This window comes from Pongo pygmaeus, chromosome 6 (assembly GCF_028885625.2).
Source record: "Pongo pygmaeus isolate AG05252 chromosome 6, NHGRI_mPonPyg2-v2.0_pri, whole genome shotgun sequence".
Classification (NCBI taxonomy): Eukaryota; Metazoa; Chordata; class Mammalia; order Primates; family Hominidae; genus Pongo; species Pongo pygmaeus.
Window position 1 is genome coordinate 140,447,317 of NC_072379.2, and position 278,349 is coordinate 140,725,665.

The 278,349-nt window shown below is 41.1% G+C and overlaps 6 protein-coding genes, 2 long non-coding RNA genes, 1 other non-coding gene and 1 pseudogene across 23 annotated transcripts; 6 read left to right on the forward strand and 4 right to left on the reverse strand.

Moving 5' to 3' along the window:
* Positions 1-2,884: 2,884 nt before the first annotated feature.
* On the reverse strand, positions 2,885-43,095 carry LOC129040011 (uncharacterized). Its single transcript, XR_008503527.2, has 3 exons — positions 42,933-43,095; positions 20,639-20,876; positions 2,885-4,425 (listed from the first exon to the last, which is right to left on the reverse strand). It is a non-coding gene; the product is annotated as an uncharacterized LOC129040011 (long non-coding RNA).
* Positions 43,049-146,177, forward strand: AGK (acylglycerol kinase). Of its 2 annotated transcripts, none has more exons than XM_054493758.2 (16): positions 43,049-43,227; positions 47,392-47,506; positions 84,865-84,904; positions 88,234-88,313; positions 92,845-92,920; positions 102,878-102,970; positions 105,836-105,868; positions 107,152-107,246; positions 113,362-113,431; positions 125,588-125,667; positions 128,642-128,699; positions 132,946-133,096; positions 133,511-133,608; positions 141,234-141,304; positions 143,501-143,585; positions 144,765-146,177. In XM_054493758.2, the coding sequence occupies exons 2-16, from the start codon at positions 47,406-47,408 to the stop codon at positions 144,900-144,902; spliced, it is 1,269 nt and encodes a 422-aa protein (XP_054349733.1). In that variant the 5' UTR covers positions 43,049-43,227; positions 47,392-47,405; the 3' UTR covers positions 144,903-146,177. The 2 variants fall into 2 exon arrangements, with proteins under 2 accessions (XP_054349733.1, XP_063523975.1); XM_063667905.1 differs by lacking the exon at positions 43,049-43,227 and adding an exon at positions 43,230-43,412.
* A 2,464-nt stretch (positions 146,178-148,641) lies between these two features.
* On the reverse strand, positions 148,642-193,745 carry DENND11 (DENN domain containing 11). Its single transcript, XM_054493757.2, has 9 exons — positions 193,456-193,745; positions 178,168-178,267; positions 177,077-177,235; positions 165,694-165,847; positions 158,182-158,320; positions 157,084-157,215; positions 156,801-156,951; positions 156,063-156,131; positions 148,642-154,746 (listed from the first exon to the last, which is right to left on the reverse strand). Exons 1-9 carry the CDS (start codon positions 193,727-193,729, stop codon positions 154,551-154,553), a joined length of 1,374 nt encoding a protein of 457 aa, XP_054349732.1. The 5' UTR covers positions 193,730-193,745; the 3' UTR covers positions 148,642-154,550.
* A 12,091-nt stretch (positions 193,746-205,836) lies between these two features.
* On the forward strand, positions 205,837-229,727 carry WEE2 (WEE2 oocyte meiosis inhibiting kinase). The gene is made up of 12 exons (XM_054493759.1): positions 205,837-206,591; positions 212,717-212,913; positions 214,703-214,748; positions 217,549-217,721; positions 219,392-219,513; positions 221,600-221,746; positions 222,412-222,519; positions 222,665-222,750; positions 223,501-223,671; positions 225,753-225,895; positions 227,978-228,120; positions 228,748-229,727. The coding sequence occupies exons 1-12, from the start codon at positions 206,250-206,252 to the stop codon at positions 228,771-228,773; spliced, it is 1,704 nt and encodes a 567-aa protein (XP_054349734.1). The 5' UTR covers positions 205,837-206,249; the 3' UTR covers positions 228,774-229,727.
* Positions 212,661-226,587, reverse strand: LOC134739901 (uncharacterized). The gene is made up of 4 exons (XR_010127003.1): positions 226,442-226,587; positions 222,385-222,495; positions 213,047-213,104; positions 212,661-212,882 (listed from the first exon to the last, which is right to left on the reverse strand). It is a non-coding gene; the product is annotated as an uncharacterized LOC134739901 (long non-coding RNA).
* LOC129041884 (U1 spliceosomal RNA) lies at positions 226,434-226,598 on the forward strand. Its single transcript, XR_008503999.1, has one exon. It is a non-coding gene; the product is annotated as a U1 spliceosomal RNA (small nuclear RNA).
* Positions 229,728-236,656: 6,929 nt separating the features above from the next.
* SSBP1 (single stranded DNA binding protein 1) lies at positions 236,657-248,544 on the forward strand. 14 transcript variants are annotated; one of them, XM_054493764.2, is made up of 7 exons: positions 236,657-236,896; positions 237,514-237,583; positions 240,553-240,613; positions 241,963-242,103; positions 242,304-242,391; positions 243,890-243,978; positions 248,394-248,544. In XM_054493764.2, the coding sequence occupies exons 2-7, from the start codon at positions 237,560-237,562 to the stop codon at positions 248,435-248,437; spliced, it is 447 nt and encodes a 148-aa protein (XP_054349739.1). In that variant the 5' UTR covers positions 236,657-236,896; positions 237,514-237,559; the 3' UTR covers positions 248,438-248,544. The 14 variants fall into 14 exon arrangements, with proteins under 14 accessions (XP_054349739.1, XP_054349735.1, XP_054349743.1 ...); XM_054493768.2 differs by having other exon boundaries at positions 236,659-236,803; XM_063667912.1 differs by having other exon boundaries at positions 236,686-236,750.
* A 3,412-nt stretch (positions 248,545-251,956) lies between these two features.
* On the reverse strand, positions 251,957-261,628 carry LOC129041601 (endogenous retrovirus group K member 9 Gag polyprotein-like; annotated as a pseudogene).
* A 542-nt stretch (positions 261,629-262,170) lies between these two features.
* TAS2R3 (taste 2 receptor member 3) lies at positions 262,171-263,271 on the forward strand. The gene has a single exon (XM_054496813.1). The coding sequence runs from the start codon at positions 262,233-262,235 to the stop codon at positions 263,181-263,183; it is 951 nt and encodes a 316-aa protein (XP_054352788.1). The 5' UTR covers positions 262,171-262,232; the 3' UTR covers positions 263,184-263,271.
* Positions 263,272-276,590: 13,319 nt separating this feature from the next.
* TAS2R4 (taste 2 receptor member 4) lies at positions 276,591-277,490 on the forward strand. Its single transcript, XM_054496488.1, has one exon. It carries the CDS (start codon positions 276,591-276,593, stop codon positions 277,488-277,490), a length of 900 nt encoding a protein of 299 aa, XP_054352463.1.
* Positions 277,491-278,349: the final 859 nt, after the last annotated feature.

Genomic DNA, 278,349 nt, shown 5'->3' on the forward strand with positions numbered 1-278,349 from the left:
AAAACTGGTAACAAAAAGGTTTAATTGGACTTACAGTTCCACATGGCTGGGGAGGCCTCAGAATCATGGTGGGAAGTGAAAGGCCCTTCTTACATGGTGGCGGCAAGAATAAATGAGGAAGAAGCAAAAGTGGAAACCCCTGATAAACCCATCAGATCTCGTGAGACTTATTCACTATCATGCGAATAGCACAGGAAAGACTGGCCCCATGATTTAATTACCTCCCCCTGGGTCCCTCCCACAACTTGTGGGAATTCTGGGAGACACGATTCAAGTTGAGATTTGGTGGGGACACAGCCAAACCATATTAGCATCAAAACTCTGTAAGCGTATGGATGACTCCTTCCATGGGACAATGGAAAGTGTTGGACTAACTGCAGCAACACTGGTTTCTTAAGCTCGTGAGGTATTTTGCATGTGGTTCAACACCTTCTATGTTTGCATGTGGTTCAACCCCTTCATGTGGGGGACATGACATCTATTCCGTTGTTTTCTGTCTTTAGGGATTTGGTGGAAACAGTAGATCTCAGGAAGACTGATATTAAACATCCTATTACATGTGTACATTCATAGACATGCCATTGTGTGCCAATTGAGCATGGGAGAGAGGGATAACTTATCTGGATGGTATGTTCTTTAGAAGATAGCATGAATGAGAATAAATATGAAGATACATGGTAAATATAAAGTGATGATGATTTCTATGCCATTCTATGCTATTTATGTGGGACTCAATTGGTGGGTGGAAAAGCAGAGAATTTTAGGAAATAGAGTAAGTGAAAAGGAAGGAGAAAACCACCAAAAAAGTAGTAGGGAGGATAGAAAATTTCAGAAGAACAAGTGGACAAAGAATTTGAAGAAATAATTAACATTTTAGAGGCCAGGCACGGTGGCTCATGCCTGTAATCCCAGCACTTTGGGAGGCCGAGGCAGGAGGATCACCTGAGGTCAGGAGTTCAAGACCAGCCTGGCCAACATGGTGAAACCCCGTCTCTACTGAAAGTACAAAAATTAGCTGGGCATGGTGGCGGGCGCCAGCTACTCAGGAGGCTGAGGTAGCAGAATCGCATGAACCTGGGAGGCGGAGGTTGCAGTGAGCCGAGATTGCACCACTGCACTCCAGCCTGGGCGACAAGACAGAGATTCCCTCTCAAAAAAAAAAAAAAACCTTTTCACAGAACCTCAGTAGAGAAGGGAAAGGTACACTGAGCAGAAACTTGGCAACCCAGCTCCCCTGTGACCCTGATAATCAGCTGGGCAAGGAACCATTTTCCTAGTCTACCTAGCCTGAATGTTACAGATGCTCGGAAACACTGTTGGTTTCCTCTCACTGTCATGTTTCAGCTCTATTAATCCTCCACATGTCCTTTGGGAACCACTGGACTAGAGGATGTCTAAGGTCAAGTCAAGCTCTGGGAGTCTACAAGGCACTCTATTATCTAAAGACAGTCATTTTGGGAGCTCAGCTCCACAGCCTTCCTTTCAGAGTGGCAATATCCTGAGTAGAAACTGAGACTAAGGCGGAAATTAGGCTGTGTCTCTGGAATAGCAAATAGACTCAACTTCTTAAGAATGTTCGTTTATAAGCAGAACCCAGCTGGGACTTGGCAACAGAGGATGCTAGCTTCCAGGGGCCTGCTAAACACTGTAGGTCAAGGTAAAGTGGTGACAGGTTTGGGCCCTGCAGCATCCAGGTAAGCCCAGTATTGCCAAGGCCAGGGACTGGAGCTGTGAGAAGATAACTCCCTTGTGTAGTTGTTCCAGAAAGCAGGCTACAGAGTTGCTAAAATAAATGGAATTAGAGTAAAGGAAGGGCCAGGAGACCCTATGAGCAAGAAGGAAACAGAGCAAGAACTAAAAGGAAGAAGAGGTCTATAAGAATGGAGCTCAGGGGCCGGGCGCGGTGACTCATGCCTATAATCCCAGCACTTTGGGAGGGCGAGGCGGACGGATTACCTGAGGTCGGGAGTTCAAGACCAGCCTGATCAACATGGAGAAACCCCATCTCTATTAAAAATACAAAATTAGCCAAGTGTGGTGGCGCATGCCTGTAATCCCAGCTACTCGGAAGACAGGCAGGAGAATCCCTTGAACCCCGGAGGCGGAGGTTGCGGTGAGCCGAGATCGCACCGTTGCACTCCAGCCTGGGCAACAAGAGCGAAACTCCGTCTCAAAAAAAAAAAAAAAGAATGGAGCTCAGAAAGTGCTTGGTGGACTCAGGCAACTCAGGCAACCCAAAAGCCTTAGTTTCCAAAGCTTCCAAGAGGACGACACCAACTGCCCATGCCTTCCCCCAGCTCCAGGAAACCCGGCCCAAAGAGCCACATAGAAGGGTGACAACTGGAGGTACATGGAAAGGGCATTCAATCCATGCTTAGATATTTGGGTGAAACAAGATTGGACCATTACTGCCACCGTTAATGTGTAACTGAAGTGATGAAGTGGTTTTTCTAGGGAGCTTGGAACGTCAGCTCCATTACTTTAGAACTGTGCAATGTATTATCAGAGGTTCCAATGGAGAAGTTGCTTTAAACAGCTGTAAATTGTGCATTTTTAACCCACAGGCTTGGGGTGGAGTTTGGCAGTGAGGAGACTTAGTGTAACAGAAGAAAGTCACCCAAGGTGCCTGAGGAAAGAAACCTTCAACTGAGGTGGCTTTAGTGATGCCCTTTATATTAAGTGCTCTGTATACTTGGTAACATCCCCGGGCCCAAGAGAAGTCTTAGATGTGGCCCAGAAAGAAGAAGAACAAGAGAGAAAGAGAGAAGAGAGAAGCAGAGAGAAGGGGAGGGGAAGGGGAGGGGGGATGGGGAAGGGAGGGGAGGAGGGAGAAGGAGGGGGAGGGGGAGGGAAGGGGGAGGGGGACGGAAGAGGGAGGGGGAGGGGGAGGGGGGACGGGAGGAGAGGAGAATCCAGGCTGCAGTGATGGAGTGGAATATGACACCATTCAGTGAGGTACAAGGCCACAGCGTCCCCAGCTTTGGGAAGCTTCCCTAAGGAGGGAGTAACCTCCAGGACCCCCCCTCCCCGGCCCCCGCCCCGTCCCCGATCCCCGCTGGGCCTCAGGTGCCCTCCCCAGCCAGCACGTGAGTTCTCTCCAGTGGCGCGACCTGTTCTGCTCATGATCTGTCTGCTACTAGCCAGCCGGCTGGAAAATGTTCCCAAGAAAATCGCAGAGACCAATGTTCGGAGGAGAAAACCAGAATGAGGGGTCTGCCTAGCCCCTTTGATCCTTTATGGCCGATTCCGTGGACATCGCTGCTCCTCAGGCCGGCAGCCCTCTCTTGAGTACCCCAATTGCAGTCTCCAGACCCTCCACCCCGCCGGGCACTCCTGGGTCTGTCTCCCAGTCGGTCACAGTCATCGGATCCTCCTGCAGAGCAGTAGAAAGTCCAGGAGGGGCCCGTGCCCGTGGCTCCAGGAAAGGAGCGGCCAGGTACCTGCCAGGTGCGACCAGGCACCTCCCAGGTGCGGCCAGGCGCCGCCTCATCTCTCGGTGGGCGAGTGTATTTATTCCAAACCTAGACTGAGAGGTGACAGCTTCGAGTCTGCTCGGGAAGGAAACACCTCGCAGGCCAAGAACAAAGGGGCTTACTCGTTTCTTTTCTGCAGCCGCAGCTTTCCCCCTCCTTCCTGTTTCTCCGCTTTCCCTCCTTTCCCTCCACCATTCCTCGCCCACTCCCTGCCCTTCCTGGGTGGGACACGTGAGCTCGTTTGCTGCCCGGATGGAGGCTCTAGGGCTCCGCAGCTCCCAAGCCGCTCCAGGATGAGTCTGCGGTGCGTGAAGCGACAGCCCTGCGCCAGCCGCCAGCCTCGTGGCCCACACCTGCGGCTTGATGTGTCTCTTAAAGGGCCCTTCCCTCTTTCCGCTGCAGCTGACCTCTCTTCAGCCTCCTCGTTCACCTTAGTTTTACCTTTTCCAAGTTCTTGCCCTCTCAGTGTTTGTCCCCTACAACCCCTTTCCTTTCTGTATTGAATTTCACCATTACCTTCTCTTCCGGTTCTCTCATTTACATGTCTGTTTTTATCTTCACTGTTTAGCCGGGGTCTCACCCCTTACCCCTGTCCCCATTAACCCAGCCTTCTCCCTCCTTTTCTTCTTCTCAGTGTTTTTGAACCCCTTTTCCTCAGCTAGCCATGAATAACACTTGACAGCAGTAGAACCTGGCTTACTTGGGAACTAGAAAGAGGTCCTAGAAATGACTAAATTTAGGACACACTTCACCGACATATTAAACAGAGCACAGATAATGTACTTAAACCTTCTTGATGACTCAGGTGGGCAGTGTTCAGGATGAGCTGTGGTGGGAGGAACTTCATGGATTGACTACATTTTGAGGTCAGCATGGTTGGGTTATCAAATTGCAGAATCAGCAGCTTTATCCTTTTGATTCACCAGGAGCAATCACACATTGTAGAGTCACACTATAACATTTGCAAGAGAACAAAGACAAAATTAGATCGTCAGTGTATTGATTTATTAGGGGGGATAAACTGTTAATGGTAGAGATGGGCTAGATGCTCACCAATCCTGCTTCTTCTGCTTGGGCACATAGGGAGACTACATTCCCCAGCCTCACTTGCAGTTGGGTGAAACAATGTGATTGAGTTCTACCTAAGTGAATGTGGGCAGAAGTGATATATGCCACTTGTAGATATAGCCAAAAAATGTCTCAGTTGCTGGAAGTGAAGGACTTTGCAATGGAGGAGAAACACAGTAGAAGGATCCCAGATCCATAAGTCACCACATGGAAGACAGCCACCAGGAGAGATGCCTGACTCACATTGGACTATCATGTGGACAAGAGATAAAATGTTATTGTGTTAAGACACTGTGCTTTAGAGATTGTTTATAAGTTAGCATTAGTATATCTTTACAGGGGAAAAATAACTTGTTTCCACTGTTCCAAATACCCATTTCCCATACCAAGGTATACAAAAAACCTTGTTGTCAGAGGCTTGCTTGGTAAGCATGAAATAGAACAAAGCCCTGAGAGTTAGTTTATTTAACTGCAATTCAACTTAAGCAAGACTTTTTGCTTTAGCTTAGAATACTGGAAAAAAGTTGATATTGCAAGTAAGGTGGGAAGGGCATTTAAATGGTCATTTTTGAAACATAGGGTACCATCTAACTACCTGTTCATCTTTTGATTTAGGAGGAAAGAGGAGCATGAGATCCCAGAAGAAATTGTACTTACTCAGAAGTGTGGAGTGAGGATGGAAGTTCCCAGATTCAAAGGCATCATGAAGTGTCATGACAAGACAGAAAAGATTTTGGGCTGGCCAAGAAGGAACTGGATAAAATTATGAGTGAGGTAGGTGTTAGTTAAGTTCCAGGCACACATATGGTTTGCCATCTTGTCAACATCTCCATGTGGATGCCTAATCAGTGTTAACAGAAAAACTTTTGACAAATTAAATTTAACAGAGTTTATTTGAGCAAAGAATGATTCATGAGTTGGGCAGCACTCAGAACTAGAAGAGGTTTGGAGACTGCCCTGCAAAGTGGGCAGTGAGTACTTACAGACAGAAAATGGAAGTGGAGTACAGAAATAGCTTGATTGGTTACAGCTAGGTGTTTGCATTATTTGGACATGGTCTGATCAGTTGGCTAACTCAGTTGGCTGAGTTAGCTTGCAGTTTGCTACATAGTGAGTCAAAGTAGAGAAACAGCCTCAGGCAAATGGCCTCCTGCTTATTTAATTTAATACAGGCCTTCCAAATCTAGCAAATCCAAAACTTCCTCTCAAAGCCCCTCCCATCTCAATAAACATTTATTCTATTTTTCCAATTTCTTGGACCAGAAACCATAAAGCTTGTCTTAAGTCATCTCTTTCTCTTATGCTCCACATTAAGTCCATTAGCAAATTCTGTATGCCCTACATCAAAATATGTCCAGAAATCAGCTACCTCTACCATCAGGCTGTGCCACCTTGTTCCAAGCTACAAACTTCTCTTCCCTATGGAAGTACAAAGGTCTCCTAATTGCCCTCCCTGCTTCCAGCGTTGCTCCCCTACTATCTATTTGCAGTCACAACATTTTTATTTTAAAATGGAAATCAGATTACATTAGTCAAACTCTCCAAATGATTGCCATCTTACCAAAAATGAAATCCCAAGTTCTGATAGTGGTTTCCATGATCTGTGCCCCTGCTTCATGAGAAGAGGAATTTAATCTGTTTTGTTTTGTTTAATGCTGTGTTCCCAGCAAGAATGCTGCCTGGCACACATTAGGATTGACTAAATATTTATTGAATGATGGACATAGAGGTAGGGACTAGGAAGAAAAAAAAAGGAAAGAAGAATATTTGAGGCCATAGTCACAAACATACACAGCATGGATTTAATGACCTTTGGTGGTGATAGCTCAAATGCTACAACTTGAGAATGTCACCATTGTATAAGGAAGATCTTGGAACACACTCAGTTTCCTATTTTTTATGAAAAATATGAGGCTTTCCCCAGTGAAAATGAGGAAGCAGTTAATTCCACAAGCATCTTGGCTTCTTGACTTTTTATTTAAAGTATTTTTTTATTTTTATTTTTTGGAGACAGAGTCTTACTCTGTGGCCCAGGCTAGAGTGCAGTGGCATGATCTCGGCTCACTGCAACCTCTGCCTCCCGGGTTCAAGCAATTCCTGTGTCTCCGCCTCCCGATTAGCTTGGACTACGGGCACACACCACCACGCCTGGCTTACTTTTTGTATTTTTAGTAGAGATGGGGTTTCACCATGTTGGCCAGGCTGGTCTCAAAATCCTGACCTCAGGTGATCCACCAGCCTCGGCCTCCAAAAGTGCTGGGATTATAGGCATGAGTCACCACGCCTGGTCTTCCTCATTTATAACATCATTCATAAATTCTTTTAATTTAGAAAGTTCTACTAAAAAGTAGAAGACATGTACCACTATGTAGCTTAATGTGCACATGTCAAGGGCATTGTATATTCAGATACTGTATTTCCTTTGATAGATGCAACCTTGCAGGTGGATGTTAATGAATAAGCATAACCAAAAATATGGAACATCACTCTAAATCTGTTCTATTGGATATGAGGAGTCCCAGCTCATTTCCTCATTGTCTCTTGTTTTCCTTGGCACACCATCCCTGTGGATAGTGAATCGGGTCTTACCTCTGCTTTATGTCATCCTTCAGGTTCTAGCTTAAATGTCTCTTCTCAGAGAAACCATCCCTGACCACCATCTAAAGTAGGCAGCCTCTACCTGGTAATTCTCCTTCATAGAGTCCTCTTGTTTTCCTTTGCAGCTCTTATCAATTATCTGTAATCACATATTGGTTTCTTGCCATTTATTCAACGTTACCTATCTTCCCAGAGTATAAGCCCCTTGAGGTCAGGACCATGTCTATTTTGTCACAATGGGATGCCTAGTGCTTGACTTCAGTAGACACTCCGTAGTAGACACTGCATAGGTATTCAGTGGATACGAGAGTGAAACAGTGAATGAAGGAAGGTGGACCTGGGCCAAGGAGCTGGGCGGTCAAGGTCAAGTTTATGCCATCAGCCCCACTCAGGACAAACGTCCTAACTCCTGCTCGGAGCCCTCCTCCCAGTCCTCTGTGCTTCCCACAGCTGTTGATCATCTCACTGAGAGGCAGGCTCAGCCAAGAAAGTGGAAAGAGGAAAAGAAAAATGAGGCACAGGAGGGTAAAATGGAAAATCTCAGCTCTTTTAGCAGCCACTCTTCCTTATTTCTTGCTAGAGTATTGGCACCTTTAAAAGCCTTGGCTGTCCTCCCCAACCTCCCCACTCAATCACAAACCGCAGCACCTAGAAAAAAATAAAGGCAAAAATCAATGTGCTAAATCTCAGTTGGGCTCAGTAGCAACTCCCTGCAGCTTCCCTCTGCAAACCATGGAACTGAGCTCTCCAGCCCTCTCCCTGAACTTGACTCCAGGGTTGGGGAACTTGCATGCTAAAAATATGCCCTCTCCCCTTCGGCAACCCATTTCCAACCTGGTGAAGACCAAGGAGGAAGCTTCTGAGATTCTCCTCCTTGCCTTCCATTCGCAGCTTAGATTCTCTGTCCAATGACTTCATCTACCCTCTCCTGCTGTCCACTCTCTGCTCCCTTTCTTCTCAGCCCCCACTCGGCCTCTGCCCTACTTACCCAGCCAGTGGCCTCTAAAGTTTTCCATTCAGATTTTCCCTCTTTACCTTCTCTTTTAGATGTGTAGAAAGTGAAAGGGAAAAGGGGATTGTTATCTGGGTACAGAGGGTTGAGTTGGGAAGAGAATCATATTTTGATTATTAAAATATTAAAATGATACAGTTTCATTTCCGTGCGCCACCCCCCCCCCCACCTTTTTTTTTTTTTTTTTTTGAGACAGAGTCTCACTCTGTTGCCCAGGCTGGAGTGCAGTGGCATGATCTTGGCTCACTGCAACCTCTGCCTCCCTGGTTCAAACAATTCTCATGCCTTAGCCTCCTGAGTAGTTGGGATTACAGGTGTGCACCACCATGCCCAGCTAATTTTTTGTATTTTTAGTAGAGGGGGGGTTTTGCAATCTTGCCCAGGCTGGTCTTGAACTCCTGGCCTCAAGCAATCCACCTGCCTTGGCCTCCCAAAGTGCTGCAATTACAGGCATGAGCCACCACACCTGGCCCATTTCTCCCTTAACCCATATTCTTTTCATCTCTTCTCCTCCAAGTCTGAACCAAGGAGTCTACTGCCCCAGGGAAGGAGAAGGTGAGAGCCATGGATAACTAAGAGGCAACCAAGCACCTTTTGACGTCAAATCTCACTTACTTGACCACTTAATCAGGAGCTTTCTCTCGAAAGCTAGGCTTTGTGGAAAAAGAGCAGGGATTTCTAAATTCTAGAACTCTTCCTTTAATGCATCGAGAGCCCTGCCTGGCTGGCTAGATGGATAAATTTTAGGAAAGGACAGTCCATGTCAGAGAGAAGACTCATCTCATTGGGTGCTAGAAAGAAGCATATGAGGGATACGAAGAGACAGAGCAGGAACAAGAGATCACATAGGTTCTCATTCCTAGGGACAGACACTCAGGTAGGTGTGTGTGTGTGTGCACACATGTGAACGTGCATGCATGCCCGTAGGTGAAGAGCAGGGGAGAGAAGTGGGGAACCTGCAAATGTTAAAGTGAAAGGTGGGCTCGTGTCACATGTACCTGGGCATACCTTAGAGGAAGCTCCCAACTCCCAACTAAAGTCCCACTTCTTCAGGGTGACAAGAAGCAGTCATAAGGCATCCGCTGAGGAAGTGGCTGGATGAGGGATCCTGGGGCAGCACTCTTAGCTCTCCACTGCTGGCTCAGGAAGAGCAGAGGACTCAGATGATCTTACCAGGCCCAGAGAGGATGCTGAGAGGGCTGGGGGCCCACAGAGGTTTGTGGTCAGGAAAAAGGGACTGTTAAGGATGGAGACTTTGAGACCAGGGCGAATGGCTGGGCCCTGCCACACTTCTCAGTCCTTTTTGCAGATGATCCTTTATTCCTTTATATCCTTTACTCTTCTTTGTGTATAAACCCTGGACTTCCTAACTCCCTGTCTTAGTGATATAATCCAATGTCACAGCTTTAAACATGTGCATGTCTCTAGGCCTAGATCTTCCTTGAACACTAGATTGTTAAAGGCAGTTCCTTCCCCACCATTTCCACTTACAAAATGAAAGTATCGGCTGGCCATGGTGGTTCATGCCTGTAATCCCAGCACTTTGGGAAGCCAAGGCGGGTGGATCACCTGAGGTCAGGAGTTCGAGACCAGCCTGACCAACATGGTGAAACCCCCTGTCTACTAAAAATGCAAAAATTAGCCAGGTGTGGTGGTGTGCGCCTGTAGTCTCAGCTACTCAGGAGGCTGAGGCAGGAGAATTGCTTGAACCTGGGAAGCAGAGGTTGCAGTGAGCTGAGATCACGCCACTGCACTCCAGCCTGGGGGACAGAGTGAGACTCCATCTCAAAAAAATAAATTAAATAAATAAATAAATACGTAAATAAAAGTATCCAAAACTGAGCTGGGTGCGGTGGCTCACGCCTGTAATCCCAGCACTTTGGGAGGCTGAGGCTGATGGATCCCCTGAGGTCAGGAGTTCGAGACCAGCCTGGCTAACATGGTGAAAACCCGTCTCTATTAAAAATACAAAAATTAGTTGGACATGCTGGTACATGCCTGTAGTCCCAGCTACTCGGGAGGCTGAGGCAGGAGAATTGCTTGAACCTGGGAGGTGGAGGTTGCAGTGAGCCAAGATGGCGCCACTGCACTCCAACCTGGGCGACAAAGCGAGACTCCTTCTAAAAAAAAAAAAAAAAAGTAGCCAAAACTGAACTCCTTGACCTCTTCTCTCCCTAGAAAACTGCCCCCTCTCAGTCTTTCCCTTTTTTTTTTATGGAAACACCAGTCTTCTAGTTGCTCAACGAAATCCCACGAAGCATGTGTGATCCCTTTTTCTCCCCTGCCATTAGTAAACCTTGCCTACTCCACCCCTGGTGCTGCTACTCTGGCCTGTGCCCTTGTCATCTACCTGAGGATTTTGCAGTTGCCTCCTAACTCACCTTTCTTCTCCCACCCTTGCTGTCTACAGTCTATTCTCCACACAGCAGCTATAGTGAGACCTCTAAAATTTACTTGGTGCAGAATCCTCCAATGTCTTCTCATCTCATTTAGAGTAAAAGCAAAACTCCTTCCCATGGTCTGCCAAGCCCACCACAGAGGTCTGTCTGCCCACTGCCTCTCCTGTTCACCTGCTCCACTCCAGCCAGCTGGACCTCCTTGCTCTTCCTCTAACATCACACATGCTCTTGCCTGAGGGCTTCTGCACTTGATAGTCTCCATGCCTGGAAGGCCCTTCCCCATATTCAGACCTTCACTTTATTTGGGACTTAGCTTCAGATGGCTTCATATTAATGGGGACTTCCCTGACCACATTACCTGAAAAACGGTGGTCTCACCCTGCACGCCCTACTTCCCTCAGCCTGCCTCTCCGCGCATTATATTGCTCATCTCCCCGATATATGGCAAATTATTAGTCTATTTATTATCCATTTCACATCCAGAAGAACATAAGATCCATGAAGCCAGAGGGTGAGGACTTTGTTTTGTTCACTGCTGTATATTCAGCACCCAGAATGCACCTGGTACACAGTAGGGGTTCCATCCATATTGTGAGTGAAATGATTGAACAAAGGTTCCGGGCCCCCCATCTCTGCCACCACCAACTCCTGAAGACTCTCTGCCTTCCCATGCACCATCCTGGAAACGAACCAGCTGTGGAGGAAATCTGAACAACTGAACTTGAAGCCAGAAGGAGTCTGAGTGATCTAGAAGCAAGACTATCTGTGGCCAAATAAGCTATGAAACCATACACTGAGCAAGTATTACTTTTCTTTCTCTTAGTAGTTACCTAGTGGGATGGGAGCTGCTGATGAAGAACAGATCAGTTATGAGAAATTAAAAAGCTACATTTTCTTGGCACATCTGAGTGAACGGCGGCAACAAACATTTCTGCACATGTGAATCTGCATGGCTCCTTGCATGAGTCCAAGGAGCACATGTGATCACCTGCCTTTGTGTGCAATGTGACAGAGGATGCATGAGACCAAATCTCTGCCTTCAAAATGCTAGGTAGCTGGGGTGCTATGATGCATATTGTAGAGTTGGAGACATCCTCATGAAAGCAAGTGGCCAGATTTGATTATACAACCACATAACCACAAAATCTTTTAACAAAATTGTCCTGGTGTGAAAATATTAGGAAGAATGCATGTTCCTCCAAAATGGGTTGTAGGAGGGACAGCTGAGTGGACATGGCAGTGTCAGGTCTCTGTTACCTGACTGAGTGGACCAGGCTTGGAGCTGGGTGTCAGAACAGTCATGTCTAGACAGCCCCCTAACAAACAAAAGGAGACATGACTTCTCAGAACTCACTTGTTTCCATCCCTTGGGAACCATTTCTCAGAACAACTGCTCCAAGAAAGACTTGAGAAACCATCCTATGGCTTGAAAAGGATCAAGAAACCACTGGTTTCTATACTCAAAGGGAAAGAAGGGTCCATCTGAAGTCTCTCTGGCAAGGAATCCATGTCCTGATTTGCATATACGGAGTGTGTAGGGATCTCAGCCAACAAGAGCTTTATTTCTGCTACCTAGCATTTGTGAGAGGGATGACTAGATGTGACTGTTCTAAGACGCTGTCACTGTTACCTGTCTTCTTCTACAGTGAAGGCACTGCTCTTCAACCAACAAATGTGGATTGCATACCAAGCCCGTCCCTGTTCTCCATGGGAGGACACTGCCTTCATTCAGGGAGTCACTGTTTTAAATCTGAGCTACCCTTAACGCTTTCACATGGATGTGTGAACTGCACAGGCCAAACATCTCTCACAAATCCCTGCTAAGGGCAGCAGTACTAGGTGATTCCTGTAGTATTGATCTATGACTGACTCACAGACTACCCCAAACCTAGCCCTTTAAAACAGAAAGTATCAATTACCTCAAGGTTCCTATGAGTTAGGAATCTGAGTTGGTTTAGCTGGTGCTTCTGGCTCAAGGTCTCTGGCCAGGGCTGCAGTCTTATCTGAAGGCTCAAAGGGAGAAGAGCTGCTTCACAGCCCACTCATGTGGCTGTTAGCAGGCCTCCAAAGATCTGCTTCCAAACTCATTCATGTGGGCTGCCTCCATGACATGACAGCTGGAATCCCCAGAAAGAAATCAGAAAGAGAGCAAGAGGCCGGGCGTGGTGGCTCATGCCTGTAATCCCGCACTTTGGGAGGCCGAGGCAGGCAGATCACTTGAGGCCAGGAGTTTGAGACCAGCCTGGCCAACATGGCAAAACCATATCTCTACTAAAAATACAAAAAAAAAAAAAAAAAAAAATCAGCTGGGTGTGGTGGTATAGGCCTGTAGTCCCAGTTACTTGGGAGGCTGAGGCACAAGAATCACTTGAACCCAGGAGGTGGAGGTTGCAGTGAGCTGAGATCACGCCACTGCACTCCATTCAGGCTGGGTGAGAGAGTGAGACTCCGTCTGAAAAAAAAAAAAAAAGAGAGAGAAAGAGAGAGCAAGAGAAAGTAATCAAGATGTAAGCCAGAGTCATTTTATAACCTTATCTTGGAAGTGACATACCGTCACTGAAGCAAGTCAAAAAGTCCAGTCCACATTCAAGGGAAGGGATTATATAAGGATGTGAATACTAGGAGGTGGGGCCCACTGGGGCCATCGTAGAGGCTGCCTACCACATTTCCTTAATCCCAAATTTCCTTCTTGCTACCACATGGACACTGCTTCCTGAGCCACAGCTGCTTGGACTAGGAGCAGGCTCCTGACTCAGGCACATCCAACCCGCAAGCTGGCCAGATGTGTCTTGGTATGAGAGTTAAGCCCAACAGGGGTGAAGATGATAAAGTCCAACCAATTACCTTCTCTCTCTATGTTCAATTTGATCTGAAGGTACAGCACGTGGGAACAGTGTCACTGAACCCTATCAACAGCAGAGCACGAGAACGTGAATTCCTGCTGCTGGGGAGGCAATGAAATGATATGGGCCTTCAGATGTCTATGAATCCTGACCCACCGTGGGTGCCGATTTTCAAGAGGGTAAGCTTTGCTACCTTTTCACCCTTTGAAACCTGCTTGTTCTGCCCTTCACAAGTTCCCAGAAGTTATTACTGCCTGGCTGAGAGATTCCTGTTTTACTTATTTTCCCCATAAAGAAACCATCTCTTAGCACTCATGCCCTAAGGAGGACTATGCCCTGCCATCAGAGGAGTCTAAGACCATGTGGCGACATCAGGTGGTATACCACAAACATGGTCAGGTCAATAAACGCATGGGTGCTCACAGCAAGAAAAGATCTATCAATCAACAGGTATTTTTAAAAATAGCCACCATTTATTGAAGGTACTCATCTCAGTGCTTTACCTGAGTTATTTTATTTAATGCTCACAATAACCCTATGACCTCTGTCTTATTATCTCTGTTTTACCAATAAAAACAGAGCCTTGGCCAAGTTCAAATAGCTGATAAGAAGCAGAGTCAAGATAAGGGTCTAAGTTTTTCTTATTCTAGAGCCCATACATTAAGCCACCTTTCCAGAAACTTCCATTTCCTGGTGTGTCTCCATCATCAGGTGTGACCTTAGATATGTGTGTAGTAAATAATTTAACATCACCTAAAGAGAGGACTGGACTTTGCGCTCAGCTCTTAAGAGGCAATCTCTAAGCTCTTGGAATGTCCCACCTGATAAAAGTTTTCCTGGGGGCTTTGGGACACACCAGAAAGTCTAACATTGTGATGTATGGTGGGGTCTTTGAGTCATGTGGTATCAGCTTTACTTCTAAAGGGGCTGGGGACTTAGGCCAGCCACATGGGCAGTGACCATGTCTATGTGATGGAACCCAACATGGACTCTGGACACCAAGGCTTGGGGAACTTCCCTGGTTGGCAGTACTCCATGTGTATTGTCACACACCACTACTGAGAAAGTAATGCTGGGTATATCTCTCTGGGAGAACACAACTGGAAGCTCTGTGTGTTTGGAACTTTCCTGGATTCTACCCCATGCATTTCTTTCCTTAGCTGTTTTTGTTCTGTTTTCTTTCACTGTAATAAACCATAACTCTGAGTAGAACAGCTTTCAGTGAAGCTGTGAGTCCTTCTAGTAAATATCAAATCTGAAAGTGGTTTGGGAAACCCCTGGACTTGCAATTAGTGTCAGAGTCAGGGCAATTTTGTGATCTATTCCCTCACTTCGTAATGTGTCTCTTAGGCTCTCAGCCTGAGTTTCCTCATCCATGACACGGGACAAGATGATAATAATTGCTTTACTTATGTGGAGCCAGAGACAGTGTGGGTAACAAGCTCTGGAGTGGCGCAGTACACATCCTGAGAAACCATATGCGGCAGCCCTGGTTATCTTGTAAGTGGTTGTAAGGACTGAATCTTTTTGACATTTACTGAGCATCTGCTCTGGAGATCCACAGATAAGTAAGACATGACACTTGTCCTCAAGGGCTTATCTTATAGGGATGAGACCAATAGGAAAGAAACATTTGATAAGAAACAGCGCCACAACCATGTTATTTTTTAAAAATCTTATTGGAGCATTACAAAGATACAAAAAGTACGCACATTTGCTTGTACGGCTCAACGAATGCTCAGGAAGTGAACACATCCATATAACCATCCAGGTCAAGAAGCAGAACACATCCATGTAACCATCCAGGTCAAGAAGCAGAACATGACCCAGAAGCATCCCAAAGCCCTTGTTCTCTTCCTAATCACCTTTCTTCTTCCTCCCTACATGAAGCCGCTACCTTGACTTCCAGCAGCGGGCTTGCATGTTTTTTAACTTTATATAAGCGGAGTACTACCATATGTATTCTTTTTGTGTCTGGCTTCTTGCTTAACGTTATGTTTGTGAGATCCATTCAAGCTGGAGCTTGAAGCTGTGACTCATTTATTTCACTGCTGTAAAGAATTATGTTTTATGAACATACCACAATATACAATATATAAAAATCTACTCTACTGCTGATGTACATTTGGGCTTTTTCTACCTTTTGGCCAACAAAGATTATACTGCGCTAAGCAACCTCAGAGGTGTCTTTGGAAGCACATGTGCATGCATATCTTTTGGCTACCATGGGAGGTGAAGTAATGATCCCTCAAAGATGCCTGTGTCCTAATCCCTAGAACCTGTAAATATGCTACATTTCATGGCAGAGGGAATGAAGGTAGAAGATGGAAGTAAATTTGTTAATAGCTGACCTTAAAGTAGGAAGATTATTCTGGATTATCCAGGCAGGCCCAGGGTAGCGCAAGGATCCTTAAATGTGGAAGAAGGAGACAGAAGAGGAGGTCACAGTGGCATAATGTAAGAACTCCCCTTTGCTAGCTTTGGGACCATCAGACAAGGACTGTGACTGGGCCTCTAGGAGCTGAAATGGTTAAGGAAATGGATTCTTTCATAGGGTTTCCAGATGGAACACACCTTAGCTGACACCTTGATTTTAAGTCAGGAGATACATTTCCCACTTCTGAGCTGCAGAACTGTAGGATAATAAACTGGTATTCTTTTAAGCCACTAAGTTTGTGGTCATCTGTTATGGTAGTGATAGAAAATTAATACAACTGTATTCTTATAAGTAGAATAGCTGAGTATGTACATGTTCATCTCTTACAGAGATTGTCAAGCAGTTTTCGATTGTGGTTGTATCAGTTATACTCCCACCAGGAATGTATGAGTGTTCCCATTGCTCCACACCCTCATTAATGCTTGGTGTCATCAGTCTTTTTAATTATAGCCATTCTGTTATGATATCTCATTTCTATTTCAATATGTGTTCCTCCAATTACGAAGGCAGTGGGGTAACTTTTCATATGCTTATTGGACATTTGGGTTTCCTCTTAAGCAAAGTGCTGATCAAATCTCTCACCATGTGTGATATCGGGATATAATAAGATATATTTGGCCTTCATCCCCAGTTGCTGCCACAGAGCTCCTGAAACTTTTATAATTTCCTCTTGGTAAAATGTTTACTTAACTGATCTTCTTCGATATCTTTTATTCTAGTAGGGAGCATCTTTTTATTGTAATATTTGGTCTTTGACCCCAGTTCCTGACACAGAGCTCCTAAATTCCTTGAAATTTTCTAGGTGATAGGAGTGTCTTTTGTCAAATCAGATGACTCTTGGTGGGTCCCTGGATGGGGGCTGCTCATCAGAAATATATGACACTGCCATGGTTAGACGCTTGGAACTTTCAGCCCTACTCCTTATCCTCCAGGAAGGGAAGAGAGCCTGGAGATTGAGTTAATTGATTATGCTTATGTCATGAAACCTCCATAAAAATCCCTGACATATGGGGTTCAGAGAGCTTCTGGGTTGGTGAATACATCCACATGCTGGGAGGGTGGTGTACCCAAACTGTAAGGGGACAGCAGCCCCTGCACTCAGGACCCTTCCCCACCTCACCCTATGCACCTCTTCATCTTGCTGCTCCTCTGTCTCCTTTATTATATGGTAAACCAGCAAACATCAGTGTTTCCCTGAGTTCTGTGAGCTGTTGTAGCAAATTTTCAAACCTGAGAGGAGTTGTGGGAACCCCTGATTTGTAGTCAAGTTGGACATAAGTGTGCGTAACCTGGAGACCCACCACTTGTGGTTGGCATCTGAGTGGAGGGCAGTCTTGTGGGCTGACCCCTTAACGTGGGGGATCTGCACTAACTCCAGGTAGGCAGTATCAGAATTGCTTGGTATGGGAAACCCACGCACATGGCGTCAGACGTATTGACTATAGAAGGAAAAACAGCTTTTTCTTAGTACCATGCTATACCTGTTTGCTGTTGTGATAAAAGAGGAATAGACTTTAGAACATAGCTCTCTATTTATTCATAAAGCCATTCTGCATTCTCAAGTAACAAAATTAGGATTTTCTTTAATATTTTATGAGATTTTTTTCTTTTCTTACTTGTCTTTAAAATAGTATTGCAAACAGGAGCAGTTCTTCGTCTGGCTATCACAGTATGGCTATTTTAGTGGGCTACAACATAATCCCACACATATACACATACACACACTCACACACACACAGAGTTGCAAACATATATCGGACAGTGGAAACAAATATGAAACAGCTTTTAAAGCCACTAATAAATATTATTAAAACAGTAGTCATAAACACTAACAGACCATTAGGATATTATTTATAGATTAATAATCTCTGCATGAGACTATTTCATTCAGAGGCTCTGTGATGAGTGTATTTGAGCTGACCTGGGTATTGAATGATGAGATTGATAGATCATTTTCTTCAGCGATATAACTTCTAAAATAAATCATTCATACAGTTGGTGACTCATACAATTCATTTCAGTATGCTCAGCTACATGTTAGGAGATTTTTATTTAATTTAAGCATTTTCATTATGGTAGATTTTTATTGTTCACTGTTTAGTTTTAAGTCTTGGGCAGTTGCTATAATAAGGTTACTAGTCAGAGACTGCAGATAAAGAACAGGAGTTCAACAATTAAAAGGCAACCAAGAATGCAATCTGTTGAGTAGCAAAAAAAAAAAAAAAAAAAAATCAGATCTGAAACTGCATGAAGATGGGCTGAAGGCCAAAACTATTAATGTAAAATATGATTATTTCCAGTGGTAAACCAATATGTGTTGGGCTCCTGTGTTACATGGAGGGTTTTGTAAGAGAATCTGAGCACCAGCATTTGGTAGGACACAATTCTCAGACTATCTCCTCCCAGAATTCCTTTTTAATACTTTCAGGATTTATTATACCAGGTCCTAATCCTTTCCTCTTCCTCTTTTCCTCTTTGTTTCTTCCTTTTACCATTCCTCTTTTTTTCTTTTCTTTTCTTTTTTTTTTTTTTTTTTTTCTTGAGATGGAGTCTTACTTTATCACCTAGGCTAGAGTGCAGTGATAGAATCTTGGCTCACTGCAACCTCCACCTCCCAGATTCAAGCGATTCTCCTGCCTCACCCTCCCAAGTAGCTGGGACTACAGGTGTGCACCACCACACCTGGCTAATATTTTTTGTATTTTTAGTAGAGACGGGGTTTCACCACATTGCCAAGCTGGTCTCAAACTCCTGACCTCGTGATCTGCTTGCCTCGGCCTCCCAAAGTGCTGAGATTACAGATGTGAGCCACCGTGCCCAGCCTACAATTCCTCTTTCTATGTGTCTTTCCATGCTCAGAAAAAGTAAGTCTTGAGGACAAGGACCTAGTCTTCTTTGCATATCTTTTAAGTATCTTTGGAAATTGTCTGTTCAGCTCTGCTTCCCTCAGCCTAGTTCAAGTCACAATTTCTCACACTGCCTCCTGTGGACTCCTGGTCATTCTACAGCCATCCTTACTCCTCCCCATCCCTCTTCAACCCCATCTTAGAAAGCCTCCACCCAGCAGCCAGACTGATCTTACACAAATTTGATGGAATCATTCCTGTACTTAAAATGGCTTCTCATTACTCCAAACTCTTCCACATCTCCTGAAGGCCTTGCCTGGTCAGTCTCCAGCCTGCCTCACCAGCCTCTTCTAGAATCTTTCTCCTTCTTGCTTTGAGTTCTCCCTTTCAGATCCTAGAACATACTGTGCTCCTTTCTACCTCAGGGCCTTTGCACATGCTGCTCCCCCAAGTCATGAAGGTTTTCTATGTGATACCAGTCTGTTCGGTCTCAACTTAAGCATCACTTCCCCAGACCAGCCCTCCAATAATCCCAGCCTTGGTCAAGTTGTGTTAAAATTTGCTCTCAGAGCAAACAACCCTTATTTGTCCTTTCCAGGACTTACCACAATTGTGAAATTTTAACTGTATAGTTCATTCATTCCTTCAACCTTCTCTAGCACTTAATATATGCCCAACACCAAATATATACTGATGAACAAGATAGACCTGTCCCCAAAGAGCTTATAGTCTGGGCAGGATGGGGCATAGGGCATGGAAGGGGGGAGCGGCTGATAGTAATACATAAATATATATTGCAAATTATAGTAAGTACTTAAAGGAAAGAACAGAGTGCCATGAGAGACAAGTGCAGGAGCCCCTACTGTAGACTAAGGAGTTAGGAAAGATCTCTCCAAGGAGATGAGTTTTAAGTTAAGACCCAAGGCAGAGAAGGAGCCAGCCACAGAAATGCCTTCACATGTGCTGTTCCCTCTCCTGGGACAGAGAATTAGGTGGGAAAGAGTTTGGCATGTTTGAAAAGAAGGAAAGAAGCCAGGATGATTGGAATGCAGTAAGTGACAGGGAGAGTAACCCATGGCAAAGTTGGAGAGTAGGCAGGGGCTAGATTACACAGGGGCTTGTGGCTATGGTAAGGATTTAGGAGACTATTGTAAGGGCATTGGGAAGGTTTTTTAAAGATTTTAAGCAGGGTAGCTATGATGCAACTCTCTTAAGTGGAGAATAGATTGTTGGAGGCAAATGTGAAGGCGGGGATTGCAACTGGGCTATTTCCAAAAACTTCCAGAAGGGAAGTGTAATCCCTTGGACTAGCATGGTGGTGATGGAAATAGGGGATCAACTGGTTAGGGGGGCAAATCTAGAACTTAGTTTTGAACATGCTGGTTTGAGATGTGTGTGAGACACCCAACTAGATGTGTTCAGCAGCCAGTTATACAAGCTGGAGTGAAAGATGAGGTGTCGGCTAGAGATGTAATAGAATCTCATCTGACCTCAGGGTTAATTTGTAAAGTCAGCATGTAAGGCCAAAGAATAAACAATTAAAAATCATCCTTCAAAAACCCTTAGAGCTGTGGACCTGAGTCTTTGGAAGCTCAAAAGATAGGAGTTAACTTGTTTTTCTCCCCGATGTGTGGCCACAACTTCTCCCATCTCCCCTCCTCTCCAACAGTATCTTCTCCGGTTTAAGCGAAGTCAAAGTCTGGTTTGCAGAAATGGAAATATAGAAAAAGTAGGGTTGGCTTTTTTTTTTTTTTTGGTCAAGTGAGTAGAGTTGAATCACTGTTCATCTAATGCAGCTTTACTGTATTACTTGGGAATCATCAGCAAACAGATGGTTTTTAAATTATGGAGATGGATAAGTTCACTTAGGGCAAGAGATGAGAGCTGTGCTAGTTTCCCAGGGCCATCATAACAAAGTACCAAACCTGGGGGGCTTAAAACAACAGAAGTTCATTCTCTCACCATTTTAGAGGCCAGAAGTCAGGAATCAAGGTGTCTGCAAGGCCCAGCTCCCTCTGAAACCTGCACAGGAGAATCCTCGGCCCCATCAAGCGTCTGGTGTTTGCTGGCAGTGCTTGGCATCCCTCGGCTGATCAATGCGTCAGTCCTATTTCTGCCTCCATGGTCAGCAGGCATCCTCCCCTCGTGTATCTGTGTCTCCACATGGTATTCTCTTGCCCACGTGTCTTTCTCCCTGCCTCTTAAAAAGACACCAGTCGGATCAGATTAAGAGCTCACCTTACTCCTTATTTGACCTCATCTTAAATAATTGTAGCTGCAGAGACCCTATTTCCAAATAAACAAGGCAGTGGGGGGTTAGGACTTCAATGTGTCTTTTTGGGGAACACAACTCAATGCGTAAGAAAGGTGCACATCTCTCTCTCTCAGCAATAGCAATGGTAGAAGTCTGGTGGGCTGGGCAAGGTGAAAGAAATAGCAGCTCATCTGGGCTATCATTTTCATCTGGGCTGTGCTCCCCATTAGAACATCTAACTTCCCTCTCAGAATGTCGTAGACTCCATGGAAACAGAGGCTGCATCTTTCCTGTTCCCCACTGTTCCTCAAAACTGTGGGTAACAAATGTGAAAATAAGTTACCTTTGATAGGCTGGGCGTGGTGGCTCACGCCTGTAATCCTAGCACTTTGGGAGACTGAGGCAGGTGGATCACTTGAGGTCAGGAGTTTGAGACCAGCCTGGCCAACATGGTGAAACCCTGTCTCTACTAAAAATACAAAAATTAGCCAGGCCCATTGTGGCGGGTGCCTGTAATCCTAGCTACTTGGGATCCTAAGGCAGGAGAATCACGTGAACCTGGGAGGCAGAGGTTGCAGTGAGCCGAAATCATGCCATTAAACTCCAGCCTGGGCAACAGAACAAGACTCCGTCTCAAAAAAAAAAAAAAAAAAAAAAAAAAAAAAGTTACCTTTGCTATGACTTTCTAAACCACAGTCTATTTCTCATAGGAAAAGTTCCACTTTCCAGAGACATTTCACCAGTAATGTCTTCACTTTCTAGATTGGTCTTCCCCTTTCAGACCACATCTCTGCTTACTTAAGTTTCATCCACCTTCCTGAGGCTGGCCAGAACATACTGCAATAGAGACAGCCACCACATAAGAATCACAGTCAGACGACACTTCCATTGCATCCGCTTTGCGCTGGTCATTATATGGACATTCCCAATCTACTTCAGTCCTTTCCAAAATGTGTCTTTCCAGATTACACATTCCTTGCTGTAGTTTTTGTGAACTGCTCCCCAACCTCAAGGTGCAAACATGACCACAATCTCTTTTATTTTTCTATTCAATTGTACAAGGGGCCAAATGACTAATTTGCTGAAAGCAGGTGCCTGTGTTGGGAACTTTCATTCCCCTCATCCACCATGTTGAGAAATTCTGGAGGTTTATACAGCCTCCAGAGGAGTCAGGATGGTCTCCATAACCCCCCCAAAAGAGAAAATTAGGGTCTCCGGGCTTCTATTGCTATTGATTCTCAGTATCACGAGGTGTCACTGTTGAAAACTTGTTCTATGCAGTCTCAGAGCTAACAATGATTTGCCCTGGGATGATGCCTTCTAGAAGGCCCAGATCCCATCACAAGCCACTGTGGTTTTCTTAAGGGAACAATCCCACATTCTCAGTATGGGGTTATATAAAAGTGTCCCCAGCCTCTTCTAGCTAGTCTCTCTGCTTTCATTCTTGCTGTAATGGATTATCCTAAAAGTGCAGAGGAAGCTAAAATCCCAAAAGACACTGGAGGAAAGAACGGGTGGTAGCGTTGGGAGAAGAAAGTACATTGAAGATGCTGTTTTCTGCATGAGATCCTCGCATTAAATCATGTCAGCCTTAGTGTGAAGTCTTGAGTTATACTTTATGTTGTATCCCTCTATCAAATTGAGCTCACCTAAAACCCTAGGAAAGACACAGAATAGTCACTGGAGAGTGTAGGGGACTGATAACATTTCCCCTGCTTGCAAGTGTTTAGAATATAGAGAAAAGAGCTCTGGACCTGGAACCAGAAGACCTGGGTTCAAGTCGTTGCCTTGCTGTTTATTAGCTGTGTGGCCTCCAGAAGTCACTTGATTTCTTGGCCTCAATGACCAATCTGTGAACTCAGGGCAATTCTAGTCTTTTCCATTTATGGTGTTCTTGTGAGAATCAAATGGAGTAATTTGAAAACCGTAAAGCACCATGTAAATATGAGGCTTTTCCTCTCAGGCTTTTCTTTTTTTTTTTTTTTTTTGAGACAGAGTCTCGCACTGTCACCCAGGCTGGAGTGCAGTGGCGCCATCTCGGCTCACTGAACCCTCCACCTCCAGGTTCAAGCGATTCTCCTGCCCCAGCCTCCCAAGTAGCTGGGATTACAGGCACCCGCCACCACACCCAGGTAATTTTTTGTATTTTTAGTAGAGACGGGTTTCATCATGTTGGTCAGGCTGGTCTCGAACTCCTGACTTCAGATGATCCACCCACCTCAGCCTCCCAAAGAGCTGGGATTACAGGTGTGAGCCACTGCACCCAGCCCCTCTCAGGCATTTCTAAAAATTAATAGACTTTTCTGGTTTACAGAAAAGTTAAGCAGAAAGTAGAGTCCCCATATACTCTCTACTTCATCCCGTTTCCCCTATTATTAACTCCTTGCAACAATTTGTTACAATTGAAGAGCCAATATTGCTATATCATTATTAATTAACAACCATAGTCTACATTAGGGTTTATTCTTTGTGTTGTACATTCTGTGGGTTTTGGCAAATGTATGACACGTATCCACCATTATGGTATTACACAGAATAATTTCACTGCCCCACAAATCCCCTGTGTTCCGCCTATTTATCTCCTCCTCCCTCCCCCGAACCTCTGGCAACCTCTGATCGTTTTACTGTCTCCATAGCCTTGTCTTTCCCAGAACATCATATAGTTGGAATCATACAGTACGTAGCCTTTTCAGATTGGCTTCCTTTACTTGGCAATATGCATTTAAGTTTCCTCCATGTCTTGTCTTGTCTTTTTTTTTTTTTTTTTTTTTGAGATGGAGTCTCACTCTGTCACTCAGGATGCAACCTCCGCTTCCTGGGTTCAAGCGTTTCTCCTGCCTCAGCCTCCCGAGTAGCTGGGATTACAGGTGCACACCACCACACCTGGCTAATTTTTGTATTTTTAGTAGAAACGGGGATTTCACCATGTTGGCCAGACTGGTCTCAAACTCCTGACCTCAAGTGATCTGCATGTCTTAGCCTCCCAAAGTGCTGGGATTACAGGCATGAGCCACCACACCTGGTCACTTTCATGTCTTTTAATTGATAGGTTGATAGCTCATTTCTTTTCATTGCTGAGTAATATTCCAATTTATAAGTGTATTCCCAACAGACTTTTTACTTAAAAAAAAAATGACCAAAGACTACATTGCCTTAGAGTTCAGTTAAAATAGTATCAAGAGCTATGTGAAAGAGAAAAGAAAGGTGAAGAATGGAAGATGGATATGGGAGGATGGACGGAGGCTATAGGTCCTTATGCAGATGTTGTGTTTTGGAGGAGGGAGGGATTCTGGGCTGGTTGTAAATATAAGAACCACAATATATCCACTCTATCCCGTCCTTGAAATACAGCTTAGCTGCCAGCAGCCTGATCCCCTAAGTGCAGAGTCTGAGCAGTCACCCTGATGCACGGTACCTGGGTTCAGTACTAATGGCAGATCGAGAAAGAAATGCTAGAGTTACGTGTCTCTCAAACCACAGCACCCCTAGCTGTATGCCTGATCCATAAGAGCATGCAATAGGCTGGGTGTGGTGGCTCATGCCTATAATCCCAGCACTTTGGGAGGCCGAGGCAGGCAGATCACCTGAGGTCAAGAGTTCGAGACCAGCCTGGCCAACATGGTGAGACCCTGTCTCTACCAAAAATCCAAAATTAGCTGGGCGTGGTGGCGCGTGCCTGTAATCCCAGCTACCCGGGAGGCTGAGGCAGTGAACCTGGGAGGTGGAGGTTGCAGTGAGCCAAGATCGCACCATTGCACTCCAGCCTGGGTGACAAGAGCGAAACTCCGTCTCAAAAAAAAAAAAAAAAAAAGCATGCAGTAGATGCTTGAATGAATAGTTGAAGAAGCACAGGATAGGCCGCCAGACTTGGGGACTGAGGGAAGGTGGAGGGAGGAGGCAGAAAGTAAGGGTCATTAATGATCTTTTCATAAGGCCTTGGAGAGACTATTGCCAGGCCCCAGACCCCCTTTACAAACTGCTGAACACTGCAGAGGGACTATTTGCATCAGACTCAAGCCAAGACATCCCCAAGATCCCTGACAATAAAGCAAACACTAGGCTGGCGCTGGCTAATAGAGAGGAACCCAGAGGGAAAAACGCTTTTCTGTTTATGGACAATTCTCCTTCTACAGCCGGATCTTCAGCGCCACCTAGTGGTGTGCTCTTCAGGCTGGCTGCACTACCAAAGCAACCGACTAAGATTCAAATGCCTTGGTTTAAAGCGGCAAGGATTAAAGCTTTCCTCTTAAGGTCTAAGATAAGAGACTATGTGGGCATAATGAACAAATTGAGAGCTTTAGGATTCACGTCAGAGAATTCTAAGTCACAAAACTTAATCTCAGCAATCACATACACAGTTAGTGGTAGGATTTTGTAGTTGCCCCATACCATTTTGCAATTTCGGACATTTAATAGTTTTGGACAATGAGGCCAAGATCAAAAGTTAAAGCTGTGCAAAGGAAATGCAGAACTGAGAAGGGAAAAAGAGAATCTGATCCAGCCCCTGCCACCAGGCAGGGGAAGTGTTATTTCCATTTCATATTTAAAGCAAGTAAAGCCCTACGAAATGTCCAAGGTCAAATGTCCAATATATGAGGCAAGGACTTGAATTGTGTGGAGTGTGCCTTTTCTTTTGCTCTGCTGCTTCAAAGTACCCCTTTTCTTTCAATATTTGCTTTGTTTTGCTACAATTGCACTGATATTCTCCTACCAATGGGTCAATAAGCTTCATTTCTATTCTAAACTCACGAACTGCAGTGTTCCCCTAAATGCTTGGGTCATTCTGTCTGTCTCATGCAGGAACTAGAATTCCCTAGAATGTTCATAATGTGAATGACACTTCATGTGTTATATATACATTAAATATCTAATGTATAATGTTAACTCATATTCGTTTTACCTGTTAACTGACCTTAAATTAGGTCAGTTTCTATATGTAATATTGTAAACATTAATTAGATTGCAGTTAATTTGTTGATAATTCATGATAATTATATTAGTTATACAATTCACAATGAATTTTTAAAATCTGCCTTTTCTTTAAGAGAATGTGGTTTGGAATTAAAAGGAGAACTTACATTTATTCAGCATCAGATATTGACTAGGTGATTTTACATATACTAACTTAATCTTTATGATTAACCCTATGAGGTAAGTCAAATAATTATCTTTATATTGATGAAGAAAGAAAGAAATTGTAAATAACCACCCCTAGATAGACACTAAACAGAAGAGCTGGAAATTGAAAGTGGACTTTCTGTCTTGAAGTCAAGTAGTATTTCTACCAGACCTCTTGAATCCACTAGACTCGAAGTCCAGAAGTCTAAGTTTTATTTCCAACTTAAATACCACACATACAATGCTGTGTACTATAACATCCTTTTGAAAATTCACTATGCTCATTTGTATATCCACAGTCTTATTGAATTCTAATATAAACATACATGTTTAGCAACACTCATGGAATTATTGTTCTTTTTTGGGTTTTTTTTTTTTTGAGTGTGTACGTGTATCTATTAACTCTCCTCTGAAATAGTGCTCTATAAAGCACACAGTGATGAGTGCTGGTCTGGAAGATAATATGCTGGAGAGCCTGATTGGAGTGATCTGGACTAGAGAGATAGCTGTGAGCTGAACGAGGATTCAGTCTTCCAAAATAGTCCTTGGGCACACTTGCCAAAAACAGCTCAGAGCATAATTTTGTTTTAAAATACTTGTTTGTAACCTCGCTTGTTGAAGAAAGAATTAATGTAGGAGAACAGGATTTCAGTGGCATAATGGTTATCACCAGGGCTCTCAATGAGAATGTAAAACATATCTATGGCCTCCTCTCACTTCCCTTCTTTGACATCTCTCTCCTCTTCTTGGATTGCTTCCTGCTCTGCTGGCTCATCTTAATCTGCCCCTCCCAGGGCTTACTGGGTTTCAACGTTACTTCTCATACCTCTTCCGAGTTCCTCAGTCCTTGTCAGTTTGATGTTAGGAAAACAATCTGACCAAATCAATATTTATTATATTATCCGTCCTTTGTGCTTCAGGAGTATTTGTGATGGGAATAATTAAGCCTCCTCTAACTGGAAAATTTCAAATAGCTTCAGGGAGGTTTGGGAGAAAGAGCATCAATGACTGTCTGAGTCTGTAACCCCAAGCTTGTCTGTTCCATTTTCCTGTGTCACATAGCCTCTGCCAGTGGATTCAGTGCTATTTATACTGGGACTCTCATCCCAGTCCTAAATCTAGCATAGGAGCAGACAGATAGATGCCGAAAAAATACAGCAACGATTCAGGATAAAAACTCCCAGAAAACTAGAAATGCAAGGAACTTCCTTAACCTGATGAAGAGCACCTATGAAAAATGTATAGCTGAGATAACTCTTAATGGTGAGATTCGGAATGCTTTTCTCCCCAAATCAGGAACTAGACAAGAATATCTACTCTCACCAATTCTATTTCATAGTCCCCTTAAATACTAATTGATAATATAAAGAAATAAAAAGAGATAAAAAAATTGAGATTGAAAAGCAAAAAGTAAAACTGCCCTTATTTGCAGATGACATAATTGCATACATGGAAAATCCTAACAACTACAAAATGTACTATACCAAAGAAGTGTATTTAGTAAAGTTACGGTATCCAAAGTGAATGTAAAAAAAAAAAAAAAAAAATAGTATATCTAGGCTGTGAGCGGCGGCTCATGCCTATAATCCCAGCACTTTGGGAGGCTGAGGTGGGCGGATCACCTGAGGTCGGGAGTTCGAGACAAGCCTGACCAACATGGAGAAATCCTGTCTCTACTAAAAATACAAAATTAGCCGGGCGTGGTGGTGCATGCCTGTAATCCCAGCTACTCGGGAGGCTGAGGCAGGAGAATCACTTGAACCCAGGAGGTGGAGGTTGTTGTGAGCCGAGATTGTGCCATTGCACTTCAGCCTGGGCAACAAGAATGAAACTGTCTCAAAAAAAAAAAAATGTAATCTAGGCTGGTCGAAGTGGCTCACGCCTGTAATCCCAGCACTCTGGGAGGCCAAGGTGGGTGGATCACCTGAGGTCAGGAGTTCGAGACCAGCCTGGCCAACATGGTGAAACCCTGTCTCTACTAAATTTACAAAAAATTAGTCGGGCATAGTGGTGGGCGCCTGTAATCCCAGCTACTCTGGAGGCTGAGGCAGGAGAATCGCTTGAACCCAGGAGGTGGAGGTTGCAGTGAGCCGAGATTGCGTCATTAGTGAAACTCCATCTCAAAAAAAAAAAAATGTATATCTATATTCTAGTAATCAACAATTGGAAATGGAAATTTAAACAATACCATGTATAACAGTACTAAACAGTGGAAAACACTGGGATATATTTAACAAAATATGGTGCAAGACATGTACACTTAAACTTAAGAAACATTACTAAGAAAAATGAAATAATACCCAAATAAATGGAGATAAATACCATATTTATAAATTGGAAGACTCAATATTGTAAAATGATTAAATCTTAAATTGGTCTATAAGTTCAACATAATCTGGATCACAAGCACAGTTTTATTTTTTGTAGACAAAAAATAAATTGACAAGATGATTCTAAACTCCGTATAGAAATTCGAAGGACTTAGAATAGCCAAAATATTTTGAGAAAAGAGAACAAAATTGAGGACTTAAGCTAGCCAATTTCAAGACTTACTAAAGAGCCTTATTAACCACGATAGCATGGTATTGGCATAAAGATGGATATATAGACCAATAAAACACAGTAAAGAATCCAGAAAAACTCCATACATACATGGTTCAATGATTTGCCAAGGTAAGTCAGTGGAAGAAAGGATGGCATTTTAAGAAATAATGTTGGGCCGGGCACCGTGGCTCATGCCTGTAATCCCAGCACTTTGGGAGACAAGGCGGGTGGATCACCTGAGGTCGGGAGTTTGAGACCAGCCTGGCCAACATAGTGAAACCCCATCTCTACTAAAAATGCAAAATTAGCTGGGCATGGTGGCACGTGCCTGTAATCCCAGTTACTCGGGAGGCTGAGGCAGGAGAATCACTTGAATACTGAAGGCAGAGATTGCAGTGAGCCGAGATCGCGCCATTGCACTCTACCCTAGGCGACAAAAGAGAAACTCCGTTTCAAAAAGAAAAAAAAAGAAAGAAAGAAAAGAAATAATGTTGGAACAACTAAAGAGAGGCATATGGGAAAAAGAACCTCAACCCCTACCTCACACAGTTCACAAATATTAACTTAAAATAGGTAATAGACCTAACCAAAAAATAAAAATAAAAGTTATAAAACTTCTGCAAGAAAACATTGGAGAAATCGGAATGATCTTGCATTAAGCAAAAAACTCTTAAATGGGCCCTACAAATATGAACTATAAAAGAAAAAAAATCAATAAATTGTACTTCACCAAATGTAAAGCTTTTGATTTTCAAAAAGCACTGTTATAAAAATAAAGCACAAGATAGACTGGAAGAAAATATTTGCAAAATATATCTGAAAGGGATTTTTATCTAAAATATATAAAGAACTTTAACAATTCAATAAGAAGAATTTTTTAAATGGGCAAAACATTTCAACAGATGCTTCATCAATATCTTCTACAGATGATTAAATATATTAGGATGTCTTCAGTTTTAAAACTAGCATACCAAGTGCTGGCGAGGATGTGGAGCCATTGGAACTCTCATATGCTGCCTCTAGGAATGTAAAGGAGTGCAACCAGTTTGGAAACTAGTTTGACAGTGTCTTAAGAAGTTAAACACACTTACCATAAAACCCAACCATCACTTTCCTATGTATTTACCCAAAAGAAATAAAAACATAAACATATATCACACAAAGACTTGTATACAAATGTTGAATGCACCTTTGTTCATAATGGCAAAAAGCCTGAAACAACCTAAATGTCTGTCAACAGGTGAATGAATGAAAAAAATGGCAGGAAACCCATGCAATGGGCTACTAATCATCAATAAGAGCAAACTACTGAAGCACACAATGGATAAATCTTAAAAAAAAAAACAAAAAAAAACAAAAAAAAACTGTGTTGAGAGAAAAGCCAGAAACAAAAGGCTCTATACTGTACAATTCCATTTATGTAAAACTCTAAAAGATACAAATTAACATACAGTGGTAGAAAGAAGATTAGTGATTGGCTGGTACTGGGGTGGACTGAGGGAATGTGGGAATTTACTGGAAAAGGGTAAGAGAACACGGGTGGCAATGGAAATGTCTGTATCTTCATTGTGGCCAGTATAGGAACATATGCATTTATCAAAAGTCATCAATCTGCACACTAAAAATCGGTGCATTTCGTTGTATGTAAATGTTATGCCAATAAGATTTATTTTAAAAATTGTAGTGGGAATGCAAGGAGAAGAAAGGGGGTAATTTTGGTATATTTCTATGTTAGAGTGGGCAGATTTTGAGTAGGTTTATATGCTAAGAGGAAAAGACAGTGGAGATGGAGGGAGAAAATACTAGAGGGAGGAAAGGACTGATGAGGCAGATTTCTCGGAGACAGGAAGATGGGTGTGCCATTCTGAGTACGGGTGGATGGATGAGCTGTGGATGGGAGGAGTGAACATAAGCTCCCTGAGTCTGCAGCAGAGGAAAGTGGTTGTACTATTAAGTTTGAACAAAGACAAATGTAATTTTGTATGTGGGAGGGCAGAAAGCAGAGGAAGTTCATGGCTCATTCAATCATTCAACCTTTATTTATTTTATGCCACGCACTGTATAAATAAAGATATGGATATTCTGTAAGAAAGAATAATACTGTCTCTGCTCTCATATAATTTAGAATACAGTAGATGGGGGGCATTAAACAATCAAAGAACTAAATATATAATTACAGATTATTATGAATGTCATACAGGATAAGGAATCTATTAAAGAGTGCAACAGAAGGAACCTAATTTAGACAGATGGCTCAGGGAAGGTCTCTTGGGTGAAGCCACCTTTCAGCTGAGAGGAGGAAGATGAGAAAGAGTTAGGTGATAAGTGAATGGAATGGCTTCAGTGAAGACTTTAAGGTTGGACAGATTTGGGTATATTTTGATACAGAACAATAATTACATGTGAGTTTTAAGAGATTAATATAAAAAATGAAACCATAGAAAACTCCAAGAAAATATAAATAAATTTTGATCACTAGATAGAGGACTCTCCAAGAATATGCCTGAGATTTAACTACATAAAATTCAAGAGGTTTTTTTCTTTATTTTTATTTCAAAATATATTGTAAACCAAGTGCTAAATATTTGCAACAAATAAGTCAAAGGATTACCATCCTTACTACATAAAGAGCATGTATCAAACTGACAAGAAAAGCATTAAAACATCAACAGAATCCAGTTAGTAGATCATCCTTCTAAAATGATTGATCCTTTTGTCATTTAGGTAAGTTTATAGAATTTTAAAAATAAAAATAAACAAAAAGCAAGTTGGGAAAATAGAATAAAAATACAAGTAAAGACATGCAAATTTCTGTGGTAGAGGAAATAAAAATGGCTGGATTGATGAAAAAATAGTTTTACTCATAACCAAAGAAATTTAAACTGAAAAAATGAAATACTATTTTCCCAGCAATGAAATAAGTAGACATTGGGCAAAACAATACTTACTGATGGCAAGGGTGCTATGAGAGGCACTATCCTATGAAGATAGTGGGAACATAAATTGGCTATAAGCTTTTAATTAAAAAAATTTGGAAAAATGCATCTGGAACCTCAAATATATTTCCTCTGATTCATTAATTCTAGTTTTAAAAACTAACCCTACATTTATAATAAATGACATCAATTATTTAAATTTTTTAAGTTAAAATCTTAATGGGTAGTCATTCAACAGTAAAGGAATAGGCCAGGTGTGATGACTCACCCCTGTAATCCCAGCACTTTGGGAGGCTGAGGCGGGCAGATCACTTGAGGTCAGGAGTTCGAGACCAGCCTGGCCAACATGGTGAAACAGTCTCTACTAAAACAATACAAAAATTAGCCAGACATGGTGGCATGCCCCTGTAATCCTAGCTACTGGGGAGGCTGAAGCAGGAGAATCACTTGAACCTGGGAGGTGGAGGTTGCAGTGAGCTGAGATTGTGCCAGCGCCACTGCACTCCAGCCTGGGCAGCAGAGTGAGACTCCATTTCCAAAACAAAAACAAAACAGTAAAGGAATAAATAGTGATATATTCAATATTGAAAATATTATGATCTATGATCACTGGAACAATGTGGTCCTAAGGACAAGGGACTTTTACTACCATACCAACCCAAAAGACATCACATTGGCTAGTCCACTGCATCAATGCATCAGAGTAAGGGAAGGGTGCTGTGCACTGCACCTTCTACCAAAAGAAGGCACATGTTTTCAATGCAGCAAGTATAAGATTTGTGTGTGCTCCAGTACCCACTTGAGAAGTGAATGAAAAGCTACCAGGTTTCACTGAGCTCAGAGCATGAGAAGATTCCTCTGCTGATCTGGTATGATCTGATTTTGTCCTTTAGATCTAATCATGCTTCCAGTGTCTACAGACAGATCAGCATACAGTAAGACCCCATGAAGGATTCACAGACTTGGTTTTGGTCATGCTTTGCCAGAACCACTGTCTGGGGACTTACTGTAGGCCTTATAAATGATTGTAGTTCCTTGGACAACATTACTTCTAACCAAGGACCCCATGTTAAATAATGGGTTATAGCAGATGAGAATTACTGGTCTTATCATGTGATACCCAACACCCAGAAGTAGCTGGCCTTATAGAATAGTGGAATGACCTATTATACTTCACTCATGCCCTCAGTTAAATAAATGCTTTCAATATAAAGTGCTGCCTGTAAGATTAAGAATATTCTTTGAACCAGCTCAATATATGATGCAGTTCTTCCACTAGCCAGAGTACATGAGTCAGGGAACTAAGTAGTAGAATTGAAGATGGACCATCTCACAAATACTCAATGACCTCTGTCCACAACTTTTTGTTCCATGTCCCCATTGTATAGAACACTTAATACCCAATAAAGGAATTCTAGCACCAAGAGATTAATAGTCATGCTGAATTTGAAGCCTTGACTAGCAGCTGGTCAATACAGGCACACAACAGGGTTTTTAGTCAGTGTGTCCAACACGTGCATTCATTCGTGACTAACGGCCCCACTTATCTCTTTTCTAGCTGTCACTGTAGTGACTAGCTTTGCATGTGCTCTGGCTGACTTTAGAGAGGCATTGTCAGATGGAACCCAAGCCTCTTGCCTCCTTCTCCCTGGGCTCCCTTGTTGGCACAGCTGTGAAGCCCTGCTCAGCACCCACACCTGTGCTTCCTGGAAGTGTAGGTTGTTAACACACTGTGGGGCAAACTTTTGACCAGTGGGAGGCAAGAGCTGGTGGATAAATCCTTCCACCTACCTCTCCTCTATGGGATGGTTCTCGAGACTCAGTTTATATGGATTTTTTGGAAGACTGCCCCTTTGAATGAAGCAACTGGTCACACTTAACAGTGGTCAGCTCAGTACCACATCCTCATTTGGGCTGTCCTGCCTTTGCACTCCCCTTGCTTCTCATCATCCTCCTTGGAATTGCATGTCTTAATAAAGTAACAACACATGAGCCCTAACCCACAAACTCTACTTACTGAGGAACCCAGGCTGAGACAGCTAGCAATGTGCAAGGGGCATGGGTGAGCACGCACACATATGCACACACACATACACACCCTGTATCATACAAATACTATTGAAATGTAAAGGAAGGTTTGTTGAGAAAAACTTAAAATAGTGGCAGCAAAGGGAGGAGGAGGAAGAGAGTGCATATGACATGATCCCTTAAATTCTTATTTCATATTGAGGTGTTCTTGGATTGGGCACAGCTGGTCATACTGTGGAAAGTCCTCCAGGAATGGAATCCTGTCCCTTCTGCTTTTGATATTTCTAGGGAAGTTGGGAGACAGACAGAAACACCTGGTCTACTATGTGATGCTGGGAGCATCCACACCAAGGACATGACTAGCATCTGGAACTTAGCTACGGGAGTCTGCACACCAAGCCAGAGATTTTGCATTCTTTGAGCTGGCTCAGTCCTACCAACTCAGCTTATAGTTAAGCCTGCTAAAGTTGGAAGGGAAGCAAGTCACCAGAGGCCCTAAGCAAAAGATTTTTTCTCATCAGGGACAATTCACCACAATTTTCAAGGAGAAATAAAGTTGCTGCTGTACAATGAGGGCAGGAAGGTGAATGCATGAAACCCAGAAGAACACGCTGGCCACCTCTTTATATTGCCATATCCAGTGGGAGTGTTAATGAAAGAAGACTACATTTCCAACCAGGCAGGACCCAGAACTCAATCCCCCAGGAATGAAGATCAGATCCCCCTTGCCCCCTGCAAAAACAAACCAAAACAAAAAGCCTAGCTTGAGACCAGGTGCAGTGGCTTACATCTGTAATCCCAGCACTTTGGGAGGCCAAGACGGGGGAATCACTTGAGGAAGGCGGAGGAGGCAGATCACTTGAGGCCAGGAGTTCGAGACTGGTCTGGCCAACATGGTGAAACCCCATCTCTACTAAACAAACAAACAAACAAACAAACAAAACAAAAAAACCAAAAAGCCTGGCCAGCTGAGGGCTGGCCTGAGGTGAGGAGGTATGAAGTGAATTACAGAGGGGCAAGTCAGAATCACAGCCACAGCCCAGTAGCAAGTGGCAGAACCAAGAACAGCAGCCTCCACCCGTGTTTCCCTTTTGTAAGGTCACATGCATTTATATGTTTCCATTCAATTTCCTTTGCTTCTCTGTAAAATTTGCCTTTAATGTTCTGCAGTTTCAGTCTGATGCATCTGCTGGGTTTGTTTGCTCTGTCACCCAGGCTGGAGTGCAGAGGCCTGATCTCAGCTCACTGTAACCTCTGCCTCCCGGCTTCAAGGGATTCTCCTGCCTCAGCCTCCCGAGTATCTGGGATCACAGGCACCTGCCACCACGCCCGGCTAATTTTTGTTATTTTTTTAGTAGTGATGGGGTTTCACCATGTTTGGCCAGGCTGGTCACAAACTCCTGACCTTGAGTGATCTGCCCGCCTCAGCTTTCCAAAGTGCTGGGATTACAGGCATGAGCCACTGCACCCGGCCTGCTGTTATATTTTGAATACTGCCTCTTCCCATCTCTCTACTCTCTCATTCTGGAGCTCCTATTAGACATCTGTTGGATTTCATTCTGTCTTCCAGCACCTTAACTCTTATTTATATTTTGTCTCTCTTTTTTCTCTTCTTGCTGTATTTGGTTAATATCCTCACATCTGTCTTCTAGTTCAATAATTTTCTCATCAGCTGTATTTAATCTCTTGTTTAACTTATCACTAAATTTTTAATTTTAGTAACTATGCATTTTAAAAATTTCTGGGTGTTATACTGAGTTCTTTTAAAAGTTTGCTATTTTGTTTTTCTTTGTGCGTTGTATTCTTCTTAAGATTAAAATTTTTTTCTTTAGTAATGATTTTGATCATTTTGAACTATTTTATTTCAAACTACAATTCAATTATTTTAAGTTTGTGGGGCTCTAATTCTCCTATGGGTTTTTTTTTCCTCACTTACTCAAAGTAAATCATTTTTTCATGTATTTTGTGATTTTTTAAAATTGTGACATCTTTAGAAAGGTTTTTTAAAAAATAGGAAAATCCTTTTTGGCCTGGTATGGGAGCATTCCCCCAGAGGCCTTTGTGTTTGCTTCTGTCACTCAAAGCTATTATCAGTCTGGGACCAATTTTTATATTAACTTTTCCAGTTTTGAGACTTCTATACCACTGAGATAACATGTATTCAAATCAGAAAACCCACCCTAAGCACAGATTTGGTGTTATCACTTATTTGGGGACTCTTTTTCCACCTAGAGCTCAGGCTGGGACACACCACTTCCTTGTCATCTTCCTACATTGGTGAGTAGATTTTTTAAAACTTTTTTCCCTAGTGATGTAGTCAGAGGTTTTACTTCCAGCTCCCTGACTTTGGAGGACCCAAGTTCTCATGTCTTGTGCCGAGACATAGCTCCTAGATTGTTGAGCTGGAACGCTCAAGCCAGGCAATGACATCATCGGCTCATATATTTCCATTTTAGCTTTCAGGTCTCGTTTATTTTCTGGCCTCATGGGATGAAGCTTCCTTTACAGCAAGTTCAGTTATGCCCTATGAATCTTCTTGTTATGTTTTAACCAGAATTTCTAGGTATTGGAATAGGGACACTTTTCAGGTCCATTACCTTGCCAGAACCAAAATTCCAAAAAAGTCTTATAATGGTGGCGAGTACCTGTTGTTCTCCAGTGCCCTATACTTAGAGCAATTCATGTCCTCACTCATAGGTGGGAATTGAACAATGAGAACACATGGACACAGGAAGGGGAACATCACACACCGGGGCCTGTTGTGGGCTGGGGGAAGGGGGAGGACAGCATTAGGAGATATACCTAATGTAAATGATGAGTTAATGGGTGCAGCACACCAACATGGCACATGTATACATATGTAACAAACCTGTACGTTGTGCACATGTACCTTAAAACTTAAAGTATAATTTAAAAAAAAGGAAAATTCAGTTTTTATTATATGGTAACTTATTAGGATGACACTACCATAATTACTATTTTGTTTGAAATTTGGTTTCCTTAAAAAAAAAAAAAAATTTAAAAAAACTGCTGGACTCTATGCTCCTGGAAATGAAAAAATCAATTACCACAGTAAAAAACTTAAAATTCATTCCAGGTAGAATTTCCCTTTTCTTGTTCCAGGGTACTTAGAATTTGGGTTACTCCTGAAAACTAAAATTTGCAAAACAATGTTGGAGACCTGGCTCAATACAATCAATGTGGGCCCTACCTTTGTTCCTATTCACTGTCATATTAAACAGGCAGCTGGGAAGTGCCAACCAGGGCCTAGCTGGAGTCAAGATGAATAAGTGGCAAAGGATGACAAGACACATTAACAAGAAAAGTCACATTCAGGAAAAGGCAGGGCCCATATAGATCATGGGTGACAATGGGCAGCATAGAGGGTTCTTATAAAACCTCATGCAATAATGTGAAAAAATATTCTCTCTCCTAGGAACCTGTTCGTTTCTTGAAAGGCCTCATTTACATGTTTCCAATCTGGTAGCAATAGATTCAGTGGTTATTAAAGGTCATAATAAGGAAAGGATTTTAAGCATAAATACCACAAGAACACCATTTCATATTTTTTTCCTTAGGGGAAACAAAGTAGTCTAAAGAAGTATCTATATGCAAAAAATGAGCAAATAAACCAAGATAAGTGTTAAAAGAATTTGTACATAATTTTCCATGATCAAAGTACTGACCCTGGGGAGCATCTGTTCCCACAAGCAGGTTTCATTGGCGATGCTACATAGTAAGGTTACTAATGGTGATAAGGACACTATATCATTTTTTTGAACTTTTAACTCTATTTTAGTGTTAATGAATCTACAGAAAAAGAGCATAGCACAGGTCCAAGGTCCAGGGAAATGACTGGAGGATGATTTTAGGAAAAACCAAAGGTTAAGCATCCCATTGATGTCAACTTGCTTTCTTCTGTCATCGATTTTCACCCTTAAAACCTTGCCATAGGCCAGTGTTGTGGCTCACACCTGTAATCCCAGCACTTTGGGAGGCTGAGGCGGGTGAATCACAAGGTCAGGAGTTCGAGAGCAGCCTGGCCAATATGGTGAAACCAGTCTCTACCAAAATACAAAAATTAGCTGGACTTGGTGGCCCATGCCTGTAGTCCCAGCTGCTCAGGAGGCTGAGGCAGGAGAATCACTTGAACCCGGGAGGTGGAGGTTGCAGCGAGCAGAGATCACGCCACTGCACTCCAGCTTGGGCGACAGAGCAAGACTCCGTAAACAACAACAACAACAACAACAAAAATCACAGAAAAAAACCTTGCCATCATTTTTTTTTCTTTTAAATCACTGTCCTCGTTGTGTTTCCTATCCACCAATATAGCCTATGGCTTGCAGTTTATCAAGTTGGGGCTCATGGCTCCAGGGAACAGAAAACCCTGACTCCACCCTAAACAATAAGGGAATTTATTATTTCACATAATAGGATGTCCCAGAGTTTGGGCAAACTCCAGACATAGTACAACCATTTGGTTCTGCGATGTCATTGAGGACCTGGGCTCTTTATCTTTTTCCTCTGACATTCTCTGTGAGTTGGCTTTGCCCCAGGGCTGGCTCCCTTCATGGATGAAGAATGACTATAGCAGTTTCAGGCATTATGTACACGTGTATGATCCTATAGGAGAAAAGCGCGACCATCTCTTTCTCTTTTTTAAAAAACAGCTTTATGGAGATATAATTCACATACCATACAATTTTCCTACTTAAACTTTATGTTTCACTGACTTTTAGTAGATTCATAGAGTTGTCCTACAACCACCACCATCAATTTTAGAACATTTTCATCTCCCTAAAAATAAATCCCATACCCACTAGCAATCATTTCCCACTTCTCCCCAACATCCCCCCAACTATAGTCCTAGAGTACCTGTAATCCATGTTCCATTTTCATGCATCTGCCACTTCTGGTGGTTTCATGTAAGTGGAGTCATACACTATGTGGTCTTTTGTGACTGGCCTATTTCGCCTAGCCTAATTTTTTTTTTTTTTTTTTTTTTTTTTGAGATGGAATCTCACTCTGTCACCCAGGCTGGAGTGCGGTGGCGTGACCTTGGCTTACTGCAGCCTCCGCCTCCCGGGTTCTGGTGATTCTCCTGTCTCAGCCTCCAGGTGGCTGGGATTACAGGCATGCACCCCTGCGCCCAGTTAATTTTTGTATTTTCAGTAGAAATGGGGTTTCACCATGTTGGCTAGGCTGGCCTCAAACTCCTGACCTCAGGTGATCCTCTTGCCTCGGCCTCCCAAAGTGCTGGGATTACAGGTGTGAGCCACTGCACCCGGCCCACGTAGCCTAATGTTTTTAATGTTGATTGCCATTTCTTTCTTGAATTCTCCCTTTTAAGAAGGAAACCTTCCCTAGAGATCTCTCAGCAGACTTCCATTTAAGACTGTTCTAAATCGAGTGACATGATCTATTCCTAATCTAATCATTGGAGATGGAAGAGGAATGGCTGTGATTACCTAAAGTGACTGTAAACTAACCCTTGGCAAAGGGGATGGGCTTATCTAGTCACCTGCTTTGTAGTTACAGGCAAACAGGGGCTGAGAAGGTGAACAGTGGATGTCTGAACAAAATTTAATTCCTGTTAGGAAAGAAGAAAGGGGCAATGGATGTTAGCTAAGGAGATAAAATGTACAATACACTTTAGTGATACAACATAACAGTTAAGAAAGAAGCTAAGAATGGTGAAGGGGGCTCCACTTACCTTTGGTTTATTTATTCCACCAGTCTTCCTTCCTTCCTTTTTGTTTTACACCTGTAAGCTTCAGACTCTAGAGTGGTGGGTTCACCAACCACTCCAAATCCTACCCCTGCAATGGATTTTATTATACCACCAGGTTGAGTGAAGCTGACCAACTTCAGGGGCTTCAGGGAGGTGGCAAAGGCAGGGAGGGGGTAACTGAGAGGTGAGAGTCACACAGTACCCACTTTCTAGGTAATCAATTGACAGCAATTCAGCATGCCATCATTGCTGTTCTAGCTGTATGTAGTTGATGTACACAACTGAGAGGGAGGTTGCAAGTATGAGAATTTTTTATACAGATATAAAAAAATTATATATCTCTATATATCTTGCCAATGAACAAAAAATTGAAAGGTGAGACTACCTTAAACCTCGATTCTTTCTCTCTTATCTTATGTTCTTGAACACTCTTCCACCATAGGGGGCAATCTGACTGGAGAGTGAAATACTCTTTGTTGTTGAATGACCATGGCACTCCTGTCTTAGTTTCTTCTCACCCTATTTCTAGGCCAAGGTCATTTCCCTGTAACATTCTTAATAACAGATTCTGAGCCAAGACCAGGCATGGTGGCTCACCCCTGTAATCCCAGCACTTTGGGAGGCTGAGACAGGCAGATCACCTGAGGTCAGGAATTCGACACCAGCCTGGCCAACATGGTGAAACCCCATCTCTACTAAAAATAGAAAAATTAGCCAGGCGTGGTGGTAGGCTCCTGTAATCCCAGCTACTTGGGAGGCTGAGGCAGGAGAATTGCTTGAACCCAGGAGGTGGAGGTTGCAGTGAGCTGAGATCACGCCATTGCATTCTGGCCTGGGCGACAAGAGCGAAACTCTGTCTCAAAAAACAGACAAACAAAACAAAACAGATTCTGAGCCAAGAGAATGTTACCTCAGGATTGGTTCTGGACTAATGAGAAGCTACTGGGATGGTCAGCCACCATGTTTGGAAAATGCTAGAGATCTTGAGTTGTAAGTAAGACTCTTCCATTCCTGGGAGCTACTGGATGTCAGTCAGTACATTTGCCCTCAAGGGAACATAAATTCATTTTGTAAGCAACTGCGGCCCATACTTTCAATGTGTCGCTTATTTCAATATGCAAAAAGTATAGTATTATATGTGGCAATGTGTTAGATGTGAAAAGAGACACAAGTCCCCATCCTTGACAGTGCAAAATGTTCTTCTCTGAAGATCCCAGGCAAGAGCTGAAGACCCAAGCAAATTCCAAATAAAGCTTCTTGGGATGACTTTTCTGCTCCTTGGGAACCTCATTCAGCTGTTAGCGATAGTGAACAAAGAACATGGAAAAGGAAGTACATAAGCCAAGCCCTTCTCTCTGGCTGTGTGTATTTGGATCTGTCTTTGGTCCTCTCTGTGGCATGAATATGCCATTGAGCCTCAGGGACTGTGCCCGAGGCACTGTTCCAGGCCTCTAAGGGCTAGAGTGTCAGACCTGAGTCTTCTCTGGCATCATAGATCCTTAACATGGATCAGCAAAGGAAGCTCTCCAGGACTCTCTTTGACTATGAGAGGGAACTTGTGTTAGTCCTTGACTAAGAGTTTTTTGTTTTGTTTTGTTTTTTGAGAGGTAGTTTTGCTCTTCTTGCCCAGGCTAGAGTGCAATGGCGTGATATCGGCTCACTGCAACCTCCGCCTCCCAGGTTCAAGCAATTCTCTTGTCTCAGCCTCCTATGTAGCTGGGATTACAGACACCTGCCACCACGCTTGGCTAATTTTTGTATTTTTAGTAGAGACGGTTTCACCATGTTGGCCAGGCTGGTCTCGAACTCCTGACCTTAGGCAATCCACCCATCTTGGCCTCCCAAAGTGCTGGGATTACAGGCTTGAGCCACCGCGCCCAGCCTAACAGAAGTTCTTGGGGCTGCCTAAGTCAGAGTGTCAGGTTTCTGTTGGGCTGCAGGAACCCATTCAGGGCTGGCTAGAGCTTGTGCCTGATTATTCTGGAATCTGAATGCATCCTAGTAAAATGGGATTTGGAAGAGAGTAGAATTGGTATAGGTCTCCAAAACTCCAACCTACACATCTGCTTGCAGGTGTGCATTCAGATTCCCTTAATCTCCTATATTTCCATCCTTCTTCATCTGTCATCAAAGCTGACCTTTTCTTATTTGGGGAACCACTTTCATGCTGAAGCCCTAAAGCATATGCTGAGTCTGACCCTCGGAACATCAGCATCAAGTCTCAGATTTTTCTAGCCTGCAGGTGAGCAGTTCAGCAGCTTATTTCCAAACACAAATGCTTTAGATAGTTGGAAAAGAAGAACTGAAAATAATGGTCTTCCATACCCTATGACAACATTTTAGAGCTAGAAGGGTTTTTTTTTTTAAATGGTAATGTTCTCAGTCCCCTAGTTTACAGGTGGAGACTCAAGAGAGAGGGCTAGAAAGTTCTTGCTACTAAATAGTGTGGCCCAATGGATTGGTGCACCCTGGCCTAAGGAATATGTTTAGTGCACCATAGCCTCATTGAATGTCCCCATTTTTTTTTTTTTTTTTGAAGCATTCACCTAGGGGGACATAGGTAGGATGCATGTCTACAAGTAGGAAATGCGCAGACTAGATAGCAAGCTCCATGGGGCAGGAACCATGAAGGGCATTGTACCTGAGCATACCCCCAGTGCCTGTTGCAGGGCCTAGCGCACACTCAAATGTTGGTTGACTGGCCAGGTGCGATGGCTCATGCCTATAATCCTAGCACTTTGGGAGGCCAAGGCGGGCGGATCACTTGAGGTCAGGAGTTCGAGACCTGCCTGGCCAACATGACAAAACCCCTGTCTCTACTAAAAATACAAAAAAATTTAGCTAGGCCTGGTGGCACACACCTGTAATCCCAGTTACTCGAGAGGCTAAGGCACAAGAATTGCTTGAACCCGGGAAGCAAAGGTTGCAGTGAGCTGAGATTGCACCACTGCACTAGAGCCTGAGCCACAGAGTGAGACTCTGTCTTAAAAAAAAAAAAAAAAAAAGAAACTTGACTGACTGAATGCTGGAAGGAAGAAGGACCGAAGGACCTGGCTTTGTCCCCACACCAATCTGGGGGGCGAGTACAGAGTGTAAACTGTCTGGAGGTTGGCATTGGCCTAGCTTCTCCGTTGCTCTCTTGTTTTCTAGAATCCAATCAAGCACCTGTGGCCAGAGAGATGTGTGAAATGGAAACCAGTGCCACCAGCCCCTGATTGCACCCCCTCAATGCCTTCTCGCCCTGTTTAATGTCATAAACTCCTGGCCGCAGTGGCCTCTCTCCACCTCTCCCGCTTCCTCGCTTAGCCTGTCTCCTTAGCTCTCTCTGCCTCACCCACACTGGCCTGCAACTCGCCAGAGTGCCCCAGGCTTTTGAGCTTTTGCACAGGCCCTTCTCTCTCCAGGCTCTCTCCCCTGGCTCTTTGCTTCAGCTGCTCCTTCTTGACATTCAGGTCTCAGACCAATGGCCCCTTACTCAGAAGGCCTAGCACAGGCCGCCTAATTTCACACAGTTCTCCCCCTACCCGCCCTGCCTTCCATCACCCCGTTTCATTTTCTTCGTTGCACGGAGCACCATCTCCAATGGCCTTGTTCATTTAGTTAATTTATTTTACAACTTAGTTCCAGGTGCTAAAACAGTGTTACCTTGGCAGGCTTCCCATCAAATATTGCTGCGCAAAGGAGGATGGATGAAAGGAAGAGTGAGCCAATAAACGAGGGAATGCGCGGAAAGGCAGCCTCAGGGCGGCGGGCCCTGCCACCCCCACCGTCCCTGAGCATCCGAGCCGGTTCCCGCCCCCGGCCCGGCCCGGCCCGGCCCGCGCGCACTCGCAGCCCCGCGGCGGAACCCGAGGGCGGCGGCAGCGGTTTCCCTTGAACAAGCCGGGGAATCTGGAGGGAGCACACAGGAAAGGCAGAGCCGCGAGCTGGACCAGCCGTGGTGAGTGCAGCGGCGCCCGGGCGGGGGAGCGGAGCGCGGGGCGCTGGGACTGGACGCGCGAGCGGGGTGGGAGTCGGGATGGGGGCCCTGGGCGCTAGGCGGAGCCTCTGGAGTCGCGCTGGGCCGAGAGCCGCGGGGACCCGAGCATCAGGGGTCGTGGGTGCAGGCGGCGGCGCGGCTTGAGGGTAGGGGGTGCGGGCCTGGCCGGCGCGGCGGGGGAGGGCCTCGCGCGGATCCCGTGGTCACTGCGGGAGTCAGCTATCTTGGGTTCGAGTCCCAGAGCTGTCGCTAACTTGTGGACCCTCCCTCACTCCGTCCCTTGGGCTACAGCATAGTCCTTTGCAAAGTGGGGCCAATAGTATCCGATCCACTGATGGGTTGGTTGGTTCATTCATTTTGGCGCTTTACTAGGTTCTGGTGCTGCAGATGGATAGACAGAACTTGCCCATGAGGGGTTCACTATCTAGTAAGAAAAACATTTTCACCTGGATGCTCCACAGGCGTGTCAAATTCAGTATCTCCTAAACCGCACTACTTTTCTCCACAAACCTACCACTCAAATCTAAATGACTGAAATCACTATTCAACCAGTCACCCAAGCACAAAAACCTGGCTTGGTTCCTCTTCTCACTACAGTCAATGGACCACCAACTGCTGCCAATTTCTACTTTCTAAAGCTTTCCAGATCTATCCTTTATCTTGGTTTGTTCTTTTAGGTGCCTAGAGATTATGGCAATAACTTCCTAATGGTTCTCTTTAGCTTTAATTTTAGCTTCTTCCAGTTCATTTTTCATTCTGCTATAAAATGGTCTTTTAACAGTTCAAATATGATTATATCACCCACCTGCTTAAAGCCCCTTAAAGGTTTTTCTTTGTCTTCAAAATACTAGCCAAAGTCCTTAGTGTGGGTTCAAGGTCTTTTCTAATCCCGCCTGGTCCTCAATCCTTTATCTCTAAACCACTGTATCTCAAAGTCTGGTATAGTGGTGACCTCCATTACAACCAACATGGGAGTACTTGTTAACAAGTGAAGATGACAGCTTAATTCCAGAACAAATGAGACTCTTGGGGGAGGGGGCAGTTCCCAGGATTCTGTGTTTTTAACAAGTTCTGCACTAAAGGTTGACAACCCCTGTTCTAGACACTCCAATGTTTACTCCACTGTTGATGGGATTCAGGACACACTGCCCCAAAATATGACTCGTTGGCATTAAAGGAAACAACTGAAGCAGGAAAGTCACTTGTGGCTTCCTGCTTTTCTCCCCTGAAGCAGGCCATAAAAGAATTCTTTGACCTTCTTCTGTATAAGACCCTCCAGTGAGAGGTGCTCATCCTATAAGTGTAGGATCGAGGAAAGGAATGTCCTTATCTTTGAAGACACAGGTACACAGAGAATAATCTGGACAAACAGGCCTTGCTAAGTTCTCCCCAGTGTATTACCGTTAGATCATATCCCCTTTTTCCAGTCACACTTCTCCATGGCTGTCCACTCGGCATCAAACCTAGCATAAAAATACACGAATTTACCTGTTTCTGGGTATCCATTTTCTTATGAAGGTTCCTGTGTCACCTAAAACTTAGATTAAATAAATATGTATGCTTTTCTTTTGTTAATCTCTCTCTTGTTATAGGGGTCTCAGCCATGAACCTAATTCTCCCCTCAACTACCTACATATGTTTCTCTCAACACACTTTACTGTCTTTTATGCCTTTGTACACTCTCAGTTTGGGCTACTGTAAAAAAAAATACCAAAAACTGGGTGGCTCAAACAACAGAAATTTAATTCTCACAGTTCCGGAGGCTGGAAGTCCAAAGTTAGGGTGCCAGCATGGTTGAGTGCGTGGTGATAGCCCTCTTCCTCAGTTTGTAGAGATCTGTCTTCTTGCTGTATCCTCACAATGCAGAGAGACCATCTCTGTAGTGTCTATTCTTATAAGGACACTAATCCCTTTCATGGGAGCCACTCTCATGACCCAATTATCTCCCGAAGGCTCTATCTCCTAATACCATCTCACTGCGGATAGGGCTTCCACATCAGCATTTTTGGGGAACACAGCATTCAGACAATAGCATCCACAAAGCTCCTTCGTTACTTTAGTGACTCCTCATTCTTCAAGGCTCAGGGAAGACCTCATTGACTGTACACCACCCGCTCAGCCCTAGACCAGGTTACGTTCATTCTTGCAGACTCTCACAAAGCCTTGTGCTGACTCCTCGACATTTATCCCACTGTACTGCAATCGTAATTGTATAATTGTGTTAGCATTGTGGGTTTGACAGTTGTGAGCACTTGAGAGAACGCATGAGACCCATACTTCTCTGCCCTCACACCCAGCACAGAGCCTACCATATAGGTGTTTATTAAAGGGCTTTTGAATGAAGGAGTGATTTAGGGCCAGATGGAGAGGAGTTCAAGAATTAGTTGGGCCTTTGGAATCATGTGTCAGCCTGACGGTGTATGGGATTCACAGGAAGATGGTCTCCGTGGCACTGGCTTCACTGCTGCTTTTGATAAGGATGTTTCTTCCCTTGAGAGGAATTTTAACCAATGGGATTTAAAGGGAGTCATAAAAGAACTGGACTTTGAAGTGGAAACAGTTTTTTTTTTCTTGATCTATATACCTAACTAACAGATAGTCATAAAAAATTTTGCTTAAATTTTTATCTAGAAAATAATTAAGTTCATTTTCAAAAACTTAGAAAGTACATTGCAATTTTAAAAATAAACATCACCCACCATTCCACAACCTAGAGGGATCTACTTTAAAGTTTTGTTTTTGAGCCAGGTGTGGTGGCTCACGTCTGTAATCCCAGCGATTTGGATGGCCAAGGCGGGAGGATTGCTTGAGGCCAGGAGTTTGAGACCAGCCTGGGCAACATAGTGAGACCTTGTCTTTAACAAAAAAAGGAAAGAAAAAAATTAGCCAAGTTTAGTGGTATGTGCCTGTGGTCCCAGCTACTTGGGAGGCTGAGGCAGGAGATTTGTTTGGGCCCAGAAGTTATAGTGAGCTCCGATTGTGTCACTGAACTCCATCCTAGGTGACAGAGTGAGACCCTGTCTAAAAAAAAAAAAAATTTGTTTAATTGTATTGGTTTTCTTTTTAAATTTATACTCATGTTTGAACATAATTGGGATAATGCCAATTATATATGGCTTTTTATCCTGCTAATTTTACTTAACATTATGTTTTGGGTTTTTTCCCCATCAGTAAAAATTTTGGGTAAAAAAATATTTAATTGCTATTTAATTTATTCATTGAACAAATATTTCTTAAACAGCTATTGTGTGCCAGATCTTACTTTAGGCATGGGATACAGCAATGACCAGAACTAAGTCCTTACTCTCATGGAATTTACATTCCAGTAGGATTAGGCTAATAAACGAGCAAATGAATATAAGCATCATCAAATAATAAATGTCATGAAGAATAAAGATATTCTATAGTGTTACTCTGTTTTTTAGTAAAGTCTTCCTAATTTACCTGCTTTAAAGGAGTGTATGAGGGTCTATCATTTTATTATGTCATCAGTGAATATGATCATTTAAAAATTTATTTTGGTCAATAATGATAGTTCTTTGTAATATGCATGTCTTTGATTATTCAGGAAGTTGAACAATTTTAGATAGCCATGTACATTGCCTCTTCATCGAATTTTCTATCCATGTTTTCTGTTTCTTTTCCTATTGAGGACCTGGTATTTTCTTCTATTTTGAACTTGCCCTTCGTATTATTATTTTTCGGGACACTTACATTATGATGGACAGACAAATGTATACTCTTAAACAGTGGTACAGTGAGGCTGTAAGGAATTAGAAAAACCAGAGGAAGCCTGGAATTCCCTTCCTCTCTTTCTGCCCCTCCCTCTTCCTTCTATTGCAATGAAGAAATAGTGATCAGAGAGGGAAGAAGTATAGGTTAGGTGGAAATATGTGAAGGAAGAAAGAAAGGTGGATGGATGTGTGGGTGGATGAGATGAAGATGATGGAAATAGAAGGGAGAAGATGAGCTGAGGCCAGAGGAGAAGTGGTAAGGAGGAAGAGGACTAAGTGGGAAAAAAAGGAGTGAGAGAGGATAAAAGAATGGAAGACAGAGTAATAGGGACATTACATGAAGACCATGGATAAATTATATTTTTCTCTTTTTCCGCCTCTACTAACCTAGCAAATCTCTAGAAGATGACGGTGTTCTTTAAAACGCTTCGAAATCATTGGAAGAAAACTACAGCTGGGCTCTGCCTGCTGACCTGGGGAGGCCATTGGCTCTATGGAAAACACTGGTAACTATCTGACAGCCCCATCCCACCTTTGCACCTGCAGCAAAACAGCCCCAAAGGGCCCAGGTTAAAATCTTGCTCAGCTGTGCTTATCCCTATAAAACATGTGGTGTAAAAGAAAAATAAATGTTATTCAAAGCAAAAACTAAGACTTCTTGTAACCAGAGCTGGAACTACATGCATACTCATATCCAGTGGATAGAGAATAAAGTACAGACATCAGAAAGGAAGCTATTTTTATTCATTATATTTATAGTGGAAGAAATTAAGACATCCTAGAGAAAGATAAGTCCTTTCCCAAGTTAGTAGTGTGAATCCCCAAAATCTGAGACAGGTCTTAGTCAATTTAGTAAGTTTATTTTGCCAAAGTTAAGGACGTGCGCCTGCGACACAGCCTCAGGAGGTTCTGACGACATGTGCCCAAGGTGGTCTGAGCACAGCTTGGTTTTATCCATTTTAGGGAGATATGACACATCAATCAATATATGTAAGATGAATATTGGTTTTGGTCTGGAAAGGTGGGACAACTTGAAACAAAGGTGAGACAACTGGAAGTAGGGAGGGAGCTTCCAGGTCATAGGTAGATAAGAGACAAATGGTTGCATTCTTTTGAGTTTCTGATTGGCCTCTCTAAAGTAGGCAATCAGATATGTATTTGTCTCAGTGAGCAGAGGGGTGACTTTGAATAGAATGGGAGGCGGTGGGGCACGGTGGCTCACACCTGTAATCCCAGCACTTTGGGAGGCTGGGGCAGGTGGATCATTTGAGGTCAGGAGAACAGCCTGGCCAACATGGTGAAACCCGTCTCTACTAAAAATACAAAAATTAGCCAGGCAGTAGTGGCGTGCACCTGTAGTCCCAGCTACTCGGGAGGCTGAGGCAGGAGAATCACTTGAGCCTGGGAGGCAGAGGTTGTGGTGAGCTGAGATCGGGTCACTGCACTCTAGCCTGGGTGAGGGAGTGAGACCCTGTGTCAAAAAAAAAAAAAAAAAGGATGGGAGGCAGGTTTGCCCCAAGCAGTTCCCAGCTTGACTTTTTTTCTTTAGCTTAGTGATTTTGGGGTCCCAAGATTTATTTTCCTTTCACAGTAGTAAGCAAGGACTGGAACTCATGTCTCACTGGCATTTTATTCCTTCCGTTTCTTACTATAGTCTCTTGATCTGTCATCAAGGGACACTTAACTGAATTTGTTCTTCCATCCCCTGTGACTATCCTCATCTATCCCATTAGCCTACATTAATTTAAATGAGAAGTAGACTTTCAAACCTTTTGTTTAAATAAAGAATTCAGAGGAGTCATGGATTTTATTAGTCTTCATGCATGGAGGGAGAAGAAAGTGCCAGAGCTCCTCTTCTAGTTTAATATGGTAATAAGATTTAAATACACAGAGAAGTTTTTGTATAAAAATTATACAAATTATGAAGACAGCCAATCAAATTGCAGTCTTTTGGAGATTAAGGACTACATTTTAAGTATGTAGCAACACTGAAATCCAGATGTCTTAAATGGCTGCTTTGTTGAACAGAAAACAGAACAGTTACTCTTTGAATTAGAAGTCTCCACATTGGAAAAGAGATTCATATTGATATTTTGTGAACACTCTCAATTCACTGTGAGAATAACTTTATGATACAACATGATATCTGCTTTTTTTGCAGCTGTGGAAAAATTGCAATATATTCCCCTTCTTTTCTTTCTGTCAAGGCCAGGCACTCAAATTCCATTACCCAGCATCTAAGGAAAAAAGCAGACATAAGAAGCTTAAAATTTGTAATTAAGAAAAGGGTGGAGCAGATATTTTAACAAATGGAGCATGGAATGTTTGGCTTCTCCTTTTTCTAACTACACTTGAGTCCTCAATGCCCCTTTGCAGGAGCATCCAATCTAGGCCATGGCTAGGTCAGTTGGGGGAAATTCCCACCCACTGAGGATTACTGCTATTTCTACGACTAGGTGAAGATTTGAGGAACTGTGTACTCTGTTCAGGATGTCTTTAGAGGAACCATGATAAGTTCTTGCCCATGTAGCCTTGAGACTTTAAAAAAGGACCATTAAGTCTTCAGGACTAACGGAGGCCTTGTTCTAAATTGGATCTGAAACAGCTTGAGCCAGAAGTGTGGTGGCAGCCTGGAGGCCTCATTTTGCTCTGTCTCCACCCTTGACATTCAGTGTTACTGCCCCAAATGCAAACCCCTGTTGTCCTATTGCTCTTCTTTTTCTCTCAGACTGTTCTCTTGCATGATTTGGTACTATTTAGCCTTTTTAAAAAATTGTGGTGAAAAAACACAGGACGTAAACATTTTCACCTTAACCATTTGTAAATCTGCAGTTCAATGGTGTTAAATATATTCACATTGTTGTTCAACAGATCTCTAGAAGTTTTTCATCTTGCAAGACTGAAACTCTGTACCCATTGAACAACTGCCCATTCCTGCCCCACCCCAGCTGTCCTTGACAACCACTATTCTACTTTCTGTTTCTAGGAATTTGACCACTTTATACTTTGTGTCAGTGAGTCATATAGTATTTGTATTTTTGTGGTTGGCTTATTTCACTTGTAATGTCCATAATGTTTATATTATCTTTACCTTTTCTTTTTTTTTTTTTTTTTTGAGACGGAGTCCTGCTCTGTCGCCCAGGCTAGAGTGCAGTGGTGTGATCTTGGCTCACTGCAACCTCTGCCTCCCAGGTTCAAGTGATTCTCCTGCCTCAGCCTCCCAAGCAGCTGGGACTACAGGCACGTGCACCATGCCTGGCTAATTTTTCCATTTTTAGTAGAGACGGGTTTTTTTTTTTTTAACCATGTTGGCCAGGCTGGTCTCGAACTCCTGACCTCAGGTGATCTGCCCACCTTGGCCTCCGAAAGTGCTGGGATTACAGGTGTGAGCCACCGGGCCTGGCCTATATTATCTCTAAATGTAAAGATATATTCTTCACGTTTAAAGAGGTATGGCCTTTACATCTGTCAATGGACATTTTGGTTGCTTTTACCTCTTGACTATTGTGAAACATGCTACAATTAACTTGAGTGTACAGATAACCTCTTGGAGATCCTGTTTTTAATTATTTTGGATATATGCCCAGAAGTGGGATTGCTAGATCATATGGTAGTCTATTTTTAATTTTTTGAAGAGCCTTCATACTGTTTTCCGTTGTGGCTCATCATTTTACAATCCCACAAACAGTGCACAAGGTTTTCAGTTTCTCCACGCCCTCATCAACACTTGTTATTTTCCGTTTCTTTGATATGGGCTATCCTTATGGGTGTGAGGTGATATGTCATTGTGGTTTTGGTTTGCATTTTTCTAATGATTAAGGAAGTCAAGCATCTTTTCACCATGCGTCTTTTTAAATGCATGTTGGCCATTTAAAAATCTTTGGAGAAATGTCTGTTCAAGTCCTTTTTCCATTTTTAATTGAGTTTTGTTGTTGTTGTTGTTGGCTTGTAGGAGTTCTTTATGGATTCCAGATACTAATCCCTTGTGAGATATAGAATTTGGAATATATTGTCTCCTCTTCTGTAGCTGGCCTTTTTACACTATTGGTCATGTCCTTTGATATATATTGTTTTTAGTTTGGTTAAGGCCCATTTGTCTACTTTTGCTTTTGTTTGCCTCTGCTTTCGGTGTTATATTCAAGAAACCATTGCTAAATCCAGTGTCATGAAGCTTTTCCCTATGTTTTCTTCTAGGAGTTTTATATTGGGTCTTACATTTAGGTCTTTAACAGATTTTGAGTTAATTTTTTTATATGGTATAAGATAGGGGTTCAGCTTCATTATTTTCCATATGGATAGCTAGTTTTTCCAATACCATTTGTTGAAGAGACTGTCCTTTCCCCATTGCGAGACCTTGGCATCCCTATTGAAGATCATTTGACCATATAGATAAGGATTTATTTCTGGGCTTTCTGTTGTTCATTAGTCTATATATCTGTATTTATGCCGATACCACTCTGTTTTGATTACTATTGCTTTGTAATATATTTTAAATTCGGTATGTATGAGGCTTCCATCCTTGTTCTTTTTCAAGATTGTTTTGGATATTTGAGGATTTCTTGAGATTCCATATGAATTTTGGGATAGGTTTTTCTATTTTTGCAAAAAATGCCATTGGGATTGCATTGAATCTGTACATTGTTTTGTAGAATAGACATTTTAACAATATTAAGTCTTCTAATTTATGAACACGGGATGTCTTTTTATTTAATTATACTCTTTAATTTCTTTCAGCAGTGTTTTGTAGTTTTTAGTGTATAAGTCTTTTACCTACTTGCTTAAGTTTATTCCTAAGTATTTTATTCTTTTGACGCAATTGTTAATGGCATTGTGTTCTTAATTTCCTTTTCAGATTGTTCATTCTTAGGATATAGAAATATAACTGATTTTTGTGTGTTGTGTATCCTACAACTTTGCTGAATTTATTAGTTCTAACAGCTTTTTTTTTTGGTGTAGAATCATTAGCGTTTCTACATATAAGATATGTCATCTGTGAATAGAGATAATTTTACTTCTTCCTTTCCAGTTTGGATGCCTTTATTTCTTTTTCTTGCCTCATTGCTCTGGCTAGAACTTCCGGTGCTATGTTGAGTAGAAGTGATGAGTGGACATCTTTGTCTTATTCCTGATCTTAAAAGAAAAACTTCCAGTATTTCAAAATTGGGTATGATATTAGCTGTGGGCTCATCATAAATGGCCTTTATTATGCTGTGATACTTTTCCTTTTGTTGCCCTCCCCCCATTTTTTTTTGCCTATATATCCCCAACCTTTTCACAGAACAGTGCTCACATTCTTTATACCAAACTTGTTTTTACCCTGAGAAAATCTTACCCGGTAGTCTTCTTGAGTGGAAGCTGCCTTGTCCTTTCTTTCTTCTTCTTTTTTTTTTTCCCCATCAGGTCATTTTATTATTACAGTTTTTACAAATTTTGTTTTATTTTAATAGTTTTTGGGGAACAGGTGGTGGTTTTTGGTTACATAGATAAGTTCTTTAGTGGTGATTTCTGAGATATTGGTGCACCTGTTACCCGAGCAGCGTACACTGTACCCAGTGTGTAGTCTTTTATTCCTTACCCCACTCCCACCTTTCCCCCTGAGTCCCGAAAGTCCCTTATATCATTCTCATGCCTTTGTGTCCTCATAGCTTAGCTCTCACTTATAAATGAGAATATATCATATTTGGCTTTCCATTCCTGAGTTACTTCACTTAGAGTAATGGTCTCCAACTCCATCCAGGTTGCTGCAAGTGCCATTATTTCATTTTATTTTATGGCTGAGTAGTATTCCATGGTGTATATATACCACATTTTCTTTAGCCACTTGTTGGTTGATGGGCATTTAGGTTGGTTCCATATTTCTGCAATTGCAAATTTTGCTGCTATAAACATGCAGATGCAAGTGTCTTTTTCATATAATGACTTCTTTTCCTTTGGATAGATACCCAGTAGTGGGATTGCTGGATTTAATGGTAGTTCTGCTTTTAGTTATTTAGGGAATCTCCATACTGTTTTCCATAGTGGTTGTACTAATTTACATTCCCACCAGCAGCGTAAGTGTTCCCTTTTCACCATATCCATGCCAACATCTGTTATTTTTTAATTTTTTAATTGTGGCCATTCTTGCAGGAGTAAGGTGGTATCTCATTATTTTTTTAATTTGCATTTCCCTGATGATTAGTGATATTGAGATTTTTTCATATACTTCTTGGCCATCTGTATATCTTTTGAGAATTGTCTATTCATGTCCTTAGGCCACTTTTTGATGGAATTATTTGTTTTTTTCTTGCTGATTTGTTTGAGTTCCTCTGTGGTGGAGTGCCAGTAGGGAACAAGGACCTCTTCTCCAAGGCCCTATGTGATCAAAGAGTCTGCCTGCCTGTTGGGGTTTAGGTGCAACTTTCCCTGCTGTGTTCAGTGCTGCAATTTTGTCTCTGCTGTGAGAAACTACCCACAAGCAGAAGGATCTGGAACTCAAGGCCTGCTCTTCAGATTCTTTTATCCCATGAGGTGATTCCTTGATGTGGTGCTCTCCTGCTTCTCCTAGGGATGGGGCTTCCTGAGAACCAAAGTGCAGTGATTGTTACTGGTCTTCTGGATCTAGCCATCCAGCAGGGATAGCGGGCTCTAGGCTGGTGCTGGGGAATGTCTGAAAAGAGTCCTGTGATGTAATCCATATTCAGGTCTCTCAGCCATGGGTACCAGCACCTGCTCTGGTGGAGGTGGCAGGGGAATGATGTAGACTCTGTGAGGATCCTTGGCTACAGATAGGTTTAGTGTGCTGGCTTTCTTGAATGCTGGTTATGCAAGCGGTGAAGTTGTCACATGGATAGACTCAGGACCTTTGGTTAGCTAGGATATTGCAGGCAGTGGTATTAGCTGTTGTTTTCTCCTTCTTGGGAGCAATGTTACTCTGTCATGAGTTGCAGTAATGGCCTGAGTTGGTTGGCCTTCAGCTAGGAGGTGGCATTTGCAAGAGAACACCAGCTGCGGTACTAATAGTGGGATTTGAAGTTGCCCTAAGGTGGGGCAAGTATTCTGGTTTCTCAGGTGATGGGTGGGGCCATAAAGCTCCCAAGAGTTTCTATATTTTGTGTTCAGCTACCAGGGCTCATAGAAAAATACCTTCAGGTTGGAGCAGGGTTAGGTGGGTCTGAGCTAAGACTCTCCTTGGGGAGGGCTTGCTGTGGCCACAGTGGGGTATGGGGAGGTGGTTCTCAGGCCAGTGGGGTTATGTTCCAGAGGGCATTATGGCTGCTTCTGTTGTGCTGTATAGTTCACCAGGGAAGTAGGGGATAACTGATAGTGAAAGGCCTCATCCAGCTCCCATGCATTTAGTGAAGCTGGTCTCACTTCCAGAGTGCTCTGCTAACAGTGCCAAGTTTAGATCCAGGCAGCCTGTGCGCAAAACTCAGACCTGCCCCAGGTCATAAGCTTCTCCGCTGAGAAAGCAGGCAAGGCTTTCAGGCCATGCTTCTCCCTGTCTGCTCACAGTGTTGGTGGCTCCTGCAAGATATAGTCAGGGATGGCATCTTTGGGCTTGAGCTGGAGACTGTGTGCCTACAAGGTTCTGCCCACTGCTGCTTCTACTTTTTTATTTCACAGAGTTCCCTAAATTTGTTCCAGCTCTAGGTAAGATTAAATCCTTCTCCCATGATCTGGATTTTCAAATTCCCCAGTGGGGATGTGTGTTCAGAGGCGGGTTTTCCCCCCTCACACTTTGGGGAATCACAGTTTTTCGTCTGTCTTGCAGCATTTGCAACAGTGTGTCACTTCTTTCAAAGGATCTGTGAATTCTTTCAGTTTAACTGGTACATTCCTGTGGTGGTTCTTGGAACAAAAGATCACAGTGTGATTCTCCACACACTGTTCTGTCTGTCCAGGTGGGAGATGCAATGCACATTAGCCCTGCCTTTTATCCGTCATCTTGCTCCCATCTCTGTCCTTTCAAATGGCATCAGGGTGTAAGGATGTTGGGATTCTCCTGGCCCTTCAGTAGCTATTCCAAACCATTTATCTTCCATCTTATACATCTTCCATCCTTCAAGACTTTTATCTGGCTATCTAATAAAACTATAAATCTTCCAGCCTTCTGGGATCTCAGTTACATTCAGCTTAGGCTTTGGCGCCTGGCTTATCAATGTCATTTTCTTTCTAAGTCCTGTTATTTTCCTGGACACCGTGAGTGTCCATGTGGATGACTTACCTAACAACCTGCCCCCACTTTCCTTGACTTCTTCTGTATCTGTGACTTTGACCCACTACTCCACCTTCTTCCAACTTCACCCTCTTCTCATTGGTTGAATGCTAAACTTTATCATCACTTGCCCCTGTTCCACTTCTGAAATCTGGAACTTCGGTATCCCATTCTGTCATTACAGCCTCCTATTATTCCAGTTTTTCATTCAATTACTTCTGCTCTTCAGTGTTATTAGGATTTCTTGTCCCTTGGCTCCTCTGTTTTCTTCCCAATCTATCACTCTTCCTTGCTTTTCATCTTTTTCATATCGTAGATTCCTTGATCCAACACATCATACGTTCCTCAACTCCATTTTTCACATGTCATTCCTGGGCTTTTTAAGCTCTCATTTCCTCTGGTTTTCACAACTAAAGGTTTGTTTTTGTTGTTGTTGTGTTTAGAGATGGGATCTCGCTCTGTCACCCAGGCTGGAGTGCAGTGGTGTGATCATAACTCACTGCAGCCTCAAAATCCTGGGCTCAAGTGATCTTCCCACTTCAGCCACCTGAGAAGCTAAGACTATAGGTGCATGACAGCACACCCTGCTGATTAAACTTTTTGAATAGGTTCTCTCTGCTTTCCTATCTCCCACTCATGCCACATCCTTTCCAGTTTTCATTATAATTATTTTCACCAGTTTTATTTTGCATTCCTCTTGACCACTATTAGTCTGTTCTCACGCAGCTAATAAAGATACCTGAGACTGGGTAATTTATAAAGGAAAGAGGTTTAATTGACTCACAGTTCCACATGGCTGGGGAGGCCTCAGGAAACTTACAGTCATGGCAGAAGGGGAAGCAAACACATCCTCCTTCACATGATGACAACAAAGAGAAGTGCTGAGCAAAAGGGGGAAAGCCCCTTTAAAAAACCATCAGATCTTGTGAGAACTCACTCACTTTCATGAGCACAGCGTGGAGGTAACCACCCCTATGATTCAGTTACCTTCCATTGGGCCCTTCCCATGACCATTGGGGATTATGGGAACTGTAGTTCAGGATGAGATTTGGTGGGGACGCAGCCAAACCATATAAACCACTCAGCTTTAGACACAGTTGACTCTCCTCGAAATGCTTCATTTCTTTGTCTTTTGACTCCCATATTCCTGTTTTTCCTCCTCTGTCTCTGGCTGTTTCTTCTTCTCCTTTGTTCCTTTTTTTTTTTGAGATGGAGTTTCGCTCTTGTTGCACAGGCTGGAGTGCAATGGCACGATCTCGGCTCACCACAACCTCTGCCTTCTGGGTTCAAGCGACTCTCCTGTCTCAGCCACCTGAGTAGCTGGGATTACAGGCATGCGCCACCACGCCCGGCTAATTTTGTATTTAGTAGAGACGGGGTTTCTCCATGTTGGTCAGACTGGTCTTGAACTCCCAACCTCAGGTGATCTGCCCGCCTCAGCCTCCCAAAGTGCCCAAAGTGCCAGGATTAAGGTGTGAGCCACCACGCCCGGCCTCCTTTGTTACTCTTCTCTGCCCTTCTACTCAGGCGTTAGAGGAGTAGTTCTCTAGGACTCTGCCCTAGGCCTTCTTCTCACATTATATCCTCTTCCTGTATGATCTCATCACTCACGATGTCTTCAGTTACCAGCAATATGAAGCCATATCCCAGATTTGTGTCTCTATAAAGACCTCTTTTGAATTCCAGACCTGTATATACATTCAGCTACTTGTCTATTTGGATGCTTCACAGGTGCCTCAAACTTAACAGATGAAAAATAAAGTAAAAAGTTTTCCTGCCAAACCTGTTCTTTCTCAGTAATTGGTGCCACTCACCATCCATCTAATTTCCCAAACTAGGCCAGGCTTGGTGGCTAACACCTGTAATCCCAGCACTTTGGGAGGCCGTAGCGGGCAGATCAACTAAGGTCAGGAGTTCGAGACCAGCCTGGCCAACATGGCGAAACCCTATCTCTACTAAAAATACAAAAGTTAGCTGGGTGTGGTGGCGCATGCCTGTAATCTGGAGGCTGAGGCAGGAGAATCTCGTGAACCCAGGAAGCGGAGGCTGCAGTGAGCCGAGATCGTACCACTGCACTGCCTGGGTGACAGAGAGACTCCGTCTCAAAAATAAAAAATAAAAATTCCCTAACTAGGAATTTAAGCATCATCCTTTATCCTCCTTCATTCCCCGCATCCAGATCATACATTCTAAAGGATTTTGCTCCCTCTACATCTCTCAATGTATTGAGTTTCTTTTTCCTGTCCTCACTGTCATGGCTTTTGTCCATACTACTATTGTCGCTTGCCTGGGTTCTTAATAATAGCCTCCTCACTGTTCTGGCACCTACTTTTGCCTGTTCCTAATCTATTTTGAACACCATTGCTAGAGTAATCCTTTGTAAGTACAGATTGCTATTGCTTTGAGACTCAAGCACAATATTCTTACCAGCTCTACATGTGCTTGGCCCCTGCATACATCTCTAGACTTGCCACATTTTATACTTTAACAGGTGGACCTTTCCGATCTTCCAAAGTGACATATTCTTTTTGTTTCAGGATTTCTTGGAATGTCCTTGCACATGTTGTTCTCCGCGGAACATTCTGACTTTCTCTTCTTCCTTAGGCAACTATCATTTCTCCAAGTCTCAAATGTTATTTCTTTAAGCAAGCCTTCCTTGTCCCCTCTAGTCAGGATTAGGCAATCGTCTTACATTTTCTCCATAGTACCATGAACTCCTCCTATATATTATTCATTGCTATTGTGATTTTCTGTTGTTTGTTTCTTCTGTTATATCATAAGACTCTACAGGCAGGGGTGCTGTTTGTCTTGCTCAGTGTTGTCCTGCAGGCTCAGTACATAGAAGACACTTGACACACATTTTATTTATGGAAGATGGAACAAACAAGAGAATGAAAGGATGAGTGTGAAGAGGGCAAATATCAACCTTATTGACTGACCATTAGGAATTCACAAACCTAGGCTGTTGAGTCCTTCTGAAGGAAATTATACCCTAAATTCATAGGTTACTCTTTCAATTTCTACAACATTTATTTTGAAATACTCATGAATTCCCTTACCCACTCTATCTTCTCTATACTTATTCTTAGACAACCTAACTCCTAGTTCAAAGAGAATATAAAAAACATGGGCAGTTACCCCAGAGTGCATATTGATGTTCTTTCTCTCTGTCTCAGTGGCTGAGGCTGCCATCCTCCTGGTCAGCCCCTCTGACTCTCATCCCATTCTTTCACCTCCCATTGGTTGTCCATTTCCTCACTTGTATCTTTAGTCTCAGACTTTCAGTTTCTCTCTCCCCTATTTGTCAGAATCTTGCTCATACATCTTCACTCAAGTCTGCATTCCCATGTGTTTGGTGACCTGCTCTCATCTTCCATTGACACCATCCTCAGAAGTGTACCTCACACTTGCAGTCCTACCTCCATTTTAGAATAAGCTTAGTAAAATGGCTTGTATCCCATCATCTGATTGAACCTGCTCTTGATGAGGTCATTAATGGCCTCTTAGTTGTTACATTAAAGGGATACTTTTCATGCCACATTTGATTTTCTTGGCCCATATCCTTTTAGGTACCTTTAGATATCTTCATGCTTTGTTTGTGCCTTGAATGTTGGTGTCCCTCATGTTCCATTCTCATTCTACACACTCTGTAAGGGATCACAACCACACAGTTGTTTTCAGGTATGATATATGGATTTTGGAGTCATCATATTTTTCTAGCCCAGGTACTGCTTCTCTTGACATTTTGTATGAATAGAAAACAAATATTTTTTGGTAACAGATTTGTGAAAAATTGCATATTTTAATTTCTTTTTATCTGACCCCTTTTGATTACTGCTCTTAGTTTGTCTTTTGATATCAGATATTATTTATTTGGAGGTTCTATTCCATTTTTACTGTATTTATAATTTTTTTTTCTCCATTGAGAATTCCCCTTCTTTTTCTCCGTTCCCCCAAGTTGCAAAGAAAAAAAAATCTGTGATATTTTTCCCCTCTGCATAATTTCCCCACAGCAGGTTGCAGCAGTTGACAGGAGCAGCAGGGACTGCTCTCAACTCGAGAAGAGCAATTGCAGAGGAGAAAATGACCCTGTTTGCTGAAAGTAAAGACAGTTTAAGGATTGCTCATTCCTCTTCAACTGCTTTTACCAAGCTTTCCAGCTTCCCTGGGGAAGATTATGTTCCAGGTTGTTCGGTTTATCATGTCAGCGGTTTACCTGCAATAGTCTCTCACTCATTTCTGGTCCTTTTAGTAGCAAAGAGTCTGCTAATAAAAAGTAGCATAAGGAAGGAGGCAGTGGAGTATAAAAGTTGTCTCTGTAGTCAGACTGAACTGACGCTTCTTAGCAATGTGACCCCGCGCTCTCTAAGCCTTAGGTTCTTCATCTGTAAAATGGGGATGATAATAATATCTCATTGGGTCACTGAAGCATTGATTAAGTGATATAACTGGAAAGCTGTTAGCGTCCTTTCTGCTAGATTTAAGGGTTCAATAAATGCTAGTAATTGTGAGTAAACTTGATATAATACATACTCAGCCCTGTGGAAGTTAAAACCAAGTGCTGCTGGTGACTGGGTTGTGAGTGACTTGAGAGACCGCCAGTGGGAAGGGAGATGTGGATCTGCCAGGTGGTCTAAGGTCTGAGCCTTTTATTTATTTCGCCTTTCATATGTAACAAGACAGCTTGGAAAAGTATAGTTTCAAGACTAACCCAACATAACTATAAAAGAGGCCTGCCATACGTGGTTAAAAGCAGCAAGTCGTGTCGGAAGCCTTTTCCATCTGATTTGCGCTCAGATTATTCCTGCATCACTGGGGACCTTGTCCTCGCTCTTCCCAGCTCTGGTCTATCTCCCCATGATTTTGGATGGTGAGCTTTGGCACATCTCCCCAACTAACTCCCTTGGCTGAGCAGTTAACAATAGCTTGGCTCCTGCTTAGTTCTGGCACATGGTTCTCAGTTTACTCCTTTGGCTCAGTGCTTCTGACACCAGTTCTGCTACCCACCTCGGCCTGTGACCCAGGGCCATCCCATTTATTTATTTATTTTTTTGAGACAGAGTCTCACTCTGTCACCCAGGCTGGAGTGCAGTGGCACGATCTTGGCTCACTGCAACCTCCACCTCCCAGGTTCGAGCAATTCTCTTGCCTCAGCCTCCTGAGTAGCTGGGACTACATCTGTGCGCCACCATGTCCGGCTAATTTTTTTTGTATTTTTAGTAGAGACGGGGTTTCACCATGTTGGCCAGGCTGGTCTTGAACTCCTAACCTCAAGTGATCCACCCTCCTCGGCCTCCCAAAGTGCTGGGATTACGGGCGTGAGCCACCATGCCCGGCACCTCCCATTTATTTCTATGGAGCATCTAGCTTCTCAGCTTAGGATCCTGGTACTTTCCCGGAGATTTTAAAATCCCACAGACACCATAAATTCCTTGACATTCAGCTTGCAGAGCAAGTGTGCTACTATAGCAATGGTCCTGGTCCTTGTGTTTAAGGGTTTTAATTAATATTGGAGTTTTCTTTCTCCAAACATAGGAACATTAATTTTGATTACTGTATATTGGCTTTTCTAAGCATTGGTGCAAGCCACCTTTCAAGTTCTATGGTCAAAAACAGTTTCTTAGAAGTAGTAAAAATAAATGGTTATGAGTTTGCCTGAGGGATGTGTTCAGTGTCATTTGATTTTATTGAGAATGTACTACTACTAATAATGATAGGCTGGGTGTGGTGGCTCACACCTGTAGTCCCAGCACTTTGGGAGGCTGAGATGGGCAGATCACGAGGTCAGGAGATCAAGACCATCTTGGCCAATATGGTGAAACCCCATCTCTACTGAAAATACAAAAATTAGCTGGGCGTGGCAGTGTGCACCTGTAGTCCCAGCTACTCAGGAGGTTGAGGCAGGAGAATTGCTTGAACCTGGGAGGCAGAGGCTGCAGTGAGCCAAGATCATGCCACTGCACTCCAGCCTGGGCAACACAGCAAGACTCCCTCTCAAAAATAAAATGATAATAGCTAATACTTAATCAGTGATTGCCATGTGCCAGGCACAGTTCTGAGCACTTTACATTTATTAACTCATTTCATCTTCCTTATAACTCTATGAGATGTTATAATCTCATATAACTCTATGAGATGTTATAATCTCATATAACTCTATGAGATGTTATTAATCTCATACTCATGTGAGATTAATAGCCCTATATAGATGAAGAAACTTAGGGGCAGCAAGATGAAGTAATTTGCTCAAGGTCACACAGCTGGTATCAGAGCCATCATACAAAGCCAGATAGTCCTGATCCTAACCTCTCAAAATGGCCACTGTGTCTTAGGACCGTGAGACAGATGAAGAACTGTAAGCTGAGATTACCTTCTATCATAAAATCCATTTGGAATAAGAGAAATTGTTATACCATAGTGCTTCAGAGTGTGAGCTTCTGAGCCAGTGGGGTCTGGGTTTAAGTCTTGCCTTTGCTACTTTCTGGACATGTGACGTTGGGCAAGTTATTTAACCTGTTAAACTTCACTTTTATTTACCTGTGCAATATGTCACAATATTAATGTGACACTAATCACTGCTCTTGGCACATATTAAAAATAGTACCTATTTTAGGCCAGGCGTGGTGGCTCACGCCTGTAATCCCAACACTTTAGGAGGCTAAGGCAGGCAGATCACGAGGTCAGGAGTTTGAGACCAGCCTGGCCAACATAATGAAGCCACGTCTTTACTAAAAATACAACAAATTAGCTGGGCATGGTGGTGGGCACCTGTAATTCCAGCTACTCGGGAGGCTGAGGCAGCAGAATCGCTTGAACCCGGGAGGCGGAGGTTGCAGTGAGCCGAGATCGCACCATTGCACTCCAGCCTGGGTGACAGAGTGAGATTCTGTCTCAAAAAAAAAAAAAAGTACCTATTTTTATTAGAGATATATAAGGCACTATGTGCTGTGTTCTGTTTGAGGGGTACAAAGTAAATGTTAAGGGTGCCTAAAGAAGAAAAAAGATTAATTTAGAAAACTTTTTGTTATGAAAATCTTAAGCATATAAAAATTGGAGAATAGTATAATGAATCCCCAAGTAACATTACTCAGCTATAGCAGATATCAATATTTCTCTAATTTTGTTTCATCTGTGTCCTCTACTGTTTTTTTTTTTTTTTTTTTTTTTTACTGGAGTAGTTTAAAGTAAACCCAGATATTATATCATTTTACCCATAAATACTGCAGTACCTTACTCCAATAGGTAAGGACTTAAAAAAAAAATCACAGTGTCATTATGATTATCATGAACTTGAAAAAAACAAAAATAATTATTTTATCTAATATTCAGTCTGTGTTTCTATTTTTCTTATTGTCTCCAAATTGTTTTACAGTACATTTTGTTCAAATCAGTATCAAAATGAGTTTCTGTCTCCTAAGTCTCTTAAAGTATAACTCCCCTTCTTTTAATAATATTTACATGTTTTAGAAACCAGGTCTACATTTGCCCTGTAGAATTTTTCATACCCTTGACTGGGCAGATAGCTTCTGCATAGCTGTGCAGAGCCATATGGGAGCCTGAGGCAAGAAGAAAAACCAGTGATACTGGCCCTGACTTTATTTAAAATTGTGTGATTATATTCATTATAACTTTTTTGCATTCATTTTTGATTTTGGAAAATACATATTAAAATATTTATCTCCAGTACTGTATTTTTTGGCACACCCTTAAATGGTGCCCTTGAGGCAAGTGCCTGATCACTGTGTTCTAGCCCCAGCCATGAGTTGCCTAATTTGTTCCTCTGTCCCTCCTGTGTCTTGTCAGCTGGTGATTAGATCCACATTCTGGAGCTTTGCTATTCGCAGTGTGGTCCCGCAGCATAAGCATCTCCTGGGAGCTTCTTAGAAATACAGACTCTTAGGCTCCATCCTGAACCTACTGAGTCAGAATCTGGTTTTTAACCAGATCCCTAGATGATATGATGTGTTTGCTCATTAAAGTTTGAGAAGCACTGAGTGGAGCCATAATTAGATTCCAGTGCAATTTATTTGGCAAGGATGCTTATAGGCCTGTGGTGAATTGCTTACTTGTATAACTTTAAGAGGCATATATTGTCTAGGTGTCCTATTTTTGGTGATACTAAGATTGATCAGTAGATTCTCATGTGATCAGCTTGACCCATCCATGAAAGTTAAGAAGGATCACTTCTTAGAGTTCACTAGAGCAAAATGGTTAAGAAAGGGGGCTCTAGAGCCCAATAGTGTGGATTTGAATCTTGACTTTACACAGCAAAGCAACCCTGGATAGTTACTTAATTGCTTTATGTTTCAAGTCTCTATCTGTAAACTGGAGATAATAGTAGTACCCCATTTCATTGGTCATGCAGACTTTTTTTAGAACAGTGCCTGACACAAAGAAAGCTCTCAAACAGAAATAACATTTCTTTTCTTCTTTAGTCTTTTCCCTCCTCATCAGAGAAAACATCCTTACAAAGATATCATTTGAGTTGAGCCCCGCAGAATGAGTTGGACAGTGTTCTAGGTGATATTAATTACTTAATTATAAGCAGAAAATGGGAATTCACTCCATATTTTTGGAGAGTGGCAAAGAATTAGACTTGACTGTAAAGTTGCATGTTTTCAGGAGGATGGGGGAAAATCCAGTTGATGGAATGCTTTGGATATAGGAAGTCTGTAGTATTTGGGGAACAGTGAAAATTTTTAAGGGAAGAGAATGTCATGAACAAAGTAGCATTCAAGAAGTTTAACGCAGCACACCTGTGCAGGATACCTTTGAAGGAAAAAAGTCTGAAGGTTAAGAGTGCATTTAAATAGTTTACACAAAAGGTAATAAAGGCCTAAACCAGAGTGATGGCATTAGGAATGGAAGAACTTATGGGTGGATGTGAGATTGTGATAGTGTGAATAATACATGAGCATGGGTGCCAAAGGCAGGGGGTGTCTCTGCTTTGAGTTTTGCTGCTTACTAGCTATGTGGCCTTTATCAAGTTACTTAACCACCTGAACCTCTGAGCCTCAGTTTCCTTAAAAGTGTAACGGGAATAATTACACCTGTTTGGCAGGTTAGTTGCAAGGATTAAATAGGTGTGTCAAGTGCCTGGTACTGTGCTCAGCTTATAGTTATCCCTCAATAAATGCTGGTTATTATTATTACTAGGTAGTTGACTGGGCATGTGATTGAAGGAGAGAAAGGTAGTAGAAATGATTTTTTGGCTTCAAGACTAGGATAACTGGTGATATAGAAATAAGAAAGTTGCCAGGGAGAATTGGTTTAAGGAGGAGATTTTATATTCTGTTTTAGATACGTTGAGTTTGAAACCCCAACAGGCTATCAGGGTGGGGGGGAAATGTGTTGGATGCCAGGGGTAAATTATACATGAGACACACTTGACTAGACTCATAGATTTACTTTTGGTGCAGATTATGGTTTCAATAATGGTTTGTGCTCCGTTTTTCAGTATCTTTGGGGTTTCTGACAAAGCAGATGTCTTACCTTCACATCAGTTCAGATTAGACTCTGACTTTGCAGTCAGTGGTCTGGGGCCTGGCTGCTTCATCCACAGCTGAAGGTAGGCAGGTTCTGTTCCCCCTCATGGCTTTGCCTCATTTCAGATTCTGCTGACATTTTAAGAAAGCAGTTTGTTTTGCTTTTTAGCCATTTCAAAGTTTATCTTTTTCTCTCTGTGCACAGGCTGATGCTGAAATTGGGGTATTAATAGGTGCTATTTAAAGAAGCTCATTTATGGGCAATTAAATAACATGCCTGTCAGCCCAGATTTGATAGAGAATAGGGGAAGCTCTTTAAATTTTTATTTTAAGTACAATGAAGTTTAATTATATTTCCTTTCTTTCAACTCTTTTGTTAGATTATCCAGAAAGCAGATTTCTTCTTTTAAAAAAAAACTATATATTTATTTTGCGTCCTCCCCTCTGGTGGGCTGAGATGGGCAGCCAGTACATTTAATTTATATTTTGTTTTGTTGATTTCACATAATTTTAAGGGAGTTTTATATCAATGGTTTTACATGTTCCAAGCATTACAGAGAGAATAATCCAGCTGATGCTAAAACTAGACCCTCTGTAGGTAGTAATTGACATCTCAAACATTTCATGTCGCAGAACAGCAAAAAGATTGACAGTAGTAGCTGCTAACTTATGTGTTTATAGGCCGGAAGTTGTCCAGATCTGTCATGTATTCCGGAACCCAAAGTAAATATCATTTCATGCACGCTATTTATAGAGAACAACTTGTGAGGCAGAGGGACGTAGGGACATAGGGACTCTCTCATTCTATTCTTTCTTCTGGAGTAGCTGTCAAGAGCTCTATGTAATCTGTTTTCTCTCCTTTTTTTTTATTTTATTATTATTATACTTTAAGTTTTAGGGTACATGTGCACAACGTGCAGGTTAGTTACATAAGTATACATGTGCCATGCTGGTGTGCTGCACCCATTAACTCGTCACTTACTCTCCTTTTTTAAAAAATGTAAATAGATTTGAGTACCTTGTATGTAATTGAGTCTCATTATATATATTTGTTTATAATTGTATACGCAAATATATAATGGCTGATGGCACAAAAAGAACTAGTAATTTGGTTGCCTAGTAAAGATAATGTTACACAGTATATGGAAGAACAGTATATGGCATAAAGTATTTAAATTGGAGTGTTGGATGGAAGCAAATAAATGAAAAACAGAGCAGAAAAATGGAAGAAGTGACTGCACCATGAAAGAATGTCAGTGCTTATGAGAATTAGGGGTAGAAATCATTGAAAAAATGGCTGGTGGTAGAAGCTCAGAGAAGGATGCCCATTAATGGTACCGAGAGCTTTGCCTGATGGTGGTGCAGTCTGGACTTCAGCATAAACATAGCAGCCAGTCAGAGGCAGAACTTTTTCCCCAGTGCCCCCAGAACTCAGCTGACTAATGTGGGCTCCTGTGAATATTAGGAACAGAAATTGATATCTCGTGGAGACCTGAGGCTAGGATAAGAGAGTGAAAATAGAAAAATTTCATGTTCTAACAAGAGAAAAAGTGAGCTATGAAGACAGGCTTCCTCCACTTCCATTTCTCTTGGTCAATAGAATGAGGGGATAAACTGCAGAACTATCCTCTGGTTAATGAAAAGTTCTGCAGAACAGACCAAAATGATTAGCTTAGTTATGTGAGAGAAGCCTCCAGGCGATACATTTTTCATTAAGTCATTTCCCATCCTGAACTGGAGAGGGAACAAATTGTGTGGAGAAAATCTGAGAAATTAGAAGGTACTTGAAGTATTCACAAGTAGTAGCTTGTTTCACTTGAGTGCATAGAAGTATAGAGTACAGTGGTTGGGATTTGATAAGAAGGGAAGATGTGGTTTTGGGATTTCTATACTGTATTTCAGGGAGTGAGAAAGAATAGGTACCAAACTGCAGCTTTACTGCAGCCTTTAGCTGTTAGTTTAGGTGAGGTTATTAGGTTATTTAGGTTATTTTAGGTGACGCCTTCCCATGGAGGGCAGACGTGGCATTTTGGCTAATAAGTGTTCTTGAATTAATGAATTCAAGTGGGGTTAGGTTTAGCTGGGCTTTTTCCTAAACCCACTTGCAGGAAAGAAAAATAGTAGTAATCACTATAGTGATAAATCATAAATTGAGGTGACTGTAAGTGTGGCATTTGCCAGTACATGTGGCAGAACAGTGGACAGCACTTTCTTGATTGTATTTTTGTCATTTGAGAATGTCTGTAGAGAACAGAAGAGAAGCAGAGTATTGAGGGGGGAAATGCCATGTTGAGAAGCAGGAGACTTCAGTTCTAGGTCTAAGCTTTTTAGTAACTTCTGTCCAAGTGGGCAAATCACCAGGCCAGATGCTTTTACAAACTAGGTCAATTAGTTATTTTCTGGGAGCTCTAAGGAGATGACAGCATCCTGCTTAAGTGAACAAACTAGAATCACTTGGCACTTATAGAGACCTGAGCTCATAGAATTACATGTGCTCTGTGTGTGTGCCCAAATGAGAATCATTGCTGTATTGAACTTTGTTACTAATGGGATATTGTCATATATTTGTTTCAGGGGTTTCAGGGTGTGTGGAGAGGTTGACAAGCATTGGACTAGATAATTTCTAAGGACTCTTCCAATCTGAAAAATTAAGATTTCCAGGAAATGGAAATTGGGCTTAGATGCCTTTTACAAAGGCCTTTTTTTTTTTTTTTTGGTGGGGGGCCTGGCTGCTTGTAGGGCTTTCAAACTTTCACAAAAAATAAAAATAATGATAGTAAAAACAGGGATTTTAGACCTGAAAATTGCTGTAAATATTTGGAAGCCATGGTTAAACAGTGGGCAAATTCATATTTCTGGGGTGAATCACAATCTCATGTAATGAGGTAAAACATATTTTGGCAAAAGGCTGCTGGGAGGATTGACTTTATTGAGACACAAGATGCTGCAGCCCTGTTTGTGTTGGTTCATTCCTAATTCCTTGGAATAGCTATTTTGTCAATTTAAATGCTAAATTAAACAATGAACTTGCTAACTATGAACTTGACTTCCTCCCTTCTTTCCTTAATGCTTCCCCACTTCTTGGAACAAAAACGCTCTTGGCTTGCTTTCTATTAATATTAAATATGTTGATCATTGCCTTGTTAAATATACCACTAACTAAAGAAATTCATTCAGAGGAGCCATTTGTAAACCAAAAATATGTAAATAAATTTTCAGTGCCACCAAAGAAATAGCACTGGAACATACATTTAATTTTCTCAGCAAGGCAATTTTTACTTCTATAGAAGGGTGTGATTCGTGGATGGAGCAATGGTGAGAGCACACCCGAACAAGGAAGGAGAAGGGGTTCTTATTCCTGATGCAGGTAGCCCCTACTGCTGTCTCATTCCCTTGTTGTCTAGGGTTGGACCGCACAGTCTAAGCTAATTCCGATCCACTATTTTAAAGAGAGTAGGGGTACCCGGCAGAGTGGCGGGGTGAGTAGTTTGGCAGGAAGGGCAGTTACAGAACAGGTGACTCAGGATGAGTCAGGATGGAGCAGGTGACCAGGGGTGACTCAGGTCAAAGCAGATGACCAGGGGAACAGATTTGAACTACTGATTAGAACTGGTGGGATACTAGATACTAGATACTGGATACTAGATACTGATACTAGAGACAAGGGGGCGAAGAGTACCAGGAAGTTAAACCTTAAAATGGAGAATCAAAGAATAAGAGAGCTGAACATACTGACGTACTGATTCTTTGAAGAGAAACTTGGAGTTCACTATATCTAACAAAAAATAAAATTTAGGCTGGGTGTGGTGGCTGACGCCTGTAATCCCAGCACTTTGGGAGGCCAAGGTGGGCAGATCACAAGGTCAGGAGATCGAGACCATCCTCGCTAACATGGTGAAACCCCATCTCTACTAAAAATACAAAAAAATTAGCCGGGTGTGGTGGCGGGTGCCTGTAGTCCCAGCTAATCGGGAGGCTGAGGCAGGAGAATGGCGTGAACCCGGAAGCAGAGCCTGCAGTGAGCCGAGATCACGCCACTGCACTCCAGCCTGGGCAACAGGGTGAGACTCCGTCTCAAAAAAATAAAAAATAAAATAAAATAAAATTCAAAGGTCTCCCCAGCCCCCTCAACTATCTAAGTGGCCTCCCTCCTCAGCCAGGGCACTCTAAAATGTAACCTGAAAGACTGGTTTGGGCCGTGAAAGGAAGAGTAGGGGTGGGAGGGACAGGCCTCATTCTGTCTTCCAGGGTTAACATCATCACCAACCTTAAGGCTGACAAGAAACATTGACAATCCATTTTCTCTGAAGCTGCTACCTGGAGACTTCATCTGCATGATAAAACCTTGGTCTTCACAATCCCTTATCTTAATTCAGACATTGCTTTCTACCGATAATAACTTTCAACCAGTTGCCACTCAGACTATGTTTAAATCTACCTATGACCTAGAACCACCCCCCAGTTCTGTAGTAGGACTTTTCCTTAGTTCAGCTAAAGACAGGGTCCTTGTCACGTGACCACAAAAAATTAGGCTTGCAGACAATTTGAAGGGTGAGAAAAATGGAATTTATTGGGCAAAAAGGCAAAAATAAAGGGAAACAGGGACTGTCAGCAGAGTGAGAGTCCTGCTACCACAGCCTTCCTGCCTTGCAGACTGAATTCCAGGTTCCGCCCCAGAACAGGAGAGGCCAGTCTCCTCCCTGCTGCAAAAGGCAGGAACTTCCTGAGGCTCCACCCCAGTGTGCACTCCGCCCAGTGCACAGGCCAGTTGGTGTTTCTCGGGGACCCCTTTATACTTGGCTGTCTCAATTCAAGTTGTCCTGCCCTTCCAGATCGAATCCCCCAACATAAATCTTTTTTTTTTTTTTTGAAACAGAGCCTCACTCTGTCACCCAGGCTGACGTGCAGTGGTGTGATCTCTGCTCACTGCAACCTCCCAGGTTCAAGCGATTCTCCTGCATCAGCCTCCCAGGTAGCTGGGACTACAGGCGCATGCCACCACGCCCAGCTAATTTTTTTGGAATTTTTAGTAGAGATGGGGTTTCACTATGTTGGCCAGGCTGGTCTCGTACTCCTGACCTCAAGTGATCTGCCTGCCTTGGCCTCAGTGTCACGCACGTCCGTGTGAAGAGACCACCAAACAGGCTTTGTGTGAGCAATAATGCTTTTTAATCACCTGGGTGCAGGCGGGCTGAGTCCAAAAACAGAGTCAGCGAAGGGAGATGGGGTGGGGCCATTTTATAAGATTTGGGTAGGTGGTGGAAAATTACAGTCAAAGGGGGCTGTTCTCTGGCTGGCAGGGGTGGGGGTCACAAGGTGCTCAGTGGGGGAGCTTTTGAGCCAGGATGAGCCAGGAGAAGGAATTTCACAAGGTAATGTCATCAGTTAAGGCAGGGACCAGCCATTTTCACTTCTTTTGTGATTCTTCACTTGCTTCGGGCCATCTGGACGTATGTGTGCAGGTCACAGGGGATACGATGGCTTAGCTTGGGCTCAGAAGCCTGACATTCCTGCCTTCTTATATTAATAAGAAAAATAACATAAAATAGTATTGAAGTGTTGGTGCAGCAAAAATTTTTTGGGGGGTGGCATGGAGAGATAATGGGCGATGTTTCTCAGGGCTGCTTCGAGCAGGATTAGGGGCGGTGTGGGAACCTAGAGTGGGAGAGGTCAAGTTGAAGGAGGATTTTGTAGTAAGGTGTGATATTGTGGGGTTGTTAGAAGGAGCATTTGTCATATAGAATGATTGGTGATGGCCTGGATGCAGTTTTGTATGAATTGAAAAACTAAACGGAAGACACAGGGTCCGAATAAGAGAAGAAAAACAGCTATTAAACGACTAAGAATTGGGAAGGTCCAGGACATCCAATTAGAGAGTGCCCAAGGAGGTTCAGCATAGCCCTGCCAGCAAAGATTATTTATTTACTTTAAGAGGGAGTTAAGAGTGGCAGTTTGGGGATAGCACCAGGAGATATCAGCTGTGATGGCTTAGAGAAACAGTGTAAACCGGCAGTGTTTCTGCCGGGCAGAAGAGCAGGGCATTTATGAGTAGTTGAGAAAGGTGAATAGGAGTATGACTAGACAGAAGATAGTAGGGATGACAAGTTTTTGGGGCACAGTCCAAGTTGAGCTGCTGTCTGGAATGAGACTGGGGCCTAATAAAAAGGAACATTCATACAGGAGCTCAAATGGGCTGTACCCTGTAGCATTCCAAGGACAGGCCCTAATTCTGAGAAGGGAAAGTGGTAAAAGTATTGTCCAGTCCTTTTTAAGTTGGTGGCTGAGCTTGGTGAGGTGGGTTTTTAAAAGACCATTAGTCCGTTCTACCTTTTCTGAAGATTGAGGATGGTAAGGGGTACGAGGGTTTCACTGAATAACAAGAGCCTGAGAAACTGCTTGGGTGATTTGACTAGTAAAGGCCGGTCCGTTATTGGACTGTATAGAGGTGGGAAGGCCAAACCGAGGAATTAAGTCTTAATGAAGGAAGAAATGATCGCGGTGGCCTTCTCAGTCCCTGTGGGAAAGGCCTCTACCCATCTAGTGAAAGTGTCTACCCAGACCAAGAGGTATTTTAGTTTCTTGACTCGAGGCATGTGAATAAAGTTAATTTGCCAGTCCTGGGCAGGCGCAAATCCCCGAGCTTGATGAGTAGGGAAGGGAGGGGGCCTGAACAATCCCTGAGGAGTAGTAGAATAGCAGATGGAACACTGAGAATTGATTTCCTTGAGGATAGATTTCCATGATGGAAAGGAAATGAGAGGTTCTAAGAGACGGGCTAGCGGCTTATAACCTACATGGAAGAGGCTATGAAATGACGACAGAATAGAATGGGCCTGTGAGGCTGGAAGGAGGTATTTTCCTTGGTCTAAGAACCATTTGCCTTGTGTGGGAAGAGACTGATAGGTGGAAGTTTCAGTAGGGGAGTAGGTGGGAGTGACCAATGAGAAGGAGAAAAACTGGTTGTGAGGGACAGAAGTTGGAAGGCTAGTGGCTTTTTTAGCTACCTTATCAGCATAAGCATTGCCCTAAGCAATGGGATCTGATGCCTTTTGACAGCCCTAGCAGTGAATGACTCCAGCTTCCTTCGGAAGTAAAGTGGCCTTGAGAAGTTTTTATTAAAGAGGAATTAATGATGGAGGACGCTTGCATAGTGAGGAAACCTCTTTTGCCCATATAACAGCATGGTGGTGCAGGATATGGAAGGCATATTTAGAGTCAGTATAAATATTGATGCGTAGTCCTTTTGCAAGAGTGAGGGCCCAAGTTAAGGCAATGAGTTCAGCTTGCTGAGAGGTAGTGGAGTGGGGGCAGAGTGGTAGCCTCAATGATAGATGTGGAAGATACTATAGCATAGCCTGCCTTTGCTGGTGAGTGGCAATTAGGCCTGGTAGAACTGCCATCAATAAACCAAATGCGATCAGGGTGAGGAACAGGAAAGAAGGAAATATGGGGAAATTGGGTGAATGTCAGGTGGATCAGAGAGATACAGTCATGGGGGTCAGGTGTGGTATCTGGAATAATGTGGGAGCCCAGAATGAAGTCCGGACCAGGAACAATGGTAATTGTGGGAGACTCAACAAGGAGTGAGTATAGCTGAAGAAGCCAGGGAGCAGAAGGTATATGTGTCAGGTGTGAGGAAGAAAATAGATTTTGGAAGTTATGAGAGCTGTAGAGAGTGAGTTGAGCATAGTTTGTGATTTTGAGGGCCTCTAAAAGTATTAAGGCAGTGGCAGCTGCTGCACGCAGACATGAGGGCTAGGCTAAAACAGTAAGGTCAAGTTGTTTGGATAAAAAGGCCACAGGGTGTGATCCTGGTCCTTGTGTAAGAATTTCGACTGCACAGCCCTGCACTTCAGCTGTATGTAATGAAAAGGGAATGAGTGATGAGTTAGGGAGAGCTAGTGTGGGAGCAGCTTCTAAAGCTGTCTTCAAGGAATGGAAAGAGGAGTGGGGAAAGGATTTAGGATCTATGGAGTCAGCTAGGTTTCCTTTTGTGAGTTTATATAATGGTTTTGTTAGGATGGCAAAACCAGGTATCCAAAGGCGAAAGTGTCCAACCATGCCCAGGAAGGAAAGGAGTTGTTTTGTAGAAGGGGTTGGGGTTTGAGAGATCAGTCGGACATGATCAGCAGGGAGAGCACGTGTGTTTTTATGAAGAATTATGCTGATATAGGTAACAGATGAAGAAATTTGGGCTTGACTGAAGTAATGGGGGCTGTCTGTGAAGTCTTGCGGCAGTACAGCCCAGGTAATTTGCTGGGCCTGATGGGTGTCAGGGTCAGTCCAAGTGAAAGCGAAGAGAGGCTGGGATGAAGGGTGTAAAGGAATAGTAAAGAAAGCATGTTTGAGATCCAGAACAGAATAATGGGTTGGGAAGGGAGGTGTTGAGGATAGGAGAGTATATGGGTTTGGCACCACGGGGTGGATAGGCAAAACAATTTGGTTGATAAGGCGCAGATTTGAACTAACCTGTAACGCTTGTCTGGTTTTTGGACAGGTAAAATGGGGGAATTGTAAGGAGAGTTTGTAGGCTTTAAAAGGCCATGCTGTAACAGGCAAGTGATAACAGGCTTTAATCCTCTTAAAGCATGCTGTGCGATGGGATATTGGCATTGAGCAGGGTAAGGGTGATTAGGTTTTAATGGGATGGTAAGGGGTGCATGATCGGTCGCTAAGGAGGGAGTAGAGGTGTCCTATACTTGTGGATTAAGGTGGGGAGATACAAGGGGAGGATGTGAAGGAGGCTTTGAACTGGGGAAAAGGGTGGCAATGAGGTGTGGCTATAGCCTAGGAATAGTCAGGGAGGCAGATAATTTAGTTAAAATGCCTAGACCTAATAAGGGAGCTGGGCAGGTGGGGATAACTAAAAAGAGTGCATAAAAGAATGTTGTCCAAGTTGGCACCAGAGTTGGGGAGTTTTAAGGGCTTTTGAAGCTTGGCTGTCAATACTTACAACAGTTATGGGGGCAAGGGAAACATGCCCTTGAAAAGAAGGTAATGTGGAGTGGGTAGCCTCCATATTGATTAAGAAGGGGACAGACTTACCGTCCACTGTAAGAGTTACCCAAAGTGTCTGTGATGGTCCAGGAAGCTTCCAAGGCAACTGGACAGCGTCAGTCTTCAGCCGCTAAGTCAAGAAGATCTGGGAAGGAGTCAGTCAGAGCCTTGGGCTGGTTGGACGGTCCAATTTCCAATGGGGTCCCATACAGATGGGACACGGCTTAGGAGGAATCCCGGGCTGCAGACATTCCTTGGCCCAGTGACCAGATTTCTGGCACTTGAAGCAAGTTCCTGGGGGAGGTGGTCCTGGAGGAACACCTGGCCACTGCGGTTTAGGCGTTTGGAAGTTCTTGTGTGCTGGAGATGTGGCTGGGGTTTCTCTCACAGTGGAGGCAAGGAATTGCAATTCAGAAATACGTTGCTACTTGGCTGCCTCTCCTCTATTATTGTATACCTTGAAGGCAAGGTTAATTAAATTCTACTGTGGGGTTTGAGGGCCAGAATTTAATTTTTGGAGTTTTATTTAATGTTGGGAGCCGATTGGGTAATACACTGTATATTGAGAATAAGACAGCCTTCTGACCTTTCAGGGTCTAGGGCTGTAAAGCATCTAAGGGTTGTTGCCAAATGGGCCATGAACTGGACTGGGTTTTTTATATTTGATGAAAAAGAGCCTAAATGCTAACCAATTTGGGAGAGGTCAGATAAATAAAAAGGAGCATTAACCTTGACTATGCCTTTAGCTCCAGCCACCTTTTTAAGAGTAAATTGCTGGGCAGGTGGGGGAGGGCTAGCCATGGAACGAAACTGTAAGCCAGACTGGGTGTGAGGAGGGGAGGTGATAAAAGGATTATAGGGTGGGGGAAGCGAAGGCTGAGGAAGAATTGGGACCTGGCTCAGCCTGGTGAGGAGCAGCCTGGGGAGGAAGGGAGAGGTCAGATGGGTCCATAAAAAAGGAAGATTGGAAAGACTCAGCAATACTTGGGGTTGGGACTGAGGGGACAGGTGGGAGGGAAAGAAGGAAGATTTGGGACAAGTTGCATTGGGAACGGAGACTAGGGAGAGACTGATGTGTAAAAGAATGCCTGGACATCAGGCACCTCAGACCATTTGCCCATTTTACGACAAGAATTATCTAGATCTTGTGGGATGGAGAAATTGAAAGTGCCATTTTCTGGCTTTTTGGAACCATTGTTGCGTTTGTATTGGGGTCAAGCGGTATTGCAGAAGAAAATAAGGCATTTAGGTTTTAGGTCAGGTGTGAGTTGAAGACGTTTTAAGTTCTTGAGAACACAGGCTAAGGGAGAAGAAGGAGGAATGGAGGGTGGAAAGTTGCCTATAGTGAAGGAGGCAAGCCTAGAGAAAAGAGATGGTAGAGACATGGAGAGAAGGGATGGGGGTGCTTGCCCCCCAGGAAAGTGGAGAGGAAAGAGAGGGTAGAGACATGGAGAGAAGGGGTGGGGGGGTGCTTGCCCCCCAAGAAAGTGGAGAGAAAAGAGAGGGTAGAGACACGAAGAGAAGGGGTGGGGGGTGCTTGCCCCCCAGGAAAGTGGAGAGAAAAGAGAGGGTAGAGACACAGAGAGAAGGGGTGGGGGGTGCTTGCCCCCAAAAAAGTGGTGGTTGCCACTAAGTGTGAAGGATCAAGGAAGGCGTCCCCACGGTGATCAGACATCTCTGAAACATGGGTGAATAATCAAGCAGGCATCCCTGCAGTGATTAAACACCAAGGGAAGACTGTCTTCCTGCGTCCGTGACCGGCGCCAGAGTTTTGGGTTCACGGATAAAACACGTCTCCTTTGTCTCTACCAGAAAAGGAAAGGAACTGAAATTAAGAGAAGGGAGAGATTGAAAGATGGCGCCAAGATTGAAAGGAGAAAGAGGTTGAGGGATAGTGAGAGAGGTTGGAGAAGAGAGTAAAAAGAGGCCGCTTACCTGATTTAAAATTGGTGAGATGTTCCTTGGGCTGGTTGGTCTGAGGACCCGAGGTTGTAGGTGGATCTTTCTCACAGAGCAAAGAGCAGGAGGACGGGATTGATCTCCCAAGGGAGGTCCCTTGATCCGAGTCATGGCACCAAATTTCACTCGTGTCCGTGTGAAGAGACCACCAAACAGGCTTTGTGTGAGCAATAAAGCTTTTTAATCACCTGGGTGCAGGTGGGCTGATTCCGAAAAGACAGCGAAGGGAGATAGGGGTGGGGCCATTTTATAAGATTTGGGTAGGTAGTGGAAAATTATAGTCAAAGGGGGTTGTTCTCTGGCTGGCGGGGGTGAGGGTCACAAGGTGTTCAGTGGGGGAGCTTTTGAGCCAGGATGAGCCAGGAGAAGGAATTTCACAAGGTAATGTCATCAGTTAAGGCAGGGACCAGCCATTTTCACTTCTTTTGTGATTCTTCACTTGCTTCGGGTCATCTGGACACATATACGTGCAGGTCACAAGGGATACGATGGCTTAGCTTGGGCTCAGAGGCCTGACACTCAGTGTAAATCTTAAATGTATTGATTGCTGTTATTATGTCTCCCTAAAATGTGTAAAAGCAAGCTGTACCCCGACCATTTGGGGCACAAGTACTCAGGACCTCTTGAAGCTGTGTCATGGCTGTGTCCTTAACCTTGGCAAAATAAACTTTCTACATTGAATGAGACCTGTCTCAGATATTTTGGGTTCACACATTTGACCTAAAAATTCCTGAACGCAAGTTGGTATACTTTTTACTAGTGTAGGAGGCAGTGCTGTACATTTGTCCTTTGCATTTGATAGTAGAATTTTTAGCTGTTTTTCTTTTGCTAAACTTTTCACCATCAGCAATGCGGTTGTTGAAATTTTAATGCAATTGCCTCTGTGGCCCTTATTTTCACTCACATCTTCTAAGCACTGTAAGGGGCATTGAAATGAAGACAGCCGCCACTTAATATATGGTTGTCAATAGGATTTCTTCCTGACCGTTTATGCTTTCATGACATTAGGAAACTTCTTTGTTGCACTGGGCTTGGGAGAGGTAAGAAGATACAAATTTCTTTGGTAGCAGGTAGTGCATGACGGTGTGGTTTGGAGAACAGGAAGAGATAACCTTCTTTGGTTAAACGGGGAAGACCAGACTGGTAGGCCCTAAAATCCTTTTAAAAATCATTAACATTTTCATTGTTCCCTTGGCTTTCTGACCTGTTACACTGCATACCTTCTATCCAAATGGAGATTCTGTCGGCCCAAAAGATCAAGCATTCTTCCTTAGCAAGATGCATTTCCTCCTGCTGGATCAGCTGTCTTTCTGTCAGAAAGGCAGAACTGGTCACTATTTTCCCATTATTTGTTTGGGTAGGGAGTCCGGGAAATGGGGAGGGCTATGCAATATATAGTTTAGAAAAGCTCTCTCCCTCTGCACACACTTTTAAGATTCATTTTTGTCTTTGCTTCCATTTCTTTCATTCCTATTGCTCCATGGGCAACCATGGGCACAGCCACTGGCAATATCATGATTAATTATTCTAGGAAGCCTGGATAAGTTGAAGTGGTTGTTATAAACATCTAAACTTGAAATCTATTTTGTTTAAAGCAAAGACTGTGTTTGCATGCACCAAGGGAAAAGCTGGTGGTAGAAATTGCTGTACAATTTGCCTCTAGACTAGTGGGAAATATTCTTTTTGGGAAATAGGACGGATCAAGGTGGTTTTTCTCTCCATGTAAAGCTGCTATTGGAATAACAACTTATCTTATTTTGCAGTCCTAAAGTAATAAATAAAACATTTATGGCTTGGAGTAAATCGAGAGCATCCCATTACCTATAGTAGCAGGCATGTTCTTATTCTTTTTAAGCCTCAGGCAGAGTGACATCAGCAGATTTTTTTTCATTTTCTAATCCAGAGCCTTCTAATTTCTTTCTGTCAAAGAACCTGCATTTTAATACTGAGCAGATCTGCAGGGACCCTTTTTGATATGACTACGTTTTGTAGCATCTCTTTTAAATTGTATTTAACTTCAGTTCTCAGAAGACAGCATGGTGTAGTGGAAAGAACATGGGCTTAGAATTTATAGAGTGTACTTTGTTTTTCTGGTTGGCTTGGAAATGAGGTCTTCGGTTCACATTCAGATTCTTGACTCATTAGTAATCTGGAATTTTCTGATGACCACACTCAGAGTTCTTCTAGCTACAGGGCCAGTTCTTGTGGTGCTTCTTGGTGTGTCAAAAGGAACTCCCCGCTTAGCCTCTTTAGAGGGTACTTCTTCCATTACACTACACACCTACACACCCTGGGAGCTTCTTGATCTGGTAACGTTTTTGTGCGTTTGGAATTTTTTAGTTTTTCATCCTGTACTACACCATAATGACTCTTACCTTTGCCCTTTGGTGATCATCACACTGGAGAACCATCCCCGCTCATCTGTGCTTTCAGAATGCCAAATCCTCATACAAAGAATAACCTTCAGTTTCTCTTGCAGGACAAAGCATGCCTGTCTGAGCACAGTGAGTCAATCTCTCCTGTTCAAACATTTGCCACTTATTTATTAAACAAGTATTTACCAAGTACCCTCTATCTACGAGTGTGTGCTGTGGGCTGTGGATGAGAAAATGGTGAATTATCCATGATTTCAAGAAGTCTATAATCTAGGAAGGAAGATAAGAAAAGCAGTTTTTGTGTGGTGGGGTAAGGGCATGGGTTGTATTGTGCTTGGCCTTTTCTAAAAAGGAAGGGATAAAATGATCCAATCCTTGAAGATGTAAAGTTTGTTGTGTCTCTTAAGAACAGCAAAACATGCAGTTTGCCAAGAGCAGAAGCAGCATCAAGGGGGAATGGTGGAAGATAAGGAAAATTTTTCCTCAATTATCTACCTGATTTTTCCTTTGACTTTCAAATGAAGTACAGGGTCATTTTATTTGAGACTCATTTGGTATTCTCTGTCACTGTCCATGATCAGGGTATCTCTTCCTCCTACTTTTCACCCTACTCGTATAGATCATCATATCCACTCTCATTCCTTCTATCACCATATAGCTAAGATTGCTATACAGAACTTCAGACCTGCGTTTCCAGCGGTGGCCTAGACACCTCCACCTGGGTTCTCACCCCATCTTGGATAGACAGACCCAGAACTAAGCTCAGTTTCCTCTCTCTCACACCTGCACTTTCTACTTCATTCCATCTCTGTGAATGGTACTGCCTTCCAGCAATTGCTTAATGCGGGATGTGGGCACTATCTTTGACCCCTCACCTTTTCTTTAATTCCCACCACCTTCAAGTTTACCTCCTGAATATCTGCTGAATCTGTCCTCTTCTCTGTGTCCCCTCTGCCACCATCCTAGTTCCAGTCATCATCACCGACTGTCACTGAGGGAGCCTCTGAAGTTTCACTAGATTCAGTCTTACCTCTGAGCAATGCCTTCTTCACACACTGCAGCCAGAATAATCCCTCCAAAATGTAAACCTGGTCACATCAATTCTCTTAAAACCTGTTAATGGCTCCTTATGGCCCTTAGGATAAAATCCAGATTACTTAAATAGCCGAAAATGTCCTTGGTGACCTGGCCTTTACTGGCTCCTCCCACAGAGTGTGGCTTCCAGCTGTCCCGAACTACTTTCTCTTTCCTAAATTGGCCATGTTCTAGCACTTGCAGGCTTTGACATACTGTTTCTTTTGCCTAGATTCTACTCCCTATTTTTGCCTGGCTACTTTTTATTTTTCCCCTAGATCTCAGCTTCAATGTCATATCCTGTAAAAAGCCTCTAATTCTCTCAAAACTAGGTTAGATGCCCCCCAGTATGTGCCCCTTTTATGGATTACCTAAAAGTGAAATTGCATCATGATTACCTGTTGAATTGTCATCATTCCCTACTAAACTATAAACTTCACTAGGACAGGGAATGTTGGGCTTATTCATCAGCGTGTCCAAGACACCCAGCACAGTGCCTGGCATATTATTAGTCAAGAAACACGTTTTACTATGCCACCAATATTTACCAAGAGCTGTTCTTCTTTGCCACTTGATCCTAAGCTTCTTCAGGGCAGGACCAAATCATATTTGTGTGCCATAGGCAGCACTTTGTGTTAAATGAGTTTGTTTCAACAACTACCTTCAGAAGCATTATTGCACCTGACCTTTTAAAAAATATTATGTGAATATAAATTGAAAAATTTAAATTAGATGAGACTATGCAATTTAAAAAATGTGCCATAAAACATACAACTAAATGAGTAATTGCACATTGAGTATTGTCTGAAGTTTAGAAGAAAAAGCATCTGCTTAGGGCCAGGCTGGCATGGGTCTGAATTCCGACTCTACTGTTAGCAGAAAGGGGTCCCACTCCAGACCCCAAGAGAGGGTTCTTAGATCTTGCACAAGAAAGAATTCAGGGCGACTCCATAGAGTGAAGTGAAAGCAAGTTTATTAAGATAGTAGGCCAGGCACAGTGGCCACACCTGTAATCCCAGCACTTTGGGAGGACAAGGCAGACGGATCATGAGGTCAGGAGTTCAGTTCAAGACCAGCCTGGCCAACATGGTGAAACCAATACAAAAATTAGCTGGGTGTGGTGGTGCGCACCTGTAATCCCAGCTACTTGGGAGGCTGAGGCAGGAGAATCACTTGAACCCGGGAGGTGAAGGTTTCAGTGAGCCGAGACAGTGCCACTGCACTCCAGCCTGGGGGACAGAGTGATACTTTGCCTCAGAAAAAAAAAAAAAAGTAAAAGATTAAAAGGTTGACTACTCCATAGGCAGAGCAGCAGCATGGACCACTCAGGTGCTTATACTTGTTACTTCTTGATTATACGCTAAACAGGGGGTGGATTATTCATGAGTTTTTTCAGAAAGGGATGGGCAATTCCCAGAACTGAGGATTCATCCCCTTTTTAGACCATATAGTGTAACTTCCAGATGTTGCCATGGCATTTGTAAACTGTCATGGTGCTGGCAGGAGTGTCTTTTAGCATGCTAATGTATTCTAATTAACATATAATGAGCAGTGAGGACACCAGAGATCACTCTCATCGCCATCTTGGTTTTGGTGGATTTTGGTCGGCGTCTTTACTGAAGGTTGTTTTATCAGCAAGGTCTTTATGAGCTGTATCGTATGCCACCCTCCTATCTCATCCTGTGACTTAGAATGCCCAGCCTCCTGGGAAAGCAGCCCAGTAGGTCTCAGCCTCTTTTTACCTAGCACCTACTCAAGATGGAGTCACTCTGGTTCAAACGCCTCTGACACTACCACTTAGTAACTCTGTGTTTTTGGGCACGTCACTTTCCTTCTCTGAGTCTTGGCTTCCTGATCTGTAAAATGAGAGTATTTTCTGTTACCTGATAATGCCTACCTTGCAAGCTTGTTACAAAGATTAAAGGTTTATGAAAACAACTGCCATAGTACTTGGTACAAGGTAGTTGCTCTATGAATTTTAAGTTTTGTCTTTTATTCTGACAATGCTGATATTACTGAAATATTTTTGGAATTTCTTTGCTGAGATAGTTTTCAGAGCTTGCTATAGATCATCAGAGAGCTTGCTATAGATCATCAGACTATCTCAATGGGAGAAATCTTTTTTCTTTGAGGATGTGTTTGATTTTTAGGAATAGTCGGGTTCAGATAGCAAGATCAAGATGGTTAACACCATTTTTGATATTAAACAAAGTTAAGTATGATTTTTTTTTTTTTTTTTTGAGACGGAGTTTCACTCTTGTTGCCCAGGCTGGAGTGCAATGACGCGATCTCGGCTCATTGCAATCTCCGCCTCCTGGCTTCAAGCGATTCTCTTGCCTCAGCCTCCCAAGTAGCTGGGATTATAGGCATGTGCCACCATGCCTGGATAATTTTGTATTTTAAGTAGAGATGGAGTTTCACCATGTTGGTCAAGCTGGTCTCGAACTCCTGACCTCAGGTGATCTGCCCACCTCAGCATCCCAAAGTGCTGGGATTACAAGCATGAGCCACCGTGCCGGACCCAAAGTTAAGTATGATTATAATGAGATTTTCTTTTGTAATATCAAAATTGGTACATATTCTGGCTCTCTCACAGGTGGCATTGACAGGATATTCCATTTGGCACATTAAATTCAGGGAATTAACTATCACAAAATCTTTTTATTTTGAATAGCATTCTGATAAATTAATCAAAATTAATAAACTCAGAAGAGCTGAAATCTTTAATAATATATTTAATCACAAGCTAATAATCAGAATTTTACTTCTAGCAACAAAGAACTTACGGGAAAAAATGATCTAAGGTGCTACCCCATATTCTTGTGCATATTTGGGGCTATTGTCTTTTCAGCTAGGTCCATGGAAATCAGTGTGGCTGAGCTATGGCAAGGGTGATGTTCTTTACTAATCACCCAGAGGAGCCTGTTGCCTTTTGGAGACCTGTCCTTCATAGTAGAGGAGGAGCCTGGAAATGGGCAGGATATAGAGATGGGATTGTAGCTTTTACAGAAGCATAGAGGGCTTGTGCAGAAAAATCCACAGGGCGAGTTTGTAGGAGAGATTGGAGGTACAAGGTAATTAGTCTACTAAAGGAAAGCATTGAAAGCAGTGGCGGGGGGGAGCACAGTCCGGAGAGGCTGGAAGCTGCGTTCCCAGGGCCTGTGCAAGTTGGACTAGGGGTCAGCACAGTCCAGGGGGAGGGTCAGTGACAACGCCCAGGTTACTATGAGGAACCTCATATTATTTTGTTATCCAGAGGTTACTGTGGGTTCAGTGTTTTACCTCTTCATTGTAAATAAGGTCATAAATGCAAATTATCCAGTAAGCTATAAGGAATTAGTGACATGTTAATTATTTTCAAGATATTTCGCTAGTTTCTACCCTGAATTTACCTCATCTTGTAGTATATTTTTGTTGTTGTTACTGATGTTAGAATGATTCAGTGAGAGCATTTGATTGGGAGGGATGCAAGAAGAAAAGTGAAACATGAATATGTGTTATTTCTTGTGGGGAGTCATTCAAAAAAACATGAATATTTGTGAATACTGGGTGCGGAGGAAGAGAAGGTTGCACAACGCTCATTGCCACCTGGGCACAGGGGAGCAGAGTCAGTTAAGCCAATGGGGACTGGGCTGACTTGTGCTGGATTTCACAAGGGATGAGTCTCCTGAAAATCTTTGTTATCAAACAGCATCAGCTTTTGGGGTACTGATGTCATGATAATTTCAGTAAAACATGGTTCTTAGGTTTTTTGTTTTTTTTTTGAGACAGAGTCTCGCTCTGTAGCTCAGGCTGGAGTGCAGTGGCGTGATCTTGGCTCAATGCAACCTCCGCCTCCCGAGTTCAGGCAATTCTCCTGCCTCAACCTCCCGAGTAGCTGGGATTACAGGCATGCACCAGCACGCCTGGCTAATTTTTGTATTTTTAGTAGAGAGGGGGTCTCACCATGTTGGCCAGGCTGGTCACAAACTCCTGACCTCAAGTGATCCGCCCACCTTGTCCTCCCAAAGTGCTAAGATTACAGGCATAAGCCACTGTGCCCTGCGGTTCTTAGGTTTCAGATTTCAGATTCACAGCATCCATACTTCCCTGTGGATGGTGTTCTCTTAGTGAAGCCGCCTGGTTTGTGAACTTTAGGGGTTGTTCTGCAGCCTGGCTATGGAATCACTGAGCAGCAGCCTTTGACAGCAACTCTGGTAAAAAGCAAAGCTTGCTTATTGTTTTTCATTCACTGTAAATGTCAAATCACCCAGAGGAGCCTGTTGCCTTTTGAATTACTGTGAAAATGCAAAATTTAAAGTTTTCAATGTTATAAAAAAAGTCTAGAAAGAGAATATAAGCAAAATAACCTTTTTTCAAGTTTTTCTATAAATTGGTTATTGTTCATCTTTTCTGGGTATTTGATTTCTTAACTTTTGTTAACCACGTTGAAGTTACTATCTTAGCAGTGCCAGCAATGTGCATTAGCACAAGCTCTTAGATGAAGATTCTAGAGCCCCGTAGGTGACTGGAGCCATGTAAAATGCTTTTATGATAGAAACCTATTTTAGAGACCTTGATGTTAAATAGGTGATCACATTCCGACAGAATGCTTTCGTTTTTGGAAGCCAAAATTTTGCCTCATGACGAAATTCTCCATTTATGATTTATTGTCTGACAGTGGTGTAAAAAACAAGTGATTTAGATAAGACAGTAGAAGAAGAAACAACATCAAATTTACTTGTGGCAAATGACCTAATTTCCACTGGGTAAGAAAAATGCAGGCTATGTATATTAGTTTTCTGTTGTTACCTTAACAAATTACCACAAATGTAGTGGTTCAACACACCACAAATTTCTTGTCTTGCATTCTGTGAATTAGAAGCCCAAAGCAGCTCTCACTGGGCTAAGACAAAGTGTGGCAAGGGCTATGTTCCTTCTGGAGTTTCTAGGGGAGAATCCTTTTGCTTTTCCAGCTTCTAGAGGCCACCACATTCCTTGACTCTCTTCAGAGCCTTCTTCCATCTTCACAGCTGGCAAGGTTGCATTTTTCTGACCATTTTTCCATAATCACATCTGCCTCTGATCACAACTGGGAAACTCTCTGTTTTGGTTAGATTGTGGTTAGATTGGGCCTATCTGGATGATCCAGGACGATCTCTCATGTCAGGGTCCTAAGTTTAATCATGTCTGTAAAATCCCTCTTGCCATGTAAAGTAACATATCCTCAAGTTCTGAGGATTCGGATGTGGAAATTTTGGGGGGATGCGGCATTATTCTGGTTACCATAATATGGAAATATTTAACACAAACTTTCATTCAGAGGATATATTTTTCAAATGTGACGATAAGTTGTTATCAGGTTTGTTTTGTTTTTTTTAGCTGAGTCTCGCTCTGTCGCCCGGGCTGGAGTGCGATGGCATGATCTCAGCTCACTGCAACCTCTGCCTCCCAGGTTCAAGCGATTCTCCTGCCTCAGCCTCCCGAGTAGTTGGGATTACAGGCACCCACCACCATGCCCCGCTAATTTTTGTATTTTTAGTAAAGAGGAGGTTTCACCATGTTGGCCAGGCTGGTCTCGAACTCCTGACCTCAGGTGATCTGCCCACCTAGCCTCCCAAAGTGCTGGGATTACAGGTGTGAGCCACCACGCCCGGCCTGTTATCAGGTTTTTAAGGAACTTTCACTAGGATGTTTTTAGAGAAGAGGTGCCTACATTAAAAAATTAAAAAGCTCACAAATTTTGTTTGGATCATAATCTATTAAAGCTAATGATTATTCTCTTTTGCTTACTTTGATAGTGATAACCTGCTAAGGAGAGCAGCCTGTCAAGAAGCTCAGGTAATACTATTTAATGTGATAAAATTAAGCCCCTCCTTATCTTCATTGTGCAGAAAACTTAAGCTCTTTCAGGGGACTCGCACAGTGTCTTGCATCTGTGCAGTTTGGCTATTTTTTAGCACTATCAGGATGAATCACGCTGGGAGCCAACTCTGAGTAGAACTCCAGGAAGTTAACCATCTGGTGAAGAGCAGTTCTGACGCCCACCCCTGTAGACTGTTTGTTTCTGGATTGGTCCCAAGAACACAGAACTGGACTGGTAGAAGCTCTGGGAATTTGTTTGTGTCTGCAGTTGTCTTTGTAGATCTGGCTAACCCCTGAATCATCCCTGATCCGAATAACCCCCAAGGATATCAGTTCAGAACAAGTGTTACCTCTAAAAGTCAAATCTTCTTAAAATTGTTGATTCATATTTTTAAAGCTCATCTCCAAGTTCAACTGATCCATATCATGTACACTGTTATATTCCATGAGATTTTACTTAAATATTCATTTATATGGCTAATTATAGCTGGATTATAAATCCTTTCAAATATAAGACAGTGTTTTTGCCCCCCCCACTGCAAAAATGTACATTATACCTTGCAGATGAAATTCTGAGACTGAGTTGCCTTTTTGTTTTGTATCATTTGAGCTTATGATGTCAGAAATACCAAAATAGAAACATGAAAATCAAAAGTGGCAAATGTGTGAGGCATTTAGTAATAGAAGTAGGTGGCAGACCTCATGTTTGTTTCTGAAATGTTTTAATGGATGACAGTGACAATAGATACTATAAATTAATTCCTCTCTTTAGCAGTTGTTACAGTATATACTATAATTCCTCTTTTTAGCGATTGTTATCTAGCTGTTCTAAACCTGTGTTTTACGAATTTGATTACTTCTTTGTTTAAATCTATTATCTTTCATATGGCTCTAAGTTGTTTTAGAAATCAATTCAAATAAACTTTAATATTAAATTAAAGATGATCCCCGTCCCAAGCCAATCATTAGCGACTGGAAAATCTTCCTGGAGTACAGTGGTGTGATGTTGGCTCACTGCAACCTCTGCCTCCTGGGTTCAAGCGATTCTCCTGCCTCAGCCTCTTGAGTAGCTGGGACTACAGGCGCACACCACCATGCCCAGCTAATTTTTGTATTTTTAGTAGAGATGGGGGTTCTCTATGTTGGCCAGGATGGTCTCGATCTCAACCTTATGTTCCACCTGCCTTGGTCTCCCAAAGTGCTGGGATTACAGGTGTGAGCCACCACACCTGGCCCCTTTCTTTCTCTCTTTAAGGAAGAGTAGACCTGTGTGATTGTAGGGCCCTCCCTTTCTTGTTGAAAGTAAATGCCTCCACCTCTGTTCTAAATTCTCTCTCCTCATACTTTTTCAGGGATGATGTTCCTTTAGTTATTTTCTCCTTCTCATGTATTTCTTTCTTTCTTTCTTTTTTTTTTTTTAGACGGAGTCTCGCTCTGTTGCCCAGGCTAGAGTGCAATGGCGCAATCTCAGCTCACTGCAACCTCCGCCTCCCAGGTTCAAGTGATTCTCTTGCCTCAGCCTCCTGAGTAGCTGGAATTACAGGCACATGCCACCAAGCCTGGCTAATTTTTGTATTTTTAGTAGAGACGGGGTTTCACCATGTTGGTCAGGCTGGTCTCGAACTCCTGACCTTGTGATCCACTCTCCTTGGCCTCCCAAAGTGCTGCAATTACAGGTGTGAGCCACCTTGCCCGGCCTTATTTCTTTCTATTCTAATTCTCCACTTCCCCTGCATGTTTAGTTCCTTCCATCTCACAAATGGAAGTGGATTCGTCCTTATAGCCTCAGCTGGCTAATTTTCGTATCTGTGTACTTCCTTTTACAGTCTAAATTCTTGAAAATATGATATTTAATAACAAATCTCACATAAACTTAATGTAGTCTCACATAAACTCCTTAGCTCACTGCGAATCTGAGATTTGATTTGCAAGTAGGTACAAACTTTAGACACTAAGAAATGAGGGCAAGGAGGAATAATCTTACTACCATAGGTGTGGAATCTGGTAGGCCAGAGAGAATGGTTAGTGATATCATTTCTGCCACATTCCAGAAATAGTATAGATAGAAAAAGGAAAAATTACAGTATTTGGAGATTTAGCAGCAAAATGTTAAAGTCTAAGTAAGAATGAAAACAGAATAGAAATTATAATGTTCCAGAAACTTCTTACAAAGAAATAGTCTGTCTTTTTCTCTACTTCAGAAAAAAAGTATTTTTGTTCTTGTTTTTGTTTTTAAAGCAAGCAATAGACAATAATAAGAAAGACTCCAAAATGAACTGTCAGGGAGATAGATTTACAGTAAGTTATTCAATAAAAATTATTTGCATTACTTTTTTTCCTCCTCCTATCTTTACTTTGTACTTCCATACTAGAATTCTGCTTTCTTGATTCAGGCCTACTCCCACCATTCAAAACCCCAATTTTTGCCCATTTTGGTACTTTCCTATTCTTATTCTTTTTGTTGACCATCATTTCCAATTCAGACATAATAGCAAGAGTTCCCATTCATTTCTCATTTGGACTCCTCACATCTAGTCCTCTGCCTTTTAATTCTGCCTCATCCTTGATCCTCTCTTTGGAGCTTAGAGAGGCTTTGGAATTAGAAGATGTATATTCCAGGCTTGTAATTGATCAACTCTGTGACTTTCAGGAACTTAATCTTCCTGATTCTGGACTTTCTAATCTGGAAAACTGAGATTATTTTATACCTCCTTGGTTTCTGAGAACTAAGAATAATGTGTGTAAAAATGTCAAATAAAAGGTGCTTGGTATATATTAGTTACGTTTCTTTTCCCCTGCCAGTTGCTGCTATTTAGTTATCATACAGGGTTGCAAAGAAAAGGCAAATAGAGTATTCGGTTTGTATGTGTGTAAACATATGAAGATTAACTGGTAACACAAAGATTCTTCATGAACAAATTTTAGTGATGAGCTGGAGAGAATATTGTACTCTGAAAACTAAAGACATAGATTAAACTTCTCTCCTGACAGACTATGGCCTTACTAATTATATGTTATAATAAACCTAGCTATATCTTATAGAGAAAATAAATGTTATTTGCCTCTAGTAGATACAGCAGGATTTTTTTATTCCAATACAAAATACAGCTTATTGTTATTAAATAATGTTACTTTCTGTTGTTGTTGATGGCGTTTTCATTAATATGAGATCATGAAAGAATATTTTTCCCCAAGGGTAGATACCATATGTGCTACAAGTACATTTTTTTTGGAATGAAAGAATACATGTGACATTTACCAAATAAATGGACTTTTATTGAAAACTTTGCTCTTTTCTTTTTTAGGTGTTTGGCAATCAACTCATTCCTCCCAATGCACAAGTGAAGAAGGCCACTGTTTTTCTCAATCCTGCAGCTTGCAAAGGGTAGTTCCGTTTGTGACTTGTTATATACTTGATTTTTCTAAGGGGGAAAGAAATCACAGACTATCAGGCAGCTAGTGAGATTGTGTGGAATTGGAAGAACTAGGTTTAGTATTCTTCTAGCAATAAGATTCATTTGTAACGTAGAAATAACAGTTAAATGAGAAATAACTATAAAACTAATGGACGCTTAGCAAACTTGTGTAATTGAAGTTTAATAATCATTCCAGGATTAACACCTGCAAAGATGTCTTATTTGCTTGGAAGTAGTCCCCTCGGGAGCGACTGCTGTACTGCTAGGACGTAAATCCTTAGGCCATCTCTGTCCACAGGATGTTCAGAAATGGCCAAGAATACTGTGGGCTTGGGAGATCAGAAATGTTCTTTCCAAAAGGGATGATCCTTGAGCTAGGCCTGGGAGGAAGCAGGCAGGAGAAGACTGCCCATTCTTCTCAGCTGAGGAAACAGCCCATGGGACAGGGGCCTGAAGACAGGAGTGACCTAGTTATGGCTTTGTTATGACACAGGACAGCCTTTAACTGATCTGGCTGGCCTGGAAATGTCACGTGGGAATTGTGGGAATTAAGGTGTGAAGAATCGTTGAGACTTGGGTATATAATGATTTGATCATGGCAGTTCATTGATTATACAAATGAACCACACTAAAACGTGGAGAGGCTGTATGTGGGGGTGGGGAGTGGGTGTGTGGAGACTCAAAGTCTGTTAAGGAAAAATAGATAGGCAAAACATTTTTTTTTACAATGTTAGATATAACTATTATTCAGTTGGAAAGGTGAATACAAAGACCTTGATGGCTTTAGGATACATAATTAACATTTTATTTTGAAAAAATAGTCAGAATTAAAGGGTTGAGTGTTAAAAAGTGATATCTCTTATGTCCCTAATGTCCAGAACTATTCTTTTTGGCTTTTTGGGGATCAGAAAATTAGTAGGCTGGGTGCAGTGGTTCACGCCTGTAATCGCAGCACTTTGAGAGCCTGAGGTGGGCAGATCACTTGAGCCCAGGAGTTTGAGACCAGCCTGGGTAACATGGTGAAACTCTGTCTCTACAAAAATACAAAAATTAGCTGGAAAAAATACAAAAATTAGACACACGTGGTAGCATTTACCTGTAGTCGCAGCTACTTGGGAGGCTGAGGTGGGAGGATCACCTAAGCCTGGGAGGTCGAGGCTGTAGTGAGCCATGATTGTGCAACTGCAGTCCAGCCTGGGCAATAGAGTGAGACTCTGTCTCAAAAAAAAAGAAAAAAGAAAATTAGTAAATATGTATTAAATTGGATTCTATAGGATCTAAGTCAAATGACATTAAGGTAATAACAACAACAAGAAAGATAGTTTGGGCTGAATTGTAAGTGGTAGGCATAATATTGTCTGGAGTAAAACACAGGGTCTCTGAAGTCAGTTTTTCTAGTCATTTCTTGAGAGGGAGTGTGACTTCACAGACAGGAGGACACATCTTGCTTTATTTCTTTGTAATTCAGTGGTTTAATTCAGATTGTCTAACCAGACTATTCTGCCTAACTGAATCATATCTGCTGGGCTTTGTTAGAGCCGCTTCCCTCCCCCATAAACGCACCAGTCATAATGCCTATTGATCATTTTTGTTTAATATCAATACTAAATCATACCAACAAATCAACAAGCCCTAATATAACACAGTCAAAATACCCAAGATAAGTAAATTGTCAGTGGTGGCCTGTGGCTGAAGATAACAGAGAACTCAGCCTGGGTCTGGGAGTTTGAGGAAACTGGTCTGTTTACTGTTTTGCTGCTTACTAGCTCTTTAATATTGTGGGAGTTAATTCACTTCTTAAATCCCCAGTTTACTCATCTGTAACATCAGAAAGGCAATAGTACATACTTTAAAAATTATTATGTGGAATAGGGACCTTTGGTATTAAATGAGATAATGCTTATTAGGCACAATTTCCATTTCATAATAAGCACACAATGTAAGAAATATAAACTGCTGAAATTGTTACTCTTGACCATGGGTTAGGTTCAGAACAGTCTTCACTTCACTATCCCATCCTTCCCAGAAGCTCTTGTACCTCTCCTTCGGCCTACTTCAGTGTAACTGTTCTATTCCTTAAGAGACCTAATAAATTAACAACTTGCTAATTTCTGATGAAACATGGCAATTTGTTTAAGCAATAACCAGTTATTTTGAGTTCCTGCTTCTAAGAGGTATCTACATTTTTTAAATTAATAAGCAAATTTTTCAGAGCAATTTTAGGTTCTTTTTACATGTAAATGTATTTGCATTTTTAAAGGTAGATTCTTGTTTAAAACTATAACATCTTTATCTAAAGGTAAGCTAAAATACTGCCACTGAAGGAAAGTCTTTTCTAAAGGTGTTGTCTCCTTTAACAAGGTGAATCGCTGCGTGCTTCTAGGAAAGTCTGAAACTCTCCAGCATCCTTTTTTTTTTCTTTTAAAAGCTTTCACTATTTAATTGCACTATTTTTGTCATCATGGCTCTGTCCTGACACATAATTTATAATTTATCATGTAGCTATTTCATTATGTAGTACTGGTTTAAAACTACATAAGAGCTTTAAGAAATAAGATAACTGTGTGTTTAGCATTAATAAATAATACATAAAAGAGTAATTATTTTTTGTGTGTGCCTGAGTCTGGAAATTGCTATAAGTACCTAAGGTTTTTATTTAGCCTCGGTGCTATCTCACCCTTAATTATGTAATAAATAATTTATTTCTTACTAGTAACACTTGTTTTTCAATCTTTTATGTAGAACATTAGAAGGAAAAAAGTCTTCACCTTCATTTTAGAGGTTTTCTGAACTTATAACATCATATAAAAATGTAAATAAAGACCCAGATATTCTAACCTGATTTCTTAAGCAAACTCAGAGGAGGTTACAGATTTGTTGTGATTGATATGGCAGATTGAGACTTCTTCAGAATTTTGCTTTCAGGAAATAGATCTGATCCACTTCCAACTGATCGCTTCCTGTCAATCTAGTAGTGAAAGCAACCCTGGAAGGAGAATTGTTTGCGGTATCACTAGCTCAGTGCTTTAATGTTGGGTTAAGCCCCCAGAAATGGTGAGCTGGAAAGGAGAAATTGTCATTTACCCTTTTATGTTCATTCTAATAATAATTCAGAGCAGTAGAAAGGTAGAAAATATTTAATTTGCTTATAATACACTCAGGCCCTTGGTTTGAGATATTCTTTTGGATGGTTCTTAAGAAACTTTGTGCAAGCCTCTCAATTTCTATTTTAATTCATAATAAGAAATGATTTGTGTTCTCTATGCCATTTGGTGGTTCTTTTTAGTTTAAAGAATATTGAGTTTGGCCTGTGCATAACCATACGTGTTCCTCATTAGCTGCCTTTGTAGCTAAATATAAAATGTCTGTTCTATAAAATATCCTTAAATTCTTGTATAAAGTATCCTTAAGGTCAAAGGATACATCCTTAGTTTAAAAATAAGAAAGAGGACTGAGTAAATGTGGATATAAAAATTAGGTGTTTGACATTGATTGAAAGTACTGGATTTTTTTTCTCCTTATGTAATAGTTGAAATATTTGAGTAAAAGACAGGTCAACTAATTGGTATGTTTTAACATTAGTTTGACTTTGAGACTGTGCCATTGGTGGAAGAGATTGTTTTGCAACTTCTGGATCCCTAGATTCCTAGACTGTGTTTTTGAATTCTGACCTGAATTGGACAAGAGTTCACTGTCAGAATGATATGCATAATACTTTTGAAATATGCAAACTCTTCGAAGGCTGTTTTTTCTCTTCTTATAAGACATCGTGTTGTTTCCTTTTCCTCAGAATTTACATTTCTACATTTGGGGCAGGTTTATTCATTCATTTGTGCATTAATTCATCAGATACTTAGTAAGTACTTTCTAAGTATGCCATACATAATCCTAGAGGTCAGGGGATTCAAGGATTAATAAGATTTGGTATTTATTTTTGGAAAGCTTCCAGTCTAGTCCTGACAATAGTCTTGGAAGTCTCTAATCACCATACAGTGTGAAAGTCACGAGCAGAGGTGTGTATAAGGTACTAGAGGAGCACAGAGAGGGCATGACTGTGCCTGGGAGTTTCAGACAAGCTTCTGGTGAATTAATAGTTTTGTCTGCTTTGTCATGTTGTATTCCTAGCTCCTCCACCTGTGTCTGTCACACAGTAGGTGCTCAATGAATACTTGAGTGAATCAAGCATTGTTGCCTGAATGGAACCATATCTAGTGTTCGTTCTTCCCATAGAGGAACTACAGTGTGAACTATAAGCCTCCCAAATGGATAAGAGCTTATTGCATTAGATAAACGGCAAATTCTCAAAGGCCCCAGAGTTTAAGGTTCTATTTTTCCATTCATATTAACTCATTACTTGTTAAACTTTCTGTACTTGAACAAATAAAGGAAGCCCGTATTGTATAGTCTTTCTTATTCTGCCCTGAAGAAGACTGTAAGGCTTTTTGTTCTTCCTCTTGATAACCTGTGTTAAAATGTTTGTATTTTTTCCTTTGTTTACAGAAAAGCCAGGACTCTATTTGAAAAAAATGCTGCCCCGATTTTACATTTATGCGGCATGGATGTGACTATTGTTAAGGTAAGAATGGCTCCTGAATGTTTATTTCACCCAAACAGCTGCCTCTTATAACAACCTCTTCTTTTGGCCTCTTAGCAAAAATTGCTTGTCACAAGAGCAAAGAAATTAATGTTGTATCCTGTTCTGACAATTAATAAATGTAGTTTTGTTTTTTTCCAAATAGTGTCAGCTTTTCATTTTCAGAATAGGATTGGATGGAGGCTTGGAGAACTTGATACCTTTCATCTGAGAGATAGGATGTGGAATTACATCTCTTGGAAGATGAAAGTTGTTATAGCTGTAAGAATTCTTTTCCTGAAAATACACAACCTTCAAGTTTGAGTAATTTAATTTCTTAGTAGTTCCACAAACAGGTAAACGATTTTCTCTCTGGTAAGGAATTATCTTTGGTGAAGAATTTTAAATGGTAAAGCTTTAGAATTTGTGAGATATAGTTAAGAAGAAAAGGAGGCAAGCATAAATTACAAGGAATTGTACTATTTCAAAGATGCAGAACTCTACTTGTTGAATTTTAAATGAGATATATGTACATACGTGTAAGTATGGGTAAGTACATACGTGTGTATATAGTGAAAACCACTCTTACTGTGGTTATAAGTCTGTTGACCAACTTCTAATATTGTACACTTCCAGGAAATCATAGAAGTTAAAAAGGATCATTTAGTCTAGTTTACCATGCAATGTTGAACCCTCTTTTCCAACTTTTCTGTCATGATTTTCCAGTTGTTTGCCCCTGGGGATAGGAGAAAGGGGAAGAAAACTAACATATGTTTGAGTACCTGTGATGTGGCAGATATGAGAGACCCTAGTATGGTTATGTGAGACTGATGTTTGTTTCTTCAGTGATTGGTGAAACTCACAGGTAAAACCATCTGGATCTGGAGCTTTCCTTGAGGGGAGATTTTCTTGTGTGTGTGTGTGTGTGTGTGTGTGTGTATGTGTATGTAGAGACAGGATCTCACTATGTTGCCAAGGCTGGTCTCAAACTCCTGGACTCAAGCGATCCCCCTGCCTTGGCTTCCCAAAGCACTGGGATTATAGGTGTAAGTTACCATGCCCAGCCTTTTTTATCTTTTTTTAATTTTCTTTGTACATTAAATTTCTTTAACAGTTCTAGAAGTACTCAGGTTTTATTCTTGACTTAATTTTTGTAAGGTAAATTCTTCAAGGAATTTGTTTCATCTAAATTTTCAAATTAATTGACATCAGGTTGTTCATAATATGTTCTATGTAACCTTTAAATTTCTATAGCATATGTAATGTCTCATTTTCATTCTCAATATTGTTTATTGGTACCCTCTCTTTTTCCCCTCAGTAGTCTTGTGAGAGGTTTGTCAATTTAGCCCTTGCCAAGAACCGTTTTTTGGCTTATTGATCCTCTCATTTATATGTTTCTTTCATTTCTGATCTTTTTTTATTGTTTCATTCATTCTACTTTTTAAAAAAATTTTTTCTGCTGTGCTTTTTCTGACATTTTAACTTCATTGCTTATTTCATTTTTACCTTTCTTTCTTATTGTATGTATTTAAGCTATAGATCCATTCTACTGCTTCAGCTGCATCCTATACTTTTTGATGCATAATATTTTTATTATTTATTTTTAAATATTTTCAAATTTTCCTTGTGATTTTTCTTGATCTGTGTGTTTCTGAATTTCCAAATCTAAAGTTTTTCTGATTGTCTTTGTTAATGATTTCAGACTTAATTGCATTTTGGCCAAAAAATGTAGTCTATAAAATTCTAATATTTTAAAGTTTGTTGAAATTTGTTTTATGGTCTAACATGTGCTCAGTTTTCATAAATGTTGTATCTATGCCTAAAAATAGTATATATCAATTATTGGGCACTATGTTCTATATATGTTCATTAAGTCAAGTCTGTTAATTGTGTGGGTTCAAATCTTCTATGTCTTTACTGATTTTTCTTCTGTTTTAACTATATAAATTATCAAGAGGGGGTGTTAGAAATCTCCCACTATAATTGTGGATTTGTCTATTTCACTACATAGATTTGTCCATTTTTGCATTTTGTATTTTGAGACTTATTAGATGCACTAAAGTTTCAGATTATTTCATTTTTCTTACATTTTGACCCTGTCATAGAATGACTATTTTTAGCACAAATACTGCCTTTTGTGATAGTCTATCTTATCTAGTATTATTGGTAATTTATACTAGCTTGCTTATTTTTAGTTTTTGCCTGGTATAATTTTTATATCCCTTTATTTTCATCTTTTTTCTCTCCTGAGATTTTAGATGTATTGTTGATAAAAGCATGAAAGCAGGATATTGTAAAGCCCATTTTCTCATCTTTTGACTTGACTGTTTAATTCATTCCTACATTCTATACCAGTTATCTATTGCTACAGAACAAACGGCCTCACTGTATTTCTGCTTATGATTCCATTGATCAGCAGTCTCGCCTGGGCTCATAGTGGCGTGGCTGAGGAAGGGTGGTCTTCGATGGTTTTACTCACATGTCTCCAAGTTGATGCTGGCTGTCCCCTGGCTCATGTTGTCTCCACTACGTATCTTCACATGGTAGCTCGGTTCCCTGAAGTCAGTTACAGATATCCTCTAATTTTATCCCTAAATATTTTTAAACAAATAAGAATACTTTTATATTTATCTACAGTGCCATTTTCATACTTAGCAAAAGTAGTGATTCTCTTTTATCATCTTACACTATCTAACCCCATCTTATACTATCAAATGTCCTGTGACTCATGTATTTGTGATTTTTTCCAATTTAAGATACTTATCAATTATATGCAAGTACTAATATGTACATTACATATACAGAAAATAGACATTTAAAAGGATGAGATTAAAAAATAAATAGAAATACTAATGTTTACTTTTTATGCCTCAGTAGAAACCACTACTCTTTACAGGGTTTATTTTCTTTCTTTTGGATTAGCTTTTATTTTGAAATAATCTCAAACTTATAAAAAAAATGTACAGGAATATACAAATTCCCATATCATTTACCCAAACTCCTCAAATACTGTATTAACATTTTACCATGTTTACACATGCTCTCTCTTTACGTGTATGTGTGTGTATATGTATGAATGTGTATATATATATATATATATATATGTATATACACACACACACACACACACACACACACACATATTATTTTCTGGCTTGTTTGAGAGTAAGTTTCAGATATTTATCTCTAAATATCTATATCCTAAAAACAAGGGCACTCTGTTATATAACTGCAAGAACAGTTATCAAAATCAAGAAATTAACATTGATGTACTATTATCTTGTAGAATTTTTTTTTTTTTTGAGACGGACTCTCACTCTGTCACCAGGCTGGAGTGCAGTGGCACGATCTCATCTCACTGCACCTCCCGCCTCCTGGGTTCAAGCGATTCTCCTGCCTCAGCCTCCTGAGTAGCTGGGATTACAGGTGTGCGCCACCACACCCAGCTAATTTTTGTATTTTTAATAGAGACAAGGTTTCACCATGTTGGCCAAGATGGTCTCAATCTCTTGACCTCGTGATCTGCCTGCCTCGGCCTCCAATTGTTCCGTGAATGTCATTTATAACAAAAGAAAAAACACTTTTTCTTGTTCTGCATCCAATCTGGGATCACATGTTGTATTTAGTTGTGGTATTTGTTTAGGCAACTTTAAAAAATTCCTTAATTTTTTTTTTTTTAAGAACGTCCTTCAGTTTGGGTTTATCTACTGTTTTGTTATAATTAGACTCAGATTATGTAGTTTAGTGGAAGTACCACAAAATGTTATGTCTTTCTCAATGCATAATATATGTATGACAGTCCTGTGAATTCTTTAAATTAAATTTTTAGCTTGAGATTTTTCAGATTATCCAGGTAGCACGCATTTCAGTTACTTATGTAAGGACTAGCCTAAAGTTGTGGATTCTCAGGGAAGATGTTTATCCCTTCATTTAGCACCAAATTTCAGAACACGAAGGTTTATTTGCAGTGCCCTGGGAATCGTCTAGGAGTATGAGTGAGTCAACCTTGTTTTTATTCTCTCTAAACTGCACATGCAGTCTTTTGGGTCCTGGTTTATAGTGGGATGTGGTTCTGTACTAGATTCACTAATCTTGAGCAGGTCCTGGGATTTTTGTTTGCTTTTCCTAGAACCTGATGAAACTTTGAAAACCAACATTCAGATCTACCTGGTTTACTAGATGCCCTCAAAACATTTACTGCGTAGGTGCTAGTTTTATATTTAGTGTTCCTTACTTTATTCTCGTTTATTGATGCATCAAAGATGTTTTCATTATTTTACTCAGTAGCTTTAATTTTCAATGGTAGGGTACCTAGCCTACCATTCTTTTAGAAATAGAATTGTAGCACTTCACATAGCTGATTTTATTTAAGTCACATAAAGCTCAGTGAAGTTGAGTGTTATCATCTTTATTTTGTGAATGAGGAAATTGAAGATACAAACATCTAGAAACCTGCTTAGTTATACAATTAGTAGTGACAGAGCTCATTTAAACCCAGGTCTGTCGACTCTAAGGCATATGCTTTCTACCTTAGGCTTTGTCTCCCATTTGACATGAAACCTCCAAGACAACCTATTTCATCTTAGGATAGCACTATTAGAATATTCTTCCTAATTTTGAGAAGAAATCTGTTTCCCAAGAGTTTTTACACATAGGTCAGTGGTTTTCAACTCTGGCTGAATTATCAAATTACCTGGAAATGTTTAAAAATATAAGTTGTACCCAGGTCACACTCCCTAGATATAACTAATGTGGAGTGGAGTCTGTCTGTATTTACAAAATAATTTCATTCATTCATTCACTTGTTCATTTGTTTATTCATTCCCAGGTGATTATAATGTGTAGTTGGATTGAGAATCATTGACTTCAGGCTTGGTTCTATCCCATGGGTTCATGTGAAACAAGCCTAATCTTTCTTCTGCAAAATAGTCTTTGGAATAATCAAGAATGTTATCCTGATGCTCCCTTGAGCCTTCTGTGGTTTAAACATTTCCAGTTTCTGTCCAGGGGTAATGGTTTCAAATCTGTCACATTCCTGATTGTTCTCTTAGATATTCTCCAGTAGTGCCCAGAAATGAGGTATGGGCTATTTAAGGAAGAGTAAAGCAAGACCACCAAGTCTCTTGTTCTGTATACTATTCTTTCAAACAGCTCAAGCTCAGAGTCTTTTGTTGTTGTCGATATGTCATATTTTGAGTCATATTGGACTCATTATCTTGTTTGCTATGTACCATCAGGCCACTTTATAAAAAAGTAGACTTTATTTTTTAGAGCAGTTTTAGGTTTAAGGAAGAATTCAAGAGAAATCACAGAAAACCTATACTCCTTCTCTGCCCTGCCCACAATTTCCTGTATTATTAACATCTTGTGTTAGTGTTATACATTTCCTACAATTGATGAGCCATTATTGATGCATTATTATTAACTCAAGTCCATAGTTTTCATTTGCATTTGCTCTTTTCATTTGCATAGTTTTCATTTGCATTTGTGTTGCACAGTTCTATGGGTTTTGACAAATGCATAATGCATTGTGTTCACCATTATATTATCAGACAGATTAATTTCACTGCCCTAAAAATCCTCTCTGTTCTTCTGCTGTACCTATTCATTCTTCCCTCCACAGCTGTTTTTACTGTCACCATACTTTGCTATTTTTAAAATGTCATATAGTTGGAATCATACAGTATGTAGTCTTTTCAGATTGGCTTCTTTCACTTAGCAATATGCATTTTAGGTTTCTCCATTGTGTTTTCATGGCTTGTTAGCTCATTTCTTTGCTGAGCAATAGTCTATTGTCTGAATGTGCTACAGTTTATCCATTCACCTACTGAAGTACATCTTGGTCACTTCCATTTTAGCAACTATGAATAAAATTGCTATAAACATTAGTGTGCAGGTTCTCGGGTGGACATAAATAAGTTTTCTAGTCATTTGGGTAAATGCCTAGGAGTGCTTTTGCTGGATAATATGGTAAGACTATGTTTGGTTTTATCGGAAACTGCCATTCAAAGTGGCTGTACCATTTTGTATTATTACCACCAGTGAACTAGAGTTCCTGTTGTTCCATATCCTCGTCAGTCTTTGCTATTGTCAGTGTTTTGGATTTTAGCCACTGAAATAAATGTGTAATGAAATCTCATTGTTTTAATTTGCAATTCCCTAATGACATATAATGTTGAGTGTATTTCCATATGCTTATTATCCATCTGTAGATCTTTGGTGAGGTGTCTGTTCAGATCTTTGCCCTTTTAATTGGGCTGGTTTCTTTTTGTTGAGTTTTAAGAGTTATTTATATATTTTAGATGCAAGGTGTTTGCTACGCATTTTGCATATATTCTTTCTCAGGCTGTGGCTTGTCTTTTTATCCTTATAATAGTGTTTTTCATAGAGCAGAAGTTTTAAATTTTACTGAATTTTAATTTATCAGTTTTTTTTTTCTTTCATGGATCTTGCTTTTGGTGACGTATCTAAAAACTCATCACCAACCCCAATATCACTTAAATTCCCTCCTGTGTTATTTTACCTTTAGGCCTATGATCCATTTTGAGTTAGCTTTTTTGAAAAGTATAAGGTTAGTGTCTAGATTTTTTTTCTGGGAGGGGGCAACTGTTAGGCCACTTTTTTATCCTTCCTCTTTTAGTGCATTTGGGATTTTTTTTCTAAGATCAGAGCCTCAAATATATTAATATTATCTCTATTAATCTTTGAAATTATGGTCTGTCAAATCTGTCAAGATCTTTTAAAATTTTTATTCTTTTATTCATATACCTTTTCACATTTATTAATTTGTTTTTACAAATATTTATTTAGTGCCCACTATGAGCTAAGCCTTGTTCTAGGTATTGGGGATATAGTCTTAAGAAAATAAATTCCCTATCTGTCCTTAAAGAGCTTCATTTCAAGGTTTGAAAGCAAGAATGCAGGTGAGAAACAAATATGTCAATAAATGTGTAATTCGTCAGATGGCGATGAGTGCTAAGAAGAAAGATTAAGCAGGGTAAGGAGACAAAGGCTAATAGGGGTGTTATTTTACTGCAGATGGTCAAGGAAGGTGGGTCTGACAAGATGAGCTTTGAACAGACACCCAAAGGAAATGAGTTAGTCATGTAGATGCTTGAGGAAGAAGTATCACAGTATCACGAGCTGTGATACTGCATGTCCAAAGGCCCTGAGGCATGTGTGTATTTGACATATTTGAAGCATGGTAAAGAGGCCAGTGTATTTGGAGTGAAATGAGCAAAGGGTGAGAGTAAGAGAGGATGAGGTTAGAGAAGTAAGGAGGGGCAAATGTCAGCTTTGTATCATTTATGTATCTAGTAAATTACCTTTCACTTCCATTGTTGACAAAGTATTGCCTAAGAAAAGGCTGAAGGGGGACCCTTAATGAAATGTCCTAGGAATCTTCCAGCAAGTTGACATCATTCCAATGAGCATCACATTTTGGACATAGATATTCAGTTGGTAGCTCATCCACTTACTTGTTTTCTAGCATGTTGTTTCCACATTTCTTCACCTTGTCCACAGGGATATCATCAAGTGACCTGCCAGGTGTCTTGCTAAAGACCTGATGTAATGTGTCTGTCTAATTTCCAAGATCTACTGATGTAGCTAATCTGTCAAAGAAGGAAATGAGGACAGTATGAAATCACTTGGCCTTAGTGAGAACACAGGCTAATTCCTCATGATCACTTATTTCCGGGTGTTCATGAACCATCCTTTTCATCAGGATTGACATACATACATTTTTTTAAAAGTCAAATATTTGCGAATATGTAACTATAAAGCCCATAATTTTATTTTTAGAATAAAAGTGGAACTATTCATCCTAAAATTAGATGGTGGTATTTTAAGGAGGCTTCCTTTTTCCTCTGTGTTCACTGTGAATTAATGTCATATAGGACTTACTGGCTCAGATGCTGGAGTCTTTTCTCGCACTAGTTGGATGTCCAACAATTCAATTCAATTCGATTCAATTCAATTCTGACACCAACGCCTGGAGTTAGTACAGACTCCAAGGGGTTAAGGGCTAAGTTTCACAAGACTGTCCACACTTCAGGCGCCAGTCTCACATCCTGGGGAAATGGTCACCTGTTCTTCTGACCTGCCAACTACAAATCCAGGGTTCTCCCAACCCCCTCCTCAGGTTCGGTAACTCAAACTCAGGAAAGCACTTTACTTAGTTTACCAGTATATTATAAAGGATACTACTCAGGAACAACAAATGGAAAGATACATAGGGCGAGGTATGGGGGCAGAGGGATTGGCATAGAGCTTCTATGCCCTCTGTAGGTATGCCTCCTCTCAACACTTCAATGTTGAGGTATTTGCTTCCAGCCTGGAAGCTTCCCACACTCCATTGCTTAGGAAGGTTCCTTTAAGCAGGCATGATCAATTAAATCATTGGCCATTGGTGAGTAAACTCAATCTCAGGCCCCTTGCTCCTCCCTGGAGGTTAGGGATGGGGCTAAAAGTTCCAACCCTCTAATCACCTTGCTGGTCCTTCTGGTGACCAGCTCCCATCTTGAAGCTATTCAGGGGCCCACCAATCACCTCATTAGCACAAACTGGCAAGATTGAGAGGGTCTTGCTATGAATAACAACAGACATTTTTATCACTCAGGAAATTCCAGGGGTTTTAGGAACTCTGTGCCAGGAACCAAGGACAGAGACCAGATATATATATATATATATACACACACACACACGTATGTATGGTTTTTTTTTGTTTGTTTTTTTTGTTTGTTTTTTTCCTGAGACAGAGTCTCACTCTGTCGCCCAGGCTGGAGTGCAGTGGTGCGATCTCAGTTCACTGCAACCTCTACCTCCCAGGTTCAAGCGATTCTCCTGCCTCAGCCTCCTGAGTAGCTAGGATTACAGGCGTGCATCACCATGCCTGGCTAATTTTTGTATTTTTAGTAGAGATGGGGTTTCACCACGTTGGCCAGGCTGGTCTTGATCTCCTGACCTCGTGATCCACCTGCCTTGGCCTCCCGAAGTGCTGGGATTACAGGCGTGAGCCACCGCGCCTGGCCCAGATATATATATATTTTTATTATGCCATAGGTGCTTAAGCCCATCTGAAATCCAGACATTTAATTTTTGTCTATTAGTATGTATAGTGTGATATCAATTGGAGGGAGTGTTTCCTATTTTAATATTAGTTGCATTATGTCTATTGAAATTTAGTGTTTGGTTTTAGAAGTATACATATTATTGGTGGCTTAAATGGTTCATTTAAGTCTATGTATGTATCTGAAATCAAATGGTATCAATAAAAATGGTAAGTCTTAGGCATTGTTTTGTGACTACTTTGAATCATACCTGTATTTCTTTATGTATGGTCATAACAAAACAATAATAACCTCCTTTTATTTAGTGCAATACCAGTTATGAACAGTTACCTTACCAGTTGCTTTACATACTGCTTTACAACTGTTTTACAGAAAAGCTATCATTATTCCCTCACTCAACACACATAATTTCAGTGATGAGGAAATTAAGATCCATAGAATTTAAGGTCACTCAGCTAAAGAATAGCAGAGTTGAGATTTAATCCAGGTCTCTTGGGCTCCGACATCTGTGCTCTTGTCATTACATCTGCTTCTCCCTATTTGCGTGTACACTTGACTTCCTATAAAGGATGTAATAGAATCTGCACTGGACTGGAAATGATGCCTTTGACTAGCTAGCTGTGTAAGAGACAAATTATTGGGTTTGAATTTTATTTTCAAAGTATGGAGGTGACTAGATGGTTTCTGAGGTCCCTCTGGCTCTAAAAGTGTGAAACTGTAACAACTATACATAATTGCTTTGATAGCTATTTTTTTCATGTCTATCAGTTATGTAAAATTTACAAAGACAGTCAATGTAAAACTTTAAAGAAGATATCCCACATTTTTAAACCTTTAACCTTGTGGCTGTAGGTTGATAAACTCACCAAAGGCTTCCTTGGTATTTCAGACAGATTATGAGGGACAAGCCAAGAAACTCCTGGAACTGATGGAAAACACAGATGTAATCATTGTTGCAGGAGGAGATGGGACACTGCAGGAGGTATGACTGTTTTTCTCTTTGAAGCTATTTTGAAGGTGAGAAAAATGGAAATTAAATCCTAGAGCAATGGTATGTTGTAATTTAAAGAAATTTTTTATTTTAATTCATTATTTTAGGATTGTTGCTCTCTAAAGCTAGTATAGCTTTAAATTTTTCTCATGCACTTCCATTTCATTGCTCTTTGTAAACCCTCTACCCAGCACATAGAAAGATTTTTGTATTATCATATTTAAGTTTGACAATATTGAATATAACAGAAGAAAAAATGGTGGTGGATGGGATAATCTTGTTATATTTTGAAGACTCTTATGAAGTAGCCCTGTTTGTAATGGAATCATAGTTTCCATCAGCAGGTATGTTTCTTATAAAATAAACAAATAGATATTCAGCTATCCATTCTCATGTCATTTCCATTACATATAATAATATACTACATTAATAGGAAGAGGTATACGTTAAGATACATGCATCTGCTTTTGTTTTAATATTGCATGTTCTCAATGAGATACCACTATGCACCTATTAGAACGGCCAAAATTTCAGAACACTGACAATATCAAATGCTGGCAAGGATGTGGAGCAACAGGAACTCTCATTGTTGGTAGGAATGCAAAATGGTATAGCCACTTTGGAACAGCTGGGTGTTTTCTTACAAAACTGAACACACTGTTAACATACAATTCAGCAATCATGCTCCTTGGTATTTACCAAAGGAGTTGAAATCCTGTGTCCACACAGTTGCACATGTAGCAGCATTATTCATAATTGCCAAATCTTGGAAGCAACCAAGATGTCCTTTAGTAGGTGAATGAATAAGTAAAGTGAGATATATTCAGACAATAGGTATTATTCAGCACTAAAAAGAAGTGGGCTATCAAGCCATGAAAAGACGTGGAGGAAACCTAAATGTATGTTACTAAGTGAAAGAGGATAGTCTGAAAAGACTACATACTGTGTGATTCCAACAATTTGATATCTGGAGAAGGCAAAACTATGGAGGCAGTGAAAAACGTCAGAGGTTACCAGATGTTGAAGAGAGGGATGAATAGGCAGAGCACAGAGGATTGGTAGGGCAGTGAAACTATTCATTATGATACTGTAAGGGTGAATACATTTGTGTTATACACAAATTTGTTTAACACAAATTTTTTTTGTGTGTGTATTTGTTATACACAAATGTATAAGTGTTATACATTTGTGGAAACCCATAGATGTACAACACCAAGAGGGAACCCTAATGTAAACGATGGACTTTGGGTGATGATAATAATGTGTCAATGTAGGTTTATCAATTGTAACAAATGTGCCACTCTGGTGAAGGATGTTGATAATGGGCGGAAGGTTCACATATAGGGGGCCAGAGGGACATGGGAAATCTCTGTATTCCTCTCAGTTTTGCTGTGAACCTAAAACTACTTTTAAAACATAAAATTTATTAATAAAGATACCCTTAATGCCTACTTTGGTCCATTAAGGGCAGTAAGTATGTTACCCTGCAAGTACTCTTCTTTTCTAGCAGCAGAGTAGTGTATTCATTATATTTTGGAAACCCCTAAAGAGCCCAGTGCAGGTGATCCCACGCACTGCTTAATTATTCAATCCTGTATACTATAATTCATATTCATACCTCATTTCTGATTGCCTGTTGTCCCCATTGGTTGGTTTTACCAGTGTTCAGGGATCAGAAGCTAACAGCAGGGTACTGTCCTATGTTTGACTTAGTCATTACGTGAGCGTTAGTAAGCTTCTTTTAAAAAGGCTGTGCTAATGATGATGTAATTGTTTTTATGGCTTTTTAATGAAGTGTGAAGAATATTGATAGCATGCCTACAAAGAAGGAAGTAGACCTCTCAACAGCCCCATTTATTCCTGAAATTCAGTGAGGCAGGAGAAGATGAAGGGAGGAGACCTGGGTCAGGTTTTACTTTACAAAATGTTTTTAAAGAAATTGTGTATTTGGTATAATTACAGTCATATAAAAATGTGCACTGATTAGAAAAAGTATTGGAGGGAAATATATCAAATATAAACAAGTGATTAATAATTGGTTATCTGGGGCCGGGTGTGGTGGCTCATGCCTGTAATCCCAGCACTTTGAGAGGCCAAGGTGGGCGGATCACCTGAGGTCCAGAGTTTGAAACCAGCCTGACCAACATGGCGAAACGCCGTCTCTACTAAAAATACAAAAATTAGCTGGGCATGGTGGTGGGCGCTTGTAATCCCAACTACTTGGGAGGCTGAGGCAGGAGAATTGCTTGAACCCGGGAAGCAGAGGTTGCAGTGAGCCGAGATCATGCCATCGCACTCCAGCCTGGGTGACAGAGCGAGACTCCATTGCAAAAGAAAAACAAAATAGTAATAGTTGGTTATCTGGCATGGTGGAATTATGAGAAAATTTTTTTATTTAGGTATTTTTCACAGTTTTTACAGAATACTATACTTCTTCATATTTGTCAATAAGAACGATTTGTTAAGTGCACACTCTCTGAGTGTAGCAAAGTGCTTTTTTCCTATATGTGTACTTTATAGTAGTAAACTAGGGTTTTCTGTATAATTGATGTGTACATCATATTTATACCCATTTTATAGAACTTAAAACATATTTTTACTAATATGACTTGGAGTTTTTATAATTATTTTATCTTAGCCTTTATTGTATTGTTGATCCTAGGTCAAAAATAAAATCTAATTTAGCTCTGATTGTATTGGAGAATACTACATGTTTTAAGATCCAATGCATCTTTTAACAGAGCTTCTAAGAAGAAAACAGGAGTAAGTTTATGGTCTATGAAAATTGAATCCAATTCTTTTGTTGTAAAGGAAATACATATTATTTATAACAATGTTTTGTTATTACATTTGTAGGTTGTTACTGGTGTTCTTCGACGAACAGATGAGGTGAGCATTAAAGAGTAATTGCATTTTAACTTTTATTTTTCTGTTCTTTTTTATTGCTTTTCTTTTACTTTTTTTTCCATTTTATATTTTAAAACGGGTACAATTTGTGCTTTCTTGAATTTTAGAAAAGAAAATACTGCTACCCATGTCATAGAACACGTATATTAACACATGGGGACTTTTCTGGTTTGGTAATTGATGGTATCCAATAACTCTGACAATAGTTATTTAAAATTTTGTTATGGAATCTTTTTTTCAAAGAACTTTTTCATAAAGAAATTGTGGCATATTCATATAGTGGGAATCATCTAACAGTAAAAATGAATGAACTAAATGTACAAATATCTACATGGCTAAATCTCAAAAGTTTTGAAACAAAAAAAAAAAGCAGGTTGCCCAGTTATGTTATGCATTTCTACAATGTTTTAAAATTCAGAGAACAATACTATGTATTGTTAATGGATGCTTAGATACATAGCAAAAGAATAATAATGTGGATGAAAAGGAATCACACAAACCTCAGGATAAGGGTCTCCTGGGAAGGGAGAGAGGAGAATAGTTTTAGAAGGGACTTTCATTGTATCTCTGTCATTTTATTTCTTGAAGCATATGAAGCAAAAAGGTAAATGTTAACATTTGTTAAATATAGGTTGTGGGCACATGGGTGTTTTTGTAACATTATTTTATGCACTTTTCTACAATAGCTAGAAGATCCTTCTCAGTCCCTTTGGTAATAGTACATTGTGTTCAGAATTGTTTTGAACCTTACAGTATCTATTGTATGTGTGGCATTTAATTAAGTTAACTGCTATGCCAGTACCATCTATTACTTGAACTTCTTTGCCTTATTTGTACTTAAGATAGTTTATAAAGCACCTTCACCTGTCGTTGGTCACTGTATAAATGGTAGACATTTTTAGTTGAATTTTATCTGCAACTTTATCAAATAGTGTGACAATGTAATACAGTCTCTGTTGCCCTAGTGCATTGATCTATTATCTTCAAAACCCTCATTATCTTAACCAAATTTCTTTCAAACAGTTGTCATTAATGAGTACTAAAATATTTTTTCCAAATTCTGAGTCATTTTGTTTTCATTGACTGCCTTGTTTTAGAAATTACCCACCTAGCTTTATTTGATTACTAGTCTAAGGATGTGGAAAGGAGATGGGGAGGCAGATACAGGGTCAGTTATTTGTCATGGTGGACACACCTGTGCTTCTCCATTAAGCCTAATTTTCTGATCATAACAATACAACTTTCCTCTTCTTTTTTCCCCCCAGGCTACCTTCAGTAAGATTCCCATTGGATTTATCCCACTGGGAGAGACCAGTAGTTTGAGTCATACCCTCTTTGCCGAAAGTGGAAACAAAGTCCAGTAGGTTGTCAATGTGGGGAATTAGCATTTGTGGGTGAGCGAGCCTGGGAATGAAAAATTTATATGTATGCTATAACTTTCTTGAGTTTTGATAACCTGAAACTTTAAATAATTAAGAGGAGGACCTAGATCAGAGTTCAACCTTTCAGTTCATTGGGAAGTTTCCCAACTTGGCTGTGGGTCTCTTATAATAAGTCTCCAGGTCAGGTAGGGAGGTGAATACTTGATGTCCTTTTGTCAGTTATGAAGATAATATCCCTGACCCAAACCGTTTTTGTGCTTGTACATTGTAAGATTATTTAGTGAAGACAGATTTGTGCTGATCATTTGTTTGCTTTAAGTATATGCAATGACAAATAACAAGTCCCTTGTGAAGACTGAACTAGTAGCCTGGCTTCATTATCTTGATATTAAAAATAGCTAAAACAAGTAAATATAGCCACATCCTTTTGGGAATACTTAAAGTGGTAGACAAAGTAGACAGGGAAAGCAGTGTAGCTCTGACATCTAAATTAAATTGCTGTGAGTCTCACAGTGTTTTCGGGAGTCAAGCAAGTTGTTGGTATTATTGTTCTGTTTTGCTTAAAGGCATTATGTAAACAAAGCTCTGCTCTTTCAAGAAGATAGGAATCTTGAATCTGAGCTTTGACAGTGATTAATAACATCATTTTGAGCAAATAGTTGTCAAGAAGACCCAAATAAATGGAGAGATAGCTGAGAGATCAGTTGCCTGATGGTTAACGTAAGCTTTGTGACACATTGGAGGAAGTCAATAAATAAATATTTGTTGCATGATTTAATGAAAATTTTCTCATGATTTTTCTGGTTATAATCTTCTGGAATAAATAATACCCAAGTGATTTTCTGTTTTGGTTAAGGGTTTTTTTTTCTGCTTTGGAATTCTTTGATTAGGCTGGATTTTGTGAATTTATTTTTGCTATTGTAATTTTAGGAGTCAATTGTATCTCTTTTAACTGTTCTATATGTTAATAAGCATCTTAGTCCAGTTTTCAAAACACTAGGCATACACACATATATATATGTCAGATCTTCCTTCAAACTTCTTTCATATTTCAAACCTTAATATAATGGGGATTATTCAGCTATTCATTAGCCATCCTAAGGGCCTAACTACAGGAGAGGCCATTTCAGTTGGCCATCCTTTTTTTTTTTTTTTTTTTTTTTTTGAGACGGAGTCTCGCTCTGTAGCCCAGGCTGGAGTGCAGTGGCGCGAACTCAGCTCACTGCGAGCTCCGTCTCCCAGGTTCACGCCATTCTCTTGCCTCAGCCTCCGAGTAGCTGGGACTACAGGCGCCTGCCACGACACCCGGCTAATGTTTTGTATTTTTAGTACAGATGGGGTTTCACTGTGTTAGCCAGGATGGTCTCGATCTCCTGACCTCGTGATCCACCCACCTCGGCCTCCAAAAGTCAGTTGGCCATACTTTTTATTCTCGGTTTAGAATTTCTGAGGGGCAGTAGATAATGACAGTTAATTGCTCATATTTTTGCTTTTCCAAGATGAATCCTGTCTGATTCAGGTGTTGGTTACATTGGAGAGCTTGTCTTCTCCTTGTGTCAGTGTAGATTTTTTGAATTGCTTTAGCTAGTATTCCAAATAGCATATGTCATTGATCCAAGGGTAGACCATTTTCCTTGGAGACCCCTTGCCTGTCCAAAAGCTAATTTACACAGAGTGTGGCAACCCCCAGGGTCTGAGAGAGTCTTCAGTTTGGGGGAACTGATTTTCCCTCGTAGTTAAACTACTGTTGTTGCTGCTGCTATTTATAATTTAAAAATTTATAAAACTTAATTTATAAGCATGCCCCAGGGCTCTTAGGTAATCAAGGAAGTCTGTCCTGAGTTCAGAGTTCTGTAGGCCTCATAAAATGTCAGAAGCCTAAGGCTATTTAAAAAGAACAAGGCTTTGCTTTTTGCACTGCTGTCAAGATTTGTTGTACCATAGTTACTACAGAGGAAAAAAGAATTTTGAATTTGGAATGTTGCAAGTAAATAATCTGAAAAGTGCTATTCCATGCTACAGTGCTGCTTTATTTAGAACTTTTAGTTATTGGCAGGAGAATGATAAATTATAGGTTGCAATTTGAGCTGTCTTCTGCCAAGCAATTTAGGAAAAAAATTTAATATAAAAAGACTTTATGAGTTACAACAATTTTTTTTTTTAAGGTCAGCCTCTCAAAGGCATTTACTAAATTTCTCAGTGTGTTAAATACTGTTCAGAATAAGTACAGTGCTTTAGGATCCTTTCTGATAGCTTTTTTCAGAATTAATATATTCATATCAAATTAACTTAAACTTGTGAGCGTGCTGCTTGCTTTCTCCTAAACTGAAACTCATATTCCAAACTGCTGCCTACTTCCCAAGTAGCATCTATATTGGAGAGAAAAAAATGGTGTAAAAATGAGTTGATAGAGAAACATGAGAAAGTATAATAGTTTCAGCTAGAGTTTAATCCAAGCATTTGAGTTAATGTGTATATCTTGGGATTTTAAAGTATCTTAAGTTGTACCTAACTTTGTTAGAAACACTGGTTTAGGTGGATTTGATTCCTTAGGTGTTTACATTTAGTCCTGAGCACATTGATGTGGAGGCCTGTAGAGCACCCAGATTTTAGATGTGGATTTTTTCTTTAGGAATCCACTGATATCCATTTGATAACTCCAAAGCAGCCTCACAGGTTAAGTTACCACATCTTTGGAGACAAATTTCATTTTGTGACATGCTGGCTCTGTCCTCTTGGTAATTTCATTCAATCTCTCTGAACCTCAATTTCTCTTACATGCGTTTATCAAATGCACACTAGTAGTACCTACTTCAGAAGACTGTTAAAAAGCTAAAGTAGGTCTAGTTAGGTAAGTGCAATTATGCCTAGTAAAGTGGACTTCATTCATATTTATTAAAAATTCATTTGGGGGGACAAACAGTAAATAAATAGGTTGACTACAATTACTGAGTCTAGATTCTATAATTAAATATAAATCAAAACAGATAAGCCTCTATTCTATTGCTAACTACTTCACCTAGAAAAGTTTTTTTTGTTTGTTTGTTTAAAAAAGGAAAGAATGTTTTGTAGTCATTCAAATCAGTTACCATAGGATGGCAACAATTTCTGTGAAATTCACAGTATCAACCAGTTCTGCACATAGCAGAATAGATTAGGAGGCGCCCTGTTTGGTTAGGAACTGCCCTTTTTTGAATGGAAATTAAAGTACTTTCTAAATGACTTCTACTTGTAGTTGTACTTAAACTCCAGACAAAATAATTATTTTATTAATAATAATTACCATATTTATTTTTCCAAAATATAGCTATGTAACAATAGAGGCAATAGGACACTAACACTGATATACCTTTACAAAAACATGAAATACATACAGATAAATCCAACAAAATATGTGTAAGATTTATATGATGGAAACTACAAATCAGTGAAGAGAGAAATCAAGAAGACCTAAGTAAATAGAGATACTTCTGTGTTCATGGATTGTGAGGCTTAGTACTGAGATGTCATTCTTTCCAAAACTGATCTATAAATTCAATACAATCCCAATCACTGTTTCAGAAGGCTTTTTGTAGAAATTGAAAAATTGATTCTAAAATTTATATAGAAAAATAAAGGAAGTAGAATAATCAAAATAATTTTGAAAAAGAACAAAGTTTAAGGATTTACCCTATCTAATTCCAATACTTACTCTAAAGCTACAGTGATCAAAACAGTGTGGTGTTGGCAAAACAAGAGACATAAATCAGTAGAAGAAAGAGTCCAGAATTAGACCCACCACATATAGACAATTGATTTTTCAACAAGGGCACCAAAGCCATTCAATGTATAATAAAAAAGACAGTTTTTTTTCAACAAACAGTATTGGAACAGTTGAACATATACAAAAAGTAAACTTCAACCCATACCTCACACTATGTCTAAAATTTAGCATAAAATTGATTGTAAACCTATATAGAAAACCTAAAACTGTAAAGCTTCTAGAAGAAAATCTTTAGTCATTAGAGAAATGCAAATTAAATCTACCATGAGATGCCACTATGCATCTATTAGGACAGCATAAACAAGAAAAAAAAAGCAAACAAAAACCCGTCAAATAAATGCAGCAACTGAAACTCTTGGATATCATTGGTGCAAATACGAAATGGTAGCCACATTAGAAAATGGTTTGGCAGTTTCTTGTAAAATTAAACATATACCTACCATATAAGCAGCAATCACACTTATAGGTACTTATTCAAAAGAAATGAAGGTATATGTCTGTACAAAAACCTATACATGAATATTTATAGTAGCTTTATTCCTAACTGCCAAAAACTGGGAACAATGCCAATGTCCATCAACTGGTGAATGGATAAACAAATTCCAGTACATCCATACAGTGGAATATGGATAGTCTATTGATACATCCATTCATAAACAATAGTGTAGATGAATTTCAAGCTCATGCTAAGAGAAAAAAGCTGAACTGGAAAGGCTCCATATTTTTCGATTCTATTTTATGACATTCTGGGAAAGGCAAAACTCTAGACACAGAAAACAGTAATTGTCAGGAGCTGAAGGTGCAGGGAGTGGGTTGGCTACAGAGGGTTATGAAGGAACTTTTTGGGATGTTGAAAATGTTATATATATTTTATCATGGTGGTAGTTATATGACTGCAGCATTTGTCAAAACTTGTAAAACAGTGTACCTAAAAGTATGAATTTTACTGTGTATACATCATACCCCAGTAAATCTAACTTTAAAAAAGAAGTTACACTTCCAGTTTCCAGTTCCACATGTAAGGAGCTTGGAAGTTGTCACTCTGTCCTAACAATAAATAAAAAGCTGAACAACCTGAAAAGTCAGCAACTCTTCTTGTATCTGAAGGAGAAGGTAGGACATAGGGCAAACTGCTGCCCCCAAGACTAGAGAAACAGGGGAACACAGGGGATTTTGACTTAACGAAGACACACACTGGAAACCACTTTGGAAACCAGTGCCAGGGTAGGAAAACCTGACCTGTAATTGATAAATTGCTGAGGCTCAGTGCGATCAGCTCTGAGAGGAGTCCCAGTCTACTGGGATCCAGTCATAAGGAGTCCCCCACAATATTGTGAGATATGCCTCCAGGAGCTCACAATAAATATCAGACAAAAATCGCCTTATACTTCTGGCACTGGTGGGGAAAAGGAACTATTTTGAAATATGCCACAGTATTCTGTTCTTCTTAACAAGGCCTGTCCTCAGGAGAAACAAGTTAAACAGAGCCCAACCTGCTAGAGTATTTTCAAGGTTTAACTGGGGAAGGGAAATACTTAATTCTAGTCAGCTCCAGCCTTGCATGTGGAAGAAGGGAAAAAACCAATTCCAGCCCACTCTAGCCATTCTGTTCACCTAAGGGAAGAGAAAAAACTGAGAAACATTTGTGAAGTTCAAAGTCCAGAGACAGGCTCATTAAAGCCTGAGGCTTAATCATGGAACCTAATCATTGCTTCCCCTCCCTTCACATGCTACATGGATGTCAATAGTACATGCCTTTTGATGATACTTTTTTTAACCTATAGACTTTCCAAATGACTCTCAGAATGTAGATAAGAACGGTCTGTGTTCAAAAGAATCAGCAATTAAAATGAAGCGCATCCTAGTAGTCCTGGAAAATAAGAGAAATATGTCTCAGGTTCTGGATTATATTTTGCTAAGATAACTATAACAAATTCTGCCCTTTAGTTACCCTTCTGGCTGTTAGAGCAAGAATAAATATTGTTTTTGGAAATCCCTGCATTTCTTACAATGAATAAAAAAAGTTATTTAAGTATCATATTTTCCAATGGTAAATAGGAATCAGGCACAATGTGGAGACTCAGTAAATGTTAAATGAATAAATGATCAGTGCCTTGTATGAACTTCTCCTTGCCAAAGCTTTCTATTTAAGTCCCTATAAACTACTAGTACTTTGGCAGGAGACAGGGAGGGAGGGGAAGAGAGAGAGAGAGAGAGAGAGAATGAGGGAGAATATGCGTGTGTGTGTTTGTGCGTGAGTGCATGTGGCAGTGTGGTGGGGGAGATGTTGCCTATTTTTCATAATATGATAATGTCCTTTTCTTTTTTAGACATATTACTGATGCCACACTTGCCATTGTGAAAGGAGAGACAGTTCCACTTGATGTCTTGCAGATCAAGGTAAATCTTTTCATCACATATTGAAAAATTGTGAAAGTAATACTCGCTTACATGTTAAAGAAAGTAAAATGTAGCAGTTCAAATGAGGTTATAATGAAAACAATAGTTGCTCTTCAATTCCTACCCCAAGTATTAGTACCCAGAGGAAATAATTTTACCTGTTAATTCTAGTTGTTATCACTAATTAATGTGCTTTTGCTCCTATTTTAAAAATGTGGCTAAAAACATAATATTTACCATTGTAGTCATTTTTAAGTATACAGTTCAGTAGTGTTAAGTACACTTAACTACTTTTTTTTTTTTTTTTTTTTTTGAGAAGGAGTCTTGGTCTGTCACCCAGGCTGGAGTGCAGTGGCACAATCTCAGTCCACTGCAGCCTCTGCTTCCTGGGTTTAAGCGATTCTCCTGCCTCAGCCTCCCAAGTAGCTGAAATTACAGGCACCCAGCTCCACAACTGGCTAATTTTAACTACTTTTTGATTTATCGGTTTTAGACCTCATCTTTGACCTCTTTGTTATACAGGCATACCTCATTTTATTACACTTCGCCTGATTGCATTTCACAGATATTGTGCTTTTTACAAATTGAACGTCTGTGAAAACCCTGCCCCAAGCAAGTCTACCAGTGTCATTTTTCCAACAGCATGTGTTCACTTCATGACTATTTGTCACATTTTGGTAATCCTCACAATACCTCAAACTTTTTCATCATTACTATATTGTTATGGTGATCTATTTATTATCAGTGATCTTTGATGTTACTATAGTAATTGGGGCACCATGAATTGTGCCCACATAAAATGGCAAACTTAATTAAATGTGTGTGTTGACTGCTCCACCAACCAGCCATTTCCCTACCTTTCTCTGTTCCCTGTGACACAACAATATTGAAATTAGGCCAATTAATAACCCTACTTGGCCTCTAAGTGTTCATATAAAGAAGAGACACCTGTCTCTCACTTTAAATCAAAAGCTAGAGATGAGGCCAGGTGCGGTGGCTCATGCCTGTAATTCCAGCACTTTGGGAGGTCCAGGCAGGTGGATCACTTGAGGTCAGGAGTTCAAGACCAGCCTGGCCAACATGGCGAAACACCATCTCTCCTAAAAATACAAAAATTATCTGGGCATTTTTTAAAAAAAGAAAAAAAGCTAGAAATAGGTATGCTTAGTGAGAAAGGCATGTTAAAAGTTGAGATAGGCTGAAAACTAGGCCTTATGCCATACAGCCAAGTTGTGAATGCAAAGGAAAAGTTCTTGAGGGAACTTAAATGTGCTACTACAGTGAGCATATGAATGATAAGAAAGTGTGGCCCGGTGCAGTGGCTCACACCTGTAATCCCAGCAGTTTGGGAGGCCGAGGTGGGTGGATCACTTGACGTCGGGAGTTTGAGACCAGCCTGACCAACATGGAGAAACCCCATCTCTACTAAAAATACAAAATTACTGGGTGTGGTGGCACATGCCTGTAATCTCAGGTACTTGGGAGGCTGAGGCAGGAGATCACTTGAACCCCGGGAGGCAGAGGTTGTGGTGAACCGAGATCGCACCATTGCACTCCAGCCTGGGCAACAAGAGCAAAACTTTTTCTCAAAAAAATAAATAAATAAAAGAAATAGAAAAGAAAGTGAAGCAGCCATGTTGCTGATAAGGAGAAAGTTTTAGTGGTCTGGATAGAAGACCAAATCAGCCACAACATTCCCTTAAGCCACATCCTAATCCAGGGCAAGGCCCTAACTCTCTTCAATTTTATGAAGGCTAAGAGAAGTGAAGAGGCTGCAGAAGAAACGTTTGAACCTAACAGAGGTTGGTTCATGAGGTTTAAGGAAAGAAGCCCTCCTCCTAACATAAAGTGCAAGGTGGAGCAGCAATTAGCTGATGGAGAAGGTGCTGCAAGTTATCCAGAAGATCTAGCTAAGATCATTGACGGATGTACCCGTACTAAACAACAGATTTTCTGTATAGACAAAACAGCCTTTTATTGGAAGAATGTGCCATCTCAGACTTTCATAGCTAGAGATGGGAAGTCAATGCCTGGCTTCAAAGTTTGGGACAGGCTGACTCTCATGTTAAAAACTACTGCAGCTGGTGACTTTAAGTTCAAGCCAGTGCTCGTTTACCATTCCAAAAGTCCTAGGACTTTTAAAAATTATGCTACATCTACTCTGCTTGTGCTGTATAACTGGAAAAACAAATCCTGGGTGACAAAACATCTGTTTACAGCATAGTTTACTGAATATTTTAAGCCCACTGTTGAGACCCACTGCTCAGAAAAAACAATTCCTATCAAAATATTACTGCTTATTAACAATGCACCTGACCACCCGAGAGTCCTGATAGATATGTACAAGGAGATTAATGTTTTCTTGCCTGCTAACAGACATTCATCCTGCATCCCACAGATCAAGGAATAATTTCAACTTTCAAGTTTTATTATTTAATAAATAAATTGTGGACCAAAGGTCATCAATAGATGAACTACAGTCTTGGCAACAAAGTGAGACCCCATCTATACAAAAAAACTTTGTAAAAAAATTAGACAGGCATGGTGGTGTGGGCCTGTAGTCCCAGCTGTCATAGATAGTGATTCCTCTGATGGATCTGGGCAAAGTAAATTGAAAACCTTCTGGAAACAATTCACCATTCTAGATGCCATTAAGAACATTCATGATTCATGGGAGGAGGTCAAAATAACAATGTTAACAGAAGTTTGGAAGAAGTTGATTCCAACCCTCATGGATGACTTTAAGGGGTTCAAGATTTCAGTGGAGGAAGGAACTGCAGATGTAGTAGAAATAACAAGAGAACTGGAATTAGAAGTGGAACCTGAAGATGTGATTGAAATGCTGCAATCTTATAAAATTTGAATGGATGAAGAGTTGTTTCTTATGGATGAGCAAAGAAAGTGATTTCTTGACATGGAATGTAATCCTGGTGAGGATGCCATGAACCTTGTTGAAATGACAAAAAAAGGATTTAAGACATTACATAAACTTAGTTGACAAAGCATTGGCAGGGATTGAGAAGACTGACTCCAACTTTGAGAGAATTTCTGCTATAGGTCACATTCTATCAAACTGCATACATGCTACAGATAAATTCATGAAAGGATAAGTCAATAGATATTGCAAACTTCATTGCTGTCTTATTTTAAGAAATTGTCATATCCACCCCAGCCTTCAGGAACCACCACCCTGATCAGTCAGCAGCTATCAGCATGGAGGCAAGATACTCTACAGCAAAGATTATGACTCCCTGAAGGCTCAGATAATTGTTAGCATTTTTTAATTTAGCATTTAATGTTAGCATTTTTTTTAAGTTAAGGTGCATACTTTTTTTGACATAATGCTATTGCACACTCAATAGACTATAGTATAATATAAACATAAATTTTCTATGCACTGGAAAACCAAAAAGTTTTTGTGACTCATTTTATTGTGATACTCACTTTATTGCAGTGGTCTGGAACTGAACCTGCAACATCTGTGAGGTATATAAGAATTGCTCTCTATCTCCTCTCAGTATAATTGAAATGCTATTTTTAGTTCCTTTATTTTATTTATTTATTTTTTTTGGACAGGCTCTCACTCTGTCACCGAGGCTGGAGTGCAGTGGCACAATCATAGCTCATTGCAACCTCAAACTCCTGGGCCCAAGGGATCTTCCTGCTTCAGCCTCCTAAGTAGCTGGGACTACAGGCCCATACCACCATGCCTAATTTTTTACAAAGTTTTTTAGTATAGATAGGGTCTCACTTTGTTGCCCAGGCTGTAGTTCATCTATTGATGACCTTTGGTCAACAAGTAATTCATCTACCTCATATGGTTGTTTTGAATATTAAAAGAGTTAATAAATATAAATAAATATAAAATACTTAGGACAGTGATTTTCATCTGTGTGTATGGTGGCCACCTCTTCCTCTCATGCCCTGCCAAAGGTGAAACTGTTCTCATATCTCATCACTATTAGAGTAGCTTGTCTTTTTTTGAATTCAGGTTACTTGGTCATCTTGCAATCTTAGCTCTCTGATGAGCTTTTTTAAAGTTATGATTTTGTAGATTATCTGGCTTTTTCTCATTTTTAGGGTGGGACAATGTTCTTTGTACTTTCCTACATGCTAGGTGGGAATAGAATTTCCCATTTTTCTTATTGTGTAATGTTTTCTTACTGATTTATACATGAACTGATGAAGTATTTTAGAAATATATTTTTAAAAAAGACTTAGAAGCAATGATACCTAATAGCAGTGATCATACCTGGCACCCAGAAGGTCGTTTTAAATACCATTCCCAATAAAAATAACCAAGGCTCTGTGAAGGGATGGCTTTCGCAGGGCAATAACAAGACAAGAAAGTACTCAAAAGCTGATGGAGATATCACAAAAGATGTAGCCTGCAGATGTCTTACTTGCCAATTTCGGGACTCTTTGAATATTACAAAGAACAATAATGATGGATCATAATGCCTTAAAAATGAAGAATCCATGAGTTTCCAGTGATATTTCAGGATTGCCAGCTTGTAAACGCAGAAGGAATGATAGAAAATCACCATTTTTTAAATCACCTGCATAATAATTGATTCAGGTAGAGATCATCAATGAATACTAAAACCACTGGATAAAAGATTGTTGGGAAACAAAGCCCACAGTCTCAAAGTATCTCAGATTACTTAATAATTTAAAAGGGAAAAATATACTTTGATAATGGAGAAATCTAGCATACGTCGCTTTAACCACGGGATCAAACTTAGCATCACGAATAATGATAAACTGACGTTGTCTGCCTCCCGAAGTGATATACTGAGAAGGCTATAACATCACCTATGTATTTTGCTGCACAAAGTGTTAACTAACTGCATATAATCATGAAGAATTAGACAAATCCAAATTCTAAAAGCAAAAATTGGACTCATCAAAAAATGTCAATGTCATGAAATCCAAAAGAAGGTAGATAGTCTGTTCAGGATTAAGGAATACTAAAGAAATAACTAACTGCAGTACAGGAGCCTGAATTGGAAAAATGAGAAACAATGAAAGGCATTATTGGAATAATTAGAGAAATTTTAGTATTAACTATATCTTAAATATTATGTATTGATGTTAGATGTCTTGAGAGGGACAGTGGTGTTATGGTTAAGTCTGTGTATGTTTTTGTTCTTAGGAGATGCAAGATGAAATATTTAGTGGTAAAAGGTCATAAAGTCTGCAATTTATTGGCAAATTTAACATCACTGGAGAACATATACACACAGATAAAGCTAATGTGGAGGAAATGTTGGCAGTTGGTGAATCTGGGTGAAAGCTATAAATGGTGTTCATTGTACTGTTTAAAAATTGTTTTCGTTTGACACTTTTCCAAAATAACTTTGAGGGTAAGAAGGTCCAGTAGCTGTTGTCAATTCTTGATCAGGGTTCTCTATTAAAAAATAATTTAATTCTTAGAAAACAGATATTCTCACTTGGATACTAGTTACATAGTGATTCCTTTTTCATCTAAACTCTTATTTTTTTTTTCTGGAAAGGGCAAATTCCTAGGAAGGCAGAGCTGTGAAGTTAAATAACCCTATAAATAGTGAGCCCCATATTCTTAGATTTGGCCTTAAAATGTACCAGCTACTTTCAGGATGAACATCTTATATTCATTCAGTTCCCTGATATTTGTGAAGGAAGGATCCTCACTGTGTCATGATTCCAAACTTCAATCCCAAAAAGTTGCTGTTAGTTACATAGAGCTTGCTATATGTATATTTACAATTGGTGAACCCATGAGCTTGCGTTTTCTTTTCTTTTCTTCTCGTGCACTGATGTCTGGACTCTTCACCATGACCTCATTGATCATGATAAAAGTAATTTAAATTGCAGTTGATCTTTTAGCATATAATAAAGCTAACTGGTTTTCACAAAATGGGATGGCTATGCTGAAATTTCAGCCTAAGAAAGGTACTACAGATTGTTATCTATGGAGATATTATTTAAAATACTGTTATTACCAAAGGAGGTGCATCAGGATACATCTCAATAACTGAGTGATTTATTCTTTCTTATATATGTGTTAGAAGTAATCCATCCCAGAGTATCTGAGAATTAACTGGAAATTCTTGCTGTGCTTTTATTTATTTATTTATTTATTTATTTATTTATTTATTTATTTATTGAGACGGAGTCTCACTCTGTCACCCAGGCTGAAGTGCAGTGGCGCAATCTTGGCTCACTGCAACCTCCACCTCCCAGGTTCAAGCCATTCTCCTGCCTCAGCCTCCTGAGTAACTGGGACTACAGGTGCATGCCACCACACCCAGCTAATTTTTGTATTTTTAGTAGAGATGGAGTTTCACCATACTGGTCAGGCTTGTCTTGAACTCCTGACCTCATGATACACCCACCTCGGACTCTCACAGTGCTGGGATTACAGGCATGAGCCACCGTGCCCGGCCTGTGCTTATATTTAAATGTCTCTTGTCTCTTTTATGTTTTTCTTTGAAATATACTGATTTTGAGAATTGATGAAACCAGTATCAAATTTACCACAGGCTCTGTGTATTGATGACACAACCCAGGAAGAAAACTCTGAAAATCAGTTCTTAGAAAGCGTGGTACAATAGTCTCTACTCTGGTTTCTGAGGAACCCAACTAAGTTGGATACATTTTCTCTTTTTTCCTTATTTCTGAAAATTAATTTCAGAATATGGGGAAAAAGATTATAGACAAAGCCTTGTACTATAAGCATTATAGATAAAGCCTGATACCACATTTTTCTTCTTTGAAAGAACAATCCAACCCTATTAAACATATGTCTGACGATTCTCCAAAGATAAAAGAAATAGTTCTTAGAAACAATAATGCCTTATATTTAGCTTTTTAGATTGTTCAATCTGTGTTGACATTTCACTTGAATCTCCCACTCAGTGAGGAAGTCGAGGTGAGATTCGTATCCTCATTTGACAAATTAGGGGAAAAAAGAATCCTTTGATTATGACGAGTTGTGCTGGAGATGTAACTAGAATTTAGATTTTCTTTCTGATAGTCTGTTGGTTTTTCCACTTAACTGCTTTGTCCAGGTGGCATCATACTTGGCACCATTCCATGATTTTTGAAGGGCAGTTTTTCCCATATAGACATCTATAATGCCTGATAACTTGACTTTAAAGTAATTACTGGGAAGGTTTATAGAATTCTTTCTAGCTTTTTCTTTTTGTTTTTTCAACTAGATTCTTAAGACCCTGCCAACCCAGAACCAAATAAGGCATAGAGGGGAGTTCATGGGGAGTCAGAACCTTTCCCTTTTCCCTATTTGCCATTCCTGGCTAATTACATGGACTCCTTTTTAGACCCTGGCTTTGATCATTCTCTTAAGATGATGCCTGAAGCTGCTTCAGAACTCCTTGAGAGCACCTTCTACTTTGTTTCTTTCTCTTTATCTAGGATCCCTGAAATTTCCAGATTAGGCATCTATCTAATTTATAGGACTTGTTTCCTTTTCAGTGTTCCTTAAGCATTTATTCCAACCCGCTCGCTCCATTATTTTCTTCCACAAACCCTAGGCCATTTTCTCCCAGGGATTTACTCTTTCTAGGGGAGTCTGTGAATTGGGGCAGCACATCTCCTTTGCTGTGAAGATCTGACTGTGTGCTTTTCTTTCTTTTTCTTTTTGTTTTTGTTTACTGACCCAGCCATCTCAAAATCTGACTGCCTACCCAGACCTTTAGTGGGTTAAGATACAGTGGGACTTTGTCTATTATTGGCTTCTACTTTGTCCATCTGACCTTGCTTGCTTTTTCTGTGTTCATGTGTACTCCAACAGGGACTAGTCTCTCCATGACTGGTCCTCCGGGCTCTTCTGAATCCTGACAGTCCTATGCCCATCTGGAATACTAATTATTCTCTAGATCTGCTCACACATATTCTGCCTTGCTGGCTCATTTCCTGTTGTCCAGAGCCATTCTCACCTTTTGCTAGGACACAGCACTCCACATCAGTGGAACTTTGGGGTCACAAGGCTTTTTATTTAATTCTAATGGAATGTTCCTAAAAACTCTTCCCCCGAGATGAAGAAGGAGAAAACAGGGTTAGAGGATCAGTCGGCAACCCTCAGTACTTATCTCAGCACTTCTTGCCTACACTACATGCTTTAGAACAGCATTTACCAAGATATATGAATTGTACAAAAATGTCCTCCCAAAGAAGGGTTGCACAGTTAACAACTCAGGAAAGCTGTATATTATGCTTCCTCTTTTGGAAATGTGTAATGTACATTAACATATTAAAGACTCTTAAGAAGAACTGTAGTAAACATAACTTGCTTCAAACCAAATAAGTTTGGTATTTTCCAATTTATTTCACCATGGAATCTTCTATCATCATCATCAGCAGCAGCAGCATCATCCTCAGACATAGCACTTGTTAACATGTTATGAAACATTTGGGGAAATGATGCTATAGACATATACTGTTATTTCTCTCCCTTAGACTAGAATCATTTTCTTTTCTCCTTTCTCTTCTTTTCAGTTCTTTCCAACCTCCCCTAATCTAGGTACCTTGTTTTTTAAATGCTGGCCAAATAGTGCAAAGTTGCAGTTAGATAGGAGGAATAAGTTTTGAGATCTATTGCACAGCAGGGTGACTATAGTTGATAATAATGTATATTTAAACATAACTAAGAGAATAAACTTCAAATGTCTCACCACAAAACAGGATAAGTAAATGAGGTGATGAATATTTAATTAGCTTGATTTAATCATCCCACATTGCATACACATGTCAATTACATTGTACCCCATAAACATATACAAGTGTGATTTATCAATTAAAAATAATAATTTGTTTTATTTTAAAATTTATATTTTCCTTGACCATCCATCTCCTTAGCTCCCCCCACCCATTGTACAATTGTACCTACTTCCCTGATACTCAATAGGTATCTCAATATAAATCAGAAGCCTGGTGTATGAAAACTTACCACACTATTATACTTATTTAGCAATTTTGTTAAGGTGAAGGCATTAAGTGGGATTTAATTTAGACAATTTTTAGATTCAGTTCTAGATGAGAGAATTAAGAGGGACACTGACAAACAACAGAGGGGGTTGGGTAAACAAGATAATGAGGCTGTTAAAATCATGGCGGAACAACGGAAAGACTAGACGTTTAGCTTGGAGAGCATTAAGGCTAGGGAGGGAATGTAAGTGCTTCGAGGCAGGGAGTATGTTAGTGTGTTCACCGTTGTGTCCTCAACTCCCAGCACCATGCTTGGCTGAGTTAGGGGTTCCATCAATACTGAGTGGATGAGTGAAAACATATCTGTCTTCAGATACGTGAGAGGTGAGGTTTGTGAAATTCCTGTGAGGGTAGGAATATTTTTGGCTCATGTAAAAGCTTTATGAGGTTATTCTGTCACCTCATTTTATGATTAAATATATTAATTTTTAAATTTTATGTATTTATTATAAATTTTATTTACTATTGGCCACTCACTGCTAGCAGGTGAGGATACAAGTGCTGATAGCCCCTTTACACACTCATAGGAGATAATGTAGAGAAGGTTGTTTAAGCAAAAGATGACCCTGTTTTCAGAGGTAGAAGCCAATGTTCAAAAGTTAAGTGACTTGCCTAGGATCACTTAGGTATTCTGTGAGGATTCTCACTTCAAAACAATTGGTCTATGTTATTATACCATTTTATAAATCTTTAGTGGTCAGCATATAACATTCCTAAGAAATAATACAGTCTTTAAATGATCACTTATACTTTGATAAAATCATCACTTATTACCCCCCAAAATTCTGGAGTCATCTTTGACTCCCCCATTCAGGCAAGAAGTCATGTTGGCTCTACCTTCAAAATATATCCAAAATCAAGCATTTCTTCTTGCCTCTGTTCTTACCACTCTGGTCCCAGCTGCCTTCATCTTTTATCTGGATCATTCCAGGAGTCCTCAAACTCTTATCATTCCCTCTCCCCTTGCCTCCCTACAATCTGTTGTCAGCACAACAGCCAGTGTGTGGTCAGGAGTTAGAGCATGTCACTTCTCTGCCCAGAGCCCATCAACAGCTTCCCATCTCCGAATAACACCAAAGTCATTCAAAGGCCTTCAAGGTCAAACACAGTTCAGTCCCTGTGACCTCTCTGGCCTCAACTGGATTTCTCATGTACTTCAGGTCTCTGTTCAAATGTTACTCCATCATTGATATCCTCCATCACCTCCTTATATTAATAAGCAATCCTGGGCGTGATGGCTCACACCTGTAAGCCCAGCACTTTGGGAGGCTGAGGCAGGTGGATCATCTGAGGTCAGCAGTTGGAGACCAGCCTGGTCAACATGGTGAAACCCCGTCTCTACTAAAAGAATACAAAAATTAGCTGGGCGTGGTGGCGTGCACCTGTAATCCCAGCTACTCAGGAGGCTGAGGCAGGAGAATCACTTGAACCTGGGAGGCGGAGGTTGCAATTAGCCGAGATCGCACCACTGCACTCCAGCCTGGGCAACAAGAGTGAAACTCCATCTAAAAAAAAAAAAACAAAACAAAATTTAAAACCTCCTTACCCTCAATGTCTTTGGGCTGTTTTTTCATCCCACTCTCTCTGCTTTCTACTATTTCTAGCTCCTTTATTGTTGGTACATAAAGGAATGATTAGAGAAAAATCTTTTTCCTTACCATTCCCTCTTGGTTGCTGATGCCCCTGTGCTGGCTGTCTTATGGGTTCATGTGTGAATTCTTTGGGATTCCTCCCCATGGCGTACATAGTTTTCTGATGTTAGAGATCTGTTCTAGCTCCACCTTTTTCAACTTCCTGTGGAGAGCATCCAGGCTTGGCTCTCTCCACAGCTTCTAACTGCTTGGATACTATCATCCCTGGGCTAGGCTCTTAGATGGGGTATTGTCAAGATGACTCAAAGCCCTGTTATCTTCCACAATATCCACTAGGCACCCAGAAAACTAATATGTCCTTGCTGTACCAGCCACTGAGTTGCTGCACCTTCTCCTTTTTTTTCTGCCATTTCTCTCTGGTTCCCTTGTCCCTTACTAAAGCAGGTACAGAGAGTGAAGATGCAAGTCTACTGCACGAGCAGATACTCAACAAAGGGATGAGAGGCCAGCGTCCTTTCCTTGTAGGCTTCTTTTATTGTGTTTGATTCTCCTAGAAATTTCTCTGATTCTCCTAGTCATTCCAAAGCAAATGACTTGGTTTTGGCGTAGTGGAAACAGGAGTGAAAGTGGTGTTGGGGGAAGCACTCTTACCCTTGCGGAGAAGACAGCATGCTTTCTCTAGGCAGCAACTTGCACTGCCAAGGATTTGCCTCCAGTTCCTACTCTTCTGCTTGCACTGGCTGTGGTGGGAATCAAGCTGGTTCTGCCCACTTTTAGCAACTTCTGTGGAGTCTTATGTAGCATTCGGTAGCTCTCTTTAGAGTGTGGGGGCACTGGGTGCCTGTCAGTTTTCAGCTCTTAGACTTTAGATGAAATTCTGAGCTACAGGAAAAATTCCATTTAGAATCCTGGTACCTAGATTATTTATAATTTTTAAGGAAGGTTCAGGGTGGAGTATAAAACTCTTAGGGACATTGGCTGTATTGTGTATTTTTTCTATATATTGCTTAATTCACTGATTTATTAGAAACTCACTGATTATAATATGCAGTATTTGGCCATAAAGCATTGGACTAAATCCAAATCACTTTTTATTTCGACTTTTTGTAACACGTATTTGACTGTATTTTCAGATATTCAGGTGAGACATTCTAGAGTACCAGGATTCTGATCTGACTTGAGAGCTCTTGATCCTATAAGGAAAATGCAGGCTTAAGTTATCTTTGCCTTGGACAAGTAATGAAAGAAAAGAAATTCTAGCTGACCTGACTACTGACTGGCTCAAGAGGTAACATAGTTAGGTACTCTCAAATTTACAGGCCAAAGTATGACAGTATGTTCCCCTGCCAGCAGATTCATGAAACCTGATGTGTAAAAATTACCTTCATGTTACAGTGTGGCTTATTCAAGTATTTTTACTAAGCACTCACAGGGTTAATGTCTTTAATGTTTGAGCAGACTTTTTAGAATTTTGATTTGATGAAAAGTAGGCCATGAACATTTGCTGAGTACTTACATGTAAAGAGTTCCGAGTGATTGTAATCATGAATTTAAATGAAATTTATTTAACTTCCAGGGTGAAAAGGAACAGCCTGTGTTTGCAATGACCGGCCTTCGATGGGGATCTTTCAGAGATGCTGGCGTCAAAGTTAGCAAGTAAAGGATTACTATATTGATGTGTGATGTTTTTTAAAAAAATCTTATTCTGTCCCTGACTTTCAGGTTTTAACTCACAGTGATCTTCTGGGAATAAATTTGGTGGGCCTGGAGGTTGAAATATGTGTGAATAATGGAGGTAGGAACAATCAGGTAGAGGTTTATGTCCTATATGCAGAAAGGCTGGGGAAAGTTGCAGCTTCCTCAACACTAGCTGGGCAGTAGCTGAAGAGGAGAAGGGTATGTCTCTATTTTTAGACACACTACTTGAGCATAGGTTAGGCTCAAGCTAGGCTGTAGGGAGAACTGGATTGCCTATCATTCTGCAGCTGCTTAGCTGGGTACCAAGTGGAAGGGACTGCCTGGGCTACAGCCTTACGGAGCTGTTGCAGTCAGACGGCTTTTCCTGAGAGGTATTTTTGTGAAGTCCTCGCAGATTGGGAGACCACAGGCCGCTGCTCTTAGAGGAAGAAGGGCAGCGCCTGGCTGTGCTGTGAGATGGGAGAAACAGGCCTATCGAGGAGCTGATTAGAGGGCCAATGTTGGCTTTTCATGAGAATTGACTTATTTTTGGAGAATCCATTGTATGCAATGAAACTCTTGGCTTGGAGAGAGGGTGTGTCGTGTTCCATTTGCTGTGGAGAGGTAAAGTAGGCAAGGGCTTGCTGAGCAGGACTGAAGAGGACACCATGTGAGATTCGCTTCATACCTAGTGGTGGTATTTTCTCTTTACCTTTTCTTAAAATCGAGGGCTTACAGTTTGAGTATAGTTTAAATGAATTGTGGCTGATCTCACACATAGCTCTCAAGAAATTGCCCTTTCACTTCATAGGCCAGCCTGCCATGCTTTTTTTTTTTTTTAACAGAAATTTCTCTCACTTGTTTCACTTTATTATTCTTGCTAATGAGATTCCTAACAGTGGAATGTCAAAAGAGAGACATTACCATATTATATTACACATTGCATTCTGAAGTATTTCACATTTTTTATTTGCAAGTGTGCCATGATTATGGGATTCCATGAATTACCTTGTGTTTGATCTGAAATCTCAAATCCAGCAACTCACCAAGAGAAACTGCTAGCTTTCCCTAAAGAAGTCTGGTTAGGACAAATTGCTTTCCAAAATGTGGTAAGCAACAAGAAAGCACAGTACAGATCAACGCTTTTAGGACTATTTTATATACTAGCCCCATATCTCGATTGGTTTCTGAACAAAGAATTCTAAAATTCTGATTGTTATTATGTGCTACCTTGGCTAGACCCATCCACAGAGTTGCTGTTTGTATTAAGAAAGAAATGGTAGAGATATGAGAAATCATTTCCTAGCTGGCTGTAGGAAGACTACAAAGACAGTGGCAAAATGTACTATTGGTAGAGATGAAGGAAACTGAGGAAACTTTAGAAGGTAACTGCCTGAGTTGAGATGACCTTCTACTTGGCTAACTAGGGAAAGAAGCAAACTATAGAGTAAATTTTAAAAAATAATAACACAAAAAATCAGATGATCAAGGGCCTCATTAGTAGTAGCACAGTATCAACCTGAATAATAATTTAGAATGTTTCTGCATTCCCCCTTGGATTATATCTAAGCTCTTTGTCTGTTATTCCAGGCCCAACTTACTCTGTCATCACCCCTAATTATATAATTATGTATCTTTACTTCTAAGCTTTTCCCTCTTTCTCTGGCTGTTATCCTATTTCCCATACTCTAAGTTTTGTACCCTGACTTTATTCTGTGCCATTCATTTTACAGGCATGGCTGCTCCAATGATTTTAGGCCCTTAATGACTTTTTGTCTCTTTTTGATTCCCCTTACCAATAAGCAGTGATCAGTTTATGCTTTTCCATATAGTCATTCATTGTTTGCTTTTACTTATTTGGGTCTTATTTTCTCAAATCATAAGCTCTCAAAGGTGGGAAATTTATACTTTATATTTCTTCTGTTTCCTCCACATTCATAGTGGGTGCTAAATAAATGTATATGATCAGAATCAACAGAGAGCAGTTAATGTTGAGTGCTTTGTTAACAGAGATAAGTTTTAAGAGAAGAATCTATTTTATGCCGTTTTCTAATTCCGATTAGGTGTCTTCCTCTCTCCAGTAGCTTTTATGTATTTAGCAATATGCAATAGATTTTTGTTATTCCCAGATTTAACATTTGCCATTTTAGAGCTATATAACATGAGTAATGTGAAATTATGCTGGTTTACACATTTTTAATTGAGTGTGCATATGTGCATTTGTGTGTGTGAGAGGACATGGTGTACAGGATCTAGTCATTTAGCTTGGGATCAGCACATCAGAGCATGCAGTGTTTGCATCTTAGTGTGGCTGTATCATCCTTTACTCATAGCTCTTTTGAACGTACATTTGACCCATTGTATCCATAGATGTAAACAAATGCAGATAAGGAATATTTGGGGAAAAAAATATTCCACAAAATTCCAAAAAGCAAAACTGGAATTGGCTGCACACCAAGTACTGTGTTGAATCCATGCAAATAAAGTGATGTGTAGGCACTGTATTAAGTGTTATAAGCAATGTAGAGATGACTTAAAATATACAAGAGAATGTACATAGGTTATGTGCAAATATGCCATTTTATATCAGGGACTTGAACATCTTCAGACTTTGGACTGAGGGACAACTCTATACCGAACTGTATTCTATGGCTTAAAGGATGTGTTTAAAGGATGTTGTGAATTTAGTGACTCAAGGAGCTTGGTTATATATCTCTCATAAATTGCAAGAATCTTACTGCATAACTAATTACATATAACTTGACAAGGCATCGAAATGTGGATTTAAAACTGAATGTAATACTCTTTTATACTAAGCCATAACCTCTTAGCTACCAGAATAGCCACTCATAGCAGAGATGTAATTCTAATGTATTGTCTGCCATGAATGGTATCTATCACATGATAGTTCTTTTGATATTCTTATCAGATTTTTATCTTGCTCTTTTCACAGGTACTGGTATCTTGGGCCTCTAAAAATCAAAGCAGCCCACTTTTTCAGCACTCTTAAGGTAAATGTGATTTACAGTGTAGAAATTTGCTGTGTTATTTTGTTGTTTCTCTGTAATGCATATATTTGGTATTTTTTTTTAATTCCTTGCTACAGATGAATGTGGCATGCTTCAACACTAAAACAGGGCATGTTTGATTAAATACAAATACAGAATGCATTCCTGTTTTGATAAGCAATCACCCTTCATCTACCAATTCATTCCCTCTACTACCAAACCCACATTTAATCTCTCTTAAGCATTCTACTTCCCTTTGCTATTAATTCACTCTTTTGCCCGACAGACCTTGAACATAATGACATATTTCTCACCGATTATTTGTATGCTTGTCTATGTTAGTACCTGGAAATGAATTGAAGATTTGTATCTGAATATATAATATCTAATTGTACAGGTTTGTGTTTATACCAGTAGGTTTCAAACTATACTAGCTAAATATGGGCAGTGGTTACTGTATTGGAGAGTATAGATATGGAACATTTCCATGATCAGAAAAAGTTTTGTTGGGCAGTGCTACTCTATACGATACAATAAAAAATACTGGCATAGAGAAAAACCTAACAACTTTTATTAGTGAAAATGCTAATAGAAAAGTCATCTTTAACTGTGGACTACAGACTATATTCAGCTTTTATGCAAATCAAAGTGGTATATTGATAGTTTGGCTGGCCAATCTGAAAACTGGCAGATGGGGTTTGAATGTAGTGAGAAGGTTGGTTCCAATGTTGATATTCAGAGTTATTGAGTGTTTTTCTAATTATAAAAGTAATACATGTTCCTTGCGAAACATTTGGAAAACATAGCTTCCTTTACCTTTTAAAAAAATTCTGGCTGGATTAAAAAATTAAATGTAAAACCCTAAAATCACTAAACTACTAGAAGTAAATGTATATGATTTTAAAAATGAACTTGGCAGGGCAAGGTCTTTATATACCAAGGGCAAACTGGATTAGTAAAATCAGTTATCCCTCGAGGGAATAATTTCATTGGTGGAGTTGTGAGTGCATTTAGGAAGAAACAGAGTAGCTACATATTTAAATGGAATATAAACTGTTTCCACTATTTATTCAGCAAACAATAGTTGATATATGCTTGGGATACAAAGTCAAATGAGACAGGTTTTCTGCCCTCAAGAAGTATTCAGATACTGGGAGGGAAGTGTAAGTAAATCAGCAGTTTGGCAAGTGCTGTGAGAGAAAGATAGAAAGACTAAGAAAGGAGCAGAGAGGAGGGGCATCTAAATCTAATGAGGGTCAGAAAATCTTCCCAGCGGAGGTGACACACTAAGTTTTGAAACATTTAAAGGCTGTGTGAAGTCACAGTGGTGTGACATGGCCCTTAATTATGATTAATGCAGTAAAATGGCAGGAAGTGAAGCCAGTGGGTTAGGTAAGGGCAGGTTATGGTGGGTTTTTGTGTGCAATTTGACTTTTATCCTTAAAGCAATGGGGAGTTATTGAGTCTTAAGCAGAGGCATGAAATGAGCAGATTTGCATTTTAGAAAAATTGTTTTTTTCTAAACAGAAAAACAGATAGGATGTGGGTAGCTCAAGGCAAGGACATTAGATAGAAGATTGTTAAAGTAGTCAGGTGGGAAGTGACGTATAGACTAAGGAGGTAACAGTATTGACAATAGAAGAAGGATTAAAGAACTGTTAAGTTAGAACCTCAAAAGTCAGAAGAATACTGTAGTATTATCAGATTTCTGGTATGAGGGACTAGAATTTGGTAACTGGAGTTTTCCACTGATGTTGATAATACTAGAGTAAATCAAGTTTGTGAAGAGAGATGAAATTTTCAGTTTAATCTATGTAGAGTTTAACATACCTGTGGTACAGACAAGCAAAGATACAATTGTGATTTAGGTCTGGAATTCAGCAGAGAGGTCTGGACTAAAGAAACAGATTCAAATGTCATAAGTGTGTGAGCAGTGTTGAAACCATGGGTTGGGTGAAATTACCATTGAGTACAGATGGCCAGGAATATCCCTAAGGGACATAAACATTTAAAGAACCACCAAAAATGACTGAGAAGTGCTGAGAGAAAATGCACGAGAGAATACTAACGTAGAAGCCAATAGAAGAGAGAATTTCAAGAAAAAAGTAAGAGTTTCGAGAAGCAAAAGCAAAGACTTTAAATATACAGACAAGAGAGTATCCATCGAATTTGGCAGCCTCCAAAAGCTGGGCAGCCTCCAAAGTGTGGTGGCTGAAGCCAGATTGAAGAAAGTCAAGAAATAAAAGTGATGTAAAGAAGTGGAGACAGCAAGGACAGGCTACTCCTTCAAGAAACCTGACTTTGAAGAGAAGGAGATAGGGAAGGCAAAAGCTGAGAGAAACACGGGGTCAATATGGAGTTTTTAAAAGTGGAGAATATCCATGTGTTTCTAGACTAAAGAAAAAGAAAAGAATGTGAGGTGGTGAGAAGGGAGACAGAAAGCATGACTGAATTGGCAAAATCCAAGAGCGGGTAGAAGGGTGTGGGATCCAGAGTACTGGATTGTCCCTGGACAGGACAAGGGACACCTTTTTTCATTGATACAGAAGAGGAGTAAAGGGTAGGTCCAGATGAAAATGAGATTAGAGAAAGTTAAGGTATTCTCACTGATGTCCCTGATATTCTCACTGAAGTGTAGGAAGCAAAGTGATCCTGTCAGAAAGGCGGTGGGTAGTGGTATGGGGTATCCTGAAGAAAGATGAATATAGGAGGAGGCTTAGGATTATCAAGTAGCACTGAAGACCTGAGGCTAACAATTTGTAGACATGAATGCTCCTTTGGGTGACTGCTTTTCCCTGTATTAATACTCAGCAGGAGTATCATTTTCTCCTCTAGTAATACTGAGCCATGATGTAAGAGTACAGGAACTTAGTGACAAGGCTGATCCAGAATTGGGGCTTTTTAGGACATATTGTAGAAGGATAAAGACACAGGAAAGCCAAGAGTAAGTGGAAAAAGAAAGCGATTGAAAGTAATTGACTATCAGTTTGGCACTGAGGGAAAATGAGCGGGCAGGGAGTAGAATCCTCAATGTGAATGAAAACTTGGTGCAGTTAGGTCTTCAGGGGCCCACAAGAAAACCCTTCTCTTCCTCTTTTTAGTTTGAACCAAGGTATGAAAACAAATGCAGGAACTAGGCAGATGAAGATCAAAACGTCATCTTTATAAATGTCAGCAGGAGTGGAGGACAGAGCACAGATACGTGGTCTCTATCTGATCTCCTAATACTGTGAACTGAAGGTGTCCATTGAAACAGCTCCTTCAGGGCAGAGACCACCACAAGAAGCTAATTTTCACCACATGAAAATTAGAAGAAGCAGTGAACGTTTGAGACAAGGACAGCTGCTGTCAGAGAGAAAGGAAAGGGCTGGATCCATGCAATGGTCCTTCTAGACTTGGGGAGGAGTGAGTAAGCGGTGGAGTGAGAGAAGCCAGTATTGCTACTGCTTTGTAATTCACCACCTGGAAACTTGAGAACAGGGAACATTTCACCCTAAGAGACACAATGGGCACAAAAGAATCAACCAGAAGAATATGGGATGTGATTAGAGTAGGATCTCAGGGTTTTAGATTTCCAAAGTGGAATAGTTCTGGGTGACATTAGGGGCCAGGATGTGGCCATGGAAATGGGTGGATGTGGTGAATCAGAGGTGATGTTAAGGGCTGAGAGGCTGGGGTATGGTTTTCATCATTCATGTGGTCAGGATGTGATCTAGGATGACACTGGACTTGGGATGCCAGGACATAGAAGACAAAAAAAATTAGAGTGTGAGGGTAATGGGCTTTGAAGCAGAAGTGAGAAGCCTTGGGCTGGATTGTGAGCCTGGGCTAAATCATTCTGGCCTGTGTGTGGAATAAGATTCCAGAAGTGAGGTAGGGACTTGATGCAACTGGATTTCCTCAGTTTCATTTTGCATCACCATCTGTAAGCCAAAGATAAATTTATTACGGATGACCCTATGTTCATTCACCCTCTTTTTGGACAAGTGTAAATGGTGATGGTTAGCCCATTTTAGGGAGAGCAATGGAGGCAGTACTTGCTGAATTCATGGTTTCTAAGATGTAGCTTTAAGAGGAAAAGAAAGCTTGAGGATTCCATGCTCCAAACTAGCATTCCATCCAGTGAGAGGAGATTATTAGTTCACTTTCTAGCAGGTATAGGTAGACAAATAAATAACTTTTGCAGAGAGAAACTCCCAGAGTGGAATTGTATATGCATAACAAAATTTTTCTCTCTCCACATTAAAAGGAGTGGCCTCAGACTCACCAAGCCTCTATCTCATACACGGGACCTACAGAGAGACCTCCCAGTGAACCAGAGGAGACCCCTGTACAGAGGCCTTCTTTGTACAGGAGAATATTACGAAGGCTTGCATCCTACTGGGCACAACCACAGGATGGTGAGCAATGTGGCGACTGAAGATTGGACGGCCCTGGTCAGTTTAGAAGTGCCCTAAAATATATCTCCAAAATCAGTTTTAGAGACTTAACTAGAGCAGGAGAAGCCTTTCAGGGATCACTGAATTCATCCTTCTGTGTGCCACCAGAGCAGGCCCAAGCAATGTGCCATCAATGGGCATAGCAGTCTCTGTGTACAGTCTTTCTGTTAATGTGACTGCTTTTGGTAGTGATGTTTTAGGCACAGAGATGCCATTTTTACCTCTATGTATAAGAAGCATGAAATACATAAAATGAAGGCAAAGAGTCAGCAGAAAGGTTGAGAAGCTGAGCCGAGCAGCTAGCAGCTAGCCGTCCGTGGTGGGTGGTGAAATGTTAATGGAAGAAACTGACCTGTATCTAATGGATTCCCACAGCCCTTTCCCAAGAGGTGAGCCCAGAGGTCTGGAAAGATGTGCAGCTGTCCACCATTGAACTGTCCATCACAACACGGAACAATCAGCTTGACCCGACAGTAAGTGTGCTTTTTTATTAGAAAAGCATTTGGTACCTAAGAAAAGTGACAATAGCTATAGTCCTCTCCCACTAATTCAGTTATTTTTATTTTTACCCTGTGGAGATAGAGAGGGCAGAGTCAGGAGAAAGAGGATGTGGTGTGCCTTTAAGGAATAACAGCAATGAGGAGAAGGTGCCACCTGCAGGAGTGGCATAAATGCTTCTGGGGCTCTGATCACATGTTCTGCTCATTGCTTAATTGGCATTCAGAGAACTTAGGGCAAGAGGGCTTTAGAAATGAAAATTAGCTATTCCCATTTGTCACTGGAAAAAAACTGTGGAACTTTTACTTGAGTAAATATCCACGATTTTTGTGACTATACTAAATATGTCAAATTAGATCCTCAGGAGAAAAATACCCACACACACGCATCTGTATCTACATCTACATATGATTTATTTAGGCCCAATCTATAGGTATGCACTATCCCATATGGTAGCTATTAGCCACATGTGGCTAGTTAAATTTAAATTAATTAGAATTAAATAAAATTCAAAACTTAGTTCCTAAGTCACACTCACCACATTTCAAGTGCTCAACAGCCATATGTGGCTAGTAGCCACCATATTGGAAAGCACAGGTATACAGCCTGTCCGTCAGTGCAGAAGGTTCTGCTGGGTGGTGCTACTATAGACAATACACCCAAAAGTATTGAAATAAAGCAGGCATTGGCAAACTGGTCTGCCACCTGTTTTTGTATAGCCCAGAAGCCAAGAATCTTCTAATTTTAAATGATGCAAAGAAAATCAAGAATAATTTTTGTGAACAGAAAAATATGTAAAATTCAAGTTTCAGTATCCATAAATAAAGTTTTATTGGAGCACAGCCATAATTCATTTACAAATATATTGTCTGTGGCTGCCGTTGTGCTACAGGGGAGAGCTGAGTAGTTGTGACAGATTGTATGGCCCAAAGCCTAAAATGTTTATTATCTGGTCACTTACAGAAAAAGTTTACTGACCCTAGTATGGAGAAAACCTTGGTAATTTATATCAATGAGAATGCCAATAGGAAAGTAATTGTTAACTGGGGACTAATTACATTCAGCTTGTATGCAAATTAGTCTGTTCACAGTTGTCTAGGCCAGTCTGAAAATTAGTAGATGGAGTTGGAATGTCATGAAAAGTTTGATTCCAATATTAATAGAGTGATAAGTTTGATCTAATATTAATATTCAGAGTATTGAGATGTTTTCTAACTATGAAAATAATACATGTCTATTGCAAAACATTTGGAAAACATAGCTCCCTTCACCCTATAAAAAAAATTCTAGTTTGATTAAAGAACTAAATGTAAAATAATAAAATCATTAAAGTATTAGGGTAAATGGCACATGTTTATACCTATGTAACAAGGCTGCACATCCTGTGTATGTACCCCTGAACTTAAAATAGAAGTTTGAAGTTAAAAAAAAAGTATTAGGGTGAAATCTAAGTGATTATCAGTATAAAATTAAGGAGGACAAGGCCTCTCTAAGCATGACATTTAAGGCAGAAATCATATTGATGCATTTGTCTTTTTATTTAAAAAGACATTCTAAACAAACTTTTAAATGACATATTGGGAAAAATATTAGCATGTGATAGACCAGGAATTCACTTTCCTTTTAACAAGCTCTTAGGATAAAGCAATGAGAAATGGGCAAAGGACTAATATAAAAAGTGAGCAAGGGGTAAGAATAGAAAATTCATAAAAGAAATAAGCATATGAAAAAATAGCTTATATTTGCTGACTATTTACTACATGTGAGGCACTGTCCTAAGAATTTTACATAATATTATGTAATCCTTATAGGTAGATATCTTTATCTGCATTTTGTAGGTAAGGAGACAGAGTGATTTCAGCAAAGAAATGCAAATTAAAATAGTAACATTGAATTGTCATGACTAAGAAGCATGTTATAGATTAAAAGCTTAGTGGTGGTGTGTGTTTCTGATGGGAATATAGACTGGAACATCCTGTCTCAGCAATTTGGTATAGTATATATGAAGTGTCTAAAATATATGCATACCTTCGGCCCTATTAACTGTATTTCTAGGAATTTATCCTACTGAAATAACCTGATGAATATATAATGTAGGCAGTCCTTTTTTACATAATGGAAATCTGAAAAACACTGGTGAAAGTGGATATGTGAATGCTAAAAAAAAAAAAAAAATAGATTCTGTTCCAGAGGAATTTAAAAGAGAAAGATAAAATTTCTAATTATACATCTCCTTTATACCAAGTCTTTAATAATATGTATTCCGAGTATTTTGTTCATGTTCTTTACCATTGTTCTTTTCTCTGATGACTGAGTACCACTGAATGGATTGAGTTCAGTGAGTATGTGATTGCGCTCAAGATTAGCCACATTCACAATGCCAAGTGCTTTTTATCTTTGTGCCTAGTATAAAAGTATACGATACTGTGCTGCTTATCACTAGTAGCAGCAAATTCATTTGTTTCTTTTTTTGCGCAATTCTTTATAAAAATAAAAGCAAATGCAATACAATAAAGGCAATGTAGCTGCCGTGTAATAGCTCAAAATGTTCACTTATTAAAAGCAGCACATTCAGTGTATGAAAGAAGCTGTAGGAGTATAGAATGTGTGAAAATTAGGATCTCTTATACAACTATGCTCACTGTATAATAGTAAAATATTTGCAATGAACTAATCAGACTGAATAAATTTTGGTACATTTATTAAAAGTCATATCTATTTTATATATGTATTATTTTCTATCTATTGACATGGGAAAAATAGGTGAAAAGATTTGCAACATAGTTCCATTTTTCTTTGAAAAGGAAATACCCCCACTTATAAGTAAGTTTTGTGAATGATGAAGGTAAAGCTCCAATTTTATGTTCTTTCCAAACAGAAAGCCAGTTGTCCAAGCACCATTTATTGAAATCTCCATTTTCCCCCATTGATCTTCAATAAACCTCTGCCATACATCATGTCTATATACATGTAAATGTTTCTAGTCTCTTTCTTCTATTGTTGTTCCATTTTCTCATATTTATACTAATACTCTGCTTCTCTTAATTATTATAGTTTTATAATAAGTTCTATGTTTTTCTCTTTTTACACAGTCTCTTGGCTATTCTTAGCTCATTTGGGTTCTATAAATATTTTAGAATGTTTATTTTATTAAATTCCACATAAAAATGTTATAATATTGATCTCACTGCATTGTACCCATAGATCAATTTGGAGAGAAATGACATTTCCACAATATTGACTCCTCTAGCATATGAACGGGGTGTCTCTCTTCATTTATTTAGGTCTTCAATGTCTTTCAATGAAGTTTTATAGTTTTCTCTGGAATATCCTGTCTTTTGCTGGATATATTCCCAGTTATCTTAATTTTTATGCTATTCTAAATAATATCTCTTAAAATTTCATTTTCTACCTGATTTAGTAGATGGACATAAAATTGATTTTCTATATCAGTGCTGAATCAGCAACCTAATTAAATTATTATTAATTATTCTAACTTTCTTTCAATTAATTCTTTCAAATTTTCTACAGATTTAGTCATGGCCAATGCAAATAGTGCAAGTTTTGTTTTCTCTCTTCAAATACTTATCCTTAGAATCCTTCATTTTACTTAGAGCACTGGATAGGACCTCAGTACATGGTTAAATAGAAGTAGCAGTAACAGGAGTCCCCATCGTCTTTCTTATTTCTGATTTAGAGAGAAAGTCTTCATTGCTTCATTCTTGTATTTAATGTGTTTTCTTTTTTTTATAGATACCCTTTATCAGATTAAGGAAGTTCCTTTCTACTCCCAGTTTGCTAAGCATTTTTATCTTTCATGTTAAATATCTTAGATATTTAATTTTATCAAGTACTCTTCCAGCATCTATTGAGATAATAAAGTTTCTTCATTTAATCTGTCAGAGTAATAAAATGAATTGATTTTTGAATGTTAATGTGAGACTTTTGGCCAAGATGGAGCAAAAAGCACCAGCTTTATACCTTAAACACCTTAAAAATTGGACAAAATCTATGAAACAACTATATGAGACATTGGTATGAGACAAGCAGCATAGGACAGTGAGTCCAGAGAGCAAGGAATCGAACACGGTGAGCCTGATGCTTGCCCCAGGTGACCGCTGGAGAGAGGCCACAGCCTACAGAGAGGGAGCCCACACAAAGCCCATGCCCCACGTCAGTTGAGGGGTCTTTGAGAATTTTGAGAAATCAAGGCAGCTAGAATTGCAAGGCAGGATACAAGAGAGCCACACGGAGAGGAAAGCTGCACCCAGAACCAAGCTAGAGGTTTACGGAGGTTTCCTCTGGAATCTTCAGCTGAGTACTGACAGGTGCATGCATGTGAGAAACCACCACCCGAGATGGAGGTTGAGTTACCTACCAGTGAGCAGGCAGGACAGCCTCAGGAGAGTCGGTCCTCTCACAAAGCCAGGAATAGTTTGTGTTCAAACCAATTAGAGTAGAAAATCCTCTTCAGATATGGGGCATTGGGTAGTGTCCTCAGAAAGGTATCGCCTCACTAGTGAGTCAAAATTAATTCTAGACTAAAGGATGCCCTGTTCCCTGTTAACAAAGCTAAAGGCTCACCTCCAGAGAACCACAGTTTCTTTATAGGTAACTTAATTGTGCCTCCAGAACAAAGCTTTAGAACAGGGGTCAGCAAAGGACAGCCCACAGGCCTGACTATCTTGCTGCCTGTATTTGTACAGCCTTGAAGCTAACAATGTTTTTTACATTTTTAAATCATTGAAAAAAATCAAAAGAAGAGTATTTTTCTGTTACGTGTAGAAATTGTCTTCAAATTTCAGTGTCTGTAAGTCAAATTTTACTGGAACACAGGCACGCTAATTCATTTGAGTGTGGTCTCTGGTTGCTTTCAGCCACCATGGCTGAGTTGAATAGCTGTGAGAGAGACCTCATGGTCTGCAGGCCTACAGTGTTCACTCTCTGGCTCTTTACAGAAAATGTTTCCCAACCCTGTTCTAGCTGAAGTGTGGCTCTCCCCTGGGCTCTGCCTTTCCCACAGCCTTTAAGCAGTGGCTGTGTTTTCTTTCTTTTCCTCCCCTTGTATGCTGGGCCTGGTGACTTGGTGGCTGTCCTCCTGACTCGTCACCGCTTTAACCCATTCTTCCTCCTCCTCTCTAACTAGCCCCCCAGCCCCACCTCTCAATGTCCTATTGTCAGAGCAGATCATTGCTCCTGGGAGCTCCTGAACCCTGGGCCACTCTTACACATTTATCTATAATGTTAATTCCTAGCCCACTGTCTCCCTCTCCAATACTACTCTTGTCTTAATTCTCAACACGGCAGCCAGAGTGATCCTATTGAAATGAAGCCAGAACATATTTCCCTCCTTAGAACCCTCCAGTGGCTCTCTGATTCATTCAGCCTAAAAGCCAGCTTCCTCACCATGGTCTATGAGGCTCTGCTGATGTAGCTCCTCTCTTCCCTGTCTTCCTCACTTGTTGTCCCTGTCACTCGCTCTGCTCCAGCCACACGGGCTTCCTTGCTGTTCCCTGCTGTCAGACATGTTCCCCCACCACCACCTGAAGGCCTCTGCCCCAGTAGTTCCCCTTGTGTGGATTGCTCATCCCCAGATTAGGGGTTCTCAAAGTCCAGCCCTTAGATCAGCACATCAGTATCACATGGAAGTTGCTCGAGATGAAAATTCATGGGCCTCACCCCAGATCTACTGAACCAGAAACTTGGGATGGGGCCAGAGTCTGAGTTAAAAAAAATTATTTTGATTGATTGATTGATTGAGATGGAGTTTCACTTGTTACCCAGGCTGGAGTGCAATAGCGCGATATTGGCTCACTGCAATCTCTGCCTCCCGGGTTCTAGCGATTCTCCTGCCTCAGCCTCCCAAGTAGCTGGGATTACAGGCACCTGCCACCACACCCGGCTAATATTTGTACTTTTAGTAGAGACAGGGTTTCACCACATTAGCCAGGCTGGTCTTGAACTCCTGACCTCAGCTGATCCGCCCGCCTCGGCCTCCCAAAGTGCTGAGATCACAGGTGTGAGCCACTGCGCCTGGCCAAAAATTATTTATTTTTTAGTTGACAAACAAAAACCAGAGTCTGAGTGTTACCTGCTGTACAGTGACACTTGCTAAAGTTTGAGAACCACTGCCCTGGATGGTCACATCGCTGACTCCCTCACCTCCTTCAGGTCTCTTCTCCAAGGCTTCTCCACGGGACCCCCTTTTTTATAATGCAGCCACTGCCATCAGCGCCACCTCATGTTCCTTGCTCTGCTTCTTTGATCTTATTTTCTAATAAACTCTAATATAGTTGTGGCATCCTTATCTTCTAACAGAGTTTATAATTTACTGTTTTACTATGATCGATCTATTCCCTCCCGTCTCTACAGTAGAAAATAAGTTCTTTGTAGGCAGAAATTCATGTGGGTTTTGTTCATTGGTGTAACCCAAGCTCCATGGGTTCATGGTGCATGATTGGCACTCAGTAAGTAGTTAAATAAAAGGTGAACTTTCAAAGTCATCCACTTTATGTTTTGTAATTCTTAGTTGAGAGTTCTTTGTTAGTTACCCTTTAATCTTAGGCAAAGGCTTTAAGGCTCTCAGAGGCCTCAAATCCTGGGCCTGAACATTTTGAACCTACCCCAAAAGAAACAAGACCTCTATTTGAGGCTGACATAGAAGTTGTAGGATTGATTTACAGAGGGCTAGGTTTGTATGGCTAGTCACTGACTGGTAGCAAATTATGGGAAGTGGTCCAAGAACCAAGTCTGTTTTTAATAGCCATTTTGTCATAGCTGAAATCATCCAGAGCTTTCCGTGGCTGGAAACATTACCATAGAATAAATGGATTGCTGTTTTTCAACTCTGGTTGCACACCAAATTTGTACGTAGAGCATTAAAGGAGCACAGGCACTTGGGCTCTCCACACCAAGCAGCTGATTCCATGCTGTGATGTGAAGCTGATGTACAGTGAACACTGAGATTGCTGGGATGTGAAGCTGATGTACAGTGAACACTGAGATTGCTGGGATGTGAAGCTGATGTACAGTGAACACTGAGATTGCTGGGATGTGAAGCTGATGTACAGTGAACACTGAGATTGCTGGGATGTGAAGCTGATGTACAGTGAACACTGAGATTGCTGGGATGTGAAGCTGATGTACAGTGAACACTGAGATTGCTGGGATGTGAAGCTGATGTACAGTGAACACTGAGATTGCTGGGATGTGAAGCTGATGTACAGTGAACACTAAGATTGCTGGGAGGGGCTGAAAGCTTGGCCTGCAAGGGAAGTCATCCTAGAGACTAGAACAGCTAATAATTACTAGTGAGTGACAGAACGTCCAGAACCTCCCACTCTGAGTTTTCTGTTTGCTTATGTAGTAAAAAAAAAAAAGCCAAGCAATGGAGATGAATTTTCTATAAATTATACCTCAGTAAAGCTCTTAGTGAAAAAAAAAAAAAAAGACTGAAAATAGGTTTGGAATTAAATCACTACAAGTAGAGTCCCCTATCTATACATAGCTTCAAACTATGAACCATCAAAGCTGAGGATGACAACAGGCTGCATTAGCCAAATTTTAAGAGTAATGACATTAGTGTTCTTAACCTTTTTAGAGCAAAGAAGATTTTCTGAATATCTGCATTGAACCCGACACCATCAGCAAAGGAGACTTTATAACTATAGGGTAAGTGGACTGGGTTCACAGGAAATGAGGCTTGTGATTTTCTCAGATTTTACTATTCAGAGTGCCCCATGAAGTCTGAGACAAATCCAGCCAAAGCCTTGTCTTGTTTGGGAATTTCGATGTTATTTCTTTCCTATGGGCTGACATGTATAGTGCCCCTCTCCCATGCTGGCCATCACTGTTCATTTTGTGGGGATCACAATGTAAGAGCAGTCTTTGTTTTTCAACTGAAACCAGAGAATTCAATGGAGCATGACACAGCGTCAAGAACTTTGGTTTCAGGGTCAAAGAGCTGAATGCAAATTTTGATTCTGCCACTTACCCGACGTCATGATTCAGATCATTTAGCATCTCTGAATCCTTTGCCTGTCTACAGAATGAAATAATCATCTCTGCCGATCTCAGGACTGGCTTTCAGCCTTGAGTAAGAGAATGTGTGTCAAGCCTTTTTATATTTTGAAGCACTTCACAGTATCCATTACTATTTATGTCAGTTCACCATGTCCTCCTATTCCCAGGGCCTTCATGAAAAACTGGAAAAGGTATTGAGTACTTTGGACATTTCCCAGGCCTTTTTCCCTTTTCCAATACAGAATACCCTTCCAAGTCCTGTGATTTGTTAAGTCCTACCTCTGCCAGAATTTTATTGGTAAAGAACACTATAAATCCTCCTTCAGAGCATCTGAGGAGCTGGCGTGTTCCCATGCCAACTGGTAATCTGCTCAGCTCCGCTTTTCTGTGCTTTGTCTCAGAGCTCCCTCTCGTGCCCATTTAGGGATCACACATTTCTGCTGCAGCAGCCTGGTCTCCATGGCTACTTCATTATCTACACAGGCACATAAGTTTGTTGTTCTCGCCTTTGGCATAAATTCTTCAGAGACTGAATAGCTGATTCTGCAGCCTTTGATTTTCTTGCTGTATCTATAGGAAAAAGAAGGGAAAATCCTGTTCCTTCTACGGAATGTCCAGAAATCACACAGTCTTCATTGACAGTCTGGCCAGTGAGACCAGCAATATTCAAATCTCCTTTATGATACTGGTATCCAGAAATAGAGACCCCAATTCTATTGCTAAGGTTAGGCGAAGCCACTATCTTCTGCATTGTTAGCACCAGTGGCAGCCAGTGTCCTCCTCTTCTCTACAGGAAGTGAAATAAAGTAATGTCTGTTTCCTCTGGATATCTGAGGAGAACATTGTGAAGTTGCGTTAGAAAACTCTGATACCGTTTCTTAGAGTTACTGTTGTTAATAAATGATAAATAATGGACTGATTTACTTGGATTAGCTTTTACTGTATTTCCACTGCCTAAAAGATGTATCTGCATGAGGTGGAGTGTGTGTCTGTATATGCGCTGGAAATTTTACTCCATAGTCACTCAGTCAAGGTAGATACTGTATGCCAAGCAGACCATGTTATAAAGACAGTCATCCCACGGTATCCTTGGGGGATTAGTTCCAGGACCTCCCTCAGATACCAAAATCCACAGGTTGTCAAGTCCCTTCTACATAGTGGTATGGTATTTGCATAGACTTAGGTACGTCCTCCCTATGCACATTAAATCATCTCTAGATTACTTATAATACTCAATATAATGTAAATGCTATGTGGATGGTTGCTGTACTGTATTCTCTAGGGGATAAGATAGTCTGTACGGATTCAGTACAGGTGAAAAATATGTATTTTCTATCCACAGTTGGTTGAATCCACAGGAGTGAGACCCACAGATAGGAAGGGTTATCAGAGAACTTCTAAGACTAGTTGTTCATATACATAAAAGAAATATCTACATTAAAAAAAAATATTTTCTTTCAAGTAATAAATCACAAGAAGTACCAAATACCAGTTTAGTACTTTTCCTAAACAATTTCATTCTAATTTTTAAATTTGAGACTAACAATCCAAGAATTAGGTACATGTGGAATGATTATTTTTGCCTCAATCCATTTTTAAATCAAATTAAGAGCATTTCGGAGAAAGTCATAACTTCATGCCCAGTTCTCTACATTCAGTCTAGAATGTATCACAATGCTAAGCAAGAATCACTGTTGGAAAAATTATTTACAGAACTCTCTGGCTTAATAGACCATCTGTCCACTTATGTAAGCTCATAAAAAGGGGGAAAGAAGTTGCTACATTGTTGCAACCCAGTGCAGTTGCCATCACTAGTCTTAAGCTTGCTTTTTCCTGTGCCCACAGAAGTCGAAAGGTAAGAAACCCCAAGCTGCACGCCGAGGGCACGGAGTGTCTCCAAGCCAGCCAGTGCACTTTGCTTATCCCGGAGGTGAGTGGGGAAGGGGTCGGTAGTCACAGCATTTGATTCGCTCGTCATTGGCCTGCCCCTCTGCAGTGTCCCATCCTTCCTCTCTGTTAGCTGACCCACACTTAGGCACGTATTGTGTGCCAAGCATTCTGCCAGGCTCTGGGTCATATTAGCCGGGAGCTGAAAAGGATGGCAGAATCCCCTTCAGAGTCATGGATTTAGAGTTGGGCTTCTGAAGACTCCCATTGTTTTCGAGCCAAGGTTCTTCCCTAAAGTGAGTTTTAGGTCTCCCTTTTATTTTTCCACATGTAAATAATGCAGAAGGTTACTACATTAAGACACATAGAGAATTGTCTAGCTGGCAAATGTTAATAGTGGCTTTTACTTTAACATTTTTTATAAAGGATCTGGAAGCAGTTTTCAGTTCAACACTGAGTTTTTCTGTATTATGAAATGCCATGCTTAGAATAACCTATGTAAGTGAAAAAAATTGGAAATAGAATCTGGAATTGGGAGGTTATTCAATTGGCAATACGGAAAAAAAGGAGGCTCTTCAGATAGGCTTTGAAGACATGTGGCCATTATATTACTGTATTCAGACAAGACTATAGGTAAATAGAAGGTATCCCCATAGTGACTGGCATCACAGTTTCGACATAAATATTAAATTAAATGCATGAGTTATGGAAGGGTTTCATAGACTGTAATGATATTAATGTTGATATACCTTAGGTATATCAAGCTAAACACGTCTTAGAGAATAATGAAAATGATCCAGCAGATATAATAGCTTGTCATAAGAGAATTAGCTGTCTTTCTCTATTTTTTTTGAGAACGATTAGCATAATATAGAAGGACTATGTATATGAGTTCCTTAAGACATGGCAGGACCCTTGCCTTTTAATACATATTTGAAAATTATAACCATTTTGTTCAAATCCCAAAATACTCCGGGAGGAGATAGGGGCCAAAAAAAGAAAATAAATCCTTTTTCATGGATGGTAGAATTAGGATGTTTCCAGAACCAACACTATGACCATCATAGTAGGCACTGAATTTTTTTGTAAAAGAACATTAGGATAACTCAAGAGAGGATGTTGTTTTCCATAATGAACTTCTGCTGCTGCTGCTGTGAGACCTCCAACTCCAGTAGGCCACTGATGTGGGTTTGAGCTGTTCTGAATATTCTCTTCTCCCCAGGGAGCAGGGGGCTCTTTTAGCATTGACAGTGAGGAGTATGAAGCGATGCCTGTGGAGGTGAAACTGCTCCCCAGGAAGCTGCAGTTCTTCTGTGATCCTAGGAAGAGAGAACAGATGCTCACAAGCCCCGCCCAGTGAGCAGCAGAAGACAAGCACTCTGAGACCACACTTTAGGCCACCGGTGGGACCAAAAGGGAACAGGTGCCTCAGCCATCCCAACAGTGTCGTCAGAGGGTCCCCAGGGCATTTTCATGGCAAGTACCCCTCTGCCCCGACTCCAGCAGTGCTTCCCAAAGTGTGCTCTGTCACCTGCTTTGCAATCAGCTTCCATTAGCGCATGTTTTATTTTGGTATGACGGTCGGCCCTCCTAAACACGGACTTTCATCATGCTGGTTCAAGATGGAAAAGGACTTTCTTCTGTTTTCTTCCAAAGTGCAACCACAGTGGAGAGCCCACAGTGGGCTTAGCCTGCCTAGGCCCTTCCATTTCTCTTCTTTGACCGTGCTAGGAATTCCAGGAAAGTGCATTCCTTCCCCGGTGACCTTTTCCTATTTCTAGGCTCCTCCACGGGTGCTGCTATTTTGTGAGCTCCGGCTCCTGTTTAGCTTTTATTTCAGTTCTATCCTCAGTCCAGAAACGTATGCGAGGTTGTTTCAGCCCCGACTACAATATTGGAAAATGCTAGTTTTTATTTTTTTTAAGTAGTGCTTCCTAAATGGTTTGCATGAGAGCCACCTGGGGTACATGTTGAAAACTGATTTGGGGTCCACCCCAAACCTAATTTGGGGATGGGACCCAGGAATATGCATTTTTAAAAAGTCATCTGCCCTTCCCAGGTGATTCTATAAGTTGTCCCTCAGCCGTACTTGGAGAAATAGTGTTTTAAAGCAGTGGTCCACAAAGTATTCTGCTCATGTGCCCCCAAAAGTATTTTGAAAAATCATGTATCCCCTCACCCATCTAAGTTGACATCTAAAATTTTTCATGGGAAGTTAAATAGTTGACAAAGTATGTATTTGCTGGTGTCATGTAAATATTGGTATTTTAAAATAAAAACTGTTACATCACTATTCTAAACATATCCAGTACAATTTAAATATCACAACAATTATAAAAATAAATGAGCTAGTTCTTTAGTAGTTGAACATTTCAAATTGGCTTTTCTCCTTCTGTATTTCCATACCACTTTTCAGCCAAGAATCCTATCATAATGTAATCTATTATGCCTGACATCTTTTAATCATTCACCCCATTATCTTCTTGTCAACAAAAAATATAAATGGAAATTTTTTTTTAGCTCTTGCTTTAAGTGTTTGTTATCTCAGTCCAGAACCAATGTTATCATAATTAATTATTGGTATATAATGAAAACGGTATTAATTCTTTGATGATTAAAAGTTGTTTTATTAGAATGTTCTTTATCCTAATTAGTTCATTGATCCAAGAATACATGAATGTGATTTACAGCTGAGATGGGGTTCAACCTCAGCTGTATTCCTTGTTTCATTTCTTTATAGATGTAAGCACATAAATTCTATGGAATAGAATTATGTTAACAATGTTTTTACAGTTCTTTGGATTCCTTTGGAATTTTGACAAAGATCACAGTGCTCTAATCATCAAGAATTATTAATGATGATCTATCAACTAACAACTTGATTAGATTCTCCTTTAGTCTGTTGAAAGAAGAGAACTAAAATCCACCTGATTTGCCAAGGCTTTGCCAGCCAGTCATTAGCACCATTTACTTTTACTATCGCTGACATTTTCCTTTGTTCAGTGCCCCTGAGGTTCTTGCACTCTAAGGGGCAGTGCACCACAGGAAGATCAATGAGGGAGGATTGCGAGGGGGAAGAGGAGGAAGCAGAGCTGGCAGGCCTTAGCTACAGGCTCACTCTCAGGCAGATCCCTTTTAAGATAAAGTAAAGTACATACACCACGCCCACACATCCCATGGAGAGAGACCAATGCTTTAGTAGATTACAGAACAGCTATGAAAAGTCCATGAATGAAGATCACAAAAAGGAAGGCTTTCTTATTATTTCATACTGTATTCTTCAGGGTGGTAAAAGTTCTGCTTTTAGCAAAAACATAACAGATGGTTCCAAACATCAGCATAAAGATCACTCATCCCATACCACCCACAGGTAGGGAGGAAGAATGCTGTGGTATATGAAAACAAAAGTTTTCACCTGAGCTGAGAGCATTTAGCATATCGTGGTTCTGTAACAATATCAAGGACCAGTGCAGAATCTGGCTTTCTTTTCTGATAGGCTACCAGTGTGTGTTTATGTGTGCTCATTTTGTGGTTCTAATCATAATGGTACATATAATTAGGGAAGGATATGGAAGCCACTTTAGAATCTTATTCATTTTTAAATATAAATATGCCTTGTTTCAAACTTTGTTTTCTTGATTCAGGCTCTTTCCTGTGAGGGCTTGGTTTCCTTATTGTTGACTGCCTTGTTCTTTGCCTTGTCCTTCCCTATAAAGCCTGCATGGAAGACGTTTAACAGTGCAACTAAAAGAGAGTCAGCTCAGTGAGGCTTGTCAGCCAAAGCTGGAATGCTGAGCTATCTGGAGGAGAACCTAATAACCCAATTTGGGGATGGGGCCCAGGAATCTGCATTGGGAAGTGGGCCACCCTTCCCAGGTGATTGTTTAGTACAAACTTTTTGACAGATTAATTTCACTCAAATGCAAAGATTAATCCCAGCACTTTGGGAGGCCGAGGCAGGTGGATCACCTGAGGTCAGGAGCTCGAGACCAGCCTGGCCAACATGGTGAAATCCCATCTCTACTAAAAATACAAAAATTAGCTGGGCATGGTGGCATGTGCCTGTAGTCCCAGCTACTCTGGAGGCTGAGACAGGAGAATCGCTTGAACCCGGGAGGCAGAGGTTGCAGTGAGCTGGGATCGCACCACTCTGCACTCCAGCCTGGGTGACAGAGCAAGACTCCGTCTCAAAAAAAAAAAAACCGTAGTTGCTTTCTATTAAGACAGGATTTTAAATAAAGCTTTTTTTCCTTTCCCTCACAGCTGTTTTGCACATATCTGGATGCAGTTATATTTCCTAAGTGCCAGTGCTTCACATATGTAACTGATGCATCAGTTCTCACAACAACCCTAGGAAGTAGCTACAGGTTGAGTATCCCTAATCTGAAAAGGTGAAATCTGAAATGCTCCAAAATCCGAAAGTTTTTGAGTGCCACCATGATGCTTAAAGGAAGTGCCCAGTGGAACATTTTGGGTTTTGGATTTATAATGCAAAGATTCTAAAATCCTAAAACATCTGAAATCTGAAAATACTTCTAAGTCCCAAGCATTTCGAATAAGGGATACTCAGCCTGTAATAATATACGGTTACATAGCACAGAAAATAGGAACCTGGCTTTGAATCCAGGCCACTTGATTTACAGAGCCACCGATAGCAATGTACTCTATACCGGTTCTAAATACATACTGTAACTTCCCAAGAGGTTAAAAATGAAATAAAAGTTTAGAATATACACATACACCAAATATATACCAAATACATAAAGTTTTAAACTGAACTTTGATAAGAGAGTTTGTAAAGTAAAAGGGTGGTGGTCTCTGTGGGATTCTAGAAGTTCCTGATGTGGTTAAGGGTACACAGCCCTGGCTCTTCTGGGTGGCGCAGTTATTCCCAACTTTGTTTCCCATTACCTGGAGAAAGTCTGTCCAGACCGTGGCTTCTAGAAGGACAGGTAGCAGCTCCCCAATCTCCATCATCATCACTGTAAGTGAAGTCGGGTTCAGCCCCCACAGGCTCTGCTCATGGAGTGGGCCACCATTCCTTCCTACCACAAACCACATTTCTCGGACTGGAGAAGGGATTGCAGCACGCATGTTCATGTTAAAATGTGAACTTTAATTGTAAAAATCATTTTCTGTAAATATAGTTATATCAACGTCTCTGCACACAACTTGGTTCAGATATATACAGATATGATATTCATAGATGTTATTTGTACCACAGAACAAAATCAATTCAAGAAACATTTACTCTTAGCTTTAGGATTAACCCCAGCTTTCTTTAGGCCTTAAAATTACCACCACTGGAAACAGAGAGAGAGCACGGCATACCTGGGCACACCAGTATTCAGGGCAAAATTTATGAAGTGTCTTACTAATTTCATAATATGAGGTAAAGACCCACAACAAAAATAGATTCAGTCTCTTGTATTGCTATAACTCTTAGGCTGGGTTATTAATCAAAATAGGATTTTTACATTTAAGGCGACAGGGAGGCTATGCTGATTCTAACTCAGAAAGAAATGGGAAAACAGTTTTTCTAAGGCTACAACTATTTGTTTAGGCTTATTTTCACAGACCTATACAAAAATTCAGTCAACAAGCTTTGGGTAAATAAAGCAAATTCATTTTGCTTTCCTCTGCTCTGTCCCTGAAGTCACTCATCCAGGTTGGCTGCTCAAACACCAAGAATCTCCACCATTCTTCACTTGACAGTCTTTGTGGACACGTTAGACCCAAACTTTTTTTTGTATAACACCATCTTAAAATTTTTTAGTATACTTTATCTTTCTTTAGTTTACCCAAAGGAAGGAGTTTTCACTCTAATGTCAATATATTTGCAACCATCCAACTCAATGACCTCTGTGTGGACTGTTCACTTTGTGGATCATCTCTGGCTCACTTAAAACATCCTGCCTCATCCCCACATTCGCTGACTGGCCTTAGAAAGCAAAGTAAATTTATTAGTCTAAATAAGCATTCTATAGCAAACGTAAGTAATTCACACCTGGCCTACTATGAAAATTAAATTTTCTGAATTTAGATCATATTAGCTCTAAAAGCCCCACAGTATGCTAAAAATCAAAAATAAATTCTAAAAAGAGGAAAGCAAGGCTTTTGTCTCCATCATCATTTCTTTATATAGCACTAGAAAATTCTTATTCCCCTTCTAAATTTGCAATTTCATCCAACTGCCCCTAACTTCTAGTTCCAAAAACAAATTAAAGTGCCAGTTATAACACTACCTCCCACTCCCACCTCTCTCAAGAAAGAGGCCTAAAAATAAGAATGATGACATTTACCCTTTTTTGTACTAGAGCTTTACTGAAGGTTGGTATTTTTATGTCAACCTTCCTAGGACTGTCAAGTCTGCCTCCTAAAGAGCGCTGTCAGGATTTCATAGCACAATCTCCTTATTCACTCTCCAAATTATTTACATAGTAAAACTTCTATGGGGTCTCAGCCACCACCAAATTACAAAACTGCCCATTTCTTCTAGAATAATAGTTTTAAAATTTCCTTCCATTTCAGTATATGCATACTCAGTTCATCACATAATAATATCAATAAAAAAATAAACTTCCATTTCTTATAAGAAAAACATTAACTTAATTCACAGTTAGCCTTTTCCCACAACACTCAATACTCCAGTAACTTCTAGGAAGAGAGGTATATTAGTAATAAAAATGGAATATTAAAAATCCATGACTTGGGAGTAAACGGAGCCCTTAACTCCTCCTCTCCCGCTACCTGAATCACAAAAGGGTTTTCCTGAAATGAGAGGGCACGGGACTGGGGTCAGCAGGATTCTCACCTCGGTCTAACTACAAGGTTCGGGGAGAAGACAGGAGGGCTGGCCATTTGGCAGAATCCAAGCCTACTAGCTTGGGATCTATTAGGGAGATAAAAGCCCATGCCTGGCATGTTGGTCCCCATTCTAATTGTCTTGCCCATGTTAGACCTGTCATCACACTAAGGCAAGTTCACTGCCAAGCTGAGCATGATCCTATTCATCCACCTGCCCCTCCTCCTTTACCTCTGCAAGGATGGCCTATACAGGGACTGGAGAAAGCATCTTAATCCATTCCCTGGGCTATGCAGTTGCAAAGGGAAATAAATGGTCCCTCGGGTCTCTGCCTCTTCTCGGAGGGTTGATGTCCTAAAACTGAAAGCCTAATTCATTACTGTCCTTTACAAAAGCTTCCCTGAAGGCCTCAGTTTAAAGGTGAGTGATTTCATCTTTTATTGCATTTGAAGGGCTTTCAGTGCATCAAGACTGAGAGCAAATTCATCCTCATAGCCACCAGAACGAAAAACAATGATTTAGCTAAGATTTAATTTATCTTGTAGCTAAAGTATCATCGGTAGTCACAGGATCAACAAATGTTCACATGTGGCATCTGGAAGCATGTGCACCTGTGTGCTATCTTAACTTTCTTGTCTTGACTTTAAAGTGGAATAAAACAAGTTATAGATGCAAGTTCCTATGCTAAATTACTTCTATTGATACATCAATGATTTCAGCTTCCCTCCCCCTAACCAGATGGAAGCACAGATGCTATAATGGATAATGGATATGGAAGGCAAAAGCCTTCTAATTCATTGCAATCATAATTTACTGAGGACTGTACAGGTCCCAGGTGGGACACTGACACTGGAATGGTCTCTACAAGGCATAGGGAATGTTTCATGTTTAAAGGCCAAGCAAATTCTAAACACATAATTTGGGCCATACTTTTAGTCTGGTAGGGGATAAGCCCTACATTTCAAACTCCTTGTGGAGAGTCCTAAGCCAGGGGCCAACTGGACATTTTCCCAAAGGCTGGGTAGTATCATCTGCTGAGCCTACAAAATTGAAAACACCCTCTTGAACAGGCCTTTGTCATATTTTACATGGATACCAACGAGCCCCAAACCTGAATTCTACTCCCACCTGGAATTTCTTCTGACTTATTCAGGAACAAGAGGGCAGCCCAGCCAGCATCTCAGGTCAGCAATTATTTCCAAACTGGCACACAGTTCATTTCAGTGTGGCATGAGATCAGGCTGACAGCTTCAATGGAGAACTAGGCCTGCTCAGGCAGCCGAGGGCTGAGGCCTGGCAGGAGATGGTGGCAGAAGGTATCACACCACAGGTTTCCAACCCTCCTCCAGGAGGCCAAAGGTAATCATAATCCCCGCCCCTAAAAAGCTTACAGACCTAGGACTCTGTGAACGATGTTCAGCACTTTCTTCTGAACAAAAGCAGATGGTTTCTCAGAAAATATTTCAAGACTGGCAGAAAAGCAGGTCCACATGGCTCCTAGCTTCTGCTGCCACCGTGGGATTCCCTAATAGAGAACTGGTAGCAAAGGATCCTGGGTTGTGCCTGTTAATTTCTCATGTTGGGGAGCAGAATCTGGCACAGAGCAAGGCTTCAAAAGGTGATTTCCGAGGCCACAGGCTCCACTTCATAGCCCAGGCAAGACATACTCTGAGGATGCTTAACAGTGGCAAAGGTAACCGAAGAGATAACGCACACGCTGTTCAGCCAAGCAGAGGCTCTGCACAAGATTTCTGGTCCCGTGAAGAAGCTGGCAAGGTAGGGAAGGACCAATTTATTGGAATCTCTCTTAAAGGGAGATGTTCTGCATTGGGGTCAGCTGAGCCCAAGGCCCCTGTGACCTGAAACATGGCACTGCCTCACTGGCACATTCTCCTCTGGGGCCACCCGTACCCTGGCCCTCTGCATGAGCAGGAGGGTGGACACGTGGAGATGTGAGACGGAAAGCTACTGAGACAAGCACAAAGTTAAGGGAACGCAGAAGCCCTGACTCACCATTCAAAGGAAAAAAACAGGAACTTCATTCTCACCCTGCTACATTTACACCAGCACTACTGAGCTTGCAGTTAAAACTGCAGTGTTTGCATACAGAAGGCTCGGAGCAGAAATGCCTAAAACAGCTCCTTCCGGCAGATTCCCTAATTCCAGAAAAAGGAGGTCGTCTTGTGTCCTCTAGGAGAATCAGACCTTTCCTTTCACTTCTACTCCTGCCTCTAACCACCTACCCCCAGCTTAAAACACCCTCAACCTCAGGATACCACGAAAAGTAACCATTACTTGGCCTAAGTTAGAAAGGACCCCTCAACCCTTGAGGGGCAAGAGGAGAGGGCTGCATGTAAAGGAGAAAAAAAGGTGAGGCTTCAACCTCGAAACACAGATTTTTTTTTCTTTTGTAAACACACACATTACTGAAATGACAGCAACCCACACTGCAGAGGAGAAAAGTCTATTAGCTGTACAGTTGACATTTCAATGCCCAAACTTATTTATATATTTACATAAACATGCTACCTTGATTAATCAATGTCTATTTGCATTTCCACATGTGAATTTCTTCAGTTTTGATATTCCATATGGAAGAGCTACAGTGAAAACACTTTTGAATAAAGCAGTGAACCCTAAGAACCTTGAGATGAGATGTGTGACCCACCATTTGAATGTTATTTCTCTCTGCTGTGTATGTTAGTCTGGCTGGGTCTTGCTCACAGACATGGATGCACTGACGGCTATTCCTATAGCCCAGCCAGGTGGGAAGGGGGAAAAGGAAGACATTATTTGTCACCAGCAACTCAGTATCCCAAGTGAAAATTCTCAACTATGGCCAAAAAGGCCTAAACTCGACCCACAGGAACTGGCTTTCTAACTGGTTAACAAACACGTAAGCTGCCCTCCTGCAAAAGCCAACCAGAGATCAGGCAGGTGGCAACAGGACCCAACCTAGAGCAGAGCACTTCAGAAGAGGATGGATAAATCCATCGGGGATGCTCAGGGCTTCCTGACCACTGTCCTGGGTGAAGGCACTGCCACATTTTCTCTCAACAAATCTGTTATGTCCCTGGATCCAATTATTTAGGCTAAGGAATGTCACCTCTGCTAAAGAGAAGTGTGTTTGTGAGGGGTCCAAAATGATAAACAGTCTTGTTAGCATCATGCCCCACCCTCTGAGTTAACCAGCTCAGATCCTTGCTAGATTTTGGAATCCAGTAAATCTGTGTTGACCCAGAGGTGCTGCTGCTAATGCCTCCAGAGAACTCATGTCCAGATGAAGAGACTTAGAGTGGCTTCTCCATCCTGCTCGAACTTCAACTGCTCTATCCTCCGGTAGCCCAAACTTCAGCCTTTAAAAATACCCAACTTACTCCAAGAGCATATTGAACCCTTAAGAGACTAAATTGGAAAATTAATTTGCTTGCAAGCTCCAAGGCCAGCATTGGCCCTTAGCAATTCACCAATTCATCCCAAGAGGAGGGGTTCAGAGAAAGAGGAACATTACATTGCATGGCCACCACGAAGTTACTTTGAGGAAGGTTTCAAGGCTTCATTCTATAATTTTAGTTTTCAGCTCACTGATAAGCAACCTCTTTCATTCTGACCATAAGCTAAGCTCATATTTGGTGTCAAAAACATCCTTTTTTCCCCTCTTTGTGGTCCCTACTCAAGTAAACAGAGAAGACATAAAGTTGCCCTAATGAACAAGAAAAGGGATTTGATCCCAAGACCATAGACTCCTAGAACTACTAAAAACCTTAAAAGATCATCTGGTCTAGTTTCTGCCTTTAGGCAGATGAACATCTAAGGCCACAGAGGACAGATGGTTGTCTTATTCTCAAATACATCAAGGGACAAAGACCACACAGACTTTCTGAACAGTCCGTCCCAATGTTTCCAGAGCTCAGCCTACTCCTAGTGATACAACCCCTATGACCAAGCCCAAAGGACCAGCAGTTCTGGGAGAAAGTGGCAGATTCCAATATCCTAACACGGCAGGACACAAAACCAAGGCGATCTCACCTTATCTCTAGGGAAAAGGGCAGAAAGGAAATTGCAAAAGTTATGTTTGTTGGAAAGTATAAACAATATTCCTTTGTGTCAACTTAATAAAAAATGAGGCCCTCTGGGGGCCTGGGGTGAACTCCAGGCTGCTGACATCCCACATCAAGCGGCTCCCAGTCCTGTTGGCTCCTCCTACGGGCAACAGGGGTTGTCGATGACCAGCATGACATCAATGCCATAGGCCTCCAGCAGGTCCAGGAGAAAGCTCCGGTCGCCTTGGGGGTCTAGGCCCATGCCCCGGGCATGCTCTGCTGTCAGAGTTTTGTCTTGACTGGCAGACACCTCCAACAAAGTCTGAAATATCCGGTTGTTTTGTTCTAGGAAAAACCTGCATTTGGAAGACAAGACACAGGAAAGGAAGGGGGGGAAAAAAGCTCACCAGGTAATCCACATATGGGGAACCAAAACTATACTGTTTTGTTTAATGTACTTTTCAGTGGATTCGCAGGTATCTTTTAAAAGAAGAAAAGAGTAAAAGTTAAATTATTCAAGCGCCACTAAGGTTAGCAAAGAAATCATTTGGCATTAATTATGGTGTGATTAGGGGAGATCTCAAGCAAGATGGCCTGTCAAAATCCATTTTCCTGTTGAGGGAAGTGACCGGGGTTTAAACACAGCCTGAGAAGAGGCCCCCAAACACTGCTTTTCTCTCTTTCTGCTTAGTCATAGGAGGAAGTAAAAATTCAACAACAACAACAACAAAATGAACCTGAGCCAACGATACCCTTGGGTGTTTGCTCTCCCTTGATGACTCTTTGGGAGGAGTGAGATTATGCATAGATCAAGATTTAAAAGTCACCGCTTTAGAGTGCTTTATGAACAAACAAGCCCCGTTCAGAACAAGCAAGCCCCGTCGGTCTAAAGTTGGACTAGACAGTCCAGCCCCATACAGCTCTCAGGTCAGCAAAGTGCCTGGTGCCTGAAGCGGCCCTGGGTACTCAGGAATTTCAGACACAGTGGCACATGTCATACCTGGATGAGACTGTGGCTGTGCTCAAGTCTCAGATACCTTCCACCTCAACAGGATGTAGGTTTTAGGAAGTTCTCTATTAGAATCAAGGTGCTGCACCTTTGTAGAAATGCCCATATTAAGTTTTCAACATCAAATCACAACCTCATCCCTGGAAGACCAAACAGGAAGCTGGGAGAATTCAGTTGATGCCACAGAAGGCTACTTCACCCAGCTGTCTAGGAATGAAATCAGTGCTGTGAGGTGGAAAGGCCCTGGCTCCTGCACCTACGGGGCAAAGAGATTTCATTTGATTCAAGAATTAAAATTTCAGATTATCCCTTAATATTCAGTGCAAGGAACTACTCTATTCAAAGGAGGCAATGGAAATGAGGAGTCCCTGAGTCCTGAGGGACAGACAGACCTTCCATGTGGTAGACGTCCTCAGTGTAAAAGCCCAACAAGACTCCTGTTTTCTCTTAAGGGTCCTGCTTCTTTCCCTAAGTCCTCTGGGTTCCCCTTAATGGCATTTCAGGGCTCAGGTCTGCCTCTGTAAGGAGCCCGGCTCTAAGTGCCCTTGGCAGCAATAAAGGGCATCCCTGGCCCGCAGTGAGTGACATCGGAGGGATGCAGGTCACTCAGTTAGTACCGAAGGGATCTCAGGGAGACCCCACGCCCACGGCCCCAGGACTCACAGCACAAAGAGGTCCTCTTCACAAGGGTTGTAGTCTTCTTCTACTTCCTGGGAATACAACAGCATCTGCCTGTTGGGAAGGAGATCACCGTGAGACTCTGGTACAGGTACCAGGACCCCAGTCACAGGTGAGGCCTCAGCCAGGCATCTTCAATGGGCCACCACCTCCCAGGAAGCAGCACCAGCCAGAAAAGGGATCAACAGGGTTTGGACTCAAAATCCCTGGGGTCCAGGGCCAGTTCTGCCCCTGGTAATCTCAGGCAAGTAGCAATCTTTCCTAGTTGTGTATCAGAAGCGGATGATGATGATGATAACATTTATTTCACAGGATCACCAGATTATTGAGAATGACATCAGATACATATAAGCAAGCTTCTAATACAGCGACCAACACAATGAAGGTGCTCAGTCAAGGTGCTTCTAAGCTGCACACACAGGTATATCTAAAGGTCACGTTGAGAGCATCTGGCAGCTAAGGTAATTTCCACAGATTCCAAAGTCCATGAGAAGAAAGAAACCAGCACCGTGGATCTACTCCCCTCCTATCAGGCCAGCATACAGGGAGCCTGGCCTCTTCCACTGCGGGGCTTCCCTTCATTTCCATCTCCATCCCAGGCAGCATGGACACTGGGAGAAATGTGTCAGGGAAGGGGCAGAAGACAGGCTTTGCAGAGACCCCCCACGCTGGAGCTGCCCTGAGGAGGGTGGAGCCCCTGGCTCTCCCCTTAGCTGCCGCTACCTCTGCTCGTTGAGCCGGCGGTACTTCTCCCTGTCAGCACTGTTGATCTTCAGCAGCGGCTGCAGGTGGTCGTGGTGTGTCTTCACATTCTGGTTATCCACGTAGACGTCATACAGCTCCCGCTTCTCCTCGAATATCTTCTCTGTGGTGCCTGTGGAACCCGGGGTTAGAGAGGTGGGAACCCACCCGACCCCACTGGGAAACAAGGCGCCCAGGAGCCCCATGTCTGGGAGGAGCAGGGCTGGGACCTGAGGGCAAGATGAGGGGAGGGCCCCGTACTCACAGGCCACATAGGACACCTCTACCTCCAGGCTCTCGATGTCAGCCACGTTCACGTAGAAGAAAGGCTTGGACTCAGGAATGGTGCCCCCGATACCAGGCAGTGAAACGTTGGCCAAGCAGCAGCAGCAGTACACTGTGGGGACAGAGGAGGTGAGCGGGGAGGGTCTGCCCCTCCACAGCCCTTCCTCCCTCGGAGCCTGCGGCTCAACACCTCTGCTCTAGGCTATCTGGTGCTTCAGGAACCAGGTGGTCCTGGCATTCTGAGGAGACGACGTGGCAAGCCTTTTGGGGTCCCATGGCAGAAACTGACCCCTCAAGGTGACGTCAACAACGTGCTTCCCAAACCCAATAAACATTTCTCAGTCTTTCTCTAGCTGGTCTTGCTTAGAATTTGACCTTGTCAGAACTCCGGCCTCTGTAACCCTTGTGTCTTCCAGTTCCCCCTTCTGCCTGTCCCTCCCTAGTCCTTTCTGTCCTTCTACCTTTCTGGTCCACCTCCTGTGCCTGGAACGCCCCTCCACACTTGTACTTTCCCCAGGTAACACTGTCCATCCTGGATATGAGTGCAGAAATAATCTACCACCCTCAAATCTTTATCTCCAGCTCAAACGCCCACAGGTCCCGACCCAGCTATGCAGGGTGGGCAGACACCCCTGCTGTGAAGGTCTCAAGGCAGCACACCCTCATCACATCCTACACTAACCTTATCAAGCCAGCCCCGGGCTCCTCCTCAGTCCCCCATCTGGTGGCCCCACCACCCTTGTTATCCTAGACTCTTCTTCCACTGCAACCTCACACACATCAGAACCTTTACAACCCAATCAGACAACAAGTTTTGTCCAGTTTCTCTTAAATACATCTAGAATGCATCTTCTCTGCTTTAATCCAGCCCTAATCTTTGGCCAGGCCACTGATATGTCATCCAACCCATCTTCTACATTGTCACCAGCGTTCACAGCCAATCAGGTCACTCCCAGGCTTAAAACCCCATCCCCTGGATGTGGCCCAAGCTCTTCCAAACTTGGTCAGTGACAGAAAGACTCAAGCAGTTTCTGCTCCAGGGATTTAAGCAGCACCCCTCACTCTGGCTTCTGGTTACCTCTATAGCACACCACGCCCACAGGTGGGGGAGAAAATATCAAAATGCGCTTTCGAAGTAAGGCAAATTTCCAGAGGATGAGGATCTGTTCTCCAAAGAACTTTATAAACTGAGACATGCAGCCAGCTGGGTGTGTGATCTGAAAAAATTGAGGGGAATAGGGAGGAGAGAAAGTGAGGAACAGCTTGTTAGAAATATAGCAAAAGGTATCTAATCTCCCCCTCCGAAATTCTAAAGTCCATCCAAACAGATACATTAAAAGATACTTATTTCCACACAAAATGATGTTTTTCACTTTAAAAGTCTTACCTTTAAACTGGATTTCTATAATACAACAGCTCCCTGATACACTGATGTTTGAGTTGAGAGATCATTATTTTACTCAGGAGAACAATGCAAAGGAAACAAAGCTAAATTTAAATTTAAAAAAATCAGAATAAAAGCATCTCTGAAGACACATTCCGCTTCAATAAGAAAACTCAACTCGAAAACATTACTAAGCACTGTTAAGTAATAACATGATGAGTAAACAGTCGCCAGTCAGATCCCAAGTCTATGGGGGCTGCTACTGTGCAAAGTGAGGTGTCTGCAGAAGTCACAGGTAGGAAGGAGCCCCTGGCATAATCCCTGCTGCACTTCACCTCTGACCACTCTTCCTTCTTTTTTTGAGATGGAGTCTGACTCACTCTGTCACCCAGGTTGGAGTGCTGTGGCACGATCTTGGCTCACTGCAACCTCTACCTCCTGGGTTCGATTTTCCTACCTCAGCCTCCCAAGTAGCTGGGATTACAGGCATGCACCACCATGCCCAGCTAATTTTCCTATTTTTAGTACAGACAGGGTTTCACCATGTTGGCCAGGCTGGCTTTGAACTCCTGACCTCAAGTGATTCGCCCACCTTGGCCTCCCAAAGTGCTGGGATTACAGGCGTGATCCACCATGACTGGCCCCACTCTTCCTTCTGACACTAACTGGCAACCCCTGAATTGCCTTCTAGGAACACTGAGCCAAAGAGTATCATAGGGGTTAAGAGCATAAGCTCTGATCCCAGGAAGAGCTGCATTCCAATCCTGGCCCTGCCATTTACTAACAGGGAGATCTGGGGAAAGTTAGCTAATGTTTCCGGTTCTCTATCCTTAACTGTGAAATACAGAATCGTCACCTACCTCGTAGGGTTATAAGGATCGCCTGAGACAAAACATGAAATAGCACATAAAAAGAGCCAATATGGGAGGGCCACTACTGTTGCTTTGAAAAACAGGAAGGCTTCAAACCCTGCGCCTTGTAAGCTTCGTGAAAGGTCATTTCCATGCCAAAGTGCCAGAAGAAAGAGCTCATCACCCTTCAGGGAGGCAGGCAAGAGCATTTCTGAGAGAGGCACCGACTCTCGGGCTGCGTGCTAGGGTTTAACAACTACCAGCCTTCAGGGGCACCTACACCTGAGCCTCAGGGCAGCCTCTGCACTCTGCCTGTCCAAGCCAGGGCTGTTCTGGGCCCTCCGAAGCTGCGTCTGCACTACCCGGAGAGGATTTCCCTTTCCAAGGCATCACTCCTGCACTGATACCATTCCCCTACCCCATGCCAGGATAAAGGCGACCCTGCACTGAACATGTCCTGTTTGCCACCCATGCCTACTCCTCTGCCACCACATCCCAAATCACGAGGAGGAGAGGCACCAAGTGACCAAGGCTGGTTGCATCTCTCCAATCACTATTTCTCATCAAAGTCTAACAGCAACCAGATAGGAAAGGGTGCCAAAGCACGCCCCGGTTCCTCCCAGCTTTCCCACTGGTTATCTTCAAGCTCCCAACTTATTCTTCCACGACACAGAGGCCAGGTGGGGCTTGCCCAATGTATATTTTATAGGCTAGTGGGAGACACAGGTAAACAAGCAATTAAAATATAGCCTGACGGGAGCCATGATGAGATAAGAACGGGGTTGGTGGAGCAAACTGGAGGGTGCCTGATCCCACTCTAGGAGAGACAGAAAAGACTTCCTGGGGGAAGTGATGTTGAAGCTTCGACATAAAGATGAATCTGAGGCCGGGCGCTGTGACTCATGCCTGTAATCCCAGCACTTTGGGAGGCCGAGGTGGGTGGATCACAAGGTCAGGAGTTCAAGACCACCCTGGTCAACATGGTGAAATCCCATCTCTACTAAAAATACAAAAAATTAGCTGGGTGTGGTGTCGCGTGCCTGTAATCCCAGCTACTCGGGAGGCTGAGGCAGAAGAATCGCTTGAACCTGGGAGGCAGAGGTTGCAGTCAGTTGAGATCGCACCACTGCCCTCCAGCCTGGGTGACAATGAGAGACTGTCTCAAAACAAACAAACAAACAAACAAAAACAGATGAATCTGAGGGAAGGTGTTCACATACAAAGGCCTGCAGGTAAGAGGGAACATGGCTCTTCTTGGGACCTGCAAGTAGTTCAGGTCCTGTGCCCAGGCTCATGCCAGGGAAGCACTGCCCACAGGGCCACCTCCTTTCTTCTAAAAGAGTCAGCTCTAGAGACTTCTCACCCCTCCTCACTTTACCAGGCTCACTGCACATGCAACAGAAATTTCTCCTGCTTTCACTGAAATCTCTTTCCCTTTTTCCAGCCTTGTTTCTCTGTGGCTTTTACAGAGATCTCTTTTCTTGATGTCTCCAGTGCGCACCTTCATGTTTTCCCTCCAACTTTTCAAGTCCATACTCCATCCTCTTTTCACTCCAATTTCTTTTTACTCCCTAACCACTGTCAGTTCAGTCTCCACAGCAGGCTCTGATAGACCCATGCCTGCCACTAGGGAAGCCCTCCACTCCTGGGGCCCAACCCCCCTCCCGGGGCCCAACCCCCCTCCCCTATATCCCTCTCCCACTCCCCCATTTTCCTAAGGGGAACATTTAGCAGCCACATCTGGACCTCTCAGAGAGGTCTTCCTCTTCCCTCTGCTTCCTTTCCAGTTTATTTTTTTCCCTCTGAAACAGTCCTATATCTGACTCCTACATTAAAAGCTTACTTCTTTAAAGTTTTTTTTTTTTTTTTTTTTTTTTTTGAGAGGGAGTCTTGCCCTGTGGCCCAGGCTGGAGTGCAGTGGCGCTATCTCAGCTCACTGCAACCTCTGCCTCCTGGGTTCATGCAATTATCCTGTCTCAGCCTCCCAAGTAGCTAGGATTACAGGCGCATGCCACCATGCCTGGCTAATTTTTCCATTTTTAGTAGAGATGGGGTTTCACCATGTTGGCTAGGCTGGTTTCGAACTCCTGATCTCATGATCCACCCGCCTTGGCCTCCCAAAGTGCTGGGATTACAGGCATGAGCTGCCATGCCCAGACTAAAGCTTTTCTTTATACGTGTGTTCATGTTGTAAAAATTCATTGAATTATATACCTATGATTTTTGAACTTATTTCTATAAAGTTTTATATTTCAATAAAAAGCATATATATATATATTATTTTCCATACATGACAAGTATTGTATCATATATACTATTTTTTAACTTATTCCTATAAAATGTTATATTTCAATAAAAACTGACAGATACATTACATTATTTTCCATCCATGACCAGTATTATTATATCATACATGCTATTTTTAAGTGCTGTCATTTTTTTTCCTGGTCCCTGCTTTTTTAATACATGTAAGCCTTGCCCTACCCCATCCCATACTTTACCACATCCGGGGAATACATATCTTAATAAGCTCATATACACCCATCAATACTTTCCATGTTTATGTCTGGGTGTGTGTGTGTCTCTATCTAGACAGACACTGTGACTGCTTAACAACAGTGTAATCATATCACATGTACAGTCGGCTGACCCTCTGTATCCCCTAATACCATATTCTCAGATTCAACCAACTGCATGCAGATCAAAAATATTTGGAAAAATAAAGAATAACAATAAGAAAATTTAATACATGTAAAAACCAACACAGTATAACAACTATGTGCGTAGCATTTCCATTGTATGAGGTATTATAAGTAACCTAGAGATGACTTAAAGCACAGAAGGACCCTGATTTTACCATGATTCAACTTACCAAGTTTCCAACTGTATGATGGGTTTATTAGGATGTAGCCCCACGTTAAGTCAAGAAGCTCCTTAAGACTTTGATGGGATTATGGCTTTTACTGAATGCGCATTGCTTCTGCACCATCATAAGGTCGAAAAATCATACATTAAATGGACCCATAGTAAGTCAGGGACTGTCGGCTGCGTTGCCAGCATTAAATGCACTTTTGACTTACAATGTTTTCAACTTACAATGGGCTTATGAGGGTGTAATCCCACAGTAAGTTGAGGAGCATCTATATATGGGAGGATGTGCATAGGTTATACGCACATACTACACCCTACTATATTGGGACACGAGCATCTGCAGATTTGGGTGTCTGAGGGAGGGTGCCTAGAACCAAGGCCCTGCAGATACCAAGGGATGATGAGTTTTCTGCACCTTGCTATTCTCACACAAATGCGATCTGGTGGTCCTTCCATGTCACCTTCTTATGCTCTAATTCACTATTCACTACGGCATTCTAGTTTTCTACCACTGTGAACAATGTTGAATTAAATCTTGTTACACATACGTCATTCTGGTGGATAGATCCTGAGGAGTAACGTTGCTGAAACAAAAGCCACACGTTTTATTTATTTATTTATTCATTTTATTTATTTATTTAGAGAAGTCTCACTCTGCTGCCCAGGTTGGAGTGCAGTGGTGCGATGTTGGCTCACTGCAACTTCTGCCTCCCGGGTTCAAGCAGTTCTCCTGCCTCAGCCTCTCGAGTATGTGGAATTACAGGCGCCCACTACCAAGCCTGGCTAATTTTTGTATTTTTAGTAGAGACGGGGCTTCACCATGTTGGCCAGGCTGGTCTCAAACTCTTGACCTCAAGTGATCTGCCCGCCTTGGCCTCCCAAAGTGCTGGGATTACAGGTGTGAGCCACCATGCCTGGCCGTGTTTTTTATTTTGATGTGCTGACATACTGTTTTATAAAAAGAAGACACTCCACATTTGTATCTGCAACCATGACAGTACCCTCTTCCCTGCATCTCCTAGGGTCTAACAGTTATGTTAATGAGCTGTCCTCAAAAGAATGGGCCATTTTCTTTCTCTCTTAGTCCCTCATCCCTGGACTCTTATGGGGAAGAATACGAGTACATTTAGGTCAGATGCTGGTCACCTCCCTGTGGATTTGGAGATAATTCCAATAGAAATTAGACTCTGAAGGAAAAAATGGGTCTAAGTTATAAGCAGCAGAAAGAGAACAGGACTCAGGTCAGTGCAAGCCCAGAGTACCTCTAATGGCCCTCTGACCATTTCTTAATGATTGTCTCTCAGCCTATGCCACGGGGTTGGGAAACCTGCAAATGACAATTCCTAAACTCATATGCCAATTGGCTTCCTGTTAGAGTTTTTCAATGGAGAGCATGGACTGTAGATTGAAAGGCAGTCCTTTCTTGCTCCAGCTAGTATTTCTCCAGCAGCAGAAGATACCTATGACTCCAGCCTCCAGCTTTCCTTAGCATGCACAGCACAGGTGGAGCCACACCTCCTGAGAGGTCCCAGCATAGATGTGCAGTGCCTCCCTCAGCGATCTGAGCACTGACTGTGCAGGGACCCCTCCTGCAGGCTCCCGTGGTTTTGATCACTCTGCTTCTCTTGCTTTGTTACCCTAGCCCTAGGGAAGGGTGGCAGGCAGCCTCTAAGATAGTCCCCAGTGATCCCCACCTCTTGGTATTTACAGCCTTATGCAATCCCCTCTTGCTCTTGAGTAATTTGCTTCTAAGAAAATATGGTGACATTGCAGGGCTGTCACTTCCAATGATTAGATTACAAAGGGTTCTGACTTCCATCCTGCTAGTACACTCTCTTACTGGCTTAGATGAAGCAAGCTCACATAGTGGAGAGACCCATATGGCTAAGAACTGAGGGGAGCCCCCAGCTAACAGCCAGCAAGGTACTGAGGCCTTCAGTTCAAAACAGCCCTTAAGAAATTCGATCCTGCCAACACCCATGGTCTTAGAGGTGGATACCTCCCCAGTCAAACCTTCAGATGAGCCCATAACCCTGGCTGATACCATCTCATAAGAGATTGTGCCATAGAGAATCTGGTTAAGCCATGCTGGGATTCCTGACTTACAGAAGCTGTGAAATAATAAATATGTACTGTTTTAAACCATTAATTTGGGGATTTGTTCCACAGCAATAGATCACTAATATACGGTGTTAGTCAGGCTATTATCTATAATTACTAAATATGGGTTACCTATTCCTTTTTTACTCCTTCAGCCTTCCAACTCCTATATTACTGATTTCCTGTATTAAATTAGTTTGAAATACCTACATGGTCTCTTTTCCCGGTAAATCCCTAATTGGTACTTACTAGGATTCAAGTTCCAAGGTCTACTATTTAAGGCTCTCTACAATCTAATTTCAGCCTATTTCTCCAATCACTTCCCTCATGCCAGCTGACAAACATTTAATCCCAGCCAAATTAGTTTGCTCATGTCCCATGAAATTGTCTTGCATTTTTCCGTGTCCACATCTCTGTAAAGACAACGAAGTGGGGCAGGAAACATGCACTGGCTGTGGCACTAGACCTCTGTTTAAATCTTAGCTCTAACTTCTATTAGCTATAAGACCTAAAGCAAGTCACTAGCCCTTTATAAGCCTCGGTTGCTTTCGCTGGGGATTTAAAAAAAAAAAAAAACAAAAAAACATTTACTTTTATTTTAGAGAATGCTGCAACAGGTATAGATAAATAGCTGGCACAATGCAATAACTCCCAGAAGGTGCTGAGAAAGTGACAGACCATGGTTCTCACTGCTGCTCACACCTTTCCTGGTTCTGGAATCAGCATTCCTCACTTTCCACCTAGCCAAATACTCAGGGACCACGTCCTCTCCCAAGGCATCTTCCCAGAGTTCTCCCTTGGACTCTTGGCATAATTTCTCTACCAGGGGAGCCCTAGGTTTCCATGGAAATATCCTGTGACCAACCACAGGGGACAGAGAGGGAAGAGAAAGAGGAGATTCATGTTCTTAGTCATATTTGCACCCTTCCAACACCTAACGCTTCACTGGGTGTTTTGCTAACTGTAAATAGGCATATTCTAGTACCAAAGCCAAAGTACTTCCGGAACAAATACAGAATGAAGTAACATTAAAAGTGTCTTAACTAAGAAATGTCATACTTCTTCATCAGACTCTTCATCTTTAGTTCAAATGTCTAGTGTTAAAATATCAGAAGCAATCAACAGAATTAAATCTTTTCACAACTGGCCTATCACACACGCCTTTATACTATGATTACAGAAGTGTCTGGAAAGCATATCGTTAAAGATAACTTGCCTTATGTTTTAAACAAACCAAATGCTTATGTTGCAACTCTGTTCTATCAAAAGTAGACATTTTGTATGATCCAAAGACATAAATTTTTTATTCATTAAAAATTAATCAACAGCTACTATTCCCAGATACAGATCCAGTATCGTGTAAGAAAAGCAGGGCTAACCTCACCTTCATCTCAGGGTACATGTATCGGTGGATGGAAGGCAGCCAGTAGACAGGGGGCAGGCTGCTGCCTCTGCCAGGACCAGCATGGAGCACCCCCTTTTTGTCCTCATAGAAGGCAGCCAGATGAGAGTAATGTCCTGGCATCTCCAGCTGGTGCCTGCAGAAAAACACACAGGCATGCACACACACACACACACACACACACACACACACAGTGAGAACAGCCCTGGTCACAGCTCTGCTACCACTCCTACCCCCCGCCCACCTCAAGGGCTGTAACACTCAGGGGCAAAGGCCCTGACATACTCCAAAGATCCCCATTTGGAGGTTGCTTAGGTCACCTCCTTTGATGTTACAGAAGATCCTTAGGAAAACTTCAAACATGGGCCTGAAACTCCCTGACAGCACCATGGAACACATTCTTTTTCTCATGGGAAACAGACAGAATTAACAGACTATGACTAATGTCTATTGTTCTTGAGCAAGGTACGCCAGAGACTGGGTGCCACTTCCCAGAGAATGGCTGTTTCCTGTGAGAAGGGCCAGCTTGGAAGCCTAAAATTCCCTGCTTAAAGCCGCTCTTTGTTTAGAGAACTCACGCTTGCCTGCTTGCTTTGTTGTTATGGAAGAATACGGAGCTTACCCCCAATGTCTCAAATAAGGGAAAACAATTATTATTGGATGTCACCAGGGCTCATAATTTCTACATCAAGTATAATAATAAAGAAATAAAAAGCATCAGAATCTCTTCTCTGCCCGCCCCACCGGCTCGGGTCACAGAGCCTGGCTGTGGCTGGCCCTGCTGGCCAACCCCAGACCCCAGAACCCAGAAGGCAGCACCGACGCCCTGGGCCATTTCAACAGTGGAGAGTCCTGCCCCCTAGTGGAGCGCAGGAGCACTGTGAGGACTGTTTGTCACTCTATTTAATGGGGGTGTTATAGGTTGAATTTTGTCCCCACAAAAAAGATGGGGCCCCAGCACCTCACTCAGAATGGGACCTTATTTGGATAGCATCTTTACATAGGTAATCAAGTTAAAATGAAGTTACTGGAGCGGGCCCTGGTCCAGTATGAATGCTGTCCTTATAGAAAGGGGACTTTTGGACACATAGACACACACACTACAGCAAACAGCGGGTGAACGTGAAGACAGAGACTGGGATGATGCATCTACAAGCCAAGGAACCCCAAAGATTGCCAGCATCCACCAGCAGCTCAGGGAGAGGCCTGGAATGGATTCTCCCACATAGCCCCAGAGGGAACTCACACTGCTGAGACCTTGACTTTGGGCTTCCAGCTTCTAGAACTGTGAGACAGTATGTTTCTGCTGTTTTAAGCCACCCAGTTTTTGGCACTTTGTTATGCAGCCCCGGAAAAGCCCTAATTGAGGGAGGAATAAAAGGTGCCAAAACCCTCTTAGCCCATCTTTATTTTCTCAGTGTCCTACAATTTCCATCAATCAATGAACAAAAAGCAAAATATAGCTTCACTGAGCAAGGGAAACATCCTTAATTACGGTTGGCCCTGGAACAGCAGTGATTAAAAATAGGCACTCCCCGCTGCCACACCGCCTCTGCAAACTGCCACAGTGGCTTACCCCAAACTATGACACAAACTGTTCAGAGTCAAGATTTTCATCAACCAACTATAGCCTTCTATTCTCCAACCATCTCCACTCCAGAGTGATTTACAGCTCTTATATGTCAAAGTGATGACAAGAGACCTTCAGACAAATTTATCTTTTAAAAAGGAAAACAATCATCACTATATTCATATAATGATTACTAATGTAAGATGGACGATAGCTCCAATTTCAGGGATTCTATACATTTTAAGTTTTGACAAGGTGGTAGTCCTACTATAACAAATATAGTTCTCCTATAACGAATAACTGGTTGGAAGATGGCTGCTTATAATCACTTAGCTCACTTTTACAAATGTTCATAAGCCAGACAGGAAACCCATGGTCTAAGCTGTGTCTGACTATTCTGAGAAGATGGCAGATTTCAGATACTTTTTAGGGAAGTTTGTCAAAAGATGAAAGTCTGATTCACAGAAAATCATACAAAGGCAACTGTGTTCAAAGGTGTTTTTATTAGGATGGAATTTCCCTAAAAAGAACACTGAGAATCATTTTATTATATTTTAATACTACATTTTCTGTGTTATAGGGGGCTGTGTCAAGGGTAATTTATATTTTTTCATTCAAAGGTGTTTCATTAGGATCAAATTCCCCTAAAAAGAATACTGAGAATCATTTTATTATATTTTTAATACTATATTTTCTGTGTTAAAGGGGGCTGTGTCAAGGGTAATATTTTTTCATTTTCTAGGTTTATTGTTTGCTGATTTGCTGCTCAATTGTCTTTTCTGTTTGACTACATTAAACTGTATACTTGAACCACGATTCTAAAGAAAAGTTCAGTACAAAAGTTAGAGTCCTTTAGACAAAGAACTAATATGAGGATTCTGTCCTTTGATTGCCTCAGATATTACTGACTGATGGGACAGAACAAGGCAATGATATGGAATCTGAACATAGACACAAATATAAATTGGCAGTTCCTGGATGAATGTTAAGCAACTGTTGTATGAAAGACTCAAAATTTAAACACACTACAGATTTTGCAACAAACAAGACTGTCAAACCACAATATCAAGAAAAACCAAAAAGTACTGACACAAGGCTCAGAGTGCTGGATGATAAGTTAGTCTTCAAAGATGATGTCAAAGCAGCCCTTCCTGGTGAACTTACCTACAAGAATGCAGAAATTGAGAAACCACCACACCGAAATGCATGCCAAACCACCTATGGAAAGTGTCCAAGAGCCGTGACACTGTAAAAACTAGAGAATAACCGGCTCAATATATATTATTAATCTGAAGCCACAGGCTGCTGGGCCAGAGACACTGGGATTCTCAAGCCCACAGCTCCTTCACTGATAAAACACAGCCACATGTGGCCATGCAGATGCCCAGTGCAACTGACCCTGCCTGTCCCTACCACACTGGCAATAATTCATCCACGATCAGAATCAGAGATGTCTTCATGCAACAATTACACTTCACCACTCTGCTGTGTTAATTATTGGTCTGAACAGGCCGGGCATGGTGGCTCACGCCTGTAATCCCAGCACTTTGGGAGACTGAGGTGGGCGGATTGCTTGGGGCCAGAAGTTCGAGACCAGCCTGGCCAACACGGTGAAACCTGTCTCTACTAAATATCCCAGCTATTCGGGAGGCTGAGGCACGAGAATTGCTTGAACCCAGGAGGCAGAGGTTGCAGTGAACCGAGAGAGATCACGCCATTGCATCCAGCCTGGGTGACAGAGCGAGACTGTCTCAAAAAAAAATATATATATACGTGTGTGTGTGTGTGTGTGTCTGTGTATTTACATATGTGTACATACATTTATATATATTTATGTGTGTGTGTATATATATATGTATATATATATCTGTCTGAACAAATCGTCTTCTAGCTCCTGGCTTTGCAAATGCAGAAAAATAAGCACTCCCATTTACTGCGGGTGCAGGGATACTACGGCACCACCTTCTGAAGGGTAACTTACAGCTTGTATTAAATTGTACATTGTATACATCTTCTGATCCAGTGATTCCCCTTCTCGGAGTGAGGCCTAAAGCACTATTTCTAGATGTGAACAGTCATTTACTCACAAGGATGCTGATGTTCACAGTGGTGAAAAAAACAAGGAACACCCTAAAAGCCCAATAGCATGAAACGGTTAAATAAATTGTGATGTATCTATATATTGAAACGCTGTGAAACCACAATAATGTTGAGGACATAATTCATGATACACCAGAAAGGTTAATATACCAAGTTACAAAATTTACATACTGAATGACCTCAATAATCCTTTTTTTTTCTTTTGGAGATGGCGTCTCACTCTGTTGCCCAGGCTGGAGTGCAGTGGTGCGATCTCAGCTCACCGCAACCTCCGCCTCCGGGTTCAATCGATTCTCCTGCCTCAGCCTCCTGAGTAGCTGGGACCACAGGCGCACACTGCCACGCCCAGCTAAGTTTTTGTATTTTAGTAGAGACGGGGTTTCACCGTTGTTGCTCAGGCTGGTCTCGAACTCCTGAGCTCAGGCAATCCGCCCGCCTCAGCCTCCCAAAGTGCTAGGATTACAGGCGTGAGCCACCATGCCTGGCCAATAATCCTTTATAAAAAAAAAAAAAATAAAACGTGTATGTATAATATATATTTGCACATGGGAAAAGACTAGAATGGTATAAAATGAAATGTTAACATTAGATACGTCTGGCTGGTGAGATCAGTTTTTTCTTTGAGCTTTTCTCTATTTTTTAAAGTTTCCTATAATAACTATATGTTAATTTTATACTTAGTCATTTTAAACTTTTCACTATGAACATTTTCAAACATATACACAAAATGTAGAAAGAACAGAATGAACCCCATGTATTTATCATCTAGCTTCAATAATATTTGATCCATATGGTTATATCTATACCCTATACCCTACCATCATCACTTTTTTCCTAGAATGTCTTAAAGAAAATCCCACCTCATAACATTTCATTGACAAGTGCTTTGTAAGGCATCTGTAATTGACAAAGTCTGTTTAAATAACATAACACATAATCACCATGCCATTATCTCATTCAACAATAATGCCTTAATATAAATATCCAGTCCACATTCAAAATACAGCCACTGTCCCCCAAATGCTATTTTACAGTTGGTTTGCTTGAATTGAGATCTGAGCAAGGTAAAATGTGGTTATGAGTTGTAGGTCCCTTTATTCAATAACAGTCCCTCTTGCCTCTAATTTTTTAAATTATGAAATAGTTCTCCAATATCTTCTGATTAAGAAATAATCATTAAAAAGACTCTTTAGAGAGATACTGAGGACAAAAATTGTAGATGAAATACAAGTAAATAGGTTTGGAACATCATAAGTCAGAAGAAATATAAAACACAGATTAAGTGTTGCAGAAATGAAGACTAGTGAATTTATGTAAAAGTTGCTGCTGTATTCAAGTATTATCCTAACCTAGACCTAAGCTTATCTAACTGTGCTTCTTTCTTTTCCTCATACTCTGTCATACAAGTCTCTTCTGTTACCTATAGCCCTCTTTAATCACCAAGCTGCAAAACCTTTCTAGCTATGACTCAAAATCTAGAAGCCATAAAAAGATGAATGAATTCAAAGAAGAACACCTACATGACAAGAAGGTAATGTTAAAAGACAAATGACAAAGTAGTAAAATATTTTCAATTTATACAACAAAGAAAAAATTTCCGTATTGTACAAACTCCTAGAAATTAATAAGAAAAGGCCGGGCCTGGTGGCTCATGCCTGTAATCCCAGCACTTTGGGAGGCTGAGGCGGGTAGGTCACCCAAGGTTGGGAGTTAGAGACTACTCTGACCAACATGGAGAAACCCCATCTCTACTAAAAATACAGAATTAGCCAGGCATGGTGACACATGCCTGTAATCCCAGCTACTCTGGAGGCTGAGGCAGGAGAATCGCTTGAACCTGGGAGGTGGAGGTTGCGATGAGCTGAGATCACACCATTGCACTCCAGCCTGGGAAACAGGAGCGAAACTCTTTTTTTTTAAAAAAAAAAAAAAAAGTAAAAGAAATAGGAAAAGGTAAACAACAAAATGTAGCAAAGGCTAGAAATGGCTCACAGAAAAAGAAATACAAATGACTCAAACATATATAAAGGTGCTTAACCTCACTTATAAGAAAAATACAAATTAAAACTATACTGAGTTACTGTTCTTTTATCCATCAGGTTAGAATGTTCAAACTTTCATTTTGTGTTGACAACGTTGAGATGAAACAGGCATTCTCTTGCATTACTACTGGGCATGCAAATGGCACAACCTCTATGGGAAGCAATTTGACAGAATCTATTAAAATTACATATACATATATCCTTTGAGCCATCAATTTCATTTCTGAAAATTTAATATACAGATATACCCCTCACATGTGAAATGCCTGATATTCAGTGCAGCATCATTTGTAGCAGGAAATGGACTGGAAACAACCAAATGTCTATTAATAATGAACTTGATAAATGCTGTAATTCTATAGAAGGCATATGACACAGCTGAAAACAAGGAAGAAACTCTCAACATACTGATATGAGATCTTTCATACTGTTGAATGAAAAAGGCTAGGTGCAAAACAACACAAATAACATGCTATCTTTTCCCAGAAAAGGGAGACGGTAAGAATATACATTTATATTTGTATATATATACACACACACACACACTTTGGATGATACATGAGAAATGAATTATGATTACTGAGATTATTTGAATGGATATGGGAACTGGGTGACGATTTTTCACTTTATGTGAGTGGTAGTCTGCCACACTCTTCTTCCTTTAGTAATAGAACCTTCCAAATTTTAGATGGACACATGGACGCCCAGCTGAAGGCCACATTTCCCAGATTCCCTTGCTACTATGTGTGCCTAGTAATCAAGAACTGGTCAATGGAATGTGAGCAGAGGTGGTGTGTTCAACTTCCAGATCCCTCAAGTTCCAGATCCCGGAAGTTGAACACACCACCTCTGCTCACATTCCATGGAGCCAAGGTCTTTCCCTCTTCCTACATGCTAGAAAATGACAATGTAATGGGGAGGCAGCTTCTACCATGTGGATGAGGACAACACTCTAGAAAATGACATAACGTAAGACTGAATGACTCACGTCCAAGAATGACCAGTGGAACAGAACCACCTACCCACAATGAACTACTACGACTGCCATGCTGGAAAAGCTGTAATTCTATCTTACTGTGTCACTGTATTGGGGGTCTCTTCTTCATTACAGCAACTTAGCCTATACTCTAAAAGCCAAAAACGATACCTGGAAATGAGTTACTACAGTATCAAAAACCATATAGAGACACTGGCTTTGTTGCTGGAAGGGCAGGGTGGTGAGAAAATAGATATTGCAGACGAGAAAGCTGGCAACCCTTGTTACACTTGTAGCAAAACAACTGCTAAAACTTCAATAACTTGGGAGACCCTGTGTCATCTGAATTTGTAGCTTTATGGGAAGCAGTTGGAAATAGAATGCTGGTGTGTGTTGACTGCCCCTTGTATGCTTTTAGTGAGCTACTATAAGAATAAGATAAAAACAAACAAGAACTGGCTGGTTTGCAAGGAAAAATGGAATAAAATACAGCCTACTAAGGGTCATGTGTTCTAAATTTGGCAATATAAATCCATTGAGATTCCAACAATTTGGGACCCCACAGGGCTAGAAAAGCCAATGCTACTGTACCCCAAAAGCAGGAGACAGGAGTCTCTCTCAGGGCATCTATGAAAGTCTCCAGTTTATTATTCTTGGGCAGACAAGGGAGTTAGCTTATTTACAAAGATCACATTTAGGGAATCACCTCAAGGAAGTCATTATGAAAATGAGGGAGAAAGGGATGGGCCAAAAAGAGAAGCCAGTAACTATAATCTAGTCTGCTAATTAAAAACCATGACCCAAAGAAGATCTTTGGCCATGGATACTTTTACCTGGAACTGACTGGAAGCAAACAAACCAGAAGTCAATTTAGTTTTGGGGGGACATGTATTGTCACATGCTTGGCTTATAAAAGCCTGTGACTTCTTGACCCCTTAAGAAACCACTAGACCTCCAAATCTATACCAGCAGGAAAGGTGTTCTAAAGCTGTACAGCCTCAAGAAAGGCATGTTCTCCAATGCCCACTGTAGATGTGGTTATGGAGGAAAATGAAGAATCTTCTAGAAGACAAAGCCAAGTGCCATGGAGGAAAATGAACAAGGGATTCTACACAACAGAACCAAAGTTGAGTCAAGAGCACACTGACTCTGCAATTCCTGCTCAGCAGAATTTCACTGTTGTTATGAACTAGTGACCACCCGTATTTCTCATTCTTCCCTTTTCCAAACAGAAGCTTGTATTGTGGTTCCTCCTTTACCTCCTATATTGCATTTGGGAGGTAGGGAGTAGAGGGACTTGTCTATTCTTTTATAAGTTTTCAGGGTGAAAAGAACCATGCCCTGGCCTAACATAAAGGACTACTGCACACTACAGAGAAATCCTAGATTTTAGACTGGAAGCATGAACTGAATGAGACTCTATGATGTCTCCTTTGGGGTGGGAGGAATGGCCTCTACAAGTGGGAAGAAGAGTATACATGGATACCTGAGTGGCCAGAGGGGCAAACTGAAGCAGAAGCTGCTAACTTTTTCTCAAAGTCAAGTATTCCCTTCTTCCTGTTTGTAACCAATGCCCCAGAGTTCTAACCGGTCACAGGGTCACCCACCTAGTAAAGTAAAGTAAACACTGCTTCCCAGTCTACTTTGCTGTTGGGTGTGTCTCTGTGATTGAGGACTTGACAATGGAATATGAGAAGTGAGATATGTAAATTCTAGTCTTTCCTTCTTCCCTATGGGCTGAAATGCAAACATAATAGTAGTGACCAGCTTTTAACATTTGGGAAAGAGCACCTCACAATACAAAACCATTCTTAGGATATGGTGGAATAACAAGAGATGAATGTGGGTCCCTGAAAAATTGTATGGAACAGAGCAGGCTACCCAACTTGACCGCCTGCCTACCTCTACGCTATGACACGAGCAATAATCTTTTATCTTAATTGGGCCACAGTAATTTTGGGCCTCTGTTCTTGCCTTTTAGCCAGGACCCTATCTAATATAATACCACCTTAACATTTTTGGATTTTGAACCATGAAACTGTATTGCCTACTTGGAAAATTAGCTTTTTAAAAGGAATAATATTGTTTTAAAAATGTCAAAATCCCAATAAAATGGTCTTTTTTAGAACTTCATAATATTACTTCTGGGATAAAAAAAAAAAAACTGAGGAAATATTTTGAGTACAGAAAAAGATATATGTGCAAATGTATTTTCCACAGCTCCAAGAGGTAGAGGAGCAGCTAAAAAAATAAACAGTAAATAGAAACATGCTGCATGTTCAGCCACAGAGAATAACCAAGTAAATATATGGGACAGCTCCAGCAATGAAGAGCTATTAAAATAATCATCAAAATGACAAACAGGGAAGACAATGGGGGGAAAACGTATGCATAATGGATATTCCTGGAGAAGAAAAAAACAGAATGCAAAAGTTAAATATTTTATTAAAGAAGAAAAAGTTCCTAAAATTAAAAATAAAAGACCTATCTATTGAGCAAAGGGGACAAAGAATCCCAGAACATACTGATACGAAGTAATAAACATTTCGCAAGTTCAGGCTGGGCGCAGTGGCTCATGCCTGTAATCCCAGAACTCTGGGAGGCCGAGGCGGGCAGATCACGAGGTCAGGAGTTCAAGACTAGCCTGACCAACATGGTGAAACCCCGTCTTTACTAAAAAAAAAATAATAAATTAGCTGGCTGTGGTGGCGGGCCCCTGTAATCCCAGCTACTCAGGAGGTTGAGGCAGGAGAATTGCTTGAACCCAGGAGGCGGAGGTTGCAGTGAGCCAAGATCACACCACTGCCCTCCAGCCTGGGCGACAGAGTGAGACTCCATCTCAAAAAACAAAAACAACAAAAACAAAACAAAACAAAACATTTGGCAAGTTCAGAAACAGCACAGACAAAGACAGACTCTATAGGTATCTGGATGGAGAAACTTCTCCAAAACGACTAATTTCAGATAACAGTAGAACAATATCTATAGCATCCTGAGGGAAAGAAGAAAGCATTCAAGAATTGTACAACCAGCTGAGGATAAACGGAACAGGCCAATAGTATTAATCATGCAAGATCCTTTCAAAGAAAGAAAAGTGCTTGATGGTAAAATTCAACCATTCAAGTTTTTTTTTATTTTTGATTTATTTTTTATTTTTTAAACAGGGTCTTGCTTTATCACTCAGGCTGGCATGCAATGGTGCAATCATAGCTCACTGCAGCATTGAACTTCTGGGCTCAAGCCATCCTCTCACCTCAGCCTCCTAAGTAGCTAGGACTACAGGTGCACACCATCATGCCTGGCTAATTTTTTTGTTTTTGTAGAGTTGGAATCTTGCTTTGTTGCCCAGACTGGTCTTGAATTCCCGGCTTCAACTGATCCTCCTAAATTGATCTTCTTTGGCCTTCTAAAGTGCTGGGATTACAGGCGTGAGCCACCATTCCTGATCAATTTTAATGTTTATATATTGTTTCTCAGTAAAGTACTGACATCATATTGTCACGTTTTTCATAATCGTTTTTCTTAATTTTGGAGGAATATCTCAAGGAATAGTATATCTTACTGTGAAAAAATATTTACTTGAAGTTATAAGTAAAATTATGTTTAATATATTTCATTAACACAGCCTGCTATTTGAGAAAATTAAATCCATAAAATATTAATCCTATTTTTGTAAAGATATTTGTATTCCAGAATCGCATTCATGGAATATTGTCAATGGATATCTGTGAGTGTTAATATATGAGAGGATTTTTAAAAATCCTTTGTAGTTTCATATAAATTTTAAAATAATAAACATGTGTTTTCCACAAACAATAAAGTTCATGCTTTCAAAGCTGAAGATCACAATAATGTTGCATAGAAATGTTTACATAGTGATAAATTTTAAAAGTATAGACTATAAAAAAGGATATATATTGTATGATGCCAAATATATATTTTAAACATACACACATACACAGAAAAGAAGTGGTAACATTTTATCAGTGCTTCAGGGATTAGGGATAAATTTTCCCCTCAAAATCTGAAATGTAATAAGGTTACTTGCATGATGAAAAAAATGTAAAGTAACTAATCATTTTGCTGCTTCTGTTAAAAATTCTCTTCCTATGCCAGGCACCTTGGCTCACGCCTATAATCTCAGCTCTTTGGCAGGCTGAGGCAGGAGGATCACTTGACTCTAGGAGTTCAGGACCAGCCTGGGCAATATAGTAAGAGCCTGTCTCTACCAAAAAAAAAAAAATATATATATATATATGTTTAAGTTATCTTTCTATTATCCCAATCATAGTAAGAATCCCAATAATAAAAGGAGTAGGCTTTTAAAAAGTTTAGGATTTCTTTGCCTACTTGACGCAAGGAGGTAACTATTGCGGCTTTGCATAAACAAAGATCATGTACCCGTCAACAAATGACTTAATTTTAAAAAGTGATGGCAGTATTAAATCCAAACTGAAGGCAGAATATACCCCAGCTTTTCATTATAGAGTAAAGACTCATCATGCAGGACGTTGGCTGAAACGAAAGGACACCATCCGAGGCGTGAAACATCGCCATGGATGTTCTTGGAAAGACATCTGCTGCTCTGGCACGCAAGTGCTGTCTCCGAGGGCTCGTGCCATATGCACCAGCTGGTGGATCCTGCTGCCTCCCTGCACATGCACGGAAGCCACGTACCGAACCTGGTTCTCCAAGAAGTGCATGTAGCGGTAAAGCAGTGTGTAGGAGGGAGAGAGGATGCCCACAGACTTCATCCGCGCGCCACGTTCCAGCTCACTCTCCACGGGCATGTTGGCAAAGCAGGCCAGGCCGAAGAAGGGCCCCTTTCGGAAATAGCTAGAAGAGACCAAATACGTAGTGTGGCTCAAGATCAGAGAGGAATTTTGAGATGCAATCCTAAACAAAACAAATGAACTGTGTTCGGGGCTGTCAATGACAAAGCTCAGCCTCAAGAAAACAAGTGGGCCAAGCCATGTGACCTCACTGATGAGACGAGCAAGGCTTGAAGAGATTACATAACTTGCCAAGGGTCACTCGGCTGGAGCTGGGACTTAGTCCGTGGCAAGCCTGCCGCTCAGCTGCCCACGATCATGGACACGTCTCTTCTCTCCTGCACTACAACTAATGACTTGGATGGGAGAAGCAGAACCAACATTCCTCTTCAGACTCCTCTGGAACTAGGACTCTCTTTTGCAGCATAAACCGCAGTGATTCTTCCCTTACTTCCTGAGGCTCTGATATTTTTCACTGAGCTGCCATTTTATTTCCTCCTCTTTCTCACACTTGTATCAGTCATGAATTCAGCCCCATGAGGAGATTAAAGCCACTTCATTACCCTTAAGCTCTTTCCATTGTTCCTTCTCACAAAACTCTCTGAATGCCCCACTACACAGGACTAAAAAATGGCCTTACTTAAAGCTGGAATTTCAAGGTTGAACACATAGCTGTCCTCTGTTAACTCACACGGGGCTGAAACTGTGCACTCTCATTAAAACCAAACCTCAGGTGAGGTCCATGTAATTTCCGAGAAAGTGACAGAACCTCTACAGGCAGAGATTCTTAAGATTTACAGGTCATGAAGCCCATTGAGAACCTGATGAAAGCTAGACATCTCACTAGAAAAATGATGTGAACACAAAACTATCCATGTATTTTCAAGGCATTTACACACAGCACATGAAGAGCTCCTGATAAGAGCCCTTCTGCTTTGGGGAAAGTGTGGAGGCAGGGGGAATGGTACGAAGAGACTCCAGTTCAGAAGTACTTACATGAAATCAGATTGGATTTTATGGGACCCACTGGCCATAGACTTGAACTCAACACCTTCGAGGTCAATATCTTGAGGTAAGCACCATTCTACCATGTTTCCTGTAGGAAAAGGAAGATGCGAGTTAAAAGAAACAACATCATTCAAAGAAAATGGGTTAGTACAGGGCTTAGCACACATGGTTTTTCAATAAACCGACTGCTGACTCAGCCTGACACAGACCAGCGAGATGCTCAGAGCTCAGCTCCTCCATCACCGGCAGGGGTGACGCCAGAGGATGTGGAGATGGACACTAAAGGAACCTCCCATCTCTGCCCTCAAACACTGTTCTCCTCCCTCATGAGGATGCTGCCTTTGATTCTGTCATTCTGCTCAGCCACTTTCAAGTCTGTCTTTTGCGGCCTCACTTCTCTCCATGTTTTTTTAACCTTCCGCCCTCGTTTCCTTATCTTGTGTTCTCTCCTTAATCCCTTGAGATCTTGATTCTATCTATAGCCACTAATGACTGGGAAAAATCCCAAAACATTTTTTAAATTCTCATTCTCATTTACCTCTAGGTAGCATTTGCTAATTCCTCAAACATTTCTCCTCTTTTTCCTAGATTTCCATGATAGAATACTATTTTAATGCTTTTCCTACCTCTCTGACCAACGTAACTCTGTTTCCCTCCCCCTCTCTCTCCTCTCTAAGTGAGGTCCTTCTTCAAGGGACAATGATATTTGCTTCCAGAATTTTGGGACTCATTCACTCATCATTGATTATTCAGTTTCTCCTGAGCTAGATGCTGGAGATACAAAGTCCCTGACCTCAGTGAGATTAGATTTCAGAAAGAAATGAGGAGAACTAGAAGAGATCAGCAGTTACAGTACAGTGGGATCAATGTTATAACAGAGGATAAGGTGCGATTTTTTTTTTTTTTTTGAGACTGAGTCTCACTTTGTCGCCCAGACTGGAGTGCAGTGGCACAATCTCGGGTCACTGCAAGCTCCACCTCCCAGGTTCAAGGCGATACTCCTGCCTCAGCCTCCCACGTAGCTGGGATTACAGGTGCATACCAGCACACTCGGCTAATTTTTTTTTTTTTTGAGATGGAGTCTCACTCTTGTCACCTAGACTGGAGTGCAGTGGCGCGATCTTGGCTCAGTGCAAGCTCCGCCTCCCAGGTTCACACCATCCTCCCGCCTCAGCCTCCCCAGTAGCTGGGACTACAGGCACCCACCACCCACGCCCTGCTAATTTTTTGTATTTTTAGTGGAGACGGGGTTTCACCGTGTTAGCCAGGATGGTCTCGATCTCCTGACCTCGCGATCCACCCACCTCAGTCTCCCGAAGTGCTGGGATTACAGGGGTGAGCCACCGCACCAAGCCATGTCCAGCTATTTTTTTTTTTTTTTTGTATTTCTAGTAGAGATGTGGTTTCACCAAGTTGCCCAGGCTGGTCTCCAACTCCTGACCTCAGGTGATCCACCTGCCTCGGCCTCCCAAAGTGTTGGGATTACAGGCGTGAGCCACCGCTCCAGGCCAAAGTAGGATTTTAAAAGTACAAGCATGCCTCGGGCTGCGGGAATCAGGGAACTACACAATAGCAGTGTCATCTGGACTCCCTGTTGTTTTCATGCATATTCAAAAGGGTTTAAAGCAAAACACTAAGTTACTTGTGAGATTTCATTTCAGAACAAACTTCTTATTAACACCCCAAATCCTAATTTGCTTAGGCATTAGAAAAATCATCAATAATCCCAGCCAAACAACGCTTTAAGATAACTGTTCAGGGCATCAGAGAATATACAATCTAGTCTCAGGACATGGTAGATATCATAGAGCATTGTCGAATCTCACACTCAACAGCCCAAGTCACTTTCAAATAGTTTATTTTCAAAAGAGGAATCATGATTCTGATCATTTAGTCAATTCACTAAAGTGAAAAGCATGAAAAAGGGATTAAGAGTTCATAAAACAGAAAGCCTCGAACTATGTTATGTTTGTCAGGGTCAAAGATAAGAAAAAGCACTCAGAAAGAAAGAGGGCTGACCTTGGGGATAAGATGAGCTTTTTAAGCACCAAGTTCCCCCACGCTTTCCTATATTTTCCCCTACCATCCATGTTTATTACCTCCACAGTCCAGTGGTTTTTTTTCCTATGGAATGCATCAGGACAGCTAGGGAGCTTTAAAAGGTGCCAGGCCTACCCTAGGTCTACAGAATCACCATCTTCCCTGCCCTGCAGAGGGCGATTCTGCTGATGCATGCCAGCGATAAGAGCCCCTGCTTGGGCCTCTGTGTACACACTCCTAACCCTTCACAGCGGCAGTACATGGTCAGCAGAGGAAAGGGACAGTCTGGGACAGAGCTACAATGACCCTCGATAGGCTCTGTCCTCCTCATGCTCAACCAACCTGCTTCTTCTAATACTTACTGCCTTGTTTACCCACATGCCACACATTACAGGGTTCAGCTAGCTCAAACTTAGCTTCTTTCCTGCAACCCAGCCTGCCCACGACTACTCAGTGTCTTAAAACTTTATTTACCCAAATGTTATATTGAAGTATAGCATAAGTATAGAAAAGTGCAAAGATGTTTATTGCAGCACTATTCACAATAGCAAAGATATGGAATCAACCCAAATGCCTATCAATGGTAGACTAGTAAAGAAAATGTGGTAAATATACACCATAGACTACTACGCAGCCATAAAAAGGAGCGAGATCATGTCCTTTGCAGGGACATGGATGGAGCTGGAAGCCATTATCCTCAGCAAACTAACATGGGAACAGAAACCCAAACACTGCATGTTCTCACTCATAAGCAGGAGCTGAACAATGAGAACACATGGACACTGGGAAGGGAACAACACACACCAGGGCCTGTCGGCGGGGAAGGGGAAGAAAAAGCATTAGAATAAATAGCTAATGCATGCAAGGCTTCATACCTAGGTGATAGGTTGAGAGGTGCAGCAAACTACCACAGCACACATTTACCTATGTAACAAACCTGCACATCCTGCACATGCATCCTGGAACTTAAAATTTTAAAAAAAGAAAAGTGCACAAAGTACAACTCAATGGATTTTCCCAAAGTAAACATACTTGTGTAAGTAACACCCAGATCAAGAAGCTGAAAGAACATTATTTGTACATCAGAAACCTCTGTCATAGAGCCTCCAAGTCATTAACCCTCTCTCATGAATTAGCTTAGCCTCTTCTGAGTTTCCACAAATGTAATTATAGTTTGTATTCTTTTATGTCTTTTACGTCATCCATGCTGATGTGTGTAGCAATAGTTTGTTCATCTATTACTTCTATTATATGCATGCAGCAGTTTACCTGCTTAATAACTGGTGATGCACATTTAGGTTACTTCCAATTTGAAGTTACAGCAACGGGCACTGCTGTAAACAATCCTGTATTTGTCATCTGCTGAAATAGCATAAAGTGGCATTGTAATGTATTGACCTGGTTGGGCTGAACTATCCTTCTCAGAATTCCCTTCTTTGTATGTTTCCAGCTGAGATTTGGAAGTGAATCAGTAGCCATGTTATGTTTGCATCTGTAAGGTCAGTGCAGAAGGTCCACTGCATAGTTGCTTCTCTGCAGGCTCACTACAGTGTTGAGGGGCAGCAGCCAGCCCTGATGATGCTGCAGCCACCATCCCTCGATCTTCCTTCAGTTTCTCTGACTCCTAAGCCAGGCGTATGTTTAGTTCCATAATAAAGGGCATCAGCTTCTCCTTAGGAAACCCACATCACCAAAGCTGGATACAGTAACAGCCTGATCCACGTTCCCATCTATCTTCATGAGTTTCAGCTTCTTATTCTTCCTTTTCCTCCTCCTTCTCCTCTTCTTCACAAGTTTACTCTCTTCCTTCATAACTGTCTGCCCAGTAGACTTCAAACTCCGACATCAGACACAAAGAATAGCCTTATATAGATTGTCTAACAGCTCCCACAGTTGCATAAAACCAAATCCCTGCAACAAATTCCTTTGTGTATCTCCTAGTTTTTCTGTTTCTCTGATTGAACTTTGACCAACACAATATGCACATTTCTACTGACTACATCCCTAGGAATAGAATTGCTTTAAAAATGTTTGCATCACTGCAAACTAAGACACTTTCAATGATTCCCAAGGTAGTATTTCCTAAGCTTATGTTAATAGGGCTTCTGCAAAAAAGAAAACAAAATTTTGTGAAATGTGTGTGTTTTTGGCCAAATTATCTTAGCTTAAACAAAGCTAGACACATTCCTTTATTGCAGAACTTCTCAGAGCCTTTAATAAGCCACTCTGCATCATGAATCTCCATGAGATCAATACAGTGCTTAATGTTTCCCCAAATTATCTTTTTTAAAGGAGTATCTTAAATCTTTTTTAAAGGAGTATCTTAAGAGACTAATTTTATAGAAGGTATTTTTTTAAAAAAAGAAATACAGGTATATCAGGTGTGCAAGCTGTCCTTCCATATCCACTCTTCCCTTCTTATATGAATCAGAACCTGCTAGTTTTAGCTTGGTGCATGGTCTCCCGAATGAAGGCTATGTTTCTCAGTACCTTCATGAGTGAATTCTGGTGTCATGTGGACAGAAGTGAGGTGCACCACTTCCCGAAGGTGCCTGAAAGGCAAGGAGCACACTGCCCCTTTCTCCACCCTGCTACCTGGAATGTGGATGTAGCATCGTATCACAGAGGGGATGGATGCTGGAGCCATCAGTCAACGTGGGTCTAGGTCCCTGGATGACCCTGGAGATTTGGGCCAGTGTTCTAGCCCTAGGCTGCTATCACCTGATTGTTACATGAGAAACAAATCGACTCCTATCTTGATCATGCCACTGTTGATTTGGGCTTCTAGTATTCATGTCCAGCCTATGTCCTACTTAGTACAGCTGACCTAGAAGATAAAGTCCCCATTCCTTAGCCTGGTTCTCAAACCCTCTTCCTTGCTCCTCTGTGCCTATCAAATCTAATTGCACAGAAACAGAAAGGAACAGAGGGAGAGAATGACATACTGTTAGTTACATCCTTCACTTCTAGGTGGACATAAGCCCTTCTGGGTTGGGAAGAAAGATCCATTAGAGGCTGACAAATCAAAGAACAGGGCACAGGCTCCAGAACACCACTCTGGGGAGAGGTATCCTTATCCCATGGCAAGCACATTCCTGCTGACAACTCCTTGAATGAAAGGAAAGCAGGTAGAGCTACTATGGCCCTTATCTCTACATATCATAATCATGTCTTCGATGTCTGTCTCTGCAGAAGTCTGTGAACTTTTACAAGGTGGGAATTTTCCTTGTCTTCACATTTCTATATAGAATCATGCCTTGCACAGGACAGAATAGGTATTTAAAAAAAACAGATTTATTAAGGGCACGCATGTGTTTTAAAAAACTGATGAGTTAGTGTTAATTACCTTAGAAATAGTAATAATATTGTAGTTATATAGGAAAATGTTCCTATCCTCAGAAGGTTAATACTCAAACGTTTAGGAGTGACATATTATCATATCTGTGACTTACTTTCAAATGGTTCAGGAAAAAAAGGCATATCCATATTTGTATATAGTCAGTTCTACTTTTACCACTTACTGGATTTATGTCAATGCAACACATGTACTTGAGAGCAATTTGAGCACAGGGGATTTCCCATTCACTTATGCTATAGACTCAATGCAATTCCAATCAAAATCCCAGCAAATTATTTTGTGGATATTGACAAGTTAATTCCAAAGCTTACATGGAAAGGCAAAAGACCCCAAATAGCCAACATAATACTGAAGAACAATAAAATTGGAAGACGAACAGTGCACCCAACTTCGAGACTTATATAAAATTAATCAAGAGAGTAGGTATTGGTGAACTATCAGACAAATAGATTAATGGAACAGAATAGACAGCCTTGAAACAGACCCACACAAATTAATCACGTAATCTTTGCCAAAGGAACAAAGGCAATACAATGGAGAAAAGATAGTCTTTACAATAAATGGTGCTGAAACAAGTGGACATCTACGTGCAAAGAAATGAAACTAGACACCTACTTTACCCCTTTCACAAAAATTTATTCAATATGGGAAGTAGCTAGCCTAGGTAACATAGCGAGACCCTGTCTCTACAAAAAATTAAAAAAAAAAAAATTAGCCAGGCATGGTAGTGTGTGCCTGTCGTCCTACCTATTTGGGAGGCTGGGGTGGGAGGATCACTTGAGCCCAGGAGTTGAAGGCTGCAAGGAGCTATGCTCACTCCACTGCATCCCAACCCGGGCAAAAGAGTGAGACCCTGCCTCTAAAATAATAATAATTTTTTAAAATATGTAAACCAAAATGTAAAATGCGGAATTATAAAACTTCTAGAAGATAACACAGGAGAAAAATCTGGGTGACTTTGGGTTTAGCAATGAGTTTCTAGATATAACACTAACAGCACAATTCATGAAGGAAAAATGGATACACTGGACTTCATTAAAATTTAAAACTTCTGATCTATGAGAGACACTATTAAGGGAATGAAAAGACAAGCCACAGACTGAGAGAAGATATTTGCAAAACACATATCTGATAAAGGACTGTTATCTAAAATACACAAAGAACTCATAAAACTCAACAATAAGAAAACAATCCAACTTTTTAAAAGGGTGAAAGATCTGAACAGACACCTGATCAAGGAAGATACACAGATGGCAAATGACATACGATGTTGAATATTTTTTCATATGCTTATTACCAGTTGCAAATTAAAACAACAATGAGATATCATGACACACATATCAGAATGGCTAACATTCAAAACATCAAAAACACCAAATGCTGATGAGGATGTGGGATAGCAGGAATTCATTGCTGGTGGGAATATAAAATGGCACAACCACTTTGAAAGACAGTTTGGCAGTTTTTTACAAAACTAACATATTATTATCATATGACCCAGCAACGATGCACCTTTGTATTTATCCAAATGAGCTGAAAACTTACATCCACACAAAACCTGCATGCAGATGTTTGCAGAAGCTTTATTCACAATGGCCCAAAACTGGAAAACAACCACGATGTCCTTCATAGGTGAATGGATAAACAAAACGTGAGATATCCATACAATGAAATACTCTTTAGCCATACAGAAAAATGAGCTATCAAGCCCCATGAAGAGACATGAAGGAACTTTAAATGCATGTCGCTAAATAAGAGAAGCCAGCCTGAAAGGGATACATACTGTATGATTTCAACTATGTGACATTCTGGGAAAGGCAAAATTATAGAAACAATAAAAAGATCAATAGGAAGGGAGGGATGAATAGGTCAAGCATAGGATCTTTAGGGCAGTGAAACTATTCTGTATGATACTGTTATGGTGGATACATAACATCGTGCATTTTTCAAAACCCACTGAACTGTACAACAGTGAACCTTAATGCAAACTATGGATTTAAATAAACAATAATGTATCAATATTAGTTCATCGATTATAACAAATATACCACACTAATGAAAGATGTTAATAAAGGGAAATTATATGTGTATGAGTGAGGGGGAGGTAGTATATGGGAACTCTGTACTTTCTGCTCAATTTTTCTGTAAAACTAAAATTGCTCTAAAAAACAAAATATATTATTTAAAAAACCCTAATTGATGAATTAACCTAAATTAACTGCCCTAAGAGTGGCAATGATACTATGGTAATGTAGAAAAACAGCCTTCTTCTTAGGCGATTTATACTGAAGTATTTTATTTTATTTTATTTTATTAAGAGACAGGGTTACCCAGGCTGGAGTACAGTGGCCCAATCATAGCTCACTATAACCTCTAACTCCAGGGCTCAAATGATCCTCCCATCTCAACCTCCCAAACAGGTGGGACTGCTGGCATGTGCCACCACACCTGGCTAATTTTTTAAATTTTTGTAGAGGTGAGGTCTCACCATGTTGCCCAGGCTGGTCTTGAACTCCTGGCCTCAAGAAATCCTTCCGCCTCTGTCTTCCAAAGTGTTGATATTACAGGCGTTGGTATACATATTCATGCCCAGCCCATACTGAATAATTTAGAAATGAAATGCCATTACATCCACAACTTACTTTCAAATAGTTCAGCAAAAAAAGAAAAGTCTATTTATATCTCTACACACAGTCAGTTCTGCTATAATGCTTGTCGAATCTGTTCCAAAGCAATCCACGTATTAGGGAATCTGACATTTGCTTATGCATGATTTCAATCATAAAAAACACAAAGTCAATGTGGAAAACTACACCCAGCTGAATCAAGCCATGTCGGAATATACAAAACACACCCACCTTAAGCTTCTACCTGCTACCTCAGGTCACCTCGTTCTGGGCCATGCCATGCACCTCTAGCATCACAGTTTTGCCTCTGATTTCAGACAGCCCCCCTCCCATCACACATAGTAATTCACAGGCTCAATCCTTTCAGCACTCACCTCCAGATACAAACACCAGGTCTTTTAAAGGTACAGTTCCACATTTACTGAGTATGTATTTCTTAACCATTTATCATATGCAAAACTGTCCTGTAGTTTTTGGTAGGTTCCTATCTTTTAAAAAAAAATGTGCCACTGACAAAGTTTTTCTCATAAGCCCTGTGATTTTTACTTCATGATTTTTTTGTCGCACAGTGATTTTTGGAACACATATTTCATGTTACAGGGAAGTGACTATGTAAGAATAAAGCAAATGGGGCAAAATGTCAATAAACTGGGACTCTAAGTGAAAGACATACAGGTTTTCACTGTACTATTCTTTCAACTTTTCAAAACATTTCAACTTACAAATTGGGGAAAATAATTGAAATAATAGCAATGTCAAAAAACCTAAGGAGAGCATAAAGGCCTTTGCAAAAGCCAAAAATAATTGAGGCAATGTACCACAGATAATAGGGAATGAAGCGCTATCAGGGCTTGAGGCTATCCTACAGAAACATTACAAATGAAAACCAGCTTACATATGGAATTTGAGGAGGCTTAATGGAAAGTGATTTTGCATAATTAGTAATCCTTATGGGATGCCATTTAATATCAGAAAGAAACTCATCCTGACTGCTACTTATCCCAGGCTCAGTCTTCACATTCCATGCTTTTAGGTTTTCCAGATATCCTCACTGTATTAAGAACTCAGCCAGGGAGCTGGGGCCTGGAAAATTCAACAGAAGAGGTCATCTCACGGATAGTTCATCAAAGAGAGGAATTGCCACTGACAAGTGCCTTTTTCTCCCCTAACTTGCTCTCCTTCCATCTCTGTGTCCTTTCTCATCTTGGACCATGACTTGGGCCTATTACAGGTACTTACAGGCACTTCCTAGCCTCTACTGCAAAGACAACTTCTGAGGAGGGATTCACATGACCACGGGAGGCACAAATGTGGCAATATGCATTGTGTACATTCAGCTGGTCATTGAACAAATATTGGTGGAGCACAACTTGGCAGCAGGGTGCCTGCCAGGTGCTGAACTCATGCAAAGGCAAATATGTCTGTGTTTAAAGGAACTTGGACTAACCGACTATGAGGCTGGCAGCTCAGTTACCCAGGGAAAGCCAGAAGGCCAGTGTCGCACCTGGCTGAGGACATACAGATGGTCTGAACTCTGCCACTCCACAGCTCCGAAGGTCAGCCTGACAGCTCTGTGCACCAGGGCCTCCCAGAGCTGGGGTTTTATAAGCCCATGGGCTAGGCCAGATGTAGGCTGTCCTATCTAGGTTGACCACTGCCTCTGTCTTCCAAAACTAGTTCTGTTTAAATGAGAAATGACCAAACCCCCAGATGTCTTAAAATTCATCACTATTTCCTAGGGAGATTGGACATTAACTGCAGTAACTGCTGCCTGCTAGAAAGTTCACCTCAAAATATTTAAAATAGAGAAAGCAATGATCTTGAACCAAAACAATCTCTTTTTAACAGGAAATATGTGAATTTCTTCTTCCTCCTCTGTTAGATAGCTCCCAAGCAAGCACTTCTTCCTCAGCTCTTCATTTCCTATCCAGAGACTGCCTCAGGTGGAGATCCTCCTCCAGCTCCTCTGACCTCAGGAGTGGAACTCCCACCCCCGCACGTGCCTGAGGTTTTACTCTTTCCACGGGCCTCTTCCCATCTGTGTATACATATGCCCTGATTGTAATCAGGAAGTCAAAACAAATCCTGTTTCAGGAATAAAGGCAAGAATCCAAGAGTATTCTAGGTCCCAACAATACATTCCTTTCACATAACCACCTAAAGGGGCCACCAGATCCCACAGGTGGAAACCTCCAAAGAGTATTTGGTTCAGACCCTAACGCCAGAAAAGTAAATAACCCATGTGAGTTGACTTTGGGTCTTACACGGTTTGAAACAGTCTTAAAACCACCTAGGTTGAGAGCACATCCAAAGCAAAGAGAAAAGCATCAGGATAAAGAATTCTGAGTCAGGAAGAAGCTAATCCTGCTGATTTAAAGTCAGCTATATGCCAATCCATGGCTGAATTCCAATGCATTCACTTTACAAAGAAAGACCTTCCATTTCACAGATCCCATATCATTCTCCACTGGGTGGTGGTGTGGTGTGGATAAGGGGTGCAGGTAGACTTGGGCTCTGGCCCTAACTTTAGACAACTTAATGGCTCTGTGCACCTGTTTTTCTCGTGATTATGGTGAAGCCTGTCGGGAGGATCAGAGGCAGGTCGTTGAAACATGTGGCACAGTCCTTGGCACACAGCAGGCACTCAGGAGGTGGTGGGTATTACAATTACCATTTTTATTTTCCCCTCCTCAATTTTCAAGAGAAGAAACTGACTTCACAGCAGATGGCTACAAACTGATTTCTCCCTGAAAACCACAAGCAGGTGAATCACCAATAGCCTGGGAAAGATTCTGCCAGGGTGGGATTAAGCAAATGAACCACAACTGTATTCCACTGGCATTTGGTGGAAATAAAGGGGAGGGATGGCGACATGACAGAGTTTCTCTTCCTGCGAGACGTTCTGGCCGGATATCAGAACAGCCTTTTTCTTTGCCTGCATTTGAGCTGTCCATGCTTACGACTGCTCTTTGCATCTTAAAATTGTCCTCCAAATTTTCCATTCGCATTCTACTTTGTCACTTTCCCACCCATTGCTGGAGCCATTTATTATTTGCCACGAGTCAGATGACCTGGGCAGCGTTCCAAGTGGTGCCTCAGACACCAGACCTAGCCCTGTTCTCACTGGGTCTCCATCATCTCCATTGTTTAAAAAAAATGCTTATGTTTCATAGACTATACAGGGAATCCACAGAGATTAATATTAGTGTGTGTGATTTTAAATATACTCATGTGACATAAACATAGAAGCGCTCAGATACATTAAATTAAATAGGTGTTTAGATGTAATCTGGGCACTGGCTAGAGGCTGAGGGAGGAACAGGTAGAAATTCATTCCCAAGAAGAAAGGAAGAAACATCTTGAAAACCTCAGCAGGTGATCTGCCTCTCACCTTATCCCTCCTTTTGCAAGCTGCCCCAATACAAACACACGGAGCACAGGGATTTCTCCCAGACACCCACAATAAAACTCTAAACGCAGCAGTGTAAAGTGAATCTCTTATAAAGGAACAGTCTAATGAGGCAGATGCACAGATGTCCAGACATTGTATGTTCAAAGTTTCATCGGCCTCCATCCTGCCCACACACAAGTCCTCAGCCACACGGTGATACCACTCTTGCCACCATCTGGGGGCAGGGACGTTCCCCAAGTGTGACGATATCCTCTCCTTTAATTAAGCAGACTAAGAACATTTTACTAGAAGCCCAAATAATGAAGTAAAATTAAAATCAAGGCTCTAAATCATGGGGTTGAACAAAATGAAACAGCAATATTCTGGCTTCCAACATCTTCCACCCAGCTTGCAGAGTTAGCATCCGGGTCTGGTTTCAATAGCAGCTTTGTGGCCCAGATGATCATCACCACCATCCTAGGGCCCCCAGCTCCAGATGAGGACTGAGTGTATGTGTAAGCCTCACTTTGAAACTGAAGCTCCTAGTTCTTAAGTCATCTGTAGACTCAACAACCATAATTTTCAATCCATGAGTCTGATGGAAATAAGCTTTAAGACTCTTTCTCTGATTCTTCCCACAGATGGCCAGCCTAGCTTTCCAAAACTTGTATCTAAAAGTGCAAAAGGATTACTCTTATTTCCACATCTTAGAGAATCACTGCATATATTCCTGCTCAAACACACACACACACCCTTTCTAACAAGGATCCACCCCTCCTTTTCCCTCTTACTCTACTTCCTAATGAATGTACAGCTATGAATTCTCTTCTCCCTCTTTTACACTCTCCCTCTCATGCACATACACTGATTTGGACACATGCCAACAGTTACCCACATTACATGGGAAGATGCACATAATGCCATGGCCTGGGCAGTAAGTGATGGGGTGGCGGAGGGTTGAGGTGGGTGTGGGGTGGGGGGAGGAAGGATCTCCTAGGAGTGGAAACTGAGGACACAGGTGGGAGAGACATGGGGAAGTGGCTAAACAGGCAGGCCAGTGAGAGAAACTAAACAGCAGACAAATCACACCTATGTAAGAACTTCTAAAATATGCTCTAATTTTGGTAAAGAAGTCAATATTCACTTTACCGCTTTTGGCAACACAGGCGAAGGTGGGGCAAAAGTCTGGGTGGGTCAATACTAAATAGGAACAAATAGCAGATCTGCCTCAGCAGTAAAGGGGGGAAGATGCTAGGCCAGTGATGCTTCCAGCTCACTGTACCACTATGGGCCTCACGCCACCGGAACCATCACACAAGGGGTACATCAGGCACTCTCTGAGGGCCCTGTCCTAGTGCTAACCTTGAGGCCCTCAGAAGCTCAGTAGCATTCATTCACTACATCTCCTACTTTTAAGATATATATAAAATAAAATTATATGGTACAAGGTCTATCAGAGTATTTTTACAGGATGCAAAGTGCCATTTAGGACTAGGATAGATGACAAAAGAGACAAACACATTTATGGTCAGTAAAGGACTGCTTTCCCCCCACCAAAAAAAAAAAAAAAAAAAAAACACAAAGTTACAAGTGCTCCCTCTCACACTGCGCTCTCTCTTCCTCCCTCCTTCCTCCTCCATCCCTGGATAAGTAAGGATCAGATGCCAGGGAGCAGGGGTTCAGGCAGCATAGTATACTAGAAAGACAACAGGACTTACAGTCAAGTATTTATTGGCTACTTAATATTCCGAAATTACCTAACCATCCCTGGTATGTTCCCTCATTTATAAATTGGGTATAAATGATCATCAAATTACAGAGCAGTGATCAGAATAAATCAAACAGCATTATAGTAAAATGCCTGCACAAAATGTCTAAATATCTGTTACAATCCCTTCTTTGCACAGTAGCCTTAGTCTGAAAACCATCACTCTCATGCACACACACACACACACACTCTGTATACACAAATTCACAAAGCCATGCTCACTGCCTGTGACTGACAAGGAATGGGGGCAGGTACTAGCCCTCTGGTGCTTTTATCAATTTATAGATACCAATTGGCCCATATCAATAACTGATCAATTATCAGTATTATCCACTCTGTCTGTAATTAGTATAAAACTTCTTTGCTCTTTCCCCTCCCTAAGACTCCACCACTGGAGCTACCAATACTAAATCAGACCGTGTGAATGTGCTCTTTCCATTCCTTCTAGTTACTCTGAAATATTTCCCAGGATAAGTCAAATGCTGGTAGCTGTTTACCTGTAAATGATGGGGTATGGTATAAGCAATATGATTAGTTACAAAGTATTGGTTTTTGTCTAGCATTATGGGTTACTTTGGTCAAAAAAGACCAATATTTTTCAAACTATTGGTATCTAGGAATCTCAAATGCAAGTCAACCAGCATGTGTGATGAACACTTAAAAAAAAGAAAAGAGCCACTGCATTCCAGCCTAGGCAACAGAGTGAGACACTGTCTCAAAAAAAAAAAAAAAAAAAAGAGACAGAGAAAAAAAAGAATGCATTACATGTAGAAGGAGTCAGCACTACTTCATGAAATGTCTATTTCAGTTACATAAGTACTGTATGTATGTGAGCATATTGCTTGTGATGTAAAATTAACTTCACATGATAGGTCAGTCAAAAAAGTTTGAAAGCCATGGAAATGGGGCAAAGGAACAAGCAGAAGTCACAAAGGCCTGAATTGTCCCCACAAACTCTGTCCCTGCAAATGGAGCTCCACAGTGAATCCCACATTCTTCCTGTGTCCTACAGCTGAGAACCCCAAAGTTACCGGTCTGAAACCCATCATCAGCTGCCATACCGGATTCCCCTTCTCCAGATCCTAACCCCTTTTTTTCTCCACTCCATCCCACCTCATCCCAGAAAGCAGCCAATATTTTCCCGCACGAACAGGCACTCCACACTCCAGCAGCTGCCCTGGAGACACTGACAGTCACACCTGGGTTTCCTTAAGCCCTGACACCACGACTCCTGCGATGACACCTCCTTCCCCCAACACCGAACAGCAGAGCCGCTCTCAGTGTCAGAAGTCCCTAGCTGACCCTCCAAGGCTTCCTGGGCGCTCAGGGTCGTTCTTCCACTTTCTATTCCCCGTGGACTCTCACCTGGAAAACGCACACCCCCCTGCCGGGTGGTTAGGCTAAGATTATGTGGGATAAGACTTTAATTCTCCAAGCATCTCCGAAAGACAGCCTATCCGGGGAGGCTTCTCCTTTAATCAGCCTTCAGCTGAATCCCTCAGCCCCATTCCTTAATGCTCCTGGCGTTAATTCCTCAAAATAATGCAGTCAGAGAAAGTGAACTTGGCCGCTAGGAAAGTTACCCCAGAGGAAGCGACGGGGAGCTAGGGCGAGCGGGGAGCGGGGGACGGGGGAACGGAGGGGGGGCGCCCGGGGAGCTCAGGACGCTCGCCCGGGGGGTTTCCTCCGCTCAACGTGAAAAATCTTCTGGCCCCCAAGAAAAGAAAACAAAACCCAACGTGGCCACAAACCGGATGCCCTGTCACTGAAGTGCGAACACCACTATGGGGCTGGGACTCAGAGGAGAGGAGAGGAGGGGAGGGGAGGGGAGAGGAGGTCGGCGGGGCTGGAACAAAGCCCTCGGGGCCGCTCCGAGAGGCCGCGCGCCAGCACCCAGCTGCGCCCCGAGGGAGAGAGCTGAGGACTGGCCGACCCCCGCCCTTCCCCGAGCCCGGGAGCCCCGGGCCGGCCCTGGTGCGGGGTGCGGGGCCGGGAGGGCACGTGCGCGCGCAGCGAGCCCCTCCCCCGCGCCCCCAAAACCCGGGGGCACCCCGACCCTCCCCCACGCGCCTGGCCCCGGCGCGGCCCTCACCCGAGCGGGGGTCGAAGGTGACCACGAACACGGCCACCACCTGGTCCTCCTCCACGTCGCCCAGCTCCAGGCGCCCGGGCTGCAGCAGCACCTCCGGGGCGGCCGGCTCCTCGGGCTCCCGCCTCCGGGGCGGCTCCGCGGCCGGCCGGGCGCCCCCGCCGCCGCCCCGGCCCCGGCCCCAGCCTCCCGCCTGCGGCTCCGGGGCCTGCGGCAGGGAGACGGCGGGGCCCTCGGCCCAGCGCAGCAGCGGCGCAGCGTCTCCCTGCTCCACCATGGCGAGGCGAGGCGGAGCCGCGGGCGCGAGGGGCGGGGCGGGCGGGCTGCGGGAACCCCCCTCGCCTGGCCGCGCCAACGCCGCCGCCGCCGCCCGCCGGGTCTGGCGCTGCCCGGGGCCCCGCCGCGGAGGCGCCTTTCCCACGGAGCCAGAGCAGGCGTCCGCGGAGCTGGCTTCGGGAAGGAACCGCGAGCCTGTTCGGAGGCGCCCGTGTGCACGTCCGTGTGTGGGACGCGTGCGGCCGGAACGTTCATTCTTGCGTCCATACACCTGTGTGCGGGTGGAGGCGCCTTCTCACCTAGGGTTCCGTGGTATAGCTACCACTGTGAGTTTTTATGTCACCATTATTTTTTAAAGTCCCCTGGTCCTGTGGACCGTGACAGATATGTATTACATAATCCTGGATGTGTGGCAGAAGCTGCTTCTAAGTAGCGGAGTGAAGCAGAGGGGCCCTGGCTACCCAGGTGTTTGCAATATACTCATCAATAAACACTGAAAAGGCCATAGGGTTAAGGTTTGGGAATTTTGCTCTTCCTTTTCTATTACAAACTGATTAGGATGGAGATTATGAGTTTATTTCCTGGTATATATACAACTTGAGGGTATTAAATTAGGAGGTGCTGGAGCATTTGTGGGGTTAGGGATATTCCCTCAGAAGATCAGGAAAAGGAAGTTGCTCAGGGGAGAAAGAGGAAAGTCAGCTCTAAAGCTGATGGCTTTGGAAATTGATTAGGGGTTTTCTGTGAACCCCCATTTTATATTTAAAAATAAATTTTAAATGCCTCAATCCTTGAGGTAAATCTAGCAACTGAGTAACTCTTTAAGAGGAGATGTGTATAAAAATAGGAATAGTTGTCAAAATAGTAAGAAAGAAGGAGGTGGCAAGAGAAGGAGGTACACAGGTCATCCAGGGTTCAGCAAGGCTCCACGGTTTGCCTGTTCGCAAAAGGACCCAGTAGAGCTAGGTGTTGGGTGTTACTCCAGGGGATGTTTATGAACCTCCGTGTCCTACATGCCAGCAGTGCAATGATAATGTGATGTAACCCCTATCCCTAAGGAGATAATCAGTGACTGCCCTAGGCTGCCACTTCTAGTCTAAAATCTATGATATAACAATAATGTACTTATGCAGCATTTTACCCCCAAGAACAGGGTCTACTTTCATTATTTACATATTTAGTTCAGCCTTTCCCCGACCTTACAAGGGCAAGCTTATAAGGGCAAGTAAGTGACCATTCAACACTCACTCCCTGGAGTATGTAGACAGTCACTGAAATAGATGGGGAGCCCCAGGCATGGTCCAGCCAACACCAGGGCCAGGGCATTATCTGGCTCATTCAAAGGCACACCAGACTAGGCTATATCCAAACTACTCCAAGCCGGATTCCAAAGCCCGCTGCTTCAGAGGATCAGGCCATAGCCAAAGCTTTTCAGGTTGAGGCATTCAAAATTTTATTTTTAAATATAAAGTAGAGGTTCATAGAGAATAAACAATTTCCAAAGCCATTGGCTTTAGGGCTGATGGACTTTCTCTTTCTCCCTGGAGGGACTTCGTCGTCCTGATCTTTTGTAGGAATAGCCATTTTCCACCACCCCCACCCCCCAGCACATCCTAGATTTAATACCCTCAAGCTGTGTATATACCAGGAAATAAGCTCATAATTCCCCTCCCAATCAGTTTTTTATATAAACAGAAAAGCAAAATTTCCAAACTTTAAGCCTATGGCCTTCTCCAGTCTTCATTTGTATGTATATCCTGGCTTACGAACCACAATGTCTATCTTTAAATTCCTAGTGCCTAATAAGTGCCCAAAAATACTTGTCAATTAAATATATGAACGAAAGTAGAGACTTACAATTCTGTGCAATGGGCCCTCTTGTCAGGCTTTATCTAATATCTTGGACATAGGAGGTGTTCAAAAATGTTAATGACAGTGATGACATCCCTCTTGGCACATGCATTCACAGTCTGATTGAGGTAGTATACCTGACCATCAGAGTTATCTTCTCTTTGATGACTGAATTTCACAAGATGATAGGGAGAGAACTAATTGAATTTCGCTGTTAGAATAGCTCTGCTGTTGACGAAAAGAAGAGAGGAAGGGGCAATCATATTTAGGCACCCTAGTCTGATGTAATATTTCAAAATGATTTCACCTAGGACACCATATGTGTAAAACTGAAAATTTATTTTACTTTCCCAAATGCTAAATATGTCTGTTATATCAAATACAGAAAAATACTTTTGATTAATCTCACCACTGAGTTGGCCACTGTTAAGATTTTGCTGATCCTATTTCATCAATTCTAGGATGCAAACATTTTTAGTTTTTAATGTTGCCATAGTGACTTACGATCGCTGCTGGTCCCTGCTGAGGTCTAGTTCTCACAGAGGACATTTTGACTTGCTTTTGTCAGCCATCTGGAGGCACCACCAACCTGAGACTGCTTTGAATAATTCTCCACTGAGGTTCATTCAACCACGCAACCTAGCTTCAGTACTGACTTGTAGTTCACGTTCTTGGGCAAGCCTTTATTCTCCTTTCATCTAGTGACCCAGTTGAGACAAGCACGTTTTCTTGCTTGTCAAATCTCTCCGTGTGGGAGGTTTACTTGCCACAGTTTATTCATGGTACCCCTATTAGACTTCTCATTTTTTTATTCTGAAGGCACACAAATATAATAGAACAGTCGGCCCTCCACCTTCACAGGTTCATCATGGGTGGTAATGTTACCTTGTTGCTGACAGGTACTATGCAGTTAGGCCTAAGAAGGCTGCATCTGCACTGAACATACGCGGATTTTTCTTGTCACTTTTCCCTAAATAATACAGTAGAATGACTGTTTACATTGTATTAGGTATTCTAAGTAGTCTAGAGATTATTTAAAGTATATACGATGATGTGCCTAGGTTACATGTAAATACTATGCCATTTTATATCAAGGCCATGAGCATCCATGGATTTTAATATCCACAGGGGTCCTGGAACCAGTCCCCACAGATACCGAGGAAGGACCGTATATCTTAAAATAGATATATTTATGTTTACATGTTGAAATTATGTTCTATATCCATTTTGTGTTCTTTTTACCCTTAACATCAGAATATGAACATTTTGAGATCCAATTTAGAAACTTTTTATATGCATCCTCTTTTTTTTGAGATGGAATGTCCTGCATCATTCTTATGTATGTTTTCCATTGTATGTGTGTTTGATAATTTACTTAGCCATCTTTCATTGCTAGATAGTCAAGACCCTCCCTTTTTATTGTGCCTAAAGTTTTGACCAAATATCATTCTTACTAAGCCCTGCGATACTAAGCCCTGCGCATAGCACTGGGACAGCTGGGAAGAAAACAGAGGCTCCTTCTCATCAGGCACACAGCCAGGCAGGGAAGACAGCTTCAAGGCAAGAAATGAAATATAGAACGAAGGGTGACAGGTAAGGCAAATGTGATCTGCCATTCAGGTGGCTGGCTTATGATAGCTTGCTAAAGGTGGTAATGCTGGGTTAAAGTGCGTTCACAATTTTAAGGTTCTCTTGATTGTGCTGCCAAATTGTTGATTCACCAGTGTATATGAGTATCAATTTCATTTCACCCTTGTCTAAATGAGGTATTGCCACTTAAAATTCTTTTTGCCAATTTGTCAGATGAAAATAACATTTTGTTTCATGTTTATGTTTTGTAATTAAATCTCTAATCATGTTTTCAAACTACATATTGGCGAACTGTGGTTCCTCTTCAGCGCACCGTCTGTCCGTGATGCCCTTTGCTCGCTTGTCCTTTGCTCATTTGCACCATCTGTCTGTGATGCCCAATACTCATTACCAATTTGTATGAGTTCTTTATGCAAAAGAATATTAATCTTTTGTCTGGCATAATACTTAATATTATTTAATTGTTAATATAATGTGTTGTATGTTTCCAGTGCCATTTATTTGCTACATAATCAGTTTTCTTGTGACTTTTTATGTTGCTTTGACATTTAGAAAGTTGATCCCCCACAAAAATTTGATCAACATTCACTTTATTTTTATTTTTTTGAGACGAAGTCTTGCTCTGTTGCCCAGGCTGGGGTGCACTGGCACGATCTAGGCTTACTGCAACCTCCGCATCCAGGGTTCAAGTGATTCTCCTGCCTTAGCCTCCCTAATAGCTGGGATTACAGGTGTACGCCACCATGCCCAGCTAATTTATGTATTTTTAGTAGAGACGGGGTTTTGCCATGTTGGCCAGGCTGGTCTGGAACTCCTGACCTCCAGTGATCTGCCTGCCTCAGCGTCCCAAAGTGCTGGGATTACAGGTGTGAACCACCGCGCCTGGCCCACTTTTTTTTTTTTTTTTTTGGTTATTTATAAATTGATTTCCTACATTTAATTTCTTAATCTATTCAATGCCTATATTGATATGTGGTAAGAAGTGAGACTAAAAATTTTGCATTGAACAGTTAATCAATAATTCCTGCATGACTTACTGAATAGTTATTTCACTTCCTATGACTTGTAATTCTCCTTTAAGTACAATAGTAAATTTCTGTATGTATCACTCATCACTGACCCGTCTGTTCTTACACTAGTACCACACTATTATACATATATTTTAAACTTTTATTTCCATGACAAGTAGTCTTGTTCCTTTACTGTCTTTTAAAAAAATTATTCACCTATTCTTTGACTATTATTTTTCCATGTGAACTTTAAAATCATTTTATCTAATTTCTCAAAAAAGTGAGTTTTCATTCAAATTGCATGAGAAATATATATTTACTGTATATAAAGAAAGAAGAAACAGCATCTTTCTATCATTGAGTCATTTTATTCTATCTTTCAGGAACAGTGTTCCATAGAGGTAAGGAATAGGTAGCTCTGCATTCATAATTAATATGCACAATTAGTTGACCAAGACAAATACTGGTGATCCAGACAAGAATCCAAATTGTGAGACAAGCCGAGGTGTTGCAGGGATGAAATTAAGAATGGACAAGATGAAGAAAATAATCTTCGTAGTGGTCTAAGGAATATCTATACCCTTATCTGTCCCGTGAATTGAAGTTCCGCAGTCAGATTCTGAGAGGACCCGAAGCCCGGTGCATCCGCTCCAGTCTCCCTATTTCCTAACATCCACTTTATACATTAGACCACACTAGTTGTAATATCAGCCCTGTCTGCACTAGTATTTCCTTCCCAAGTCATCTGTGCTACAGGTGCTTGTTGGTGTGGCCCAAGTTTAAAGCACAGTAAATCATATGCCGCAGAGGTTACATTCAAGTTGTGCCAGAAATGGTATAGAGATTCATAGAATGACGTAGATTTTAAAAATTAATACATTATTTAAAATCAGCACATCCCTCCCTTTTAGTCCTTTTAAATTTGTATTGGGGCTGAAAATTAAGTTTGAAACCTCATAAAAGCTATCCATTCTGCAGTGGTGTACATCATGGGGATAGATAGAATATTTAACATACTTGATTCACTCTGGACATATTTATTGAGTCTACTGTGTGCCAAGACTTGATCCAGGTAATGGAAATAGAGCACCGAATAAGAGTTAAGCCCCTCTCCTCATGGAATTTAGATTCTATTGGGAGTGGGGTGAGGGAGACAGACAATATTAAATATGAACCATTAAATATATAATGCATGATTTAAGGATTCTTGCTGTGAAGGGACGTGACACAGGGCAAGGGGCCAGTGAATGAGTGTGGGTACTCTTCAGGGTTATCAGGGAAGACCTCTCTGACAACTGACCTTTGAGCACACACCTGCAGGAAGAGATGGGGTGAGTGAGGTGTGGAGAAAGGGCATGCCAGCAGGAGCAAAGGTTCTGGGGCAAAAAAGATTTTGACATCTGAAGGAATAGTGAGAAGACTAGAGCAGAATGCCTGATGGGGAAGGTGGCAGGAGTCAGACAGGCTGGAGATGGACCATGTGGCCCATGGGCCTTGGTGTGGGGGCTGGCTCTGTCTTCTGAGTGAATTAGGAGGCACTGGAGGATTTGAGTCCAGGAATGTCAGCATCTGGCTTACTTTTTTTTAATTATTTATTTATTTAATAATAATAATAATTATTATTATTTTTGAGATGGAGTCTCATGCTATCACCCAGGCTGGAGTGCAGTGCCGCCACCTCAGCTCACTGCAACCTCTGCCTCCCGGGTTCAAGTGATTTTCGTGCCTCAGCCACCCCAGTAGCTGGGATTGCAGGTACCCACCACCATGCCCGGCTAATTTTTGTATTTTTAGTAGAGACAGCGTTTCACCATGTTGGCCAGGCTGGTCTCAAACTCCTGACCTCAAGTGATCTGCCTGCCTCAGCCTCCGGAAGTGCTGGGATTACAGGTATGAGCCGCCGCACCTGGCCTTGGCTTACTTTTTAAAAGGATCCCACTGGTTACTAGGTGTGGAATAGAAAGCAACAAGGCAAGGGGAAGAGCAAAAGATGCCCATGAAGAGGAGGCTGTTTCCTTCAGAGGCAGGATAGGACTGAAAGGATCTCTTATGGATTTGATGTGGGGTTGCAGAGAAAGAAAGGAGTACTCACTTGTTTCCATTTCCTGACATAGTAAACATCACAGGAGGAGTGGATGTGATGGGGATGTTTTGGACATGTTAAGACTGAAGCCTTATTAGACATCCAGAGGCAATTTGATAAGGCAGTTGCAAATCTGAAGAGTAAGTTAAAGTTCTGTGACTTGGATATAAATTCAGAGGCTACCAGCTTATAAATTCAGTGTTTCAAGCTGTGGGCTGAGTGATATTCCAAGACAGAGAGTGCATACAGAGAAGAGGAAAATTTGGGGGAACTGAGCCCAGAGGCCTCCAGAGTTTAGAGGTCAGGAAATGAAAATGAGGGAGCAAAAAGATTCAAGCACTTTATTCGCCAGTTTAAAAAAATATGTGCATTTCTGTGTTTGCTTGATTACATTTAAAAAGTTTATTTTAAACATTTTAATGAGTATGTATTATGGCAAAAAGTTAAATGACCAAATTGCACACAAGACACACTGTGCAGCAACCACCTCCTCTAACCCCTCCATCCCTTTCTCCATCCTTAGAAACAGCCACTTTTGACAGTTTATCTTCAGTTTCTAGTAGTTACCTCCTGCAAAAGAGCTTAAATTCTTCTTTACCACATTCAAAAAAATCACAAAATGTTTTATGAAGTTTTTGTAAAACTTCAGTGTAGGAATCTCTTGATTGGATCAGAAGGATGAAGTAGGTGGGGATGTTTGACCAAGTTACTGGTGACCTCCAGAGCTCATCCCCTGGAGCACTGACAGCAGATAAGTCAAGACTGAGCACAGTAGAGATCCATCTCTGAGAATGTCTCTTCCATACCTGCTCATTTCTTCCCAGTGAGGTGCTGTGTGTGTGTGTGTGTGTGTGTGTGTGTGAGATGTGGGAGAGGCAGAAATAGACATACACACATACATACACACACACAGAGAGAGAGAGAGAGAGATATCTTATTTCTGTGGCCGGGGGTGGTGGGGCTGGCCTTGGTGCAGGTCACACAGGTGACCCATTACCTGTTCTAATCTTAGGGAATCTGGGAATGACCACAGCCTAACTGTGACTAACAGAGAAAAGGTCAGACTAGTGGGTCTGTACCATCGTTTTAAAATGTCTGCTCCTGAAAGTATCAGTAGGATATCATCAATCTCTAAATTACTGGGACATCAAATCAGAGATCTATTCCTATTCTAAGTACGCTATGTCTTGTGTGAGTGGACAAGTGGTGTGTTTCTACTGTCACAGCTATTTTGATGAATAATCTCTAGTTCTAGCAAATGGGAAACTTTGGCAAGAGAAGCAATTTGTTAAAATCTGTTTGATTTATTCATCAGATAGATTTATAGTAGATTTCAAATTAATAGAATAACCTAGGGGTTTTTATTAATGGCACCAAAGTATCCATGGGTAAAATATGTTGTCACTGATTTGCTTCACGAATACCCCAGCACTCACCCTCAATGAAGTTGCAGTTATGAACTAAACAAGACTGTAAAGCCATACATAATTTTCGAAGAAAGGTTATGGATACATAAGGACTCATTATAATATTTTCTCTATTTTTCGTATGTTGGAACATTCCATAAGAAAAAGTTAAATGAAAAGGAGGAAAGGATTAATAACAGACTCCTAGGCTTTAAAGCAGCCTCCAGGCCTTATTTACTTAGCCAGTAATCCTTCCTTGGAATTCTGTTGTGCCGGCAGCGCCACCCATGAGATACAATTTTACGAGCACTTTGAAATGAGAAATGTGATGGGCAAATATCAAGTATTGTTAATGATTTATGTAATTATCATTGGATTCATCGCAGCTGCTTCTGTACACTCTCTCAGCAGGCAGGGAGGAGATTAGGAGAAGGTCCCCCTTCAAGGTTGCTGGCTTTGCTGACCATCCTTGGCATAGGAACAGAGCTGTGAGGAATCAGGAGCACTGGAGACCCCTGGTTTCAATGGATTCACATCCACTGCAGTGGCCCCAGTCTGGACCTGGTCAGTGTTGCCGCTGCTGATGGATTTGTCCAGGGAGCCAGAGAACATACACTGGTGATTAAAATAATGTTTTCTCTAAGTTACTGCAAACTTTTCCTGTGTAGTTGAGGCAACACTTCCAGTTGTGGTGAGAGATTGAACAAAAGAAAAAGCATACAATGTTAAAGCTGGCAGGACCTTAAAGACACTGCCTAGCCCTCTCACTCAGCAGTGAGTTGTAGATGGCTCCTCCAGATCTTGACAAGGCCCACAGGCCCTTGTTTAAGAACATCGCTTGCTGCTTTGTTGCTTCTATGGGGCTCATTCTGGTAATAAACGCCAGCTGTTTTTCTCCACCAGCCTGGAGTTCTCTCAACTTTGTTTCTGGTTTTTAGAGTCCCTGGCCAATTGTCTGGAGGCCCAGAGAGCCACTGTTAGTCTAAGGTCGCTTCATAAATAAGGGTAATCCTAGTCCTGGATTCTGCCAGATTCCTAGAAAGACTGACAGTGAAAGTGTCACTTCTTGCTTGGGAAACCAGACTTCACAATGGTTTTCAATAGGGCAGACCCATCGAATATATAAGAATCCAACAACACTCTTTTTTCAGAGTTGGAATGACTCAGTCCTAATTCAGTCTTAAATAAATAATGTGCTGGACTTTTACTTAGGCCTGTTTAAGTGCTTTTTACAATTCTCTCTCCTGACTTGGGGGACAATTAGGCCAGCATGTTCTTCCTTGGAGCGACAGACTCTCAAATAGCTCATTTTCCATGGCCTTAGCTTTACTTTGACAAAGGAACAGTCTATCCAGGAAGGTGAATAAAAGTTTCCACCTCTTGCAAATTTGAATAGATAGATTTTCCTGCTTCTGTTCTTCCCATCAACATTTCATAGGCCTCAGAACCAAGTCTGGTCAGAGTGGAGTCTAGGCGCTTCCTTGTCACTCAGCAGTGTGTCTGCAAGGGGAGAACTTCCCTCAAGCACAGAGTTTAGGGAATCAGCCCTGAGATGCAAGACTGCCTCCTTCTTGCACATCTTACTCCTGGGAACTTCGCTTTCCCCCTGTGCAGCAACTCCTGACACATTAAGAAAAAAATTCAAACTTTTTTAAAAAAAGTCAAATATGGAGTATTTTAAACATGATTGAAATATATTAATTTATTTCCCCAAATTCATCCAAAAACAATTTATTGAACACCTACTATATGTTAGGCATTAAGGGGAAAACCCTTCCCTTTTCCTCTTATTGCCACAGATTACATGGGTCCCCCTTTTGACACATCATCTCAACTATCACCTGAAGCTTTATGCTGGGATGGATGCCTGTGGGATTAACATATACTGAAGCAGAGATGAAATTTTTCATAATGGAAAGAGGCTAAAAATGAAGAAAAGGCTACAATGTGACCAAAAAAATAGTGAGGCCATGGGCCAGAGGCCACAGGTAGCACCTCTAGGGATTCCCTTGGGTCATCTAGATCAGCAACTATACAATTCTTATTATTTAGTTGTCCAAATTTGGGATATCTTTTTTGTACTCATTGTTATACCTTTCTTATTCTGAATACTTAGCCACAATCATTATCTTCTGAGTGACGATACATGAAAAGGTGAATGGTGCAAGTTTCTAACAGTATTACTGCCGATAACATGAGACCTCAACAATTGCAACGGCATAGCTGCCTCCCTAGGCAAACAATGTAGTCATAAATAAGGGTAATCAAGAATTATAGCAAGGGAGAGAGAAAAAGCAGCAGGTGATAGAAAAAAAAAAAAGAAAACCCGGTCTACTTGGGTAATACCTAATAAACCAGCCCCTGTGCCCTGTCTCCAGGACAATAATATAGCCAGTGTTTTGAGTCAGTCCTGTTGTACTGAGAGCAAAGCCAGCCTCTAGCTGGCCTGGAGAGGCAGGAATGACAAGCCATGGAATGTGAGGGGAAATTCATCAACATCAAGGCTGTAGAAAAGAAATCCTATCATCTGGCTTGCTGATTTGTAAACAAGACACTCCTAGGCTGAGAATCCCAGTTGATAATAATTGCATTACTGGTAACCTACGAGTTCTCCTTTTTCTTTGCTGATTCTGTTTTTATTGGCCCCTGCAGGATACTGAATCTCTGACAAAGGTGGTGGGCAGTGAGTTACTGCATTTTGTGAGCAATATTTTACCCCCTGTTGAATTATCTGGGATAGTTTGTGTGGGTGGGAGGCTGTAGGGAAGGGCCAAGGAAGGATGAATTGGTGGGCCCACCTACAAAGGGCTGGAGCATGAGAAGGCTTTGAGCTGAAAAAATACTTTGAAGTCTCCCCAGTTAGTTTTCATTTGGATTACCCTCATCAGGAGTTCTGGTTGGGAATGGGGAAGGAATTAGGAGAAAGTGGTGGAGAGATCTGTGAAGAGAGGGAAATGGAAGACAGGTAGCAAAGACTATAAAGAGAAGGGAAATAACATTTGTTTCAAACTCATCAAGCTCTCTTTGGGCCCATGTTTATCATGTAAATAATTCCTCATTTGCGGTTCCTCTGAAGCCTCCTTGAGGGGCATGAGTGTATCATTTTCCTTTTTCATGGACTGCCTCTCACATAGTTTTCTTCTATAATGTGATATCAGTGAGGCCTTCTTCCTTTGATATACCTATACATTGTGTAATGATTACCAAAAAATTACCACGCCCATACGCACCCATGCTGTACATCAGGTCCCCAGAATTGTTCATCTTTTACCTGAAAGTGTGTACCCTTTGATCAGCATCTCCCCATTTCCCCTGCCTCTCCAGATCCTGGTAACCACCATTCTACTCCCTCCCTCTAGGAGTTCAACTGTTTTTGATTCCACATATAAGATCATGTAGTATCTGTCTTTCTGTGCCTGGCTTATTTCACTTAATATCCCCCTGGTTCATCCATGTTATCACAAACGGCAGGCTTTCCTTTTTTATGACTGAGTAATATTCTATTGTGTGTGTGTGTATCCACCACATTTTCTTTATTCATCTGTCCATGGATATTTAGGTGGTTTCCATATCTTGGCTGTTGAGGATAATGCTGCAATGAACATGGGTGTGTTGGTATTTTTTTGAGACAGTGATTTTATTTCCTTTGGCTATATAACTGGAAGAGAAGAGGGATAGCTTGATTGTATAATAGTTGTTTTTTTCTTCAAAGAGTTTTTCATCCTTCTCATAGGGGCTTCTCTGAGAAAGAAATTAAATAATGTGTACTAAAGATATTAAAAAGCATTTTACAATATAAGGCATTTTTGGCAGAAGCCATTGCTGTTTTCCAGTAATCAATATCTGTTTCTATGGGTTGCTGATCTTTGTAGCCTTTCTTTTGTCAGTTTAAATTTTTGTTCAATTCCCTAGAAGCTTTAACTGCTAACAGCTAACAGCTGCAGGAAGGAGATGCCTGAATTAGGGCAGGTGTGTTTGGCACAGAGCTAAGCTGTGTCTCTGTCAGGGATACAAACTCCAGTCAAGATATGTTAGAGGCTGTTTAAGGATCATTATGATAGCCAGGTGATGCTAAATTGTAATTACCTGCTGTTAGCTATTGGGTGGGTGGGGAGGAGAAGGGAGGAGAGGGTGATATTTATAAATGGCAGGTGTAAGGAGTGAAAATAATTTCTTTTCAATATGAGCTTATTCCCAAATTGGCTAATGGGTATTTTTAAAGCCATGCTAAATTAAAGGAATCCAATTTTCTCACTAGTATTTGGTAACACATGGGTTCAGGGAGACTATGTGTCATATCCAGAAGAGTTCTGTACATGAACTGCATTTAATTGCTCCGAGAGTCACTGGAGCTTTCTTTAATCAGAATGGAAATCAGGATAAGCTGAGGTCTTATAGATTGGTGGTACTTAAGGCAGAAAATTAACACCGTGTCTTGTAGCTGTTAGTTGGCAGAGGGAGATTCAGGCTACCGTCGTGAAACCTGCAGGTTAAGTTATTTTCTCCTCCCTGCTTTTGTAAGTTCACAGTGTTCCCTTCTGATAGAGCTTTTTGTCTGTGTTGTAAAGCTCTTTGGCTGAGATGGATGACAAAGATATTGACAAAGAACTAAGGCAGAAATTAAACTTTTCCTATTGTGAGGAGACTGAGATTGAAGAGCAGAAGAAAGTAGAAAAAAGCAGGGAGACTTTGAGCCAAACCCCAGAGAAGGGTGAAGTGCAGGATTCAGAGGCAAAGGGTACACCACCTCGGACTCCCCTTAGCAACGTGCATGAGCTCGACACATCTTCGGAAAAAGATAAAGAAAGTCCAGATCAGATTTTGAGGACTCCAGTGTCACACCCTCTCAAATGTCCTGAGACACCAGCCCAACCAGACAGCAGGAGCAAGCTGCTGCCCAGTGACAGCCCCTCTACTCCCAAAGTAAGTAAGGGGTGGGGGAAAAAGGGACGCAGGTCGCCAAGCTCTGCTTTCCTGTAGTTTAGCTGATAGAGTGGATTCATTTGTGTATGACAGTCACCTCCAGGCTGTGTATATCCTCAATTACACATTTATTGATGAAAATGAAGAAATTAAAATTACCAGAAAATGGACAGAATTAAATGGTTTGCCAGTTGTCTTCTCAAAACCACTGGTGCCAGTAACTGTTGGCTATTGGCCACAAACAAATCTTGGGTAGAAAAAAGTTCCTAGTTAAAGAATATTGGAAGTGGAAGGAATATTGAGATTTAGAGCCCCAGCTGTGCAGTTTACATATGAGAAAATGAAGGGCCCAAGACAGAAACTGTCTCATAGCTCAGCCAATGTTACAGACAGGACTAGAAATCTGATCTTTTGGCCTAGTCTATTCTTTCCATTACGCCAACTGGCTCTATTTTTGTGTGATTATTTACTAATACTTTCTAATATAAGAATGTCCACACTCACTGTTTGAACATAGTCATATCTCTTTGCTGCTGCTCCTCCCAGAAGCAACTCCTCTCCCCTCCTTGGTCTAATAGAAGAACCTGGAGGTTCTTCTATTATATGTCAGCAAAGAGGAAACTTGTTGATACTTCTTCATAAGCTGAGGATGGCAAATAAGCAAGAGTCCCTAGTAGTATATTCTTTTATTCTTGTTGTGATTGGTGTCCTGTTGCATCATTCATGTTATTAAAGCCATAGTTGGGGCAGGGTTACCTCTAATCAACTCTGGTGCCATGGTGTGTGAGTCCTAGGATTGGTATTAGCTCGGCTTCCTGCTGGTTCAGCTTGAGGCACTTAAGATCATCATCATAACATCTGTGATCCTCACTGGGGCACAGTTGCTGTCAGCGGGTCTCTTTAGTACCTGCTGGGTGTGGGTACCGTGTGTACCAGGAAATTCTAAGTTGCTTGTTTGAATTGTAGAAAAACTAATATGCTCTGATGTCTATCTCTAGGTTTTTCAATGGTCACAGCACCAGCCAATTAATCACCCATTTATTCTTTGAGAATTCCCTGTAGGTAAGGAGCATATAATACAGTCTCTGCCCTCAAAGAGCTTACAGTCTAGCAGAGAGAGAGGGGTTATGCCAAAAGGTACTATGTGATAAGTGTGATCAGAACCCGCTGGACAGATTCTCAGTGCGGTGATGAGGAAAGAAAGAAAGGTATAGGAAGGACAATGAAAGTTGGTCCAGTTTTGATACATGGGAGAATGGGCTGAGAGAATGTGGCTTTGAGTAAGAGTACACAGATATCGGGGGGCCTGCCCCCATAATCACGTAGGTTCTTTTCTATTTTCCTAAGCGTCGGCTGGCTTGAGAAATAAAAGGACAGAGTACAAAAGAGAGAAATTTTAAAGCTGGGCATCTGGGGGAGACATCACACATTGGTAGGATCTGTGATGCCCCACAAGCCACAAAACCAGCAAGTTTTTATTAGGGATTTTCAAAAGGGGAAGGAATGTGCGAATAGGTGCGGGTGACAGACATCAAGTACTTAACAGGGTAATAGAATATCACAAGGCAAGTGGAGGCAGGGTGAGATCACAGGACCACAGGATTGAAGCGAAATTAAAATTGCTAATGAAGTTTTTGGGCACCATTGTCATTGATAACATCTTATCAAGAGACAGGGTTTTGAGATCAACCGGTCTGACCAAAATTTATTAGGTGGGAATTTCCTCTTCCTAATAAGCCTGGGAGCACTATGGGAGACTGGAGTTTATTTCACCTCTGCAATCTCGACCATAAGAGACAGGTACGCCCTGCGGGGGGGCCAGTTCAGAGACCTGCCCCTAGGTGCGCATTCTCTTTCTCAGGGACGTTCCATGCTGAGAAAAAGAATTCAGCGATATTTCTCCCATTTGCTTTTGAAAGAAGAGAAATATGGCTCTGTTCTGCCCGGCTCACCGGCGGTCAGAGTTTAAGGTTATCTCTCTTATTCCCTGAACAATTGCTGTTATCCTGTTCTTTTTTCAGGGTGCCCACATTTCATATTGCTCAAACACACATGCTGTACAATTTGTGTAGTTAACGCAATTATTACAGGGTCCTGAGACAATATACATCCTTCTCGGCTGACAGGATTAAAAGATTAAAGTAAAGGCAGGCATAGGAAATCACAAGGGTATTGATTGGGGAAGTGATAAGTGTCCATGGAATCTTTACAATTTATGTTTAGCGATTGCAGTAAAGACAGGCATAAGAAATTACAAATGTATTAATTTGGGGAACTAATAAATGTCCATAAAATCTTCATAATCCACGTTCTTCTGTCATGGCTTCAGCCAGTTCCTCCGTTTGGGGTCCCTGACTTCCCGCAACACACAGAGAAGAAAACATGACATTCATTTGATCATTCACAGCTTAACTGAACACCTTGATGTGTTAGCAGACCCTCTGCTGGCAAAACCCATTCACTGTCTTCAGAAAGAGCCCACAAAATGAATAAAGATTAAACAAATGAAACAATAAAGTTCAAAACATGTGTACTAGAGGAATGGTTGAGCACGATGAGAAGGAATTAGGAATTAAATCTCTATCAGGGAAGACTTTCCAAAGAAAGTAATGTTTGAGAGATGTCTTAAAGGATATTTGGAGTTAGCCAGGCAAAGAGGGGAATAGGAATTCTAGGCAAAGGGAAAAGCATCCACCAAGTTATGGAGGGGAAGGAGCTGCTACGGTTGGAAAACAGTGTGTTATTCAGTGTGACAGGGGCCTGTGTGTGAGAGAGTGCAAGAGATGAGGCCAGTGTAGGTGGGCAGAAGCTAGATCAAGATTTTAATCCTGAGAGTGTTGAAGAGAGCCATTACCACGGTTTTGAGTAGAGGAATTTTTTTGGAAAAATCATGACCTTTGTATGTATGATGGGATGGAGCATGAGAGAGCCTGGAGGTAGAGCAGTATTCAGAATAGCCCTGTTGAACAGAGAAGAGCCTGGACTAGGACAGTGAAAAGTTAAGAGATGACTTCATGGGAGGGGTTGAGGGAAAACGAAAACAATCTGATGACTGAGGTTTCTTGCTTGGTTCAGTAGACCGAATCAAGATAGATGACACTAAGGGATATATGGGTTTGGAGAAAAGCAGAGATGTGGTACAAAAAGTTGGATAACTGGGTATGGGGCACAAGAAAACAATGAAAATTGGAAATCCGTATTTGGATATCTACAGCATTTAGGAAGTAGTTGAGGCCATGGGTCACATAAGGGTCACATAAGGTCACATAGCCTGAGTGCCAGAGTAAGGAGAGAAGTGGCCCAGTTAGAAATCTTAGATAATGCATTTAAGGGAGAGGCAGAGAACAGGGCTTGGGAGCAAAACTGAAATGCAACTGGGAAAGTACATACTTTATGAAAACATAGTTTGTGTTAGAGGAAAGAGGCTTGACGGCTGATCATTGTTACGCAGAAGACAAAGCTGCATGGGAAAGGAGGATTGGCTTAGTCAGTCCTGTCGAAGGGATGGAACCAAAAATCATGTGAAATTCAGTTCACTGTAAGGACTTCCTGACAGAATCATCTAGAGATAGAAGAGCATGCTTAGGAGGTGTATGCTCCCTGTGGCTAAAAGCATAGAACACTCACTGATGAGCGCTTGGTAGGAATACGGCAGAAGGGATTTGTTAGTCTGTTTGCCTTGCTACAAAGGAATACCTGAGACTGGGTAAATTATAAAGAAAAGAGGTTTATTTGGCTTACAGTTCTGCAGGCTGTACAGTAAGCATATTGCTTGTATCTGCTTCTGGTGAGGGCCTCAGGAAGTTGACAATCATGGCAGAAGGTGGACAGAAACAAGGCAGCTTGTTACACGGTGAGAGAAAAAGTGAGACAGTGGAAGCAAGACAGGAAGGAAGTGTCAGGCTCATTTTAAACAACCAGATCTGGCGTGAACTAACAAAGTGAGAACTGGTTCATTACCATGAGGATGGCACCAAGGAATCCACCTCTGTAATCCAAATGCCACCCACCAGGCCCTACCTCCAGCACTGGGGATTATATTTCAACATGATATCCAAATGATACCAGGATTCAAGCATCAGGGGACTAATCATATTGACTAGGCCTTTAAAACATCCAAACATCCCAATAGTATCAGGATTCAAGCATCAGGGGACTAATCATGTTGACTGGGCCTTTAAAATCCTTCTCTGTCCCAAGATACTATGTTTGTATTTTTGTGAGAGGTTGCCTTCTCTTCTCACCATCTTCATAAGTCAAGTAGCTATCCCCCAAATTTCACTTATCTCCCTCAATCATCTGTGCTAGAGCTATTCCTTATGGAATTATTTGCCTTCTCTGGAGCACATTTATACTCTCAACCTGTGTCATCTTTCAATAAATTTTCAAATTGCTCTACTTCCAAGCAGAAGTTCTTTCATATGTCTTATCTCAAACTGTTATTTGAGATTTTGAAAGGATTACTCATAATTCTACTATTCCAGCAATAACGACTATATTAACATAATTAATATCCTTCCCTACATCATAAGTGGCACTCACAAATTCTCTTGGCCCTCATATTTCCTGACTAGAAATTCTAATATTGTCTTCCCTGATACGAATAATTTTTATCTGCATATTTTCTAGGCCCCTTATATTTTCCTTGAGATGTGGCAACTAGAACTATGTGCTGCATTCCAGGTGTGGCTACCCACTGTTTCATATGTAATAGATGTGTTTTACTTTCCATATGATAATCAGCATTACAAAAAACGAATTCTCAGAATGACTTACTACAAAATGCTAGGTTCATTTTGCAAATCACATTGATAACTGAGAAATATCATTATAGTTTCACTTATTTTGAACCAATACTCAGTCTTCATGATAAACACACAGGAAAGCTGTGAGTCTGTCAATGAGGGCTTATCTGCCCCCTGGATTCTTCAAGCAGCCCTATGAACTCCAAGATAGGAGAAACACTTGACTCTGGCAATGACATCATTTTTCTTCACTTAAAAAAAAGGCTAGGTTACTGTGTATATTCTATAGCTTCCTTCATTCCTGCTTATTCAATCATTTATTTAGTATTTACAATAGATCCAATATTCATTTTTGGTAGACTCACATTCTTTAATGAATCATGGAATCTGGCTTCTGCTTCTACACTAAAATATCATGGGCAGAGATGATCAGAACTGTAGAAGTCTTTTAGAAAAAGCCTCACAGTGCAATGCTTATACTGTGGCCCCCGTGTGTGCTGCCATACTCCTGAAGATCCATAACACAGCTACTCCTCTGTCCCCTGACATCAGGTCAGCATTCTGCCTTGGAATTCTTTGGCTTTTCCTTTTGCCCTTTGGTTTCATTCTGGTTAGGTTTAGGCTGATGTTCTCTTCTTGTATGCCACTTGGAGTGGTAAGTCCTGCACATTTGCCTATTTGTTGGTAGCTGGTTGTAGCCACTGCAAAGATCTGAATCTTAAGGGCTTAGAGTACTAATTTTCAATCTCATTACCCCACTTCATGAAGCACTTCTCAGTTAGTGCTTTATTTTAAGTGAAATTTAAAACTTTTTTCATGTTTAAATAGTCTATGAAATCTTTTCCTTACAAGGTGATTATTTCTGAAACACTGATGAACTGCTGAATAATGAACTATATATTCCTTAAGATTTAGAATTCACTTCTGTACCACTTGGCATCTAACCCAGCATCTGCTACATAGTAGGCACCAAACAAATATTTGGATGAATAATTGAGGGGAAGTTAAAGCATAAGCTCTGAGAATATAGAGTCATTTTTATTTGTCTAAACTTAATGTCCATGTCTTTAAAAACTGGAGATAGGACTACAACTGGTTTTCATAGCCAGCTAACAGAATTGCCCAGGGGAAGGGGTTGGAGCTTGACTAAAGTACAGATTCCTGTGTTGACTTCATGAATCAGAATATCTAGAGGTAGAGACTGGGATTCTATAGTTTTCATAAGAGGAGCAGTTACAATGCAACCAGTTCGCATGGAACCAGATAATCTCTAAGGCCCCTTCAGCAAAAGCATTCTTAGATTCGAATATTAACTGGCTAACTGATAAGGAATGTCTTTACTAATGCTATTATGACTTGCCTTTTGTCATCCTCATTCAGAGCATGCTGAGCCGGTTGGCGATTTCTCCAACAGGGAAGCTTCCTTCCAGAGGCCCTAAGCATTTGAAGCTCACACCTGCACCCCTCAAGGATGAGATGACCTCATTGGCTCTGGTCAATATTAATCCCTTCACTCCAGAGTCCTATAAAAAATTATTTCTTCAATCTGGTGGCAAGAGGAAAATGCGAGGAGATCTGTAAGTGCTCTACTACTTACAGTCAAGCAGTAAGAAGTGAGTGTTAAAGTAAGATTAGGAACGAGAACTCTATTTGAATGAAATGTATGTGCTTACATATTCTCCCCTCCCTAGATATCAATGCTGGTTTTACCTGCTTTATCACAGATTCCAACATGTTTCCATTCCGATGTGTACTGTAGATGCTTTCTCTATAAAAGGATAAGACAGAATAAGCAATAGGTCTCTGGCTTCTATTAGGAAGTTGAGTGGGCTATGGAATTGCATTCAAGGGGTCCCCTCTGGTTAATATGAGGCTGGCAGTTGGGGAAGGTGTAGTTCAAACTTCAAAGAGTATGTTGCTGCTTTGAGTCTTGTGTGACTAGTGATGAAAGCTATAGAGCAAGGATTTGAACTTCTCTGCGGGTGATGGAAGATTGGCTGAAGCAAAAAAGCATTGCTTTCAGAGCTGCTAAAGAATAGAAAGCCAAACTGCACTATTCCATAAAGGGCCCTGAATGACAGAAATCATCCAAATAAGGATTGTACATACTACTCAGGAACATTACTATGTCTCTTCAAGGCTTTTTTATAGAATGGAATCGCCTCCAAAGTGGGGCGGTCATTTATGTTCATATGTACTCAGCGAAATAAATGGACAGCTAACAATGTAAACTTTGCAGAGCATTTAATGTGCTATGTCAAGTTGTTTCTTTGGAATCAATGAGTATGTGTTAATCAGTCTTTGACCAGAATAGGTTCTCTCAACACTATCTCCTTCTTACTTAAATAAACAGGACTTCAGCACAAGTCCACCCACCTACTTTGGCTACCAAGAATTCGATTGGTTTTAGTTCTTTAGGAGTCTCTGTAAATCATTACACTCTCACCAAAGCCAGCAACAAAGACAGCTAATTTGAAATCCTGACACTTTTGTAGTGTCATTTGGTGCTTCTAAGAGAGTATTTTTCCTTATTTTTATAATTTATAAACACTTCATAAAGTATTACAATGTGGTACTAAATCACAAATACCAAGCATCGATTTATTTCCATGAATGCAGTGCCTTCCATTTGCCATTTCTACCTTGTGTTTCTCCAAAAGAAAAATCTATAGCTAGTTGAAATCTTGCTTAAGGATCCAGAACACAAGTATGCATGGCAAAGAGGATGTCTGCTGGTCACTTAGCTTATTGAAGAGTAATTGAAAATATCTCATCCCAGGTTAGAGCAGATTCTGCCCTACTTGTAGTCTACCTGTGAACCGATTACAAAGCCAGGTTCTGGGGGAGGGGTGGGTGTTGGAAGGAGAGTGTGGTGTGGCAGTGAGGAGCAAATGCTTTGGCGTCTGACGTGGCTCCAAGTCCCAGTTCTGCCACTTGCTAATTGTTTGACCTAGAGTTATTTAACCTCTCTCTGTCTTGCTTTCCTAGTTTGGGGATAATGATACCCATTTAACAGTTGCACATATGTTCTGTGCTCTCTTGCTCCAGCACATGGTGTTTTACCTGCTGAAAACCTCACTCTTTTCCCTTAGCTAGTTCCTACTCATTCCCAGAATCTTGGCTTATATATTCTCTCTTCTGGGAAAGCTTTTCACTCTTGAAATAATTGAGTGCTGTCCATGGTATCGTTGTTATCTTATCCAGTTCTAGGTTCTTGTATCGAAATTTCCTGGTTATCCCTGCCTCCACATATAAACCGAAGAGAAATGAATTGTCTTATTTACTCTTACATCCCTAGAACCTAGCATAGTACAGCCTCAATAAATATTAATTATAGGTTGATAAACTTTTTTTTTCTTTTTTAAGTGAGGAAGCTGGTCCAGAGGAAGGCAAGGGAGGGCTGCCTGCCAAGGTAAGTTCTTTGTCCCAGCTGCCACAATATAGGCAGTTTATCCTATTCTCTCTCTTCTTCCCCTCCCCTTCTCCCTCTCTCTCCTCCCTCCTCCCTTCTTCCCTACCCTCCCTTTTCTCCTTCCTCACCCTCCCCTCCTCTCCTTCACTCTGCACCCTCCCTCCCCTTCTTCTACCCTCTCCTTCTGCCCTTCTCCTTCTGCCCTCTCTTCCCCATCTCCCCTCCTCCCCTCCTTTCTCCTACTCTCCTTCTCTCCTCCCCTCCCCACCTCACCCCATCTCACACGCTAGCTTTGTAAATGTGCTTTGCAGCTGAATTTATCTGGACCCTAGTCAGGGTCTGTGTTCTCAGCTAGTTGTAACTTTGCCAGGCAGTGTCTGATATGTATATGCTGAATCATTACTTTAGAGTATTTTAAAATTAAATATTTCTGCTACTATCTTTAATCTGGAGAAAAATTCTATACTCATGGGGTAGAGAAGTGAAGGGAAAATTAAGATATTTTTGGTCTCAAAAAAGAAAAAGATAATGGAAAAAAGTGGCATAGAGCCAGAGATTTATATGTAAAATTTTAGCTCTTAAATGTATCAATATTTGATTTTATAATGTTCACAATCTTTGATCTATCCCTCATTTGATAATCTAACCTAAGAAAGTAATACTGTAAACATTATCCCTAGAGATGTTTATTGTAACAGCAAAAAAGGGGGGAGACCAAATGCCTGATAATAGAAAAAATGGCTAAGCTAATTACAGTTTTAAGTCAGTGAAATATTAAATTGCCATTAAGATGTTTATAACACCTTGAAAACATGCGTATGTTTAATGTTTAGTGTGCAAAAGAATCAAAATTTATACGCTGAATGACCATAACTATCTATTGCACATTAATCACAGGGAGAATGAAATGGAGCTATAACCACTGCTATTTCAACATTTTTGAATGGCGGAAACTTAGTATTTGTTTTTCCTTTAAATTTTTAAAGTTTTCTGAAGCAAGTTTCATTTGCGTACATAAATATGTTAATATGTTAAAATGTTAGCACTTGGCTATTGTAAACATCACAGAAAAGAAGGCCACTGGCACAGGCGTTCCTTCATATGCAAATGTTTCTGACTTATGCCTCCATTATTTTACTTTTGGATTTTATTCCTCACTTATTTTATAATTTATCTCTTGATTTCAGATAGAAATTCTAATATTTATTGAACATTAAATAAGTGCAAAGCATTGTATTTAGTTAGACCCTTTAAGGAAAAACATCTGCCCAAACAGGAGTTAAAAACCTTTGAAATTTCAAAACAATCTATACGTAAATTAGAAGCTATGAGATATGTGTATTTGTGTATGTGTATGTACATATGTGCAATGTGAATATACATATGCATGTATATATTTAAAATCTAGAAGGGGTTAGTAAATACTTCTATGAAATAGGGCTTGGGTAGGAAGAGATTGTATATTAAGATAATTTTAGGCTAAGGAAGTAAATAACTTTTAATGCTATCAAGGCAGGAGAACAGAGCTCATGTGTAAGAGGGGTATGGTGGGTGGGGAGTGGTCAGGGATAGATGCAGATGGTATACTGGCTTTGTTGGTATCTAGAGGGAAGGTAGTCAAGTAGTGAGTGTGCAGTTGGTAGAAGGTCTTGAGGCTTTCTTATCAAGAGTTTGAATTTCTCATGGGAAACAATTAGGCATGTCTGATTCTATGGTATCATTTTGCAAAAATAACTCTTACTAGTAGAAGAGTCGAAGAGAGGGCTGGTAGCTGTAGCAAATCCAGACAAGAAGGGAACAGAGCTTGAGACTAGCTAAGGGTTATGAAAATTAAGAGATCTTGCTGATGAAAGTGACTAGAATTAGATGTTGAAAATGAGGAAGTAGTAAAACCCAAGATTTTTCAAACTCATAAAGTTGGAGAAAAATTCTTCAGGATTGGGACACTGAGAAAAGATGACTTTGAGAGATAAATCAGCTTGGATTTAGATTCATATAAATTTATGGAGATTTTTCGTCATAATAGTTTAATGAGAATTTACTATGTACTTGACACTGTCCTAAGATATGTTACTTATAATATATGTAATACTGAATATTCTCATGTAATATTTAAAAGAACCCTGAAGAGTAGGTGCCATGATCTTCATCCTACAGATGGGAAAACTGAAAGGAGTTCAGATTGGCCTGGGGTTATTTACTACCTGGGCAATGAGTGATGTTGCTAGTTGGCCAGTAGCGGGAGTGGTTGCTAGACCTGAGCACATAGTCTGAACTAACCAAAATTGTCAAAGTTTGACAATTTTGACAAAATCATTTCTCCAGGCTGGTATTTTTGGGAAAAGAAACAGAAAACAAGTATGCTTGTTCAGCTTGAAATGGAAACATTAGCATTCAGACTTTGAGACACGTAAAGAAGGGGGGTCTTTCATTTCTTTTAATTTGCTCCACCCAGGTCCCAGCTATTCTTTGAACTAAGGGACAGTAGCTCTGGGTGTGAGAAGTTGTGTCCCCTTAGGAACATGTAGAAAAGAACAGTATGCCCAGATAGAGAAAAGAATATTGAAAAATAAGTGAGAATTGTCAGTACAGGGTTGTACAGAAGGTTACAAAGAAAACAAAGAAGATAGTCAGCAGTTGGGGAGATTCTTGCTACCATGAATATTGACCCAAGTAGAATTCATTGCAGTCAAAAGTCTTTTTGAAAACTTGGAGCAACTTAGGACTGTAATACTGTTTAATTTTATTGCTTACAACATGGTAGAATTACTCTAATTTCCTTTTTATTAAAATACTTTAGAGATGTGTTTTACGAGAAACCAACATGGCTTCCCGCTATGAAAAAGAATTCTTGGAGGTCGAAAAAATTGGGGTTGGCGAATTTGGTACAGTCTACAAGTGCATTAAGAGGCTGGATGGATGTGTTTATGCAATAAAGCGCTCTATGAAAACTTTTGCAGAATTATCAAATGAGTGAGTACCTTAGAAATGCACTAAAAGTATAAACTTAGATTTGGAGAGCTGTTTCTTGTCAAATTATTTTAAATTAAAGCACCGATGTCACTAAAAATCATTTGTTTTAAAATCACCCCACGTTATATGTTGTCTCATATTCATAACCTTTCTGAGTTTTCCAGCTCAGAGGTGTTACTTCCTAAAATATAACATGATCATTTTAGATCATGATGTGTTTTTGTTTGTTTGTTTGTTTTCTGTCACCAGGTAGAGTGCAGTGGTGTGATCTTGGCTCACTGCAATTTCCACCTCCTGGGTTCAAGTGATTCTCTTGCTTCAGCCTCCTGAGTAGCTGGGACTACAAGCGCACACCACCACACCTGGCTAATTTTTATATTTTTAGTAGAGACAGGGTTTCATCATGTTGGCCAGGATAGTCTCGATCTCTTGACCTTGTGATCTGCCTGCCTTGGCCTCCCAAAGTGCTGGGATTACAGGCATGAGCCACTGCACCTGGCCAATCATGATGTGGTGTTTTGTTTTGTTTTGTTTTGTTTTTTTGTGGCTTTTACTTTCTACTGCTGGTCTTTCTTTTTAAAAAATGAATAGATTTGTGGAATTGTCCTCTGGTGTCTGTTTCATTTATTAGAAATATTACCAAATAGAAAGTTATTATAAACTCACTGGTTTATCTTTACTTTACGTTAACAATGAATTCAATAGTAAAGTTTCAGAGACTACATGCAAGGGAAAATAAAAGTTTGTTTGATTCCCAGAACTGTTCAAAAGTTCTTCCTTAATCACAAGGAAAACACATATTTTCAGATCAGCCAAGGCTTTTTATGAACTGTGAGGATATACTTAACATGCAGAATCTAGAATTACAGGTTTTATACAGGTTTTAGAATTCCTTTTTTTTTTTTTTTTTTTTGAGATAGAATCTAGCTCTGTTGCCCAGGCTGGAATGCAGTGGCACCATCTTGGCTCACTGCAACCTCCGCCTCCCAGGTTGAAGTGATTCTCCTGCCTTAGCCTCCCAAGTAGCTGGGCCTATAGGCATGTGCCACCACACCTGGCTAGTTCTTCATTTTTATACTGAGATTCATCGAGTACTCTATTTTGCTTAATTTGTGTTGGGATTTTCTATTCCATAAGGAATATCTCTCCCCAAGGCTATTCCTGTGAGATATCATATTGGCTGAGGCTAACATTCACTCTAATGACTGCCTAGCCCTTATAGAGATGAATCGAAGGCCCATTGCAATATCCACAATCTGGTGTACAGTGGCCTTCTCGTTAAGCCCATTAAAATGTTTTGATTGTGATAGGATGAAATGAAGACCTGACGTACATCTGCCATTGAGGCATAACCACTTAAAGCTCCTCTTTACATATGCCATGTTAAAATAAAAAAACAATGGACTTTGGCACCAGGCTGACCAAAGTTCTGCTCTTAAGTCTACTATTACCAGTTCGACTTTGGGCCACTTACTTTCAAGAGCCTTCATCCTTTCCACTGTATATTACCAAATGATTATTAAGATTCAATGAGACAAAATAGTAAGCAAGCAGTGAGCTCTCAATAAATATTCTGCCATTGCTAATAAAGCCTCATATTTTTAAGAAACATTTTTGTGTACGTTATCTTGATTGATGTTTTTATTCCTCAATGCTTTTCTGTCTCGTAGGAATTCGGCTTTGCATGAAGTTTATGCTCACGCGGTGCTTGGGCATCACCCCCATGTGGTACGTTACTATTCCTCATGGGCAGAAGATGACCACATGATCATTCAGAATGAATACTGCAATGGTAAGTAGTATATAGATGAATATCTACGAAGAGGGAGATGAACTTTATAAGCCTTCAGAAATAAACTTTCCCTCCTCCTCATAGTTCATTCCACGGATAGCAGACATACCCAAAAAGTCTATACTATATATTATAGTCTTGCTTGGAAGTACAGAGCTTCTATTCCTCTTAAAGGGGTCCTCGACTTATTCTTTCTTGCCCTTCTGTTGTCAGGATAATCATTCAGTTCAGAAAATATTTATTCCATGCTAGACCTTGGGCAAGTAAAGATGAGTTAGATGTGCTCCCTCCCCTTAAGCAACATCCAGGCTGGTAGAGAAACCAGAGCTTTGGTGGCTGCAGCCCTCTTCCTTGTTGGTAGCACCTCATGACCTCACCTACACACTTTGTCTTGGAGTGACTTCATTTTTTTTTTTTTTGAGATGGAGTTTTGCTCTTGTTGCCTAGGCTGGAGTGCAATGGTGCGATCTCGGCTCACCACAACCTCCACCTCCTGGGTTCAAGCAATTCTCCTGCCTCAGTCTCCCGAGTAGCTGGGATTACAGACACCCGCCACCATGCATGGCTAATTTTTTGTATTTTTTTTTTTTTAATAGAGGCGGGGTTTCTCCATGTTGGTCATGCTGGTCTTGAACTCCCAACCTCGGGTGATCCACCCGCCTCGGCCTCCCAAAGTGCTGGGATTACAGGCGTGAGCCACCGCATCTAGTCGAGTGACTTCATTTTTAACAAGCTCCAAAATGCTCTCTTTCCTTACTTATTCTTTCTAATTAATAAGTCATATATAGTGTATAAATTCTAAGAAGACTTGCAAAAAATAAAAAACTTTACTGTAGCCCTCCTTGTGTTTCCGAAAGGAGCTAAATTTTTCTCCTTTCTGAACTTACATGTCATGCTAAAATAATTCTTTAAAGTCAATTTTACACAGAATGCATTTAAATATGAATTCCCTCAAATTCCATGACTATCTCAGAGCTCAATGAGTGGAGCTATGGTCTTTGTAACTGCCAGTTAGAGCTAGGTCTCTATAATTGGAAGAACCTGCCAATGAACACTAATTAATAGTGTTCAGAGGCTGGGCACAATGGCTCATGCCTGTAATCCCAGCACTTTGGGAGGCCGAGGCGGGCGGATCACAGGGTCAGGAGCTCGAGAACCAGCCTGGCCAAATAGAGTGAAACCCCATCTCTACTAAAAATACAAAAATTAGCCAGGTGTGGTGGCATGCACCTTTAGTCCCAGCTACTGGGGATGCTGAGGCAGGAGAATCACTTGAACCCGGGAGGCGGAGGTTGCAGCGAGCCAAGACCATGCCATTGTACTCCAGCCTGGGTGACTCTGTCTCAAAAAAAAAAAAAAAAAAAAAGTGTTCAGAAGCATTCTAATACCTTAAAATCAAGATCAGATAGCTATATGAATCCAGGCCTTTTATTTAATTGATAACAATAAATCGAGTACAGTTGACGTACAAATACTGTGGCTCAAATAAGATTTAGGTGTATATGCAGCTTTTATATTTTCCTTGGGTTGGCAGTCATTAAATATTCTTATTTTATGATCTATTTCTAATGAAATTAGACTTAGACTCAATTAATTAAAATTACTGATGGCCTATAACTACTAGCCTGACACTGACATGGAGCTAATCATTGACACCAATAGTAGCTATATGACTATGCCTGATTGATCTTCTAGTTAATAATTAGGTAAAACTTTTAAAATGTTAGCTGGTACATACTTGAATCAATGGGGCCATATACTGGATACCTGAGATACTGGCATTTTCTTTTCCTCTTTGAAAGCCCTGTAATTCTCCTTTCCAACATGTCTGTGGTATAAATGGGGCAGATATTATGCTTTGCACCGACACTGAAGTAATCTATTTGTTGGACTGAAGCCATTCATGAGGAATGTATTGATCATAGTACTATGCCATTTTATACAAGGCTCTTGGGCATTTGGGGCTTTGATATCTGCAGGAGGTCCTGGAACTAATCCCCTGAGGATATGGGAGGCCAATTGTATTTACTATGCTTTCATCTATAAGACTCATACTGTGGGGCTATTCTCTGTTGTTCTTTCCCAGGTGGGAGTTTGCAAGCTGCTATATCTGAAAACACTAAGTCTGGCAATCATTTTGAAGAGCCAAAACTCAAGGACATCCTTCTACAGATTTCCCTTGGCCTTAATTACATCCACAACTCTAGCATGGTACACCTGGACATCAAACCTAGTCAGTGTGTTTCCCTTCTGCCACTTCTACCGTATTTTGTTCTTTCTGTGCTATCATCAAAATCTAGGTCTGTATGTCTATCAAGTGTCAAAGACAGTGTTTGCTGGCAGAACCCCTTTCTTCCATTTGTGGTTCTTAAAAAATCAGTTAAATAGCTTTATTCTCCCCTAGGCCCAACGGACATAGAAAAAAAGACTCTTACCTATATAGTAGTAAGGCCAAAAAAGTAAAATTAGGTATTTAATTTACTACAAAGGCAAGTGACAGCATATCAGCTACATTCTGATTGTGTTTACGACTAGGACTATACTCATTCTAACTCTGCACTGATTAAGGAGAAATGAGTAACTGTCACTCATTAATGTGAAACCCAAGGACAAGTTCTTACTATTTTTTTATTTTGGGGACAATAGTACTCTGATACCGGCCCCTTCAGAGAATGGAGAATATAGGAGGTCAGTTCAACTTAAATAGGTATTGTCAATCACTAGCTGTTCAGAAATGATGTGAGATTTCATAGAAAAAAAAAAACCTTAGTAGTCTTGCTATGTCCACACAAAAGAAGAAAGGAGAGAAGCTGAATTGTCAAATACAGAAATGAATCTTTGAGAGGAAAAAGCTTAGAAATCATTACTTACATCTATCCTGTCTTTTTTTTTTTCCAGGTAATATCTTCATTTGTCACAAGATGCAAAGTGAATCCTCTGGAGTCATAGAAGAAGTTGAAAATGAAGCTGATTGGTTTCTCTCTGCCAATGTGATGTATAAAATTGGTTAGTCTGCCTTATAGCCTTACTAGTTACCATTATCCTATAAAATTTATACTGATGACTCAATTTATTCATTTTAAGAAAGACATGCTTTTAAAGCTCTTTTGTTTGATTTTATTCTTTTTTCCTTTTTCCTATCTTTTTTTAGGTGACCTGGGCCACGCAACATCAATAAACAAACCCAAAGTGGAAGAAGGAGATAGTCGCTTCCTGGCTAATGAGATTTTGCAAGAGGTATAGATTAGGGAAATGGAGGGTATTTTATGATCCGTTGAACCTTTGACTCTCAAATGGAGGATCTCAGTGCAAAACATTAAAACTGTATATTTATCATTATAGTACCTCTCTTCCCATTCAGAATGGAGACCAAAGATAGGAGAGAAACTCTTCCAAAAAAGTGAGGAAAGCTGGCTCAATCAAGGATGAATCAGTATTCAGACTATTCTTTCTAAATGCCCTTTACTGTTTCCAATATTTCTTAGACTTCCTAACCTCATGGATTGCCTACTAAGAAAGAAGCCTTTTCCTCAAGCCCATATTGGTCCAATCATCTTTATCATGCCATTATCGTTCTGATAGCACCACTAGTTTTGGTTATTGAAATGACGTTTAGTCATTGCCCATCTTCTCCAATGTCTGTTGAGTCAGGCCTAGGAAGGATATAACTTCTTCCTGGGTGATAATCAGGTAAAAATGAGTATTTCCTTCCTGTGATCAGCCAAGTTATGTAGCAAGCCTTTCTGAGCCTGACAGCAAAATGGCAGTAAGTTTCTGCCTTGGACTCCTCAAGGCACAGCAGTGTTAATCAGGTAGATTTATATTCTCTCTTCTCTAGAAATCACTAACTACAGTGAATGTACCTTTGGCCATCGTGTTTGTTTAGACCTTATATGCACTCGAATGAACCTTTCCTACTAGTTATATTTTAATCTAGACTCACTCTGCTTGGCATAGTAACTGGCCTTCCTGTCTTCTGTTTTGAAGGATTACCGGCACCTTCCCAAAGCAGACATATTTGCCTTGGGATTAACAATTGCAGTGGCTGCAGGAGCAGAGTCATTGCCCACCAATGGTGCTGCATGGCACCATATCCGCAAGGGTAACTTTCCGGATGTTCCTCAGGAGCTCTCAGAAAGCTTTTCCAGTCTGCTCAAGGTGATATCTCTTACGAGATGAACAGAAGATGCAATATCTATTTTTTTAATGCGATGGCAAGTAGTTGGGCAAAGAAAAATAGAGATGCTGGTAGTGTCACTAACAGAAAAAGGAACGTGACTAGAAGTCCAGAAAAAATAAGGGGCGGGGCCAGGCGCAGTGGCTCACGCCTGTAATCTCAGCAATCTGGGAGGCTGAGGAGGGTGGACCACAAGGTCATAAGATGAGACCATCCTGGCTAACACGGTGAAACCCTGTCTCTACTAAAAATACAAAAAATTAGCTGGGAATGGTGGCAGGCGCCTGTAGTCTCAGCTACTCGGGTGGCTGAGGCAGAAGAATGTCTTGAACCCAGGAGACAGAGCTTGCAGTGAGCCGAGACTGGGCCACTGCACTCCAGCCTGGGCGACAGAGCAAGACTCCCGTCTCAAAAAAAAAAAAAAAAAGGCGGCGGAGGGGGTGTGGATCGAGAATTTCTTAAGGAAACTCGGAAGATACTGTAAAATCTTTTCATGCTTAGTTTAAAAATCCTGTTACAAACATTTTTCATTTGCCCTTTCTAACAATGCTATAAGGTAGACAGGTGGCATCTTATCCTGCAATTGAGGAAACCATGGCTCAGAGCAGCTCCTTGACACCTGTAGTCACAATGAATGACTGGCTAACTCCAAAATCAAATCTGGTCCTTTAGCTCCTACTTCAGGGTTTTAACTATTGTTAGTGATAACAGTGATAGTACTAAAAGAATGAATTTCTATTATATGTAAGAAGGTATAAGACTACTTTATTGATAATTGATAATACCAATTATTTGAGCTATTAGAAAAAAGGCAGAATGTCAATTCAAAAATCTATGTTTTACTTGTACTTAATGACATCTGAGTAGTGTGGGGACAAGAAAAGAAAGATACTATGTTGCAATAGACACAAAAAGCTTATACTGTCAAGAAGCTTAATCATGTCAAGAAAAATGTATATATGATTTTAAATCATGTCTTAAGGAACAGGATTGGTTAGGATTCCCAAAACAGCCTTAGAAATATCTATTTCCTTGGAAATTAGATTTTTTTTTTTTGGGGGGGGGGACACAGGGTCTCATTCTGTTGCCTAGACTGGAGTGCAGTGGCACAATCATAGCTTACTGCAGCCTTGAACTCCTGAGCAATCCTCCTGCCTCAGCTTCCTGAGTAGCTGGACTACAGGTGTGGGAGATTAGTTTCACAGTTTACCTGCAAACTTCAAATGTATTTACAAATCTGTCCTTCTTCCTGACTTCTTTTGCTTTCCTGAAAGAGGCAAACTCTTCCTCCTTCCTTTTGTTCAGTCTAATCACCTATTTCCATGTGTAAACCACTTTTGCATTTAGTTGATATTTCAGTACCTAAATGCTGGCCCTGTACTAGATAATACATATATTAATTTGTTAAATTCTAAAAATAGTTTAAGAAAGTGAATATAATTATCCCAAATTTCAGGTAAGAGAAATGGAGCTTCAGCAAAGTTTATACAACAAATGGTGGAGTCGGCTCTGAATTTGGTCTGAATTTGGTTCAGTGTTTTCTTCATTATATGACAGTGTCAGTTGCTGTATATAATTAGGTATTTTCTACTATATTCAAATCATGATAGGTTACATCATCTACCTTAAAATAAATGCTTCAGGAATACTGTCATGTTGAGTTATTAATACTAAGTGAAAAAGCAACATGATGTGGTAGAAAGTAAACTGGAGTAAGAGTTGGGCAAACTGGGTTTTGGTCTTGGCCATTCCAGTAATTTGGATAATTTTTATCGAGAGTCTTAGTTTTTTCTGCTTTAAAACTAAGGCAATAGACTAGTTAGCCAGCCAGCTCCAAAATATGATTAAAGACAAATCAGAGGTGTGGACAACTGGTGCTACCAGACATGGACAATCCTCCTGCCCCAGGTGGAGCTCAGTTTTCATTTCTTTCCTCTGCACAAAGCAGAAGCAATGTCTTACAAAATCCACCAGGAGAAGCTGGGTTGGAGTTGGCTTGAATGGGAAGATTTTTCCCAATAGTGAAGCTTCTGTTTCTTTCCTCTTGGTCCTATATCTTCAGAACATGATCCACCCTGATGCTGAACAGAGACCTTCTGCAGCAGCTCTGGCCAGAAATACAGTTCTCCGGCCTTCCCTGGGAAAAACAGAAGAGCTCCAACAGCAGCTGAATTTGGAAAAGTTCAAGACTGCCACACTGGAAAGGTATATTTTTGGATGATGGGGGGTCAAGAGAGAATCTGAGTACTACTCACAATGGTATGACTAGTCTACTGTGTCTTCTCTGTGGATTCAAGTATAAATATATTCACCATTATAATACATAGGTCCCTGCCCACAAGGAAACTGGCAGCATGCGGCTCTTTGTAGCATCAGGCTGGGAGGCTCTGTGATTAGGTTGCTTGAGAGAGAAAATTCCAGTTAATGCAAACAAAGGAAACAAGAGTGAGGAATATAAGGAAATACCAGTAAAGAAAACTTAGGATTCTAAGTGACAGCGGGTATCCTAGTAACTGGTTGGTGATCACCTAACATAAGATAACCACAGGTAAGATGGGTAAGACCTATTTTAGAAACCCATTAAATTTCAGGGGCAGGCAGGTAAACATACTGTCCTGGTACACATTTGGAGGAAGGATTATTTTTCTGAGCAAAGAAAACAATCTGTTCCCCTACTCATGTGGGCTTGTATTCATGCATATATTTACTTGTTAATCCATTCCTTCAGCAAATGGGAATTCAAATACTTACCTGGCAGGGAAGATATCATGATCACGAAGGTGGTTTTTCCCAGTGTGAGGCTCATCGATTGCACTCCGGATGTGCTGACCCCTGCGATATCCCCAAATGTGGAAAACTCGACTGCATAATTTGTTGTAGTGGGGGACTGTGTTCGTGCTTTCCCCTGAAAAACGAAAACAAAAAAATAGGAATTGATGGGGTGGGGTTGGAGATGAGCAGCGTTCTGAAGGCATTTTTGAGTAATTATTACATATACTGTACACTGTTGAAAATACAAAAGAAGAAAATGAAAAATCGTCCTTGCTTAAAATAAGCTTAGAAGTCCAACTTCTCTTGGATATACAGTCATCCATCTTGGAAAGATTAGCTTTGAAGCATTCCTAACCTGATTTCTTAGTATTAATAATAACTTGTAGAGACTGTTGGCCTTTAGTCAGGTAAATCTTCCTAATAAGCCACTTAATATTTTTCTGTTCTAGTTTTGAATTCCATTGTCCCAGCTAATAAAGAAAGTACAAAGTACTATACTTACATATGTTATTCACAAGAATATAAGTACCTCTTAAGGTGTGGTGTACATTCTGGGAAGCCAGCTATGGAGACACAGGTGACTATCATCAGCCAGTACCAGTGATGGGCACCTATCATAGAGATGGGGCAGAGAGCATCTTGAAATTATCTAGATCAGGGATCCCCAGCCCCTGGGCCATGGACCAGTACCAGTCTGTGGCCTGTTAGGAACCGGGCTGCATGGCAGGAGGTGAGCAGTGGGTGAGTGAGCCCTACCACCTGAGCTCTGCCTCCCATCAGATCAGTGGCAGCATTAAATTCTTATAGTACAAACCCTATTGTAAACTGTGCATGTGAGGGATCTAGGTTGTGCACTCCTTCAAGAATCTAAAACCTGATGATCTGAGGTGAACAGTTTCATCCTGACACCATCTCCTCCCCCGACTCCCCACCCATGGAAAAACTGTCTTCCTTGAAATCAGTCCCTGGTTCCAAAAAGGTTGGGGACTGCTGGTCTAGACCAAGTGTTGGAAAACTTGTTCTGTGAAGGGCTAGAGAGTAAATATTTTATGCTTTGTGGGCCATATGCTTTCTGCTGGAATGATTTCAACTCTGCTGTTATATGTTGTCAGTGGGTGTTTTTACACTATAAATGAGTGGCTGTGTTCCAATAAGACTTTATTTATAAATACAGGTGATGGGCCAGATCTGACTCAGAAGTTGTGGTTTGTTGACCCTGGTACCTTTCATATGTAGCCTGAAGAGCTGTTCACTTAATTTAAAATATTTTAAAGATCACCTACACTCCAATCAGCAGAGCCTGGGGAGCTAAACCTACCATGTTGTATGACATGTGTGTGTCAATCATTTTTTATGACAACCATAGTAACTGAATTTTCTATTCTGTACATAGCTCAGGCTTTTTGTTTCTGTAAATACTGAAACAAAAAGAAAAACATTTACATATTAGTTTTGATCATACATATCTCTGATTGGAGATCAAGTAGCCTTTGCTTTTTCCCCCTTGCACTTCAGGGAACTGAGAGAAGCCCAGCAGGCCCAGTCACCCCAGGGAGATACCCATCATGGTGACACTGGGGTCTCTGGGACCCACACAGGATCAAGAAGCACAAAACGCCTGGTGGGAGGAAAGAGTGCAAGGTCTTCAAGCTTTACCTGTGAGTAATCTTCCCCTTAAGAACTCATTTTGCAGCCAGGCGTGGTGGCTTATGCCTGTAATCCCAACACTTTGGGAGGCCGAGGCGGGCGGATCATGAGGTCAGGAGATCGAAACCATCCTGGCTAACACGGTGAAACCCCGTCTCTACTAAAAACACAAAAAATTAGCAGGGCGAGGTGGCAGGCGCCTGTAGTCCAAGCTACTCAGGAGGCTGAAGAAGGAGAATCGCTTGAACCCGGGAGGGTGGAGCTTGCAGTGAGCCGAGATCGCGCCACTGCACTCCAGCCTGGGCGACAGAGCAAGACTCTATATCTAGAAAAAAACAAAAAAACAAAAAAAACTCATTCTGTACCAGCCAACCTTTTACTGTAGAACCTCTGTAAATAGATATCAGCTGTCCCAACCTTCCTCTTATAAAATGAAAAAATTAGCCAAACTTGAATGCCCAAGGATTTCAAAAGCTACTACTAATTTACCATTTATAGCCAAGATCCTAAAGCTAGTAAGGCTTTGTCTTCGCAAGGGTCCCAGATACAATAATTGGAAGCCATTTCTCTTTTCTATTGTTATATTCCTAATGCCACTGATCAGTAACTTATTTACTTCTCACACTTTTGATGAACAGCAGGAGAGCGTGAGCCTCTGCGTTAAAAGAAGAAAAGGAAAACAGCCCTTGGTTTGGCCTATGGATTACGAGGTTGCTGTTGCTGATTGCCCACCAAGGATCCCAGGGACTCATTGTACATAGAAAGGAATAGGATTTAGTTTAGAGTTGAAGTCAGAGCTTACAGAAAATGTGCCTGGATTTCCACAGTGCTTCTCAGGTTACATGATGCTGTTCCTAAGAGAGAATTCCCAGCTTCTTTGAGGAAGTGGGTCTCCTAATGTATACCCTTTCTGATATTGTATTTATTAAATAAATGGTTTCGCCATTATGTGAGGTGGGTAAAAGTTAGACTGTATGCAACTTGGACATCTCTGAGCTGGTTGTTAACTTGCAGAACAAAAATGCTGTGGGGAGAGGCTTCAGGGAAAACTTGATGTGCCTGTGGTTGTTTTCCATCTATTTGCCCTGCCTCTCTTCTGGCTGTTCTGGTTGGTTTGATATTCTGGGCCTCACCAATTTCTCTTGGTTTTTATGAGAATTTGGCTTTGTTTCCTGTTTTTTAAAATCATATTTTATCTAAATCCTTTTTCTGTACACGTTTTTAAAGGAAGAGAATACTGTATTTTTAAATAAAGGTTTTTGTCTTGTCCAAAGCCTAATTACAGGTAAAATATCCTTTGTAAAATGTAACTAACAAAGAATGAGAATTTTATGTCGGAGAACATTTTACGAATAAAAGGGTAAGAGAATTCAGTGGGTTAGTAGTAGCAGGTCTTGGTGGCACGTCTCTGCTTCGTAGATCCAACAGTTAATAATGGTCAGGATCTGCTAGGAAATTATGTTGGTCATAAAGGTATTTGATGAGCTCTGTTTGTATCATCTTAGTGAATGCAACCTGTTAATGATAATGGCTTTTTTGCTGCTTGATTTTCTTCTTTTCCCCTCATTTTTAAAAGCTAGAAGTTTTTTTAACTGAATAAACCCTAATACTGTTCTTTGTTCTGCTTTGGAGTAGCAATTCTTTCCATGCAATTAAGTGTGGTGGTGGTCTTCCTATAGCCCATTGCCATTTTTCTTTACTAGGCTCTATTCAAAATTGTAAAATGGGTTAGTTTATCTCTTGCCACCTCCCCCTCAACAACAACACACACACCAGGCCATGTTCCTTGTAGTATAGTACAAGGTCAACCATAATTTGTGATTTAGAAACAGGGAAATTATTAAGTACATCCAATGTATAGATGAGAAGTGTTTGGTTATACTAGTCTTCTCAGGCATTGATGACTATGACTATTTGGGTCTACAGCCTCTTCTCTACTGTGTTCCTCAGCCTAGCTTCGCACCTGAATGGACCTGGTGCCAGGTTCATTCACTCTGGCTCTCTGGCTCTGGCCCGCTCTCGCGCTCTCTGGCCCGCTCTCGCTCTGTCTCTGGCTCTGACTGGCTCTCTCTCTCTGGCTCTGACTGGCTCTCTCTCTCTGGCTCTGACTGGCTCTCTCTCTCTGGCTCTGACTGGCTCTCTCTCTCTGGCTCTGACTGGCTCTCTCTCTCTGGCTCTGACTGGCTCTCTCTCTCTGGCTCTGACTGGCTCTCTCTCTCTGGCTCTGACTGGCTCTCTCTCTCTGGCTCTACAGTAGCAGGATATCTGCATAGATACTACTGAGTGTGAGGGACTGGGTCTTCACTGGCCTTGGCGTTTCATCCCTTCCATTTCAGTGAGACGCTTATTTCTTACCTCAGTAAGTTTTGTTTTTGCACAGAGATCATTATATAACTTGGAAACTAATTATCACAATTATTTTATTAACATCATTGGGCTGGTAACATTAAAGAAGTTAAATTAAAATACTTTAGAAAATATGTTACTTCTCTATGGATGTATTCTAAATGTCAACACTGACATTAAGGTACCAACAGATAATCTTGAGATCTAGAGGAACACTATTGCGCTCTACTGGTCTAATAAGCTCTAACACATGGACCAGTTTAGAGAGGCCATTTACTGAAAGTTGTAGAAAGGTGAATATTGAAAGGTATGAACCTTTCAGCCTGAACGACTAAGGCTTTTTATCTCTAGATGAACCATATTTTCAATCTTGAATTAGATAAAAATTGTCAGGTTTTTCTTTAAAAAATAGCCATAAAAACTACTAAGTATTGCTAAAATTGCTTTCAAACCATTCTAAAATATATGCAAGTAATCAGTGTAGGTAATAAGTGCTGCAATTTTTCAGCAGTTATGAGGCTTTAGAGAAGCTGATTTAAAATCAAAGTAAAAACCTGATTAAAATTTCTTTAAAAATGGATAATTTACAGCAAAACTGTCCAAGGCTTCCTATTTATGATAAAGTATTGCCAGTCTTGGTCTCTACCAATGGATGCCTATAGCTGAAACCTTTTTAATTTAGGGAGAAATAAGTCAGGCCAAAGATGACTTTGCACCCCTGGGCATTTATGATACACATTTCTTTCTCATTCGTCTTTGCAAATGATAAAAAGCCCTGTGTCAGTCTACTACTGCCAGGCATTAAAGCTGATTAAAGCCATAATGCTACCTGTCACCACTTCACAGCATTGGAAAGGCCATCTCTGGGTCCATGGATGAACTACACAAAGTGTGTGTATGTGTATCCTATGGAGAGGTTTCAGGGCTTCCTCGTCAAAATGCAAAATCTAGGTTTCTGAAGGGGTATCTCTGATACAAAAATATATTGGAGTCACTATTCCAAGTCCTCAATTAAAAAAATAATTTTAGGGCTCTTTGAGCATCCTTCTGGATTCTTCCCAGAAATAAGAATGCTTATTTGAGCATCCCTTCTGGATTCTTATTTCTATACCCTGGCCTGTGACCTGGGCCCTACTAGCCTGTCCTTGTTTTAAAGTATACTGTGAACTGGATATTCACAAGTTCCCTGACCTCTAAGAGCTCGCAGTTAACAGGAGGGATGAGGTGACTTTGTGATCATTTGTTATAAGATGGACTGAGTGAGGAAAGAAAATGAAATGGGAGAACAGAAAGGAAGGACCGTTTGAGTACAGAAGTCTGAAAGTGTGTGAGGGGAGGGCAGTTCAGATCCTGAGGACAGAGCAATGCAACAGAAGCATTTGTTGTGTTAGGAAGAGGGATCCATTTGATAATAGAAGAAAATGCTTTAATTTCTCCATGACATTTTATATCTAAAAAACTGTGTACATTTTATCATGCTTTTCTTTGTCAAAGAAAAAAAAAACTGAAGTAGCAGCACTGTGATTCTCTTCAGCCAGCAATCTCGGGAGAATGTGTATTGGCAATTCCTGTCTGAGAATTCAGAGTACTCCAGACTCTCCACTAAGGTGTTACTTATAAAGTTGTAAGAGTTTGCTCAAGGTTGTCTGTTTTCAATTTGCATGGTGCTTTCTGCATTTTTCTTTATACAACTTCTCCCACACTCCTTACTCCAAAGTATGCAAATAGAAAGGGAGATATTAGTGGCATCACATGAAGAAAGAAATTTTAGAGCCAAGTGATTGGATACAGGTGAATGGATGTGGGTGGTGAGAGAGAGATGAAGATGATTACAAAGTTCAAGTCTGGGAGAATATTGCTACCATTAAACAAGGAGCTTAGAAGGGAGAAACTGACTTTGGGCAAAAGGGTGAATTTACTTTTTCATTTGACTCTACCCCTCAAATGGAAGCAGGATTTTTAAAGAGAAAACCATTGGAAGTCATTGACAGTAGTAACATAGCGGGTGGGGTGTGGGATTACTAATTCCTGTGCGAGGCTTGAAGGCAGTATAACATGGTATGTTTTAGCAGCTCAACATTGTGAAGGTGCCAGTAAAATGGAGGTAAGCATCTAGAAATACAGTATACCAACTGGTGAGCAAGACCTTCAGGAGGGGGTTAAAGTGTGTGTGTTGGAAGCTGTCTTAAGATTTTATCCCTAAATGGCAAAAATGGGCAGATGAAAGGTTTTAGGTAGAGGCCTGAGGAGGTGATTTGCCTGTTAGAACAATATGGTGGGTAACTTCTTTCTCCACAGTCTGGACAGTGCCAGGACCAGGAGAAGGAGTGGAAGGGGCAGCCCCCGCTGGTGTGGTGGGTTCTGCAATTTATGGGGCTCCATACATCCTTTTTCCCACTAGGCCCAGGATTAGCGTGAATGAGACGGAATTTAAGGGGTACCAAGGAACTCAGCAATCAAGATTTGTGATACTTTAATGAAATATTCTTAAAATATTAAAACTAATGAAAAAAATTCATGATGAATAAAATACCAAAATTTTAAATACAAGATCAGTAAGCTGAAGTTAATTAAAATTATTTAAGATTGTTACTTGGTCTAGAAAAATTGTGAAGGCATGGCAATTCTCTCAAAACAAGCAAAGCCGATTTGAAAACATTACTGATCAGTTTACTTCCATTAAAAATAAAGTTATATCCATCTTGGCATAAATAAAATATTTAAACTTAATGTTGTGAATTTTAATACACCTGTAGTGTAACAGGTCCCCCCACCCTGGGTTACTAAAGAGTGTATGTCCACTGCCTGAATCCTGAAGGCCAGGCCATATGCCAAGGCCATGATGACCAGCCAAAGAGCAGGTGTTTCTGAGAAGCCAAACATCCCAGAGAATATCTGAGAACCTACCAAAGAAAACAGCTCCATCACACACAGTAGGCTAAAAGCCAGAAAATTAGCTTACATGTAGCTTAGGGATGGGAGGCCAGGCAGATCTCTACAGCTGTCCTGCTGCCATCTAGCAGTGCCTTGTATGTAAGTCCTGATAAACTCCTCTACTCGCCAAGCTGAACTTGTCCGGGTCAATCTTTGGTTTCTCGGCTTCTTCTCAGTTTGGGGGAAGGTTTTTATTAATGCAATTCTGGGTTTTTCTTGTTACAATACCTACTTTAAAAATTTTCAATACTTCTTCAACTACTTTAATGTTCTGGAAATATATGTGTTATATATATTGATATGTAACACATATACATATATATTGATATATATACACATATATACATACATATATTTTGTGGGATGATATATATATACCCTGTCTCAAAAAATATGTGTATATATATTGATATATACATACACACATATTTCATTGATATATATTGATATATATACACATATATATACACACACATATATATATTTTTTGAGACAGGGTCTCACTCTGTTGCACAGGCTGGAGTGCAGTGGTGTGATCATGGCTCACTGAAGCCTCAACTTCCCAGGCTCAAGCGATCCTCCCACTTCAGTAGCTCGGACTATAAGCACATACCACTACGCCTGGCTAATTTTTTTTTTTTTTTTTTGAGACGGAGTCTCGCACTGTCGCCCAGGCTGGAGTGCAGGGGCGCGATCTCAGCTCACTGCAAGCTCCATCTCCCTGGCTCTCACCATTCTCCTGCCTCAGCCTCCCAAGTAGCTGGGACTACAGGCGCCCGCCACCATGCCCAGCTAATTTTTTGTATTTTTAGGTAGAGACGGGGTTTCACCGTGTTAGCTAGGATGGTCTCGATCTCCTGACCTTGTGATCGGCCCGCCTCGGCCTCCCAAAGTGCTGGGATTATGGGCGTTGAGCCACCACGCCTGGCCGCCTGGCTAATTTTTGTATTTTTTATAGAGACAGGGTTTTGTCATGTTGCTCAAGCTGGTCTTGAAATCCTGGGCTCAAGTGATCCACCTTCTCAACCTCCCAAAGTGCTGGGATTACAAACATGAGCTACTGGACCTGGCCAAAATTTTTTTAATTAAAAAATTTTCTTGTTTTTGTCTTTTTAATTTTTATGGGTTCAAAGGAAGTGTATATATTTATGGGGTACATGAGATATTTTGATACAGGCATGCAACGTCAAATAAGCACATCATGGGGGATGGGGTATCCTCTTAATCATTCATCCTTTGAGTTACACACAATCCAATAACACTCTTATTTTAAAATGTACAATTAAGTAATTATTGACTATAGTCAACCTATTGTGCCATCGAAAATAGTAGGTCTTATTCATTCTATTTTTTTGTACTCATTAACCATCCCCACCTTCCCTCCAGCCCCCCACTAACGTTCCTAGCCCCAATTTTTAAAAATACATAAGCACACATATATACAGGGGTGCATATTCTTCCTTGTGCCTCAGGCTCCAGTCTGGCTTGGATCCTGTATTCAGTTAAAATTTTAATACAATCATGCACTTCATAACGATGTTTTGGAAAAAGAATGCATATACAACAGTGCATATACAAAGGTGGTCCCATAAGATTACAATGGAGTTGAAAAATTCCTATCGTCTAGTGACATCATACCTGCTAAAACATCAGAATGCAATGTATTACTCATGTGTTACTTGATATTAATAATGACTATGTCACTGGTTTATGTATTTACTATACTTTTTATTATTTAACTTATTTTTTAAAAGTTAACTGTAAAACAGCCTCAGGCAGGTCCTTCAGGAGGGATTCCAGAAGACATTGTTATAGGAGATGACAGCTCCCTGTGTGTCACTGCTTCTGAAAACCTTCCAGTGGGACAAGACGTGGAGGTGGAAGGCTGAGACTGATCACAATGACCCTGTGTAGGCCTAGGCTAATGTGTGTGTTTATGTCTTAGTTTTTTAAAAAAATGGCTAAAAAAAAAAAGCAAAGGTAGAAAAAAGCTTGTAGAATAAGGATAGAAAAATATTTTTGTACAGTGGTACAGTGTGTGTTTTAAGCTAATTGTTATTACAAAACAGTTAAAACGTAAAAAAATTGAAAGATTTAAAAAGTTATAGTAAGCAAAAGTTTACTGAAGGAAGAAAAGTATTTTTTATAAACTGAGTGTAGCCTAAGTGTACAGTGTTTATGAAGTGTTTAGTGGGTACAATAATGTCCTAGATCTTCATGTTGGGACACCACTCACTCACTCACCCACAGCAACTTCCAGTTCCGCAAGCTCCATTCATAGTAAGCGCCCCATACAGGTGTGCCATTTTTATCTTTTATACTGCATTTGTACTGTACCTTTTCCATGTTTACATATGTTTAGACACACAGATACTTACCATGAATTACAATGGTCTGCGGTATTCAGTATCGCCCCATGCTGTCAGGTTTGCAGCCTGGAAGCAACAGGCCACACCACACAGCCGAGGTGTGGCCAGGCTCTACCATCTAGGTCGTGAAAGTACATTCTATGGTGTTCGCACAGCAACAAAATCGCCTAATGACGCAATCCTCAGACCTTTCCCTGTTGTTAAGGTACACATGACTCTTATTTTGTTCCTCCCGGAACAAAGTATTTTTTTACCTTTTAAATATTTTTACCTTTTAAAATATTACATTAATATATTATTTGATTGCCAGTTTTTCTGGTGCTCCCTTAAATTTCACAGCCTGTCAGCCCTTCCCCAGTTCCCCTTTCTTTTTCTGCTTTTCTTAGTGCTTTAACAGACCTGGGACGTTTTCTTTTTCTTTTTCTTTAATTTTCTTCTTCTCTTTTTTTTTTTTTTGTTTGTTTGTTTTGTTTTGTTTTGCTTTGAGATAGAGTCTCGCTCTGTTGCCCAGACTGGAATGCAGTGGTGCGTTCACGGCTCAATGCAGCAACGACCTCCAGGGCTCAGGCGATCCCCCGACCTCAGCCTTCCGAGAAGCTTGGACCACAGGCGCGCGCCACCACGCCCAGCTAATTTTATATTTTTTGTAGAGACAGGTCTCACTCTGTCGCCTAGGCTGGTCACAAATCTTTTTGCTTTTTTTTCCCCCAGGCAGAGCTAGTCTCTGTTTTGCCTGCCTCGCCCCCTCCCAGGCCCAGTTAGAAACCTCATCACATAATTTCATTTCTTTCCAAACTTGAAACCTTCCAAACTTGAAACCTTTCAAACTCACCACTTGGCGGCGTTGATCCATCCGCCCGCCCACAAAGAGAAGATCGCGGAACTTCAGAGTTAAGGGGAGGCGTTTCCGGCAGCGCTAGCCGGCAGTGTTTCCAAGGCGCAAGTTGCGGAGGTTCTATTTCCTTTTTCCTCTAGCGAGATTTGCGTTCCCTGTGCGTAGGAAGCGATCCCCTGCGTGACTGGGTTGCTCGGGTTAGAGCGTCAGGTGAGGGAGAAAGAGATAGCCAGCGCGAAGGAAGTGCTAGAGTCGTGTGTTTTGGCTGCGCGTGATCCTGCGTGGGTCGGGAGGTGTTTCTGTGTAGGTGTCTGGCCCTTTCATCAGTCGTGCGGAGTACCGCGTGATTTCCTTCCAGTTCTCGGTTTTCGGGTGGTGGCGCCATCTTCGGTAAAGGGTGCCCACCTCTCCCTAAGGTGTGGCTGGCTAGCCCGGGGGTCTGTACGCTGCTTGGTCTTTGCTAACGGAGATGAAGGCAGTAATTTTTCAGCAACAGGTTTCAGATATAAGTCCCTTGGTGATGCTAATATTTATTGAGCCCTTACTATGCATTAAGAACTTTTTTAGAAGTTTAGAAAATGGCAGTGAATAAAGCAGATAAAAATCTCTGCCCTGAGGGAGCTTGCATTGTAATGAAATTTGAGAAGACAGTGGATTGGAAGTGGGATTAACTCAGAATCAAAATTTTGTCTATGGGTTGGAGGAAGAGGAAGTTATTTGGGACCAAAAAGACATACAGGTGTGAGTTTATTTGGGAGGGAGGAAGGAATCCTCATCAGATGTGCAGGAATGTTGGTACGTGGTGGTCACAAAATTGGAATGCATAAAAATTATGAATATAGTCAGGAATTTAAGACTGGTGAGTTGTACTTTTGCCATAAGAAGTAATGTTTTTTTCTTATTTTGTTTTTTTCCTTCAGGAAGAGCCTAAAGATTAGACTGTAAGAAAAGAAAATAGAAGCAGCCATGTTTCGAAGACCTGTATTACAGGTAGTCGCTTGTCTGTATTAGTACTGAGATGTATTACTATCAGCCACAGTGATCAGAAGACTTCTTTAGGCTTTTAACTACAGGGGCAAAAGACCTTTGAGCTCACCCACCCACCTCTGTACTCATTTGATATGGAGGATTGGGGACGATTTTGCCAGTGTAAATTATGTTCACTAAAAAAAAAAGTTCAGGTTTATTCACACATGTGATAGGAGTCATTAATTTTTAAAACGTGTGTGTGTTGCTTGAATTTAACCAGTGAGAGGACATTAAAGGTCTTTAGTGACCTAAAGACTGTAGGAATCATTGTTCCAACTTTTTTCTTAAGGCATGTGGTTGCTTTTTTGACCATCTCCCTCTTGTGTTGCTAAACGTTCTTCTTCCCCCATCTTTCCACACTGAAGAGAGCAGCTCAAGTCTCAATGGTCACCATAGATTTCACTATGTAGAAAATGCCTTCTCATTCCACTTAGTATGGCTCCTCACTTTTCCAGTCACTCTAGCCCACCTTGAGCCAGCTTAGACTACCATTTTGCCTTACTTACCACCTTCGGGCACCAACTCCTGTAGATTCTTTGGCTCTCCTACTCCCCATCCTCCTGTGAAGACCAATGAAGAATCATTTCCTCCATGACTGTCATTTTCCCCACCTTAATCCTATATTCTTGGATCTGCACTTTAACCTGTATCTTTAATTTATTTTTTTGTGTATTGAAATGTGAAACATGAAAAAGTTATTACTTCTTAATAACACTAACGTTACAGTATTAAAATGTCTTTAAATAAGAGTTAAGTTTAATTTAAAAAATTATCCAAGTTAAATAATCCTTTCCTAATCTCCACTAGGTCTTGATTTTTGTGTGCCCCAAATGAGACATTGTTATTATAAATCTCTGTGTAAGATTTATGAACTCTAGCTTGTCTGAGCACTCAAATGAGTACATTTCCGGAATCATGACACAGGTTCTCGTTAGCAGTTTGATTCTATAGTATGTTGTACTCATATCTTTATTTTCTTATCCACCCTCTGCTTCTAAGTTTAGTGATAGGATTAGATAGCCAACAGCACCCTGGGAATTGGTGTTTATTTGATTGGTGGACTTCTGCTTTTTATATTAACAGTACTGCCCTTCAAAAATGTTTCTCTGATAGAATGGCTAGATCTCTGAACTCTGAATTCAGTGATGTCTACTCCCATCTTTACAGATGAAATTAAGGAGGCAGCAGAGGGCTTTGGGAAAGCAGGAGCATTGGTGTCAAAAGGCCCTGGGTCCTTGAGATCACTTGCCACATACTTCCTGCAGGATCTTGGGCAGGTTATGCAGTCTCTCTGCGGTTGTTTTCTCAGCTCTAAATGGGAATAATTTTACATAACTTGTAGATTTAGTTTTAGAATTGATAATAGATAAATCCCTTAGCTGATATTCAGTAATGATTGCTGCTATTATGTGGTAGTGACTACCTTTTCCAACAATGATGTGACTGCCTTGGACAGTCGAGTCTTTGTGTTTAATCAAAGAATCAAATTTATGAGACCTTTTCTGATGCATTGAAAACATGAAATTTCCCATGAAATATTTATAAAAACTGTATTAGTCTAAGCTCACTACTGAAGCTGTTTAATTTTTGCAATAGCCTTGTGAGTTAGATATTATGTGTCATAATTTTTGCTTATTTTAAAATGAAACACTTTAGATTAATCATATTAGGTATCCTAATTCCTTTTAAGGTCTGAAGGAGCAACCAGGGAAGGCAGTTTCATAGACACGGGGAATCTGACTTTGGATAATGTTCCTGTTGCTGTGTCAGAAAGTCATTCATGTCATTAGTTTAATAATGTATTGTTTTGTTGGAATTTAACCTATTTCTCGTTCTCTAAACCAGCAGACCCCAACCTTTTTGGCACCAATAACTGGTTTCATGGAAGACAATTTTTCCATGGAGGAGGGGGGTGCCGCGGGGATGGTTTCAAGATGAAACTGTTCCACCTCTGATCAACAGACATTAGTTAGATTCTCATAAGGAGTGCACAACCTAGATCCCTCGCATGAGCAGTTTATAATGGGGTTCTGCTCCTGTGAGAATCTAATGCCGCTGCTGATCTGACAGGAGGCGGATCTCGGTCAGTAATGCTTGCTCGCTGCTTGCCGCTCACCTCCTGCTGTGCAGCCAGGTTCCTAACAGGCCACAGACCTCTACTAGTCTTCGGCCCTGGAGGTTGGCGACCCTCCTCTAACTGGCTGTTCGTTATGCCTGAGAGTGAGGCTTTGCATTTATTCCACACCTCCTGACACTTGTTTGGTCATTGCATATGTTATTAATGAATCTACTTATTAAATTATTAATTATAAAACATCTCTTTTAACTCTCCTTTGGTCTAATGATGGATTAAATCAGTACCCATGTTGGATCTAAATTTCTTAATTTCTAAAGTCTACTATAACCAAAATATAGTAATAATATACCAGTTATTTACACTAAAAAAAAAATTAGAGGATGTATATATTAGATATATGTAGTACTTTTTGTCTCTTTTTGTCTCTCCAGCTAATGAAAGCTGGATTTTGAAAATACTTGGCAGCAACTCTTAGGTACAGGTTGGATTTACAAATATTATCATACTCTGTAATGTTAAAGTGATACTATTTTGATTTTTCCTTTTGTGTGCAAACACAGAAGTGCCATAATCAAGGAGATTGTCGCAAAATAAACGGGAGTACTATAACTTAACTCTTGAGCATGCCTTCTAGTACCTTCCTTGTACCTTTGGGCTTCTGCAGTAGGCTGCTCTTGAAGTGTTTGCCGGGGCCTTCTGGCACTCTACTGGGAGAACATGAGAAGAGCTTCTCTTCTCTTCTGGAATTTACAGGAACTACTGACTACATGGTGAATGAATGTGAGTAATTCTTCTGTTTGCATTTGCCTTTCCTAAAAAATTAAAGCCATGTTACTCATTTGTTCTTCTTTAGGTACTTCGTCAGTTTGTAAGACATGAGTCCGAAACAGCTAGCAGTTTGGTTCTTGAAAGATGTAAGTAGCTAATTTCCAAGTTTAAAATGTTATTTTTAGTAATTTGCCAATCTCAAATGTGTTATAGAAGAGGTATGCTGCTTGGGTTAACCATGCTTTCATTGTGCTTTTAGCTCATGTTTGCTCTTCAGATCTTAGCCTTGACCCATCAGGCTGTGGAGACATAGTATAAACTGAGCCCCTAGTCTCCTTATCAGCCAGTTACTACTCATTCTCGTCAACACTGTCCTGCATAAGAATTTCCTTGAGTCATATTTGGTTATCTGAGTCTTCCCAGGTTCTGTTGTATTAAGCTGAGATTGTAAAAGATATTGTTTCTTCACGGAAATATTCCTTTGTGTTTATAAAGATTTTCAGATCTCAGATTTGTTCTTTTAGCTCCACAGTCAGTTAAAAAAGATACCTTAAAGAAGAATTTAAGATCTAGAGCTTACAGTTTGTTGTGTGGGGCTGCTTTCTTTATGACTATTTTCTTCTTTCTTGCCAACTCTCTTTTCTCTCACAACCTCTCCTTATTCATTCCTTAACTTATTTTCTGATCTTCCAGAACTTGGGTTTTACTTAATACAGAGATTGAAGTTGAAGTCATATTTATAGCATTTCTTCTGGACATTTCTCTCAATCTTGGGTGTGGATTTCTTTTTTTTTTTTTTTTTTGAGACAGAGTCTCGCTCTGTGGCCCAGGCTGGAGTGCAGTGGCATGGTCTCCGCTCACTGCAAGCTCCGCCTCCTGGGTTCACGCCATTCTCCTGCCTCAGCCTGCCAAGTAGCTGGGACTATAGGCGCCTGCCACCACGCCCAGCTAATTTTTTGTATTTTAGTAGAGACGGGGTTTCACCGTGTTAGCCAGGATGGTCTTGATCTCCTGACCTCATGATCCACCCGCCTCGGCCTCCCAAAGTGCTGGGATTACAGGCATGAGCCACCGCGCCTGGCCAGGTGTGGATTTCTTTAATGGTCAGCTTAGAGGCTGTTATAAAAAATTACCATAGACCAGGTGGCTTCACCAACAGCATTTATTTCTCACAGTTCTGGAGGCTAAAAATCCAAGATTCATGTGCCAGTATGATTGAGCTCTTGGTGAGGGCTGTCTTCCTGGCTTGCAGATGGTTGCCTTCTCACTGTGCCTTCACATGGTAGAGACAGAAAGTTCTGAACTCTTCCTATTCCTATAGGGACACCTCACCCTCATGACATCATCTGAGCCTAATTACCTTTTAAGGACCCCACTTCCAAATACCATTACATTGAGGGTTAGAGCTTCAACATACAAATTTTGGGGGAAGGGGCACAAATACTCAGTCTGTAGCAGGTTGTCTGTCTCATTTGGTCTTGATGTTGTGTTTCAGCCCTGAATCGTGTGCATTTACTTGGGCGAGTGGGTCAGGACCCTGTCTTGAGACAGGTGGAAGGAAAAAATCCAGTCACAATATTTTCCCTAGCAACTAACGAGATGTGGCGATCAGGGGACAGTGAAGTTTACCAATTGGGTGAGTAGAAAAGACTGGGGTTTTAATTTTATCAGCAATAAATAGATACTATTTATTGCCAGTTATCTAATTTAGAGATAAACCACTTTAAACAAGATCTGTCATTCATTCTGTTTGGTCTGTTAGAAATTGTGACATTGGTTTTCCTGGGCATGTTGTCTGTTGGCATTTATAACCAATTTCCTATTTTTATGATTTAGGTGATATCAGTCAAAAGACAACATGGCACAGAATATCAGTATTCCGGCCAGGCCTCAGAGACGTGGCATATCAGTATGTGAAAAAGGGGTAAGTTGAAGAAGGAAGGATCTTATGGATTGAATGGTTTAAAGAACTGATAAGAAGTGTTCTCATGGCAAGGAGTGTGTAGTGTCTTAAATCCCTGAGTACTACTAATGACTGTATTAATTTAAGAGATATTTACTAAGTCCTTGATACTATATGCATGGCATGTTGCCATGTGTGACTAATTCAAAGGTATATAAAACATAGTTTTAGCTTTCTAAGAACTTACAGTTTAGGGCAAACAGGGTGTGTATATAAATAGAAATAGATGAGGCAGGAGAGAAGGCAAAGTGTATCAAGTGGCATTCGAGCAAGTGGAACATCTGCTTTGAGGAATTCCTGTGCCTCTGTGGCCGGGGATGCTGAGGGTGGCTTCTTGCATGTTGGCTGCCACGTGGTATTTCCAGCAGAGGATCTGGAATGTCTGAAGCCTGATACGCGGACTTCATCTTCGTGGCAGTTATTTCATATTTGATGATTTTCTATAGGCTTAATAGTTCCCTTTTGGAAGGCTTGGATTGAGTATGTATAAAAAGTATGTTTCCCAAACTTATAGAAGGACAAAATGGTGTGTATAACAGCAGTTGTATTGATAGTTAATATGTTTAGAAATGTACTTGTTTTGTAGAAATAAAACATATTTTATGAAAAATAATTTAGCAATCACTAAAATTTTTCTTTTCAATAACTGTATAGCTTTTCTTCCTATGTATCTTCATTGCCCTTTATGTATGTGTTTATGAATATGTGCACATACACACACAAACACATATAAGGTATTTCAAGGGAAGTGTCTGCACTCCCGCTTACTGATAGATGGGTGTGTGTGTGGGGAGGGGAGCACCTGACATTTCACTAATCTTTCTGTGTTGTACTTTTTTGGTGGTGGTAGACGCTCAAAACTGGTGCTATTGTCATCTTTCCACTCTTGAAAATCATGGTTAGGTTTGTTATCTAGTTTAGCTTTCTAGATAGTGTAGAAATAGTCTTAGTAATTACCTCTAAGTGGTATACTAAGCTGATACAGTGTAGAAATAGTCTTAGTAATTAACTCAGGGTAATATCATACTAAGCTACAAATCCATATTTTGAATTTTAATCATCTAAGTTTCTAAGGTCATAGAAAAGAATTGATAAATAAGTGAAAATCAAGTCTGTTAGGGACTCCAAAATCAAAGGTCAAGGAAAATGATACATTGGAAATTATTCCTAGAGATTTAAAGGTTGCCACTAAATTGCCCTTTGAACTGTTATATTTTTTAACTTCCATAAGAGAAATAGCTGACAGATGAAAACATTGTCCGTTTTACCTAGATGTTACCAAGTCTGTTTGGACACTGTTTCAGTACTCCTAATCCTGAACCTTGAGAAGTGGTAGCAAAAATTAGCTTATGTATGATTATATATTTCATCCTTGTCATATACTCAGTACCACCCCAGCCTGACTCTTATAAAGCATATTAAGATCTCAACTAAAAACTGTACATTTTATTTATATCAGGTCTCGAATTTATTTGGAAGGGAAAATAGACTATGGTGAATACATGGATAAAAATAATGTGAGGCGACAAGCAACAACAATCATAGCTGGTAAGAAGCTTGTGAAAATAGCTGTTTTTTTCTTTTTCTCCTTTTTTAAAAACTTGGCTACATTGTAACTAACTAGGGTTAAGAGTACCAGTACTTACGAGGTAAGACAACTCACTAGAAGATGTCCATGACTCTGATTTCTCTACTTGCTAAGAGTTTCTACATTTATCCCTTCCTTTAAAAAATTATTTTTATACTCACAGTTTTAGTCACAAGTAACTTTTGAATAAAGCCCAAAACTGAATTGTCCATCGCAGTACTTATTGTTGAGAACTACAAAAACTCTGAATGTATTGTCTTTTGGAAGGATCTAGCCCTAACCAGGAAGAAGCGTATGCCAAGATAAGAATTACACTAATGGGAGTGTGCAGATTTATTCAGATCCTCTTTGGTACTTAGTATGTGAAATTTCTGTTTGAAATTAAGATTTTTTTAATTTTATTTTTTTTGAGCCAGAATCTCACTCTGTCACCCAGGCTGGAGTGCAATGGCACGATCTCGGCTCATTGCAATGTCTGTCTCCTGGATTCAAGTGATTCTCCTGCCTCAGCCTCCTGAGTAGCTAGGATTATAGGTGCGTGCCACACCACCTGGCTAATTTTTGTAATTTTCGTAGAGGCGGGGTTTCACCATGTTGGTCAGGCTGGTCTTGAGCTCCTGACCTCAGGTGATCCATCCGCTTCGGCCTCCCAAAGTTGTGAGATTACAGGCATGAGCCACTGCGCCCAGCCAAGAAGTTTTTAATGTTCTCTTTTTTTGTTTTTGTTTTGAGACAGGGTCTCCCTCTGTCAACCAGGCTGGAGTGCAATGGCGTGATCACAGCTTAACTGCAGCCTCTACCTCCCCAGGCTCAGGTGATCTTCCCACCTCAGCCTTCTCCTGAGTAGCTGGGACTACAGGTGTACACCATCATGCCTGGCTAATTTGTCAATTTTTTTGTAGAGATGAGGTTTCACCACGTTGCCCAGACTGGTCTCCAACTGCCGGGCTCAAATGATCCTCCTACCTTAGCCTCCCCAAATACTGGAATTACAGGCATGAGCCATTATGCCCAGCCTAATATTCTCTTTAAACAAAATACAGTACAACATAGAAAAGATGTACACGTAAAGGTTAAAGAAGATTAAGAAGATATCCCTTAGGAAAGAGTTTTTAAACTTTTGAAAATGCTATAAGAATTTTGAAAATAATGCACCCCTCTGGATGTCTGCAAGCAACATTAAGAAATTTTTTTCAATATAAGATTGTGTTATTTTTAAATGTATCAATGGAATCTAAATAGCATAGCAATGTGATACCTACTATCCTGTAAAAAAATAGCAATTCAGCATTTGGAAATTTTACATTATTCTTTTTTCTTTGAACTTGTTTTACTATTTTTATTTTCCCCTCAGAAGTGTATCTTAATAGTATATGGTATAGTTAAGAATTTTTTATTACCCTATTTGTAACAAAAATGCATACATAAAAGAAACTTTAAAATATTTAAAAGAATTCTATGACAAATTCTCCTCAATTGACTTATCATTAAAGTTGTTTTTAGTACCTAATTGACCGAAACAATTTTAATGTATTTAAATTATATTGGAAATATGTCTTTAAATGAGATAGATGGTGCTTTTTTCACTTCTTGAGTAAATTGCTAAAATTAGACATTGTGAATTTTGTGCTTTTTGTTTGCTTTTATGGATATAAATACTAAGAAAGCTTTTTAAAATAAATACATGGCAGTAAACTAAATTTTACTATAGTAATGTCTCTGTGTTTACGAACTTCTGAGATATGCCCAAATTAGATAATATTTTTAAAAATTAATTTTCGGGCTGGGTGCAGTGGCTCACGCCTATAATCCTAGCCCTTTGGGAGGCTGAGGTGGGTGGATCATTTGAAGTCAAGAGTTCAAGACCAGCCTGGGAACATAGTGAAACCCTGTCTCTACACAAAATGCAAAAAGTAGCCGGGTCTGGTGATGCGTGTCTGTAGGCCCAGCTACTCAGGAGGCTGAGTCATGAGAATTGCTTGAACCCAGGAGGCAGTGTTTGTAGCAAATTGAGATCATACCACTGCACTCTAGCCTGGGCAATAGAGCAAGACTGTCTCAAAAAAAAGAAAAAAAAATTTTTTTTTTACTATGGAAAAAGTCAAACATATATAAGAACAGAAAGAATGGTAAAATGAACTCCTACCATTTCGCTTCAGTGTCAGCTGATGGACAGTGTTTTATATCCATGCCTCCAGCAACTTGTCCTACACCTGGATTATTTTGAAACAGATGCTAGACATAAGTTTATTCATAAATTTCCATAGGAATCGCTAAAAGATAAGGTGTCTTTTTGAAAATGTAACTACCATGCTATTATCACACCTAATATTAATAAATTACTGTTAATTTTTTTACTAAATATCAGTGTTCAAATTTCCTTGATAACTTCATAAACATTCATTCATACATTATATTACATGATTTCTACCTTAAGTCTCTTAGATTTTCCTTTTTTCTTTCTTCTTTCCTTTGCTCCAGAGTTCATGTCTTAACCACCATACCTTATTAATAATTTATAATTTGTTGTATAGAATGCTCACATGTTTTCTTACTGCTAAGTTTCTTTGAAAGTATGTTAACCTTGAAAAGCAGTGTAGGTATTTTCCTCCCTTCCTGTGGGTCCCAATATAAATCAAGAGTGTGGGCAAACTTTAGATTTTTCAGATTGTTGAGTTGTTACTAATCAAGCCAAACAGAAGCATTTCAGATGATCTGCTGTTTTGTTTTTTTTTCCTTGTCACTAGGTTCCACTAGCACAGTCAGTTTACTTTAGGTTTATGTCTAATGGTAAAATTGAAGAGCTCTTCAGTGACATTTGAATTGAAGAAAATAGAGTTTATTGGTTGATCTGTTTTATTGGTGATTTTTTTTCTCCTAGGGATCCTATCTGTAACTAAAAAACTACCACCAGTGGATGGCACTCTTGGCTTTTTCCACAGTGATATTAATTCGAGTAGTCTCTTCTGAAGTAACCGTTCTAGACCAAAACATTCTAGTTTTTGGAAGACTATGGTCATGAACAAATATTCAGTCCTTGGTGGATAATTCTATAGTTACAAGAATCTTTTGGAATTATAAAGGAAATGCAGTCATTCCTCCATGTCCCTTGTTTCTGCATCTGTGGATTCAACCAAGCACAGATTGAATGTATTTGAAAAAAAGAAACCAATAAAAATAATACAACAACAACAAAAATACAAGCGAAACAATACAGTGTAACAGCTATTAACATAGCATTTACCTTGTATTAGATATTGTAAGTAATCTAGAGATGATTTAAAGTATACAAGAGGAAGTACATAGGTTATATGTGATTACTATTACCATTTTATATCAGGGACTTGAGCATTGTGGATTTTGGTATCCATAGGGGTCCTGGAACCAGTCCCCCAATGGATACTGAAGGATGACTACTACTTGCCTCTGTTCTTTTGTTTATCTTTAGCTAACTCCCTCTGGAATAGCATTTTAAGAGCAACATCTGATATTTTTGGATAAAAATGCTAACTGTGATGTTGATTCATAAAATGTTCCCAAGAATTGGTATATTAAAATTACTCTGGGCCAGGTGCGGTGCTCACACTTGTAATCCCAGGACTTTGGGAGGCCAAGGCGGGCAGATCACTTGAGGTCAGGAGTTCAAGACCAGCATGGCCAACATGGTGAAACCTGGTCTCTATTAAAAATACAAAAATTAGCCGGGCATGGTGGTGCACACCTATAATCCCAGCTACTGGAGAGGCTGAGGCAGGAGAATCGCTTGAACCCAGGAGGCAGAGGTTGCAGTAAGCTGAAATCGCACCACTTCACTCCAGCCTGGGTGACAGAGACTCCATCTCCAAAGGAAAAATAAGAAGTTATTCTGTTTAATAATTTAAAAATAAAATTTCTTCTATTTGAATTTTTAAAGTTAAAAACATAAATAAATCCTGTCATTGCTAACAGGGCCACATATGGACTCTTACTCTTTCCTCTAGACCTCCAGAGTGTAGAATGTGATACACTTTTGTCCTTTTCTCTGAGGATGTGCTGCCTAGTGTCATGGAATCTGCCTGACCATTCCAAGCATCCAGTTTTGTGACCAGTTCTTTTGCAGGAAATTGTTTCTGAGAAGACTGGAAGACAAGAAATATCCCACCTCTTCCAACAAGATCTGAATTGTTCGAAAAGCAGCCAGTGCCTAACTTGTAGCTCCACTTATGCCAACTGTATATATACCTCTTGTGAGCATAGCAAGTTATTTAATACTTTGAAAATATGTCTAAAATCCTTTTAATGAACAGTACTAAAGTTGTATGTATTAGAGGAGAATTATTGAATGAGATGGAGAAAGAGTAATGAAATTAATATTTACATTTTGGCTTTTTTACAGATAATATTATATTTCTGAGTGACCAGACGAAAGAGAAGGAGTAGAAAGGATGATTCTTCTTTGGCCATCATTTGGTACAGTCTCATTTCCAAGTCATGTATAATCTTTATCGCTCCCAAGAAGAAGAATTAAAATACTCCTTTACATAAAATGAGTGATAATCTTTTTTCTGACTGTTGTTCTCGCTCTCTTTTTTGTGGTATAATCTTGGTAGCTACTATCTGTTATGGCATTTACTAGTTGTTTATTCTTTTAGGGGTGGTTTCTATGTACAGGTATACAAAATAGTAAACTTTCAGGCTCATTTGTGTTATGGCAAAGGGATAAATATGCTTTGGGAAGGTCTCCTGGTTTTCGTATACACTTCTATTACAATATTGATTTGTCCACTCAGTAAATTTACTGAGCATCACTGTATGTGAGACATTTATCCCATGTTTGTAAATATTGATTTTCTTACCGTTTTGCTCTGTAGACATGAAGGCAAGGACTGAATCTTCTGTTTGCCTGCACTTTAAACAGTGCTTTACATAGAATAGCCACTCAGTAAGCGTTGATAGATGAATCATCCCAATGGGATTCTAAGCTTCAGCTCAAATCAAAGGGGGTTGCTGAGCAGTGGTTAGTGTCTAACCTAAACATCTTTAAGACTAACCTACCTTCTTCATATCTTTTGTTTTCAGACAGTTTCACTAGTAAAATTGATGAAACATAGTTTACCAGCAATAAGGACCTGAAATATAATTAGAGATGAAATCGTTCATCTCCAGGTGATGCCACAGGAGCTGTGGTTCTATTCTTTCTCTGCCCCTCTCATCTGTGGGGAAAAGAAAGAGAGATCAAACTGTTACTGTGTCGATGTAGAAAGAAGTAGACATAAGAGACTCCATTTTGTTCTGTACTAAGAAAAATTCTTTTGCCTTGAGATGCTGTTAATCTGTAACCCTACCCCCAACCCTGTGCTCGCAGAAACATGTGCTGTGTCGACTCAAGGTTTAATGGATTTAGGGCTATGCAGGATGTGCTTTGTTAAACAAATGCTTGAAGGCAGCATGCTTGTTAAAAGTCATCACCATTCCCTAATCTCAAGTACCCAGAGACACAAAACACTGCGGAAGGCTGCAGGGACCTCTGCCTAGGAAAGCCAGGTATTGTCCGAGGTTTCTCCCCACGTGATGGTCTGAAATATGGCCTCATGGGAAGGGAAAGATCTGACTGTCCCCCAGCCCGCCACCCGTAAAGGGTCTGTGCTGAGGAGGATTAGTAAAAGAGAAAGGCCTCTTTGCAGTTGAGATAAGAGGAAGGCATCTATCTCCTGCTCATCCCTGGGCAATGGAATGTCTCAGTGTAAAACCTGATTGTATATTCAATCTACTGAGATGGAATATACCGTGTTAGGGCTGGAGGTGAGACATGCTGGCGGCAATACTGCTCTTTAAGGCATTGAGATGTTTATGTATGTGCACATCAAAAGCACAGCACCTCTTTCTTTACCTTGTTTATGATGCAGAGACATTTGTTCACATGTTTTCCTGCTGACCCTCTCTCCACTATTACCCTATTGTCCTGCCACATCCCCCTCTCCGAGATGGTAGAGATAATGATCAATAAATATTGAGGGAACTCAGAGACTGGTGCTGGCGCGGGTCCTCCGTATGCTGAGCGCCGGTCCCCTGGGCCCACTTTTCTTTCTCTATACTTTGTCTCTGTGTCTCTTTCTTTTCTCAAGTCTTTTGTTCCACCTGACGAGAAACACCACAGGTGTGGAGGAGCAGGCCACCCCTTCATCTGGCGCCCAACCTGGGGCTAAGGGATCTATTCTATTTATTTGCACTGACTGAATTTTTTCTTCCACTAATTTAATTTCTTTTGTTGCCTTTGGGGTTAATATGCTTTTACTGTTTAAGTCTGGGTCTCCTCTTAAGATAGAGAACAAATTTGACATGGCATAAGTAGGAATGCCTAAAGTTGGCCGAATCCAATTAATATCTCCTAGCAATTTTTGAAAATCATTTAATGTTTTTAATGTGTCTTTTTTTATTTCTATTTTTTGTGGCTTAATTTTTCTATTTTCTATCTGCATCCCTAAATAATGAAAAGGAGTAGAGGTTTGAATCTTACCAGATGCTATTGCCAGTCCTGCGTTGGCAACCTCTGCTTACAGAAATGTGTAACAGTCAATTTTTGTCTCGTTTCTGCAGCACGTAAAATATCATCAGCATAATGAATGATATAACAGTCTGAAAACTTGTCTCTAACTGGTTGAAGAGCTTGACCTACAAAAGTCTGACAAATAGTTGGACTGTTAAGCATTCCCTGAGGTAACACTTTCCACTGAAACCTGGTGGCTGGTTATTATTTATGGCTGGTATGGTAAAGGCAAATTTTTCACAATCCTGCTCCATCAGAGGAATGGTAAAAAAGCAGTCCTTCAGATCAATTATAATTAAAGGCCAGTCTTTTGGGATCGTGGCCAGAGAGGGCAGCCTGGTTTGGATAGGTCGCATGGGTTGAATTACGGCATTTACGGCCCTTAAGTCCATTAACATACGCCATCTGCTGGATTTTTTCTGAATTATAAACACAGGAGAATTCCAAGGCGAGAGTGAAGGCTCAATATGTCCCTTTTCTAATTGTTCATTTGCTAATAAATGTAAAGCCTCCAGTTTTTGTTTTGGTAGCGGCCACTGATTTACCCATACGGGTTTTTCTGTTTTCCAAGTTAATGGAATGGGTTTAGGAGGCTCTACAGTGGCCACCCCTAAAAAAGATACCCTATTCCTTTTCTTGATTTCTTTCAGTCTCAGTTGGGACTTTAATGCCATTTTCATTTTTTCCTAGTCCCTTTGCTGGTATATATCCCATCTTAGTCATGAGTTTTTGACTCGTGGGGCTGTATAATGGAGCGGGCATAGTGATTTCTGCACCCCATTGTTGTAATAAATCTCAACCTCACAGATTAACAGGAATTAAAGTAATCGTTGGCTGAACAGTACTTTCTTAATTATCTGGCCCTAAACAATGTAAAATCGTAGTACTTTGATGCACTTCTGAGGCTGTTCCTACGCTGACAAGTCCTGTAACAGCCTTTTGTTTAGGCCAATTTTTTGGCCACTGATTTAAAGCAATGATAGAGACATCTGCTCCAGTGTCTACTAACCCTTCAAACTGTTTTCCTTGAATAACGGCCTTACACACAGGTCTGCTCTCTGAGACCTGACTTGCCCAATATGCAGCCTTTCCTGTCGGATCAGTGCTTCCAAACCTTTCTGTTCTTCTCATCTGACTGTTTCCAACCTTAATATAAGGCAGGAGTAATAATTGAGCAATCCTGTCTCCTGGACTGGCACTCCAAGGAATTGAAGAGCTAATAACCAATTGAATTTTGCCTTTATAGTCTGAATCAACCATACCAGTATGAATTTGAACTCCCTTTAGATTTAGACTTCATCTTCCTAAGATTAGTCCTACAGACCCCTCAGGCAGTGGGCCATATACCCCTGTGGGGATTTTTTGTGGAAGTTCCCCTGGAAGCAGAGAGACTGCTTGTATAGTACATAAATCTACTGCTGCACTGCCACTTGTGGTGGGGGACAATTGTTGTATTGTGGTAACTGGCTCATTCCCTGAGGCACTTGGGACAGTGGGGGTTGTTGTCCCTGAAATCCCTGAGGAACAATGGGCTGAATTGGGAATGCCCCAGTTTGTTGCAGGGCCTGAGGCTGGCCCCTCTTCTTGTTTCCTGACAATGGTTGCCCATTTCTATCAAATTTAGAACGACATTGACTAGCCCAATGTTTTCCTTTTTTACATCTTGGACATAAGTCAGGTGGCTCTTTATCTGTTGTAGTAGTAGCTTGAATAGTTATATTTTGTTTATTTGAGACTGGGCAATTCTTTCTTAGATGACCAATTTGACCACAATTATAACATTTCCCCCCAAATGTTCTAACTTGTCTTCCTAAAGCAACTCCCATTATTGCTTGAGCCGTAAGCATAGCTTTATGCATCGCTCCTTCTCCATCACAGGCTTTTACATACTCTGAGATTACATCTGATCCTGTGGGAACCTTACCTTTTAATGGCTTAATGGCTGATTGACACTCAGGATTGGCGTTTTCGTATGCCATCAACTCCACTCTGACCTTAGGGGCATTCTCATTGGCAACTGACTTTTGAGCAACATCTTGGAGCCTTGCCACAAAATCAGGGTAGGGCTCTTTAGAGCCTTGTCTTACTGTATTGAATGAGGGGCAGGCGGTTCCTGGGTCTTGGATTTTTTCCCAGGCCGTAAGGCAGATAGCTCTAACTTGCTCAATGGCCTCATTTTGACTAGTAGTGCTTCAGTAGTCAACGCTTGTTGACTAGTAGTGCTTCAGTTTTGACCTGTTCCTAATAGTTGATCTGCATCTATGTTAACTGGAGGATTGGCAGCCCTATTTCTTCAGACCGACCTGTTGTTGTGCCCCATCAATCCACCAAGTCTTAAATTGTAAATATTGAGAGGGTGAGAGAGATGGTTTGGCCAGAACCTCCCAATCGTAAGGAATGAGTCTATGTCCATGAGCAATGGAATCTAATAATGTCCTCATATAAGGGGAGTTGGGTCCATACTGTTTTACTCCCTCTTTCATATCTTTTATCATTTTTATAGAAAAAGACTCATATCTGGCCTCAGCTAGGGAGGCTCTCCCTCTTGGGCCCCTTCTCCAGGTGGTATCGGTTCTAATATTACTGGGAATTGCCACGCCTCAATAGCTCCTTGTTTTCTTGCCTCATCAATAATTTTATGTAATGCACTACCCTGCCCACCAGGTGGTGCTGTAGGATTAAGTCTCATAGTGGGCGGCTGAGGGTATGGTGCCCTGCCGTGGTGCTGGGAACATTCTTGGCTGTCCATACTGATTTTCTGGGGGCAGCCTATACTTAAGTTCGGCTGGCGGCCAGTATTGATAGGCTACTGGCAGTTAGGTCTTATTTTCTACCAGCTGATATTGTGGATACTGTATTTGGATTGGCATTGCCGTGACAGAGACTCTTATCTTTCTCTATGTGATATTCTCTTGGGGTTTGTACTTGTCTAACCTGCATTTGAGGTTGTAATGTTACAGGCATCTGAACTGCTGGAAGAGGAGTTGGCCCTCGTGGTTTAGACTCTGATGGCCCCACTAATTCTGGACCTTTTTCTTCTAATTTTAACGTTTCAGGATATATCACCTCCTGTAATTGATTATAGTCAACATTTTGCGTTGACTGAGCCATTACCGGCTCTGCTACATATTCACAATGTAAACTTTCCGTTCCTTTCTGGGATTTTATCCCTGCCTCTTCTTTACCATCTATTACACAGCTTTCAGGGGCATCAGAAACTGAAATGCTATCTTCTGTTTGAAACGGTTCTAAAGCTACTTTAATAATGACCCAATCATTCCATACTGTAAATGGGATGATTTTACCCTCCCTACTTGCTTGTTTTAATTCTTTGCCAATTTTTTCCCAATCTTTTACATCTAAAGTTCCCTGTTCTAGAAATCATGGGCAAAATTTTCTATCGTTTGAAATAGTGTGATTAGATTTTTTTGTAGAAACTCTAACTCCCCCTTTTTTTTAAAGAATGTTAATAGAGTTGAGATGAGAGGCGTATTTACTTTTAGTTCGCCCCACTGTTACCCTGGCTTTTTCCGAGCGCACAAGCTTACTGCAAGGCTGACTGTAGACGTACTTGGGAGTCTGTCGTCGACTTGTCCTCAATGACCACGCTCGAGCATACCTTCACCCTAGAGAAAAGCACCCACGTTGGGCACCAGGTGAAGGGGTGGCCTGCCCCTCCACACCTGTGGATGGGGCATTGATAGATGAATCATCCCAATGGGATTCTAAGCTTCAGCTCAAATTGAAGGGGGTTGCTGAGCAGTGGTTAGTGTCTAACCTAAACATCTTTAAGACTAACCTACCTTCTTCATATCTTTTGTTTTTGGACAGTTTCACTAGTAGCATTGATGAAACATAGTTTACCAGCAATAAGGACCTGAAATATAACTAGAGATGAAATCGTTCATCTCCAGGTGATGCCACAGGAGCTGTGGTTCTATTCTGTCTTTCTCCACCCCTTATCTATCCTTTTAGAGTCTTCTTCAGAACTCTCGGGGAAGGTAGAAGAGGATCCTCTTAACAACCTCTGTCAGTGCCTCCCTCAGAGCCTTAGGTCCTACATTTTCCTTTTATTTTTCCACATGGATCATTATGTACATCATGTAATCTTACTTTTTATTACAAGATTCAGGAAATTTTAGAATACTAATAATTTACCAATAAAGATGAAATAGTAACTCAGTTTTTCAGTGCATCTTTTGCCCTTTAAAGTTTGCATCAGCCCTCCCGAGGTCTGCCTGCCAGTTTGCTGCTGTATCCCAAAGGTTGGCTGCCACTCTGCAGGTTGTTTTGTTCAAATGGTAGAAGTCTCTCATACTGTCTAGGCCACTCTGTCTCCAGTTTGGCCTCTGACCCAGCCTATATATTTGCTCCCCAGCCTACATGTTCTGTCCTTTCTGCCTGAGAGTACGAGTACAGTGCTAACTGCAGCTCAGGTCATATTGGACTTTATTAGGTTCAAAATTCACAAGCTATGTTATAGGTCCGTGACTTTTTTGTTTTAAGGTATTTTCTGCACACTTGAGTAGCTTTTTTATACTTACAATGCATTTTGGTTGAGGAAAGATGGAATTTTTTAGCTTTATCCTCTCCTTGCTCAGGAACAGTAGAAAATTCATTGCTGTTTTCTCCTGCCAGCCATCTTTCTTTTTCCTGCAGCTGGGACAATAATCAGCATATCAACTCAGCTCTCTTAAGTTCACACATTAAAACTGCCTGGTGATGTAGTCTTTATTCCTTTATGCCACATTCCTTAAGCAAAATTGGGAAGTGTATAAAATTTATCTTTTGAGCAACTCTATTTCTTCCATCAGCACAGCAGCTTTTATACTCCTTAAATGTGAGAAATTATGCAGATTAACAGTCCTGTTTAAGCAGAGTGATAAATCTCTGCTTTGGGAAAATGACATGGTGAACAGAAGAGCTTAATTACCAACCTGGAGCAGTTTCTCAGTCCAGAATGCAGGGGCGGAAGAGGATGCTGTGCTGGATCACTGTGAGCCAAGGGGCTCTGCTTTAAACTCTCCCCTGGAGGTTGCCTCTTCTCTCCACACCTCTGAAAGGCTGTGGAGCTGAAGCAGTGGTGCTTTATCAGACTTAGGTGTGTAGCGTGCAGTCCTCAGCATGCGTATGATTCTAGCAGAATGATTCTCGCCTCAAGTCAGTCAGACTTGCTAGGGAAACTTTGCCCACCCCTGGGAAGCCCCATCTGCTGAGAAACTTTCTCCTGCTCCCTAGCTGGTCTAGGAAGAGCACATTTGGAAATATGATAGCAGTAAATAGCAGTAAAAGACTAGGGATCTTCTAACCCAAGTTTTAGGTCTTGCATTTCCGTTTTTGATATGATAGTGTCGGGGAATAAACCTCAGAAAACTGTACTGTGACCTCGATTTGGAGGTTTCCTGTTAAATGGTAAGATTTGAATAGTATACCTAGAAGAATGGGAGAAAAAGTTTCAAACAGTATGTCTGGGGTATCCCATTTTTGAAAAAGAAGTTGTAATGAAGATAGGCCTAATGTCCGGAGGGAGAAACATGAGGATGTTATTATCTCTAGAGAGGGTGATTATGCGTGATTTTCCTTGTTTCTTTACAGTTTTATATATATATATATATATATATTTTAGCATTGAACATATATTACTTTTATAATAAGAAAAAAATAAAACTTTTTATTTGGGGAAAAAAATCTTTCCATTATTTCTGAGCCAGACTTACTTTACTCATTCACTTTTAGTGAGTACCACTTCACTGGATATGAACAAGAAAATCTTTTATGTATTTTCCCCCACCATCTGTATTTTAGCATCTCATGCTTTTATAATTCATTCATCTGTTAATACGTGTACACAGCCCAAAATGATTTACTTTAAACACCAACCTAACCAGGCGCGGTGGCTCATGCCTGTAATCCCAGCACTTTGGGAGGCTGAGGCGGGTGGATCACGAGGTCGGGAGATCAAGACCATCCTGGCTAACATGGTAAAACCCCGTCTCTACTGAAAATACAAAAAATTAGCTGGGTGTGGTGGTAGGTGCCTGTAGTCCCAGCTACTCAGGAGGCTGAGGCGGGAGAATGGCGTGAACCTGGGAGGCGGAGCTTGCAGTGAGCCGAGATCATGCCACCGCACTCCAGCCTGGGTGGCAGAGCCAGACTCCATCTCAAAAACAAAACAAACAAAAAAAAACCAACCTATATGAGATCTACTTTTTGTTGCCTTTACAGTTCTCAAAGAATCAATCATTTCTTAAAATACACTGGACATTTTATTCAAAGATAATCCAAAAACACCAAAGATTTATTTCTGTGGCAGTTTTGGCAATAGAGTATACATTTCTTTAGGAATTACTTGTCATTGCAATGTGGATTACAGCGTAACTTTTGCAGCCAAGTTAGGAGAAATTAGTGCTGTTTTCCCTTTGTTCCCAAATGAGATCATGGCAATTCTTGAAGGCAGGGTTTTCTTTTACTAAAACCACCCTTTTTCCCCAATCTAACTCAGCTTTGCACAGTGACATGGAAATTGATAAATGTTTGTCATTCAGTTAGTTGGGACTTGAAAATGAGGGCAGGATCACTTTGCTATTTTTCTGTTAGAGTTTGCGTAATATTCTGTGAAGATTTGTGGGAGTAACAGCAAGAAAATCTTTGTGGAAAATGAGAGGCAAGTCCAAGGTTAATGAATTACAGGGAAATCTCTTAAAGATGTAACAATAATCATATTAATGACTGTCATTTCTCTTCTGGTTACTATGTACCGAGCACTAAGCTAAGTACTTTTTATCATTGTCTCATTTAGCCATTATCCTAAGAAGAAGGTACAATAATCCCATTTTACAGGTGAGGAAACCCAAAACTGAGAGAGGTTAAATAACTTGTCAAAGTCATGCATCTTCCAAGATGCACACCTGGAGTTTGAACTCAGGTATGTGAAGTTTGCATTTTGCTTTCTTCCCAATGCCTGCCTCCACTTGTATTCATTCTCCACTGGCCCTTCACATCCACAAATTCCCACAACCAATTGTATTTGTCCGTTTTCACACTGCTATGAAGATACTACCTGAGACTGGGTAATTTATAAACAAGAGAGGTTTAATTAACTCACAGTTCCGCATGGCTGGGTAGGCGTCAGGAAATTTATGGTTGTGGCAAAAGGTGAAGGGGAAGCAGGCACCTTCTTCACAAGGCGGCAGGAGAGAGAGGGCACAGGGGAAACTGCTACTTTTAAAACCATCAGATCTGGGGAGAACTCCCTCACTATCAGGACAACAGCACGGGGGAAACCACCCTCATGATCCAGTCACCTACCAGGTCCCTACCTTGACACGTGGGGATTACAATTTGAGATGAGATATGGGTGGGGACATAACCAAACCATATCATCCTGCCCCAGCCCCTCCCAAATCTCATGTCCTTTTCACATTTCAAAACCAATCATACCTTCTCAACAGTCCTGCAAAGTCTTAACTCATTCCAGCATTAACTCAAAAGTCCAAGTGCAAGGTCTCATCTAAGACAAGCCAAGTCCCTTCCACCTATGAGCCTGTGAAATAAAATTAGTTACTTCTAAGATACAATGAGGGTACAGGCATTGGGCAAAGGTTTCCGGTCCAAATGGGAGAAATTGACCAAAATAAAGAGGCTACAGGCCTTATGCAAGTCTGAAACCCGGCAGAGCAGTCATTAAATCTTAAAGCTCTGAAATCATCTCCTTTGATTCCATGTCTCACATGTATGCCACCCTAGGGCATGCTGATGCAAGAGGTGGGCTCCCACAGTCTTGGTCTTGGGCAGCTGCCCCCGCGTTCCTGTGGCTCAGCAAGGTACAGCTCCTGCGTCCACTTTCATGGGCTGGTGTTGAATGCCTGCAGTATTTCCAGGCACAAGGTACAAGCTGTCAGTGGATCTACCTTTCTGGGGTCTGGAGGATGGGTGCCCTCTTCTCACAGCTCCACTAGGCAATGCCTCAGTGGGGACTCTGTGCAGGGGCTACAACTCCACATTTTCCTTCCACATTGCCATAGCAGAGGTTCTCCTTGAGGGCTCCTTTTAGCCGTGGCTGGTGCTGGATCCACCGGGATGCATGGAACCAAGTCCCGAGGCTGCACAGAGCAGCTGGGCCCTGGGCCTGGCCAGGAAACCATTCTTCCCTCCAAGGCCTCTGGGCCTGTGATAGGAGGGGCTGCCGTGAAGGTCTCTGACATGCCCTAGAGACATTTTCCCCATTGTCTTGACTATTAACATTCGGCTCCTTGTTACTTATGCAAATTTCTTCAGCCAGCTTGAATTCCTCCTCAGAAAGTTGGTTTTTCTTTTCTACCACATGGTCAGGCTGCACATTTTCCAAACCTTTATGCTCTGCTTCTCTTAAATATAAGGTTCAGTTGGGCATCTGCTATATGTCATGCATATAGGACCTGAATGTAGGGATGAATGTAACAGGATTCCTGCACTGAAGGAATTCACAATTAAGCTTATGGGGGGTTAGGGAGGATAAGCAGAAACTTTTGTAGCTAAGTGTGATAGGTTGTGAGGAGTAGCTTAGAAGAGAATAGATAGGTTAGCTTTCAGCAGAGGAAACAGCATGAGCAAAGATCGAGAAACAAAAGTTTATGAAACAAAGGTGAGGCATGGAAAGTGGGTTGGGGCTAGATAGTAAAGGGCCTTGAAAGCTTTCAGAGAACTTTGGCAACGGGGAGCAATAGAAGGTTTGAAAACAAGGACATCTTATCAGAATTGTGCTTTAGAAGAACAACAAAGACAGAGTGAAGGGCTAGAAGGAGAAAGCCTAGAGCAGTTAGGAAGCTCTAATAGGCCTAGAAAGGTTAGCAAGAGTGGGGATGAGAGGTGACTTGAGGGGTGTTTGGGATTCAAATTGATTTGACAAATAGTAATTGTGTACCAATTTTGTGCCAGACCCTGTGCTAGGCTCTGTGTTAGAGATACTGCAGAAAATCACTTATAGCTTCTGCCCAAGATCTGGTGGTGACACGACCACTATTGCTAAGAGGAAATGCAATTCAGAGGTGATTCTGAGGATCCTGCATGGAGACATGCGTGGATAGTAGCACTTCATTTCTGAGTTTATGGAACATGGATGTGGGAGCAGAGTTGAGAGGGGGAAAGATAATGAGCTTAGTTTTGAATATGGTTTATCTGTAGACTTTCTAACGGCTCCTTGGCAGGGTATTAATTATATTAGTCTGGAGCTCCAAGGAGAAGTTGAGACAGGAGTGATTATTTTTCTTCTGCTAAACACACTATAAGTGGTTTATGAGATAACTTATTTTCTTTTTTTATTTTTAAATTTTATTTATTTATCCTTTATTTATAACATATGTATGTATTTTGGAGTCTCGCTCTGTCGCCCAGGCTGGAGTGCAGTGGTGCGATCATAGCTCACTGCAGCCTCAAACTCATGGTTGCAAGTGATGCTCTCACCTTGGCCTCCTGGGTCGCTGGGATGATAAGCATGAGCTACCATGCTTGGCTGTGAGATAACTTTAAAGCATTCTAGCTTTCTGTTGTAGATTCTAGCTTTCTGTTATAGAAAACCATATTGTGGAAAAGATTTCCAGTTGCCTACCTGTTTTAAGATGTACCTGGGACTTGCCTTAATCATGTATGGTAGGAGACAACTGCTTTAATCATGTCACACAGACAACTGCTTTGAAAGAAGAGTCTTTTATTTCACAGTTCCCAATAGGAGGTGGCATGCTATGCCATGCAAGGCCGCTCAGGGATGCACTGGAGTTGGTCAGGAGGAAGGAGAGGGGAAAACATGAGCCAGAGCCTTTGTTGTGTTTTTCATAGGGAAGCAATGAGTAAGGCACCGGTGGAATGCTGAGCAAGTTTAGGATTGGGTAGTTTGAATAATTTCAGCAGGCTGCAGGCTCTCAAGATGGTCCCTAGTTATCAGGTGCCTGGCCCTGGGGTGATTGAAAGCAAGGTCATAGTGTCCTGGTTTTCTACCTCCTAAGCAAAGGAGGTAGACGGGAGGGGCAGTATGGATTCAGGATTGGCTGGTTTGCTTATCAAAGGAGTTTTCTCAGGCAAGTTGTTTGCTAACTCTAGGAATTAGCTAACCTTGGGAGGGCATGCCCTCTCTGGGTCTGCAAGGCCCAAAAGTGTCAAAGCATAAAATACAGAAAATAAACATGATTAATGCACTACCCAGTATCTATTGTCCCTTCTGTATTTATAGAACCCAGATGTGACAGGGTGCACAGCACATGTACTGCATTCCTGTTCTTTTCCGTTAGGGGTTGCCAAGGGGCTATAGGCAGAAGTCACTTGGTGATGCTCTCAGGGAACTTTTTGTATGAGTTACTCTTGGGAGGCGTATCCTGTGTGTTTCCCCAGACTCTTGTCCTACAGCATTTTCTTTTTTGTCTGAAATGTGGACATTTCATGGCTGGATTTCCAGTTGCCATCTTGGACCATGAGGCAATCTTCAGAATGGAAGATAGAAGAAGCTGGGATCTGCGATCACCATGCAACCACCATACCAGCCTGGACAGTTTGCCTCTGGACTGCTTTGGGAGACAAAAATATACCTGTCCTCTAAGCCACTTATTTGTGTTGTGTACTTAAACCTAATTCTTTCTTATTCATACATTGTTGACTTTATCTCCATATACATGAGCAACTCTTTACTCTTATCTTTCTCTTACATGACCTTTCATGGCAAGTAGAAGTAAAATCTTTTCTTTATTCCCACAATCCTTTAGGTTTTAAACCAATGTCTCATTAAATTTAGGGAAGGGAGTGGGACGTAAAAAGTACACAAACCTTAGCAATTAGCTTTAAAAAGAGTCAACATAAGCATACTTTAATATAAACTACGTACTGTTTAATTCTGCGTATAGTCCTGAATGAAGATCCTTAATTAATAGCCCCTTGTTAAATAGAGGAGCTCTTAGGTTAAGAACAGAAGTATTGTTCTTAAGCCTCCCTTGGCAGTATTATAGCAGACTAGCAATCCAGAGTGGGTCTGAGACTTCCCACTGCAAGTCCAAGATCGGGATGTAAGCTTGGCCACTTTCTGGTGAGGCTTCTCTTGCTAGCTTGTAGCTTCCCGCCATCTCCCTGCATGTAAGCCAGGCTCCAAGGGGCATGCCTTTTCATTCTAATCCATGATCAATGGCACTGAACTTTTACAATTTTATGCACTTAAACCTCACTCCAGGTGGATAGTGGCTCCTAGTGGAATTCCTTTTCTGTATCTCTGAGTCCTCTCCCTCCTGAGGAATGAGACTTTTTACTCTTCTGAGTAATTCTGAGCCTCCTCCATTTGGTGCCGCTCATCTTTCTGTTGTGGGTAACTCAGAGCCTTACACCCTTTGAAACTGAGTCCAAGTCCTCCATCATCTTTGTGACCTGGATCTCTTCCTTCTCTGTGTGACACTGGACACTACTCATTTGCATTTTAGCAAAGAGCTGCCAAGTTTAGGTTCATAGATGGAATATGACAATCCATATCATCTGTGAAGAGGACAGACTAACCTGAAAGAGCCAGAGAGGATTCCCTAAACTGTGCTCTACGACAGACTAAATTGGGCAGAGACAAGAGACATGTACAGTGAAGCAACAGGTAGAGGAGTAGATTAATGAGAAAAATATCAAATCAATGAGGAGATTCTATATATCAACAGAAAGAACAAAGATCAGGGCTGCCTAATTGCTGACATGATGGGACTCACCGAGGGGTTGTTCCTGATTCTGTCTGGCACTCAGTTCGCACTGGGAATTCTGGTCAATTGTTTCATTGGGTTGGTCAATGGTAGCAGCTGGTTCAAGACCAAGAGAATGTCTTTGTCTGACTTCATCATCACCACCCTGGCATTCTTGAGGATCATTCTGCTGTGTATTATCTTGACTGATAGTTTTTTAATAGAATTCTCACCCAACGCACATGATTCAGGGGTAATAATGCAAATTATTGATGTTTCCTGGACATTTACAAACCATCTGAGCATTTGGCTTGCCACCTGTCTTGGTGTCCTCTACTGCCTGAAAATCGCCAGTTTCTCTCACCCCACATTCCTCTGGCTCAAGTGGAGAGTTTCTAGGGTGATGGTATGGATGCTGTTGGGTGTACTGCTCTTATCCTGTGGTAGTACTGCATCTCTGATCAATGAGTTTAAGCTCTATTCTGTCTTTAGGGGAATTGAGGCCACCAGAAATGTGACTGAACACTTCAGAAAGAAGAGGAGTGAGTATTATCTGATCCATGTTCTTGGGACTCTGTGGTACCTGCCTCCCTTAATTGTGTCCCTGGCCGCCTACTTTTTGCTCATCTTCTCCCTGGGGAGGCACACACGGCAGATGCTGCAAAATGGTACAAGCTCCAGAGATCCAAGCACTGAGGCCCACAAGAGGGCCATCAGAATCATCCTTTCCTCCTTCTTTCTCTTCTTACTTTACTTTCTTGCTTTTTTAATTGCGTCATTTGGTAATTTCCTACCAAAAACCAAGATGGCTAAGATGATTGGCGAAGTAATGACAATGTTTTATCCTGCTGGCCACTCATTTATTCTCATTCTGGGGAACAGCAAGCTGAAGCAGACATTTGTAGAGATGCTCAGGTGTGAGTCTGGTCATCTGAAGCCTGGATCCAAGGGACCCATTTTCTCTTAGAGTAACAGAGGGCATGGGGTGGAGCCCGTGAGCCTTTTGGCCTGGCTCAAGACTACAGGACTCTTCCTGACCCTCCTGTGATACCAGTTCCATAACATCACTAGGAGAGAAACACTGACTGCTTTGCCCCTGGTCCCTGGGGAGATGTTCCAAGGTGAAAGCCATGCTTCTCACGGCCTCTCTGTATGGTGGTTGTGGAGGTGGGGAGGGTGCAGGAGTAGTAGTCTTTTGGAAGTGACAATGTTGTAAGAACACTCTCACTATAAACACATGGTGCTATATTTTAATAATCATCAGCTCAACATAATGAGTCTGATTACTAGTTTCAACTTAAATTAGATACTAACAGTGATAAACATAAAATTACATAGTAGACTTGAAGGAAAGAGCAAAAGCTTTGCAGTCCTATAGACGTGGGTTTGAATTCTGATTCTGGCCAAGATTTTTGGCCTCTGGTGAGTTACTTTAATTACCTGTCTGATCCCCTCTTCTGATCCCTACTGGCCATTTTAGCACAGTGTGTTGTGTACAGTACTCAGTAAGTGAAGGCTATTATTGTGCTAATATTGGATTGTGCAGCAACAGCAATTTCCATATGATTCCAGTTCCCACAAACCCATTGTGTAATGATGAAAACAGTGGAAAGAAAATCAAGACCTTTAGATTCTAGATTCCAATTCAGTCTTGCATTTCATGATCATTTTGCTAAAGTACATTTTCAAGTAATTATTTTGTAGATTGGGCAAAAGACCAAGTAGTTTTGTTTTTATTTTTGACCAAGGTGCCTACCTGGTTTTAAAATTACAGTTTTATCAAATGTAATATAAGCAAATTTTGTGAGTTTAATCACTTTTATTTAAATAGAAGTATATAGGCATTGATTTACTTCCTGTTATTAACAATCTTGACATGTCAATGAAAAGATATTACTTAATATCCTGAAGAATTCTCAAATTTGTAAACATATTCAGTTAATACACATGGCATTATTCAGAAATGTGGATTTCTAGCCCTAACGGGACTCTCAGAAGTGGACTGTTGTGGCTAAGAATGTGGACCCTGAAGCCAGACAACCTGTGTTTAAATCTGGCTTTGGCCCTTTTGAACTGGGTGACCTTGGGGAAACTTCTTAACCAGTCTCTATTTAACTTTCTTCACTTGTAAAATAGAAATAGTAATTTGTGTTTGTGTGTATGTGTGTGCTGGGATAAAGTTGTTGGAAGGAATGAGTGAATTAACACATGGAAAGTGCATAGAGTCCTACATGGAGTAAACACAATAAAACTGCTATCGTTGTTATTTTTTGCAAAGAAGCATACTTTGACATAATAAAAAGGAGTATATTTGGACATAGCATGAATGCCCATTACATTACTGGACATTTGGTCATATGTAACCAGAAATTAACATTAGGGTAGTTCTGGGATTTATATGTTAATTTCTAAAATGACGGGAATACAATTTCCTTTGGTCTGCACAGTTTGCATTATCCCATTGGATTAAACACCTCCACAACCAGCAAGTGGGGGTTCAGGAGAAAAACCATATTATTGATAGATAAAATAAAGAACTGACTTGTTTTCAGCACATTTGAGCTTGTAGAGTGAGTAAATTTTGTTAACCCCACTATCATTAAATTGTCATTGTGACTTGGTGGAGCTTGGCCAATGGTCTGAGCAAGATTTCCAGGTTAACTCTGAAATACGTATTTTCAGGAGTTAATGAGTGGAGTTTCTTGGCCGTGTTCTGTCTGGTCTCAATTTCCATTTGTGGCCAGACAGGGTATTCATAGCCAGAGAGGAAAGATTTCTGAATTGTCCTTGGCTTTTCAGGCTTCTCCCCTTATTGCCCAGCTAGCAGATCCCCCTGAGAAAGGGATGAGTTCTGCCTAGCTTCTGGATGTTGCTGTAATATTCCAGGAATGAATACATTGCTCACTTCATTTTGATTCTGGCTAACCTTGATTCCAGTTCATTCCTTCCTGCCACAAACATTTATTTAACACTTAGTGTGCATCAAGCACTGTACGAGACCAAGCACTGTACGAGACGCTTGTTCCTTGAACACTGTTCTGTTCTCAAAAACATTACTTAGTGGGTAATATAGACACAGAAACAAGTATTTAATTTCTGCATCACTGAAACAGGTGCTTCAGGTACAATAAAGGGATCATCCTATCTTGAGGGTCCTGGTGCAGGTGATCTTTGTCTCTAGACCCCTTTTGTGGCAGCCTTGAAAATGTGCGCTCTGATCTCTGCTGTGGAGACACAATTGGCTGATGGCTCCAGCTTTGGAGATCCACTACCTTGAGGCCACATTTCCTGCAGGCTTCTCCCAGCCAGTGGTGGAGCACTGTGGAGTACTAAGGCAGGTCTCTTTTTCTGAGACATGTGACTCCTCTAACAGGCAATTTTGGCCAAGGACTCTGCATCAGCTTGGTTGAAGTTTTCTTGGACCTCTGCTGCACTTTAGAACTCTCTCTACCCAATTATTCCATACCCCCTTTTACTTCTTCCCTCCTTTTATAGCTGTCAGACCTACATTGCTATCTGAATACTCTGCTCGCTTCTTCTGGCTCCCACCCACCTAACATCTCTTGCACATCTAATCTTTTTTAAGCGTCTGCCTCTTGGCAGACCTCTTATATAAGTAATCTCTTTATTAAAAAGCTAGTGCAGATGATAAAGATACTCACTGAAAGACATATAAGTGTATGTGCATGTGTGTGTGTGTGTGTGTTCTAAGTGCACCAGAATTCTAGAAATCATTCCAGATTCTGCCTTCTCCTACAGCCTCAATATCCATTTAGTTGCCAGATCCCCTTGGTTGTACTTCAAAACATTTCTCTCAAATGTTCCCTAGTCTCCATTTCCACTCTTTTCAGCCCATCAGAGTGATTGCAACAGGATTCTAACTAGTTTCCTGTTTCCAGCTCCATCCCCTTCCAGCAAAGCCTTTCTTCATTACTTAGATTGTGTTCTTCATTCAGTGAAAATATGAAAGTAATGCTCCCCTCTTGAAAGTCTTGCAATGGCTCTCCATTGCTTTGGGTAAAGTCCAAACTACTTAGTTTACAGCATAAAGTCAGTCATCATTTGGTCTCTGTTTTCTTCTTTTTAGTTTCATCTTCTTGTTCCTTGCTTTTGCAAAAGAACTTTGAACTACTAGTTCCCAAATATGCCATACCCTTCTTGCTGCTATGCTTTTCCATGTGCTGCTTTCTATGCCTAGAATTATCTTTCTTATCAGCTGTGTCAACTTCTCTTATTCTTCAAGACCTCCCTCCTCTGGGAAACTTTCTCTGACTCTTTTAGGTGAAGCTAAGCACTTATTCTTTGTGTTTTTCTAATGTTGTACATGCCTCTGATCACATTAGTATAATAATTATGTCCAAATTCTGTACCTACTATGGCATAGATACTTACTGATTTATCTTTCCAGTTTCATCTCCCACTACTTCTTTTCCTGTCCTTGTACCCCTCCCCTCTTCTGTTTTCTGAACCCACCACACACTATCACCTCTTAGTCTGCATGTAGAGTTCTCTGTTTCCAATATCCTTCTTTCTCCCTACCTTAGTTTTTTTTGGATAATCTCTTTACATCCTTTAAAACTTAATTTATATGTCTTCTCAGTTCCTGAACTGCCAAAACTGGATCAAGTGTGCCTCCTGAACACTCATGTTGTGCTCCTTGTGTTTCCTTATTATGGCATCTAAAACTCTCAACTCTGTCTATTCGTCTGTCTTTTTTACTATTTTGTATATTCTTTGAAGGCAGGATGTGCTGTGGGTGATTCTTCTCTATTTCCCCAGCACCTAACAGTGTCTGGCTGATAATAACAGTTTATAGAATGAAAGAACCAGTGAGGGGAAGTCTAATGTAGTAGAAAGAGCTCAGTCTCAGATCTTTCAGCTTAGCTACTTGTTTGCTGCTATGGTTTGGATGTCCCCTCCAAAACTCATGACAGAATGTAATTGTGCCCTTGTAACAGTGTTGAGAGGCAGGGCCTTTAAGAGGTGATTGGGTCATGAGGTCTTTGCCCTCATGAATGGATTAATGCAGGAGTGGGTTTGTTACTGCAGGAGTTTGGCCCCCTTTTCCTGTCTTGTTCTCATGTACACATTCTTGCCCTCTGCCATGTTATGAAGTACTAAGTATAAGTAGGCCCTTGTTAGATGCTGAGCTGATGCCAGCACCATGCTCTTGGACTTCCCAGCTTCCAGAACTGTGAGCCAACTAGACTTCTTTTCTTCATACATTACCCAATATGTGGTATTCTGTTATAGCAGCAGAAAATGGGCTAAGGCATTTGCTCTGGTATTAGGCAGTCACTTATTTTCCTTGATCTTCATTTTCCTCACTCATAAATAGGGATAACCATATACTCCTCCTAGGATGCCTGATGCACTGCTGGGAACATAGCAAGCATTTAAAAAAACCACAAGTAATGGAAGTTTTCTTCTTTCTCCTAAGTGCCATGTATACTTTTTTGAAAAAATTTCTTTTTTTTCTTATTTTAAATTTAATCACCTTCTATCTGAAAACTGAGAAGTTTAGCTACTATTTCATATAAATTAATATTGACAGAAGACTAAATTTCTTTGAAGAGAATTTTAAAAGAGTAAATAAAAGTAAAAAATCTGGAAATGTTTACATTACTTTCTTAAAACTTCTGAAATATTAGCTAATAAAAGAATCTTCATGCCAATTTTGATTTTAGATTATCAATAACTTTTAACTTAGGGTCTCCTTAAAAAGTCTCATTTATAGAAATCATTGCTACAAAAAGCTTAAGATAGGGTGTATGTTTTTTTTGCCCCAACTTTTTTTTTAAATTATACTTTAAGTTTTAGGGTACATGTGCACAACGTGCAGGTTTGTTACATATGTATACATGTGCCATGTTGGTGTGCTGCACCCATTAACTCATCATTTAACATTAGGTATATCTCCTAATGCTATCCCTCCCCCCTTCCGCCACCCCACAACAGGCCCCAGTGTGTGATGTTCCCCTTGCTGTGTCCATGTGTTCTCATTGTTGAATTCCCACCTATGAGTGAGAACATGCAGTGTTTGGTTTTTTTGTCCTTGAGATAGTTTGCTGAGAGTGATGGTTTCCAGCTTCATCCATGTCCCTACAAAGGACATGAACTCATCCTTTTTTATGGCTGCATAGTATTCCATGGTGTATATGTGCCACATTTTCTTAATCCAGTCTGTCATTGTTGGACATCTGAGTTGGTTCCAAGTCTTTGCTATTGTGAATAGTGCCGCAATAAACATACATGTGCATATGTCTTTATAGCAGCATGATTTATAATCCTTTGGGTATATACCCAGTAATGGGATGGCTGGGTCAAATGGTATTTCTAGTTCTAGATCCCTGAGGAATCGCCACACTATCTTCCACAATGGTTGAAGTAGTTTACAGTCCCACCAACAGTGTAAAAGTGTTCCTATTTCTCCACATCCTCTCCAGCACCTGTTGTTTCCTGACTTTTTAATGATCACCATTCTAACTGGTATGAGATGGTATCTCATTGTGGTTTTGATTTGCATTTCTCTGATGGCCAGTGATGATGAGCATTTTTTCATGTGTCTTTTGGCTGCATAAATGTCTTCTTTTGAGAAGTGTCTGTTCATATCCTTTGCCCACTTGTTGATGGGGTTGTTTGCTTTTTTTCTTGTAAATTTGTTTGAGTTCATTGTAGATTCTGGATATTAGCCCTTTATCAGGTTGATAGATTGCAAAACTTTTCTCCCATTCTGTAGGTTGCCTGTTCACTCTGATGGTAGTTTCTTTTGCTGGGCAGAAGCTCTTTAGTTTAATTAGAACCCATTTGTCAATTTTGGCTTTTGTTGCCATTGCTTTTGGTGTTTTAGACATGAAGTCCTTGCCCATGCCTATGTCTTGAATGGTATTGCCTAGGTTTTCTTCTAGGGTTTTTATGGTTTTAGGTCTAACATGTAAGTCTTTAATCCATCTTGAATTAATTTTTGTATAAGGTGTAAGGAAGGGATCCAGTTTCAGCTTTCTCCATATGGCTAGCCAGTTTTCCCAGCACCATTTATTAAATAGGGAATCCTTTCCCCATTTCTTGTTTTTGTCAGGTTTGTCAAAGATCAGATAGTTGTAGATGTGTGGTATTATTTCTGAGGGCTCTGTTCTGTTCCATTGGTCTATATCTCTGTTTTGGTACCAGTACCATGCTGTTTTGGTTACTGTAGCCTTGTAGTATAGTTTGAAGTCAGGTGATATGATGCCTCCAGCTTTGTTCTTTTGGCTTAGGATTGACTTGGCAATGCGGGCTCTTTTTTGGTTCCATATGAACTTTAAAGTAGTTTTTTCCAATTCTGTGAAGAAAGTCATTGGTACCTTGATGGGGATGGCATTGAATCTATAAATTACCTTGGGCAGTGTGGCCATTTTCACGAGATTGATTCTTCCTACCCATGAGCATGGAATGTTCTTCCATTTATTTGTATCCTCTTTTATTTCATTGAGCAGTGGTTTGTAGTTCTCCTTAAAGAGGTCCTTCACATCCCTTGTAAGTTGGATTCCTAGGTATTTTATTCTCCTTGAAGTAATTGTGAATGGGAGTTCACTCATGATTTGGCTCTCTGTTTGTCTGTTATTGGTATATAAGAATGCTTGTGACTTTTGCACATTAATTTTGTATCCTGAGACTTTGCTGAAGTTGCGTATCAGCTTAAGGAGATTTTGGGCTGAGATGATGGGGTTTTCTGGATATACAATCATGTCATCTGCAAACAGGGACAATTTGACTTCCTCTTTTCCTAATTGAATACCCTTTATTTCCTTCTCCTGCCTGATTGCCCTGGCCAGAACTTCCAACACTATGTTGAATAGGAGTGGTGAGAGAGGGCATCCCTGTCTTGTGCCAGCTTTCAAAGGGAATGCTTCCAGTTTTTGCCCATTCAGTATGATATTGGCTGTGGGTTTGTCATAGATAGCTCTTATTATTTTGAGATACGTTCCCTCAATACCTAATTTATTGAGAGTTTTTAGAATGAAGGGTTGTTGAATTTTATCAAAGGCCTTTTCTGCATCTATTGAGATAATCATGTGGTTTTTGTCGTTGGTTCTGTTTATATGCTGGATTACATTTATTTGTAATCCATACATTGATTTGCATATGTTGAACCAGCCTTGCATCCCAGGGATGAAGCCCACTTGATCATGGTGGATAACCACTTGATCATGGTTGACGTGCTGCTGGATTCGGTTTGCCGGTATTTTATTGAGGATTTTTGCATCAATGTTCATCAGGGATATTGGTCTAAAATTCTCTTTTTTTGTTGTGTCTGTGCCAGGCTTTGGTATCAGGATGATGCTGGCCTCATAAAATGAGTTAGGGAGGATTCCCTCTTTTTCTATTGATTAGAATAGTTTCAGAAGGAATGGTACCAGCTCCTCCTTGTACCTGTGGCAGAATTTGGCTGTGAATCCATCTGGTCCTGGACTTTTTTTGGTTGGTAAGCTATTAATTATTGCCTCCATTTCAGAGCCTGTTATTGGTCTATTCAGAGATTCAACTTCTTCCTGGTTTAGTCTTGGGAGGGTGTATATGTCGAGGAATTTATCCATTTCTTGTAGATTTTCTAGTTATTTGTGTAGAGGTGTTTATAGTATTCTCTGATGGTAGTTTGCATTTCTGTGGGATTGGTGGTGATATCCCCTTTCTCATTCTTTATTGTGTCTATTTGATTCTTCTCTCTTTTCTTCTTTATTAGTCTTGCTAGCGGTCTATCAGTTTTATTGATCTTTTCAAAAAAACACCTCCTGGATTCATTGATTTTTTTTGAAGGGTTTTTTGTGTCTCTATATCCTTCAGTTCTGCTCTGATCTTAGTTATTTCTTGCCTTCTGCTAGCTTTTGAATGTGTTTGCTCTTGCTTCTCTAGTTCTTTTAATGTGATGTTGGGGTTTCAATTTTAGATCTTTCCTGCTTTCTCCTGTGGGCATTTGGTGCTATGAATTTCCCTCTACACACTGCTTTGAATGTGTCCCAGAGATTCTGGTATGTTGTGTCTTTGTTCTCATTGGTTTCAAAGAACATCTTTATTTCTGCCTTCATTTTGTTATGTACCCAGTAGTCATTCAGGAGCAGGTTGTTCAGTTTCCATGTAGTTGAGCAGTTTTGAGTGAGTTTCTTAATCCTGAGTTCTAGTTTGATTGCACTGTGGTCTGAGAGACAGTTTGTTATAATTTCTGTCCTTTTACATTTGCTGAGGAGTGCTTTACTTCCAACTACATGGTCAATTTTGGAATAGGTGTGGTGTGGTGCTGAAAAGAATATGTTCTGATGATTTGGGGTGGAGAGTTCTGTAGATGGTCCACTTGGTGCAGAGCTGAGGTGCAGAGCTGGTGTAGATGGTCCACTTGGTGCAGAGCTGAGTTCAATTCCTGGGTATCCTTGTTAACTTTCTGTCTCATTGATCTGTCTAATGTTGACAGTGGGGTGTTAAAGTCTCCCATTATTATTGTGTGGGAGTCTAAGTCTCTTTGTAGCTCTCTGAGGACTTGCTTTATGAATCTGGGTGCTCCTGTATTGGGTGCATATATATTTAGGATAGTTAGCTCTTGTTGAATTGATCCCTTTACCATTACGTAATGGCCTTCTTTGTCTCTTTTGATCTTTGTTGGTTTAAAGTCTGTTTTATCAGAGACTGGGATTGCAACCCCTGCCTTTTTTTGTTTTCCGTTTACTTGGTAGATCTTCCTCCATCCTTTTATTTTGAGCCTATGTGTGTCTCTGCACGTGAGATGAGTTTCCTGAATACAGCACACTGATGGGTCTTGACTCTTTATCCAATTTGCCAGTCTGTGTCTTTTAATTGGAGCATTTAGCCCATTTACATTTAAGGTTAATGTTGTTATGTGTGAATTTGATCCTGTCATTATGATGTTAGCTGGTTATTTTGCTCATTAGTTGATGCAGTTTCTTCCTAGCCTCAATGGTCTTTACAATTTGGCATGTTTTTGCAGTGGCTGGTACCGGTTATTCCTTTCCATGTTTAGTGCTTCCTTCAGGAGCTCTTTTAGGGCAGGCCTGGTAGTGACAAAAATCTCTCAGCAATTGCTTGTCTGTAAAGGATTTTATTTCTCCTTCACTTATGAAGCTTAGTTTGGCTGGATATGAAATTCTGGGTTGAAAATTCTTTTCTTTAAGAATGTTGAACACTGGCCCCCACTCTCTTCTGGCTTGTAGAGTTTCTACTGAGAGATCCACTGTTAGTCTGATGGGCTTCCCTTTGTGGGTAACCCAACCTTTCTCTCTGGCTGCCCTTAACATTTTTTCCTTCATTTCAACTTTGGTGAATCTGACAATTATGTGTCTTGGAGTTGCTCTTCTCGAGGAGTATCTTTGTGGTGTTCTCTGTATTTCCTGAATGTGAATGTTGGCCTGCCTTGCTAGATTGGGGAAGTTCTCCTGGATAGTATCCTGCAGAGTGTTTTCCAACTTGGTTCCATTCTCCCCGTCACTTTCAGGTACACCAGTCAGACGTAGATTTGGTCTTTTCACATAGTCCCATATTTCTTGGAGGCTTTGTTCGTTTCTTTTTGTTCTTTTTTCTCTAAACTTCTCTTCTCGCTTCATTTCATTCATTTGATCTTCCATCACTGATACCCTTTCTTCCAGTTGATCAAATCAGCTACTGAGTCTTGTGCATTTGTCATGTAGTTCTCGTGCTGTGGTTTTCAGCTCCATCAGGTCCTTTAAGGACTTCTCTGCATTGGTTATTCTAGTTAGCCATTCATCTAATTTTTTTTCAAGGTTTTTAACTTCTTTGCCATGGGTTTGAACTTCCTCCTTTAGCTCGGAGTAGTTTGATCATCTGAAGCCTTCTTCTCTCAACTTGTCAAAGTCATTCTCTGTCCAGCTTTGTTCCATTGCTGGTGAGGAGCTGTGTTCCTTTGGAGGAGGAGAGGTGCTCTGATTTTTACAGTTTCCAGTTTTTCTGCTCTGTTTTTTCCTCATCTTTGTGGTTTTATCTACCTTTGGTCTTTGATGATGGTGACGTACAGATGGGTTTTGGTGTGGATGTCCTTTCTGTTTGTTAGTTTTCCTTCTAACAGTCAGGACCCTCAGCTGCAGGTCTGGTGAAGTTTGCTGGAGGTCCACTCCAGACCCTGTTTGCCTGGGTATCAGCAGCAGAGGCTGCAGAACAGTGGATATTGGTGAACAGCAAATGTTGCTGCCTGATCGTTCCTCTGGAAGTTTTGTCTCAGAGAAGTACCCGGCTGTGTGAGGTGTCAGTCTGCCCCTACTGGGGGGTGCCTCCCAGTTAGGCTACTCGGAGGTCAGGGACCCACTTGAAGAGGCAGTCTGTCCATTCTCAGAATTCCAGCTGCATGCTGGGAGAACCACTACTCTCTTCAAAGCTGTCAGACAGGGACATTTAAGTCTGCAGAGGTTTCTGCTGCCTTTTATTTGGCTATGCCTTGCCCCCAGAGGTGGAGTCTACAGAGGTAGGCAGGCAGGCCTCCTTGAGCTGCAGTGGGCTCCACCCAGTTCGAGCTTCCCGGCTGCTTTGTTTACCTACTCAAGCCTCTGCAATGGTGGGCTCCCCTCCCCTAGCCTCACTGCCACCTTGCAGTTTGATCTCAGACTGCTGTGCTAGCAATGAGCGAGGCTCTGTGGGCGTAGGACCCTCCGAGCCAGGCACGGGATATAATCTCCTGGTGTGCCATTTGCTAAGAGCACTGGAAAAGTGCAGTATTAGGGTGGGAGTGACCTGATTTTCCAGGTGCCATCTGTCACCCCTTTCTTTGACTAGGAAAGGGGATTCCCTGAGCCCTTGTGCTTCCTGGGTGAGGCGTTGCCTCGCCCTGCTTCGGCTCACGCTCGGTGCGCTGCAGCCACTGTCCTGCACCCACTGTCTGACACTCCCCAGTGAGATGAACCCGGTACCTCAGTTGGAAATGCGGAAATCACCTGTCTTCTGCTTCACTCATGCTGGGAGCTGTAGACTGGAGCTGTTCCTATTTGGCCATCTTGGCTCCACCTGAAAAAATTGCAAACTTTTAAATTCCTGTTTCTTCATGACTGACCTCATTCTTCAGAGCCGTCATCAAATAAGTTTAGTGCCATTCATTTGCTTTGACTATTTACCCTAAAGCCTTTCTTACAGACCTGTCAAAAAGCAGAGTTTGGATCCATGACTGCAATGCCTGTTGGTTGGTCTTCTTGGGCTCTAGTAAATAATCAAACTTATAAGACTATCTTAGGCCACTCTGGTACCAGCCTACTCAGGTGGATATAGTTGAGGGACCCGATTTACCAGCAGGGCAGTGTCAGGCCTTCCTCTTTTGCAGAGTCTTTGGTGCAGGCCATACAGTTCAGGTACAGTAATAAGAGATCCACATTAGGGTAAGGGTGGGATTTGCTGCAAATTAAAAGCTTCATGTCCCAAAAGATCCAATTTATCTTGTGATAATTTTGTAGACAAAGCTTCTAGGGTTGAGTCAAGGTACAGGCACATGGGAAGGAAGCCCAATGCATGTAGTCTCCATAAGATACTTATTACTGTTCACTTATAGTTCCTTCCCTTCAAAATGCAATTTGCCAATCAAGAGTCTTTTTTTTTTTTTTTTTTTTTTGGTCTAGAAACATAGTTGATGTTCTTACCCTTATCAGGTCGATAAGGAAAACAGCTACGAAGTTTAACCATAGGTCAAATTCTCATGCAGAGGGAGAAAGGGTTCTGCTAACACTTTTCCTATACTGACTCTTGTGGAATGAACTTCTAACTGAATGAGCTCATTCATTGATCATGCTAGCCAACCTTATCACATCTTAATTATAGCACTTCCTCCTACAGATAACCCAACAATTTGGTATAGTACATTCTAGATAGAGTCTGTTACTATCTAATTCTGGGATTCCTGTTCTTTTGGCCACATTTATCTCTTATGGCTTACTCTATATTAGTTATTCTATTTAAATGTGATGTTAGTAATATTTCAACTTCATCAATTTAATGCAGCCATCTATGGATAATTAATTGGAAATCTGTGCTATAATTTTCCTTTTAGTCATAGTCTTCCTGGCTCATTCTGTTTGCCTACTTAACTGATATGGGCATGCCTCTATCAGTGCCTGTTAGTTTTGAATAAAAAGCTTCTGTAAGCACCCGGGCACCAGGTCAGAGAATTTCTCCAGGCTTGCCTTCCTGTCATCTGTCTTAAAGGGCCTCATGAATGTATTCCCCCCTTCTGGACCTGATTATCATTAAATCTTAGCTCCTTTTTCTTGTCTATTTCTATTTGGACTTGGCAGTAGGACTGTGTGCTGTACCTTGATGCTACTTTGGTAACATATGTGGCTGCATCCAGGATTGCACCTTGGTTTCATTCAGCTGCTAGAGTAGATAAGAGATGCCATACTCTTACATTCACCTATGGGCCTCCATAATATCATTTGCCAGGGATATTGTGCCATTTCCCATCTGAGCAAGTACAGAGAAATCCAGCAATGAGATGCCTAGCTGTTTGGCTCACAAAACTACAACTAATGCATTACTGTGTATCTCATTCCAGGATACCTGGATTGACAGTTAAATGCCTAAGAGAAAATAGCCACATATGATCTAAACATAAACCCAGATTTATAAAGGAAACACCTACAAGGGCTGACTTAATTTTTTCTAAGAAAAACCAGAACATAGCAAATGGTTATGGCACAAATCTATGTATGTAGATAGAGAATGCAAAGCAAAGGGCATCAGAAAGAATGGGATTAATTGAGAAAGGTTTTCTCAAGGAGATATTGGGTCTTTGAACTTGATCTATTAGATCACTGTAAATCGCTATAGGTGAATCACTAAGGTTGAAAGAGTGGCATTGGTGTGGCCAATTGGTGAAACTGGTTGTGGCAGCAACAGATTAGAGGGGAGAGAGAAATTGGATTCTGGTCATCCATGAATATGTGGCTACGAGGTGGGTGGGTAGGAGTGAGGAATTAGGATTTCCACCATAATCTGGCATTTTTATGAAGAAAAACTTTACTGTAAAATAGTGACAGAAACATTGCTGGACTCAAGCTCTGATTTGGATTCTAAGTTTTGGGAGCCTCCTGTGACTCTTGCTTCTCGCCCTACTGCTCTTGGAGGAGTGGACTCCCAGCATCACCTAGGCTTGCTGTAATTAGGCATTTCTAAGGATAACAGGATACTAATGAAGAAATAGTAATGTAATCCTTGGAAGATTTGCATCTCAGTAAAAGCAGCTGGCTCTTGATCATGAATGGCTCATTTGCCATGCTGGGAAAAATTAAAAAGGAGATGTCCTTCCTGGCTGGATACTGGTGTCTGCTTATACATTTTGGTATTTCTCCTGCCTCCACTATCAGCACCACAACTGCTGAATCCTCAATGAGTAAAGATGCTTCAGTTATTCTATTTCTCTGCTATTATTGCCTCAGTTATTTTAAATTTTGTAGGAATCATTATGAATCTATTTATTATGGTGGTCAATTGCAAAACTTGGGTCAAAAGCCATAGAATCTCTTCTTCTGATAGGATCCTGTTCAGCCTGGGCATCACCAGGTTTCTTATGCTGGGACTATTTCTGGTGAATACCATCTTCTTCGTCTCTTCAAATACGGAAAGGTCAGTCTACCTGTCTGCTTTTTTTGTGTTGTGTTTCATGTTTTTGGACTCAAGCAGTCTCTGGTTTGTGACCTTGCTCAATATCTTGTACTGTGTGAAGATTACTAACTTCCAACACTCAGTGTTTCTCCTGCTGAAGCAGAATATCTCCCCAAAGATCCCCAGGCTGCTGCTGGCCTGTGTGCTGATTTCTGCTTTCACCACTTGCCTGTACATCACTCTTAGCCAGGCATCACCTTTTCCTGAACTTGTGACTAAGAGAAATAACACATCATTTAATACCCATGAAGGCATCTTGTCTTTAGTGGTTTCTTTGGTCTTGAGCTCATCTCTCCAGTTCATCATTAATGTGACTTCTGCTTCCTTGCTAATACACTCCTTGAGGAGACATATACAGAAGATGCAGAAAAATGCCACTGGTTTCTGGAATCCCCAGACGGAAGCTCATGTAGGTGCTATGAAGCTGATGATCTATTTCCTCATCCTCTACATTCCATATTCAGTTGCTACACTGGTCCAGTATCTCCCCTTTTATGTAGGGATGGATATGGGGACCAAAGCCATTTGTCTGATTTTTGCCACCCTTTACTCTCCAGGACATTCTGTTCTCATTATTATCACACATCCTAAACTGAAAACAACAGCAAAGAAGATTCTTTGTTTCAAAAAATAGTGGAATTTCAGTAAGCAATACCTAGATTCACCTGATGGTTTGGGGGAAAGATTTTCTGTTTGCAGTTTTCCAAGTGGTCTGAGGAATTCAGTTTTGTGATTGCTGATCTGATGTCGTGGGCTTTTGAGTGCCTGAATTTCAGTTCATTCTGTAATTTTTTTTGATATGTATTTTAAAATAAGGCACATTCTGTAAGAAACTTTTTTGAGGCATTATTTATCATGTATTTTGCATGGCCATTGAATCCATGGATAATGGAAATCATCACATTGTTTCATTGTCTATTAAAGTATAATGGGAAATTCTTCCAAATTAGAGAATACATTGGGGTGCATGTGATGAGTTAAATGTTTGTGGTTTAGCTGAGGAGCCCTGAGTAAGGGCTCAGCAGTGGATAGGTGGTCACTGGGAGCCACTGGACTGACCGAAAGCAGAGGAAGGGGGTTCAGTGCAAAGAAAAAAGGAAAAAAGGAAGGTTTCAGAGAGAAAAGAAGGAAAGAGAAAGGTGAAAAGAAATAGGCGTACACTGGGCTGGGTGCGGTGGCTCAAGCTTGTAATCCCAGCACTTTGGGAGGTTGCGGCGGGCGAATCACGAGGTCAGGAGATCGAGGCCATCCTGGCTAACATGGTGAAACCCCATCTCTACTAAAAATACAAAAAAATTAGCTGGGCATGGTGGCGGGCACCTGTAGTCCCAGCTACTTGGGAGGCTGAGGCAGGAGAATGGCGTCAACCCGGGAGGTGGAGCTTGCAGTGAGATGAGATCGCGCCACTGCACTCCAGCGTGGGCGAAAGAGTGAGACTCCGTCTCAAAAAAAAAGAAAAGAAATAGGCGTACACTCTGGGACAAGACAGAAAA

Bases quoted from the DNA above. Each gene is read 5' to 3' on its own strand.
- SSBP1 (XM_054493760.2), top strand. From the start codon at position 237,560: ATGTTTCGAAGACCTGTATTACAG. The intron at 240,614-241,962 runs GTAAGTAGCTAA...GTTGTGTTTCAG, and splicing joins CAGTTTGGTTCTTGAAAGAT to CCCTGAATCGTGTGCATTTA. The intron at 242,104-242,303 runs GTGAGTAGAAAA...TTTATGATTTAG, and splicing joins CAGTGAAGTTTACCAATTGG to GTGATATCAGTCAAAAGACA.
- AGK (XM_054493758.2), top strand. From the start codon at position 47,406: ATGACGGTGTTCTTTAAAACGCTTCGAAATCATTGGAAGAAAACTACA. The intron at 92,921-102,877 runs GTAAGAATGGCT...TTGGTATTTCAG, and splicing joins TGGATGTGACTATTGTTAAG to ACAGATTATGAGGGACAAGC. The intron at 105,869-107,151 runs GTGAGCATTAAA...TTTTCCCCCCAG, and splicing joins TTCTTCGACGAACAGATGAG to GCTACCTTCAGTAAGATTCC.
- DENND11 (XM_054493757.2), bottom strand. From the start codon at position 193,729: ATGGTGGAGCAGGGAGACGCTGCGCCGCTGCTGCGCTGGGCCGAGGGC. The intron at 177,236-178,167 runs GTAAGTACTTCT...GGTCTCTTCTAG, and splicing joins AAAATCCAATCTGATTTCAT to CTATTTCCGAAAGGGGCCCT. The intron at 154,747-156,062 runs GTGAGTCCTGGG...TTCCAAATGCAG, and splicing joins GAAGAGGACCTCTTTGTGCT to GTTTTTCCTAGAACAAAACA.
- WEE2 (XM_054493759.1), top strand. From the start codon at position 206,250: ATGGATGACAAAGATATTGACAAAGAACTAAGGCAGAAATTAAACTTT. The intron at 221,747-222,411 runs GTCAGTGTGTTT...TTTTTTTTCCAG, and splicing joins ACACCTGGACATCAAACCTA to GTAATATCTTCATTTGTCAC. The intron at 222,520-222,664 runs GTTAGTCTGCCT...ATCTTTTTTTAG, and splicing joins CAATGTGATGTATAAAATTG to GTGACCTGGGCCACGCAACA.
- TAS2R4 (XM_054496488.1), top strand. From the start codon at position 276,591: ATGCTTCAGTTATTCTATTTCTCTGCTATTATTGCCTCAGTTATTTTA.
- TAS2R3 (XM_054496813.1), top strand. From the start codon at position 262,233: ATGATGGGACTCACCGAGGGGTTGTTCCTGATTCTGTCTGGCACTCAG.